Source organism: Macaca nemestrina, chromosome 19, assembly GCF_043159975.1.
Source record: "Macaca nemestrina isolate mMacNem1 chromosome 19, mMacNem.hap1, whole genome shotgun sequence".
Classification (NCBI taxonomy): Eukaryota; Metazoa; Chordata; class Mammalia; order Primates; family Cercopithecidae; genus Macaca; species Macaca nemestrina.
In genome coordinates, this window is record NC_092143.1 from 81137795 (window position 1) to 81426152 (window position 288358).

Consider the following 288358-nt stretch of genomic DNA (forward strand, 5'->3'; position numbering starts at 1 on the left):
TATGCTTCTAAACCATTTAACATGAGAAGTAAATTAAAAAGCCTCCAGATTTTATCTTTCCTAGTCAGCCTCTCTTGGAATCCCACGAATGATTTCTTTCCTAACTAAACGCCTTACCTGGTTAGGATCTATGTTCAATTGTCACATGAAGAGGAAACAGATTTTGATACGGACTTGGTCACTGTTGGGCCTTCCCATCGCAGCAGAGGGAACACTTGCGCCATCTGCTGGGGATATTGCTGATCATTTTATAATTTCATGAGGTAATGGCCTTGATTCAAGTGAGTTCACAACCTGGTCACTTTCTTTCTTTTTTTTTTTTTTTTTTTTTTGAGACGGAGTCTCGCTGTGTCGCCCAGGCTGGAGTGCAGTGGCCGGACCTCAGCTCACTGCAAGCTCTGCCTCCCGGGTTTTTACGCCATTCTCCTGCCTCAGCCTCCCGAGTAGCCGGGACTACAGGCGCCCGCCACCTCGCCCAGCTAGTTTTTTGTATTTTTTAGTAGAGACGGGGTTTCACCGTGTTAGCCAGGATGGTCTCGAACTCCTGACCTCGTGATCCGCCCGTCTCGGCCTCCCAAAGTGCTGGGATTACAGGCTTGAGCCACCGCGCCCGGCCCTCAAACCTGATCACTTTCAATATCTCTGACTGACAGGTATTTGCTCTGAGACTCTCTGTCATTAGATTATGTTTCAGAGTATAATTTACTTTTCCTTTTAGTAGATAAAAATAATTTTAAGCCAAAATATGCAGAGTTATCCCAGTCACTGTCTACTGTCACGCCAAAGGATGCCTAAGGAGGGTTTAAATAATAGAGTTGAAAAATAGCTAATTTCTTTCTTTCTTTTTCTTTCCTTCTTTTTTTTTCTTTTTTTGAGACGGAGTTTCGCTCTTGTTGTGCAGGCTGGAGTGCAATGGCACCATCTCCGTTCACCGCAACCTCTGCCCCCAGGGTTGAAGCAATTCTCCTGCCTCAGCCTCCCAAGTAGCTGGGATTACAGGAGCCCACCACCACGCCCGGCTTATTCTTTTGTATTTTTAGTAGAGATGGGGTTTCACCATATTGGCCAGGCTGGTCCTGAACTCCAGACCTCAGGTGATCCACTCGCCTCAGCCTCCCAAGGTGCTGGGATTACAGGCGTGAGCCACCAAGCCCTGCCGAAAAATAGTTAATTTCTTTAGGGCAATCACAGTGGCGCATGCGTGCGCGCTTGTGTGTGTGTGTGTGTGTGTGTGTGTGTGTGTGTGCGCGCGCGCGCGTGCGTACTTTGCCCTCAAACTGATATCACTGACTTCTTTCCTTCTTCCCCTTTTGTTTCTTCTCCTTGCTTTGTTTTGCTCTTTCCATTCTCCCTCCTTCCCCCTCTTCTTCTTCTCCTCTTCCTTTCCCTTTTCTTTTTTTTTTTTAGAGATGGGAACATGCTCTGTTGCCCAGGCTTGAGTGTAGTGGCTAGTTACAGGTGCGATCATAGCTCACTGCAGCCTCAAACTCCTGACTCCCACTTCAGCCTCCTGAGCAGCTGGGACTACAGACATCTGCCACTGAACCTGACTTTCTCTGTTTTCTAATTATCAAAAAACATTGACTCGGAATCTTGTCTCCAAGTTACACTATGGTCTCTAGAACAAGACCCATGAGTGAAATAGCTCTATGTATATTCTGTTAGCAAGCTTTGCAAGCTTAAAAATCATAGCAGAAGACAGCGATATGCCCTGGGGGAGGAAGATTGGCCAGACAGCTCAGTGTTCTTGGGTGCTGGGCTCAGAATTGGCCAGGTTGTTGGGGCCTCTACTCTCTGGAGAGCTGGAAAGGGTAGAATCAGGGCCTGGGCTTAGAGTGTGCACCCTAGGTCTAGGATTTGTCTTCAGGAACAATTATTTTCTTGACAACTGTCTGGTCTGCTTTCTGCTGAGTCCTGGAACCCTGCATTGCCACCTGCATTCCTGCTCCTCCCCAGCCGTGGTCCCACACCTGCACTCTAGGCCCCTCCACCCCTCCCCTGGGAAGCGCCCTCACTGTGTGGTGGTCTGGACCGTTTGACTTATTGGCCTGGTGATCCCGGCTTTCAACCCCTGGGCCCCAGCCTGGCCTGCCCATGGCTGAAATCCGCCAGCTCTGCCTTCTCAGGGGAGGTTTTTTTTTTATTTTTTGAGATGGAGTCTCACTCTCTCACTCAGGCTGGAGGGCAGTGGTACAATCTCGGCTCACTGCAACCTCCACCTCCTGGGTTCAAGCAGTTCTCCTGCCTCAGCCTCCCGAGTAGCTGGGACTACAGGTGCATGCCACCATGCCCTGCGAACTCAGTAGAGGATTTGACAGTAAGTTGATTCTGGGCTCATTACTTTCTTTGCTTGGTTACAGCTGGAGCCAGCTTGTTCCAACAGTTAGTAACTTTACATCTTTGATTTTCCTTGGGATGTGACTGCAATGTTTCCACAGTTACGGTTCCAGTGCAGAAACTTATGAAAATTGCTTTGTCTAATATGAACTGGAAACCAGTGAACTCATTTCTTTTTTTCTTTTCTTTTTTTTTTTTTTTTTTGAGATAGAGTCTTGCTCTGTCGCCCAGGCTGGAGTGTAGTGGTATGATCTCGACTGATTGAAACCTTCGCTTCCCAGGTTCAAGTCATTCTCCTGCCTCAGCCTCCCGAGTAGCTGGGATTACAGGTGTGTGCCACCACGCCTGGCTAATTTTTGTAGTTTTGGTAGAGATGGGGTTTCACCATGTTGGCCAGGATGGTCTCGATCTCTTGACCTTGTCGTCTGCCCGCCTCGGCCTCCCAAAGTGCTATGATTACAGGCGTGAGCCACGGCGCCCGGCCTGGTGAACTAATTTCATAAGCTACAGACCTGCTTCTTTATAGAGTGAGTTCGAATGATGTCGGGGAAGTGATCAGCACCTGGATCACAGAGGAGTCAGGACTCTGCTTACTTCGTGCTCATGGAGTTGGGAAATTTTAGCACCTTCAGTTGTTGCTACACAGACGGAATGTGATGACACCTCTACTCTTGATAGGTTTTAGAGATAATATTGGAGTATCTCTGTGTTAAAATCAAAAGCAATCTTTTTGTCTTATATTTATTTTGTAAAGTTACAAAAATAATTTTAAATACTATCAACTGAGACTATTCGCTCTTCAGAGGAAATTGTTCCAGTTTTTCTTGAAGGTCCTTACTTTATTCTTCTATTCTTCTTTTCCTTTTCTATTCTATTCTATTTTATTCTATTCTATTCTATTGTATTTTATTTTTGAGATGGAGTCTTGCTCTGCCATCCAGGTGGAGTGCAGTGGCACAATCTCAGCTCACTGCAACCTCTGCCTCCCGGGTTCAAGCGATTCTCCTACCTCAGCCTCCGAGTAGCTGGGACTGCAGGCACATGCCATCATGCCCAGATAATTTTTTGTATTTTTAGTAGAGATGGAGTTTCACCGTGTTAGCCAGGATGGTGTCAATCTCCTGACCTTGTGATCCGCCTGCCTCAGCCTCCCAAAGTGCTGGGATTAAAGGCGTCAGCCACTGTGCCTGGCCTCCGTTTTGCTCTTGTTGCCCAGGCTGGAGTACAATGGCGCGATCTCAGCTCACTGCAACTTCTGCCTCCCGGGTTCAAGCCATTCTTCTGCCTCAGCCTCCTGAGTAGCTGAGATTACAGGCACTGCCACCACGCCCAGCTAATTTTTGGTATTTTTAGTACAGATAGGGTTTCACCATGTTGGCCAGGCTGGTGTCAAACTCCTGACCTTAGGAGATCCACCCACCTCGGCCTCCCAAAGTGCTGGGATTGCGGGCACGAGCCACCGCGCCTAGTACCTTCTGTCTTTTTTTCAAAATGATACCTACTATTGTTTGAGCAAGTGTTTTGGCAGCCAGCTATGCTGCATTTATTTTGCTAAGGTACAGACAGTCCATTACACTAGATATTGCTATAATTATACATAATTACTACAACAAATTAAATAAACTAAAACTTTAAAGGCATTAAAACACAAGACAGTACTTTCTCTGAATTGGTGGTGATGGCAATAGTAAAGGAACAGGTTGGGTGTGGTGGCTCACACCAGCATTTTGGGAGGCTGAGGCGGGCGGATGCCTTGAACCCAGGAGTTTGAGACCAGCCTGGACAACATGGTGAAACTCTGTGTCTACAGGGGACACAAAAAAATTAGCCAGGTATGATGGCGTGCACCTGTAGTCCCAGCTACTCAGGAGGCTGAGGTGGGGGGATTGCTTGTGCCTGAGAGGTCGAGGCTACAGTGAGCTGAGATGGTGCCACTGCACTTCAGCCTGAGTGATGGAGTGAGACCCTGTCACAAAAGAAAAAAAAAGAAAGTAGAGAAATATAAAGAATCTTGGAGGTTTCCAAAATTTTCTTCTGAAATTTGAGTGGTTGACCAGGCGTGGTAGCTTATGCCTGTGATCGCAGCACTCTGGGAGGCCGAGCTGGGTGGATCACCTGAGGTCAGGAGTTCGAGACCAGCCTGGCCAACATGGTGAAACCCTGTGTCTACTAAAAATACAAAAATATTAGCCAGGCATGGTGGCACATGCCTATATTTCCAGATATTCAGAAGGCTGAGGCAGGAGAATCACTTGAACCCGGGAGGTGGAGGTTGCAGTGAGCTGAGATTGCACCACTGCACTCCACCCTGGGTGACAGAGCGAGACTCTGTCTCAAAAGAAAAAAAAAAAATTCAGTGGTTGAAATGTTACAATAATATACATTGACACAAAGACTGGGTAGTATATTAGTCAAAAGTCACAAGTACCAGTTCTCACCCTTACTAGCTGTGTGACCTTGGATAGTTTACTTAATGGTTCTAAGCTTTAGTAAGTGCTCAATAAATGTTACCTAAACTGGAAGCAGGCTGGGCACAGTGGCTCACGCCTGTAACCCCAGCACTTTGGGAGGCCAATTCAGGAGGATGGCTTGAGCCCAGGAGTTCAAGACCAGCCTGGGCAACATAGTGAGACTCTGTGTCTGCAAAAAATTCTAAAAAGTATTTAAATGTGGTGGCACATTTCTGTAATCACAGTGCTTTGAGAGGCAGAGTTAGGAGGATCACTTGAGCCCAGGAGGTTGAGGCTGCAGTGAGCTATGATCATGCCACTGCCTTCCAGCCCAAGTGACAGAGGAAGACACTAGCTTAAAAAAAAAAAAAAAAAAAGAAAGAAAATTAGTTTCAGGTTCCCTTCCCCTCCTGTAATATGTATTGCGGTAACCAGCCTCTGCATAGCATAACCAGTGATCCCAGCCTCCTGATATTCATGTCCTGTGTAGATCCCTCCCATGCTTTATCAGAGTTGGTCTGTGTGGCCAGTAGAATATTGTAGAAGTAATGTGTGTCACTTCAGAGATGGGGCTATAAAAGCCTGTGGCTTCTGCCATCTTGGGGAGACGTTCATGCTGCCAATGGAGAGGCCCACTTGGCAAGAAGTCCTTTCTGGAGCAGCAGGGTACCCAGCCAGCAGCTGAGGGGAGCTGCGACATACCAGCAACCCTGTGGATGAGCGTGGCAGCAGGGCCTGCAGGTCCAGGTGGTGCAGCCTGGCTCACAGCTTAGCTGCAACCTCAGGAAAGACCTGCACCAGGTGCCCCAGTGAAGCCAGTTCTGAATTCCAAACACTCAGAAGCTGAGAGATCATAGCGGTTTGCTAATACAATAATTCACATATCCACACACCTATGATCCTAGCCTTGCTATCCTCTGGGGAAAATAGCCCTTTTTTTTTTTTTTTTTTGAGACAGAGTCCTGCAGTGTTGCCTGGGCTGGAGTGCAGTGGCACAAACTCAGCTCGCTGCAAACTCCACCTCCCAGGTTCAAGCGATTCTCCTGCCTCAGCCTCCCGAGTAGCTGGGATTACAGGTGCCCGCCACCACGCCCGGCTAATTTTTTATATTTTTAGTAGAGACAGTGTTTCACTATGTTGACCAGGCTGATCTCGAACTCCTGACCTCATGATCCACCTGCCTTGGCCTCCCAAAGTGCTGGGATTACAGGCGTGAGCCACTGTGCCTGGCTGCCCCCCCTTTTTTTTTTTTAAGCTGAGTTATTTCATCTAAGACATGCATTGCAGTGAGCCTGACCCTAGGCAATGTGCATCCTTTTTTCTTTCTTAATTGCCTTAAATAGTGGTTCATCTTACAGTTCATGATGTCTTAGATTTGAGGAAATAGTAAATCATATCAGTTATATGATCAAACTTTTTTTCTTTCTGAACCATATTTCCTTACACTGTGAACATTTTTGTATTTGGAATGAATGACTGGGTATCTGTAACAAAGATGCATAGGCACGTTTGACACTCTGAGGGATTTCAGCATTTACTGACCGATTGTGAGACCACATTATCATTGTGAGTTTTTCTACATTGAAGGAGCCTACATATTTATAGGTTTTCATTCACCATTCCTGACTCTCCCTTATAATATCCTTTATCACACTCTTTTGTAATAGTGTTGAGTTTTTGTTTGTTTGTTTGTTTGAGACAGAGTCTTGCTCTGTCACCCAGGCTGGAGTGCAGTGGTGCCATCTTGGCTCACAGCAACCTCCACCTCCCAGGTTCAAGCGATTCTCCTGCCTCAGCCTTTGGAGTAGCTGGGATTACAGGCATGCACCACCATACCTGGCTAATTTTTGTACTTTTTGTAGAGATGGGGTTTCACCATATTGGTCAGGCTAGTCTCAAACTCTTGACCTCAAGGGATCTGCCCGCCTCGGCTTCCCAAAGTGCTGAGATTACAGGCGTGAGCCACCTGGCCTGGTCTTACAATGTTGAGTCTTTAGGCCTCGGAAGCAGGCCTCAGGAAACAGAATCTCTCTGAATTTCTCCTGCCCAAGGCGGGACTCGAATCTGACTGTGGTTCATAAGACTCTCATTGCAGACAGAGTCCTGTCCCACACCCTAGAGAAAGGAATGCTCCATGGAGAGGCCGACAAAGACCTGAACAGCTGAGCCTTGCTGGGTTTTCCTACTCAGTCTGTTAGTATTAGATCATTCCCCTTGTATCCAATTGCATTTCTACACAGTTGTCCTCAATCACGCCTATTCAATAATGTCTCCATAAAAGGCTCAAGAGGACTGGGTTCTGAGAGCTTCCAGATCGCTGAGCACGTGGTGGTTCCTGAAGGGTGGCGCCCCTGGGGAGGGCATGGAAGCTCCACGTCCCTTCCCACATGCCTCGCCCTATGCAGCTCTTCATCTGTATCCTTTGCAATATCCTTTACAGTAAACCAGCGAACGTAAGTGTTTCCATGAGTTTTGTGAGTCATTCTAACAAATCAGTTAAACCCACGGAGGGGGTGTGGGAACCCCAATTTATAACTGGTCGGCCAGAAGCACAGGTTACAGCCTGGGGCTTCTGATTGACATCAGAAGTGGGACAGGCATGGGGACTGAGGCCTCAACCTGTGGAATCTGACGCTGTCTCCAGGTACAGAGTGTCAGAACTGAGTTGAACTGGAGGACACCCAGGTGGTGTCCATGCAGAACGACTTGCGTGTGGGGAATCCCCCTCCACATTTGCTCACAGAAGACTTCTGTGTTGATTGTTCTTGAGTGAGGCACTCGGAAAAGCACTAGGAACGAGTGTGTTTTTTCTGCCCAGAGCCTGTTTACGAATCACCTGAGTGTGCAGTGACTTTATGCTCATGGCTTATAAATCCCATCCACCAATCACTGATAGGCTGGTCATTTAAATCACGGGACTGAATGCAGCCTGCGGGAGGATGTCCCCATGTGTGTTCCCCTCCCACATCCCAAGTAGCTGTCAGTGTCAGAAGTGGTACAAGGTGAGAGGGGGAAGGAGGAGGAGGAAGGGAGTAAAAATGAGGTGCTTCAGAATTTCCCCAACATAACCAGAGGGTGGTTTGGTAGCAGGGGAAATTTGGGTATCTGGAATCAGACCTCTTTATCTGGGCATGGTGGCACAAGTCTGTAGTCCCAGCTACTTGGGAGGCTGAGGTGGGAGGATTGCTTGAGCCTGGGAAATGGAGGCTGCAGTGGCTGTGATCGCACCACTGCACTCCAGCCTGGAAGACAGAGTGAGACCCTGGTTCAACAACAACAACAAAACCAGAACTAGACTCTTGAGTGTTTATGTAAAACGAATGCAGATCATGAATATTTTCATAATACATTTACTGGGTCACTGAAGAATTAAGGCGTATATTAACTACAGAGCATGATCTAACAGAACAATCACAGCTCCATGTGCCCCTCCCTTACCTTCCCCTCCTTCCCTCCCTTCCTCCCTCCCTCTCTCTCTCCCTTGACAAACTCTTGCTCTGTTGCCCCAGCTGGAGTGCAGTGGCGTCATCTCGGCCCACTGTAATCTCTATCTCCCAGGTTCAGGCAATTCTGCCTCAGCTTCCCAAGTAGCTGGGATTATCATCACGTGCCACCACACCTGGCTAATTTTTTTTGTATTTTCCATAGAGACGGGGTATCACCATGTTGGCCAGGTTGGTTTCCAACTCCTGACCTCAAGTGATTCGCCTGCCTCGGCCCCCCAAAGTGCCAGGATTACATGTGTGAGCCACCATGCCCGGCCTGTATCATTATTTCTGCTTTGTGAATGCCTCACAGATTCCTCCCATACTGGAATTAAGTAAACTCCTTAATCTCAGAAGGGCTGTGCAAGTCAATGAGTCACTTGCAGATTCTCATCTGGAAATGATCCGGTGTCTTAGAACTTTCACCACTGGCCGGGAGCAGTGGCTCACGCTTGTAATCTCAGCACTTTGGGAGGCTGACGGCGTGTGGATCACCTGAGGTTAGGAGTTCGAGACCAGCTTGACCAACATGGTGAAACTCTGTCTCTACTAAAAATACAAAAAATTAACCAGGCATGGTGGCACATGTCTGTAATCCCAGCTACTCAGGAGGCTGAGACAGGAGAATTGCTTGAGCCCAGGAGTCGGAGGTTGCAGTGAGCCAAGCTCGTGCCGCTGCACTCCAGCCTCAGAAACAGGGCGAGACTCTGTCTCGAGAAAGAAAAAGGAAACCCATGGGTGCTGCGCGGCTTCCTGGCCGACTTGTTTCTGGGCGAGAGCGAACAGTGGGGAGTGAGCAGCACGAGAGGGCGGACCACAGCCCGCACCGCCTAACGACGCGTCTTCATACTAGGGCTCCCTTTTTATTTTATCTCCATTGCCCATTGCCCTAAGAAGGTAACTTTGGTTAGGGTCTTTTGTTTGTTTGTTTGTTTTTAGACGGAGTTTTGCTCTTGTTGCGCAGGCTGGAGTGCAATGGCGCGATCTTAGCTCACCGTAACCTCCGCCTCCCAGGTTCAAGCGATTCTCCCGCTTCAGCCTCCCAAGTAGCTGGGATTACAGGCACGCACCATCACGCCCGGCTAATTTTGTATTTTTAGTAGAAACGGGGGTTTCACCATGTTGGTCAGGCTGGTCTCGAACTCGCAACCTCAGGTGATCTGCCTGCCTCGGCCTCCCAAAATGCTGGGATTCCAGGCATGAGCCACTGCGCCCGGCCTTGTTATGGTCTTTTAACCAACCCTGCAATCCCTGCTCCATAATGCCTCCCTGCCAAGCTTCCTGAGCTGCTGTCTTTACTGTTAGATGCTGGGGAAGGCAGAATAGTGCCCCCCAGATAGCCAGGTCCAACTCCCCAGGACCTGTGAATATGTTACCTTTCATGGCAAAAGGGAATCAGGATTGTAGATGGAATTGATGTTGCTGTGGAATAACAAGAAAGATATTTGGTGGCTGTCCCTGGTTTCTGACACAAAGCTCTAAACCCTTGGAATTTTGAGAGAGAGAGTGTTAAAAGCCTCTTTTGTTTTAATGAGGCAACTCTTGTACTTAGCTTCAGGGTGGGAGCTGGCTGCCAGAAAGACCAGGCTTGATTAGAAGATCAGCATTTCCTGCACCCTTCCCCCAACCTCCAGGGAAGGGAGAGTGGCTGAAAATTGAGTTGATCACCAGTGGCTACAGTCAAACCTATGGACTGAAGCCTCCATAGAAACCCCTAAATGATGGGGTTCTGCTAAGTTGGCAAACACATCCTCATCCCAGAGGGTGGTACACCCCATCTTGACTGAGGCAGTGGCTTCTGCACTCGGGACATACCTTGTCGTGGGTACTTCTTCATCTGGTTGTTCATTTGTACCCTTTATAATAAACCGTAAGAGTAAGCTCAGCTTTTCCTGAGTTCTATGAGTCATTCTAGCAAATTATTTAACCTTGGGGTAATGAGGTAGTTGAAACCTCTTTGTAGGAACTTTCCTTTGTAGGTCAATCAGCAGCAGTTAGGCTAACCTGGCAACCCAGTACTTTCTTTGTTGTCTAAGTGAGGACAGTCTTGTGGGACCGTGGAGTCACACAAAAATTCTAGGTAGTGTCAGAAAGGAATTGAATTGTAGGACACCAAGTTGGCATCAGAGAGTTGGAGAAGTGGTGTTGGAAAAGACACGTTTGATGTCAAGAGGAAGAAACCCCCCCCCCCTTTTTTTTGTTTTGAGATGGAGTTTCACTCTTGTTTCCCAGGCTGGAGTACAGTAGTGCAATCTCGGCTCACTGCAACCTCTGTCCCCCGGGTTCAAGTGATTCTCCTGCCTCAGCCTCCCGAGTAGCTGGGATTGCAGGTGCCCGCCACCACGCCCGGCTAATTTTTTGTATTTTTTTTAGTAGAGACGGAGTTTCACTGTGTTAGCCAGGATGGTCTCGATCTCCTGACCTCGTGATCCACCACCTTGGCCTCCCAAAGTGCTGGGATTATAGGTGTGAGCCACCGTGCCTGGCCACCAGTGTTTTCAAAAATGCTATTTATTGGCTGGGCGCGGTGGCTCAAGCCTGTAATCCCAGCACTTTAGGAGGCCGAGACGGGCGGATCACGAGGTCAGGAGATCGAGATCATCCTGGCGAACACGGTGAAACCCTGTCTCTACTAAAAAATACAAAAAACTAGCCGGGCGAGGTGGCGGGCGCCTGTAGTCCCAGCTACTCGGGAGGCTGAGGCAGGAGAATGGCGTGAACCCGGGGGGCGGAGCTTGCAGTGAGCTGAGATCCGGCCACTGCACTCCAGCCTGGGTGACAGAGCGAGACTCCGTCTCAAAAAAAAAAAAAAAAAGCCATTTATTTATGTAAAAGTTTGTCTTAATCGTGACCCAAACAAGGTCCACACACTGCATTTGGCTAATGTGTCTCTCAAGCTCCCCCCACCCTCTTTTTTTAAAAGACATTGGGGGTCTGGCCGTGTTGCCCAGCCTGGAGTGCAGCGGCTATTCACAGCTGTGATCATAGCTCACTACATCCTTGAACTCTGGCCTTAAGCAATCCTCTCACTTCAGCCTCTGAACATTTTTGAATAAAGAAATTGGGTCATTTGGTTTGTAGAATTTCCCATATTCTGGATTTGGCAGATTACTTCCTGGTGGTGTAATGTAATAGGTTCATTTGGCCCCTGTATTTCCTTTAGCCAGTGGTTAGAGTTAAAAGCTTAACTGGGTCTAGTTTCCTTTTGTTAGTCAGAGAGAATACTTTAGAGGTGAGGCTGCAAACAATCCCCGGTGTCATATCAGTGTGTTTATGGAATTAGGCTGTTCCAGTTTCTATTATGTCGAAGTGGTTCACCTGATCATATCAGAAGATATTACAATATTCTTAATAATAACCATTTACCGCATACTAATTGTATACCAGGCATTTTGCTGGCTGTGTCCTAGATAATTCCTCATACCACATCTCCGTGTATTAACCACACTCATAGATTTGTAAAAAATGTACTAGAATTGGCTGGTTGGAAGGCTCTACGTGGATTATTACTCTGAGCTTGTTTACTCCTTGAAATATGGAATAATGGCTCCTGCTTTTAATATACAGGCTTATTTTGAGGATTTTTTGAACGGATGTGAGAGCACTTAGAAAACTGGAACACGCCGTGCTACACCATTAAAATTAGTAACATCAGTGAGAAAAAAGCAAGTGCATAATAAATATTATAGTTATCCTGTTTGTCTCCTTTATTCATCACACACTTACTAAGCACATCTGGAGAGCACTTTCCAAGGCTCCGGGGGAGCCGGAGAGGCCCAGCCTGGTCTGGTGGGTCCTGGAGCGGCAACGCGGCGCGGGAGGGGAACGGTGAGGCACGGCCTGGCTGCCACCGCGCGCGGAGCCCGGGAGCGGCTCGGGGGCCGTCAGCTGCCTGCCTGCCCGGCTCCTCCAGGGCCTGGAGCTCGGACGCGGGATCTGGGGGATTCTGGGGCGGGGACGCGGGCTCGCGGGGAGCAGTGGCCGCCCCCGGCCGCCGCGTGGCTGTGCTCAGAAGCCGGCCCTGGCGTCAGGAGACCGGGCGCGCGGCGTGGGGGCGCGAGTTCCCCTACCCGCCCGTGCGCCCCGTTAGGCCTTTCCTGGGCCCTAACGACAGCTCGCCCGTGCGTCGCCCTCGCAGCTCTCCCGTGTCCCCAAAATGCCTTTCCCGCGCCCCCCGCCCTTCTGCGGCGACTGCCCAGGGTGCTCCGTAATGCCACAGTCGGACAGCCGAGCCTGCCGGGCGCTTCGGGGAGGGCGCTAGGGGCCCGGACGCGGCCGCCGAGCGTAGGTTCCGGCCTTTACTCTCCGCAGCTGCGCACGGAGCCACAGCTGGGGTTGTCCGCTCTGCGGATCACAGGCCGCGGAGCCCCGGGCGCCACCCGCCGGCCCCTTCAGACAGCCCGCTTCCGCCGCCGGCCGTGGGACGCAGGCGCCGGGCGGACGCGGCGGCTCCGGCAAGACTCTGGCTTCCCACCCGCCTGAGGCCGCTGGGGCGGGGCTGCAGTGACAGTCCCAAGCGCTACCGCGGAAACAGGAAGTTGGTTGGGTGCGCGCCGGCTCGGGCTGCAGGTCCCGGGTCCCTCGGCCACCGCAGCCGCCCTGCCCAGGTGAAAGGGCTCCCGCACCGCCCGGTGCTCCCCATCTGCCTGGCGCTCCCCATCTGCCTGGCGTTGTGTGCAGAGCTGGAAAGCATGGCTGTTGTATGTATTCTTGCGCCCGTGTGACAACATTTAAACTTCTAAAAACGGAACCTCCTTCCGTTTTAGGATTGCAAGTTAACCTAGGAAAAAACAGCACTCTGCAAATTATTTGCTGGAAAATCTCGATGACTTAGGGCCCATGTATGACGTTGCAGGGGTCTCTCACTCTAGTTTACTGGTGTAGATTTTTTTTAAAAAATCCATCTTATCAAAAAATACCGCTTAAGGTGGAAAATTTCAAATGCAAGTCGCCGTTGATGAGATTGCAATTAATATATTTAGGATAGTGAATTAGAGAAAAACTACAGATCAGTACATTATTTTTTTCATATTTTGGGGGGATTTTTAAACGATAACTTTGAAGTTAAAAATTAAAAGGCTGGGCGCGGTGGCTCAGGCTTGTAATTCCAGCACTCTGGGAGGCCGAAGGGGGAGGATGGCTTGAGCCCAGAAGTTCGAGACCAACCTGGGCAACATAGCAAGACCCCCCCCCCCCGCCCTTCCACAACTACAAAAGGTACCAAAAAAAAAAAAAAAAAAAAGCCAGGCGTGGTGGCACGCACCTGAAGTCCCTGCTACTCGGAAAGTTGTGGGTGAAAGGATTGCTTGGGCGCGGGAGCGACGCAGCCTGCGGTTGACAAAAAGTCAAACTCTGTAAAATGTCTGAAGGGATTTATTCTGAGCCAAATATGAGTGACCATGGCTGGTGACACTGCCTTTTGGAGACTCTGAAAACATGTACCCAAGGTGGTCGGGGCCCGGTGTGGTTTTACACATTTTAGGGGAGCCATGAGTCATCAGTCAAGTACATGTACGATTAAGATGTACATTGGTTCGGTCCGTAAAGGTGGGACCACTGAGGCGTTGGGGGGGTCGGGGGCTTCCAGGTTATAGGTAGATTGAAAATTTTCTGATTGGCATTTGGTTGAAAGATTTATTATCAATGGAAAGGAATGTCTGGGTTACAATAAGAGGCTGTGGAGACTGAGGTTTTATCATGCAGATGAAGCCTCCAGGTTAGTATCCAGCATGTTAAATGCTGGTCTGGTTTTCCTGAATTCCAAAAGGGAGGAGGACAAAATGAGGCAAGTTCCACCCCCACCTCCCATCAGGCCTAAACATGTTTTTCTTAAAACAACCTAAAACAAGATTAACTCTGGAATGCGCTTGGTGGGGGTCCATGCAGATGGTTGAGGGGCCTTAGGATTTCATTTTTGATTTACATTGGGCAGTGGAGTGAGACCCTATCTCTAAAAAAATAAAAATAAAAATAAATACAAATCGAAAAGTTCAAAGATAATTTTTTTTTTTTTTTTCGAGATGGAGTTTCGTTCTTGTTGCCCAGGCTGGAGTGCAATGGTGCGATCTTGGCTCATCACAACCTCTGCCTCCCGGGTTCAAGCGATTCTCTTGCCTCAGCCTCCAGAGTAGCTGGGATTACAGGCACCACCACCCCAGCTAATTTTGTATTTTTAGTAGTGACGGGGTTTCTCCATGTTGGTCAGGCTGGTCTTGAACTCCCGACCTCAGGTGATCCGCCTGCCTCGGCCTCCCAAAATGCTGGGATTACAGACGTGAGCCACCGCCCCTGGCCTAAAGATAAAATATCTTGCTCCCAATTATGGCTTGCAGTGATTATTCATACGTGTTGGGCAGAAATGTTTCATATAATTTATATATAAATACAGGTATTTTATATTATAATTCAAAATAGGTATTCTTGGCCACTAACCCAATGTCTTGTTTCTTTAGCGTCTCAGCTTCTTTTTTACTTTCAAAGTTGGTCAGGTTTCCTGTTAATAGTTAACTAAATGAAAGCTTACTCACTGACAAAACACACATATTTGGTTTCATTTCAGATAAATGAATTCTGATTTGGGGAAGCAGATGCCAACTTAGAGCCTCGTACCAATCTCTCTGTGTTTAAAAGGTGAGGTGACTTGGTGATTTGCCTGGAAAATTGTAGGTAATATATAATCTAGCTTCCATATTTTACAGATATGTCTGGAGGTACTGGAGAGGTGCATGGCTGCCTTTCCATCCTAGGCTGGTCTGAACTGTCTTGTGGAGGCTCGACACTGTTCCTGCTGGGTTATCGTTGGGTGATCTTAATGAGACTGATAAATTGAATTTGGGAGTGAAAACAGTAATACTTTAAGAAATTTTGAACTTTAAAGCTGAGGACTAAGCTCTGATTTTTTTTCTTATCAATCCTCACAAAAGCACTGAGCTGGATACTGCAGGTTGTGAGGTTCAGGAGGGGGTACGTGGCTGGTATAAGGTCACAGAGCAGCGCTGCCGTTTGGCTACTTTCCCGTTCAGCATAGCTGCCATCTCTGCTGGTGGTATTCGCAGCATGCGGGATAAAATACTCACCAAGGAACAAGTGGCTAACTCCTCACAGAGCTCTCACGGTTTCCTCTTTTCTGATGAAAAGGTAGGGCTCCCTGGGGTGGGGGTGTCTGCAGAGCTCCCAGGTGCTGGTGGTCAGCAGGTTTTCCTTTGTCTGAGTCAGAAAATGGGGAGGCTGGGGAAAGGTTTGGCCCAGCAAGTGAGTGAAATAAGTCAATTTGTACCCGTTGGGAAGCAAGCTGGCCGGTAGGAGTGAAGCCTCGTTACCTAATGCTGGTGCCATTTCTAGGGAGAGAAGGAATCACTTCCCCGAGCCTATCAGTCCTACAAGTTATTCTGTCTTCATTTCAGGTGGGAAAAGAGGGCATATTTTGGCCATAACATTGAGACAACAATGCATCTTTGGTAGAGAAAGAAAAGGAATTTCCCAAGATTTGAGCAAAAGGTGCTTTTTGTTTTGTTTAGTTTTTGAGACAGTCTCCCTCTGTCGCCCAGACTGGAGTGCAGTGGCCTGATCTCTGCTCATTGCAAGCTGTGCCTCCCAGGTTCAAGTGATTTTCCTGCCTTAGCTTCCTGAGTAGCTGGGATTGCAGGCATGCACTACTACACTAGGCTAATTTTTGTATTTTTAGTAGAGATGGGGTTTCGCCATGTTGGCCAGGATGGTCTTGAACTCCTGGCCTCAGGTGATCTCCCTGCCCCCACCTCCCAAAGTGCTGGGATTACAGGGTGTGAGCCACCTGCCCAAAAGGTGTTCAGTTTAAGGATCTGCTGTCAAAAGTTTTCTAAATAGGTTTTTGCTCTGTTACCTTTTTTTAAAAATTTTTAAATTTTAATTTTTAATTTTTATTTTTTGAGACAGAGTATCGCTCTGTCACCCAGGCTGGAGTGCAGTCGCTCGATCTCGGCTCACTGCAAGCTCCGCCTCCCAGGTTCATGTCATTCTCCCTCAGCCTCCCGAGTAGCTGGGGCTACAGATGCCTACCACCACGCCCGGCTAATTTTTTTGTATTTTTAGTAGAGATGGGGTTTCACCATGTTAGTCAGGATGGTCTCCATCTCCTGACCTTGTGATCTGCCTGCCTCAGCCTTCCAAAGTGCTGGGATGACAGGCATGAGCCACTGCGCCTGGCCTTTTTTTTTTGAGATGGAGTCTCACTGGGCTGGAGTGCTATGGTGAGATCTCGGCTCACTGCAACCTCCGCCTCCTGGGTTCAAGTGATTCTTGTGCCTCAGCCTTCCAAGTATCTGGGATTTACACACTCATTCAACCACAGCCGGCTAAATTTTGTATTAAATATTTTTAGTAGAGATGGGGTTTCACCATGTTGGCTAGGCTGGTCTTGAACTCCTGGCATCAAATGATCCACCTGCCTTTGTCTCCCAAAGTGCTGGGATTACAGGCATGAGCCACCATATCCTGCACAGCCACTCTTATCTTTTAAAAAATGATTGTGTTGGGCTGGGCGCAGTGCTCATGCCTGTAATCCCAGTAGTTTGGGAGGCCGAGGCCGGTGGATTGCTTGAGTCCAGGAGTTCGCGACCAGCCTAAGCAACATGGTGAAACCCTGTCTCTATGAAAAATGCAAAAATTAGTGGGGTGTGGTGGCGCACGCCCACCTGTAATCCCGACTGCTCCAGAGGCTGAAGTGGGAGGACTGCTTGAGTCCAGGAGGTGGAGATTGCACTGAGCTGGGATCACACCACTGTACTCCAGCATGGGTGACAGGGCAAGACCTTGTCTCAAAAAAAAAAAAAAAAAAAAACTATGTTATACCAGACAGCTGCTTCGCATGGTTATCAGGGTCTTCTCAGGAAGATATGTAACAGTTTCATCCAGCTTGCTTGCTCTGTCTTTCTCTGTCCTTTTTCCTCCCCCAACCCCTTCTGCTCTTCTCTCCTTTTCTACTGTCCTCCTTCCTTCTTTTCTTCCAAGTCTTCCTCTGCTTGAATGGCTCTGTGTCGGATATTTTAAATTCCTTTTTGGAAAAAAGAATGTTAGGGGTAGAAGGTAGTCGATTTACGGGTGGCAAATCCTTACAAATCTGCAGCAACCTCAATTCTTGCCTTCTCAGAAGAGAGAATTCCACTGAGGGACATAAGGCAGAAAAAGAGACTGAGGCAAGTTTCTCAGCAGGAGTGAAAGTTACTAAAAAGCTTTAGAGCAGGAAAGAAAGAAAAGTACACTTGGAAGAGACCCAAGAGGGCAGTGTGAAGGTCAAGTGCAGTGTTTAACTGTAATCCTCGGACTTTATAGGCTGACCCACTTGTCTTGCACCCGTTCCCCATGATTCTTCCCTTCGGGTGCGCTGCCTGCGTGCACAGTGCCCTCCTTACGCTTGGGAGGTGAGCATGAGCAGTGTGTTTAGGAAGCTGTACACATGCCCGTCTGAAGCTTTCTTCCTGTTTCCTGTGGAGTATCTGAAGCTTTCTTCCTGTTTCCTGTGGAGTATCTGAAGCTTTCTTCCTGTTTCCTGTGGAGTATCTGAAGCTTTCTTCCTGTTTTCCTGTGGAGTGCCCCCAGAGGGTCATACTCTGCTGTTTTGTCTCCTGATGTGTATGTCCAGGAAGTTGCCTCTCCCTGGCATCTGCATTTAATTTACACTTTAATGTGGTAGCTGTGGACCCTCAGGAGATTGTCTTTCCCTGGCACTGGCTGCTAAATGATCGTTTTTAGGGAGGCAGTGTGATAACTGTTGAATGGTCACCTGGTGATCACTTGACATTCCTGGTGGATGGGAAGAGCCCTCACCCGGTCCGCTCATGCCTGTCTAGAACCTGTAACAAGAACATAGAAGTTTGAGGGAAGAGGCCGGGCGCGGTGGCTCAAGCCTGTAATCCCAGCACTTTGGGAGGCCGAGACGGGCGGATCACGAGGTCAGGAGATCGAGACCATCCTGGCTAACACGGTGAAACCCCGTCTCTACTAAAAAATACAAAAAACTAGCCGGTCGCGGTGGCGGACGCCTGTAGTCCCAGCTACTCGGGAGGCTGAGGCAGGAGAATGGCGTAAACCCGGGAGGCGGAGCTTGCAGTGAGCTGAGATCCGGCCACTGCACTCCAGCCTGGGCGGCAGAGCGAGACTCCGTCTCAAAAAAAAAAAAAAAAAAAAAAGTTTGAGGGAAGCGCCAGAACTCCAATGACCCGGTTTGTTTGCAGTAAGGTCGAGGTCGCTTATCCACGAGGAGTAAGAGGCCGTGCTGAGTGAGCTCAGTGGGGAGCTGAGGTGGGGAGAGCCCAAGTTGCCTGGAAGTGCAAACCCACAGGCTGTCTCTGTGTCCTCTGTCCTTGATCCTCTCTTCATCCAGGGAAGCTGGAGGACTGCAGTTCTACATACTATCCTGCCCTGAGCCCCACTTCAGGCTGTCAGCCAGCCTTGTCTCCAGCCTGCTCACCACTCACTGATGCTTTTTGCACCTCTTAGTCATAACTGCTCAAACAAGGCTCACTCTGATGAAAAGAAGGGGGTGTAGAAGAGCAATTTTCTTTTTTCTTTTTTTTTTTTTTGAGACGGAGTCTCGCTCTGTCGCCGGGCTGGAGTGCAGTGGCCGGATCTCAGCTCACTGCAAGCTCCGCCTCCCGGGTTCCCGCCATTCTCCTGCCTCAGCCTCCCGAGTAGCTGGGACTACAGGCGCCGCCACCTCGCCCGGCTAGTTTTTTGTATTTTTAGTAGAGACGGGGTTTCACCGTATTAGCCAGGATGGTCTCGATCTCCTGAGCTCGTGATCCGCCCGTCTCGGCCTCCCAAAGTGCTGGGATTACAGGCTTGAGCCACCGCGCCCGGCCGTGAAGAGCAATTTTCAAGTTGTCATTCTGGTATTTCATCTTGGGAAACCAGAAACTTGCGAAACAGGAAGGGTTTGCATACTGGAAGACTCCTCAGCCCGCCCCAGAAGGTCAGCATTCCTTCCCTCTCAACTAGTTCTGTCCAGCTGGAGGAAACATACGGTGTTAGAAAGTTTCAACTATGGTTTTGGCTTTAGCTTTTAGGATTTTAGGAGATTCTAGGCCTTTTGAAAAAAAATGAGATATTAAGATCGAATGGTTGCCTTTGACATATTTGATTTAATCAAAACAAAGGAAATTGCCTGGCATTAAGGAACCTGTTATTTATCCCTTAGAGACACTCCAGCAGAGAACCCAGGCCCTTCAACCATACTGCTGCATGGTTCCTGACACTTGTGCAGTCCGTTCCGAAGTTTCTTACAGATGAGGTGGGTGACTGCAAATAGGCACTGCTTCTCCTCTGTGTCAGAGTAAGCACGGGCAGCGCAGGGTGGCTGCACGTCCTGAGTTGCCTGGGACAGTCCTGGTTTACACCATTGCTCTGTTTTAATTTTTATCAATGACATTTTTCACTCAAAGCTGTCCCCAGTTGGAAGATAAAGGTATGTGGTGACTGCAATTATGCGGCATATGTGCTTTGCCTTAGAGAAAAGAGAGGTGACAAAAGTTCTAAGTGAAGAAGATAAAGTACAGCTTGACCAACTGATAAATATGTTACGGGGTTTTGGAGGAGAATTTCAGCAAGAGCAGTTGACTCCAGATGATATGCAAGGCTGCTTTTGACCTCTCTGTCTGAAAGGACATACTTAAAATCCAGTATTTGTTTGCTGTTCCCCCTTTATTTATTTTGAGACAGAGTCTCACTGTGTTGCCCAGGTTGGAGTGCGGTGGCACGATCTCTGCTCACTGCAACCTCCGCCTCCTGGATTCAAGCAGTTCTCCTGCCTCAGCCTCCTGAGTAGCTGGGATTACAGGCATGTACCACCACGCCTGCCTAATTTTTGTATTTAGTGGAGACGAGGTTTCACCACATTGGCCGTTCTGGTCTTGAACTCCTGACCTCAGGTGATCCACCTGCCTTGGCCTTCCAAAGTGCTGGGATTACGGGCAGCACAGGGTGGCTGCACATCCTAAGTTGCCTAGGACAGTCCTGGTTTACACCATTGCTCTGTTTTAATTTTTATTAGTGACATTTTTCACTCAATGCTGTCCCCAGTTGGAAGATAAAGGTCTGTGGTGACTGCAATTATGTGGCATGAGGTGGTTCTTGCCTCCATGCCTGTGTGCGACATGAAGTTCCTAGGTTCATGTTAGAAAATCGTCTTCCTAGAAAAGGATTTTATTTTATTTTATTTTATTTTTTTTTGAAACGGAGTCTCGCTCTGTCGCCCAGGCTGGAGTGCAGTGGCCGGATCTCAGCTCACTGCAAGCTCCACCTCCCGGGTTTACGCCATTCTCCTGCGTAAGCCTCCCGAGTAGCTGGGACTACAGGCGCCCGCCACCTCGCCCGGCTAGTTTTTTTTTATTTTTAGTAGAGACGGGGTTTCACCGTGTTAGCCAGGATGGTCTCGATCTCCTGACCTCGTGATCCGCCCGTCTCGGCCTCCCAGAGTGCTGGGATTACAGGCTTGAGCCACCGCGCCCGACCTGGATTTTATTTTTTTATTGGTTCAATTAGGGTTTCTGGTCAGTGTGTCCCAAAGCTCCCACCCCATAAGACTTCAGGGGCTTCTTTGACATCTGAGCTCCTTATACCCTCCCTGGGAAGGTCACCACCCTTCTCAGATTCTCATCTTGAGCGCAAGTTGAAGAACCCGGAGGTAGAATGCCACCATCTATAGCCTATCTCAGGGTAGCCTTTTACCAACTTTTCTCTTCGGAGGTCTCAAAAATAGATGCTTTCTTTACAGGATGCAAAGCTCATCCAGTATTTGGGATGAATCCTTAAAAAATTTGAAGGTTCCCTTACAGAAGCCACTATACATAAGTATCTTATAAAAGAAGGCCATCCAGAGTTTTAAGGCATATTTGCAGGGGAAAACCCATTTTTGTGAAAACATATAATCTGGTTGCAGTGTTCAATATTCACATTCACAGATGGTGGCTCTGTGGCAGTCACCCACAGGTTCTTCCTGCCCAGTGCACAGACAAAACCATTCACTGAGACTATGGTACTGCAGTAAATAAGTAGTTTAGGCTGGGCATGGTGGCTCACGCCTGTAATGCTAGCACTTTGGGAGGCTGAGGCGGGTGAATCACTTGAGCCCAGGAGTTCAAGACTAGCCTGGGCAGCATGGCAAAACCCCATCTCTTCTAAAAATACACACACACACACACACACACACACACACACAAATTAGCTGGGCGTGGTGGCACACACCTATAATCCCAGCTACTCGGGAGGCTGAGGCATGAGAATCGCTTGAACCTGGGAGGCAGAGGTTGCAGTGAGCTGACATGGTGCCATTGCACTCCAGCCTGAGTGACAGAGTGAGACTGTGTCTCAAAAAAAAAAAAGTTTAATTAACTTAATTAACATAAGGCTGGCCACTGAGATGGAATTATTACTCAAAGCAGTCTCTCTGAATCTCAGAGGTCAGGGTTTTTATGGACAGTACTGCAGGCAGGGAGCTGGGGAACAGGAGTTGCTGATTGGTTGGGATGAAATCACAGGGGCATGGAAAACGGTCCTTGTGTACTGAGCCCGCTTCTGGGTGGGGTCATAGGATCAGCTGAGTCATGAAATATGGGTCCCGGCAGCGTCAGTCAGGTGGGGTAAATCAGTTGCCCGAAAGTCTGAAAAATACCTGCAAAGATCAATCTTAGGGTCTCCAATAGTGACGTTATCGATAGGAGAAATTGAGGGAAGTCACAAATCTTTGTTACCTCTGGCCACATGACTCCTGAGCAATAAGGGATTATAGAAACTACATTCAGCAGAATTCAAGCCCCTCCCCTAATCCTAATCTCGAAACCTTTCATTAATTTTCAAAGGTGGTTTCGGCCTCAGAACAGGGATGAGACTATTATCATTCTTGCTTCAAAGTTAAACTATAAACTGGCCTGGCACAGTGGCTCACGTCTGTAATCTCAGCACTTTGGGAGGTTGAGGCAGGTGGTTCATTTGAGGTCAGGAGTTTGAGACCAACCTGGCCAACATGGCGAAAACCCATCTCTACTAAAAAAATATACAAAAATTAGCTGGACTTGGTGATGGGTGCCTGCAATCCCAGCTACTTGGGAGGCTGAGGCATGAGAATCACTTGAACCCAGGAGGCAGAGGTTGCAGTAAGCCCAGATCACACCACTACACTCCAACCTGGGTGGCAGAGGGAGACCCCATTTCAAAAACAAAACCAACCGAACAAACAAAAACCTATAAACTAAATTCCTCCTGAAGTTAGCTTGGCCTATATCCAGGAATGACGAAGGACAGCTTGGCAGTCAGAAGAAAGACGGAGTCAACTATGTCAGATTTGGGTTACCATTATAATTTTGCAAAGGTGGTTTCAGTGTCAGATCCTGGCCTCCGGGTCCAATGTGGAATGAATTCCTTGGATCTTTGAAGCACATTGTCCATGAATATTCACTTATTTTGTGGAACAGCAGAGTAGAAAAGTGATGAATTAACACCAAAAGCAACACGTTACAGGGGTCTTATGACCTGTTGATTTTTAAGGTCAAGGAGGGGTGGTGGGGAATCCTAGGAGTCAAATTACACTTAAATAATGCTGAATTTTCCATTATGTCTCCTACCTTAACACACATCATTCTCATGGATTCCCATTTGATGATTTCTAGAATGTTAACGAAACTATCACCTTGGTGAGAAGATCATTCTAATAGCTTTATTCTGGCATATGGAGGTATGGAGAGCTTGAAGGAGTTGGAAAGGTCAGTTTTTCCTTGTTAGTAATCTGGCATATTATTGTAAAAGTATAAGACAATTAATTTGGAAACGTAGATAGGATTGTGTAACTCATTAGTTCTTAATAGAGAGAGGGTTGATACCTGTATTATTAGGGAACATAACTGAATTCTCTTCCTTTTCCCTGTAGGTGCCCAGCTAAGACCAGGATGCCGTCACCCTACCCAGGGCTCTGCAGTTTTCTCATGGTGAACCCTTGATGGATTTGTTGTTGCTTGAGAAATGGCTATGATCGAAGTGGGATTTGAAAGACAGAATTTTTATCCGTTAAAGAGGAAGAGTGCATTGCTGTTGAAACTCATAGCTGTTGTCTTTGCTGTGCTTCTATTTTGTGAATTTTTAATCTATTACTTAGCGATCTTTCAGTGTAATTGGCCTGAAGTGAAAACCACAGCCTATGATGGTGAACAGGCCTCACATGAGCCTGTGCTCAAAGCCATGTTTTTGGCTGACACCCATTTGCTTGGGGAATTCTTAGGCCACTGGCTGGACAAATTACGAAGGTAAGAGGTAAAATCAGGAATCTTTCTAAAATTCTGTAGGCAAAACGGTATAGCTCTCTCCTCATAGGCAAGGCTTAATGGCTTTAGGTTACTCTTAGTTATTTTCCTCTTAAAGGAGGACATTTAGGGACATTTGACTTTTCCTTGAATTTACCATTTACTGAGGATGTATACCGGGCCCCATAATTTGGGAGTCGGATCTGGGCCACGTCGCTTTGTGACTTTGGACAAGTTGTTAGGGCCCCTCTGAGCCCCTGCCTCCTTGTTTGTAACTGGGTGAAGACAAGAAACATCACAAGATGTGCCACGCAATGACAAGAAGATGCCACGCGATGCCTGGTGCTGGGACTGGTCCCCTGGGCAGGGAGGACACAGATCTGGGTTGATGGTCCCATCTCACCTTCCCTGTGTGTACCTTTGAGCCTGTTGCATTTCAGCCTCCTCTAGACAGCGGAGGAGCAGAGCAGATGTGTGGCTGTCACCCTAGGGAAGGGTCAGGTCCTGTCTTTCCGACTCACACCTGCCCCTGCATGGTCCTTTGGTTTTTTTTCACCAGGAAGCTTTTTAAACAAATTATTTTTAGGCCGGGCGCAGTGGCTCACGCCTGGAATCCCAGCACTTTGGGAGGCCAAGGCAGGTGGATCACCTGAGGTCAGGAGTTCAAGACCAGCCTGGCCAACATGGTGCAACTCCATCTCTACTAAAAATAGAAAAATTAGCCGAGCATGGTGCCGGGCGCCTATAATCTCAGCTACTCGGGAGGCTGAGATAGGAAAATCGCTTCAACCCGGGAGGTGGAGGTTGCAGTGAGCTGAGATTGCACCGCTGCACTCCAGCCTGGGCAACAGAGCAAGACTCCATCTCAAAACAAAAACAAAAACAAAAGAATAAAGAATAATGAAGGAGCAGCTATACCTTTTTACTAAGAGTTTTTTTATTTATTTATTATTATTTTTATTTTATTTTATTTTATTTTATTTTATTACTAAGAGTTTTAACCAAAGGAGGCGTGAGCTCAAGAAGGGCCGGTGCAGGGCCTGCAGTGTCTTGGTCTTACAAATCGATCCTGATTGATGTCTGGTCTCTCCAAGTAGCCTTCTGTGCATTCTTCCTGCTGCTGTTTCTAGATTTTTACTTTCTGTGGTGAATAAATCAAGAGAAACTGAGAAGCTGGGTGCAGTGCTTCACGCCTGTAATCCCAGCACATTAGGAGGTGGAGGTGAAGGCTTGCTTGAGGCCAGGAATTTGAGACCAGCCTGGGCCATGTGGCAAGACCTCATTTCTACAAAAAAACAATAAACAAAAACCAAAAAGTAGCGAATTTTTGCTATTTATGCCTACTTGTAGTCCTAGTTACTCAGGAGGCTGAGGCAGGAGGATCATTTGAGCTATTCTGAGCACCAGAGTTTGAGCCTCCAGTGAGCTGTGATCATGGCACCGCAGTCCAGCTTGAGTGACAGAGCAAGAGCCTGTCTCTAAGAAAAAGTAAAATAAAATAAGAAAAACAGAGAAATGTATTTTGAGAGAGATCTTGGGTAAAAAGCCTTTTATGGGTGATGTGTACCATTCAGTGGTTAACTTGGGATCTAAAAATCTCCCTCTGACCAGAAATTACATTGACTGATTAAAACGAGGTCTAGCTCTGTTGCCCAGGCTGGAGGGCAGTAGTAGGATCATAGCTCACTGCAGCTGCTGAAGTAGCTAGGACAATGGGCTTGTGTCACTACGCCCAGCTAATTTTTACTTTTTTGTAGAGATGGAATTTTGCTGTGTTGCTCATGCTGGTTTTGAACTCTTGGCCTCAAGTGATCCTCCCGCCTTGGCCTCCCAAAGCATTGAAATTACAGGTGTGAGCCACTGCACCCAGCCTACTTTCCCCTGTTTCTATATCCCAGGACATAGCATTTCCCTTTTGTAGAGGAGGAGCAGCCAGGAAAATGCCTTAAAAAGGAGGAAAGGTTTGGATTCCTTAGGAAAATGACATAGGCTGGATTTGGTTAGGTTGAAGACGGGGAGGGCTGAGCAAGCACTGACATTTTTGTGCACCTCCCGTGTGCCTGTGCTATCCTTTACAAACGCTGTCTCATTTAACCCCATAACTATCCTGTGCAAGTAGGATTTAAAATCCCCATTTACTGGCCTGGTGTGGTGGCTCACGCCTGGAATCCCAGCACTTAGGGAGGCTGAGGCAGGTGGATCACTGGAGGTCAGAAGTTCAAGACCAGCCTGACCAACATGGAGAAACCCCGTCTCTACTAAATATACAAAATTAGCTGGGTGTGGTGGCACATGCCTATAATTCCAGCGAGGCAGGAGAATCACTTGAACCCGGGAGGTGGAGGTTGCAGTGAGCCGAGATCACGCCATTGCACTCCAGCCTGGGCAACAAGAGGGAAACTCCATCTCAAAATAAATAAATAAATAAATAAAATAAAATCTCCATTTACCAATGAAGACACTGGGAATCAGAATAGGCAGTATTTTCAAAGGCACACAGCTTTTCAATGGATTGAGCTGGGATGTTAAGCCATTATCTGTCAGATTGCAGATCCCAGGCTCTTTTTTCTTTTTGAGACGGAGTCTCTCTGTGTCACCCAGGCTGGAGTGCAGTGGCGTGATCTCAGTTCACTGCAACTTCCGCCTGCTGGGTTCAAGCAATTCTCCTGCCTCAGCCTCCCAAGTAGCTGGTACCACAGGCGCCCGCCACCATGCACAGCTGACTTTTTGTATTTTTAGTAGAGACAGGGTTTCATGATATTGGCCAGGCTGGTCTCGAACTCCTGACCTCATGATCTGCCCACTTTGGCCTCCCAAAGTGATGGGATTACAGGCATGAACCACTACGCCCGGCCTCCAGGCTCTTTTCATTTGCTTGTTTTACCTCGGAGGATTACTTGCATGTCTGAAATCTACAGGATTTACTGTTTTGATATTGACTAGCCTATTTCTCTTGTCATCTCCCCTCCAACTTGGAAGCAAAGAAGGAAGTTGAATTCCCTTTAAGAAGAAGTGAAAATTAAGCTAGATACAATCATTTCCTCTGTGTGGTACAAAATCAGTCTACATTGAACATCTTTGGAAGCTGCATTAGGCTCTCTCAGATCCAGTTGTGTCTTGACTGAGTGATGGCTGCAGGGTGCAGAGTGGGGCCCGTTGCTGCCCACCACAGTGTCAGGTGTGTGGGAGGCGTGGCCAGACTCCTCTCTGATACTTAATTCCCCACCTTTAATCAGATACGGCCTCTTTGGCCCTTCAAGCCGGGGATGGGAATGCAAGAGTGGGACTCTGGAAGAAGGAGAGTGGAACCATTTAGTTTGCTGTTTAAATGGTGCATAGGCCGGGCGTGGTGGCTCAAGCCTGTAATCCCAGCACTTTGGGAGGCCGAGACGGGCGGATCACAAGGTCAGGAGATCGAGACCATCCTGGCTAACACGGCGAAACCCCGTCTCTACTAAAAACACAAAAAAATTAGCCGGGCGAGGTGGCGGCGCCTGTGGTCCCAGCTACTCGGGAGGCTGAGGCAGGAGAATGGCGTGAACCCGGGAGGCGGAGCTTGCAGTGAGCTGAGATCCGGCCACTGCACTCCAGCCTGGGCGACAGAGCGAGACTCCGTCTCAAAAAAAAGAAAAAAAAAAAAAAAAAAAAAAATTAAATAAATAAATGGTGCATAATACAGAAGTAGCCTCCACCCAGGAAAGACGGATGCCTTACTTTTTCCTATTGGTGTCAAGGGAATGGCAGATGGAGAGAGCCTTCCAGACAGCTCTGTGGTTGCTGCAGCCGGAAGTCGTCTTCATCCTGGGGGATGTCTTTGATGAAGGGAAGTGGAGCACCCCTGAGGTAGGACCCTGTGTTCCAGGTGCCCTCATCCTGCTTTGAGGTCCAGCACAAGTAACCCAGAGAATCCACGAAGCAATGTCAGCTCGAGTTGGAAATTTTATGGAAGTTGTACTTACTACTGATATTAAAAATGCATAGGCTATCTGGAAGATGCTTAGAATTCATAGGCTATCTAAGATTATTAGAACAACTCAATCTCGGGTTAGGTTGGCTAATCGTAAACATTTGTCTATGTAGGAAATAGGTCGATTAGCCAGATATCATTTACTTGGAATACACTGTTTTGTGAACCTCTTGGGAAAGGGAGAAATGGGCAAGATAGATGTTATTTCAGTTGTGACCGAAATTGCAAAATACATATTGAAATGTACATTTAATTTCACACTCTTATTGAACCACAACATTAGGAGAATTGTGCTACAAAAGGGACTTGCTATTCTCCTCTGATTTTCTTTTTTCTGAGTGAGAGATGCAGAAGGGGCCCTGGGGACTCGATGTGAGGATCCTCTGCCTTCAGAGGGGCTGAGACCTCCGCCGGGGTATTGGGGTAATGTAAGACTTTCCACAAACCAAAGAGAAAAGCTCTTCTCACCTTAGTTGTCACAATGTTTTGCTTATTATATCCTTGGAACAAAACAAATGAAGACATGAACTGTTCTTGCTGCTTAAAAATGTTCAGTCACTAATGGTTTTTGGAAAATATTTAATTTGGGGTATAGTCTAAAAAAACTTCATCACATGCCTATAGTACCAGCACTTTGGAAGCCCAAGGCAGGAGGAGTTTTATTTTTTTTTGAGATGGAGTTTCGCTCTTGTTGCCTAGGCTGGAGTGCAGTGGCGCAATCTCAGCTCACTGCAAACTCTGCCTCCCAGGTTCAAGCGATTCTCCTGCCTCAGCCTCTTGTGTGGTAGGATTACAGGCATGCGTCACCACGCCCGTCTAATTTTGTATTTTTAGTAGACATGGGGTTTCTCCATGTTGGTCAGGCTGGTCTCGAACTTCTGACCTCAGGTGACCCACCCACCTCGGCCTCTCAATGTGCTGGGATTACAGGCATGAGCTACTGTGCCTGCCTTTTTTTTTTTTTTTTTTTGGTGGTGGAGGGGATGGAGTCTCACTCTGTCACCCAGGCTGCAGTGCAGTGGTGTGACTTTGGCTCACTGCAACCTCCACCTCCTGGGTTCAAGCAATTCTCCCTCCTCAGCCTCCCGAGTAGCTGGGATTACAGGCATACACTACCATGCCTAGCTAATTTTTTTTGTATTTTAGTAGAGATGGGGTTTCACCATGTTGCCCAGGCTGGTCTCGAACTCCTGAGCTCAGGCAGTCTGCTCACCTTGGCCTCCCAAAGTGCTGGCATTATAGGCATGAGCCACCACGCCAGGCCTAGTCCGAGGCAGGAGGATCATTTGAGCCCAGGAGTTCAAAACCTGGCAACTTAGTGAGACCCTGTTTCTACAAAAAATACAAAAATTAGCCAGGCATGGTGGTGCCCGCCTATAGTCCCAGCTACTCAGGAGGCTGAAGTGAGAGGATCGCTTGAGCCTGGGAGGTCGAGGCCACAGTCAGCTCTGCACCACTGCACTCCAGCCTGGGTGACAGAGTGAGACCCTGTCTCAAAAAATAAAGATAAAAATCAAGGAAGACAAACAACCAAACCAAAAGCAAAATAAAAAAACCCACAACAAAAACCCACAAAACCTTACTGGCGTTTCCTGGGACAATTCAATAGCTACACAAGAGAAGCCTTGGTTCGGAGTTGATAGGAACCACTGTTTACAGAGTTGCAATGTTTGTTATCCTCTAGGCTGTAATTCAGTGTGAGATAGTGGAAATGTTGTATGTAAAAACAACTAGTTACAAAATGAGGTTGGATAGATATGTTGCTTTTCCAAATTAAGGGCAATATTTTATGTTTTTCTTTTTTTTTTTTTTTTTTGAGACGGAGTCTCGCTCTGCCGCCCAGGCTGGAGTGCAGTGGCCGGATCTCAGCTCACTGCAGGCTCCGCCTCCCGGGTTCACGCAATTCTCCTGCCTCAGCCTCCCCAGTAGCTGGGACTACAGGCGCCCGCCACCGCGCCCGGCTAGTTTTTTGTATTTTTTAGTAGAGACGGGGTTTCACCGTGTCATCCAGGATGGTCTCGATCTCCTGACCTCGTGATCCGCCCGCCTCGGCCTCCCAAAGTGCTGGGATTACAGGCTTGAGCCACCGCGCCCGGCCTATTTTATGTTTTTCTATGCCTGTTATTCTGATTTTATGCTACTCTAACTTTATTTATTTATTTTTTTGAGCTGGTGTCTTGCTCTGTCACCAAGGCTGGAGTGTGTGGCGTGATCTCAGCTTACCGCAACCTCTGCCTCCCTGGTTCAAGTGATTCTCCTGCCTCAGCCTCCTCGAGTAGCTGGGACGACAGGCGACCGCCACCACACACAGCTCATTTTTGTATGTTTAGTAGAGACAAGGTTTCACCATGTTGGCCAGGCTGCTCTCAAACTCCTGACCTCTAGTGATCTGCCTGCTTCAGCCTCCCAAAGTGCTGGGAGTAGGGGTGTGAGCCACCGTGCCCAGCCATCTAACTTTAAATGTTATTTGTTAAAGTGGAATCTTTGTAAATGTATTCAAGGACACTATCCAGCATGTTTCCTTAGGTTTTGCCAGATTTACAACGTTTAGGATAAAGTTGGTTACCATCTAGAATTGAGGGTTTTTTTGTTTTTTTCCCTACCCTAGGGTGTTTGTACAATCGATATTTTTAGCTTTATAAAAATAAGAACTACACTAACATAACTCTGAAGTTTTAATAGTTAAAGCAAGTATCAGAATAATTTTGAAATATATGTTACAATAAGTATTTTTTGTCTTTCTTTCTCCCACATCTCATTAGTTCGTTTCCACAGTTGTAGCCATAGGGGAATGCCACATTTTTTATTTTTTATTTTTTATTTTTTTTATTTTTTTATTTTTTATTTTTTTTTTTGAGACGGAGTCTCGCTCTGTCGCCCAGGCTGGAGTGCAGTGGCGCGATCTCGGCTCACTGCAAGCTCCGCCTCCTGGGTTCACGCCATTCTCCTGCCTCAGCCTCCCGAGTAGCTGGGACTACAGGCGCCCGCAACCGCGCCCGGCTAATTTTTTGTATTTTTAGTAGAGACGGGGTTTCACCGTGGTCTCGATCTCCTGACCTTGTGATCCGCCCACCTCGGCCTCCCAAAGTGCTGGGATTACAGGCGTGAGCCACCGCGCCTGGCCTATTTTTTATTTTTTGAGACGGAGTCTCACTCTATGGTCCAGGCTGGAGTGCAGTGGCGCGATCTCGGCTCACTGCAAGCTCTGCCTCCTGGGTTCACACCATTCTCCTGCCTGTAGCTGGGACTACAGGCTCCTGCCACCACGCCTGGCTGTTTTTTGTATTTTTAGTAGAGATGGAGTTTCACCGTGTCAGCCAGGATGGTCTCAATCTCCTGACCTCGTGATCCACCTGCCTCAGCCTCCCAAAGTGCTGGGATTACAAGTGCGAGCCACTGTGCCCGGCCGGGAATGCCACTTTTAAAGATGTTTTCAACCTCATCTTGGTTGGGACACATGAAGAACTTACTGGACATTTTGTAAGAGCCTGTTCTTATAGCATGCCCAGATCTTAAGCATTTCTCCACCAGGGTCTGTGAATGGTCTTCAGGGGATCTTGAAATAATAGGTGCATGAACCAAATATTTTTTAGAATTGCCAGTTATTGTTTTAAGATGGGAGAGGATACCATTTAAAAATTTGGCATCAGGCTGGGCTTGGTGGCTTACGCCTGTAATCCTAGCACTTTGGGAGGCTGAGGCAGGTGGATCACTTGAGGTCAGGAGTTCGAGACCAGCCTGGCCAACATGGGGAAACTTTGTGTCTACTAAAAATACAAAAATTAGCTGGGCTGGTGGCGGGCGCTTGTAATCCCAGCTACTCAGGTGACTGAGGCACAAGGATCACTTGAACCCTGGAGGCGGAAGTTCTAGTGAGCCAAGATCATGGCCACTGCACTCCATCCTGGATGACAGAGTGAGACCCTGTCTCAAAAAAACAACAAAATAAAACAAAAACTTGGCATCAAATTACATAACAGTAAGTATTAATTGTAGTCTTTTTTTTTTTTTTTTTTTTTTTTGAGACGGAGTCTCGCTCTGTCGCCCAGGCTGGAGTGCAGTGGCCGGATCTCAGCTCACTGCAAGCTCCGCCGCCCAAGTTTACGCCATTCTCCTGCCTCAGCCTCCCGAGTAGCTGGGACTACAGGTGCCCGCCACCTCGCCCGGCTAGTTTTTTGTATTTTTTTAGTAGAGACGGGGTTTCACCGTGTTAGCCAGGATGGTCTCGATCTCCTGAGCTCGTGATCCGCCCGTCTCGGCCTCCCAAAGTGCTGGGATTACAGGCTTGAGCCACCGCGCCCGGCCAATTGTAGTCTTAAAAAAGACATACTGTGGCCAGGTGCGGTGGCTCACGCCTGTAATCCCAGCACTTTGGGAGGCCAAGGTGGGCGGATTATGAGGTCAGGAGATCGAGACCATCCTGGCTAACATGGTGAAACCCCGTCTCTACTAAAAATACAAAAAAATTAGTTGGGCATGGTGGCGGGCGACAGAGCAAGACGCCATCTCAAAAAAAAAAAAAAGTTCTACATCATCTTTATGGACATCTGATTTAAACAGGGGAATTCATTCACTTCTCACATCAAAATAGGGATCATTGGCTGGGTGCGTTGGCTCACACCTGTAATCCCAGCACTTTGGGAGGCTGAGGCGGGTGGATCACGAGGTCAGGAGATCAAGACAATCCTGGCTAACATGGTGAAAACCTGTCTCTACTAAGAATACAAAAAAAAGCCAGGCATGGTGGTGTGTGTCTGTAATCCCAGCTACTCCGGAGGCTGAGGCAGGAGAATCACTTGAATGCGGGAGATGGAAGTTGCAGTGAGCAGAGATCACACCACTGCACTTCAGCCTGGAGGCAGAGCTGGACTGGTCTCAAAAACAAAACAAAACAAAATAGGGATCATGTTTTTTAGCCACAGGGCAGGGATGGTTCTCTGGCCTCCAGAGGTTTTTCTTTTTCCCTCAGGCCTGGGCGGATGATGTGGAGCGGTTTCAGAAAATGTTCAGACACCCGAGTCATGTACAGCTGAAGGTAGTTGCTGGAAACCATGACATTGGCTTCCATTATGAGTAAGTAGTTCACGAAAGCCCTGCACCCTGAGAGCGCTTGTTAACTATAATTCTAAATCTATTGGAATTCTGGTGAAAGCCCTATTTGTGCTGTCTTGAAATTCGTTTTCCTCAAAAGATGTAAGCTCTGGATATTCAACTCTTTAAGGGGTTTTTACTTGGTGCATAGTACACCCTCAACAAATATCTGTGGAATGAATGAATTGTATGTGCTCTTGGGAAACGTCTAACTTGAAATGTACATTTAATGGCTAATCATTGTCTTTGGGAATGAAAAAACAAGATCATTTAGACTCTAATAGCTAACATTTATATAGTGCTCTAGTGCTTATAACATGCCATCTGTTTCAAGCACTTTACTTCCGTATATGAACACATTAATCTTTACCATGGTCCTGTTGTTTTACCTATATGGTGCCAATGCAGAATGAGGCCCTGGGCAGCTGAGTAACTTGCCCCAGGCTTCGTAGTAAGTAGTGGAACTAAAATTTGAGCTTTGATATCCTGGGGCCAGGTGGGGCCCTTACCTAATAATGCTAGTCTGAAACTCAAGTCTTGAAAGTTACTTTGTGTTCGTGATAACTCTAGGAGTTTCTAAAATGGCTTGTCCTGAAAAATGTTTCCTCTTACACTTGAATATAGGATGAACACATACAAAGTGGAACGCTTCGAGAAAGTGTTCAGCTCTGAAAGACTGTTTTCTTGGAAAGGCATTAAGTGAGTATTATTTGTAAATTCTTCCAAGACCTTGAGTCCTTGGAAACTTCATTTTCTAAAGGTGCCTGCTGTACTGGGATCTGTCATCTGCCCGTGTTCCGTGCAGCCTGGTTTACGAGCTTTAAACAGCAGTGCCTCAGGCTGCCCTTGCTGGTGCTGGCCATGGGAGCTGATAGATGGGAAACCTCAAACCACCCTGGTTTTCCTTCACAACCCCACAGTGAGTCGGTCGGTTTATGACTCTGCCCAGCCACTGTGGGAGTGATATTCTTTCTGTCTGCTCTGTCTCTGGGTGGGTGTAAATGTCATCAGCCCACTTTGTAAAAGAGTCTTTTTATTTGATCAAAATGTACTAATTCCCCTTTACAAAGACTGTTCCCGTAGTTATGGTGTCATGGGATTTGGTGGCAAGTGTGTCACAGTGTCTCTGTAGCTCTGTGCTACCCGTCTCCATCGGCCTGGGCTGTTAGACCCGAGCACCCTGACCCTTAGCCTGAGCATGAGCAGCTCCCCCTCTGCGAGGCCACCTCAGTGCCCATCTCTAGATCTTTTCTGGGCTGTGTATGCGGCTGCAGCACAGTGGGCAGGACTCTATACTCTCTCCTGATGATAGACGCGGTGGAGAGAAAACAGGTGGGAGTGGAAGCCTTTTCTCTTTTAATCCTGCCCTTCCTGTGGGTGCCGAGCACTCTGTTGACCTTGGACACAGCAGGTCTGCAGGTGAGGTCATTTCTGTCCTGTGGCTTCACCGCCAATGCTCACCTTTCCCTCCCTCCAGTGCTCACCTTTCCCTCCCTCTGCCAGGAGGGCAGAGTCTCTCTCTAGTAGGCGGCTTCCTCTGCTGACTCAAAACAGAAACATGATACAGTGAGAATTAGTTCCCTCTAAGTGTGTGTTTAAGACACTTTTAACAGCTCATCATACTGCTGATCACTTGGTAACTGTGCTCCTTATCTCTAAGACAAGTTAAATTTCAAGCAGTCTTTACTGACTGGGACTTTCGTCATTCCAAGATGGTGTGTGTGCAGGAAATAAAAGCATATTTAGTGGGAGTCTATAAAAAAATGTGGCTGCTGAGTCTAACCATAATGGACTCTGTTATTACCGTAGTTTGGGATTATCCATACTCAGTTAGCTCTAAGCGGCACCCTACCCTCTGCCTTACTTGCTGTGTGTGTCTGTATGTCACTGATGCACCCTGTGGTTCCCTCTACCTGTTAGTCACAATATCTGACAAGTACTGAGTACTTTCTAGTGGCAGGCTGTGTTCTAAACACCTGCCATGTCATTTCATTGAATCCTCACAACCAGCTGATGGGGTGGGCAGAGGGATTCTTAGCCCTCTGCACGGAAGATGCACTGTAACAGATGAGCTTCTGTAATCTGGAATTTTTCACAAGTTTAGGGTCAAAAACCCTTTGATCATGTCTTAGACTGAACTCCCAGTCATGCTATTTTTGTTAATACTGACTCATATTTAAAAATACACCAGGCCGGGCGCAGTGGCTCAATCCCAGCACTTTGGGAGGCCGAGACGGGCAGATCACGAGGTCAGGAGATCGAGACCATCCTGGCTAACACGGTGAAACCCCGTCTCTACTAAAAAAATACAAAAAACTAGCTGGGCGAGGTGGCGGGCGCCTGTAGTCCCAGCTACTCGGGAGGCTGAGGCAGGAGAATGGCGTGAACCCGGGAGGCGGAGCTTGCAGTGAGCTGAGATCTGGCCACCGCACTCCAGCCCGGGCGACAGAGCCAGACTCCGTCTCAAAAAAAAAAAAAAAAAAATACACCAAATTATTCTGGGTGGTATTGAAAACTGCTCTGGGCTTGTTTCTTTGCACTGGATGCTTAGCTTTCTTTTCATGGGAACAGTGGGGAAAAGCAAGCACTGGTACCCCCAGCGGCCTCACCTGCCTGTGTCCCTCTGCCTCAGCTTCGTGATGGTCAACAGCGTGGCGCTGAACGGGGATGGCTGTGGCATCTGCTCTGAAGCAGAGGCAGAGCTCATTGAAGTTTCTCACAGACTGAACTGCTCCCGAGAGGTAGGAGAGCATCTCAGTGCCACAGTCGACTTTTGGCCCATGTCTCTCTGCTTTTGTTACTCAGCCCCCAGCTCTTCTTGCCCTTTGATGAGGGTCAGGTGTGCGGATTAATGGCCTGACTTGTACCCAGCAGGCACGTGGCTCCCGCCGGTGTGGACCTGGGCCTCTGCTGCCCGTGTCTGCCCCCGTCCTCCTGCAGGTGAGCTGGGGGAGGAAGGGGCTCATGGCGGACAGCAGGCAGCCCGCAGTTTCACGACAGCCGCCTGAACTCCTCTCTCCACCCCGGACAGCATTATCCTCTGTATCGGAGAAGTGATGCTAACTGTTCTGGGGACGATGCGGCTCCTCCGGAGGAAAGGGACATCCCATTTAAGGAGAACTATGACGTGCTTTCACGGGAGGCATCACAAAAGGTTTGCCAGGGTGTCATGATGTTAATTCATGTCGCAGTGCGACTCTCGTCACCTTGCATGTCAGCAGAGCGCCCAGGCTAGAGCAGGTGTTTGCTGAAACGTTGATGACTTAGTTATCACCTGGGGATGGGTGGATGGAGGCCTGGCTTTCACAGCACCATCATTTAATTGCTTTCTTTTTTTTTTTTTTTTTCCCCAGTAAACCTACTTCTATTTCCTACCCTGAAGTCAATAATAGTCTCAGCTATTCTTTGTATTCAGAGTTTTTCACCAACTTGAATGTGTTTAGAAATGTGAATGGAACTTAAGAGTCAAATTTTTAGGGACTTAATTAAAATTAAAATGTATTTTCTTATATAGATTTATATATTACATTATATATAATATATAAATATAGGAAATGTTTATAAGATAAATGTATAAAATATTTATAAAGATAAAAAAGCACAAAAAGTAGATAAAATCTAGAATGAGAATGGTAGACTCAAAGGGGCTGACCTTACCTTTGATTTAGTATAAATAAACCAAAGGATTTTTACGGAAAAAAATAAACCAGTCCTTCAAAATAAGGATGTAGTATTTAAGTTAATGAAAGAAGCCATGGCCAGCGGCTATCTGCTGAGCGGTGAGGGCCTGGTTGAGGGTGAGCTAACAGCCTGCTTTGCTGTCTTCTCGGCCGCTGTCAGCTGCTGTGGTGGCTCCAGCCGCGCCTGGTTCTCAGTGGCCACACGCACAGCGCCTGCGAGGTGCACCACGGGGGCCGAGTCCCTGAGTTCAGCGTCCCGTCTTTCAGTTGGAGGAACAGAAACAACCCCAGTTTCATCATGGTAACGTGAAAGTTTATTTTTTTCTGAAAGCTTTCCATAAGTATTTAAATCAACACAGTAATCAACTATTTAATTGCTGCAATCTGTAAAAATTTACAAAAGTCACACACAAATTTCCCTCCCTCTACACGTAGTTCCATGCACTGCCTCTTGCCAAACACCCTTCCGGGAACCAATCAGCCTGACATTCCTGGGCGGTGTGTGTGGGAAGTGAGGGCAGGGCACTGTCCAGGTGGACTTGATCCTTCAGGGAGGGCCACGTCGTCTCCTCTTACACTCTGTGTGTGTTTACTTTTCTAAAGAAACAACCATTTATTCATTAGCTATACTTAACCATCTTCTCTTATTTTCAAAACATGCCCATTTGACCTGGCAGAGAACGCTACAGCCTTTGCAGGTTGATAAAAGGTGTTTCACTGAATGACCACTGGGCGTTTTAACTCCTTTCAGCCATGGGCTCCTACATCCAGCTCATGATGCTGGTATGACAGGTTCTTTTCCTTCTTAAAAGGTGGGGGAAACCCTAACATTTTCAAATTCAAGTAAATGAAAACATTTGCCACTGTCATTCCACATAAACGTATCTGCAGAGAAAAGCCCACGGAGACGACCTGGACACATGTACTTCTAGGGAACAGATGCTTAGTTGAGCATCAAGGGGCAGGAAGACACCGTTCCCTCCTTGTTCCTTGCTGACCAATGACCCTGGAACTCCATGTACCTCTCTGAATCTCTGTTACGGATCTCCCATTATATTTGATGGGAACCCGGTGGGCCAGGGGCCAGTTTTGACAGGTCAGTGTCCCAGACATTTTCCACCCAGGCACACTTGGGCCTTACTTGTCTCTCCTGCCAGAGCCTGGGCTGGTCGGGCTCTGGGGGAAGAGCCTGGTGCAGGAGGAAGGCCAGGCCCCCTTGTTCTCAGGTGAGGAGGGCCCCTTCCCTGCCTCACCTGAGGGGGACCTGAGAAGGCAGTTTCTCTCTGCTGTTTCTAAGACTCTGGTGTTCAACCTGTGCCTGGTGCTGTCACCTTAACTCTCCCTTTTCCTTTCCAGGGCAGCATCACGCCCACAGACTACGCCCTCTCCAAGTGCTACCTCCCACGTGAGGACGTGGTTTTGGTCATCTACTGTGGAGCGGTGGGCTTCCTTGTGGTCCTCACACTCTCTCACTTGGGGCTTTTAGCCTCACCTTTTCTTTCTGGTTTGAACTTGCTCAGAAAGCGTAAGACAAGATGAAGAGCAGGCGCCATTGTAAGTATCAAAGCCCAAGAAATGGAACTTTGGGCAGAGATCGAGTAGATGATGAGACCAATTACAGGCTGTCTCTCTGCACATCACAGAAATTCTCAATCACTGACACGAGTAACTGCAAAATAAATAGTTGATTGTACTGTTCTCATGCTAGCAAAGTGGACAGGTACTCTACAACACATCTGTTTTCTCATTTTTATCAAATATATGTATCATCGAAGGTTGCATCTGTACAGTATTAAATGCTATTAATGTCGTCACTCACATGCACGACAGTCCTTGTTCCCCCAGGAAGGGCCTGGTGGCCCCAGCACACACTTGGGATTATGTGTATACGTAAATATTGGGCTGTTTCCCTCGTCCTGTGAAGTGGTTCTCGAATTCCTACGTACCGTAAAGCTGTACCCTTGAAAGTACAGATGTGGCCGGGCGTGGCGGCTCACACCTGTAATCCCAGCACTTTGGGAGGCTGAGGCGGGTGGATCACTTGAGGTCAGGAGTTCAAGACCAGCCTGGCCAACATGGTGAAACCCCTTCTCCACTAGAAATAGAAAAATTAGCCAACCGTGGTGGCACACGCCTGTAATCCCAGCTACTTGGGAGGCTGAGGCAGGAGAATCCCTTGAAACCGGGAGGCGGAGGTTGCAGTGAGGCTGCGATCGCGCCATTACACTCCAGCCTGGGCAGCACAGCGAGACCCCGTCTCAAAAAAAATTAAAAAAAAAAAGTACAGATGTGATATGCAGAACATATTGTTTTCATAGATTTTTATACTCGATCAATTAATGGAATCAGATTTTTAAATAAGTGTAATTCTCTCTCTAGGAGACCAAGTTGTTACATCTAATAATGCCTGTCAGTGATCAAAAGAAACTTGAAAAGTAGAATGGGATATGGCTTTTGGTACCTGAAAATAAATGCTTTAATAATTGTAAGCCAGATAAAAGTTATTCTTTTTGTTTTTTTTCTTAACAGTCTGGCTCTTGTTTGAATTAAACTCTTAAACAGGATATTTAGTTAGCGGGTAATTGTTGAGTGATGATGCATACAACAACATACTTCCCTTTCTTGCTGGGGGTGTAGCTTTTCAGTTTTCTTGTTTTACTTTGACAGTGCAAGGGGAACTGAAAATAATTTCTATTATATTTATCTTAGTTCAGCTGAGGGTTTTATGAGACAGTGGATGGGAAGGGCAGGAAGACGGTGATGAGATAAAATATGTGTGTGTTGCACTGACTGTCTATAAAGTTGTCATCCTTTCTTCATGAAAAAGTAGCATTTAAATCTGGATGAGTTTATAAAGGATTACAAAATGCTGATTTCTAGAGTAAACTTTAAAGTATTACAGACTAAAGACTAAAAGGAGAGTAATGAAGTAATAGGCTGTCACTTCTCTAGATTCGTATTGTTGAAAATTTAACTTTGGACATCTTTACAGATTATTTTAGACCTTGAAAACTACCCTCAACTCTGTGGCTGCAGATAGAACATGAAGTGTCATTGCTACAACGGTTCTTACTTTCTAGATACCGTTCGTGTGTCATAATGTTTGAGGCTATATTTGTAAATCTTGCGAGTGTGAGAAAGAGCTGTATCTTTTGACTTTATACTTCAGATTAAGGTTTTGTAATGTCTCTTCTTCAAAAGGCAAGTGAAGCTGTCATCCTTATTCTCCTAGGCCAGACACAAACATTGACACGTCACGTTTTGTTTTTCTCTTACTGTTTGCTTACTTGTATGATGTAGCCTGTGTCCAGAGTTTTGACTAAGGGAATGATGGACCTGTTCCCACCTAGGGAACTTGAAGGAGTGTTTCATTAGCAGACTAATTAGGAAACATAGTGTCTAGAGAGAGAGAAAAAAGTCTCTGGTACCCTGAAAAGATTAGATTGCAATTTGTACCCCTGAATTGAGTTCAGGTTTTTACAGCTCAGACAAGAGCAAGCAGGTGGTTGCAACGGTTTGTGATGTTAGTACGACACTGTTGGTAGAATGTGGATGATTAATGTGTATAACTTACAATTTTTTAAATCAGGGAGTATTTTATAAAGTGCCAACCTTATGAAATATCCTAAATTCTACAGCTACCATTCATTCCTTTTTTCAGAATAAGCAGCAGGTAATGTTGACATTAAGCTCTTTAGCACAATACAAACACATTTCATGTACAGGTATAGATAGCCATGGTAAAGGCACAAAGATCTACAAGGATTTTTCTTTAGTAGTTATACAAAAGAATATTACATTTTGTGGTCTGTACAGTATAATAAACCAGCAATAGGGACAACAACAAAAAGAATCTGAGAAAGAAGACTATGCCTAAGTATAGTGAAAGTTTAGAGAATCATTTTTACACAAGACAGATTTTGCAGTAGTGAATGTGGTAGGTTTTCTGCCTAAATGTAAGAGGCTCAAAGTAGCTCTAATTCAAATGCCTGAGGCCAGCAGCGACTCTGAATGTGACTGTAAAAGGGTTTCTGGTCACTCTGTCGCTTGGGGTCGACTCTAAGTCTAGGGCTAAGGCCGATGGGAAGGGACCATCGCTCGTCAACCTGCAGCTTCATAAAGGGAAAATCAGAGAGGGCCGCGGCTCAGGGCACTGCACGTACGCTCTTGCGGTCACGCTTGACAATGTGGGAAAGCAAACTGCGTTTTCTCCCCATCTACCAAGTTCTCCTCGATGAATCAATAAAGGGAGAATGAATAAAGGGGCTCCCACCCGGAGAGATTCTGCTGCAGTGTCAGCAATGAGAGTCGGTGGTTTTGGGGGTGGGATGCTGCGGAAGGTTGTATTCAATGACAACAGAAGCTACACAACCAAACCTGAGGGGACAGAGGTAGCCAGAGGCTTGGTGGTTGACACAGAACGGGACAGACGGCAGCGAGATGGAACTAGAGACCCTGCCTCCTACCATGGCACGGGGCTGGCAGTCAGGCGGTCTGGGGCGCCGCTCCATCGCGGGGTGGCAGCAGCAGCCTCACAAGAGCTCGTACTGCTTGAGGTGCATCCGCTGGATGATGTCGCGGCAGTCGTTGAACACCCTGCGGATGTTCTCTGTGTCCACGGCGCAGGTGAAGTGCGGGTAGCAGTAATGTTTCCCTTCGCCGGTGGCCGTGCTGATCCTCTGCAAGAGAGAGCGTGTGCACTAGTCCTGCGCGGCCCCGGCACGCACCTCGGGGAAGAACTAGGCCACACTGAGCAGGTGCCGGAGGCTTTGGTGATGGTGGCCTGCTTGTTTCGCATGGGAGCACTTAGAGGCAGGAACCCTCTCAATGCAAGCATCAGCTGAGGACCCAGATAACCTTACCCTTGTCACTGCCCCCAGGAGGCTGAAGCAGCACGGATAAGTCAGAGAAAGCCCCGGGCAGGCAAGTCAAGGGAGGAGCTTCCAGAAAGGAAGGTCTGAACAGAGTTTTCTGTGTCGATGGGAATGTCCTCTGTCTGCCCTATCTAGTCACTATCTAGTTGATAGTCATGATCTAGCTGATACCACCGAGGGGCTGATTTCTAATTAGCTAATTTTATTTTATTTATTTATTTACATATTTTTGAGACTGAGTCTAGCTCTGTTGCCCAGGCTGGAGCACAGTAGTGCAGTCTTGGCTCACTGCAACCTCCGCCTCCCAGGTTCAGGGGATTCCCCTGGCTCAGCCTCCTGAGTGGCTGGGATTACAGGCATCCATCACCATGCCCACGCCCGGCTAATTTTTGTATTTTTAGTAGAGACGGGGTGTCACCATGTTGGCCAGGCTGGTCTCAAACTCCTGACCTCAAGTGATCTGCCTGCCTCGGCCTCCCAAAGTGCTGGGATTACAGGCATGAGCCACTGTGCCCAGCCTAATTAGCTAGTTTGTTTGTTTTTTTGTTTGTTTGAGATGGAGTCTTGCTCTGTCTCCCAGGCTGGAGTGCAGTGGCGGCATCTTGGCTCACTGCAACCTCTACCTCCCGGATTCAAGCGATTCTCCTGCCTCAGCCTCCTGAGTAGCTGGGATTACAGGTGTGTGCCACCACACCTGGCCAATTTTTGTATTTTTAGTAGAGAAGGGGTTTCACCATGTTGGTCAGACTGGTCTGGAACGCCTGACCTCATGACCCGCCTGCCTTGGCCTCCCAAAGTGCTGGGATTACAGGTGTGAGCCACCACGCTCTGCCAGCTAGTTTTAATTAAATGTCCATATTGTGCCCAGTGGTTCTGTATTGGACAGTGCAGCGGCCCCGTGGCCGCCTCCACACAGGGGCAGTTTAGCATCTGCTAAGCAGGGTGTCCCCTGGTTATCAGGGGAACGTTTGCTGCCTTCTGGGAGAAAAGTGATCTGTTGTCAAGTACCTGGGAAACAGGGTTAGACACTACGAGTCATGGTTTGTGGGGACACCTCAGTGATATGCTCATGTGCACTGTGAAGCTAAGTGCTGGGGGTGTGGGGACAGGCTGTTACAGGCCGAACTGTGTTCCCCCGGCACTTCAGATGTGACTATATTTGGAGATAAGGCCTTTACAGAGGCAATTACGGTAAAATGAGGTCATTAGGGTGGGCCCTAATGCAGTATGGCTGGTGTCCTAGAGAGAAGAGGAAACCAGGAGAATGCAGCCGTGTGCAGAGGGAAGACCCTGTGAGACACAGGGAGAAGGCGGCCGCAAGCCAAGGGAGGGGCCTCTGAAGGGACCAACCCTGCCCACACCTTGATTTCAGACGTCTAGCCTCCAGAGCTGTGAGAAATACATTTCTGCTGTTTGACACTCAGCCTCTGGGGCACTTTGTTATGGCAGCCCAGGCAGACTTAGACAGAGGTCCTGTGGAAGCTCGCCTTCTTCCTTGGTGCCACGGGAATCCCTGGGCCGCCTCCTCATCCCCTCCACTCCTTTTTCGACAAGGCATCCTGGGAAACAGGCTTTAGACAGCTGCTCAGACCACGGAAAGGGTGTCCTGAAGATGTCCTGAGGTATGAAACTCCTCACGGGGGACAGACTTACTTTAGCAATAGTCAGGCTTCCCTCAAGCATTTAAAACAAAAATGTATGGACACTGAAATGAGTAGGTTATATATCTTTTTAATCCCAAAGCACCAGGTGAGGTGTTTGGCACACGCACAGTAAGTGTGTAGTGAATGAATGAAAAATAGGCTTTTGGCTGGGTGCAGTGGCTCACACCTGTAATCCTAGCACTTTGGGAGGTGGAGGCAGGAGGATCACTTGAGGCAAGGGAGTTCGAGACCAGCCTGGCCAACATAGCAAGGCTCTATCTCTATAAAATGTAAAAATTAGCCAGGTGTGGTGGTGTGTGCCTGTAGTCCCAGCTACTCAGGAGGCTGAGGCACGAGGGCTGCTTGAGCCCAGGAGTTGGAGGCTGCAGGGAGCTATGATCTTGCCACTGCACTCCAGGCAGCCTGGGTGACACTGCGAGGCAATGCCCCAAATAAACAAACCAAAAAAGGCTTTCTTCTGTAATAGTGTGACTATTTGTCCCTGTCTAGAGCCTTAAAATTAAGGGAATGGAGTCATTGCAAAGGGCGTTGCTTCAAATAGTTTTTTGTTTTGAGATGGAGTGTTGCTGTCACCCAGGCTGGGGTGCAGTGGCACAATCATAGCTCACTGCCACCTCAAATTCCTGGGCTCAAGGAATCCTCCCACCTCAGCCTCCTGAGTAGCTGGGACTACATGCCTGTGCCACCATAGCCAGGAACGTTTTAAAATTTTCTGTAGACACGAGGTCTTGATATGTTGTCTAGCTGATCTCGAACTTCTGGCATCAGGTGATCCACCTGCCTTGGCCTCCCAAAGTGTTGGGATGACATGCATGAGCAACTGCATCCGGCCTGGATGTTTCTAATCTTCATTTAAATGCCCAACATATGCATGCTTAATTAACATTTAGTTCTCATTAGAAAACCATTTTTTTGTGTCTTTATATGTTATGGTCTTACAAAATGCTCCTTAAAATTAAGGGATTCCTTGATCTATTACAAACTAAATCTCCTTATTGAAGAGATTTGCAATGCACATTAATTGACCTTAAGTAAAGGCTCTGAGAATCTGACAGTCTCAGAGAGGCAGAGGAACCTCCCACGCTGTCTTTAACACAGCACATCCCAGATTTATTCAGCTGCACAAGCTCTTCCGGTGCTGCCATGCACTTACGGCCATGCACGTCTGGGGGAACTCTTGTCCTCTGAACTCACCCTGGGGCCTTGATTTCTCTTCATTGTTACTTTCTAACTCACTGTAGGATTCAGGAGTCATCCCACAGGGGTGGCTGGGAAAAGGGCGGTGAAAGGCCAGGCTGGAGTGCCGGTCCCCATGGAAAGGCCTCAGAGCCGAGTATCAGCCCTACTGCTCTCGGGGCTGAGACCTTGTCCACACATGTTAAGTGCGCCTGGACTACTACCGGGAACACGCTCTTGGGAATACCTTGGCATGTAATAGTTTGAAGCGAGTAAAAACTCACAGCTAGCTATCCACTGTAGGTTATTTCAAAGAAAATAATATAGATAAAGCATATGTGGCAAATTTTTGCCAGTTGGTCAGTTTGGGTAAAGAGTATACGGGAGTTTTTTTTGTTTGTTTGTTTTGTTTGAGACAGTCTCGCTCTGTCGGCCAGGCTGGAGTGCAGTGGTGTGATCTCGGCTCACTGCAACCTCTGCCTCCTGGCTTTAGGTGATTCTTCTGCCTCAGCCTCCAGAGTAGCTGGGATTACAGGCGCCCGCCACTGTACCCAGCTAATTTTTTGTATTTTTAGTAGAGACGGGGTTTCACCATGTTGGCCAGGCTGGTCTCGAACTCCTGACCTCAGGTGATCTACCTGCCTCAGCCTCCCAAGTGCTGGGAGTACAAGCGTGAGCCACTGCACCTGGTCTGAGTATATGGGAGTTATTTGTACAAATCTTCCGCCTCATATGTAAGTTTGAAATAATCTCAAAATTATCCCAAATATAATCTCAACTGTATCTCAAAAATAATCTCAAAATCTCAAAAAGCTGAAGAAAAAGTATCTGAATTTGAGCACACCTGTTTTTACATAAACCATCAGCCTGTTAGTGCTTTTGGGTGGAGGAAGAGTATGGGCGCTTGGACTTTGCTGAAGGACGCTGTCCTTTTTAGAAAATACAAGAAGTGAATGAAGTGTAGCCCATCCAAGTACCATTCCCTGGGATGCTGTGTTCTCACCCGGGCTCTGCTGGTTGGAAGCTGTGTGACCTTGGGTGAGAAATCTAACCTCTCTGAACCTCGGTGTGCTCAGCTGTGAAATGAAAGTAACATACCCTTTCTCATCTCCCGTAATGTTAAGGAAGATTAAATCAAAGAGTAAGTAATCTGCATACTGCAAGAAACAAAAGATTAAGAATGGAGGTAAAAAAAACAAAGGTTAACAAAATGGCTTACCAAAAACAGGTCCCGGATAAAGAACTTGGCTCTCGTAACTTTGGGATCTTCTCCTGCATCTGGTGTTGCTGTAGAAATGACAAATGCAACTTTACTTAAGCAACATGAAACAAAGATACAACTCTATGAAAACACAGAAGGAATTTCAACGTTGGACTGCTGTATATTCACAGCATTAAAATACATGTATAGTTAGACAAAAACAAACATGTACTTTTGTTTTCTTTCTTTTTTTTGGAGACGGAGTCTCATTCTCTCGCCCAGTGGTGTGATCTTGGCTCACTGCAACCTCCACCTCTCAGGTTCAAGCGATTCTCCCACCTCATCCTCCCCAGTAGCTGGGATTACAGGCACCCACCATCATGACCAGCTAGTTTGTTTTTTTTGTTTGTTTGTTTGTTTTTGAGACGGAGTCTCCCTCTGTTGCCCAGGCTGGAGTGCAGTGGCCGGATCCCAGCTCACTGCAAGCTCCGCCTCCCGCGTTTATGCTATTCTCCTGCCTCAGCCTCCCAAGTAGCTGGGACTACAGGCGCCCACCACCTCGCCCGGCTAGCTTTTTGTATTTTTTAGTAGAGACGGGGTTTCACTGTGTTAGCCAGGATGGTCTTGATCTCCTGACCTCGTGATCCGCCCGCCTCGGCCTCCCAAAGTGCTGAGATTACAGGCGTGAGCCACCGCGCCCGGCCTTATTCCTATAAGGAAATATGTAGCGGTAGGATTTTTTTTCAGGTCTTTCTGACTCAGGTGATGGCAGCAGGATTTTGTTGGAATGCCCCACATGGGTCAGGATTTTACTATGAATATATTTATACAATGCCTCTCCCATGAAGGAGAAAAGAACATTGAACATAAGGAGCAAGAAAGTTTAACGACAAATGCAAGTTTTCTTTTCCTTCTTCATTGAGGATAAAAAGTAAATTTTCCAAATCTGAACTATTTTCCAGGAAAGTCTCTTTTATTCTGCGTTTTCTAGTTTGGAATTCAAGATGTAGAAAGCGGTGCTATTTCACCTTAAATCACTCCTGTGGGCCTCTGGTAGACCTGGTGTTCACTGGAAACTGAAGCGTCAGCGACTGGAAATGGAGTGACCATCTCTTCCTAGTCTACCTTCCCAGCTTTAGCACTGACAGTCCCGTGCCCCGGAAACCCCTCAGTCTCAGGCAGCCGGGGGTGGCTGCTGGCCCTGCTGGAAATCCCCAAGGCTGCAGCCACAGCAAGGCTAGAGATAGGAGCAGGTAAGCGTGGCTGCTGCCAGCACGGGCTTGGGGACAAAGGGTGCAAGGACTGCTTTGCCTGCATGACTCTACCCGTGTGGCTTTGAACACATTATCTCTTCTGTCTCAGACTCTCTTTCCACGGGAAAGAAGAATAGAAACTACCCTGCGGGGTCATCGGAGGGTGAAGTGAGAACATCTGTATCAAGGACTAACGAGGCCCCTGTCATGTCCAACCCCGTCAAAGGCTCTAGAGGGAGAGCTCACAGCAGCATGACACATCACACCCCAAAACGGCTCTTTCTTCGGCGGCACAGTTTCAATGGAAAGTCAAACTCGGAAACATTTACAAACTGGATCCTAAATAGGACTTTTTTTTTTTTTTTTTTTTTTTTTTTTTTTGAGACGGAGTCTGGCTCTGTTGCCCAGGCTGGAGTGCAGTGGCTGGATCTCAGCTCACTGCAAGCTCCGCCTCCCGGGTTTGCGCCATTCTCCTGCCTCAGCCTCCCGAGTAGCTGGGACTACAGGCGCCCGCCACCTCGCCCGGCTATTTTTTTGTATTTTTTTAGTAGAGACGGGGTTTCACTGTGTTAGCCAGGATGGTCTCGATCTCCTGACCTCGTGTTCCGCCCGTCTCGGCCTCCCAAAGTGCTGGGATTACAGGCTTGAGCCACCGCGCCCGGCCCTAAATAGGACATTTTAACACTCCAGTACTTTAGGATATGGGCAGTAGAAACAGAATTGTTTTTTTTTTTTTTTGAGACGGAGTCTCGCTCTGCCGCCCAGGCTGGAGTGCAGTAGCGGGATCTCGGCTCACTGCAAGCTCCGCCTCCCGGGTTTACGCCATTCTCCTGCCTCAGCCTCCCGAGTAGCTGGGACTACAGGCGCCCGCCACCTCGCCCGGCTAGTTTTTTTTTTTTTTGTATTTTTTAGTAGAGACGGGGTTTCACCGTGTTAGCCAGGATGGTCTCGATCTCCCGACCTCGTGGTCCGCCCGTCTCGGCCTCCCAAAGTGCTGGGATTACAGGCTTGAGCCACCGCGCCCGGCCCAGAATTGTTTTAAATCAAGTGAATTTCTTAGATTCATCAGAAGTATGTGAATTAGAGTTACAGGACTATTAAAAAAACAATTCTATTCCTCAATCATAAGAATGTGTTTTGAAATCTTACCGTCTTCAGGAACGGTATAATTTGCATATTCTGGGAAATAGTCTTCAATTTTTGATTTCCCTGCCAAGACTTTTTCTGCCAGCATATCTTGTTTGTTCAAGAACAAGATGATAGAAATGGTCCGTAACCACCTGAAAAAGGAAAAATAAACGAACACAGTTCACATACACTAGTATATGAAAGCGCCTCTAACATAGAAGTTGCTAAATTAAAAGAATACCATCATCCTCCTAAAATTGTATAGGATTCAAGAAAGTTCAGTACACCAGTATCCTCATTCCATCTGTAAACAATGATAAACAAATATAGGTACAGGTTGAGCAGCCCTCATCCAAAAACACAAAATCCGAAATACTTCAAAATCCAAAACTTTTTCAGCACTGACATGATGCTCAAAAAACAAGAGCACAGTATTTTAAAATCTGTTTTTTCCTATAAGACTGTGGTCATTTTCCCACTTACACATATAGTGTATATAAATAAATTTATAATAACTCTATAGTATCCTTCTGTATACCTGGTATTTCCTGACCCTGTTTCTTTCCTATTAACTGTCTTATTACCACAAATTTGAGGCTGGTTGTTGAACATTTCATAGAAAATCATTTTTCTGAGAATCCAAAACTTTACAAGGTAAACTTAGTTTCCTGTCCTCCTTGGTAATATTTCTTCCTAAATACTTCAGAAGAAACTTTGATTTCTAACTATATATGTATGTATTATGTGTGTGTGTGCTAAATATTCCTTTCTGAAATAATCACTTATGCCACTTTGCAATGCTAGTAGTTTCAAATATAATTATGTGGTGATTGTGAGCTGTAAGGGATCTTACAGATCATCTAGTCATTAGTGGATGTCCTAAACTGGTACTTTATTTATTTTTAAATGTAAACATTTTTGTTTTATTTTTTGAGATGGAGTCTCACTCTGTTGCCCAGGCTGGAGTGCAGTGGTGCAATCTCAGCTCACCACAACCTCCACCTCCCGGGTTCAAGTGATTCTCATGCCTCAGCCTCCTGAGTAGCTGGGACTACAGGCGCCCACCACCACGCCTGGCTAATTTTTGTATTTTCAGTAGAGACGGGGTTTTGCCATTTTGGTCAGGTTGGTCTCGAACTCCTGATCTCAGGTGATCCTCCTGCCTTGGCCTCCCAAAGTGCTGGAATTACAGGTATGAGCCACTGTTCCTGGCCCCTAAACTGGTACCTCCTAAATTTTAAAAACCAAACAAAACCTATTTCGAACCCTAGATAATCGTCCCTTGATACCCATGGGAGATTGGTCTACGACTCCCTGTGAAAACCAAAATCTGAGGAGGCTCCCTTGTATGAAATGGTGTAGTATTTGCATATAACCCATGCACACCCTCCCATGTGCTTAAATCATCTCCACATTACCTATCATACCTATCACAATGTAAAAGCTGGCGAGTACTTGTTATACTGTATTGCTTATTTGTATTATTATTTTTTAGTCCAATTTTTTTCCTTGCTCAATTTTTTATTTTAATTAATTAATTAAGTTTTTTGAGACGGAGTCTCCCTCTGTTGCCCAGACTGAAGTGCAGTGATATGATCTCAGCTCACTGTAACCTCCGCCTCCTGGGCTCAAGTGATCCTCCTGCCTCAGCTTCCCAAGTAGCTGGGACTACAAGTGTGCCCCACCACGCCTGATGAATTTTTGTATTTTTTGTAGAGACGGGGTTTCAACATGTTGCCCAGGCTGGTCTCCAGCTCCTGAGCTCAAGCAATTCCCCTGTCTCAGCCTCCCAAAGTGCTGGGATTACAGGTGTAAGCCACTGTAATCTTGTATTATTTTTTGTTGTTGTATTGCTATCTTAAATTTATTTTTGAATATTTTCAATCTGTCGTTGGTTGAATCTGCAGATATGGAACCTGAAGATATGGAAGGCTGAATGTAATCTTAGGCTTTCAAAACAGAGACCTAAATTTTCTTGACAAAGCACTATCAGAACTTCATCAAAGAATACTCCACACTGGCCGGGCGCGGTGGCTCACGCCTGTAATCCCAGCACTTTGGGAGGCCGAGGTGGGCGGATCACGAGGTCAGGAGATCAAGACCATCCTGGCTAACATGGTAAAACCCCGCCTCTACTAAAAATACAAAAAATTAGCCGGGCGTGGTGGCAGGTGCCTGTAGTCCCAGCAACTCGGGAGGCTGAGGCAGGAGAATGGCGTGAACCCGGGAGGTGGAACTTGCAGTGGGCTGAGAAAGCGCCACTGCACTCCAGCCTGGGTGACACAGCGAGACTCCGTCTCAAAATAAAATAAAAAAAATAATAATAAAGTAAAATAAAATACTCCACATTTTTAGTATGTCTATACAATAGATGAACTAAAAGAGATATTTCATACAGTTCTGGATTTATTTAGTAAAGAGTGTGTGTGGGGGGTGTGGGTGTAGGTGTGTGTGTGTTTTGAGACCGGGTCTTGCTGTGTTGCCCAGGCAGGAGTGCAGTAGTGTGATCTCAGTTCACTGCAACCCTCACCTCCTGGGCTCAACCGATCCTCCCACCTCAAGCTCCTGAGTAGCTGGGACTACAGGTGTGCACCACCACGCCTGGCTAATCTTTGTATTTTTTGTAGAGACAGGGTTTCTTCATGTTGCCCAGGTTGGTTTCCAACTCCTGAGCTCAAGTGACACACCTGCCTCGGCCTCCCAGTGTTGAGATTACAGGTGTGAGCCGCAACACCTGGCCTGAGCGTATTTTTAACAAAAGAAAATTTGCAATCCAGTGGTGAGACTGAATTTGTTATTTTTGTCACCTGTTGTTCCAGATGCTTTCAAAAAGATCGAGGGACTCTCTCAGCCTGTTGGTGTTATTGTCTTCTCGAATCACCATGTTGTAGCTACTGCAGGCTGCGACGTAAATGATAGCCGTGACATCTTGGTGGGGAGAAAAAGGAAAGCACCTCAGTTAGACACCCTCGCTGTGGAGCTGCAAGAAAGTACACACGCAGCAGCCACTCAGTTCCACAAAAATATTCACTCAGTGATAGGACTATTCAGTCACAGAACAGCCTGCACGTGCGCCGTGCGCACCACTGGTTGCTTCAGTAACGCACTTGATGAAAAGCCCAGCCCAAAAGACGCACGTAAATTTGGGATGCTTAAATGCTTTTTTTTTTTTTTTTTTGAGATGGAGTTTCACTCTTGTCTCCCAGGCTGGAGTGCAATGGCATGATCTTGGCTCACTGCAACTTCTGCCTCCCAGGTTCAAGTGATTCTCATGCCTCAGCCTCCCTAGTAGCTAGGATTACAGGCATGTGTCACCATGCCTGGCTAATTTTTGTATTTTTTTCTGAGACAGAGTTTCACTCTTGTTGCCCAGGCTGGAGTACAATGGCACAATCTTGGCTCACTGCAACCTCCGTCTCCTGGGTTCAGGCGATTCTCCTGCCTCAGCCTCCCGAGTAGCTGGGATTACAGGCGTGCACGACAACACCTGGCTAATTTTTGCATTTTTAGTAGAGACGGGGTTTCACCATGTTGGTCAGGCTGGTCTTGAACTCCTGACCTCAGGTGATCCACCCACCCTAGCCTCCCAAAATGCTGGGATTACAGGCATGAGCCACCACACTTGGCTAATTTTTGTATTTTTAATAGAGCTCTGGTTTCTCCACATTGGCCAGGCTGGTCTCGAACTCCTGACTTCAGCTTATCCGCCCTCCTTGGCCTCCCAAGGTGCTGGGATTACAGGCATGAGCCATGGCGCCTGGCCCTTAAATGCTTTTTTAAATGAGATTAGTATCTAAGGAAGGAGCATCATAATTTATAAAATGCTATGCTTTACATACTAGTTAGAGATCATCTAATTCAAAAACAGTTAAGCACAGCAATGCTGAGTGTTAGAATTCACTCCCATTTTCTTGAGAGAGCATAAAAAAAATCACCATTAAAGCACTGGATCCATTTTCTCCTCTCATCCCTCTGGCCGCCAACATCAAACATGCTGTGGAAGAGCAAGAGGAACACAATTATTTGGGGAAAGCAGGGAACAACCGCACACGTGCTTGCTTTCCTCTTTGGCTATCAGCAGCTTCCAGCGTTCACACATGGGTCTTGAGTCAGGCTCGGGTCACTGGCTGGCCTGCACCATCACTCCCTGTGTGATCCTGGAATACAAGTGGCTCCACCTCTCTCAGCCGCAGTCCCTCCTCAGTCACCCCACAGTGGGGCTACAGGGGTGAGAGATGGAGCAGACAGCAGCCGGCAGTGTCTGAGGTCCCACAGTAGGTCCTTAATAAATCCAGTGGTCACTAGCTCAGTAATGCAAGAGGTTACTTGCTCAGACACTCATGCCTCTCTGAGTATGAGCTAAGTGCCCAGGGCAGATCTTTCCTATGATTTGCTCCAGCTCTTGGGACACTGTGTCCCCTCCCCTGGAGAATTGAGAAAGGCTCCTTGCTGATCTGTCTACACTACATGCATCTTATCTCTAGCCACCTCTGCCTGGTGACCTGCACTGGGTCTGGATCACGCCTGGATTCAGTTCAGGCTGCTCTGCCCAGCCCGAGCTGCTTCCTGGTCTTGCCCAGCCAAGGCGGCCTCAGCCAGTTCTCTGAGTTTCTCAGCTGCATCCTGCACGTCATCAGCCCAGGCCCAGGCCCCTCTTCTCACAGCCCCTGCTCACCGCACCCTGTGGCCTAAGCCATTTCTCCCTGGGAGAGTTTCTGTACCTACCCAGATTCTGCTGGATCCTTCCAACCTTTGCAGGCGTCCCTGGCTCTGAGATTTCTCCCCTCCCTAAACACAGTGCATGTGCCCTAGGACCACACGGGCTAGACTGTTTTGTCCTGGGTGGGTATGTTGCTGATCCTATTAGAATTTAATCTGTACGCTTTGCATTAGCACACGTGGGGCACGCTGAGGTACTTGATGAAAATGGATGAGCTGATGAGCAGAATCCTTTCAAACAAAATCACGAATGTGAGATACAGCTTCACTGTTAATAATTCCACTATGCCAGGGACGTGGTTCTGATGTGGGCAAAACCGCACGTCATGCCAACTCCACACCGCACTGTGCGCCTCACAGCAGAGACGGACGTAGCGGCTTTTCTCCAGCCTGACACTGGCCGTGTGAATGGTTCTTGGGAAATCTGGAAGTAGGTGCCTGTGACCTGTGCACTGGGGAGAGGTCAGGCACTGCAGGAGTCTCAGAACACATTGAAAATCATGAAACTCTTGCTCTAAGGGACCTCACCCTTGAGGTCCCTTAGAGTCGAGTTGGACATGCTGAGGGTGACTGGGCAAGGTATAGGGCAGAATGCCATCACTGGCTGCATAGTAGATGCGACGGGAATTCTAAGGGGTCACCATGGGCTGAGATTTGAGGGACGCTTGGATGCTTCTTTTTTTTTTTTTTTAGAGACACCCAGACTGGAGTGAAATGGCCTAATCATGGCCCACTGCTGCCTTGAATTCCTGGTCTTACGAGATCCTCCCACCTCAGCCTCCTGAGTAGCTAGGACCACAGGTGTACGCCATCAAGCTTGGCTAATTTTTTTTTTTTTGGTAGAGACAGATTCTCGCTATGTTGCCCAGGCTGGTCTTGAACACCTGGTCTCAAGCAATCCTACTGCCTTGGCCTCCCAAAGTGCTGAGATGACAGGCATGAGCCACTATGCCTGGCCTGAAGGAAGCTTTGATAGATTTGTGGGGTTTGCTTAGCCCAGGTGGCATCTGAGGCTCAGAGGACAAGATGAATAGAGGCATGGCGGCAGGAAAAGCTGGGAGAACTGGAAGGGTCCTCACAGCAGCCTAGCCTGGTGAGGCAGGTGGCAGGTGACAAAGCAGGGCTGGGGATGGGGCTGGTCACAGGTGGAGGGCTTGGGTCATAGGGTGCACAGGCAGTAGTGAGCCCCGAACCTTTTTCAGCAGAGGAATAGCACGATCCAGGCCATGCTATGGGAAGATTCATTTCGTGGCACTGAGTAGGGTGACTGAAATGGGTAAGCCAGGGGACAGGAGACCAGCCAGGGCCCTGCTGAGAGAGTCTAGGGGCTGGGGAAGTGATGGAGCAGGACTAGGGTCACAGCTATGGGGACAAAAAGAGCTTTGTGGCTGGAGAATTAACGTCTTATCATGAGGGAGAGAAATGAAGAAAGTAAGCTCATTTGGCCAAGTTTGCACTTGGGCAACCCAAGAGATGGGCTGGAGACACACATGAACTGCTCATTTCAGTTCTCAAACTGGGACTGTGCATCTGGAAGATCAAAATTTCATGAGTCTCCTGATCTAAAAAAAGAGCCAATCAAATCTACAACTGAGGCAGACACTGCCTTCCTTTCCGGTGTCCCCATTTCTGCTTTAAAGTAGGCAGTAAAATCAACACTTCAAGTCTTGCTAGAGTTAGAATTTCACCCCAGCTGCCCTTACCTGAAAGGGCAGCCATGCACATTCAGGAATGAAGCCCCTTAAACCTCAAACCCTTCGGCTCTGGGACTTCATGAGGCCCTGGGCCACGCGGCTCTTAGCGACATACTCACTGAAAGTTCACTTTGTCCACTTGGAATCGTGTCTCAAAAATCCCAGATGTCAGAACTCTGCATCTGAGGAGGTCCTGGGAACAAGAAGAGGGAAGCAAGCTGGGTTACATGACTGTTCTTCTTCAAAGTAAAGCCCTGGTATAACTATACATCAGCAATATTTTTCAAATAATTTGTTCCACTGTACAGGAAACAATAATAATTAAGAACTAAAATTGGCTAAGCCTGGTGACTCACACCCATAATCCCAGCACTTTGGGAGACTGAGGCAGGCAGATCACCTGAGGTCAGGAGTTTGAGACCAGCCCGGCCAACATGGTGAAACCCTATCTCTACTAAAAATACGAAAAAACAAATTAGCCAGGTGTGGTCACAGGCACCTGTAATCCCAGCTACTTGGGAAGCGGAGGCAGGAGAATCGCTTGAACCTGGGAGGCAGAGGTTGCAGGGAGCTGAGATCGTGCCATTGCATTCCAGCCTGGGTGACAAGTGAGACTCCGTCTCAAAAAAAAAAAAAAAAAAAAAAAGAACTCAGACGAATGTTGTTTTATCCTCCAGAGAAAGCCACAGTTAATGTGTTGGTTTGGCCCTGAGAGACCTGATAACTCTCTATTTGTTTTAAAACTTAAAAAAACTCATGTCTCAAAGAATCTTACTGACATATACCTGACAACCACAGTCAGGGCATCAGCATTCCAGAGGGACCCCCCTGCCAGTGCTCTGTTGGCTTGGGTGAGACTCACGATGGCTTGGGTGGGAAACCAAAGGAAGTGTAACTCTGCACTCAGAAGTCTTCAGCCTTATGAACCGGATGCTAGTTGATTTCATTTATTCTCTCTTCCCTGCACATTTCTATTTCCTCCAAGGTAAAAGATGTGGTACCCCGAGGGGACGAGAAAGCCATGCAGCCTCGCAAAGCTGGCATCCCTGGCACATTTGGCAGATGTCAGGGTTTTTTTTTTTTTTTCTGACCACCAAATCCATGTGCTTTTAAGGAAGCAGCCACTCTGTAATAATTCTGGAACATGGGAGGTGGTCCTCCCATTTTAGTATAATGAGAACTGTTTAGGACAGGTGAGTTAGTTGAGGGACTGACTCAAGACGAGGAAGCCTCCATTGCTTTGTCAGATAATTTCAAACTCTCAGGATCAGCCTGAGAGAGAGAAACTTTATGGGAGAGACAGAAGCTCAGGCCTCAGACTTTCCACCTTGGGGGCCCAGGGCCAAGGCCTTGCAGGGAATACAGACTCTGGGGGAAGTTTGGAGAGTGTGGTTTGAACAGAGAGACTCCTCTAACTTCCTTGGGGTTCACTGGCTCTAGAAGCACCTGAAGGCTCCTGAATTGATCAATCCAGGGGCTCTCCAAGTCTCTGCAGCTGCCTGAGGGTCGAAGGGGCACGATTCCCTCTCTGCTATTTAAAAATTGGTGGAGTGGGCTGGGCACAGTGGCTCACGGCTATAATCCCAGCACTTTGGGAGGCCAAGGCAGGTGGGTCACTTGAGGTCAGGAGTTTGAGACTAGTCTGGCCAACATGGCAAAACCCTGTCTCCACTGAAAATACAAAAATTAGCTGGGCGAGGTGGCAGGTACCTGTAATCCCAGCTACTTGGGTGGCTGAGGCAGGAGAATAGCTTGAACCTGGGAGGCGGAGGTTGCAGTGAGCAGAGATTGCGCCATTGCACTCCAGCCTGGGTGACAGAGCAAGACTCCATCTCAAAAAGACAAAAAAAAAAAAGAAAAAAAAAAAAAAAAAAAAGGTGGAGTGCTTTTTTCTGACTCAACCCAAAGGGGATGCTCTGGGTCACACCTGGAAAGTTCGCTGTGATACGGGACTCCCCAGGCCCGGGGCCCAAACAGAATGGGCATAGTTTATGAAACCAGGAAGCAAAGACTTTGCTTGCCTGAGGACAGCTCCAGGAGGAACAGGAGCAGCATGTTCCTTGTCTGCAGATACACTCATTTGCATACTGGCAATTTTCATAACCACTTAAGTGCCAGAGTCAGGGGAGCAAGGCACAAGGTTTGATGACCAATCCATGCACACACCCAGGGCAGTACAAACGATGTGCAAAAAGTAGGTATCTGAGGGATTTTTCCTTAATCCATTCTGAAATAATCGTTAAATCATATTGGAAATGAATCTCACAGTTTCTGGTGCGCGGTGGGGGACCCTAATTCCACATACCTGGTCTGTGGGTGTGTAGTCAACCAAGCTGACGCTGTCGATTCTTTCCAGGAAGCTGCAAAGAAAGCCAGCAAGGGTTGAGGCCTGTTCTCAGGTCACTTTTTCCTGGGGTTGGGGGGAAATTAATGGGACATTTCACCCAAGTACAGCAAGGATGGGGCAGGCCAAGAAGCTGAAGTGAGTTCTTACTTTGTTTCCTGAATTTGTATCAGTCTAGATAATGCAACATTCTTGGCCCAGGGACGGAGAACTGCATTCTTCTTCTTTTTTTTTTTTAATGTTGCCTTCTCTCCCCTCTCTTCTCCACTGCCACAGGGCTGGGGGTGGGGCTACTCAGAAACTGGGAGACAGCATGGAGCCTCCCTTCCAAGGCTAAGTATAAGAATGTGTTGCAATGTAAACAAAACATGGAAGGTGACAGATGTTCCTTTAGTGTAGGTTCCTAATCAAATACAGAAGTTGTGTGTGTGTGTGTGTGTATGACTGTGTGAATATGTGTAAGAGTGACTGAGTGTGGAGAGCGACTATGTGGTGTGCGAGAGGAAATGTGTAAAAGTGAGTGTAAGGGTGTGAGAGTATGTGTGGAAAGTGTGCGAGAGCAAGAATGTGAGTGTGTGTGTGTGAGTGTGTGTGTCGGCAAACCCGGCGACGCCTGTGGGTGTCAGATCTGCCCGGCGCCCTCTGTGTCCCACACAAGGCAGGGCGAGAGCCTAGGAAAGCTGTGCACCGCGCTCTGGGGTGATGACCCTCTTCCAGGCCGTGTCTCCAGCTCTTCCGCTGGGAGGCCGCCGAGCTCCCTCTCCCGAGTGACCATGGCCCCTGCACAGGCCTCCCCCGCCCTCTCTGTGTCAGCCTGGCTTTACCAAGGCATCTATCCAGGCTGCACGTTTCCCACTGAGTCTTGGTCGATCTGTTGTTATTTGTCTCCTCCACTAACATGCGAGGCCCTCAGGGCAGGTTTCTGTCGTGTCCACCTGGGAGTCCCCAGCACCTAGTGCCGGCCCGGCCCCAGTAAATATGGTGGAATGAACCAGTGTCCTCTGTCCCCTTCTCCTTCCGCGGTTGGGACAGGTGACCATCGAGCGCTGAGAGGCTGGGCCTCCTGGGGACGAACAAGCGTTGGGGATGGGTTAACTGGCGAGCAGAGGACAATTCTGGAGACAGGGGCAGCAGGGGCTCTAGAAGGAAGAAGGAGAGCGAGCAGGAGGGAGGGGTTGGGGCGGTCCAGGCTCTCTGTTGGCGCTGGCGTTGATGGGAGGCCCTGGTACTGAGGAGCTAGGATGGATGGCCTGGAGGCTGTGCTGGCTCGCTGCCTGCCATGCCAGTTGGCTGGCTCTGTGTCTGGGTAGGTGGAAGCAGCAGCCATGTGCCCATGAGCGTTTCACGCAGCCGAGGGGATGCTGCCTCCCCACCTCCCCATCCTCCTGCACCAGCTCCTCTGCAGGTGCCTGTGAACCTCAGTGTGGGCAAGAGGGAGACGAAAGGGTTCAGAACGCAGAACGCCACCCCAAAATGTGCCCTTCGGCATGTTGACTAACTGCAGCTGAGGGCACTTGGGAAGCCTCGGATGCAGGGCCGGCGGGCTGACCTCCCGCTCTGTCCCAAACAGCGGGTCAGGAAATTTCCCGTAAGAAACGTCTGCCCTGGGCCAGGAAGAGGAGAATGTTTGTATCACCGGGGGCTGGGAGTCCACCCCGAACCGGATCTGTACAAACCCACCAAAATAACCCTCGTCTTTCATTAGTCACTGCCCCCCAATGACTGCCCCTAGAAACCTGAACCTTTCTCCTTTGTCACTTCTCCATACGTTTATCATCTTTTGTTACAAGGGTATATTAGCTCTCAGTCCCGACGGCTTCTTTGGGTCTTCATTTTTCTTATGAAAGTTCCCGTGTGCATGTAAAAATGTTAAATAGAATGTGTGTGCTTTCCTCCGGTTGATCCGTCTTTGTTGGTTCACTCAGGTTCCCGTGTGCGTGTAAAAATGTTAAATAGAACGTGTGTGCTTTCCTCCGGCCGATCCGTCTTTGTTGGTTCACTCAGGTTCCCGTGTGCGTGTAAAAATGTTAAATAGAACGTGTGTGCTTTCCTCCGGCCGATCCGTCTTTGTTGGTTCACTCAGGTTCCCGTGTGCTTGTAAAAATGTTAAATAGAACGTGTGTGCTTTCCTCCGGCCGATCCGTCTTTGTTGGTTCACTCAGCTACAGAACCTAATAGGAAAGAGGGAAGTTCTTTTTCCTTCCCTACAGAGGTCAAAAGGGGTCCATTTTAGGAACGACTTGGCCAAAGACAGTAAGACTGCGTCATTTCCTTGGCCGTCGTAACTCCTTCCTTTTGGAAAGCTAGAGACAGTCCCTAGTGGCCAGAACTGAGGCCTGGCCATGGGATGACATTTTGGCAGCCTTCATCCATGAACCTGGGTTTGACACCCCCAGGGCAAGTAACCCAGAAGCAGAATACACAAAGGGCAGGAGTGGATCTGCTGGTGTTTGGGATGGCCTTTCATAGGGATAGGAAGCAGTGGGGGCAACTGTGACCTCAACTGTCATGAATGAGTCATTTCCCTGGAATCCAAGGGAAACAGGTTACGGGAGTGGTGTCTGTGACTGCATTGTCTGGTGTGCAGTCATGAAAGAATGTCGGCCGGGTGCAGTGGCTCATACCTTTAATCCCAGCACTTTGGGAGGCCAAGGTGGGTGGATCGCCTGCAGTCACGAGTTCAAGACCAACCTGGTCAACATTGTGAAACCCTGTCTCTACTAAAAATACAAAAAGTAGCCACGTATGGTGGTGTGCGCCTGTAATCCCAGCTAGTTGGGAGGCTGAGGCAGGAGGATCACTTGAACCCAGGAGGCAGAGGTTGTAGTGAGCCGAGATCACGCCACTGCACTCCAGCCTGGGCGACAGAGTGAGACTCTGCCTCAAAAAAAAAAAAAAAAAAAAAAAAATATATATATATATATATATATATATAAATAAAAAAAGAATGTCAACTGCTTCCGGCTCTGCAGAGATATGGCCAGGTGACAGGGTTATTGAGAGGCCAAAGGGACCCTGATCAGCCATTGGTGTCTTTGGAATAGGTGCTGCAAGCCCTGGGAGGTGCTACTGCGCACGTGAAGGTTGGTGAGTTGGCCAAGGGTGTGGAACTGGCTCCAGAGGGGAAGGAGTAAAGGGAAGGGACCCTCTGGGACCTGGAGAACCTTGGGAGGCTGGAGGCAGGAATTCCCTGCCATTGCCTGAGGCCTGGTTTGGAAAGTGCAATGCAGTTTTGGCATGGTGGTTGCTGGCCTGGAATGTGGTGGGGTGAAGAGCACAGTGGAAGGACACACTGAGTTCCTGACCATCCAGTGACAAAGGAGCAAAAAGACCTTGGAATCCGTGAGAAGGCAGGAGAAGTTTCTGCCGGGGTGGGACGGGAGCTCTGGACTGTGGCTGGACATTCAGGTGGGTTTCTGGGTGGGAAGCCTGCCTCCCTCACAGGCCGTGTGAGCTACAACAGTTCTAGTCAGAAATGGTCATGACTTTTGACAGGGGCCGGGGTGAGGACACAGAAATGAATTCGCTCTGATGAAAAAAAGAGCTGGAAGGAACTGAACATTAAATATGAAGCCTGTGGCTATAGTTAGAGTTTAGGAAGTAATCTATTTAAAATGGGATGCACATAGGTTGGAGGTAGGTGGGTGAATGTATTCAGATGATAATAACTAGTCTAAGTAGAAAGAATGAAGTATGGTTAACCAAAAAATGCCTGTGGAGTGCTAGAGAGATGTGATGAGAGGACGTGTGAGTGCATCTTCCTGTGCACTACGAAAGACCAGTGACGTTGAGATGCTGACAGTGATGAGGCTGGTGGGTCTTCTCCTGTCCCCAGCCTCCAAGATGGATACTCAGAGTCCTTCCAGCTCTGATTCTCAGAGATCTGAGACGTGGGAGGTCTCACTGAACATTTCCAAGAGCTGCTTCTGAATTGTTACTGATGCCCTGAGTTCATGCATTTCAAGTTTGTGCAATGAAAGTAAAATGTGAAAATGCACCCCAAAATGTGAATATGCCCCCAATTCTTTGAAAGAGTTTCTAAGGAATAAATAATAGAGTGGTAGATTTCTGCCAGCCTTCTGCCTTGATCCTTGTTTCAACTGGCATATTTCCAAGCATGTTGCAGAAGTACTTTTTCAAATTGGGGCTTCTGTGATTACCATACGTAGAGAGAATTTTAAAGGGATCTTCCAAATCATACATAGAATTTCGCATATGACTACATTTTAAAGGGTTATAACATTGCCTCCTTAAATACGCCACTGCATGCTGACCGGAAGAATTAAGCAGATCTAAAAACCCGTTGCAGACTATTCACTCCAACATTAGATACAGAGTTGCAAAACTATACCAAATTAGCATTGTAAAAAATCACTTGCATTGTAGACACTATAAGAAAGTAGTTAAAAAGAAATTTACTTTGATTTTTTTTCATTATTTCCTGTGACAGCTGAGGACACTCATATTTGCAGAAATGTTTTCATTTTCATTTAGATCCCCCTTCTGTTTGATATTAGCAAAAATAACAACTCACTGTTTATATCCCATCTGTTGTCGGCGTCAAAGAATTCTTAATGGCCATGGAATTGATCATGAAGAGGGAACAAGGAGAGTCACCAAAAGATGAAAACTATTCTATTAAATGCCTTTGTAATTAAACTACTGGGTCTGAGAAAAGAAGTACCAACTAAATTTCCATGTATTTAAAATTACTTTTTTTGTGAAAACATATAGCAATTGGAAATCTGTCAAAGAAAGTAAAAAACTTTTCCCAGTGTTAATGAAATTTGATTCATGATATTTATCTACAAGGTATAAATATACAGATGGATCCCAGGTACTCCGGAGGCTGAGGCAGCAGGATCACTGGAGCCCAGGAGTTCATACTGGTGGAGAAAAACACGACTCACATGGTGACAAAGTACCAGGCAGTTGTAATGCACAGCCAGAGTTAAGATCCCTGCTCCTTAAAAGGGGTTCCCAGACTCATGGCATATCAGCGTCACTGGCAGACCCACTGCGTCAGCATGTGCAGCTGAGCCACGTCCCAGGTGATCAGCGATTCTTGGTGAGTCGTCATCCAAGAGCGTGTTCCTCCTGGCTTTCCCCGCCTCCCAGCTTTATGCTCTAATCTCTGCCTGAACCATTCTTCTCATGACTCCTGCTCTTTCTCCTTCCCACAGGGTAAAGTCCACACTTTTTTTTTTTTTTTTTTTTGAGACAGAGTCTTGCTTTGTCACCCAGGCTGGAGTGCAGTGGCCGGATCTCAGCTCACTGCAAGCTCCGCCTCTCGGGTTCACGCCATTCTCCTGCCTCAGCCTCCCGAGTAGCTGGGACTACAGGCGCCCGCCACCTCGCCCGGCTCGTTTTTTGTATTTTTTTTTAGTAGAGACGGGGTTTCACCGTGTTAGACAGGATGATCTCGATCTCCTGACCTCGTGATCCGCCCATCTCGGCCTCCCAAAGTGCTGGGATTACAGGCTTGAGCCACCGTGCCCGGCAAGTCCACACTTTTAATCTGGCCTCGAGCCCTTTGCAATCTGTCCAGTCTCCCCTTCAGTCTCTTCTACATCACATGAACCCTCCACTCCAGTCAAAACTCCCTGTAGTTTTTGGCCTCTCAGATCCCATGTCATCCCTGCTTTCTCCCCCCTATTTGAAACCTGAGATTAAACCCTGCCCGCTCTGGGAAGTCACTTCTAACTGCCATGACACAGCACAACGTCAACCTCACTTTCTTCTGGCACTTACTGTCTCACAATTCCATGAGCTTGGCATGCTGCCTTATGCTGTGATTTAATCCTTTTTAAAGGTTGAGATATAAAATAACGTAAAGTATGTAAACAGTCCTGATCTTAAGTGTTCTTGATTTTTTTTTAAACATCTGGATATGCCTTGTCCATTTTTCTTTTTCTGTGTATGTTTTATCTACCTATCTGTACTGAATATCATTTAAGGGCAAAAGCATGTTCTAATTTCTAGAAAGAAGCCCCACATGGCCAGCATGTTTTGTACTGAATCTTTCTCTGCACTGTCACTTAAAATGTTTTTGAATTTAAAAAATTATTTGTTTTTATTTTTTTGAGACAGTCTCACGCTGTCACCCAGGCTGGAGTGCAGCTATAATTTGCTATAAGTATCTTGCTTTGGACTTTGGCTACAGAATTGCCAAGAGGATGTTGTGTTTTTGCAGAGGAAGTCCCTCCCTTCTACTTTATAATGTGCTTGGCCAGCTGATGCTGATACTATGCTCAGTTAATAAGGTTATCTTATCAGACTGGTACTTATTTTCAGCAGTCTTTTTTTTTTGAGATGGAATTTCGCTCTTGTTGCCCAGGCCGGACAGGCTGGAGTGCAACGGCGCGATCTCGGCTCACTGCAACCTCTGTCTCCTGGGTTTAAGCGATTCTCCTGCCTCAGCCTCCCAAGTAGCTGGGATTACAGGCATGCGCCACCATGTCCGGCTAATTTTGTATTTTTAGTAGAGATGCGGTTTCTTCATGTTGGTCAGGCTGGTCTTGAACTCCCGACCTCAGGTGATTTGCCTGCCTTGGCCTCCCGAAGTGCTGGGATTACAGGCGTGAGCCACTGCACCCGGCCCAGCAGTCTTTTCCAAATCAAAGACAGCAGGGCAGGCACACAGTGTCCAAGCCTCATAGTCTGCCTGTATTTAAAAGGCATATACATTGGCATTCCTTCAGCAAGAAACAGCTTTAGTAAGAAAATTCTCCAGTAGCACACACAGTATCATCTGGGTTCCTGAGCTGAAATAAACTAAAAGTAAAGGAAAGTATTTTGTGTATTAATCCAGTCTACTTTTTTTCTTTCAATTCTAAATCCATGTTAGAAATTGTGCATTTGAAGGCGGAAAAATGAAAGGAAGAAATATAACTAGTAGTTAAATGGAAGATTAACTAGTTCCCTGATGTGTTTCAGTTGGATACTTTTGTAAATTATATCCATCTTTGGCGTAGGGAAGTTTCAATGTGAAAAAGAATATTGTGGCCATGAAGAAACAATTACGGTGAAGAAGCCAGGGGGCCAGGCACACGGTGGCTCCCGCCTGTAATCCCAGCACTTTGAGAGGCCAAGGCAGGTGGATCACTTGAGGATCAGGAGTCCCAGACAAGCCTGGCCAACATGGTGAAACCCCGACTCTACCGAAGAAAAAAAAAAAAATTAGCCAGGTGCGTTGGTGCGCATCTGTAGTCCCAGCTACTTGGGGGCTGAGGCAGGAGGATCGCTTGAACCTGGGAGGTGGAGGCCACAGTGAGCCGAGATCGTGGTGGCACTCCAGCCTGGGCGACAGAGCGAGACTCCGTCTCAAAACAGCAACAACAAAAATAAGCCAGGGATCCTAGAAATACACGAGAAAAAGCCATACTAACCAAACAAAAATTTAAGTGGTAAGACTGAGGGTGAATTTGGAAAAATACCATGCTTTCTGAACCAAATCTACCTCAGAATTTTTTTTTTCTCTTTTTGAGACAGAGTTTCACTCTTGTTACCCAGGTTAGAGTGCAATGGCGCAATCTCGGCTCACCGCAACCTCTGCCTCCCGGGTTCAAGCAATTCTTCTGCCTCAGCCTTCTGAGTAGCTGAGATTACAGGTGCACACCACCACGCCCGGCTAATTTCGTATTTTGAATAGAGGTGGGGTTTCTCCATGTTGGTCAGGCTAGTCTTGAACTCCTGACCACAGGTGATCTGCCCGCCTCAGCCTCCCAAAGTGCTGGGATTATAGGCTTGAGTCACTGTGCCCAGCAATTCTTTTTTCTTAAGTATTTTTTAAAACAGGATGCACACTCACATCCAGTAACATGCAGTTTAAAATGATTTGACAAATTCCTGTGATTTACATTTCAGTATTTAATCAACTGCAAAAGTTAGGAAATAATTCATGGGCCTGTAGTGCTTTTGAAAATAATATTTATGACTCATAAAAATGTACATTCATAATAGTATGACATGAACATATTTTAAGAAAGTTCAAGCATATACAAGCATTGTTTAATCTCACAAAATATATTAATTTTGGTGGGAATATTTGCATTATAAAAGGGTCTTCAGTTTACCAAAGGGTTCAACACTAAGCTATTTTAAAAGTTGTGATTATTTTTTCCAATCTAAAGAGGGGTTAAGGCCAGGTGCAGTGGCTCATGCCTGTAATCCCAGCACTTTGGGAGGCTGAGGCGGGAGGATCACCTGAGGTCAGGAGTTCAAGACCAGCCTGGCCAACACAGTGAAACTCTGTCTCTGCTAAAAATACAAAAAAATTAGCCAGGCATAGCGGTGTGCACCTGTAATCCCAGCTACTCGGGAGGCTGAGGCAGGAGAATCGCTTGAACCCAGGAGGCGGAGGCTGCAGTGAGCCGAGATCGCGCCATGGCACTCCAGCCTGGGCAACAGAGCGAGACTCCATCTCGAAAATAAAATAAATAAAATAAAAGAGGGGTTAAGACTCATGCCGTCCTCACACACGGCCCTGCACAAGCCTATGGAGGATAGGAGACACGACCTTCTAAGAGGGGCGTTCTCAGAGAAGATGCTGGGCAGGCAACCAACAAGTGTGCCTCAAAGCAGACTTCAGAACAACATCCAAATATACAATGAATATGAAGGCCACTCCTCATCTGCACACACCTGTTACACCTGGTTTTTTTCCTTACTCATTTACACTGGAACACATGTTATAATAGTGAACAGTTGGTTACGAATCTTTCAAAGAACTTGGGAGGGCCCCTATAATTATTTTCTGAAACAACGGAATTCTCTTATGGAAAAATCTTCCAGTGAAGGAAAGGGTAAGTTAAAAAAAACTTGAATTAACTTAGGTTAGAATACTTGCCAAGGCAAAAGTAAGTTGCTTTTCTCCATGTTTCCAGGCTATGAGAAAGCGGTGGCTGGCTACATGCTTTACTTTTCAGCCAAAAAATACGCACTGCCATTCCTGAGAAGACGGCAGGCAGCACAGCTGGGCTCCAGCCTTAAAGAGTCCAGCATTCTCCTTCCTTCCAGTCCTACCTCTTTAATTCTCAGACTTCCAGCTGGCTGGATGTATACATAAATGACCTGCATGGCTAAGTAAAACATCCCAGCTTATATTTTCAAGGTTTTCAAAGAGTTGTTGCTTTTGGATAAATTAATAAATGCAAATTAGAACTTAAAATGCAGTTCTAATTTTATTTCTATTTTTGGTTGTTAAAATCAAAACAAAACCTACACACACACAGTCCCAGGGTTTTCTCAAACAATCAACAGTTCTTTGGCAATGTTAAGAGTGTGTAACAAGACTGCCGTGCTAATTAGCATAATTTATAAGACGTCTAATAGTGTCGAAACAGGAAAATAACTATAAACTTGTTCGTTTGAAAGACACTGTATAATGTCACACTTTCTAAGTCTTTTTAAAAACTCAATTTAGTAAGTAGAAAATATAAACGAACAAATTTAATTTTTCCAGATAATGAAGTCATACGGCATTTTTCCCAGTTACGCAAAGACAATTATCACATGAAAAATGTATAGAATGTAAGCAGTAAGAGAGCATTATGCAAAAATATCCTAAGGTAATTTCAGTATAAATTATGGGACGAGATTTATTAATAACATACGTTATGAGATCAATTGCAGTCTCACTGTGAAGGCAAAAACAAAAACCAAAACCCAAAGGATAAACAGAAATAGCACAGTCTACCGAATACACTGAATGGTGTTTATCTTTCCCCCCTCTTTAACTTGTATGCACCGCCTGCCATTCTAGATATTACCAATCACACTAAATAATATCAATAATAAAAACCAACCACCTTCAATCTGATCATTCTAGTCAGAAAACTGAATACAGTTTTGACCAGATCTTCGAGAAAGATTCATATACACCAAATTAACTAGTTCTGTTAAAAGGCTGCTATAAAAATACCATCATTACGAGCTATACAGAACTTTAGAATCCAGCTAAGAGTGGAGAAATACTGAATTTCTTAATTTATCTGGAGGGGACGACTGTAAACCCAAAGGTAGAAGAGCATTTCAGCATTCTGGCGTGTTCAGAGTTTCTAGGGTATAGTATCTCTCTGACACACAGAGAGCATTTCGAAGGGTGGCTATGGCCAGGAAACCTCAGAGCGGGTTCTGCCGTCACACTTGATCCCGAAGGCGGGCCAGTCTCTGAGACAGTTCATCCTGCTCCGCCGAAGCCACGCTCGTGCCCACGGAGCCGGTCTGCCCCTGCGGCAGCTCCATGTTGAGGTCGAGGCCCGCCTCGTCTGCCATTTCCTGGAGCAGCATATCCACTTGGTTCTGGGGAGTGGTGAGCGTCGTCGTGCTGCTCATCGTGTCCTCCATTTGCTGCGTCTGGACGTCCAGAGTTTCAAACTGGTGCTCGAATTTGTCCATCAAGGCAGAAATCTTCTCCAGATTCATGGTCTTCAGTGTCGCATCCATTGACTTAACCACACCAGCCATCGACTTGGTCACCTTGCCCATCGTCACCGCCGTCTGGACCCTGGCAGCCACTGCATCGACTCGCGCACTCATTCTTAAGAAATTCACCGCCTGGTTCTTCTGGCGGATGGCATTTTCGGCGTGGATCCTCGCAACTTCCATGTTGCCCTTCTGAATGGCCTTTTTGATTTTGGCCTTTTCGGCCTTTTCCTCCTTATCGCATTTTTTGGCACTCCTGCTCAGTTCTTTGGCCGCGAACTTCAGGTTGAACAGGTGTTTCTCCATGTTGGACATAGTCGGACGGCTCCTTGGGGTCGGCGGCCCGGCTGAGACGTGCGCGGAAGAGACAGAAGGTGAGGTAACTCCGCTCCCGGCCGCCGCTCCTTTGTTTTGGTCCCACTTCCTGTTTCTACCGTGCGCGGCGCAGGTGGTGACGTCAGAGCCCAGCGCCAAAGGCGGGGCCTGCGGGACGGACGGCGCCGGGGGCCGCGCACGCAGGGGGATTCTGGCCGGACGCTCCGGCGCTGTACGCTCGCTTCCTGCGGTGCGTTCTACCGGGTTTTTAAAGTTCTTAACGTTATTAGTAAATTCACAAAAATTAGTGCCCCCACGCACTTTCTTAGTAATCTACCGAAGCAGACAATCTGTGGAGATCCGCGTGTAAAATTACCCAAGCTCCAAACTTGGCAGGCTTTATAAAGGGTGACTGGCTAGCTGGCTAAAACCCAGCCGAACATCAGCTAGGTCTTCACACGAACGCTTGCTTTATTAGCATGGGTAATTTCCACTTTCTCAGGGGAACTGGAAACCACGGATACATTAAAAACAAAAACATTAAAACAATACATTAAAAACAAACGGGTCACTGACGCGTCTCCATCTTTGACTACGATTTGTGCCGGAGTTCTGTAATACCCTTTTATTGCATGGGTGAAAATAACCTTTAAAACTGTGGCACCACCAAATTTATACTTTGGCTGGAAGTTCAGCTTCTAGGTGAGTTGCCAGCAATTATCATCCAAAAATCGTCCCGTGGCTTAGTAATAAAAAGACCCATCTTTTGCTGACACCATTCTATCTTTTTGATGTTTTATAAATATCCATGGAACTTCACTCACATTTAAGTTTGACAGGCTAAACTGTCATTTTAAATTATGCAGGCAGAGTATGGTGAGATATTAGGACCCACACCCACGGGCATACATCAGAACTGTCACTATGTATTACGCCCTTTAAAAATGCAGGCTTTCAAATGGCAGCAATGTGTGCTGTCACTTTTTAGAAAGATTCCTCCGATGCAGCAATAATAATGCAAGAAGACCGGATCTGCCCTAATGAGCTAGGCTGAAAATGAACCCTGAGAGCGAATTCTGTTTGGAGATCATTTTAATCCAGCGGCCCACCACCTCGCTCAGCTTTCTGTGATAGCTTGCCAGTCAGTTTCACACCACAAGACCTTCTGAAGACATAGCTCTGATGTTTTCACTTTCTCCAAACCCTGGGCGTGGAGGCTAAACCTGCTGTGCAGCACGCTGGCTCCCTTGCCTTTTGCGCCCCTCTGCCAGTCAAAGCAAACCGCAGCACGGAAGTTGAGCATTATTTGTGTCATTTGGCCAGTGGAGAGAATGTGACTGACGCCCCGTCCTTTGGCTATGCTGTTCCTGTTGCCTGGATTTACTGTCCATGCATCTCTGCCTATTGACACCCTGCCAGTCCTTCAAAAGCCACCTTCACCATGGAGCCTCCCCAGGACTCCTCCTCTGTGTGGCCATACTACAGGGCACATTGCCTGGCAAGGGGTCTGTGCGTATAGGTCACCTGTTACAGTAGGAACTACTTGCATGCAGACAACACTGATTCCTTCCCCTTTCCATGGAGCCCAGCAGGTGCTCTGCACACAGCAGCCACTGAATCCAGAAGGTGTTGCTAAATTTAATTTTATTTCAGAGGGGATAGGATGTTACCCTAGTTAGCAGCTTAGCTATGGTTTCTTTTTGCCACTCAAAGCCGTAGAACCCTTTTTCCAAATGAAACTTTTCTAGAAATGGAATATACTCAACCAAAAAAAAGAAAAAAACCCCGGGGGCTTAGGACCCCTACTCTGCTCACCCTCCATTCCACTCTTCCCTTCTTTTAGGTCCTGGTTTTTCTTGGAGTTTGCAAACAAGTTTCTTGTCTAGCTTCCATGTCATGCTCCATAGTTTTCTTTTTTCTTTTCTTTTTTTTTTTTGAGATGAAATCTTGCTCTGTCACTCAGGCTGAAGTGCAGTGGCATGATCTTGGCCCACTGCAGCCTCTGCCTTCTGGGTTCAAGCGATTCTCCTGCCTCAGCCTCCCAAGTAGCTGGGATTACAGGTACATGCCAGCACTACTGGCTAATTTTTATATTTTTAGTACAGCTGGGGTTTCACCATGTTGGCCAGGCTGGCCTCGAACTCCTGACCTCAGGTGATCTGCCCACCTTGGCCTTGCAAAGTGCTGGGATTACAGGCGTGAGCTACTGTGCCGGGCCCATAGTTTTCTTAATGACAAATTCTGACTAGGTGAGATGGTTTGGAATATAATCATGAGAGACTCAGATGATGATGATAATGACAATTAACATTAATAAAGTATGCACCAGACATTGTTCTGGGCACTTTACATAAATAAACTCATTTCAGCTTCGCAAACCCTATGAAGTAGATACTATAAATGTCTTCAGTTCACAGGTAATGAAAGGGAAGCACAGAGAGCTAAGAAACTTGCCTGAACTCACACATTAGGTAAGTGTTAGAAACTGGATTCCATGGATATATTTGGACCAGTAATAAGGCACTGGGGAATCCAATAAACATGAGTTAATAAGAATAAAATAATGATCATCATGTAGCCTAAAGAAAGAAGTTGATTTCCAGCTGTTTTTTTGAGAAGACAGAGTTGCACTGACTACACAGTTAATATGAACTTTATAAAGTGTGGTTGCTGACTGGGCATGGTGGCCCAAGAATGTAATCCCAGCACTTTGGGAGGCTGAGGTGGGTGGACTGCTTGAGACCAGGGGTTCAAGACCAGCCTGGCCAACATGAGGAAAGCCCGTCTCTATTAAAAATACAAAAATTAGCTGGGTGTGGTGGCGCATGCCTGTAACCCCAGCCACTTGGGAGGCTGAGGCAGGAGAATCGCTTGAACCGGAAAGATGGAGGTCGCAGTGAGCTGAGATTGTGCCAGTGCACTCCAGCCTGGGTGACAGAGAGAGACTCCCTCTCAAAAAAAAAAAAAAAAAAGTATGGTTGCTAAAATAAGTTGCCATCACCTGATCACCTGAAGCTACATTGCTTGAATGGTGACGCCTCTACTTTCTGTGCTGGAGAGAAGGGATAGGTGGAGCTCCAGAAGCCATCTTCCCAGGGAGACCAGGGCGGACTAGAATTCTGAAGAGAAGGCTATTCTCCTCTCCCTGACGGTTCCCCAGCCCTGCCCTCCTCTTTCTCTTATCAACACCCCAGCCATTTCCATGGTGTTCAATAGGATCCATAGCTAGCTGCTCTCATGTTCACATTTCCAGAGAGAGATTTGCTTCTGAGCTCCAAACCCATATGCCTGGCTGTCTCCTTGGTGCTGGGGGATTTGTGGTCCAAGACTGTTTGGCAACTCTTTTTTTTTTTTTTTTTTTTTGAGACGGAGTCTAGCTCGGTCGCCCAGGCTGGAGTGCAGTGGCCGGATCTCAGCTCACTGCAAGCTCCGCCTCCCGGGTTTACGCCATTCTCCTGCCTCAGCCTCCCGAGTAGCTGGGACTACAGGCGCCTGCCACCTCGCCCGGCTAGTTTTTTGTATTTTTTAGTAGAGACGGGGTTTCACCGTGTTAGCCAGGATGGTCTCGATCTCCTGACCTCGTGATCCACGCGTCTCGGCCTCCCAAAGTGCTGGGATTACAGGCTTGAGCCACCGCGCCCGGCCTGTTTGGCAACTCTCTAAAGTGACTGAACTCAGTCCTTTCCCCCAAATCTGCTCATTCCCATTTACTACTGGCACCTCCATCTACCCTGTCATTCGAGTTGGATTCGGAAGAATTATCTCTGACCACCGTGGTATCTATATCTGCATCTACCCTGGCTCTAAGTTTTTTCCATTCTTTATATTCCATTGAGGTTGACAACCTTCAGACTCTGTTTCAGCTTGGTGTGCTTTCTCTTTTTGTGTATCTAGCAAAAGGAAGATTATTTTGGTATTATTATTAAAGGAGGTTTTGGTCCTACCACCATGCTGATTGTACCTGAAGACGTTCTGGACCCAATGCAGATGTGAAAACAGAACATACAGTTTATAATGACCGGAATTGTTATGTAACTACCACATTAACATTGAAACCTTACAAGTCCCAAAGCCAAATTTTCTCTTAGTGAAAAAAAAGAAATTTTTGATTAAAGTGCAGACATTTCTAGAAAGCTGCGAGTCAAACCAGTTAATTATTTTTATCATGAAACGGGGAAGAAAAATATGCCATCATTTGGCACATCTGGCTGATTTCTTTTCTTTCCTTACTTTGAAATAATACAAGTGGTTAAAATGAAAATATTTAAGCAGGACATTCAGTTTTACTTCACTGGAAAAGAATCATTTGCTAAGTCTGAAGTCACTCAAAAAATAAAAAAAGAGAAAATAAAAGATATGAAAAATAACTTTCTCATGTGTTAAACTATTTCTGGATTCTCATCGGTATGTTTCTGGTGATTTTGAAATGTTAGACCTCAAACTAAGGGCTCCTCCTCACTTACCAAAATTTGCATTTTTTGCATACATTTGTATTTGCCTAGCAGCAGGTTTTCCTATTAGATAGATGTGACATGGTGACCTTTGGTTGACTACCTATACCTGGTACTATTCAACCTCTGGAAAACAAGATATACCCAATAAATTTCTGTTGAATGTAGGAATATATGAATGCAGCCAAAGGAAATCGCATTGGATACATATTCACTTGGTGACCATTTTGAGGAATACATTACATATATGTGTATATATATAAATATATTACATACATATATAATATTAATTACACATATTATGTATTAAACGTATGTATACATATTTTCCTCTACATCATCTTTTTATTTAGGAACACAGCTAGAATTAAAAACGCTGAGACTCCTCAAGCCTTGGGAAATTGCAAAGTCACTGTCCAGGGCTGGGTGTGATGGCTGACGCCTGTAATCACAACACTTTGAGAGGATGAGGTGGCCCAGGAATTTAAGGCTGCGGTGAACTACGATCATGCCACTGCACTCCATTTGGGGTGACAGAGCAAGATCCTGTCTCAAAAACAACAACAAAACCAAAGTCACTGTCTTTCAAAATATGTTAACAACAGCCTGGGCAAGATGTCTAGAACCCGTCTCTACAAAAAATAAAAAATAAAATTTAGCTGGGCATGGCAGTATGTGCCTGTAGTTCCAGCTACTTGGGATGCTGAGGTGGCAGGATCTCTGTGTCCAGGAGTTCGAGGCTACAATGAGCTATAATCATGCCACCGTACTCCAGCCTGGCTGACAGAACGACACCCTGTCTCTCTCTCTCTCTCTCTCACCACATACATATATATATATATATATGTTAAAATGATGTCAAGATTTAAAAATAAAAATAAGAAAGAGAAGGAAATAGAAAAGCAGCACGTAAACATAATTCCACATTCCTCCATCTGCAGTTTATTTATTTATTTATTTATTGAGATGTAGTCTGGCACTGCTGCCCAGGCTGGAGTGCAGTGGTGTGACCTCGGCTCACTGCAACCTCTGCCTCCCGGGTTCATGCCATTCTCCTGCCTCAGCCTCCCAACTAGCTGGGACTACAGGCGCCCGCCACCACGCCCGGCTAATCTTTTGTATTTTTGGTAGAGCCAGGGTTTCACTGTGTTAGCCAGGATGGTCTCGATCTCCTGACCTGGTGATCCACCTGCTTCAGCCTCCCAAAGTGCTGGGATTACAGGCCTGAGCCACCGCACTGGCCTCATCTGCAGTTTAAATGCATGGTTTATTACTCCTCCTGGTGATGTGGTGAGTTACTACTGTTATGAGAAACCTAACTTCCGTGTTAGTCGAATTTGGCAGTCACTCATTTAGCAACACAGTGATTCTCCTTCTCGTTCTCTCCACTGAACAACTTACCACTTTGACAAGCTGAAAATGAAATCTAAACACACCTGTCCTTCTAACGATGGTATAGGATGGCTCTCTTTTCTGGCCTCAATTTCCTCATTTATAAAGCTGGAAAAATAAGGCCTGTGATCTAACGGTAATAATCCCTCATCAGGTCAGATCATCAGAGAGGGCCACTCAAAACCGCTTAACCTAAAAAAATCCCTGAAACAAGACTTACTAAGAGAAAAAAATGTGTTATTTAAGTGGCGTTTTTCTGGCAGTTTGTAATGGATGTTTGCAAATATTGTGAAGACCACGTAGAGCTGACACAGCAAAACTGAGAAGGCTGACTGGGCCCCCCCACTCTCTCTCTCTTTCTCTCTCTCCCCCTCCCTCCCTCTCTCTTGTCTCTCTTTCTCTTCCCTCCCTCCCTCCCTTCCTTTCTTTCCTTCAGGGTGTCACTTTGTCACCTGGAGTGGCATGAGGTACCTCTGTCTCAACCGGGCCCATTTCCCTCTGACTCCTCTAGTTGGAGAAAATTTTGTAGGAAGAAAATCTACTCCTTTGGTCGGGTTCCTACAAACTAACGTACAAACTCAAGCAGTATGGCAGGGAACCAAACATGTGAAATATTGTTAGGTCTATGAAACACACGATATATTCCTCTTTCCAATCTGTGTTCCTATTATTTTTTAGCAGTTTTTATTATGCTACTTTTTTTTTTTTTTTTTTTCAAGAAAAGTGTACTCTCCTGCACACAGCATTTTGCCATATCTCACAGCTGTCTGGTTGACTACTGGGAAACATAGTTTATTCTGAAAACATGCTTCTGGATGGAAAATGATTTTACTATTACAAACCTGAAGACAGAGGACAGGATTGCATCTGGCGTAATACGGTACAAATCCCACCTCTGCAGGAATATGGAAGCCAGTTTTTCTTACTTAATTTTTATGTTTTAACCTGAACATTAAGCTTACAATCCATAAGTTAAAAATAGTGAGGCCAGGCGCGGTGGCTCACACCTGTAATCCCAGCACTTTGGGAGGCTGAGGTGAGAGGATCATGAGGTCAGGAGATCGAGACCATCCTGGCTAACATGGTGAAACCCTGTCTCTACTAAAAATACAAAAATTAGCCGGGTGTGGTGGTGGGTCCCTGTAGTACCAGCTACTTGGGAGGCTGAGGCAGAAGAACTGCTTGAACTCTGGAGGCGGAGGTTGCAGTGAGCTGAGACTGTGTCATTGCATTCCAGCCTGGGCAACAAGAGCGAAATTCCATCTCAAAAAAAAAAAAAAGATTAAAAATTAAAAAATAAATAAATAAAAAATGAAAATAGCAAATGTACAAATTGGCCAGTTAATTTTGTTGCACATTAAAATCTTCTCTCGTCCTCCTCATGGAGCACCTTCTGTTCGTGATGGGAACAGACTGTGAGAAGCCAGGAGCTTTTCCCAGGGCTAGTTTGCATTGAGTATTGGTAGATGGTGGTGGAGGGAAAAAGCATTTTTCTTCTTCATTGCTGTTCCTGGGGACATGTGTGTGCAGCTGACTCACTCATACCCTTAACTGATGCTGTGATTTATCTGCCTCAGACCCAGCTTTTTCTTAGCATCATGTCTCAATTAGATGAAGGTTAAGGCACAAGTGATTTAAAATGGCCATGGCCACAGAATGGAGAGCACTGGTTCCAGCAACCATGTATCCTGAGAACCTTTCCATTTATTTATTTATTTAGAGATGGAGTCTTGCTGTGTCGCCCAGGCTGGAGTGCAGTGGTGCGATCTTGCTTCACTGCAACAGGCGCCCGCCACCACATCCAGCTAATTCTTGCATTTTTAGTAGAGACAGAGTTTCACCATGTTGGCCAGGCTGGCCTCAAACTCCTGAGCTCAGGTGATCCACCTGCCTCGGCCTCTCAAAGTGCTGGGATTACAGGCGTGAGCCACTGTGCCCGGCCCTGAGAACCTTTCAATTTAAAATCTCTTCAATTCTAGTCTAACCTACACACTTCATGTACAGTAAGGAGTCATTAGCCATTAGTGTCCATGGAACGCTAATCTTGGCCATTTATTTTCATCAAGGAATAACTGCAATTAAACTTTTTGGCCAAGACATACATAAAGATTTGTTTGTTTGTTTGTTTTTTGAGATTGAGTTTCACTCCTGTTGCCCAGGCTGGAGTGCAATGGCACAATCTTGGCTCACTGAAACCTCTGCCTCCCAGGTTCAAGCAATTCTCCTGCCTCAGCCTCCCGAATAGCTGGGATTACAGGCATGCACCACCACACCCTGGTAATTTTGTATTTTTGGTAGAGACAGGGTTTCTCCATGTTAGTCAGGCTGGTCTTGAACTCCCGACCTCAGTTGATCCGCCCACCTCGGCCTCCCAAAGTGCTGGGATTACAGGTGTGAGCCACCATGCCTGGCAACACAACAATTTTGTTAGTTTAAGCTAGTGTCTTTAGTTAGGAAGCAAAATGGTATTAGAAATCAAATATAACTTAACTTGGTGAGTCCTACTAGAAATAGTTTATTTTTAACATCTTTTTATTTCTTTCCTTTTTTTCTTTTCTTCTGATCTATTTATTTATTTTTGAGACAGAGTCTTGCTCTGTCGCCCAGGCTGGAGTACAGTGGTGCGATCTCAGCTCACTGCAACCTCCACCTCCCCGGTTCAAGTGATTCTCCTGCCTCAGCCTCCTGAGTAGCTGGGATTACAGGTGCGCACCACCACTCCTGGCTAATTTTTGTATTTTTAGTAGTAAAAAGTTTTAAATAATTTTGTATTTTTAGTAGGTGAAACCATATTGGTCAGGCTGGTCTTGAACTCCTGACCTCAGGTGATCCACCCACCTTGGCCTCCAAAAGTGCTTGGACTACAGGCGTGAACCACCGTGCCCAGCCCTTTTTTCTTTTTTTCTTTTTAGGGACAGGGTCTTGCTCTGTGGCTCAGCTGCAGTACAGTGGCACAATCACAGTCCACCATAGCCTCAAACTCCTGGGCTCAAGGGATCTTTTTACCTTGGCCTCCCAACATGTTGAGATTACATGCATGAGCCACTGTGCCTGGCCTTAACACCTCTCTAGAATGTGAAAAATCCTGTAACAAAGCAGAATGCTTCTTATCACTTTTATGTCTTTATAATGCACCATAACAGCATTTAGTTTCTTCTGAAACAGTCAACACCCTAAAGTCACTCAACAGCGAAACAGGCAACACTCAAATAGTCAACAGTCCAAAGGAGGCCAAAGATGAATGTTTTTAAAAGAAGTGCTAACTTGACAATGAATTTGAACTAAGTCAGGGGTCCCCAAACCCCAGGCCACATTCTCGTGCTGTGTGAACCAGGCCACACAGCAGGAGGTTGAGTGCCGGCCAACAAGCAAAGCGTCATCTGTATTTACAGCTGTTCCCCATCAATCACATTACCGCTTGAGCTCCACCTCCTGTCACATCAGCGGTGGCATTAGATTCTCATAGGAGCACGAACCCTATTGTGAACTTTGCATGTGAGGGATCTAGGGTGTGTGCTCCTTATGAGAATCAAATGCCTGATAATCTGTCACTGTCTCCCATCACCCCCAGATGGGACCATCTAGCTGCAGGAAAACAAGCTCAGGCTCCCACTGATTCTACTTTATGGTGAGTTGTATAATTATTTCATTACATATTACAACGTAATCATCATAGAAGAGCACAATAAATGTAATGCACTGGAATCATCTCGAAACCGTCCACCCCACCACGGTCCATGGAAAAATAGTCTTCCATGAAACGAGTCCCTCGTGTCAAAAAGGCTGGGGACCATTAAACCAAGTCATTAGATATATCTGAACTAGGCTGAGCGCAGTGGCTCACGCCTGTAATCCCAGCAATTCGGGAGGCTGAGGCGGGTGGATCACCTGAGGTCGGGAGTTTGAGACCAGCCTGACCAACACGGAGAAACTGTCTCTACTAGAAAAAAAAAAAAAAAAAAAAAAGCTAGGCATGATGGCACATGCCTGTAATCCCAGCTACTTGGGAGGCTGAGGCAGAACTGCTTGAACCCAGGAGACGAAGGTTGAGGTGAGCAGAGATTGCACCATTGCACACCAGCCTGGGTGACAAGAGCAAAACTCCATCTCAAAAAAAGAAAAAATCTAAACTAAAATATAACATATGTTTTCTTTCGTTAGTTGATGGAGTTGGGCTACAATCTTCCAGTTCATACCTATGTTCCACAAACATTTACTGAGTTTCAGGCTACAGGATGAACAGTATGGGGTATAGGTAAGTAATTCCCTATGCAAACCTGATGCATTTGTAACATTCCATAAAGCAGAGGTTTCTATTTTCCCCAGAATTTCTTCTCACGGAAGCATCCCCGCAATTGGGAAGCAGAGGTGCTCACAGATCTTCCTCCATAAATTTGATGAATGAGGAATTCTAGCAGGCATTTCTTTCTTTCTTCTTTTTTTTGAGACAGAGTCTCACTCTGTTGCCTAAGCTGAAGTACAGTGGCACGATCTTGGCTCACTGCAACCTTTGCCTTCCAGGTTCAAGCGATTCTCCTGCCTCAGCCTCCCGAGTAGCTGGGATTACAGGCGTGCATCACCACGCCTGGCTAATTTTTGTATTTTTAGTAGAGATGGGGTTTTGCCATGTGGGCCAGGCTGGTCTTGAACTCCTGACCCCAGGTGATCTGCCCGCCTTGGCCTCCCAAAGTGCTGGGATTACAGACGTGAGCCACTGTGCCCGGCCCAGCAGGTGTATCTTTTCCAGGAACCACAAAGCTGTCTTCAAATAATCATGATTAATCTTGCCCTAAGTATAATAAATTATAGCCATGACTAACATCTGAAAAACAATACTTCATAGTAAATCTTAACATATTTGTAGCAGAAAGTGTATTTTAAGATTAGTTTAGGGGTTAAAAGAGAATTGAAAGCCGATGAAGGCTGGGTGTGGTGGCTCATGCTTGTAATCCCAATACTTTGGGAGGCCAAGGTGGGCAGATTGTTTGAGTCCAGGAGTTTAAGACCAGCCTGGGCAACATGGCGAAATCCCGTCTCTACTAAAAATACAAAAAATTAGCTGGGCATCGTGCTGCACATCTGTGATCCTGGCTACTCGGGTGGCTGAGACGGGAGGTCACTTGAGCCTGGGAGGTCCAGGCTGCAGTGAGTTGTGATCGTAGCACTGACTCCAGCCTGGGTGACAGAGTGAGACTGTGTCTCAAAAAAAAAAAAAAAAAAAAAAGACTGGGTGCGGTGGCTCACGCCTGTAATCCCAGCACTTTGGGAGGCCGAGGCGGGTGGATCACAAAGTCAGGAGATTGAGACCATCCTGGCTAACACGGTGAAACCCCGTCTCCACTAAAAATACAAAAAAAAATTAGCCGGGCGAGGTGGTGGGCACCTGTAGTCCCAGCTACTCGGGAGGCTGAGGCAGGAGAATGGTGTGAACCCGGGAGGCAGAGCTTGCAGTGAGCTGAGATCGCGCCACTGCACTCCAGCCTGGCGACCGAGCGAGACTCCGTCTCTAAAAAAAAAAAAAAAGAAAAAAAAAAAGCAAATTCCTCAATGTCATTTACGTGAACTAAATCAAAGAAAGAAGGACAAAGTGCATTCAACACGGCTCTTGCTCACGGGAGGCCTCTGGTGCTTCCTCTTCTCTGCAGCTGCCTATGACTGTGTACATGACTGACTCTGTCACTGCAGCGTTCCCGAATAGGTCCGCCCAGGTCTCCTGTAGATCATTCCAGGGAAGAAAGCTAACTATGAGAAGCACGTGGTCAACAAACGGTAACAAAGGGAAGTCTGAGGACTCCTAGAGCTTTCTCAGAGGGGGTGCCCTAGACACCAAATACATGGATTTGCTCAGGTCACAATGTGTTTCAAAGGAACAGCTGGAATGAGAAACTGACCTTTGCATCTATGTTCACCTCCGCTGAGTCTCCTATTTTAAAAGAGATCTGGGATGTCATTAAACATGTTCAATTGAGGTTAATAAAACATTTCCTTTTTTGGCAAAATGATCTGTTAAGTCTTGTCTATCTTAGAAGATATATTTAGTCACTGCATGTATCTTGGCAGAAAGTCATGGCAAAGGAGTTTCTTTCTCAGCAGTGACTGCCTGCCTCAGTAGCTGGATAAGGAATCTTTCATTCTTCACAGAAATAATGCAGAATACTACATTTCCACAGATGCCGAATAGAATGAGAAATACGAGCATCCCATGCACTTAATTGTTGTCACATGAATAAAACTGTAAGTAAATGGAAATTCTATTTGTGTGGAGAGTTCCTTAAGTCCGTTAATATAATAATAAAATAATGCTATAGTTCAAAGGTAGCTTTTGTTGATATCATGGATCCTAGTTATTATGTGATCAAGGGAGTTTGGTGAAATAAAGATATTTAATTCTAACTGCTAATACATGCACTACTCTAAGAACGGTTTTACTTTCTTCCTTTTTTGAATGCTTTCTTTGATATGAAATTATCAAAGAGCAGCTTCCTTATACCTTAAGTTCTATTTGAAAAGCTTTAATTACATTCCTTGATATTGTGAACACATTATTATTGTTCCCTGGGATGAAGGAAGTGCTTACACAACGCATGATTACAGCTTTCACTTTTCTCTGAGCTAGAACACCTCTGCTCTAAAGCAGGCTGTGCTGTAGCACCGTCCAGCCCCTCATTCCTTTTTCCGGCTGAATCATATTCCATTGTCGGGATACACCAATTTTGTGTGTCCATTTGTCAGCTGATGACACTTGGCCTGTTTCCACTTTTTGCACAATTGTGAATAATGCTGCTATGAAGAGATATTATGCTTACACCTATCTGAACTTTAAAGAAAAATAATTTTTTTTTTTTTGAGGCAAGGTCTTGCTCTGCCACCTAGCCTGGAGTGCAGCGACTTGATCATGGCTTACTGCAGCCTCGAACTCCTAGACTCAAGCAATCCTCCCACTTCACCATCCTGAGGAGCTGAGACCACAGGTGCACACCACCATGGCCCAGCTAATTTTTCTTTTTCTTTTTTTTTTTTTTTTACTTTTAGTAGAGACGAGGTCTCGCCAAGATGCTTAAGCTGCTTTTAAACTCTTGGGCTCAAGCGATCCTCCTGCCTTGGCCTCCCGAAGTGTTGGGATTACAGGCGTGAGCCACCATACCCAGTCAAAAATTAATTTTGTACACATAAGAATACTGGGCTATGAATAGTAGAGAGAGCAGAAAAAGAACAGTGATAACACAAACATTGATTCATGTAACAAGTTTATGAAGCACCTATTATATGTTTATAATAGGATTGTTCTAGGCACAGTGGTAAACAATAATTTCACGTCAGTGGTGCACAGAAGTGCACTAGCCCATCATAATAAACAGTTTACAAAATTTGGTTAGATTTAGTTGTTCATTCATGTGGTTCAACTATTGAAAGGAACGAAGTAGTGATATATGCTATAACATCTCATATTTATATGTTACTGTGTCAGGCACTGCATGGAGAAGAACAACTCCAAATCCTATGGAAACAACTTAGAAATTACCTGCCAATTTCCACAAAGATGGTTTTTTAAAAGATTTTTAAAACATATTTTCAGTATGGGAACTACATTTTGAATCAGTATTTTTTGCTTTTCTTTTTTTTTTTTTTGAGACAGAGTCTTGCTCTGTCATCCAGGCTGGAGTGCAGTGGCCGGCTCTGAGCTCACTGCAAGCTCCGCCTCCCGGGTTTACGCCATTCTCCTGCCTCAGCCTCCCGAGTAGCTGGGACTACAGGTGCCCACCACCTCGCCCGGCTAGTTTTTTGTATTTTTTAGTAGAGACGGAGTTTCACTGTGTTAGCCAGGATGGTCTTGATCTCCTGACCTCATGATCCGCCTGTCTCGGCCTCCCAAAGTGCTGGGATTACAGGCGTGAGCCACCGCGCCTGGTCTGCTTTTCAATTTCATTTCTTCTGCCTCTCTTAAACTGATTTTAAAAAAGACAAAGTAAGTACATGCACAGTCTGAAATGCTATGGATCTCATACTGCATCCTGTCAGGAGCATCCCCACACTGTCACGATGCGTGGCACGTGGATGAAACATAATGCATCTTACACCCCCTTGGTATTAAATAAGAAGGCCCTGAAATTAGGCAGACTGGAATGATCAGCAGTCTCCAAATTAATTTTACTGAAGTGTCCAAGTAAAGCTCTCACAAGCCAGTTACAACAGGGAGTCTTGATGAAAGTGCACAATTCAATGACTTTTTTGTTGCATATTCAAAGTTGTGCAACCATCTCCACAATCCCTTTTAGAACATTTTCATCACTCCAAGAGGAAACACTGTACCCATTAAAGTGATTCCTCATCCCCCAAGTCCACTTGGCTCCATGCAACATTAATCTACTCTGTCTCTACAGATATACCTATTCTGGACATTTCACATAAATGAAATGATACCATATGTGGTCTTTTGTGTCTGGCGGCTTTGACTTAGCATAATGTTTTCAAGGATCATCCATGTTGTAGCACGCATCAGGACTTCACTCCTTTTTGTAACTGAATAACATTCTATTGTGTGAATGGGCCACATTTTGTTTATGCATTCATCGGTTGATGGGCATTTAGGTTGTTTACACTTTTTTTTTTTTTTTTTTTTTTGAGACAGGGTCTCATTTTCTCACCCAGGCTGGAGTGCAGTGATGCAATCTTGGCTCACTGAAGCCTCGACCTCCTGGGCTCAAGCAATCCTCCTACCTCGGCCCCCCAAGTAGCTGGGACTGCCAGTGTGCATCATCATGCCTGGATACTTTTTCGTATAGAAGGGATTTCACCATGTTGCCAAGGCTGGTCTGAAACTCCTGAGCTCAAGTGATCCACCCAGCTTGGCCTCCAAACTGCTGGGATTACAGATGTGAGCCACCATGCCCAGTCTGTTTAAACTTTTTTTTTTTTTAAGACAGAGTCTGGCTCTGTCGCCCAAGCTGGAGTGCAGTGGCCGGATCTCAGCTCACTGCAAGCTCCGCCTCCCGGGTTTACGCCATTCTCCTGCCTCAGCCTCCCGAGTAGCTGGAACTACAGGCGCCCGCCACCTCGACCGGCTAGTTTTTTGTATTTTTTAGTAGAGACGGGGTTTCACCGTGTTAGCCAGGATGGTCTCGATCTCCTGACCTCGTGATCCGCCCATCTCGGCCTCCCAAAGTGCTGGGATTACAGGCTTGAGCCACCGTACCCGGCCTTGTTTAAACATTTTGATTACTATGAAAAATGCTGCTATGAGTATTTGTCTACAGGTTTTTGTGTGGATGTATATTTTCAATTCTCTTGGACATACACTTAGGAGTGGAATTGGTGGGCCATGGGGCAACTGTGTTTAATGTTTTTTAGAGCTACCAGTTGGTTTTCCAAACTGGCTGGACTATTTTACATTCCCACCAGCAGTATATGCGGATCGCAATTTCTCCACATCCTCAGCAACACTTGTTTTATCTGGCTTTTTGGGCACAGCCATCCTACGGTTATGAAGTGGAATGTCACAGTGATTTTGCTTTGCATTTTCCTAATGGCTAAAGATGTTGAGTGTCTTTTTGTGGCTGATTAGCCATTCATCTGTCTTACTTGAGAGATGTCTATTTAGATCCTTTGCTGATTTAAAAATTGGTTTACTTACGATATTACTGAGTTGTAAGAGTTCTTTATGATTCTAGATACAAGTCCTTTATCAGATGCATGATTTATAAACACTTTTCCCCTTTGTGAGCTGTCTTTTCACTTTCTTGAACCGTAAGGACCTCTGTATGTACATAAAAAGCTATCTTGGACTGCGTGTGGTGGCTCATGCCTGTAATCCCAGCACTTTGGGAGGCCGAGGTGGGCCAGGAGTTCAGGACCAGCCTGCCCAACATGGTGAAGCCCCAGCACTACTAAAAATACAAAAATTAGCTGGGTGTGCTGGCATGTGCCTGTAATCCCAGTGGCTCGGGAGGCTGAGGCAGGAGAATAGCTTGAACTCGGGAGGCGGAGGATGCAGTGAGCCGAGATAGTGCCACTGCACTCTAGCCTGGGTGACAGAGCGAGACTCTGTCTCAAAAAAAGCCATTCTGGCTTTCATTTGACAACTAGGTTCAAGATATGAAGTGGATGGAGATGGGAAGTTGAGGCGAGTTCCTTCAGAATCTGAGAAAAAGGGTGTCCCTGTGGCAATCTCCTTCTTCAAAGGCCTAGGTCCATGCCTCATTCATCTTTGTCATTCAGTGGCTGGCGGTGTCTAGCATGCATCTGATGTTCACAGAATGCTTGGGGAACTTTTAATCTAAAGCAGTCTCTCATAATCTTTAGGTTTAAAATTTGAAATCCTGGATCAATCGAGTAATAGTATTGTGTAGTCTTGTGTAATCTTATGTGCTTTTACTTCCTCATCTGCAAAATGAAGATAATGAACTCATTGGGTGAGTGTGAGGATTACTATGCTAGCTCATCTAATGCGCATAAAATGTGCCTCCACATGGCAAGTTTCAATAAATATGAGCTGTCTCACAGCTACGCTTGGGTACTAAGCAATACAGAGCACACATCTCTTTATTATTTTATTATTATTATTATTATTTTTAGAGTTTTGCTCTTGTTGCCCAGGCTGGAGTGCAATGATGCAATCTCAGCTCACCATAACCTCCGCCTCCCGGGTTCAAGTGATTCTCCTGTCTCAGCCTCCTGAGTAGCTGGGATTACAGGCATGCACCACCATGCCCGGCTAATTTTGTATTTTTAATAGAGTCAGAGTTTCTCTATGTTGGTCAGGCTGGTTGCGACCTCCCAACCTCAGCTGATCCTCCCGCCTCGGCCTCCCAAAGTGCTGGGATTACAGGCATAAGCCATTGCACCCAGCCTATTATTATTATTTTCTGTGACAGGGCGTCACCCTGTCACTTAAGCTGGAGTGCGGTGGCATGATCATTGCTCACTGCAGCCTCGACTCCCAGGCTAAAGTAATCCTCCCATCTCAGGCTCTGGAGTAGCTGGGACTACAGGTGTGTGGCACTACGCCCAGCTAAATTTTAAAAAATTATTTGTAGAGACGAGGTCTCAACATGTTGCCCAGGCTGGTCTCAAACTCTTGGGCTTAAGCGGTACTCCTGCCTTAGCCTCCCGACATGCTGGGATTACAGATGTGAGCCACCTGCCTAGTGGGACACACCTCTTCAATAATTCTGAAACTGTACCTTTGTTAATAGTAGTATAGTACTTAGTGGTTTTCCCTGAGTCCCCTGGATTCCTTGGAAGTGTTCCAAAGAATTCAGCAAACAAAAGTATTGTGATAAAACCTCACACACACACACAAGTGTCTTACGTTTCACACTGTCATTTGTAGGGTACTGTTGATTTATTAACCTGTGCTACTATGTAACATTATTCTGTAAGCCTCTGATCACAGCTTTACATATGTATTTTTCTTTCTTTCTTTTTTTTTTTTTTTTTGAGATGGAGTCTCGCTCTGTCGCCCAGACTGGAGTGCAGTGGCCAGATCTCAGCTCACTGCAAGCTCCGCCTCCTGGGTTTACGCCATTCTCCTGCCTCAGCCTCCCGAGTAGCTGGAACTACAGGCGCCGCCACCTCGCCCGGCTAGTTTTTGTATTGTTTAGTAGAGACGGGGTTTCACCGTGTTAGCCAGGATGGTCTCGATCTCCTGACCTTGTGATCCGCCCGTCTCGGCCTCCCAAAGTGCTGAGATTACAGGCTTGAGCCACCGCGCCTGGCTATATTTTTCTTTATTCCCCCTACATTTTATTATTAAAAATTTCAAACATAAAATAAATTAGAAATAATTTTGTAGTGAATACTTAAATACCTACTATTTAGATTCTGACATTCTCATTTTACTCTCCTTTTAGGCATTTCTTTTTAGAGACAGGTTCTTGCTACACTGCCCAGGCTGGCCTCGAACTCCTAGGCTCAAGCGATCCTCCTGCCTCAACCTCCTGAGTAGCTGAAATTACAGGCACACGCCACTGTGCCCAGCTTCGTCTTACTGTACTTTAAAAAAAATCATAGATCTATCCATTTATCCATTCCTCAATCCATCTTATTTTTGACGTATTTCAAAAAAAGGGAAGACAGCAGTCCACTCCCTCCGAAATACTGCAGCTCACAGGTTGTTATCTAAGAATCAGTGTTTGTTCACGGTTTTTTCTTTCAATGTAAAATGGATGTCCAATGAAACACAAATCTTAAGTGTATATCTGCTGAGTTTTGAAAAGATGCATCTATCTGTGTAGCTCAAATTCCTATAAAAATATTATGCACGTATTTTCCACTTCTTTCAAAGGTGTTGTGTGGAAGGCGGTTCTGGTCATTTTTGTAGACAACGCAGCACCTGTTGAGTAGTCTAATGGGAGAAGCAAGTCCCTAAGAGGCACAGAGGATGCACACCCTGCTTCACCCAAGGCCACTTGAGCTGGGGCTCACCTGCAGGGCCCAAGCTCTCCTCACACAGTAACTGTCATGTTCTCACAGGGGACAACGTAATCCATAACCCGACGCTATCAATATAACGTTTATCAGATGTCACATTTGTGTTAAAGAATGTGAAGAGCTGTTAGAGCCTGTTAAGAATTCAACTTGGAAGAAAATTTCTTTGTTTTTTGAGACAGGGTCTCACTCTGTTGTCCTGGCTGGAGTGCAGTGGCACGGTCTTGGCTCACTGTAGCCTCAAACTCCAAGGCTCAAGCAATCCTCCACCACCCAAGTAGCTGGGACTACAGGTACACACCACCCCACTGCCAATTTTTGGAGGCATTTTTTTTTTTTTTGGTGGATACTAGAGACCCAGGCTGGTCTCAAACTCCTGGGCTCAAGTGATCCTCCCACCTTGGCCTCCCAAAGTGCTGGAATTACAGGCGTGAGCCACTGTGCCCAGCCAGAAGAAAATTTCTTATGATTCTCCTTTTCACATTTCTACATCATTTAACTTTAAATGTTTCTTGTGATTACAAGGCAACCTTAACAAAAGACCCCACTTTTGCTACCATTTGCAACAACTCATCTGCGCATGTCAGGATGTTCCCACACGCCCCTCCCCAGCAGGAATAAGCTGGATGTTGAGTCTAGTGAAAAACTCAACCGTCATCTAAGACCACTGAATTCCAATTTTGTTCTTACCAACATAGCCGTAGAGATCTTCTGGTTTGTTTATAATAAGTAAACGTTACAAATGTGAATATGTAAACTAAATTTGATTTTATTAAATGTTCACTTTGGTTTCATGTATTTATTTTAATAAAATACCACTTTGCTTTGGCACTGGCTATAAATTGCATTTGGTCCTGCTGGTAGGAATTTTGAGAACTGGCACCAGTTTTTACACCGCACCCTGTGGAGCCTCACATTTGGAGGCAACAGAGGGGCCACAGAGCAGCAGGCCAGAAGCGAATACAAGGGCTCCGGCTCCTCACTGCCTGCTAAGCCAGGGGACTCGCCTTTTCCCTCTTTGCTACTGGCATTCCGTACAGTTCCGTGTGACAAAGCATTCCATTTCTAAGATATACTGAAAAATCCACCTCTAAGGTATCAAAAATGTGATTTTTATTTTACAGTTTGAAGGTCCTGATTTTCACGCCATGAATCTAGGATTTTGTACGGTGAATGGCGAATGTCATCACAGATTCCTGTGACGTATGTACATGCTAGGCAGAGGCCAGGCCCTGAGCCCCGTCCTGTTCCAGGCGTCCTTTCTGTACAGGAAGTCCGAGGGTTACGTCAGATAAGGAAAGGGAAGTCACTGCAGTTCTCTACTCAAAGTAGATTTTCGGAGATTTTTTAAAAACAGTCTTTACACACAAAGACATCTGTGGTAATCCCACTAAAATTTTTCTTCTGGATGCCTCAGGGCAAGGGTTCCCAGAGGAGAGCGAAAGAAGCAGGTAACAGGGCCTGATGGCCACATGCGGAGGCATGTGGTCTACCTACCTAGTCCTTGCTGCTACGTTTACTTTTCATAGCTAAAGTAAATGTTATTATAGTGCCCATAAGCAGGAACATTTCCAATTTTGTAGCTCTAGGAAGCAAATCTGAGAGGCCGGGTGCAGTGGCTCATGCCTGCAACACCAGCACTTTGGGAGGCCACGGTGGGCAGATCACTTGGATCAGGAGTTCGAGACCAGCCCGGCCAATATGGTAAAACCTCATCTCTACTAAAAATACAAAAATTAGCCAGGAGTGGTGGCAGGCCCCTGTGATCCCAGCTACTAGGGAGGCTGAGGTTGCAGTGAGTGGAGATCACACCACTGCAATCCAGCCTGGGTGACCGAATGACTCAAAAAAAAAAAAAAAAAAAATCTGAAATAAATTTGGCTAGAGATAGAGATCAAAATGAGAGGTAAGAAGAACGTGTATAAACATCCAGGCGGCTGCTATATATTTAATAGGTTCAACAGTATATACAGTAATATGCATATTTTAAAATTATAATTCCTTTCATCTTATTTTTTAAAATTTTTATTTATTTATTTATTTTGAGACGGAGTTTCACTCTTGTCACCCCTACTGGAGTGCAGTGGCGTGGTCTCAGCTCACTGAAACCTCCACTTCCCAGATTCAAGCGATTCTCCTGCCTCAGCCTCCCGAGTAGCTGGGATTAAAGGCGCATGTACCACCACGCCCGGCTAATTTTTGTAATTTTAGTAGAGATGGGGTTTCACCATGTTGGCCAGGCTGGTCTCAGACTTCTGACCTCAGGTGATTTGCCCACCTAGGCCTCCCAAAATGCTGGGCTTACGGGTGTGAGCCACCGCCCCCGGCCAATTCCTTTCATTTTTTGCAAAAACTTAACTTTGAAGTTGAAACTTCATTTGTGCTAATAATTTCCAGATTGTCCTGAGAGCTGAGTATTTCAGGACTTGACAGTCATAGGATCAAATCAGTGCCAAAGAGGGCCAATGGGGTCAAGAAAACTCCTGAAAGGTGACAGAAAACAGATCTGGGACTGCAGCAGAACAATCACTTGACTTTTTTCGCTGCTCTTTTTTTTTCTGGGATGGTGTCTCTCCTTAGAAAATTCAAAAACCAATGACTGAAATGGATGTAGCCCTAAAGGAGCTTATCCTGTGTCGCACTGAGCCTAAGAACCTACTCCGTGAGCTGTGGAGTTGGAAGTTCCATTAAGCAAAGTCCGATTTTATAAAGCTATGCTACAGATCCAATTCTCTCTGATTTTCTTTCTCCCAAAATAACCGTTTCCATGGTTACATAATCACTTAGTATTAGGACTTAGAGGAAATGCATTTTGAGGGATAATTCAGTGGAGGTTGTTTTTAAATTTTCACAGTAGGAACTGGAAAATTCAGTATAAAATATAATCTCTGGTAATTTGCACAGCTTGCTCAATGCTTCAAGGACACTCATTTTTACAGAAAACACAGTATTTAAAGCTCAGTGATGATAATTATTCTCATATCACATCAGTCCTGCAGCTGGTCAGTGCCACCTGGCTGGCTCTGCCTCACCGCAGCACCTGCTCAGGGACACACAAACGGCCACCGACTGGGTCAAGTGAGCCCCAGCAACTGGCCAGTGGGCCTGTTCGAGGGCACAAGGCTAGGTAGGAATTGGCCTGGCCTTAGCAAAACCCATCTCCCCTGCTCCCTCTGGAATTCACCTGCACGTTACGCAGTGGACAAGGTACGAGTGGAGTAAACAGGGATGACAAAGTTGAAACGCCTGAAGGCAAGAACAGAATCCTTTTCCTCATAGGGCCTCTGGCTCAATACCAGCTTCCAGATCCTCAGGAAAGAAAAACCCCTTTTCTTGAAGTCACTTAGTAAGTTTCCATTCCTTGCATGCCCAGCAGCACAACACAGATCTTCACAGCCTTAGACTTTTTTTTTTTTTTTTTTTTTGAGACGGAGTCTCACTCTGTCGCCCGGGCTGGAGTGCAGTGGCCAGATCTCAGCTCACTGCAAGCTCCACCTCCCGGGTTCACGCCATTCTCCTGCCTCAGCCTCCCGAGTAGCTGGGACTACAGGCGCCCGCCACCTCGCCCGGCTATTTTTTTGTATTTTTTAGTAGAGACGGGGTTTCACCGTATTAGCCGGGATCGTCTCTCGATCTCCTGACCTCGTGATCCGCCCATCTCGGCCTCCCAAAGTGCTGGGATTACAGGCTTGAGCCACCGCGCCCGGCCAGCCTTAGACTTTTTTATGCCATGGGAGCTTTACAGTTTTAGAGGTCCTTATCCACACACACATTTGCAGGCTTGGAGAGAGTGTGTGGGGTTGCGTGTTTTCGGTGGGCCAAGTATGAAGAAGCAGGCCTTATATATTTTTTTTTTTTTTTTTTTTTTTTTTTGAGACGGAGTCTGGCTCTGTCACCCAGGCTGGGGTGCAGTGGCTGGATCTCAGCTCACTGCAAGCTCCGCCTCCCGGGTTCACGCCATTCTCCTGCCTCAGCCTCCCGAGTAGCTGGGACTACAGGCGCCCGCCACCTCGCCCGGCTAGTTTTTTGTATTTTTTAGTAGAGATGGGGTTTCACCGTGTTAGCCAGGATGGTCTCGATCTCCTGACCTCGTGATCCGCCCGTCTCGGCCTCCCAAAGTGCTGGGATTACAGGCTTGAGCCACCGCGCCCGGCCAGAAGCAGGCCTTATAAACCCATATTCAGACCTTAACCTGGACTTCAGAAGAGGACCCCTGACTCACCAAAGAGGCCTAAAGGATGAGGCAGCATCTCTGTCTTCACATAAGTCCTCCACTAGACCGTGCCCATGGCCAGGCCTGACCACCGAGCTCCCATTGCTTTTCCTGCCCTGGATTCTTCCCTCTCTCGTCGTTTTTTTTAAATAACATATAATTTCAAATAAGACAAAACTCATCATTTTGATGTATGCAATTCTGTGGTTTCAATATATCCACAAAACTGTGCAACCATCACCACTATCCAATTCCAGAACTTACTCATTATCCCAAAGAGAAACCCTCCATCCATTAGCAGTCACTCTTAAGTCCCCCCTCTCCCCAGCCCCCAGAAACCACTACTTGACTTCTGTCTCTGTAGATTTACCTATTCTGGTCATTTCACACACATGTAATCATATAATATGTGTCTTTTTTGTGTCTTATTTCTTTCACTTAGTGTGATGTTTTCAAGGTTCATCCATGTTGTAGCATGTGTCAGTACTTTATTCCTTTTCATTGCCGAGTAATATTCCACTGTGTGGATGTAATCACATTTTGTCTACACATTCTTCATTTGATGAACATTTGGGTTGTTTTCGCCTTTTAGTTATGATGACAAATATTGCTATGAACATCCATCTACCAGTTTTTGTGTGGAGGTATGTGTTTAATTCTCTTGGGTTTACACCTAGGAGAGGGATTCCTGGGGATTTCAATGTTGAACCTTTGGAGGAACTCCTGGATTCTCTTATTGGCAGCTTGGCCTCCTGAGGCCCTAACAATTTCAGCATCGCTGAGAAGCCCAGAAGACTCCCATGACTCCTGCCGTGGAAGAAACGACTTTAAGAGGTCTTAGAATTATTACCTTCTTCATAAGCACTAGGGTTCAAGATGCAATTCTGAGGCTGAGGCAGGAGAATCGCTTGAACCCGGGAGGCGGAGGTTGCAGTGAGCCAAGATTGTGCCATTGAACTCCAGCCTGGGCAACAAGAGCGAAACTCCGTCTCAGAAAAAAAAAAAAAAGAAAGAAAGATGCAATTCTGTTGAGCAAGGTAACACAGTGACTTAGTGTCACACCAAGATTTAAGTCAGAGCTTTCCCAAGAGCAATTCAGGTATAAAGAACATGGAAAACATGCAGGAATAGTGGCAATCACAGCATGGGGAAAGGCGAGTGTGTGTGGACCCGTCAAGGAGTCAAGGGTTGGCTTTTCCCGTCAATAACACATCAAATACCAGCTCTTCTTTGGCCAACTCATGTATTTCAGACAGCACCGACTGAGCGCTGACTTTACGTATTTATTTATTTTTTGAGACAGAGTCTTGCTCTTTTGCCCACGATGGAGTGCAGTGACTTCTGCTCACTGCAACCTCCACCTCCTGGGTTCAAGCAATTCTCCTGCCTCAGCCTCCTGAGTAGCTGGAATTACAGGTGTGCACCACCATGCCCAGCTAATTTTTGTATTTTTAGTAGAGACGGGGTTTCACCATGTTTGTCAGGTTGGTCTCGAATTCCTGACCTCAAGTGATCCACCCACCTCGGCCTCCCAAAGTGCTGGGATTACAGGCGTGAGCTACCGCGCCTATTGACTGAGCATTGACTTTGTACAAGAACACCCACCTAGGAGCTGGGCATTTAAATATGAATAAGACACATTCCCTGGAGAATTCAAAACCTAGTGGGCTGAACAATACACACAGTCTCGTGGTCCGAGGACTGCACTCTGAGTCACATCCTGTTATTGGCCTGTTTCGAAATGTCCTTTATTTTATGAAGTGACGGTGGTGGGAGATGGAAGCAGCCTGTAGTTTTTCTAACATCTTATTTGGCAAAGTAAAAAAATTTGGCAGTCCTACATTGGTCTAACAGATTTACTGAAATGTCACTTGTTTTTGAAATCCCTCATCCCTCAATCCCAGAATCTGACCCTAGAGGAAAAACAAGATAGTTATTAGCATGCAAAGGTTATTGCTCCAACATGATTCCCATATGTATTAAAATGGGTAAAACAAGCTAAATCGGAGAAGTTACAATTAGCCTAGGATAGTGAGGCCTCAAGGGGGAACTGGTTTCTGTAATTCTGTCAGGCCCAGGGTTCAGAAAGCTGGAACAGAGGCTTTGGCTAAAGGTGTTTTATTCCTGACAAGCCTGGAAGGGAGTCTTGGCCTGAGGCCCTGGGGCCTCGCTCACAAGGCAGTTTTTATCTGTGGCTTTCTGTCATTTGAAAGAATAAATCTAAAAGAAATGGCAGATTTTGGCTGTGGTCTCATCTGTTCCTGGGAAACTGTGATCGTAGGCACCTCTCTGGGTGTCAGTTTCTTTATCAGTCACATTCTAGCAAGACATAACACTTACCTAGTGCTTACTAAGTGCCAGGCACTATTTTGAGGACTTTGGATGTCTACTTATTTAATCCCACAACTGTATAAGAATAGATCCTGTTAATTTTCAATTTTCCCATAAAAGTAATTTGCCCAAACTCTCACACAGTGGTCGGGGGTGGGGCCAGAATCTGAATTCTGATCTCCCTATTGTCAAGTTCACACCATTTCTTTTTCCATGATTTATTTTCCCATATTCTATTTTAAATCAAATTATTAATTATATCACTATGGTGATGCGGGAATAACTTGTCCATTTTTTTTTTTACAACAGATAAATTTCTAATGTGACATTGAACAGAACTGTGGTGTTCTCCAAGGCCAGTCTTTGTCCATAAATACTGAAATACTGAAAAAGGGTGACAGAATGCATATTCCACAACAACTTCAAATGCAGCGGTGTATGAATTTTAACATTATTAAGAACTGCTTTAGAAATTCCAGTTGCTAGCATTTTCCTGGTATATTCTTCCCACTCCTAAAGCACTGTGAGTTGAACATACAATTCTGTTGTGTCTTTTTATTTTTGAGACAGGGTCTCTCTCTGTTGCCCAGGCTGCAGTGTGTGGCACAATGATAGCTCGTGGCAGCCTTGACCTCCTGGGCTCAAGAGATCCTCCCAGCTCAGCCTCCTCAGCAGCTGGGACCACAGGCATTCGCCACCATGCCCAGCTTCTGTTGTGCCTTAAGTGACTATTGAACGATTGAAATATTGCAGAAAGAGCAAGTGAGAGTAAGAGGAAAAGATAAAAGGCCTTTTCAGCACTTGCCGTCCTCCCAGGGCTGCTCAGACTGCACTGGTGTTCCACTGAGAGCCTTTCCAAACTCCCAGATCCCAGCCAAATGCAACCAAATAACATGAGAGCAACCACAGAACTGTAGTCACAAACGTAAATGAAAGGGTGGGGCCAATTTAAAAACATTATTTAGGGAGAATCTTGAAGGACTTGTCGTGCATGGCAGGAAATAGGACATTTTAAATTTTTAAATTTTTATTTTTTTGAGACGAGCCTTGCTCTGTCACTCAGGCTGGAGTACAGGTGTGCGATCTCGGCTCACTGCCACCTCCGCCTCCCGGGTTTAAGCGATTATCCTGCTTCAGCCTCCCGAGTAGCTGGGATTACAAGTGACCAGCACCACACCCAGCTAATTTCTGTATTTTTAGTAGAGATGAGGTTTCACCATGTTGGCCAGGCTGGTCTTGAACTCCTGACCTCAGGTGATCCACCCTCCTCGGCCTCCCAAAGTGCTGGGATTACAGGCATGAGCCACTGCGCCCGGCCAGGACATTTTAAATACTTTTTTCAGTAATTAAGACTTTTCGTGAGTAAATACTTTCTTTAAGAAGCGTATAAGGAGGTAGCTAACCCTTTCTATGGTCCTCTGAGGGTGTCTGCAGCAGGTGTACGCTCCATTCTTGATGCTTTACTATGCTTTGCCTTGCCAAGCGCGCTCACCACATGCCAGCAGACCGAACGTGGGACATCCTGTCCTTGGACAAGGTAAGAAGGAGGTTAAGTACCATCTTACTAGGAGCATCAGCCCTCCTCCTTCCGGGTCTCTCCACCGTCTGGCCTGGACGACCGGGCCCTCTGCTGGGCACTCCCTCTCTTCTAGATGTGCTGTGAGGCTCTTCCTCATCTGAAGCTGAACTTTCTCAGGCCCAGGGCCCTCTCCTCTCTGTGGGCACTCCTCGTGTGCTCTGCATTCCCAGGCTCTGCATACCGTCAGCAGCGGATGACCGGGACACCAGGGCCATCTGCCTCTCTTCCGAGCTCCAGACTCCGACAACAGACTGACTGCTTGATGTCTCCACATGGCTCTCCATTTGGCATCTCAAACTCAGCTTCTCCATAGCAGAGCTGGATCTCTTCCCTAAGTCTCCTAGATGTCCCCATTGCAGTAAATGGCACAGTGGTTCACCCTGTTCCCTCCTGGATTTCTTTCCTCCACCTCCCTCATTAAGTCCACCAGCTAGTTCTGCCCCTTCAGCGTCCAGCACTCACCTGTATGGCTACCCTGGCCCAACCCAAGGCACCTCACAGGGTCTCTGCCTTCTGCATTCTATTCTCCCTGACAACCTCACGCTTGGAGCCGATGGCTGGGATGGCAGGTCGCTGTAGCTGAAAGATGACCCAAGTTCCTTGCTGTGGTCTTCAGCAGCCCTGGGGGTGTCTGACCCCACTGACCTCCCTCACTTCTTTATGGCCACTCTTCCTTTCCCCACCCATGCTTAGTGTCTTCTCCTCCTCCTCCTCCTCCTCTGGCCCTTGCCATGGGCCCCTTGGAGCCTGGCTCTCTGGGCTTTGCTGGGTGCTTCAGACCCATCCCATGGGGGATGGTGACTGGACGTAGAACCTAGGAAGCAGGAGCTTGGGCCAACACAACCACTCCCTCCTGGAAATAAACATTCACAATGCAGCTCCACTGACTGGTTCCAGACACTGAATTCCCAGACTTTATGCTATGGAATCTCTTCCACGTCTATGAATTTTTAGAGTTTAGAGATTTAAAATGGAAAATATTTCATTTCTTGCTATCCACAGAGTTACATAAAACAACTAGTGAAATACAATTTTTAATTATCAAAACAGCAAACGTATCTAGAACTTCTTAATAATTTCACATTGTTCTAGGGACCATTATTTTCTAATAGTAATAGAATATATCTAACACAGCAAAACGAAATGGAAAAGTAAGTGTTTCAGGGAAAAACAATGAACCAGCCCTGGCACCAGTATCCTTTTCCTTTTTTTTTTTTTTTGAGATAGAGTCTCACTCTGTTGCCCAGGCTGGAGTGTAATGGTGCAATCTTGGCTCACTGCAACCTCCGCCTCCCAGGTTCAAGTGATTGTCCTGCCTCAGCCTCCCGAGTAGCTGGGATTACAGGCACCCACCACCACGCCTAGCTAATTTTTTGTATTTTTAGTAGAGACGGGGTTTCACCATGTTGGCCAGGCTGGTCTCGAATTCCTGACCTCAGATGATCCACCTGCCTTGGCCTCCCAAAGTGCTGCGATTACAGGTGTGAGCCACGGGGCCTGGCTTTCTGGTATACTTCTAATGTGTACAGAATGATCACATTACTTTAAGAGCCTGGCCTTGATCACAAGGTTCGTATTATTTTAAAATTTAATTTGAGGCCCCTGCTCCAAAATCAAAACATAACAATAACTATGTAAGTTCCCTTTAACTTACCAATATGCATATAGCTCTACATAAAAGTCAAAAAATGAAGAGAACGGAAAACAACAATCAGGACAAAATAAACAAAACTTTCAGGTTCTCAGAAATGTTGATTCTCACTGGATTTTCAATTTTCCATCTACTAAACATGTCTCATTTTAAAAGTTGATTTCTGTCATAAACGGTTAATTATTCATTCCTTGCACGCAAGAAACTTCAGAAGTACTGAGAAGGCAGCATAATCATTCATGCAATCATATTCTTCAAAGGGCCCTGTAACTTGTACAGGACACAACTTACTATTGTGCACAGTCAATCAGCTGGTATTCATTGGATCTCTCAAAGCATGCCTTCACTCCTTCATCGTCCCAAAGTTTTTTCACATGGTCAAAGAATTCCTAAAGTTTAAAAGAGTTACAAATTAAAAAAAAAATGTGTAATCACCTTTTAAAAAGTTAAAAGGAAAAAGAAACCGCAAAAACTTTCTTTTGCAAGTAGCATTCAGATTTTCCTTATGGAAGTTTACATAGTAAAATGTACCAACTCTATGTTTAGTGTGATTAAAAAATGCATGCATGTTATCATTACTCAAATCAAATTGCAAAATTTTTTTTTTTTTCTTCAGACAGGGTCTCGCTCTGTCACCCAGGCTGGAGTGCAGTGGCGCGATCTTGGCTCACCGCAACCTCTGCCTCCCAGGTTTAAGCAACTCTCCTGCCTCAGCCTCCTGAGAAGTTGGGATTATAGGCGCATGCCACTGTGACTGGTTAATTTTTGTATCTTTAGTAGAGATGGGGCTTCACCATGTTGGCCAGGCTGGTCTCGAACTCCTGACCTCAAGTGATTCACCCGCCTCAGCCTCCCAAAGTGTTGGGATTACAGGCGTGAGCCACTGCACCTGGCTCAAAATAGTTTTATCATTCTGGAAAGTCCCCCAAAATGCAAATTATGTCAACGTTAATACCATACATTAACTATAAATACACTTAACAGCATAATTCTAAAGTATTTAGTATTCAGTAACTTAACTCGTTGAACTGCCATCTCAGTCATGAAAAAAATGCATATTATAAGGACAAGTTTTGTCTTAGCTTCTGTCTTTTACGTTTTCTATGTGAGTTATGATTACGAATGGACATGGTTGAGTACATGGATTAAAATTTGGCCCAGATGTATTAGGTACATAAAAAAGGAACTTTAAAAACCACACACTTTGGGGATGATAATTTATTTCTTTTTCCATTTAAAAAAAAAACTAGGAGTTAAGTGTGAATTGTGATTTTTCGTTCATTTCAGAGCCATGAGGTCACTGTGCTCAACTTCACCTACTATTATGGCAAGCAAGACGCTCCGAAAGAACATTTTTCATCTCAAAAGTAAATGAAGGGCTTATGAATTCATATTGGTAATATTACCCAAAAGGGCGATGGACCCAAATGACTACATTAGTAGCTAAACACAAAAGAAGTTCTGTTAGTGTTCACAAAACACTTTGTGGGGACATTCACACCCTGCCCACGGCGGTTATTTGCCTGTCTTTGATCTTCAGGGTTCTCAGGCTCCATGGCCTGTCCCAGGGACTCCTCCTTCATGCTTATCAGCTGACACATTTCTAGGAATCAACACAGATTCTTTGCAGGAAAAACAGAAGGACTAGCACTTTTTCTTTTTTTTTTTTTTTTTTTGAGACGGAGTCTCGCTGTGTCGCCCAGGCTGGAGTGTAGTGGCCAGATCTCAGCTCACTGCAAGCTCCGCCTCCCGGGTTTACGCCATTCTCCTGCCTCAGCCTCCCGAGTAGCTGGGACTACAGGCGCCTGCCATCTCGGCCGGCTAGTTTTTTTGTATTTTTTTTAGTAGAGATGGGGTTTCACCGTGTTAGCCAGGATGGTCTCGATCTCCTGACCTCGTGATCCGCCCGTCTCGGCCTCCCAAAGTGCTGGGATTACAGGCTTGAGCCACCGCGCCCGGCCCTAGCACTTTTTCTTAACGACTCACAATTCCATACAAAGGTGGATCCAAGCACTGTGAGGGGTTTAATGCTCACAATTTGGAAGGCTCTCTTTGAAAAAAGAGATGCAAAACAATGAATACAAAATTAGGTATAAATCCTTAGAAGGGGAGTAGAAGTGAGACATCCAGAGTGTAGGCTTTATTAGCGTTCAGAAAACCCAATTCTGATTTCACAGTCTCAGGGACGATCTTGTAAGTTATGGCATAGTCTATATCTCTATCTGTCCGTCACCATTATCGACAAACCCAAATGGTTCCCAGCTGACCAAAAAAGAGACATTCTCCCCCTGAAGGGGGTGGCTAAACCTCTCAGTTATCATCTTGTTTCCCTAGGTTTACGTTTCCTTCTGGAATCTTCCTCTGATGCTCCCATTAACCCAGTAAGGGAGTTTGTAGGCTTCCTTAAAAAATTTCCTTCGAAGAGCCATCCAAGTCCATACACTTACACTTCACACACACACGTGTAAAGATCAATCCTGCATTATGCCGTTATCAAGATGGCCATGGAGATAGTGACACCGCTGCCTCATGGTGATGGATCTTCCAGTTGCCAGCTCTGGGTACCTGATTTCTCTGGACACGACAGACGCATAAGATACAAAAACTATAGACTCACGCTACATGAAAACAAATTTAACTGGATTTACTCAAACACAGGAACCATAGATACCAGATTTTAAAAAGGTTCACATAATAATTATTCACTATAATAGGTTTCCAAATGCAATTTAAAAAACGACCAAGACTGGAGTAATTAATCTAAACTTGGCCAAAAAAAAAAAGAAAAACAATATTGCTCCAGGCCCTGCAGGGCGGAAAGGGCTCCAAACCGCGTGGGGTGCGGTCGTGTGGTCACCCTACTACCCAACCAACCATGGAAGTAAGCCCCACACGGTGCTGACCCCAGAGCTAACAGGCATGTGGCTAGAGGTCAGTGAGGGGGTTGAGAAATTGATCTTTTTTATTTTTAATTTTTATTTTTTGAGACGTGGTCTCACTCTGCCCCGTCTCGCAAGCTGGAGTGCAGTGGTGCAATCTCGGTTCACTGCAGCCTCGACCTCCTGGGCTCAAGCAATCCTCCTGCCTCAGCCTCCCAAGTAGCTAGGACTACAGGCGCGTGCCACCACGCCCGGCTAATTTTTGTATTTTCCTAGAGACGGGGTTTTACCATGCTGCCCAAGCTGGTCTCCAACTCCTGGGCTCAAGTGATCCTCTGCCCTCAGCCTCCCGAGCAGTGGGGACGACAGGTGTGTACCGCAATATCCAGCTAATTTGTTCGTTTGTTTGTTTAGAGATTTAGCGGTGGTGGTGCGGGGTGGGGAGGGAGGTCTCACAATGTTGCCCAGGCTGGTCTCGAACTCTAGGCGCAAATGATTCCACAGGCGCGCACACCACGCCCCGCCTGAGAAACCCGGTCTTGAGTAGAAGCCCGAAGCCGGCCTGTGGAAAGCCAGGCGCTCTGAGCCCCTGGGCCTCTCCGGAGCCGCCCTCGCCCCGCGCCTGCGCTGCCACATGCACCCGCCGCTCTGCACGCACAGGACCTCCTGCAGGCGGAGGAGAAACTGAGGCTCCCATCAGACGCCCTTGCTTTTCGACTCACTTAGCACCCGAGAAATGGAGGCCCACGGAGGGGCGGCCATGGCCTGGGTGCGTTTTGGCCTCCGGGCCACGCTGGATGCCGGCCTGGTCTCGCCAGAGGGCGGATGTGCGCTGCAGGGAGGCTGGAGGTCTGTACTTCAGCCCGTGGTGAGCTGTAGAGGGGAGGTATTCTAGCCCCGAAGCATTTACTGGGCCCTGCTCAGGGACCTCCCGGCTCCCTCCTGCAGAAACATCAGCATCACCGCCCCACCCGCCTCTGCAAACAGCGCGCCCCCGCACCTCCCCAGCTTGGAGGCCCTGCCCAGCGGGGCTGGGATTCTCAGCGCCCCCAGGCCTCAGCTTCTTCCTTCAGGCTTGGCTCCTGCTGTCTTCTCATTTCCTTCGCAATACCCTTTCTCATTTTGCGTTAATTTCCTGCATGTCACAGTAAGGGCCTTACTCACATAATAACCCCTATTTAAAATAGTTCTTAGGTAGTTCTTATTTTGTCGAGGGTACTGTGCACACAGCACTTTATCACATGATCGTCTTTAACTCTCACAAAGCTAGAAGAGGTGGCTGTTATCACTGTGCTCAGTACTTTAACACATGATCATCTTTAACTCTCACAAAGCTGGAAGAGGTGGCTGTTATCGCTGTGCTCAGAGAAGTTAAGCAATCCACCCAAGGGCACACAGCGGGTAATGGCAGGATATATTCCACTGCCTGTGTTTTTAACCACTATGCATACTACCACCTTTTATTATATATATTAAATCATTTTCTATTCTTTAGTTTTCTACTGGGTTTCTTTAAAACCACTATTTTAGAAAATCCACTCTTCACTGGATAAAGTACAGGGATCTCGTACAAGGGTACCTTGTTAAAGCAACACAAGACACTCATGAGGATTCCCGTAGGTCTGCAAAGCTCAGTAACTTCTGTGGTCCTTCCGCGATTCACAAGTACAGCGCAAAGATGCCAAGTGTAAATTCCGCTCATGGGATAAGCCTTAATGTCCTGTGGTTGGTAAGATTCACTGGTGAGGACTGGAACTGCTTTATAGGGGACTAAATTCTAGGTCTGAGCTGAAGCCTGAGAGAATTGCAGAGAACTGCTTGAACCAAGAATCAAGACACAGAATTTCTGGAGCATGTGTTGATAGCACGAGTGAAACAGGGATGGTAGGCACTGTGATTTTTAAGTAGATGATTTAGATAACATTGAAGAAACACAAAAGCGACAACAATTTCTCTTCACTTCAGCTTCCTCATGGGTAGACATGTTGGGCGAGCATACAGCTAAGTCCCCACGATTCCACATATTTACTTTTTAAAGGGTTCTAAAAACTTCATGGTGAATTCCAAGGCTGCTGTTGCCATTGTTACTTCAGTGTTTTACATGGAAAACTTTCAAACTTACAAAAATAGAGAGAATGAATCTCCAGGTACCCATTACTCAGGTTCCACATTTATCAACACATGGTCAATTTCTTTTTATCCATATCTCATCCCCTTTTACCCTGCCTTTATTATTTTGAAACAAATATTTTATTTATAAGGCACCATATCATGTTATTTCAACATTATTTCTAAAACATAAGGACTTTTAAAAAATAGCCGTAATACCACTATCTCAACTAAAAAATACATAAACACACAGAAAATGATTCTTTGAAGTCATTAAATATTTAGCCAGCCAGTGCAGCTTCTTCAGGTATAATTAAACATTAGTTCAGAGCTAGGCTAGGATTCTGATAGGGATCAAAATACACCACCCCCAATTATGTCATACTGGCATATTGATTATTTTGAGCTGAAGGCAACAGAGAAACAACAGATACAAGAAGAGCTGTCTGCTCTCCCCCCTTCTGCCTAAAGAAGAGCATAAATATCCCCCACCATGTACTAGGATGAGAAGAGTGACCTTTATCGCAGGGACAGAGAGCTGTCACCAGGTTGAGTCTGCAGAAGTAAACCTTACTAAAAGAGCCCTTTCTCACAATTATATCCACCCTAGGAGCCCAAATCCCCTTTCATTTGTAGTCACTTCTTCCACAATTTGTCACCCTTAGTTAAAATGGTATGTAACTTTTTTTTTTTTGCATGTTTCACTTCTTTTCTGTGACGCCCCTGTGCATATAAAATTAAAAACATTAATGAAACTTGTATGTCTTTGCTCCTGTTAATTTGTCTGCTGTCATTTTAATTCACAGGCTCTAGTTTTTTCCCTTCCATAGAGATCTCATACATTTTAAAAAACAACTGAGAAATTAATATGAAGAATAATTTTAGTATGTCTACATTAGCAACTAAGAGGAATAATACTAAATAAAAATAATTTCAGGTATTTTTTTGTGTATGTGTCTGAAAAGAGTAATTCACAGTAAAATGTAACCTGTTTTTGACATCTGAGGGTATATAAAAATTGAAAACATAAAGAAAATAAGTTACGTTTCTTAATTTTTTCTGTATTACTGAATATGAGAATTGCCATGTGATCTTCATATTTTTAGCAACTGACTGATATATGTGAATATTTGTTATTTTTATTCAAAGGGATTTCAGTTATATAAAATAAAAATAATGATACCAAATTTAGACCTATTTTTTAAAAGTAAGGCTTTAAAATTTCGAAGTACAATTTTGATTTTTAAATCAACATTTAAAATTTAAAAAATTAAAGTATGTAATGACTCCATTTCACACTGCCAACATTTTCCTTCTGATATTGCTATCTACAACTACTTTTATATTGAAAGTATACTCAAAGATAACATGGAATTCTCAGATGAGGAAAAAAACATTTTTTGCTTTTAAATTCTTCTTAATTACTTTAAAATGCAAACAAACAGATGACAATAAGAAGTGTAAGAATAACATTTCTTGCATAATTTCTGTGCTAACATAACACAATAAAATGACTTTTTGGTTACGCTGACATTTGGGATACACTTTTCATTTTGAAATAAAAATCAAAGGGCTATTTCCCATCACTTGACGTGAGTGTGGTGCCGTCTGTCTGGTGGCTGTGCAGTCAGGCCACCCTGCTCCCACTCGCCGTGCTGGGGGCGGCCGGTGGTCCACACGGAGCCCTGCCCTGTGGGCTAGTGGACCTCATCCCTGGGTTGAGTGTGAAAATGTTCCCAATGCTCGCGCAATATTCTTCCTAGGGCGACTTATGAAAAATACTACTAATTTTAGTGTCGGAAATACTCTTGCATTTCTCAAGCAACTGCTTTTTACATTTTATTATTCATTTTTAATCCGTGGATCCTGTGACTTTCCTACTGCTTTCATTTATGTCACTGAGATGACTGCGTGAAAGCTTAGAAACCGAGTTTCAGGGTGTGTCTCAGCCCGTGTGAAGGCCTCTGTCAGACACACTGAGCCGTAACTTCACGGTGGTTCCACAAAACTCACTCTCCCGGTTCCTAGCTTCATCCTTGCACGTTTTCAGTTGCTTTATTAACTTGTATTGTAACTTTGTGAGCAGCACTAAATCCTTTCTGGACCAAGTGGAAGCACACACGGTTGTTTAATGTAATCTTTTAAGGGAGCCTAGTGAATAATGCCCACCACTGTAGTCACATGAGCCTTAGAAATAGGCAATTTCAAGACAGTATCCATTTAAATTGAATTTTTTAAAACTCGAGTTTAGGTCTGATTCATTTAAAATACACCTACTCAATTTTATCCCTTGGATAAAAGAATGAGCTAATAGGTATCTGCTGTTTCTTTTTTCAGATATCTTGTGAATATCAAGTTAAAAGTCTGTATGGGATCTATCATGACTGATCTGTTATTTTATTTTACAGTGTTATAACACTATGATCTTGTTATGTATAATTTCTGTCCATCCTGAAATTTAACGTTACACAGTTTATCTAAAATTCTCCTCTGCCTCCTGGGTTCAAGCCATTCTCGTGCCTCAGGCTCCTGAGTAGCTGAGACTACAGGCAGGAGCCACTACACCCAGCTAATTTTTTTCTTTTTTAAAAATTTTTAGTAGAGATGGGGTTTTGCCACATTGGCCAGGCTGGCCTCAAGTGATCTGCCTGCCTCAGCCTCCCAAAGTGCTGGGATTACAGGCATGAGGCACAGTACCTGGCCAGTATATCTAAAATTCTACTGAGAACAGTTTTCAGAAACTATGGTAAAAAAAACTCCACAAATGGGCTGCACGTGGTGGCTCACGTCTGTAATCCCAACACTTTAGGAGGCTGAGGCGGGCGGATCACCTGAGCCCAGGAGTTCGAGACCAGCTTGGCCAACATGGTGGAAACCCGTCTCTACTAAAAATACAAAAATTAGCCCGGTGTCGTGGCACGCACCTGCAATCCCAGCTACCTGGTAGGCTGAGGCAAGAGAATCACTTGAACCCAGGAGGTGGAGGTTGCAGTGAGCAAAGAACTCCAGCCTGGACGACAGAGCAAATCTCAAAAAAACAGAACAAAACAAAACAAAAACAAAAAAGAAAACTCCACAAAAACAAGCCAATTAAAAAACCTTTGCAGTTCCTGAGGGGAAAGCATCTTTCCTAGCAAGAAGCGTGATTGCCAAGGCAACAAGTTCAACAACTAAGCAGCAACAACATGAGGTTAACGTTTACCTTAGCATTTACTGAGTGCCCAGGCAATGTTCTGAGAGCCTTAGGTACAAGGTCTCTTTTGTCTCAAACAATCCTGCTGTGCAGGTAATTCAATGACAACATGAGAACCACCGTGCATACTTCATCATTGCTTAAGTTCACTTGACTAGAAAGTGGTCAAACCTAGATTCAAAAGCATGCTCTGAGGCTGGCTGGCTTCCCTGTTCTCTGGCCAATAGCAGTTCCTTGGGTATAAGAGACCAGTAAGAATAAGTACAAATTTACAATATACCCCACACATCTATTTTTCCCTTAGGACTTAGCCTACTTCAATTATTCTTAGTGTTATGTTTAAACAACTTTTTGAGGTATACTATATATGCCATAAATTCACCCATTTATAAAGTCATGCAACCACCAACACCCAGGTTTTAGAATTTCTCTATCACATGAAAGGTGCCTCATCCTCCTTCAGAGCCAAGCCCTGCCACCACCCCAGGCCCCAACCACCACTCAGTTCCTTCTGTCTCTATAGTTTTGCCTTTTCTAGAAACTTCATGTGAATAAAACTAGTCTTTTGTGACTGGCTTCTTTCACTTAGCATATTTTTGCAATTCATCACACTTTGTTATGTACATTAACAGTTTGTTCCTTTTTTTTTTTTTTTTTTTTGAGACAGAGTCTCACTCTGTCGCCCAGGTTGGAGTGCAGTGGCACGATCTTGGCTCACTGCAACTTCCGCCTCCCGGGTTCAAGAGATTCTCCTGCCTCAGCCTCCCGAGTAGCTGGGATTACAGGTGCCCACCATCAGGCCCAGCTAATTTTCGTATTTTTAGTAGAGACAGAGTTTCACCTGTCGCTTGAGAATCGCTTGAACCTGGGAGGCAGAGGCTGCAGTGAGCCGAGATTGCGCTACTGCACTCCAGCCTGGGTGACAGATCAAGACTCAATCTCAAAAAAATTAAATAAATAAAAAATAAAAATATTGCTGAGTTCTAGTCCATTGTATGGATATATCATGTTTTGTTTATCCATTCACCAGCTGATGGGCATTTGGGTTATTTCCAGTTTTTGACTATTGTGAATAATGCTACTAGGAATAATTGTGTAAAAATCTTTGTATGGACATTTATTTTTATTTCTTTTGGGCAGGATGAGAATTGCAGGGTTTTATGGTAAGTGAATGTTTAAGTTTTAAAAATTGCCAAATTGTTTTCCATGGTGGTTGCACCATTTTATATTGTCAAGGGCAATGTTTAGGGGTTTTAGCATCTCCACATCCTCACCAATGCTTGGCTTTGTCTGTCTTCTTAATTTTAATTATTCCAGTGCGCATGTAGTGGTATCTCACTGTGGTTTTAATGTGCATTTCCCTAATGAGGAATTACATTGGCTATCTTCTATGAAATTGTGGGCTCAACAACTGTTTTCTTATTATTGAGTTTTTAAAAATAAAAGTAAGAGATTACAGCAAATAGTCTGGATTAAAATCCTTTATCAGTTACAGGTTTTGCAAATATTCTCTCCCAAAATTTGCATTTTATTTTTCTGAAGTAGTTTTTGATGAGCAAAGTTTATTTTTTTATTTAAAACATTAAAAAATATATAATCTGATATGGTTTGGAACTGTGTCTTAGCCCAAATCTCGTGTTGAATCGTAATCCCCAGTGTTGGAGGTGGGGCCTGGTGGGAGATGACTGGATCGTGCGGGCGGACTTCCCCTCGCTGACTTAGTGCTCGTGACAGCTGCTTGTTTAAAAGGGTGTAGCACCTCCCTGCTTCTCTCTTTCCCCTGCTGTGGCCAGGTAAGACATGCCTGCTTCTCCTTCGCCTTCCGCCATGATTCTAAGTTTCCTGAGGGCTCCCCAGAAGCAGAAGCCGCTTTGCTTCCTGTACAGCCTGTAGAACCATGAGTCAGTTAAACCTCTTTTCTTCATAAATTATAGTCTCAGCTATTTATAGCAGTGACTATAAAATATATACAGAATGGACTAATACATAATTGACATATAATAACTGTTCATATTTATGGGGTATAATGTGGTGTTTCAATGAGTCTATACATCATATAATGATCAAATCTGGGTAATTACTATATCTATCATTTTAAATATTTACCATTTCTTTGGGGTGATAATATTCAGAGTCTGCTCTTCTGGCTAACTTGAAATATACACTACATTATTATTTGCTATAGTCATTCTACTGTGTAATAGAACGCCCAAACTTATTCTTCATGTCTAACTTGTAACTTTGTACCCATTGATCAGCTTCTTCCAATTCCCTCTCCTCTACTTTCCCCTCTCCAACCTCTGGTAACCACTATTCTACTCTCTACTTCTATGAGATCAACTTCTTTTTTTTTTTTTTTTTTTTGAGATGGAGTTTCACTCTTATTGCCCAGGATGGAGTGCAGTGGCGTTATCTCGGTTCACTGCAACCTCTGTTTCCCAAATTCAAGTGATTCTCCTGCCTCAACCACCCAAGTAGCAGGGATTACAGGCATGTGCCACCTCATGCTCAGCTAATTTTGTATTTTTAGTATAGACAGCATTTCGCCATGTTGGTCAGGCTGGTCCCCAACTCCTGACCTCAAGTGATCCACCTGCTTTGGCCTCCCAAACTGCTGGGATTACAGATGTGAGTCACTGCACCTGGCCAAGATCAACTTTTAAAGACTCCATATATGATAAGACCATATGGTGTTTTGTTTTTCATTTTTTCTTTTTCTTTTTCTTTTCTTTTCTTTTTTTTTTTTTTTGAGACAGAGTCTTGCTCTGTCGCCCCAGCTGAAGTGCAATGGAATGATCTCCAGTCACTGCAGCCTCTGCCTCCCAGGTTCAAGCAATTCCCCTGCCTCAGCCTCCCAAGTAGCTGGGATTACAGGTGCCTGCCACAATGCCTGGCTAATTTTTTGTATTTTTAATAGAGATGCGGTTTCACCATGTTGGTCAGACTGGTCTTGAACTCCTGTTCTCAGGTGATCCACCCGCCTCAGCCTCCCATAGTGCTGGGATTCCAGGCATGAACCACCGCGCCTGGCCCGGTGTTTTTCTGTGCCTGATGAACAGAGTTTTAAATTTTGATGTCCAATTAATCCATTTTTTTCTTTTAGAGTTTATCCTTTTTTTTGTGTTCTATCAAAGAAATATTTGCCTATCAGTTAAAAATATTTCTTCCATTTTTTTTTTTCTTAAAGTTTATAGTTTTCACCTCTTACATTTAGGCCTACGATCCATGTGAATTAATTTTTGGGTATGGTATAAGGAAAGGGTCAATATTCACTTTTTTTCCATAGGGACATCCAGCTTCTCCCGAACATTTAGAGAAAAGACTATCCTTTCTCCCTTGAATCCTTAGTACCTCTCTCTCTCTTTTAAAATGTTTTTAAATTTTAAATTTGTTTTAGACACGGGGTCTTACTCTGTTGCCCAGGCTGGAGTGCAGTGGTGCAATTACAGCTCGCTGCAGCCTTGACCTCCTGGGCTCAAGCCATCCTCCCATGTCAGCCTCCTGAGTAGCCCGGACCATAAGCACATGCCACCGCGCTTGACATCTCTCTTAAAATGGACCATATGAAGGCGGATCTATTTCTGAATTCTCAATTCTGTTCCACTGATCTCTAACTCTCTCCTCATGCTAACTCTATACTGTCTTGATTATTGCGGCTTTCTCGTAAGTCTTCAAATTAGGCAGTTCCAACTTCTCCAACTTTGTTCTCCTCTTCTAACATTGTTTCGGCTATTCTAATAAAATAATTAGGTATTTTCATCAGGGAAAAAAGATTCAAAGAATCACCACTTTAGTCTTGCTTCCAGACAAGCCTCTAAGTCTTTTGAATTTTTGCATAAATTTTAGAATTAGCTTGTCAAGTTTTATAAAAAAGCCTGTTGGTATTTTGATTGGGATTACATTGAATCTATAGGTCACTTTGAGGAGAACTGCCACCTTAATGAGTTGTGTAATCCATGAACATAATTGAACATGTTATTTCTCTATTATGTCTTGTTTTTCTTTTTTTTTCTTTTTCTTTTTAGATGGAGTCTCGCCCTGTCGCCCAGGCTGGAGTGTAATAGTGCAATCTCGGCTCACTGCAACCTCCACCTCCCAGGTTCCACCAATTCTCCTGCCTCAGCCTTCCGAGTAGCTGGGATTACAGGCGCGTGCCACCATGCTCGAGTAATTTTTTGTATCTTTAATAGAGATGGGGTTTCAGCATGTTGGCCAGGCTGGTCTCGAACTCCTGACCTTGTGATCTACCTGCCTTGGCCTCCCAAAGTGTTGGGATTACAGGCGTGAGCCACCACACCTGGCCTACTTGTCTTACTTAAATTATCTAAATAATGTTTTGTAGTTTTCAGCATATAGATTTTTTACATCTTTTGTTAAATTTTTTCCCAAACTTTTTTGGGTGTTATTTATTTATTAATTTTTTTTTTTTTTTGAGACGGAGTCTTGTTCTGTCATCCAGGCTGGAGTGCGGTGGTGCGATCTCGGCTCATGCAACCTCCGCCTCCCAGGTTCAAGTGATTCTCTTGCCTCACCCTCCTGAGTAGCTGGGACTACAGGCGTGTGCCACCACGCCCAGCTAATTTTTGTATTTTTAGTAGAGATGGAGTTTCACCATGTTGACCAGGCTGGTCTTGAACTCCTGACCTCAGGTGATCCGCCTGACTTGGCCTCCCAAAGTGCTGGGATTACAGGTGTGAGCCACCGCACCCAGCCTGAATGTTATTTTTAATGTTCATGTTTTATAAATGTAATTTTTCAGAGTTTTTTCATTTCTAGTGCCCAGAAATACAACTGATCTCTGTATTTGTTCCTGCGTCCTGCAAACTTGCTAATTTCACATATTAATTCTCTCAAGATCCTTGAGGCCTGGGGCAGAATCAGAATTCCCTGCGGGTTCCCAAGTATAGGAGGATGAAGCCAAGCGACCTTCACAGCCCCCCAGGGCCAGTTGCAGGGTTTCTACTGCTTTTACTGATTTTTTCAAAGGTATTTTAAGATTTGTCTAGGGACGCTACCTTTTATTTCCAAATTATAATCTCACAAAACAACTGTGAAAAATATAAAGTTTTAAGTAATCAGATCCATGACCCACAGTACAGAATTAAACAAATTGAATCTCCAGTGATGGAACCTAGAATTTTCCTCAAGTATTTTTTTTCCCCACAAAATTAATTTTTTAGCTTTTGACTTCTTTTCTCTTCACAATACTCCCACTCATAGACCTAAGATTCTCTCTGTAAAATCCTAATTCTCTAAGAAAGCTGTGCACTTGGAGCATGCCAAAGAGACTCACAAGAGAAACTTATTTGTGTGGGAACAGAAATAAAATAATTAGGTATTTTCATCAGGGAAAAAAGACTCAAAGAATCACGACTTTAGTCTTTGCTTCCAGACAAGCCTCTAAGTTATCTGACAAAAATTCTCCTTGGAACATCAAGCTTGAATTATATAACATTTTAGGGTATTACTCTTCTTCTTGGTCTTTTTAGTCACTCTGTATCCTCTCAGTCTTACCTGTTGAGAAGCAAAATGGAGAATGGAGACCCCTTTTTGTGGGGAACAAGGGTAAATATCTGTGAAGGGGGGCTTGCTATATTCTTGCTGACAGTGACTATAAAATTAAATATATTTTTCTGTTGGATAATTTCAATGTAAAACACACAGTTTCTAATGAGAAGGCATGAAATAATGTTTTCGGCAATTTGAGCATAGATTTTGGTATCTGAGTGCTGGAGTTCGAATTCCGGCTGGGGTGGGTGGGTTTTTCGCTCCGACTGCTGACAGCTAACAGTTTCCTTGCCTGTCCCAAGGGGTAACCCAGCATTCCTGGGCAGAGGCTGATGCTAAGACTAGGACTGACCGGTTCACAGCTCACAGGGGAAGGTGGGTGGGGCAGAAAGGAGAGTCTGTGAGGGGCGAGGGGCAGGAGGACATGGTGAAAGGGGCTGGAAAGACAAAGGAGAAGCGTGTGGGGGTGCAGGGATGTGACATCAGGGAGGACAAGCACAGCTGCAGGGCAGTCGAGGGTGTGGCGATCAGCCACAGGGAGGGCTGTGCTGGGGCCGTGGGATGGTCTGGGAGGCTCCTTTGGCGGCTTTGGGTGCAAGGAGGGCACCCAGGAATGTGGCATCGTGGCTTTTGGGAAATGTGGCAAGGCCCGGATTTCAGTGGTGGGGCGGGGGAGGAACACAGGGTAAGGAAAGGAGATTCTAGAAACGTCTACAGAACACCTGCATGTGGAGAGCACCACATGAGGTCCTGGTGCAGAAGAGAGAAGGGGCACAGGTTCTGAGCTGCAGGAAGAGCTGTGCTCAGATCATAAGCATGGCGGGGTGTGGGGGGCGGCCCAAGGACACTGCACTCAGAACTGAGCTTCAGCCATATTCACAGATTCCTGGATTTGCTCTCAGCCTTCAGACCCTTCAGAAAGGCCCAAGAAAATGGGACCTGTCCAGGCCAATGCACTTAGAGCCAGGCTGGATGGAACAGAAGGGCAACAGATGACTAGGAAAAATCTGCCACAGGGAAGAAAAGGGGCAGCAGAATACTGCCATAAACAACATGAGATGCACCTGAGCAGCTGGCGTGCTGTAAACTGAGCCTCAGTCCTCTGTGCGGGAAGGGAATGGAGTGACCCACCACTGGACAGCCCCTCCCTGCAGGCTCTGGGCTGAGTTTTCCAGGTGATGAGCTGGGACCGGTCCAGCCACATTCAGCCCCACTGGGACCAACAGCTCACACCTGCCAGGCAGTGTGCAGGCCTGTGATCTCTGTTATCAATGGGCAGATGTACACGTACCCAACACCATAAAATTAGCTGATAGTGTCCTCATCAGGAACAAACAAGGGTTTTTTTTGAGATAGGATCTCACTCTGTCACTCAGGCTGGAGCGTAGTGATGCGATCTCGGCTTATGGCAACCTCTGCCCCTTTGGGCTCAAGCGATCCTCCCATCTCAGCCTCCTGAGTAGCTGGGACCACAGGCGCACACCACCGCTCCTGGCTATTTTTTTGTATTTTTGGTAGAGACAGGTTCTCGCTGTGTTGTCCAGGCTGGTCCTGACAACTCCTGGGCTCACCTGTCTCGGCCTCTCAGAGTGCTGACATTATAGGCGTGAGCCACCACACCCAGCCAAGGGTTCTTGTTCTATTGGGCTTTTGTTCTGAGAAGGTGCAGCCCCTAGCTCTGGGGAACTTAGGGGCTACAGGAAGCTCAACACCTGCAGTAGCTTCAAGGTATGAGGGGATTACGATTTCCACATACATACAAAAGAAAAGATTTCAAAGGCAGTCACTGAGCCTCTCTGTAATTCTATAGTAGCTGTGAGTCTGTCAACAAACAACTGACATAAAAGGGAAAGAATATTGTCCAAATAAATTCAGACACCTTGTAATTCTATACTTGTGGTTTGCATAGATAATCTTGAAGATTTCTTCCAGTTCTTGGACTCTTATTTCAAGTTTTACATTTTCCTTCTTTTTTTTTTTTTTTGAGACAGAGTCTCACTCTGTTGCCCAGACTGGAGTGCACTGGCTTGATCTTGGCTCACTGCAACCTTTGCCTTGCGGGCTCCAGCGATTCTCGTGCCTCAGCCTCTTGAGTAGCTGGGATTACAGGTGTGCACCACCACGCCTCGCTATTTTTTGTATTTTTAGTAGAGACGGGGTTTTGCCATGTTGGCCAGGCTGGTGTCCAATTCCTGGCCTCAAGTGATCCACCCACCTCAGCCTCTTTCTAATTTTTTATGTCACAGTTTTATTGAAATATAGTGTATATACCATACAATTCAACAATCTTAAGTGTAGAATTCAATGGTCTCTAGAATATCTGTAGAGTTCTGCCTTCATCACCACCATCAATTTTGGAACATTTGGCCAGGCGTGGTGGCTCATGCCTGTAACCCCAGCACTTTGGGAGGCCGAGGCCGGAGGATCACGAAGTCAGGAGATTGAGACCACCCTGGCTATCATGGTGAACTCCCATCTCTACTAAAAATACAAAAAATTAGCCGGGCATGGTGGCAGGCGCCTGTAGTCCCAGCTACTCAGGAGGCTGAGGTGGGAGAATGGCGTGAACCCGGGAGGGGGAGCTTGCAGTGAGCCGAGATCGCACCACTGCACTCCAGCCTGGGCGACAGCGAGACTCCGTCTCAAAAGAAAAAAAAATTTTGAAAAATTTTTATCACCCAGAGAAGCAACTCTGCATGACCCCTTAGCAGACACTCCTCGTTTCTCCCCGCTCAGCCTCCTCCTTTCTTTCTTTTCCTTCCTTCCTTCCTTCCCTTTCCTTTCTTTCTGTCTCCCTTTCTTTCTTTCTCTCTCTCTTTCCTTTCTTTCTTTCTAGAGAGAGTCTTGCTCTGTCGCCCAGGCTGGAGTGCAGTGGCATGATCTCAGCTCACTGCAACCTCCGCTTCCCAGGTTCAAGTGATTCTCCTGCCTCAGACTCCTTAGCAGCTGGAATTGCAGGTGCATGCCACAACACCTGGCTAACTTTTGGTTTTTAGGCAGAGACGGGGTTTTGCCATGTTGACCAGGCTGGTCTTGAACTCCTGACCTCAGGTGATCTGCCTGCCTTGGCCTCCCAAAGTGTTGGGATTTACAGGCATGAGCCACTGTGCCTGGCCCCTCCTTTCTGTCTCTACAAATTTGCCTATGCTGGACCTTTCCTATAAATGGAGTCACACAATATGTGGCCTTTTGTGATGGGCTTCTCTGACTTAGCATGATGTTTGCAGGGTTATCTCTGATACGGCATGTGTCAGCACTTTAGTCTTTGTTATTGCCGATCGGCGTTCCATTACGTGGATCGGACGTGTCTGTTGATCCATCTGTCATTTGATGAACATTTAGGTTGTGTCTACTTTTTGGCTATTATTGAGCAATGCTGCTATGAACATTCATGTGCAAGTTTTAGTCTAGATGTATGTTTTCATTCTGTTTGGATACATACTTGGGAATGGGACTCCTTTCTTTCCCAAGAGAAACATCTGGTCTATATATATTATAAGAGTTTCTAGTTGGAATTGGTGACTCAACATGATTAATTCATCTCTAAACATTTAACAACTTCGTTAAAAGCTCCACTATTTATCCTATCCAGGTGGGTAGCATGGCAGATGTTACATGAGGGTAACACTTATCTAACTTTCTTTTTTTTTTTTTTTTTTGAGATGGAGTCTTGCTGTCTCCCAGGCCGGAGTGCAATGGCATGATCTCAGCTCACTGCAGGCTCTGCCTCCCGGGTTCACTCCATTCTTCTGCCTCAGCCTCCCAAGTAGCTGGGACTACAGGTGTCCGCCACCACGCCCGGCTAATTTTTTGTATTTTTAGTAGAGACGGGGTTTCACTGTGTTGGCCAGGATGGTCTCGATCTCCTGACCTCGTGATCCACCCACCTCAGCCTCCCAAAGTGCTGGGATTACAGGTGTGAGCCACTATCCCTATACTTAACTAACTTTCTAATGCGTTTCAGATTTAAATTCACACACAGATAGCCCCAACATTGTTGGAATTCCTGATAATTCCAAACAATCTAATAAGAAAGCTCCAAAGCCTGGCTTAGTATCTCTTCCTGGCCTTCTGCTCCAGCCACAGCCACTTTCTGAGCTTCCTGGGCCACACTGTGAGGGAACAGGGACAGCAGTAAAAAGGGCAGAGGCGCTCTTTCGCTTTCAGCTTGGAGTGCAGGGTGAGTGACTGGAGGAGAGGGGAGTCTGGGGAGAGCGGCGATTCCTTCCACTGCCTGCAGAGTGGACTCGACCAAAGTAAGGCCTGTCATCCACTGACTCACTCAGCAAATATTTCTCATGGGCCTGGAATGGGTAAGACCTGTGAGGGGAGAGTAAGGACAAACAAAGTTTTTTTTTGAAAAGAAGAAGGCTGGGCTGGACAAGGAAGTGTGAAGTTTCTCCTGGGTGATGAGGGTCACTGGTGACATTCAGGCTGCTTTCAGGGGACCTCGGTCCTCATCTTACCTGGCTCATCATTAGAACCTGACACACCCTCCCCGTGAAACACCGTCTTGGCTTTCAAGACATCATGGCGACTTTTGCTCAGGGTTCATTGCTGGCTCCCTCTCTTCCCAAAGCCTCCTAATCCTAGAGGAACCCAGGGCTGGTGCGGGGTCCTCCTCTCCGTGTAAGCTCCCTTCCTTGGCGATCTCCACTTCGTGGCATGCACACCGTGAATATACTAGTGACTCCAAACGGACCTCTCCACTGAATTCTGGACTTGCACATCCACTTGCCTGCCTGACATCACTACTTGAATTCAACAGGCAACCACAACTCAGCAAGTGCCAAACAGAACTCCTATCTTCCTCCTCAAACCGGCTCCACCTGCGGTTTTCCCCAGGCAATGGCCACTCCGCCAATCACCTCCTTGGAGGCATCCCTGTGATCTTTAACGAAATCCTCTTGGCTGTACCTTGAGAATCTATCCAGATTCTCATCTTGTTAAAACACTTCTTCCACTGCTAAATTCCTGACTGAAGCCATCATCGTCTAGTCCTCGCAGTTATGGCCACAGCCTTCTGTCTGGTCTGTTCCCACCCTTCTCACCACAGTCTATTCCACTCAGCAGCCAGTGAATCTTTGAAACCATAAGTCAAATTGCATTACAGCTGGGCTCAAAACAATCCGATGAATACTATGCAGCTGTAAAAAGAATGAGACCAAGACCATGTCCTTTGCAGGGACGTGGATGGAGCTGGAGGTTATTCTTTCTTTCTTTCTTTCTTTTTTTTTTTTGAGACAGAGTCTCGCTCTGTCACCCAGGCTGGAGCGTACTGGCACAGTCTCTACTCACTGCAACCTCCGCCTCCCGGGTTCAAGCCATTCTCCTGCCTCAGCCTCCCGAGTAGCTGGGACTACAGGCGCCCGCCACTGCGCCCGGCTAACTTTTTCTATTTTTAGTAGAGACGGGATTTCACCGTGTTGGCCAGGCCGGTCGTGGTGACTCATGCCTGTAATCCCAGCGCTTTGGGAGGCTGAGGCGGGCGGATCACTTGAGGTCAGGAGCTCGAGCTGGACGTTATTTTTTAGCAAACTGACACAGGAACAGAAAACCAAATAACACATGTTCTCACTTATAAGTGGGAGCTAAATGATGAGAACAAATCATTTCTATGTAACAAATCTGCACATGTACCCCTGAATTTAAGATAAAAGTAAAAAAAATAAAAATAAAAAGGAGTACTTCACAATATTGAGAAGGGCCTTGGTATTCTTCAGCCCTGCTTGCCTTTCACCATCCTCCCCCACCAGGAGGACGTCTATGTGAATATCAAAGTGGAAGGACAGTCAATGGGCCACAATGCTGGGCACACAGTTTCTTTCTTCCTCCAAATCCTTTTTCCTCTACTACTCACTGTTCCTGAGGGAGGTAACCTAGCTCTCACCATATGCGAAAATCAACTGAAGATGGATTACAGACTTAATTGTCAGACTTGAAACTATACAAATACTAGAAGGAAACCTAGGGAAAACTCTTCTGGACACTGGTCTAGGCAAAGAATTCATGACTAAGACCTCAACAGCAAATGCAGCGAAAACACAAATAGACAAATGGGACTTAAACTAAAAAGCTTCTGCACAGCGAAAGAAATAATCAGCAGAGTGAACAGACAACCTGGAGAATGGGTGAAAATATCTGCAAACTCTGCATCTGACAGGGGACTATGTCCAGAATTTATAAAAATCTCAAATAACTCTACAAAAACTCCCAAATAATCCCATTAAAAAGTGGGCAAATGACATGAATAGACACTTTTAAAAAGAAGACATACAGGCTGGGCGCAGTGGCTCATGCCTATAATCCCAGCACTTTGGGAGGCTGAGGTGGGCGGATCATGAGGTCTGGAGATCGAGACCATCCTGGCTAACATGGTGAAACCCCGTCTCTACTAAAAATACAACAACAAAAAAAATTATTCAGGCATGGCGGCGGGCTCCTGTGGTCCCAGCTACTAGGGAGGCTGAGGCAGGAGAATGGCGTGAACCCGGGAGACAGAGCTTGCAGTAAGCCGAGATTGCACCACTAGACTCCAGCCTGGGCAACAGAGCGAGACTCTGTCTCAAAAAAAAAAAAAAAGACATACGAATGGCCAACAAGCATATGAAAAAAATGGTCACCATCACTAATCATCAGATAAATGCAAATTAAAATCACAATGAGATATCATCTTATAGCAATCAGAATGGCTATCACTAAAAAGACAAAAAATAACACATTAGGGAGGATGGAGAGAAAAGGGGACACTTATACACTGTTGTTGAGAATGTAAATTAGCACAACCTCTATGGAAAACAGTATGGAGATTCCTCAAATAATCAAAAATAGAACTACCATTCTATCCTGTAATCTCACTACTAGGTATATATCCAAAGGAAAAGAAATCATTATGTCAAAAAGATACCTACACTCATATGTTTATCACAGCAATATTCACAATTGCAAAGATATGGAATCAACCAAAGTGTTCACCCATGGATGACTGGATGTGGTACATATACACACAATATGATACTTTTTGGCCATAAAAAAGTGAAATCATGTCTTTTGCAGAAACATGGAGGGAACTGGAGGCCATTATCTTAAGGAAAACAATTCAGAAACAGAAAAACAAACACCGCATGTTCTCACTTACAAGTGGGAGCTAAATAAAGAGTATACATGACTTAGAGTGTAGAATGATAGACACGGGAGACTCAAAAGGGTGAGGGGGTTGGTGGGAGGCAGATGATGAAAAATTACTTAATGGGTACAATGTACATTATTTGGGTGGTGGATATACTAAAAACTCAGACTTCACCACTACACAATATCTCCATGTTCCACCCAAACTGCACCTGTACTTTACCACCACACAATATCTCCATGTTCCATTCAAATTGCACGTGTACTTCACCACTACAGAATATCTCCATGTTCCATTCAAATTGCACCTGTACTTCACCACTACACAATATCTCCATGTTCCATCCAAACTGCACCTGTACTTCACAACTACACAGTATCTCCATGTTCCACTCAAATTGCACCTGTACTTCACCACTACAGAATATCTCCATGTTTTGCTCAAATTGCACCTGTACTTGACCACTACACAGTATCTCCGTGTTCCACCCAAACTGCACCTGTACTTTACCACCACACAGTATCTCCATGTTCCGCTCAAACTGCACCTGTACTTCACCACTACACAGTATCTCCATGTTCCATTCAAATTGCACCTGTACTTCACCACTACACAGTATCTCCAAGTTCTACTCAAATTGCACCTGTACTTCACCACTACAGAATATCTCCATGTTCCATTCAAATTGTACTTGTCCTCCTTAAATATATAGGAGGAAGGACGAATACTGGATGATTCCACTTACATAAGTCAAATTCATAGAGACAGGAAGTAGAAGGGTGGTTGCCGGGGCTGTGGGGAGGATGGAGTTGGGAGTTGTCTCATGGGCACAAAGTTTCATTTCAGGAAGATGAGAGAGTTCTGGAGATGGATCTTGGTGATGGTTGCACAACAGTGTGAATGGTCTATGCCACAAAACGTGCACTGAATAATGACTAAGATGGTAAAATTTATGTTATATGTATTTTATCACAATAAAAGAATATATTATGAAAACAAAACAAAAACAATCCAGTACTTTCCATCTCCGAGTGAAACCTAAAGCTGCTCGTCATCTGACCCCCCCGATTCCTTGGCTCCCTCTGATTCCCCTCCCCACCCAGCCTGGCTCACTCTTCTCCAGACACACAGCCCGGGTGCCCCTTGAACTCCTTGGGCCACTGCCGTGCCTTCCCTCCTTCCGGCCTCTGCTCAGATGCCACGTCCTCCGCAGCCCCGGCCACCCTGCAGTCCCTACTTTGCTTTATTCTTTTCCCACCCACGCGTCAGCCATCAATATACTGTGTGCTGATTTTCTTATTGGTTTGTTTCTCCTAACAGAGACTCAGCTTCATGAGGAGGCTTTTTTTTTTTTTTTTTTTTTTTTTTTTTTCTGTCGCCTGGGCTGGAGTGCAGTGGCATGACCTCAGCTCGCTGCAAGCTCTGCCTCCCGGGTTCACACCATTCTCCTGCCTCAGCCTCCCGGGTAGCTGGGACTACAGGCGCCGCCACCACGCCCGGCTAGTTTTTTGTATTTTTAGTATAGACGGGTTTCACCGTGTTAGCCAGGATGGTCTCGATCTCCTGACCTCGTGATGCGCCCGTCTCGGCCTCCCAAAGTGCTGGGATTACAGGTGTGAGCCACTGCGCCCGGCCTCATGAGGAGCTTTTAATCCATAGTAGCTAGAATTACACCTGGTATAGAAACATGCAGTGACCAGTTTTGGAATCTGTGGATGGATGGGAAGTCACTGGGAGTTTGGATGAAGAGAATCCCAGAGCTCTAACTCAGGACCATGAGTGCAGAGGTCAGGGATGTGGACTAGAGGGTGAGCCACTGCCTGCAACCAGACCGGTCTCAAGAGTCTTGTGATGAGTGTGTTTCAAAATCAAGAAGGACGCCTGGGTGTAAGGCGACAGTGGGTGGAATTCAGCCACATCACCAAGGCAAAAGCAAGAAACCACCAAGAGCAAAGCGCCGGTGGACGGCTTCCTTCCAACCAGTTCAGGCAATCTAGTAAGGACCTGACAACATTTCCCGGGACCGTACATGACTTACGGAACTCCGTAAACAGAATAGTTTCAGTTCTTACCCTCTCATCGGTCTTCTAGGGCCGAACAACAAAATAAATGGCCTGTAAAAGGATTTTCAGGGGAAGTTCGTAAGGAGCATGCTCTTTATTTTATCGCTTTTTGCTAACTTGACTCTAAATATCAAGAAAATGACATTTTCTTGGCAAGTGGTCTTCCTACCAGAAGAAAAGTGTCCCTCAACTTTCAGGGAAAACGGTAACCAAGTTCATATTGGAAAAAGCTAAAACCATACATATGACAGCTATGTACTGCAGTGATTTTTGCCAGGATTATGCTTGATTATTATACTGATTATTACTATTACCACTTCCTTACAGATGGTGGAGGAGGTCCCTACTCGGCCGTCTAATGCACATTTTTTTTTTTTTTTTTTTTTTTTTGTGAGACGGAGTCTCGCTCTGTCGCCCAGGCTGGAGTGCAGTGGCCGGATCTCAGCTCACTGCAAGCTCCGCCTCCCGGGTTCCCGCCATTCTCCTGCCTCAGCCTCCCGAGTAGCTGGGACTACAGGCGCCCGCCACCTAGCCTGGCTCGTTTTTTTGTATTTTTTAGTAGAGACGGGGTTTCACCGTGTTAGCCAGGATGGTCTCGATCTCCTGATCTCGTGATCCGCCCGTCTCGGCCTCCCAAAGTGCTGGGATTACAGGCTTCAGCCACCGCGCCTGGCCTAATGCATATCTTAAACTCAGCATGGCCAGGCTCGAACTCCTGACCCCCTGGACCTGCTCCACCTGCAGCCTTCAGACCACAAGGAAGGGCAGGTTTGTCTTCCCAATGGCTCAGAATAAACCACAAAGTCATCCCTGATGCTTCTCTTGCTATCACGAGCCACATCCATTACATCAGCATGGCCCTACTTTCAAACTGGATCCAAATTTGAATCTCACTACTTCCATGGTTCCAGCCATCCACACCTCTCACCTAGGTTACATCAGGAGCCTGCTCTCCTTGCCTCTCTATGGCATCTTCCGAAACAGTGGTCAGAGTGCTGTTTTCACAGTGTAGGTCAGCTAGGGCCCTTCCTCTACTCAAAATCCTCCCACGGGATCTAATTCGTTAAGAGCTCCTACAATGACCTGCAAGGTCCGCCTCCCGGGTTCAAGCAATTCTCCTGTCTCAGCCTCCCTAGTTGCTGGGACTTCAGGCGTGCACCACCACACCTGATTAATTTTTGTATTTTTAGTAGAGACAGGGTTTCACCATGTTGGCTAGGCTGGTCTTGAACTCCTGACCTCAGGTGATCCACCTGCCTTGGCCTCCCAAAGTGTTGTTATTACAGACGTGAGCCACTCTGCCCCGCCCACACGGTGATTTATTGATTTATGATGTTTTATTCATTCTCTGTATCACCCCCTATACTATAAGCCTCCCCAGGGCAGAGATCTTTTTGTTTTGTTCCTGATGTTTATCAAGCACTTAGTATGGCCCTTGACACATGCTAAGAGTTGAGTAAATATTTGTTTCATGAGCAGTGGATGAACACACTTCTCCAGGAAGCGTCTTCTCTCACTCTGTCTTCTACCTACTTCGTTGCATACTTTCACCTCCATGCCAAAAGCCTATGTGAATTAAGTTGAAAATTCCTATCAATTATTTGTTAGCAACTTTGAGGTGATGGGACTTGGGTTTGTGTCTACAAGTAGGAGTTATATTTTGGTGTTTAGACCATGTTTGTCCTGGTTCTACTCCGTGAGTAATTTAGAAAGCAACTTTTCTGGCATCCAAGAACACAATTATCCTCAGAAAGTCATACATAATTCATGTCATTGATAATGAATGGACTAGGAAACGTACACGGCTTTCCTTCCTATGACAGAGAAGCCCGCAAAAGAGAAAGCATCTTCCAGATGAGAGCCCCACCAGTCTCCCAGAGGCCGCCTGGCCCCTTCCTGGTTTCTGCTGTGCCTGAGTATAACCCACTACCATATAACTTGGCAAAGACCAAATGCAACCTGGGCCCACGGCCTCGGGGACATCCTGCCAAAGGCAGCGGCCTCTTTCATTCCGTGGGCTTCTGGCAGGACATATGCCTCCTTTTCCCAGCAAATGCTGCTCCCGCACAACAACAGACTGCTTCCTGGCACTTACAGGCCACCCCAGAGTGTCCATCACGAGCCCACCCTTTCATGCCTGCAGAATTCTTAATTATGACCAGTGAGAGGATAACAAGCAATGCACATGTTCAGTAATTCTCCCAATTTGCAATTTGCAGTGTTACCCCTACAAGAACCTTAAATATCTGCCCTCACTGCAGGGGTGGGTTGGACACCTGCTGCTTGTCAATTCATCTTATCTTATCTTATCTAATCTATCTATCTATCTAATCTGTCACTTGTATTATCCATCCATCCATCCATCCATCCATCCATCCATCCATCCATCCATCCACCCATCCATCCATCCACCCACCCACCCACCCACCAATCTGCCCGCCTGTCATCTATCTGTCGTCTATCTGTATACTATGTGTGAAAAAAATGTATGAAGACATGAATATACATCATTGTTCATTGTTAAGGTCATTGACCAAAGGGAAAAAACAGCACGTGCCGTATGATTCAATTCAATAAATAAAGCAAATAATAATAATGATAGTGACATTTTAGTTTCATGACCAGTAAAGGGTAGAGATACATGACAAAAGATAGGAAAAAGGAACAGAGAGGGAAAAAGGGACACATATGGGGGAGGGAAAGACAGTGAAGAGTGAGGGGAGAGAGAGAGAGGGAGAGAGAAGGCCTCAGGGAGCACCAGACAGACAGGTGCACACTTGCCTGAGGACAAGGAAAAGTGGGGCATTTTGTAAACCATGCCATTGTCAGTGCACTGCTGAAAATTTAAAAGCAGTACTTAAAAAAATCTATATGTAAAAGTAGTACAGGCTGAATATCCGTTATCTGAAATGCCTGGGGCCAGAAGTATTTCAGATATTAGATTTTTTTTTTTATATGTAGGTTGAGCATCCCTAATCCAAAAATCTGAAATTTGAAATACTCCAATGAGTATTTCCTTTGAGTGTCATGTGAGCGCTCAGAACATTTAGGATTCTGGTACCTTCTGAATGTCGGAATTCTGGATTACACATGGTCAAGCTGTAATAATTATGGGTGTGTCAGCTGATAGCAAACTGAAGGCTAGAACTTGCTGAGGGCTTGACAGTGACCCTATCATACCCTTGTGTTATTGTATAAAGCTAGTAAAATATTTGAATAATTTCTCATTGTAGAAAAAGAGAACATTTATGTTTAAGACAGGGCAGTTAACAGATATCATGGAAGGCATTCAAAAATGGCTTTATACTTTCCCTAAGACAACAGAGGGGTGAAGTCCTCACAGTGCTTCCGGGCTAGAGAAATGATACTTTCTTTCAAAAGCGGCCGGGCGCGGTGGCTCAAGCCTGTAATCCCAGCACTTTGGGAGGCCGAGACGGGCGGATCACGACGTCAGGAGATCGAGACCATCCTGGCTAACACGGTGAAACCCCGTCTCTACTAAAAAATACAAAAAACTAGCCGGGCGAGGTGGCGGACGCCTGTAGTCCCAGCTACTCGGGAGGTGGAGGCAGGAGAATGGCGTGAACCCGGGAGGCGGAGCTTGCAGTGAGCTGAGATCCGGCCACTGCACTCCAGCCTGGGCAACAGAGCGAGACTCCGTCTCAAAAAAAAAAAAAAAAAAAAACAAAAGCAGCCTCAGAGGGACGGACTGCCTCTGTGGCTGGGGACACATGGGGATATGGCCTTGGGATCCTGGGGCTCATTAGTTTGAGGCTTAATTTCCAAAAATGTTAAAAGGTGTGTTCATTTAACTTTTCTTTTCTTTTTTCCTTTTTTTTTTTTTTGAGACACTGTCTCACTCTGTTGCCCAGGCTGGAGTGCAGTGGTGTGATCCCAGCTCACTGCAACCTCTGCCTCCCAGGTTCAAACAATTCTCCTGCCTCAGCATCCCGAGTAGCTGGGATTACAGGTGTGCGTCACCGTGCACAGCTAATTCTTCGTATTTTTAGTAGAGATGGGGTTTCACCATGTTGGCCAGGCTGGTCTCAAATTTCTGATCTGCCTGCCTCAGCCTCCCAAAGTGCTGGGATTACAGGCATGAGCCACCCACCGTGCCCGGCCCTATTTAAGATATGTTAAACTACTTAGCTGCTTTTAGCTTGTGATTCAGCATCCATATTTTATTGTAAACATCCTACTTTATGATATAAATATTGCTGAACAAGAGAAAATATCCTTAAATTCATGAAGGCATTTAACATCTGTCAAAATTATATTCAAAGTATATAATTCTGAACATGACAAATGTCAGCAAGCCACTACAGTTATGTTGCAAATATAAACATAACTCATACATATTTGAGGAACTGGCTCAGCATTTGCTTTTTTTAATAAAGATAAGAGAAGACTGGAGAACAGTTAAATACTCATTACTGTGAAGGCACAAAGAATACAGAGAACGAGCAGTGTGGAGTGAAGGTCAGGTTCAGGTGAACTCTGTCCTACTCTGTGTCTTGTCACTGCAGAATTGAACTTCTGTCTAGTTTGTTCGATAGGAAAAGAGGCACTCTGGTGACATACTGCCATTAATTACAAAGGTTCCACAGTTATGTCTTGGAGAATGTAACACTAACCCAAGAATATGAATATAATGAACACGTTTTACAAATTAACTTTTTAAAATTAAAAAGAATTTAATAGCGCACAAAGTGCTGCTAAAGAGAACCTAAGATGTTATTACTTAATTTTATTTTAGAGATGGTGTCTCACTATGTTGCCCAGTCTAGATTCAAACTCCTGGGCTCAAGTGATCCTCCTGCCTCAGCCTCCAGAGTAACTGGGACTACAGGCGTTAAGCCATCATGCCTGGCTTTACATGTTAACTTTAGAAGATTGTATTTGATCATTATATCTCTGCTATCGGAAAGTGCTGCAATATGTTGTTGAAGGAAACCTAATTTATTTATTTAAGTTATAATGTTCATAACAGCACTGTCTGGTTAATTCACTAACCCTCTCTCTCTCCAACTCTATGTAACTACACTAGCTCACCGTCTGATCCCAAAACACTGGATCAATGTTTGCCTTTTTTAGTAGTGATCTTTTAGTTTTGCCTTTTTCCATGTGGGCCTGTTTTGAAAAAAAAAAAACTGCAAATCAGCTTCATTTCTTCTTTTCTTTCTTTCTTTTTTTTTGTGAGACAAGGTCTCACCTCTCTCTGTCACCCAAAGGAGAGTGCAGTGGCACTATCTTGGCTCCCTGCAGCCTCCACTTCCTGACTCCAGCAATCTTCCCACCTCAGCACACCAGCCCCCCAACCGCCTAAGTAGTTGGGACTACAGGTACACACCACCATGCCAAGGTAATTTTTGTATTTTTTGTAGAGGTGGGGCTTTGCCATGTTGCCCAGGCTCGCCTTGAACTCCCAGGCTCGAGCAATCCACCTGCCTCTCAGCCTCCCAAAGTGCTGGGATTACAGGCGTGAGCCACGGCGCCTGGTGGACAGATTGTTTTCTAAATTCACTCAGAAGCTTGTTTCTTTGATAACACTGTGCAAAAAGAGTTATGGAAAAAATACTAATAATCAAGAAATTAAAGAGATGAAAGTTGGTAGACTATAAACAAAACTTTTTTTTCTGACTATAAAAGATTCAGGCCCGGCGCGGTGGCTCACGCCTGTAATCCCAGCACTTTGGGAGGCCAAGGGGGGCGGATCACCTGAGGTAAGGAGTTTGAGACCAGCCTGGCCAACATGGCAAAACCCCGTCTCTACTAAACAAGTTTACAAAATTAACCAGGCATGGTGGGAGAATCGCTTGAGTCTGGGAGGCTTGGGCCCGCGCGGTAGAGGTTGCAGTGAGCCAAGATCAGGCCACTGCACTCCAGCCTGGGCGGCAGAGTGAGACTCTGTCTCAAAAAGAAGTTCTGATAGGGACTTATCCTCAGATGAAAAAAAACCAGAGAGCTGGCCCAGCGCGGTGGCTCACGCCTGTAATCCCAGCACTTTGGGAGGCCGAGGCAGGCGGATCACGAGGTCAGGAGATCGAGACCATTCTGGCTAACGCGGTGAAACCCCGTCTCTACTAAAAATACAAAAAATTAGCCGGGCGAGGTGGCGGGCGCCTGTAGTCCCAGCTACTCGGGAGGCTGAGGCAGGAGAATGGCGTGAACCCGGGAGGCGACGGAGCTTGCAGTGAACCGAGATCGCGCCACTGTACTCCAGCCTGGGTGACAGAGCGAAACTCTGTCTCAAAAAAAAAGAAAAAGAAAGCCAGAAAGCTGTAAAAAGCCATATGTATATGCAGTATTATTTATAATAGCAAAAAATTTAAATGACTACAATAGGAAGTTAGGAAATGAGTAATGGGATACTCATATGATGAATACTACCTAGCCATTAAAAACCAGGTTGTAGAAGCATTGTTAACTGAAATGAAAAATGTTTCTAATAAGTTTAAAAAGCAGGTTTGAAATGAGTAGCTATACTGAGATACTAATTTAATTAAAATGGTTATATCTGTTTCTATGACACTGGCAGGATATCACCGAATGTTTGTAGTGCTTACCTCTGGGGGATGGGACAATGGAAAGGTTTTTTTTTTTTTTGAGACGGAGTCTCGCTCTGTCGCCCAGGCTGGAGTGCAGTGGCCAGATCTCTGCTCACTGCAAGCTCCACCTCCTGGGTTCACGCCATTCTCCTGCCTCAGCCTCCCGAGTAGCTGGGACTACAGGTGCCCACCACCACGCCTGGCTAATTTTGTTTTGTATTTTTAGTAGAGAAGGGGTTTTACTGTGTTAGCCAGGATGGTCTGGATCTCCTGATCTCGTGATCCGCCCGCCTCGGCCTCCCAAAGTGCTGGGATTACAGGCTTGAGCCACTGCGCCCGCCCAGTGGAAAGGTTTTATCTTCCTTCGTTGTACTTTTCAGTCTTAAAAATGAAAAAATCTTACAACAAGCGTGTCCAACTGTCATATTAAACCACACTTTGTTGGTGGTGTTGGTGGCCTGGGATCACCTTCCACTGGCTTCCTGCTTGCTAGGCCGTTCTGTAAATCTATGGCGTGTGAGTATAGAGTTAATGAATGGGTTAAGGTGGGATGGTTACTTTCCTCCAGTGCCACAGCTTTCTCCTTCCGGGTGAATACTTGGTGTCCGTTAGCTGACCCCAGCTTTGATGAACCTCATAACTGGGCCCTCCATTCCGGGCAGGAATCAGCTATTCCTGTCTAGTAACGCTCCATCCCCAATCACCTGGAGCTGGTGAAATGGGAATTTTTTACTCTTAACCCAGGGCAAGGCCATTTCTCCTCGGACAAGGTTGTTCTCCTTCTTAGTGGAGTCTGATAGGAACTGCAGAACCCAGGTGACGTCCAGACCTTCAACACAGGGAGCTCTTCTCAGCCAAGGGACCTCTGGAGGAACCAGAGGCCTGGATGGCAGCAGAGTCCTGCTGTCCTGCAGCTTGGTGACACAGCCACGTGGCCAGACACACAGACTGAAGCCTCACACAATCATGCTCAATATCTAAGCAAGTGACTATTTAAAACAGGTCTCAGCTGAACTTCACTCATAATGGCATTCACATTAAGTACAAAGCCTTTCACTACATCTGCTCTTCTGTCGCCATCCTTAAATCTCTAGTTTATCAATGAAGGATATGTGGTAAAACTGCAGTATTTATAAATTATTTCAATCTATTTTTCAATAAGCAGAAATTTAAGAAAGCTATTTTTTCCTGATGATGAGTACAAACGTTGTTAAATGCCTATTCTTTTTTTTTTTTTTTTTTTTTGAGACAAGGTCTCACTCTGTTACCCAGGCTAGTGTGCAGTGGGCTCACTGTATCCTCAACCTCCCTGGCTCAGGTGATCCTCCCGCCTCAGGCTCCTGAGTAGCTGGGACCACAGGTGCATGCTATCATGTCCGGCTAATTTTTTATACATTGTGCAGAGGTGGGGTTTTGCCATGTTGGCCAGGCTGGTCTTGAACTCCTGGACTCAAGCGATCCACCTGCCTCCGGCTTCCAAAGTGCCGATATTAGGCTGGGCGGGGTGGCTCACACCTGTAATCCCAGCACTTTGGGAGGCTGAGGTGGGCAGGTCATCTGAGATCAGGAGTTCAAGACCAGCCTGGTCAACATGGAAAAACGCCGTCTCTACTAAAAACACAAAAATTAGGCAGGCGTAGTGGCAGGCGCCTGTAATCCCAGCTACTCGGGAGGCTGAGTGAGGCAGGAGAATCACTTGAACCTGGGAGGCAGAGGTTGTGGTGAGCCTAGATTGCGCCACTGCACTCCAGCCTTGGTGACAGAGTGAGACTCTTGTCTCAAAAAAAATAAAAAATAAAAAATAAAAAATAAAAAATATAAAAACCAACCAACCAACCAACCAACCAACAGAAAACGAAGTGCTGGGATTACAGGCTTGAGCCACTGGGCTGGCCTGTCTTTTTTTTTTTTAACCTGCGTGTTTTTAATTGAGGTGAAATTCACATAACATAAGAGTAATCATTTTAAAGTGTGCAACTCAGTGGTGTTAGTATATTTACAGCATTGCATAACTGCCCCTCTAGTTGAAAGGCATTTTCATCAGTTCAAAAGGAAATCCTGTACCCACCAGGTGGTCACTCCTCATTCCTTCTTCCCTCCAACACCTGGCAACTACCAATTTGCTTTTTGCCTCTATATATTTGCCTATTCTGGACATTTCACATGCTTGAAATCATACAATATGTGGCCTTTCACGTTTGGCTTGTCATTTAGCATACTGTTTTCAAGGTTCATCCACGCTGTGGCAAGTATCAGAACTTCGTTCCTTTTGATGGCTGAGTAATATTCCCTGGCAAGGATATACGAGATTTTGTTTATCCATATTCATCTACTGATGAACATTGGCTTGTTTCCACCCTTTGGCTATTGTGAATAGTGCTGCTATCAACATTAATGTGAGATGCATTTGATCCTCTGCTTTCGGTGACTTTGGGATTGCTGGCTCATTTGGTAGTACTATGTTTCAGCTTTTGAGAAACTTCCAAACTGTTTTCACAGTGGCTACACCATTCTGCATTTCCAGCAGCAATGCATGACGGTTCCAATTTCTTGACATCCTTTCCAACACTTGTTATTTTCTGTGTCTGTGTTAATTATAGCAATTCTAGTGGATGTGAAGTGGCACCCCACTGTGGTTTTGATTTGTGTTGCCCTAATGACAACAGATGTTGAACATCTTTTCATGTGCTTATTGGCTATTTGCATATATTCTCTGGAGAAATGTCTAAGCAAGTCCTTTGTCCATTTTTTTTTTTTTTTTTTTTTTTTTTTGAGATGGAGCCTCACTCTGTTGCCAGGCTGGAATGCAGTGGTGCGCAATCTCAGCTCACTGCAACCTCTGACTCCCTGGTTCAAACAATTCTCCTGCCTCAGCCTCCCAAGTAGCTGAGATCACAGGCACATGCAACCACGCCCAGCTAATTTTTGTATTTTTAGTAGAGGCACGGTTTCACCATGTTGGCCAGGATGGTCTTGATCTCCTGACCTCATGATCTGCCTGACTTAGCCTCCCAGTGTTGGAATTACAGGCGTGAGCCACTGTGCCTGGTCCCTTTGTCCATTTTTATTTTTTATTTTTTATTTTTTTGAGACTGAGTCTGGCTCTGTCGCCCAGGCTGGAGTGCAGTGGCCGGATCTCAACTCACTGCAAGCTCCGCCTCCCGGGTTTACGCCATTCTCCTGCCTCAGCCTCCGGAGTAGCTGGGACCACAGGCACCCGCCACCTCGCCCGGCTAGTTTTTTGTATTTTTTAGTAGAGACGGGGTTTCACCGTGTTAGCCAGGATGGTCTCGATCTCCTGACCTTGTGATCCGCCCGTCTCAGCCTCCCAAAGTGCTGGGATTACAGGCTTGAGCCACCGTGCCCGGCTCCTTTGTTCATTTTTAAATTATTTGCCTTTTTGTTGTTGAGTTGTAGATTTTTATTCTTTTAGAGACAGGGTCTTGCTCTATTGTCCAGGCTGCAGTGTGGTGGCACAGTCATAGCTCACTGCAGCCTTGAATTCTTGGACTCAAGTGATCCTCCTGCCTCAGCCCCCCAAGTAGCTGGAACTACAGGTGCATGCCACCAGGCCTGGCTAATTAAAAAATACATTGTTTTGTAAGAGATGGGAGTCTCACTTGTTGTCAAGGCTGGTCTCAAACTCCTGGTCTCAAGAGATCCTTCCGTCTCAGCCTCCCAAAATGCTGGGATTAAAGGCATGAGCCACTGCACCCAGGCAAAAATTCTTTATATATTCTGGTTACTAGACCCTTATCAGATATGTAGCTTACAAATATTTATCTCATTCTGTGGATTGTCTTTTTGGTTTCTTGATAATGTCCTTTGATGCACACATTTTAAAATTTTGATGAAGTCCAATTTACCTATTTTTTTCCTCTGTTGCTCAAGCTTTTGATGTCATGTCCAAGAAATCATTGCCAAATCCAGGATCATGAAGATTTACCCCTACATATAGTCTTAGCTCCTCCTATATTTAGGTGATTGATCCATTTTGATTTAATTTTTGCATATGGAGTAAAGCTAAGTATGTCTCTTAGAATTAGTTCAATCTAGATTATTTCTCACATTTCCACAACTTTTTACTGGAAAATGATACCATTCAATAACATAACAAGTCCAACTATATAAACACACCTAATGTTACTAAGGGATTCTGCAGTGTCCTCTGTCATATGGAAGGTGCATCACCATGTCACCAGGATGGTAGTTTGCCAAAGACACTAAGACAAGTATTACCCTCTCCCTCAAAACTTATGATCAATGCCCAAGTATTCCCTAAGTGCCAACAATTGATCAATCATTCAACACATATTTATTGAGCTCTAACACTGTGCTAGGCACCATGCTAGGAGCTAGGATACTGCAGTGAATGAGAAAGAGGAGCCCTTGTCCTCAAAGAGTTTGTAATTTTGCAGATTATGTGTCTAGGACAAGGCGAGATGGCCAATACTCCTGTTCTCAAGAAGTTAACACTTCAGTAGGGAGACTAAGGCTAAGACATACCAAGTAATTAGAAAACAATACAAGGCAAGCCGGGCAAGGTGGCTCACACCTGTAATCCCAGCACTTTGGGAGGCCAAGGCAAGCAGATCACCTAAGATCAGGAGTTTGGGACCAGCCTGGCCAACATGGCGAAACCCCATCTCTACTAAAAATACAAAAATTAGCCGGGTGCAGGGGTGTGTGCCTGTAATCCCAGCTACTTGGAAGGCTGAGGCACGAGAATTTCTTGAACTTGGGAGGTAGAGGTTGCAGTGAGCCGAAATTGCGTGGGCAACAAAGCAAGACTCTATCTCAAAAAAAAAAAAAAAAAAAAAAAAGAAAGAAAGAAAGAAAGAAAGGAAACAATACAAGGCAGTAAGTACTGGATATAATTTGGTGACCAAAGCTATACTGCCAATAAGGAAAGCCACAGGAAGTGGCCAAAAAGGGAGAGGCCGCTCAATTTCATGACAGGCTGGAAAGGTCTCCAAAAGAGGTGGGTCTGAACTCAAAAAATTAGCAGGAAATGAAAATCGAAAATGGCAATAGTCATGATCAAAGTGGTAACAGTCTTTAACAGACTGGCTTAACTGTGCAGGAGACACCTGTACCGGGGAGACACCTGTGAGAGGTGAGGCTGACGGTGCCGCACTGTGGACGTGGTGGAGACCCTCGGGAATTCTCGGCACACCTGGATCACTGCAGAGATAGACATGGGAAACTACTTGAGTCGAAAGTCCTTTGTGTCCTACTTCTTTGAGTCCTTGCAAGGAAAGCCAGTGGGGCAGAAAAGTTCATAAATATCTGTCTACAGCAGCTCACCAGTCCAGGTGGCTGCACCTACAAGCTAACTCTGTTATTCTCTAATATAAAGTCTTTCCTAAATGGATCACATGCAGTAGCTTAATTTTTTTCTGTGTGTGTTTACTATCTGAGCTTAGCATCTTATTAAGATAGTGTGGAGTTGGTTGTAATTTCTCCCCCATTTTAAAAGCCTTTAAAATGTTTTACCAAGAGAAACACCCAGGGGAGAAATCAGTTCATTTATTTCAAACAAACAAGCATGATCTCTTGATAATCAACCTTCTGTTTAGAAGGCAAATGGCATCCCTTATGGCTTCTCCGGTTTCAACCCCTTCCCCGGGCGTCTTCACTGCTCAACAGGGGAACCTGTTCTGCTGTGGCTACGGAAAAACACGGTTCCCATTCCTGTGGCTGGCAACAAAGAAACAAACAGGCAGGAAATTTAAAAATAACTGTGGCTAGTTGGTTCCTTCAGAGTTTCAACATCACTTTCATGGAAACCTTCATTAGGATCCTAGCTATGGCTTAAGAACTCACACAAGCCGGGCGCGGTGGCTCACGCCTGTAATCCCAGCACTTTGGGAGGCTGAGGTGGGTGGATCACGAGGTCAGGAGATCGAGACCATCCTGGCTAACATGGTGAAACCCCATCTCTACTAAAAATACAAAAAAATTAGCCGGGCCTGGTGGCGGGCACCTGTAGTCCCAGCTACTCGGGAGGCTGAGGCAGGAGAATGGCGTGAACCTGGGAGGCAGAGCTTGCAGTGAGCTGAGATCCAGCCACTGCACTCCAGCCTGGGCGACAGAGTGAGACTCCGTCTCAAAAAAAAAAAACAAAAAACAACCATTTAGCCATGGCTAACATGGTTAAACCCTGTCTCTACTAAATATACAAAAAATTAGCAGGGCACAGTGGCGGGCACCTATAGTCCCAGCTACTCAGGAGGCTGAGGCAGGAGAATGGCGTGAACCTGGGAGGCGGAGCTTGCAGTGAGACAAGATTGTGCCACCGCCCTCCAGCCTGCGTGACAGAGCAAGACTCCGTCTCAAAAAAAAAAAAAAAAAAGAAAAAAAAAGAAAAGAAAAGAAAAGAAAAGAAAAAAACCATCAGCCAGGCTGGAAACCACAGAATTTTACATTAAGTGTCAAAGAGGCCTCAGAGGCAAAAATCAAACATGGTTAACACTGATTCCCACCCTTGGCACTGACCTCCTTTGCAGTTAAGAATTGCTGAATTAAAGTAAGTCGTTAAAAACGCTTTATGAATCTGTATTAAAAATGAAGTCCATCTTAGTGTGACTGTTACATTATTGTAAACAACGCATCCCCAAGGACACACTGACGTCAGAGTGTTCGAAGCTGGGGGAATGGTGAGGAGCTGACAAATGCCCTGGAGAATTTCGTCTGTCCCAGCAATGGTGTGCAGAGGCCCTGGGGCAGGGACCTGAACACTCCCTGCCCACTTGCACAAGAGACAGCTCTCCACCCGCCATCTGACGATTGGCTTGAGGAGGTTACCTTCAAACTGTTAAAACCATTCTCCCACTTGAATTTTCACTTTGAATACATTTGCCATCTCATTGTTCTAAGAACAACAGCACCCATCCTGGGCCACTGGAGTTCTCTAGAAAGCTTACGCCTTTAACTTGATTTCCTGGAACTTTCTTCTCATTTGCATCATCAGTGACCTGAGTCTGACCTTCTTCAACTATTCCTATGTTTGCAAGGAATCCAGTTTGTCATGTTTTACTTCAAACAAAATCCTTTTATCTGAGGCTTTTCCCCCGGCAACACAGCAGCATCAATGAGCCAGAGGCTGCATCTTGTTACACTGACACTAACAAGGTGTTTTCCCAGCTTCTGGGTCTAAGCTTTTCATGTCCTTCCTTTGCAAGTCACATGCGCAGTATGTGTACCAATGGCATGTAAGACTCTGTGTCCACCTAAGAGCATCTCCAGATTCTGGGAGCAAATGCCAAGACAGAGGTGATGATCAAATATAAGGAGGAAGAAAGGAGACATGTTATTTTACTAGAGCAATCCACTTAAAGTACATTTTGTTTATGCTTAGAATCTATACAATGCATAACTGGATTGTTTGATCCATGGGGAATCTGCCTATCTATATATAGTCTTCCCCATCACATGGTGCCATCACCTTAAGTTACATGCAAATGGAGACATGGAGTTACCCAGGTGAGCTAAGAAGTTGTGAGAAAATGCTTAATGTAGGTTTGCAAATCATCCTCAATCAATGCCAACTATGTGGGAATCCATCATCAAAGTCCATAACATTAGGGGACAGTTGCTGGGGCTAGAATTTTCAAAACCACTTTACACTTCTTCTTCTTCTTCTTCTTTTTTTTTTTCTTTTGAGATGGAGTCTTGCTGTGTTGCCCAGGCTGGAGTGCAGTGGCGTGATCTCGGCTCACTGCAAACTCCGCCTCCCAGGTTCACACCATTCTCCTGCCTCAGACTCCTGAGTAGCTGGGAGTATGGGCACCCGCCACCACGCCCGGCTAATTTATTGTATTTTTGGTAGAGATGGGGTTTCACCGTGTTAGCCAGGATGGTCTCCATCTCCTGACCTTGTGATCCGCCAGCCTTGGTCTCCCAAAGTGCTGGGATAGGCGCCCTACCTATGCTTCTTTTATCACTTATTGCTTACCCAGATTTAAATACCTAAGTATCTGGCACCAACCTGTGAAAGGAAAGGGATGTTTCTCCACAATTTTGCCTAAGGCTAGCTAAGGTCTTGGCAAGTAAGTGCAATGTCCCGTTACTTAGGACAGTGACTGAGGGCCTCAACTGCTCCTCTGCGTTGTGGCAGGGTTGGCAGAGATGTGACCTGAAATGAAGGAGGCCCAAGAAAACAGGTTCTGTGGCACCGAGGAAGACTAGTTAGAGGTGGGAGCAGGAGTTGAAACCGAGATAGGCCTGGAGATGGAATTTGTGTATCAAGTCCTCTTTATAACCAATACTCTACATTTAACTTATCTTATACCTTCTATTTTAAAGCAAAAAACACTTTCAAGATATATATGCATTTTTTTTTGTTTTTTGAGACAGAGTCTTGCTCTGTTGCCTAGAGTGGAGTACAGTGGTGCAATCTCTGCTCACTGCAACCTCCACCTCCCAGGTTCAAGAGATTCTCCTGCCTCAGCCTCCCTAGTAGCTGGCATTACAGGCGTGCGCCACCACACCCAGCTAATTTACTATTTTTAGTAGAGACGGGGTTTCATCATGTTGGTCTTGCACTCCTGACCAGCCTGACCACCAGGCTGGTCTCGAACTCCTGACCTCAGGTGATCTGCCTGCCTCAGTCTTCCAAAGTGCTTGTATTACAGGCGTGAGCTACCATGCCTGGCCAACACTGTCAACAATTTTAATAACTGTCGATAACTTTTAATGAATCAACATTTGTTCTGAGTTATAAATATAAAAAGGGCTATAAGAAAGCACAATTCTTGGCATGATTGTGGACTGTAAGTACAGAGAAAATGGGGTGGGGGCACCTTAATAAATGAGGCCATCTGCATTGGGAACCACTCCTCACAGAACGAGGGCATTGCTGCAAGTTTGCTGTCAGTTTCTGACCACCTGTTAACTCTGTTTATGACTTGAGAACCACACTAGGTGTTGCATTGTGACTGCCACACCTCGTGATGCCTTAGAAGCCTCTGGGGAGCTATTAAAATAGATTCCTCAAGGCTTCACCCAAGAATTCCTGAATCAGAATCTCTGAGGACAGGCTTAGGGATCTTTTTTGAAAGCTCCCCAGGTGGTTCTGAAGAACGGCACAATTTGGGAATAACACGCTTATTCCACAGCTGAGGAGAAATTCTCAGGGGTGTGTAAGATCTCTAAGGCCCGATTTCGGTTAATGGCTCCAGGTATGGTCAAGGATAAATTTACTGGGGACAGCAGGAAATAAAAAAGGGAAGTTTGCAGAAGGAAATGGTAAGTTGGCAATGCCAATGAAACTGGGTGCTAAGACACACTTTTTCCCTTTCTCTGGGATTGGCCAAACCAGCGCAGGCTGCCCATGATCCTATTAAGCAGATACTTCCATTTTTTTGAGACAAGGTCTCACTCTGTCGCCCAGGCTGGAACGCAGTGGTGCGATCTCGGCTCACTACAAGCTCTACCTCCCGGGTTCACACCACTCTCCTGCCTCAGCCTCCCGAGTAGCTGGGACTACAGGTGCCCGCCACCACGCCCGGCTAATTGTTTGTATTTTTAGTAAAGATGGGGTTTCACCGAGTTAGCCAGGATGGTCTCCATCTCCTGACCTTGTGATCTGCCCACCTCAGTCTCCCTAAGTGCTGGGATTACAGGCGTGAGTCACCGCGCCCGACCAAATATTTCCTACATACACATGAAAAGGTCGTGAAGTAAATTCACTGAGGCAGATCGATCTCAGGTAATCATGTAATCGGTTTAACTGTTATTAGTTCCACGATGGCTGCCAAACAACACTTGAAATGTTCTAGATCCGTATCTTATATGAGTGCTGCAACACGTCATTATGACCCAGTTATGATAGTACGGTGAAATGCTGAGAACCGTTGTGGCCCACCTCACTGATGATCATATGGTCACTTCCAGCACCACAGCTGTTGCCAAAAAAGTGATGTATTGGCAGAGACGTTAGTTCTAATATTGACACATCCTGAGGAGATGTAAAATGGATTGTCTTGAAGAGGATACAGAACAGACTTCTGCCATTGCCAGGTTCTTGCTCTCCTTTTCCTTTCCTTTCTATTTGTCTGGGGAAGTAGAGACATTTTACAACTGGGATTTAATCAAATTCTATGATCTCTTGATCTTTAGCTTTTCACGAGTGTTGGTCTCATCTTCCTAATTAAATCATAAGCCCTAGAACAGAGATTATTATTATTATTGTAGAAATGGTGTCTCACTATGTTGTTGCCCAGGCTGGTCTCAAACTCCTGGCCTCAAGTGATCCTCCTACCTCAGTCTCCCAAACTGCTGGGATTACAGGCTCAGTCAGAGATTATTTTTAAAACCTTTCCAGCAGCCTCCTTAGCTCACTCACCCACCACCCCCCAGGGCCAGACCCATGCTCTGGACAGGGCTGGGGTAAAGCAGACATAAGTGGAATCAATAGTTTGATTAGACTGGGAAGCACAAAGGTGAGCTGAATTAACAGATAAATTATAAAATGTAAAATATAAAAAGATTTAAATGAAAATGTGTGAAGACAGGCCGGGCTCGGTGGCTCACATCTGTAATCCCAGCATTTTGGGAGGCCGAGGTGGGCGGATCACGAGGTCAGGAGATGGAGACTATCCTGGCTAACATGGTGAAACCCCATCTCTACTAAAAATACAAAAAAATACAAAAGAAAAAAAAATTAGCCAGGCGTGGCGGTGGGCGCCTGTAGTCCCAGCTACTCGGGAGGCTGAGGCAGGGGAGTGGTGTGAACCTGGAAGGCGGAGCTTGCAGTAAGCTGAGCTCACACCACTGCACTCTAGCCTGGGTGACAGAGCGAGACTCCATCTCAAAAAAAAAAAAAAGAAAAAAAGAAAAAGAAAATGTGTAAAGATCTATCCCACCACACTTTTTCAGCCACGTGTAAAAGAACCATTACTAAACTGTCTCATTCAGATCTGACGCCCTAAAATGAACTGATTTTCAGTGGAAGTTCTAGTGCTCAAAGGCATAGGAAAAATAAACCGAGTTTCTACTCCTCTTTCATATTCTTCTCTACAATTTAGTTATTTGGGGTCTTTGAGCAATACTGCCCTGTGAGGATATAACCCTATTAATCATGGTTATCTCCTCCAGGGTTAGCAGGTCCTCCATATTCTAGTGTGCACGGAATTCCAGGGCACTGAATTATAAGCTGAAATAAGCACACAAAAGGGCGACAGGATAAACTTCCCCTTCTCCTGATTTCTGGGAGTCAGAATGCTTCACCCTGTTTCTGATAATCTCCTTCTCAGGTAAGAAATAAGGAAGGAGGGGCAGCCCCACTCTTCTCTTCTCTCCTTTTTAGAACAGGGAACAGTCATTTTCTTTCACTTTAATAATTTTCTCCCTTGCAAGAGGAATTCAAATGTCTTTCACTTGCCAGGGGAGTGGGAGGAAGGTGGGCGGAAGCCTTTAAAGACCTTCAATAACAGCTCAACATGGGGCTGAGCACCGGAGCTGCTGCTTAACCCATTCCTGGCCGAGGCCACTGCTGACACTCGCAGGAGAGGGGGCATCAGACTGGGTCTGTGGGCAGACGGGTTCCTTGTGGTCTCTCATGCACCGGCCTGGACCCAATTTAGAAAAGACTCATTGGAAAAAAAAAAAGCCAGGCAATTCACTGGCACTGATTTCTTTCCCCTAAGATAATTAATTGTAAGCTAAAGAGAAGAAGAGAAAACCCTGAAAGGCTAGATGGACTGCTCTCCAGGGACCATGACTGTAAGGAGGCAGGGGCCCGGGCCGGAGGCAGACAAGCTGTCCTCCTGGAACCCCAGAAGCGGTAAATCCCAGCATGGTCCAGCGTCCTCGTTTCTTCTCCTTGTTCCAGATTTCTGCAATCTGTATTTCCCATTGCTCTACTTATCGGGGGCTTGGAGGCATACAGGCTCACCACGGAGCATCCCATACTTCATCTGCCTTGTGGACACCCCCATTTCCAGGGATTCCCTACAGGGTGATATCATGGGAAAGAGTGCAGAAATCCAGGAGCACTGACCTCATCTTTATCCCAACTTCCACGTACCCTCTCACTTTCAGCTTCCCAGACCAATTTCCAAATTCCACTGGGATGCAATCTTACATAAAACCGTCTAAAAGACTTGACTGGATTGAGGTGGGGGAAGACAGGTGCACATTTCAAATGGCTGAGAGGGGACGAAAACTGAGCGTGGGACTGAGAAAAAGTATGAATCACAGCAATTCCAGACTTTGGAGAAACTAAAAATGTTACACTATCTGGAACTTTCTTCCAACACCATTGTGCTAATTGTCTTTTGATTCTCAGTTTTAAATAGTAGTGACTGAGTAATTCCTCTTGTTTATTCCCCTTTTCTAAACTCAATTCTTTGTACACCATGAATCATATAATTCCTCCCACTTTTCTGACTCCCATACGTACAGGACAGCCAGGCCCGTGCAGCTTTCTCATAATCCAACAGAGCACGCACAGTCAGTTCCTTCCACGCTCAGAGCCCAGGTACTGGCTTTTGGTTTTTTCAGTTCCACTGAGGCTGAAAGAATCTTTCTTCATGTCTTTTACTCAGATTCATAATACACTCCTTTTCAACACACACAGACCAGAGCCAATTTCTTGACTTAGAAATAAAATGCTAATTTGTATGTTTTCAGTGAATTACTAAATGCCCTAAAAATTGCATGCCCTAAAAAAATAAAATGAAAAGAACAAAATTATACAATCTGCTTCTGCTCAAGCAATACATAATCATGTGGCTCTTTTTGGGCAGAGGTATCAAGAGTAGGCTTCAAAAGCACAGCATTAGGCTTGTGGCAGCTTTGGTAAGTGCAGGGGTGTGGTCATGCAGGTGTGGCGAGGTAAGGCCTCACCGTTCCATCTCCTGCACACACAGAGAACACAGCTGGCTGCCACAACACCTATGGAAAAGGGCCACGTGGTTGGTTTCATCCCCCACGCTGAGGCCATGGTGGATGACAAGGGAGACTTAGAAGCAGTCAGATTAGGGGTAAGGCCCATGAGGGCGGACACCTTGCCCACTGACCTGAAGACAGAAACACACTGCGGTGAAGTCTCTAAAAGAGTGACAGGCTCTTGCCAGCACTGGGAGACCAAAGACAAGTACGCTGCTCCCCACCAGGAGGAAGCATGGCTGCCAAGCACCAGGCAGTGCCTGGTCCTCAGGCAACGCTACCCTCTGCCCTGCACGGGCTTCCTGGGCCACGTGGACATGAGGGACGCTTACCCCGAGAGCAGGAACCGGGGGGCCTGGAGTAGCTGGCTACCCTCCTGCCTCGCAGGACAATGAACAAGCACAGATGGAGCTTCTCACCTGGCCTGTGCCTTTCCTCCCCACTAACACTGATGCTGGGAAGGAAGACTCACTACTTCCTTTCTCCATATTCCCTGCAGTAGCCACGAACAGCAGGTGGCCACGGAGCACTTGAAATGTGGCTTGCTCAAACTGAGATGTGCCAGACATGCCAAATACACACTAGATTTTGAAGATTTTTTTTTTAATGAAAAAAAGAGCATAAAATTGGAAATTTCTAAACATTACATGCGAAATATTTTTGGATATATATATAGTGTTAAAATATATTATTAAACTTTGCTGATTTACTTTTTAAAAACGTGGCTGCTAGAAAATGCAAAATTACATATATGGATTGCATTTGTGGCTCACATTTTATTTCTATTTTCTGTGTTTGGTCAGTGCTGGAGCGAGGATGTATTCATTAAAAGTCTCACCATAGTTATGTGTGGTGATGCCGTCACGGTGAGATTCGTAGAGTATCTTGGCTTTGCAGGCACAACATAAAAGTTTGACTTAATAATGTTTTTCTTCCGATTAGCTAATATAGAATACTTACGATGTTCAAACTTTGAGCCTAGTCCTTTACGTATTAAATATATTAACTCATTCAACGCTCACACCAACTCTGAGGTAAGTACCATTATCATGCCCATTTGAGAGAGGAACAAACTGAGGCACACAGAGGTACTGCCTCTTAGAAAGAGGAGAGCTGGACTCTAAACGCAAGTGGCCTGGTTCTAGGGAGCAGCTTTGTTTCACACTCACTTCTGTTGAATGTGAGGTGGTCAACAAACCTGGAATATACCCAGAACGAAAAAGTAACGGGAGATGACCCACCTCTGGAATTAGTCTAATTAACAAAAGAACAACTGCCAGAATGTGATGTGAAATTTACAGAATGACACAGTTAGTTACTTTTACAAATGTTGCTTGATCTTCTACCATGTCTTTTGCATAATCACAGTCTGGCTTTATGGGGATATAACCTCAGTGACTTCGTGGCTGCAAATCTTGAAGCATTGTCACCTATCATAATAAATACAAATCTCAAAACTCTTAAGATTTATGATTCTCTTTATCATGCATTACGCTCACATAACCCTTTCAATAGCATCTATGTAAATTTTTCCTTTAAAAGACAACATGGCATGAAGAAAGATACATGTTTCTAAATTAGAAAACTAATTTCTTTTTAATGTGGACCATAGGTGAATAGATCTGGTTAATGACACACAGTCATCATTGACTCTTACATGGTATTTTTCATTTTCTTATTTTTTTGTTTAATCATAAAATGAGCACCCACAAGCCCCTCCCATCTCCCTAATGAGACAGGATCAATAACCAATATTTTACTATGATCTCTTCCATACCCCATCTCTCTTCCACCCTTGCCTCCTCTTCTACTATCCTGAACGTTACGATTATCATTCTGTCTTCTTTCAAAAATTTTTTATCACAAATACATGCATGCTTAAACAGTATAGTACTTAGTTTTGCTTGTTTTTTGAACTTTACAATAGAGGATTATATTATATGTAATCTTTTAACACTTGAGTTCTTCATTCAACGTTATGATACTGAGATCCATCCATGTCATTGCATGTGGCTGTAATTCATTCTTTTTCTTTTTTCTTTTTTTTGAGACAGAGTCCTGCTCTGCCACCCAGGCTAGAGCGCAGCGGCGCCATCTCGGCTCACTGCAAGCTCCGCCTTCCGGGTTCAAGTGATTTTCCTGCCTCAGCCTCCCAAGCAGCTGGGATTACAGGCACCCGCCACCACGCCCAGCTATTTTTTGTATTTTTAGTAGAGACGGGGTTTCACCATGTTGGCCAGGCTGGTCTTGAACTCCCGGCCTCAAGTGATCCGCCCACCTCGACTTCCCAAAGTGCTGGGATTACAGGCATGAGCCACAGCGCCCGGCCTATCTTTTCACTGATGTATATTTTATTGTGTGGATATTCCACATATTATGTATCCATTGTCTTGTTAGTGGCCATTTGGGTTGTTTCCAGTTTCTTGTTATAAACAGTGCCACTATGAATATTCTTGAACATGTTTCCTGTTATATATTGCTAATTATAACACCTATTCTGTTTATTTAAACAAATTTAATTTTAAAATCCAGTGTGACCCCTCCCCTTTTAGCAGTAGCATCTCCTAAGTTTTCCCCAAAAGAGGATTAAACACAGATCCAGCAGCTTGGTGGTTCAGTTGTGTACTATTCAGAATTTCCTTTCCATAATACCTAGCAAATACAGCTCCTCAGTCTATAAAATCATTAAATGCACAAAGTAGTTTATAATTCTCACAGAGACAAGGTTTATCTTCAAAGAGCTCAGTAATTTGTTAATTTGTTCCTTATATAAAATGATGTTTTTAAAGATTTATGCAATTAACTAAGGAAATGTCTACAACTGCTCTTTTCTTTTTTGGAAGCAATATGATGTTTAATTCTACAAAATGCTGCTTTTTCTCCATTCTTGATGTAGCACTGTTTAATAATAGATTTTTGAGGCTGTGGGGGTGTATGGGAGGAGAAATGCTATCACATTAAATGTGCATATCTATTATAAGATACAGAAATTCTATATTTTCTAAGGTGTATATTAAGACTCTCTCAATCCAAGGTTGGGCTTTCTGGTTTGGGTAATACAAAGGAACTTTTAAGAGTTGTTCAGAGCTGTAGTTTAATGGTTCGGTGTTTCTAAGTCCAATTTTTATTTATGAATTGGGGAATGCTTTATTTGCAGTTATCACAGATACTGCATGCTGCAAACAATGCCTGTAAGCGTAAATGTAGATTTAAAACAACCAGATTTTCCCTATATTTAAAGTCTTAATTTGAAATAGCTGTAAGAAACACTGGTAGTTCTGGTCAGCACTATCCTCATTCACTGGTTGATATTTAAAATTTATCTTGCAGAATTTCAATCCGTAGTCAAGCCTCTCAGTCAGTTAAATGCAAAGGCATCTGGTAGAGTAACAGATTAGTAGCCTGTTATCGGTCATTTATACTTTAGTGTGACTTGAGTCTTGCCTACAGATGGACTCCTAGGGTTGGAGTGATCAGAAATGTGTGCGTCAAAGTCTTCTGTGTTTCTGGCTAATTTTCATTGTAATTCAAGTCCTTTTCTGGTTCCAGTATTGGAATGTGGTCCACAGTCATAACAATAATAATTCACATTTACTGAGTTATTCACCTTACCGAGCTTTTTCATGCCTGTGATCTAATTCACTCCTCAGTGTAACTCCATGGGGTTGGCATTGATACAATCATTTCACAGACGTGAAAACCCAAAGGCAGATTGGCTGAGACTGTGTCTGGTTGACAGTGGACTCAAGTCTTTTTCATTTTGGGGTCAGTCCATTGTACCACACTTTACTGGAGCTGATTGGAACAGGTTTGAAAAACTGCTTGGATAGAGGACTTATCTTCCAATTTACAGCTGAAATATTTTTATTTTAAAGAGACAGAGAGGTTTCAGCAACAAAACTGTAAACATTCATTTTCTGAAGACCTTAAAATATTTAAAACTAAGAGTTGGCATGTCTTACATTTGACAAAAAAATTATCTTTTTCTTTTTTTAAATATAAGAGCCATAATAAAAACAAACTTGGATATTTGCTCCGAAAATGGTCTTATGCGTTAGGAATCAAATATATAAACACAGCACACAGGAAAAGTCCCTGGACAAGACAGCAGGAACGTGACTATGCAAAACTGCCTCTACTTCAGGGATTAGAGTCAAGTCCCTATAGAATAAGTTTAGGGAACAGCACATTAAAGAGGTTAAAAAAATTGAAAATAGAAACTTGTCACAGAGATATATTTGTATTACATCTGAGAAATGTAACGCAAACCATCTGAGACCCTAGGACACAATCAGAATATAAAGCCAAAAGCTGGAACAAGGCACTAACTGCGCTAATGATGCATGTTGTAATGGGATATATGCCACAATCAACAGCAAATGACGACAGACATCTGTTACTGGCTCAGTCAGCTGAAGAAGCCTTCTCCAAAGGAGTGGAAAAAGTAACCCCAGGTTGATATTTTCCATCCTAATTTTTCTTAATGACTGCACAATTAAACTTTTGTAGTATGAGGCAAGGAAATGAATAAAACTGCAAGAGTATTCAAGTGAAAATGATGGACTCTCAGCAAAAGTTTGGTGGGTAAATTGTGTTCTTCAGGTCAGGGACTGCATCTTGTTCACTGGGATCCCCCAGTTTCCAGACTAACCCCCAGCCTTGGGGAGGTGTTCAGGAAATTCTACTTGAATGACTGCATGAGCCAATAACTCCCATTCTTCCATTCCCATCGACCTGCATGTTCACTCCCCAAAGAACTGAGGGGACTATTAGATGTGATTGTTTGCAGGATGGCCAAGCTTATCCTGGAGCTAGGTCAGAGTGAACTGAAAGGACACCCCATTATTCCAGGCCATTCTCCTTTGCAGGCTGCTCTGGGAAGTTTAACCCCTGCCACGCAAGCTCTAGTCAGTAGGTTCTTCTTGTCTGTAAGCAAGTCTATCCATCAGTCTCGATACACGCCATCAAATGACTGCTATTCCATCCTGCCTTCACCGTCTACACTACCACATACATGTAATGTGCAGTTATAAGTACAGATAATGCCTATTTGCCACTGGTGATAAGAAATGTAACAATGGACATTTTGGGTGCAATGACAAGCTATCAGCAAGGTATAGATTTGGTATATGAGAATGCTGCTTCCACGGTAACTGCCCCTTGCAGTCTCCTGCTTTCCATTCTGCAGTAGCATGTGGCCCAGTCTCCATACTGCAGTGTATTTTTCTCCACTCTACGAATGCCACTGTTGCTGGGCCAGGAAGACTTGGCCCTTCCTCACGTCTACGTGCTGTCTCTGGCTCTTTTCAGTTTCCACAACCCCTTTGTCAAGAACCCATTTTTATCAGTTCCCATCATGGACTGGGAGATATACTCTTCCTGAAATGTATCTGACGAGTGACTGTTGAGGCAGGGTGGGAGAGCAGTCATTCCATTTTCTGCCTTCAGAGTTGAAAAGTTTTTCATTTGACCACTAGTAATTTTCACCCTTGAAACAACCAACCACTGCTGAAGATCAGAGAAGGGTTAAATTCTCTGGAAATCTGAACCCTGACTCACTCACGGTTTTATAGATAAGGTTACTATCTACAAAATTCTTCCTGGAATGTATCTCCCAACCCATGATGGGAACTGATAAAAATGGGTTCTTGAGAAAGGGGATTTTTGTTTTCTATGCAAGGTTTCATCAATGCACCCACTACATCGACCCCATAACCCCTTTGTCATAATTCTACTGGTTCTCAGAGCCTGCATGGCCCTTCAGAGATCACCTTGCCTAGCATTCATTTACACAGAGGATGCAACTAAAGCCCCAGACACTGAGTCACGTTTCCCAAGCTTTCGACACTAATGCCAGTGAGAGCAGGAGAAGCTAAGACTCTCTTTGTGGTGCTTCTCTGTAACATCATGCGGCCTTTACAGAGGTTACTCCAGGCTCTGGAAACTCGAATGGGGACCTAGGGGATGCTCGCTCAGCCTGCAGCTGACACCATTTTTGAAGAAATAACTAAAAATAGCAGGAGTAAATGGGACTTAACCTAGCACACAAGTAACCTTACCTATAAAACCATGAATGGGTGGGTCATGGTTCAGATGTTCCTGAGAATTTAACCCTTCTCTATCTTCAACTATGGTTGTCTGTTCCAAGGGTGAAAATTACTAGTGGTCAAATGAAAAACTTTTCAACTCTTTTTTTTTTTTTTGAGACGGAGTCTCGCTGTGTTGCCCAGGCTGGAGTGCAGTGGCCGGATCTCAGCTAACTGTAAGTTCCACCTCCCGGGTTTACGCCATTCTCCTGCCTCAGCCTCCTGAGTAGCTGGGACTACAGGCCCACCACCTCGCCTGGCTAGTTTTTGTATTTTTTAGTAGAGATGGGGTTTCACCGTGTTAGCCAGGATGGTTTCGATCTCCTGACCTCGTGATCCACCCGTCTCGGCCTCCCAAAGTGCTGGGATTACAGGCTTGAGCCAACGCGCCCGGCCAAAACTTTTCAACTCTTAAGGCAGGAAATTGAACAAGAGTTCTCCCTCCCTGCCTCAACAGTCACTGTTCACCATATATATGTAATGGGTAAGTATGAGAGTCCCTCTTCAAACAGCACATGTCTGGAGGCGACATGGTAACTTGCAGGGGAGAGCGAGTGATGCCATGGAATCTCAGGCACAATACAAGCTGGTGGGAAGGTGCTGATTCTGTACCCAGGGGCAGCCCAGTGAGGGGTGAAGGGCATAGACTCTGGAACCAACCTGTGGGACTCCAAACCTCAACCCATCACCGGCTAGTTGGGTGATCTTCACCTCTGCACTACCTTTTTCTCATCTGTAAGGCAGGGACGCTGACAGTCTCCTCCTGATGGGGGTGTCACGAAGATCCCAGGAGCTCATATGTCTCCAGCTCCTAGGATGTAATAAGTGCTAGGCGAGGGTCTGCTCTTCCGCGTAGGTGGAAATCCCAAACAACTTTAACATATATATACGCCCATCTAGTTTATCTACTTGATTTTGACTAAACAACTTGCTAAGAAGAGCATGAAGAAAGGGATCCAGCAAAATACTTCAAGAGTGCTAATTACATTACAGGCAAAAGGAAAAGTTATCTTGTAACTGTTAAGATTTGAAGCCTCTTTTCATCAACATGCCAACTGTCCCGCTCAAATGAAGATATTGCTTAGAGGATCAATGTATCTCTGTTTACATGCCTTGAATTACATTCTCATGTCAAGTGGCATGTACTTGCTGCATTCTGGACACACAGCACTCTAAAGCTTAACCAGTCATCTAAATACCTGTTAGGAGGACTTCAAAGAGAGTGCAGGTTCAGCACAGGCAGAGTTCCTAAAGCAGGTCAGCTAGAGTAACACAGGGTGATTTTTTTGTACGGTTCTTTATATCCCTTAGAAGTGAGAAATTCTCACCAAATTCAGTGTTGTGTGATACCTGAGTAGTAATGATACTGGTCCTGGAAGAAAGAGATGTAGCTTCCAGTCTTGGTTCTACCAATAATGTGCTGAAAACTTGGTCAAAGCCCATTTCCCATCTCTCTCCCCCCATCTATAGAATCACACTAACAGTCTCTGCATTTATTCATACACATCATATGTATGAATATGTTTTTAAAGAGGACCGAGGGATAGAAAAGTGGAAAGAAATGTATATGTCCTTCTGATTCTAATGTTGACGAAACTTCACATGGCTTTTACATTGATACTACAACCTTCATGCTTTTATGATGTATTGATTTTTTTGGTTCCATTCTTGGGATGACCTCTTGGAAAGCACAAATGACTATCAGCTTGAAGGGTAGAGAAACTCAACAGTTGTAAAGTGACCCACAGCACACAATCCAGTAACAAGTCTTAGTCGTGAAGGGAAGTACGTTTCCAAAAACACAATTTTAAAGTTTTTGACAAAGTCCAAGGATGAAGAGAAGACTGTTGCATTTGCAAGTTGTAAATTCTTTTTTTTTTTTTTTTTTTGAGACAGGATCTGGTTCTGTTGCCCAGGCTGGAGTGCAATGGTGCAATCACAGCTCACTGCAGCCTCAAACTCCTGGGCTCAAGCAATCCTCCCACCTCAGCCTCCCAGGTAGCTGGGACCCCAGGTGTACACTAACATGCCTGGTTAATTTTTAAATGTTTTTGTAGATATGGGGTCTTGCTATGTTGCCTGGGATGGTCTTGAACTGTTGGGCTTAAACAATCCTCTCACCTCAGCTTCCCAAAATGCTGGGATTACAGGCATAAGCCACTTCACCTAGCATAAATTCTTATTATGGAAGTTATTTCTTATTCTACACACCACAGAGTGAGATGCTCTTACAAGTGTGAACCCTCTATTTTTTTTTTTTTTTTTTTTGAGACAGAGTCTCGCTCTGTCGCCCAGGCTGGAGTGCAGTGGCGCGATCTTGGCTCACTGCAAGCTCTGCCTCCTGGGTTCACGCCATTCTCCTGTCTCAGTCTCCTAAGTAACTGGGACTAGAGGCGCCCGCCACCATGCCCGGCTAATTTTTTGTATTTTTTTTTTTTTAGTAGAGACGGGGTTTCACTGTATTGGCCAGGATGGTCTCGATCTCCTGACCTCGTGAGCCGCCCGCCTCAGCCTCCCAAAGTGCTGGGATTAGAGGCGTGAGCCACCGCACCCGGCCCCCACATAAACTCTTGAATGAAAATCTTCCTGGAGCATTCCATACATCTCTGCCTTCTTACGACATGAAAACACTGGAATTTCACCTCTTCTCTCTCCTTGAGGACCCAGGATCTTGTGTTAGTCACTGTATTTGTGTTGTAGACACAGGGAACCCCTGGGAATTTGCCCCCAGACAGAATGCCTCTTGAGGGACTTGCTTTTTGAGTTCTGATGTGCGTCTTCCTCTTTTCTTGCTGTCCATGGTACTTCTCTTTGTCCCCTCTTCATTTCTAATCTGACACAGACTTAGAGGAATCTTTTTGGGTGAGGTAGGGCCTAGACATTGTGGCTCAGAGTGTAGGCTCTGGCAGCAAGTCCCAGCCCTGCTGCACATGCTGTGTGACACGGGCCACGTATTTACCCCGTCAGGGGACCACCATGGTGGCTCCTACACGGAGGCGTGCAGGTGTCTGGATTAAGTGAGATCATCCGCGTAAAACCTCAGAGGAGTAAGTACTGCAAAGCTAAGTATTCAATGGTTACCTAAACCAATGGTTTAAAAATATTTCTTCCCAGGCGCAGTGGCTCACGCCTGCAATCCCAGCACTTTGGGAGGCCGAGGCGGGTGGATCACCAGGTCAGGAGATCGAGACCACGGTGAAACCCCGTCTCTACTAAAAATACAAAAAAATTAGCCGGGCATGTTGGCGGGTGCCTGTGGTTCCAGCTACTTGGGAGGCTGAGGCAGGAGAATGGCGTGAACCTGGGAGGCAGAGCTTGCAGTGAGCCGAGATCGCGCCACTGCACTCCAGCCTGGGCAACAGAGCGAGACTCTGTCTCAAAAAAAAAAAAAGGCCAGGCGCGGTGGCTCACGCCTGTAATCCCAGCTCTCAGGGAGGCAGAGGCGGGAGGATAGCTTGAGCCCAGGAGTTCGAGACCTGCCTGGGTAATATAGCGAGACCCCGTTCTCCACAAAAAGGAAAAAAAAAAAAAAAAAAAAAACCACCACCAAAATTTCCTCCCAATGCGTGCATATGGGCAAGCCTGGAGCAAAACCCTCCTGACCGCCATCTGGCCCTCAAACAAAGTGAGGGTTCACAGTTGGTTCTCAGTTCTCCAGAACACAGTGCTTTCATCAGGGCCACCCAGGACCCCTTGCTAAGACTGGGAAATGCCACAGAGTAATTCCTTCAAGACAGAAAGGCTGTCTTCGGTGAATGAGGAATTAGAAAGAAGCCATTAGTCAAGGGGAGATTCAGGAGGACTCTGCCTCACACTGGGCTGAGCCGAGCAATGGCCACTCAGCCTCTGATGCAGGAAGAGCTGCTGTCCATCAGGTGTAGAACTGAAGGATGGCCTGGGCTGTGTGAGCCCTGCCCATCTCCAGATAGACGGCTCATGTAGTGAGCTAGAGGCACTCACGGACTGATTATTTCCTCCATAAGACATAGAAATATACCCACGATGTCTATTGACCTAAACTCTGCAAACAAAAATCAAAATGAGGGATGTTGAAGTGACCAGACCAAGCTTGTAGCTGCAACAAGGCTGACTCAGCATATAACCTGGACCTGTGATTCTTAAACCCAGAAAGGTCACCTCGCAGTACACAGCGGGACAGGCTCTGGGGTCAGGCTGCCTGGGCTCAAATTCTGAACCATCCTCTATGCAGCTCTATGATTCAGGACAAGTCAATTATTTTCTCTGGGCTTCTGTTTTCTCACATAAGAAATGAGGCCACCATTCCCCACTGGTAAGACTGCTGCAGATATACAGCTTAGGGCAGTTCCTGGCATGAAGCGCTGTTCAAGCAGTGGTCGCCGTTTTCATTGGTATCAAGCCAATTTTCAAGCCAATTTATCAATTTCACCAAAAAAGGAAAACCAAGGCGTCGGTAGCTCTTTAGGATGGGCTCTCACGCATTTTAAAATCCCAATTTGGTTTTTCTTTATGTTTTAGTCTACACTATTTCAGACCACAATATTTTCCGCAGAATGCAGTATTTATTGACTCTCCCCATGCAATGCCAAGCCTTGAAAAGTGCCAGAAGGCAGAGAAAGTTCCCTGCAAACACCACAGCCTGGTTCTTAATTCAGAGCCAGGCTTGTTCCTCGGCCACACCAAGAAGTGCTGAGTCAAACTGGGTCCCGTGCGTGGCTTCAGCACTCGGCATCGCCTGACACGGCAGCACACACACGTAACGTTACACATGGTTAACGGTGACCAGGATGACATCTCACACTGACTACATGTTTAAGGCGTGCCAGGCACAGGGCCCGGCACTTCAGATGTATTATTGTATTTAATTTCCCCAAAAAGCTTCATGTGCTAGGCATTCTTATTATTATCCCCATTTTACAGATGAGGAAACAACACAGAGATACTCATTAACTCAACCAAGGTTATATAGACAGGAGAGGCAGTGGTGAGACCAACTGCAAAGTCTGCACTCTTTTTTTTTTTTTTTTTTTGAGACGGAGTCTCGCTCTGTTGCCCGGGCTGGAGTGCAGTGGCCGGATCTCAGCTCACTGCAAGCTCCGCCTCCTGGGTTCACACCATTCTCCTGCCTCAGCCTCCCGAGTAGCTGGGACTACAGGCGCCGCCACCACGCCCAGCTAGTTTTTTGTAGTTTTTAGTAGAGACGGGGTTTCACCGTGTTAGCCAGGATGGTCTCGATCTCCTGACCTCGTGATCCGCCCGTCTCGGCCTCCCAAAGTGCTGGGATAAAGTCTGCACTCTTAACCACGATGTTAAGGAACTTTGTCACCACAATTACTCGGATGCGATTGTTTTTATATAATCATATGCCTAAAACTATTGTGAGATTTCTCTTTTGAGACAAGGTCTTCCTGTCATCAGGCTGGAGCACAGTGCTGCAATCAGAGGTCATTACAGTCTCGACTGCCTGGGCTCAGGTGATCCTCCTGCCTTGGCTTCCCAAGAAGCTGGGACCACAGGTGTGCAACACCATGCCCGGCTATTTTTTTTTTTATTTTTATACAACATCTTTTGTAGAGATGGGGTCTCACAATTTTGCCCAGGCTGGTCTTGAACTCCTGCACTCAAGCATTCCTCCAATCTTGGACTCCCCAAGTGCTGGGATTAAAGGGATGAGCCACTGCATCTGGCCTATTATGAGATTTTTGGTACTATTTTGTTTCCTCTCTTTTCAAAAAAGAGCCTTAAGAAACAATACCAAGCCTACGGTGGGGACCATTTCAGAGACTGGTTATGTAGTGTCATCCCGTTTATCTCCTGCTCCAACAGATAGCAGGAATCTTTCAGAGTGATTTACACAAAGCCTTTCAAACAGACTGCTCTAACTTCTAGTTGTTGCGATTGTAGGTTAAGTGAGCATGTTATGTGCTTAGCCACAAAAAATGGGTAACTATGGGTAGGGAGTGGACATGATGTGTGCACGCCCTGGTAAGGGGACACTTTGGTGCTGGACAACCCGGGGGCTGTGTGTCTTTGGGAGAACTCGCTGCCTCTCATCTCAGAGGTCAGGGAAGGCTCCCAGTAGAGATGATGGTGGGAAGTGAGGGATGCAGCAGATGTCACTGCTGAGAGTGAAGCACAAAGGCAGGTGCAGACCTGAGCATAGAAGGGCAGGGCTGGGCCCACTGTGATGGTGCCTCTGTCCTCAGGGAGGATACCTACCACTCGATGGCAAGGCTGTCCTCCCAGGACAGGGATGTAAGGGACCGCAATGAGAGACTGACAGGTGACATGTAATCTATCAGGTTGAACCGTATGAAACCGCCATACCATAGGCCAGGTGCGGTGGCTCACGCCTGTAATCCCAGCACTTTGGGAGGCCGAGGTAGGCAGATCACGAGGTCAGGAGATCGAGACCATCCTGGCTAACACAGTGAAACCCCATCTCTACTAGAAATACAAAAAAATTAGCCAGGCGTGGTGGTGGGCACCTGTAGTCCCAGCTACTCGGGAGGCTGAGGCAGGAGAATGGTGTGAACCTGGGAGGCGGAGCTTGCAGTGAGCCGAGATCCGGCCACTGCACTCCAGCCTGGGCGACACAGTGAGTTTCCGTCTCAAAAAAAAAAGAAACTGCCATATCACAGCTCAAAATTGGCCAAATATTGGCCATTTTTAATAGTTCAACCTAATAGATAATGAAACTCCACTGTATAAATGCAGAGCCACGTCCTGCATGAATGGAAGCGACAAGAAGAGAACTGGACGAGGAACTGGGAGACTCGGTTCTAGTCCTGGCTTTGCTTCCAGGTCAGCACATCCGGACGATCCTGGACAAGTCTCGCAGAGCGCTGCGCTAACGCCCTGCTCATCTGTAGAGGAAGTCTTGGATCAGACACACCTAAGTGCGCTTCCAGCTGAAATGCTAAGATTCGAGGCAAAGCCACCATAAGAGCACAGATGGGGAGGCTTCATCAAAACACAATGGAGACATCAACTCTACTTGGCCCTGTGATCTCCTGGAACAGGATAATACTGGGGGCAAACTGATGGGCATGGAATTGACATGAGAAACGTGCAAAGATGTAGTCTCCTGAATTTTTCAGTAAAGAGAACCACAAGAGAAGCATGAGTGGTAATTTGACTTAAATACTAAGTATGGAATTTCAAATTTACCTTCAATAAAATCAACTAGGACAAGTTAAAGCATTCTTTTTATTGAAGCACATACATTTCCTGAATTTCTTATAACTCTTTTTTTATTATCTATCCTGGTGTTTTTATTTATTTCTGCTATGATATTCATACTGTATTCATACCATAAAATTTTACACTGGAGCAAGTGTAATAAAAATGTCTAAGAATGTCTCTCCATGATCTTCCTGTAGGGCTGGATGCTCTTGAAATGATATGTATGTATGATGTGGGGGACTTCTGAGAAGGGGCACCTCTGCGGTGTCCTAATTTGCACACATGGGCGGGGCACCTATAATCCCAGCACTTTGGGAGGCTGAGGTGGGTAGATCACCTGAGGTCAGGATTTCGAGACCAGACTGGCCAACATGGCAAAACCTAATCTTTACTACTAAAAAAAAAAAAAAAAAAAAAAAATTAGCCAGGCGTGGTGTCACACACCTGTAATTCCAGCTACTGGGGAGGTTGAGGCAGGAAAATCACTTGAACCCAGAAGGTGGAGGTTGCAGTGAGCTGAGATCGCACCACTGTACTCCCGCCTGGGTGACAGAGTGCAACTCCATCTCAAAACAAACAAACAAACAAACAAATGTGCACACAGCGCTGTGCTGGCCGCACTGTACTTCCCACTGTCCCTGGTCTACCTGCTGAACTCACTCATTCTTCAAAGGCCAGGCCACCCCTCACCTTCCCTGGGACAGCACCACTGTTTCTCCCAAAGGGCTGTGTCCACCTTCCCTTTGTCAACATGACGGTGTGTCCTAGGGTTTAAACTCTGTGAGCCCTGCGAGAACTCCCGTGGGTGTACACAATTCAGCTTAGTATTCCCAATGCTAAACGCAGTTCCTGACACATATCAGGTCATCATTTAGAAAAAAATGAAATGCCTATTCAGATAAAACTGATAATGGTTAATCTGAAATACATTTACTTCCTATAAGTTATGAAAATTCACATGATGATATAACATACTACTCATTATAACATTTTAACCAAAGAAATAAGAAACACTAATGATAATCTTTTTTTTTTTTTTAATGGAGTTTTGCTCTTGTTGCCTGGGCTGGAGAGCAGTGGCACGATTTCGGCTCACTGCAACCTCTGTCTCCCAGGTTCAAGCGATTCTCCTGCCTCAGCCTCCCGAGTAGCTGGGATGACAGACGCCCGCCACCACGCCTGGCTAATTTTTTGTATTTTTTTAAGTAGAGACAGGGTTTGATCATGTTGGCCGGGCTGGTCTCAAACTCCCGACCTCAGGTGATTCACCCGCCTTGGCCTCTCGGAGTGCTGGGATTACAGGCGTGAGCCTCTATGCCCAGCCATGATAATATTTATTGGCTTAATTCTTTCAAGCAATTAAAGATGTCAGCTGATGCCATGTGATCTAACAAAAAAGTAAACATATAACACCTTAAGAACTATTTTAAAAAGCTTAAATTTAAAACTAAATACCTTAAAATGATATATCATCATTCAATATGTAAAGTATTAGAATACTTACATAATATCTAAAATTTAGATTATTTAAGGAGATTAAGCTTGAGAAAGTGGAGATAGGAACCTCCCAATAATTCAAAAGGTATTCTTTAGGGTAATGGTACACTCCTGTGGATTAAAAAAAATGCAACCTGATAATAATTCCATAAAATCTTTAACATTACTTTTAATAAAAATGGAAACTCAAATAACAACTGTCATTTTTCTACAAACACTCTGGTTAAAAATTACTCGTTTGGCTGAGGCTGCATAGACAGCTCTAGAAACAATCAAGAATAATGGGTGGTCAATGATTCTCACGTGGGTGGTGGCAGTAGGGAGGAAAATTAAGAGAAAATATGTTTTCCTTTTTTCCTTTTTTCAGAGATGACTCTAAAAGGTTTTGCTATGAAAATATCATTCCTTTCAGATGTTTCTGAAGAATAATCATTGAGCTAAGTTTAATATTTGGTAATATTTTTATTTTTGTTTTTAAATTATTAATTTATTTTCAAATCATACTCGGTTTGAATTCAAATAGTTCAAAAATTAATATAATGCTTCAGGATGCTTCCAGCTATTGAAACAACTCAATTAAAAAATGTACAACTCACACTTTATTTTAGTTGAATTCATAATGTAGATCGTATTAAAAATTATTATAAATATTTAATAATGCTTTATAATTTGCTTTTATAGTACACCACTACAGACACATAAAAAGTTGAATTATCTAATTAAAACATTTTCCTTTCCTATGGTTCTAATTCTGAAAACTATAAAAATATTAAAGTCGTGTTACGTATTTTTCAAAAATAACACTGCCATATCCCATCAATATTTGGTAATATTTTTTAAAAAATGTTCATCATTTAGATATTTTGTGCATGATTCGGCCTCTGCCTGTGCCTGTGTGTGCATGTGTGTGTGTATATTTTAGACGTGTGTAGATATAGGTAGGACAAGCAAGATTGTGGTAAGAATCATTTTACCTCCACTTGGGATGAGAAAATGGAAATGGAAATGAATGAAGCAACCAACATTTGTTTATCTTTTTGCCATAAACTTATGTGCTTCATGAAATAAAAAAATATAGACTTCAATTTGTCTGAACACATTCTTTACCAACGTTTCTTTGAACACTAAGTAATTACGTGCTTGTGTAACAAACTAACTGCCACAACTGTGGATTCACTTTAAGCTAAAAGATGATGCTCTCCATTTTTCTGAAGATCGTGGAACAAGTTTGTAGACCAAGGGCTCATTCTTGAGCTCTAGCCAAAGCTTACTGTCCCCCAGACCTGAGAAGCTGAAGCCGCTACGCTAGGAATGGCCTTGATTTTGTGATGGGGATATCGTTTCCTGACCAGGCTCTGCCGATGACAATTTTACCTTCCCAGGAAGCCCTAGTGTATGAAGTGCGACAATGAAGACTTCTGTCTGAGCACAATAGTCCTTAGTAATCTTCTTTTCTGAATGGCTACAGAATGTCTAGTCTATACCACATGAGTTAGCATTAAACTACATGATGCATTATTCTTTGTTAATTTTATATTACACATTATATATGTAGTTTTTTTTCAGACGGAGTTTCATTGTTGTTGCCCAGGCTGGAGTGCAGTGGCGTGATCTCAGCTCACATTAACCTCCGCCTCCTGGGTTCAAGCGATTCTCCTGCCTCAGCTGCCTGAGTAGCTGGGATTACAGGCATGCACCACCACGTCCAGCTAATTTTTAGTAGAGATGAGGTTTCTCCATGTTGGTCAGGCTGGTCTCGAACTCCTGACCTCAGGTGATCCTCCCGCCTCAGCCTCCCAAAGTGCTGGAATTACAGATGTGAGCCACCGTGCTGGCCTATACATTATATATTACAGACATCCTTTTCTTCACTAAGTGGTAAGGCTTTTGAGGCCAGAGGTCGTAACTAACACTTTCTTTGCGTAACTCATGGTCCTGAGTACGGTTTTGATAAATATGTGGCTTTATGTACGTTTACTTAGCATCACCATATGCCAAATGCCGTGTCAAGTTCCTATCCCCAGTAAAGGCACGTTTAGTGGAAAAACTCTACATGACTCATCATACTGTGAGCTTCAAGAATCAAAGGGCAGGCATAAAAAATTTCAAATATGACACATAAATGCGTTTTCTAAATAAGTCTAGCCTTGCTAATTGGAGGGACTTAAAAGGGGGCAAATAACTTGTTTCTTTAGTTATTTTGGTCTTACTAAGAACTTACTAAGTGCTCAAGACTAAGCTTTGGCAAATCAATATTTAAATAAGGACATCTATACAGCATGCAAACCGTGTTCGTAAAAATCTTAGTGTTTCAGGTAGAGGAAGGAAAAAAAAGCAGGCAAGGCAGGGTTTTGAAGATGGTAAGGGCAAGACCTGGTGGGAAGGAGCGTGCAAAAGTAAGGGTGCACAGAGAGCAAGCGTGGAAGTGTAAGGGTGCAGAGACAGCAAGCGTGCGAGCGCAAGGATGCACAGCATGCAACTGTGCAAACGAAGGGAACACAGAGAGCAAGTGTGCAAGTGCAGGAGCACACAGAATGTAAGTGTGCGAGTTAAAGGTGCACAGAGAGCAAGTGTGCAAGGCCAAGGGCATGGAGAGCACAAGTGTGCAAGCACAAGGGCTCACAGAGTACAAGCATGCGACTGAAAGGATGCATACAGCATAGGCACGCAAGCACTGAGAGCAAGCATAAGGTGCACAGAGAGCAACTGTGCAAGCATAAGGGTGCACAGCGGCAAGTGTGCAAGCATAAGGGTGCTCAGAGAGGCAAGTGTGCAAGTGTAAATGTGCACAGAGCAGGTCTGTAAGCATAAGGGTGCACACAGAGTAAGCATACAAGTGTAAAGGCACAGAGAGCAAATGTGCAAGCATGAGGGTGCCTAGAGTGCACGTGTGCAAGCGTAAGAGGGCAAGAGAACAGGTGTACAAGCTAAGGGTGCACAGAGAGTAAGCACGCAAAGGTAAAGGCACACGGAGAGCAAGTGTGCAAGCATAAGGGGGCACAGAGTGCAAGTGTGCAAGCATGGCATATGGGAGGGAAGTCAGGAATTTCTTCCTGGGCAGAAATATCACACTGGGTCTGTAAAATACAAATGGGTATGGGAGGGACAGAATGTCTTAAAGCCAAAAGGAAGAATACAGGTTGGGTACAGATTGAACAGGAAACTCGTGTGAGAAAGATGACATGTAGCAAGGACCTGAAAAGTTAGAGAAACGTCCCGAAGAAGTACCAAATGCTATCCCAGGTTATTAGCCACGCTGAACCTACGTCAAATGCTCTCCAAACATCCTGCCAGGCTTAACTGTTTAATTTATGATCTCCCTCAGTGAGGAAGTCTGCAGCTTCTATGCTTTAAAACACCAGTATTTCATGGTTGTCTGATAAAATCGTTCTATATTTTCGCAATTAAGTACTCAGGCATTTGGTCTCAGCACCCAAGCAGTTTCCATCTAATTTACTCTATTGCTAAATTTCACTTGGAAAACATTTACTTGGCGATTCAGGTTAGGTATTTGCCCCATACGAACAAGATCAACTACGGTAACATTTTATAACAGATTCTCTTCACTACAAGACAAAAGTATGTTGAGAAGATCGCCCTTTAGGGACTCGAAGTCAGTTTAAGGCCAACCATTTTGTTGAACCATACCGGCTGTCTCTGGGGGCCCCGGGGGGCTGGGCAGGAGCAGCCTCTTCCCTCCCTGCTCCTTTATATCTTTTGGATTTTATGCCATCCACAAATATTTCCTATCCAAACAAATACAAACACAAATTAAAAATTGAATTGCTTTGTGTAGTGAGAATGTTATGCATACAGTTGATTTAATTCCATTTATGCCATGAAGACGACAGGATAAAAAAAGTATGGGATTATTTTAAAGGTGAAAAAACCCCCACACCCTCACGGATGACATTCTCATGCGAAACTGAAAGATAAAAAAGCCAGTGTTTCAAAGGAACCTTCTCAAGAACAACTTCATTATTCTGCCTCTTAAAACCTAGTGTGCTTTTCTCACAAACCACAAGTGTTGACTCATTTAAGTCTTAATTTGGCATAAGAATAGCCTCCTCACTCTGCTCCTTCTACTGATTCCTGAGAGTGCTGAGATGTTCAAAATATTTTCTCTCAGTTACATAAAACTAGCAACGATAAGAACAAAATGCTCTAATACTTAAGGTATGTTTAATGCCACATTCATCTGAAAAGAGCAAGTGTCCTCAGAGATGAGCTTCTCCTTTGGGTACACCAAGCAACAAACTTCCAATACATTCAAACTGGAGGCAGACTTTGGAAACAAAAATCTCTTTTGTTCAGCCTCACATTTTCAAAGGATTTGAAGTTTCAATGACATCCTATCCAAGAAATAATAATATAAAAAGAGGTACACAAATACACTATGGAATATTATTCAGCCGTGAAAAAAAAATGAAATCCTGTCATTTGCAGCAACATGGATAGAACGAACATAGTGCTAGGGGAAATAAGCCAGGCACAGAAAGACAAGTATCGCAGGTTCTCACTCCTATGTGGGAGCTAAAGAGTGGACCTCATGGAGGCAGAGAATAGAATGATGCTTACCAGGGGCTGGGAAGAATAGTGGGGAGGTGGGTGAAGAGAAAATGATTAACGGATACAAAAGTACAGACGCACAGAAGGAATAAGATACAGGATTCAGTAGCACCATGGGGCAACTGTAACTTAATAACGTATTGTACACTTCAAAATACCAAGAGGACCGGAATTAGAATATTCTTAACACATGGCCGGGCGCGGTGGCTCACGCCTGTAATCCCAGCACTTTGGGAGGCCGAGACGGGCGGATCACGAGGTCAGGAGATCGAGACCATCCTGGCTAACACGGTGAAACCCCGTCTCTACTAAAAATACAAAAAAAAAAAACTAGCCGGGCGAGGTGGCGGGCGCCTGTAGTCCCAGCTACTCAGGAGGCTGAGGCAGGAGAATGGCGTAAACCTGGGAGGTGGAGCTTGCAGTGAGCTGAGATCCGGCCACTGCACTCCAACCTGGGCGACAGAGCGAGACTCCGTCTCAAAAAAAAAAAAAAAAAAAAAAAAAAGAATATTCTTAACACAAAGGAATGATAAAGGTGATGGATATTCCAATTACTCTCATTTGATAACTTACTGTACGCTTGTATCAAAATATCACACGTACCCTATAAACATGTACAACTATTGCATATCCATCACAAATTTTAAAAACCAAAAAAAGTTGCCTTAATTGCTTTGCGAACTTTTAATTCATTTTCTATAAGAAAAAACACTTTAGATAAAAATGGTCATGTGGCTCAAGCCCCAATTTCTTGGTGTGCTGGTGAGTTTGAGGGGTAGCTGTTGTGGCTGGTCCTCCATGTGCTTTTATTATCAAGAGCATGAAATTATGCATTTTTTATTATGTGAAAGCAGCATCACCATCTCCATTTTTTTTTTTTTTTATTTATCAGGTATTTTTACAGGGCAGCCTGTGCTATTAACCATAAGGAATATCAACTGATTTTATAGATACTTGAAGAGTAGATGTAAAACCACCATCATTTGATTTTATTAACAAAAATAAAAGTCTTCAGTATATACAGTCTATTATATTCAGCTTTCATAGATATGCCTGCTTCTTTTGACTCCAGTCTACCCCACCTAGCTACACAGAACTTACGTACATTTTCTTTTCTTTGTTTTGTTTGTTTGTTTGTTTTGAGACAGGGTGTTAGTTTGCCGCCCAGGCTGGAGTGCAGTGGCTCGATCCTGGCTCACTGTGACCTCTGCCTCCCAGGCTCAGGGAGCTGCTGTTTCAGGTGGGAGCCACCACACCTGGTGTATTTTTTACAGAGACACGGTTTCATCATGTTGCCTAGGCTTGTCTCTCGAACTCCTGGACTCAAGCGATCCGCCCGCCTGGGCCTTCCAAAGTGCTGGGATTACAGGCATGAGCCACCGTGCCTGGCCCTATTTTATTTTAATCATAGTATTTAGAAAGTCAAAAGATTGAGCAGCTTTCTCCCTTACATATTTATTGCTCAAGTCTATTGGTGTGCGAAAACTAGAGTGTGAGTTTTGATAAGAACAGTATATTTGGGCAAGCATGGTGGCTCACGCCTGTAATCCCAACACCTTGGGAGGTCAAGGTGGGCAGATTACTTAAGGTTGGGAGTTTGAGACCAGTCTGGCCAACATAGTGAAAATCTGTCTCTACTAAAAATACAAAAAAATTAGCTGGGCGTGGTGGCGGGTGACTGTAATTCCAGCTACTCAGGAGGCTGAGGCAGGGGAACCACTGGAACCCGAAGGGAGGAGGCTGCAGTGAGCTGAGCTTGTGCCACTGCACTCTAGCCTGGGCGACAGAGCAAGACTCTGTCTGAAAAAAAAAAAAACCAGGATATTTGTACAGTTTCAAAGAACATTCCTAGAATTTACTTATAAATTACCAAGGGGAGGGTGTCTATATAGAAGCAGACCTCACCTTAACTAGTGACCAGAGTTAACATCACAGATGCACTGAGAAGGAAGGATTCACGATCACTTCTCCGCTGTTGCTGCCAAACACAAAACCTCAAAGGAACTCTGAGTGTGGGTGTTCTACAAAGTCAATGTCAGGCCAAGGTCATGACAAAAAAGGTCAGCTGAGCAACTGTTCTAGTGTAGAGAGAAATGGAAGTTAAATGTCATGGTTGATCCTGGATTGGACTACTGACCTGAGTTACCAATATCATTATTTATTATTATCGTTACTGCTATTTCATTATATTATTATTGAGACTCTTGGTAAAATCTGGGTAAGTTTTGTTGATTACAAAATGGTGGACGGACGCGGTGGCTCACACCTGTAATCCTAGCACTTTGGGAGGTGGGTGGATTGCTTGAGGCCGGGAGTTTGAGACTAGCCTGGCCAACATGGTGAAATCCCATCTCTACTAAAAATACAAAAATTAGCCAGGCATGGTGGTGTGTGTCTGTAGTCCCAGCTACTCAGCTGCAGTGAGCTGAGATCGTATCGCTGCACTCCAGCCTGGGAGACAGAGCGTATTGTATTTATGTTAAATCTCCTAATTTTGATATTAGGAGATTGTATTAATGGAAAAGTAAGGTATTGTATTAATGCTAAAGGTAAGGTAATGTATTAATGTTAAATCTCCTAATTTTGATACCTGTGCTGTGGTTACAGAAGTAAAGTGGATGTCCTAGTTTTAAGGAAATACACACTGATGTATTTAGAGGCAAGGGAGCATGATATCTACAACCAACTCTTAAATGGTTCACAAAAACGTGTCTTAGTGTAGAGAGTGTGAGAGCACAAACGTGGCCACACATTAGCTATCGACGCGTCTGGGTGAAGGACATATGGGAGTCTTCGGTACTATTTTCGTATTGTTCAGGTAGTTTAAAATCATTTCAAAATAAAAAGCTAACGTTTATTAGGAGTACCTCTCATGATAATATTGCAGAGAAAAAAAATGGAATTTAAGGAAAGTATCTTTACTGAAGTTCTAATACAGTTAATGTATCTAACTGAAACGTTTTACTATAATAATAAAAATTCCTTTTATTAGCATCTCAGATGTGCAGAATAATACAATAATCATTATCAGTGGGGGTTTCCCTCCTCCTTAATATCATGACACAAGCCATGTGAGACCTGGAAGCAGGTTTCTGGCACAGGAACGGCCCTTTGTCCAATGACAGACGAATTCCCAGAGCACAATCCCCACAGCAGATACGAAGCCTGGCCTCGTGATGAATTCGGGAGTGATCCTTCCAAACAAAACACTTCCATTTTTTTCACTCCCCCGAAGAAAACCATGGGTTCTCCCCAGCCTTGAGGAGGAAGCCCAGGCCCCTTGGCCAGGCACGCAGGACTCTCCCAAACCTACCTCGGCCTGACTGGGCTTTTGGTCTGCAGGTTCCAAAGGTGCCACCCGCCCTGAAGCACTGTCCTCTCTATGTCCACCTGCCCTCTAAGCCCTTCCCATTCAAGGAAGATTCAGTTCAGTGTGACGCCAGCTGCATGGGTGTCCCGAGGTGCCCCCAAGAACTTGCTTAAACGTAGCATCACACACTTTTATTTCTTAAGCCTATATCCCTGCCAGAGGTAGACAAGTGCTGTTCCTTATTCGTCTTGGTGTCCATAAGATGGATAATATGTGTGCTCAGTAATTACTGAAGCAAGGGCAGTCCACATTACCTCTTCCATGTCACCCACCTCCCCTCCACAGTGCTGGCAGAAGAGCTTCGGGACCTCCATGGGGCCCCACTGAAAACCGCTGCTCATGGACTACTCTGCTATGGGAACCTTTCACGGGAAAGACAGGAAGCCATGCTCCATCTTCGCCAACTACCGGAAAGCTCCACGGACAGCTGGGAAATGAAATCAACTTCCATGTCGCCTGTCCCTCTCTATCTCCCGGGCCTCCCTGTCCTCAGCGGGGGCTGTCAGGCCAAATGGTCCCTGAGGCCTCACGCGCCATCTATTTTCAACCCACATCACTGTTTTCCTCTGCCAAGTGGGACTTGTTAGGCCCTATAGAATCAATATGGCAGCCCTGAGCCTAAGACGCAGGCGTCTACCACTTCCAGCAACCAGGTGTGCAAATTAGAACAAGAAAGATTGTTGTGCATTTTATAAAAAGGTCTTTCCTAGGACTTTTTTAAAAACCAGAGAACATGCCTTAGGACACCTAACTATTTGTGAAGTATTTATTTTAGCATGATCTCCCTTTGAGGGGTGCAGTCAGGGTGCATTTCACCTTTCTACCACGAGACAGCACGAAGCAAAGGTGCACTGCGGTGAGCACAAAAGAATGAGGCTGCAGCTTACTGGAACTTGCCACAAAACTGGGCAGAAACTGGAGCCCTAGGCAGCGAGGCGAAAAATCCCACAGAAATCTGCAAAATCCAGATTTCCAGGCAGCCTCACAAAACCCGAGGCTAGGCCAGCCACAGGATCACAAGGGCAGGACACAGGCAAGCCGAAACGGTGGGAAAGAGCAAAGCCAACATCAGTGAAGAAAATCCAACTGAGAATAACGTAGAGAAAGAGAAGGAGAGCTGAGCTCCGGGGGCTGCTGGTAACAGAACAGGCAGGAAGTGAGGTCCATGGTAACCTGCCAGGGAGCCTGGCAATTCCCACCTGAGAACCTGTGCTCTGAGAGGACACGGGGATGAGGATTCCTGAGCAGTCAGGGGCCTCACTTCCTTTGGGGATAACTAGGGGTACCTTCCCCCAGGAGGGCTGTGAAGCGTTAGGGATGTCAGCTCTTGGCATGGGACAGAAGGGACTGCCTATAAATGCTGGCTTGAGACGGAGGTGCAGGTGGTGACAGCTAAGGGGTGCCACTGACTCCCCGTGGATCCAGAGGGGAGTGGACAGGAAGCCATGTCAGACCACGGGACCTGGGGGCTGGGTGGACTGAGGTGGAGCCACTAACCAGGCCTGGCGCCTGAGGCGAGGCCAAGAATGGCGCTAGCTCTGCTCCACTTCCTCCGGCAGAGCAGGATTGCTCATTTTCAAGCTGTACCGCCCATGTCCCAGCCACTGTTTTAGATATTAACGTGTTTAATCCTCACATCAGCCACAGGAAGTAGGTGTTGCCGTCATCTCTACCGTACCATTGAGAAAAGGCAGAGAGCAACGAGGTCATGTGCTCAAGGTCACACACAAAGGGCCTGGCAGGGCTAGATTTTGAACACAGGCTGGGCTGGCCCCACACCTCCTCTTAAGACCTCTCTTCAAGATAGAGACACCATCCTGTCCACAGACTCCCAGGCCTGGAGGTGTCTGCACCCTGTCCACCCTTGCGTCACCCTGCAGGGGCTCCTTACCGGCCCTGCCTCAGTCCCATGAACACCCAGGGGCAGCGCCCAAAGACCCTTCTCCCAGTGACTCTCATTCAAGACAGACCCAGCTGCCGGGCGCGGTGGCTCAAGCCTGTAATCCCAGCACTTTGGGAGGCCGAGATGGGCGGATCACGAGGTCAGGAGATCGAGACCATCCTGGCTAACACGGTGAAACCCCGTCTCTACTAAGAAATACAAAAAATAGCCGGGCGAGGTGGCAGCGCCTGTAGTCCCAGCTACTCGGGAGGCTGAGGCCAGAGAATGGCGTGAACCCGGGAGGCGGAGCTTGCAGTGAGCTGAGATCCGGCCACTGCACTCCAGCCTGGGCTACAGAGCGAGACTCCGTCTCAAAAAAAAAAAAAAAAAAAAAAAAAAAAGACAGACCCAGCAGAGGGGCAGTGAGACCTTAAGTCAGCCCCTATAATAAATGTCCATTTATTAATTACATCGGAAAATACTGGAAGGAAAACACGGTACTTTTTCCTTCCACGCCAGATACACAAGTCTTTAAGAGGTTCAGTGTACTGTGGAAGGCGCGTTTACTGTGCCCTTTTTACACCTGCTCAAATGTTGCCTTTTTCCTATAAAACATGCACCAGACCTCACTAGCTCAAAGGCAAAGAACAGGATAGCTGTGAGGCAACTGACTTCAATACCCTTTAGAATTAGGCGGTTGCTGTTTTGCTGTATGTGTGGGGACCTCATGTTCTTTAACACTGCGTGACATCCCAGTCGGCCTGTCCCCTGACTTCTTGTGCCCACAGGTCCTTACTGAAGTGGATTCAGAGAATTCTGTTATAACCTAAGTTAGCAGGCACCCGGAGATTGTTTGCAGCACACCCAGCAGGAGATGCACTCCAAGAGCGAGCTGTGGGGAGAGGAGGCGGTGGAGAAAGAGGCCTGGTCCTCAGGGAGCGAACACAGCCAGCCCCATCATCTTCTGATGGCGCTGGGAGGTGGGTTTGATGAGGCTCTGGGCAGGAATGGTCACTGGGGGTGCAGGGAACCCAAGTGGAGGCTGCCGTGGGGGACGCATCATGACCTCATTACATGGTGGGCTTCGGCTTGATTGGTTAAAAAAAAAGACACACATACGAAAACCCACAGCACAAAGCCCTCTAGCAGGAGACAGAGACAGGCTTGGAGAGGGAACACAGATACTGCGCGGAAGAATCTAACCGGGTTATGCGCATTCTGGAGATTCTGCACACATCCCCCAAACAGATGCAGCAGCACATGGCAGCAGCCGCCGAGGCTCTGCAACGGCAACCCCTGGGCTGGGCCCCGCACTTGGCTCCTATGGAGGGCCACAAGCTGCACTGAGCGTAGGCCACTTGCTCAAAGTCACACCAGGCTGTCTGGCTCCCCGGGGCCTTGGCCCAGGCCACTGTGGCCTCCTCGGCCTGCACACTGACCGAACACTCAGACGCTAGCCACATAGGGTGCCTCCTGACTTGGGGCTGCTGTTGGAAAGTGACAGAGGAGCTCTGCCCTGGGAGGAAGGCAAAACACTGGCCTCTGCTCTCCGGGTAATCATTTAGGAAACACCAGGTGGTAATTAGACAGAGAACTGACCAACAGATCAGACTGCTTTTCCGTTTCTTGTTTAGCCTTATTTATCCTCTTCCCCTTAGAAAAAACTAGCAAAATACAATTTGAAAAGAGCTAATAAAGTATCCACATTTTAAGAATAAAAATCAAACAAATGAATAACTCAATCGAATTCAACAGTGATTTTGCTGGTGTGCTGCTAAAGGATTTTTGGAGGAGGAGGCAACCACAACCTTCTTTTTTTTTTTTTTTTTTTTGAGACGGAGTCTCTCTCTGTCGCCCAGGCTGGAATGCAATGTCACGATTTCGGCTCACTGCAACCTCTGCCTCCTGGGTTGAAGCTATTCTCCTGCCTCAGCCTCCTGAGTGGCTGGGATTACAGGTGCCTGCCACCATGCCCAGCTAATTTTTCTATTTTTAGTAGAGATGGGGTTTCACTATGTTGGCCAGGCTGGTCTCAAACTCCTGACCTCAGGTGACTGGCCTGTGCTGGCCTCCCAAAGTACTGGGATTACAGGCATGAGTCATCACGCTTGGCCTATTTTTCCTATTTCATAAATGATCAGTCAATCTATGTTTTAGCATAATCACTTAACACTATTTATTTTGCATCATTGCAGCTGCTGGCCGCTATGCAAAATTTGGCTGCTCAGACACGGTGCCAACTAGTGAGGGGCTTATGGGTGGGAGTCAAGCCTTGAACAAAGATAACCTGAAGTTTTGGGTGTATTCATGAGAAAAACTCTAATCAGGCAATTGTCAATTCGTTATTTGTAGCTAATCTCAGTACTTTTCTTTTCTATTGTGATATATGCTTTGTAAAACACGTTTGCATTATTTCATTTGAAATTAAAATTTAACATATCATGCTGGCTTGCCTCCAAAGATTTCACATTATTCTGCAGCAAATATCCTGCTGGTTTGCTGTGAAGATAAGTGGAGTTTTTTTGTTTTTTGCTTCAACCTGGTATGAAACACCCCTTTACAGTTCTGGCTTGTGAAGGGAATAACGGAATAACTGTATCACATGAGTTCGAGGTCACAAGAACTTTATCAGTCTACCATTGTTCATCACAACCTGAACAATACCACAAAAAGGAGATGGGCCAGTTTATGGATAATTGCAAAACTAGACGATCATCCCCATGTAAGCTACCAATTTCCTTTCACAATTTGCTTGAAAAGTCTTTGCTATCAAGCCCTCCTTCACCCTCTGCCACCAAATCTGAAAACATACCTGCGTCTACACCTGTTCTCGGCCTTCCCTCCTGTTCAACAAGTGGGGAGGTGGTCTGGTCCTTTTTTGTTCTGGATCCCATTCTTTTTACCTTCTCGAGGACTGGACTCCTGCCATACACAGCCTCTTTCTTCTGTATTGTCATTTTCTCCTGCTTTACCAAGCGATTCCAGCCCTTTTCATTCAGACGGGCTTTCGTATCTTTCATCTTAAAGAAACCCTCTCTTGACCTCACCTACCTTCCCAGCTGCTGCCTGGCTCCTCCTTCCCAGCTGCTGCCTGGCTCCTCCTTCCCAGCTGCTGCCTGGCCCCTCACGCTTCCTCCACAGCAAAGCCTGCAGAAAGCCTCATCTGGCCCTGCCACCTCCCCCCGCTCACATCACATTCTCTCCTCAACACCCGCCACCCGGGTCCTCATCAAGGTCACTGGTGACCTTGAAGCTGCCAAAGTCATGTTACTTGAATGTCTGTCTTGACTGCCCTGGACAGCACTGCCCACCACTGACATCCCTTCCTTCTGCAGTGGTTCTTCCTGGGGCCTCACACATCCAACTGTCCACCTGGCGTCTCCACTGAGACGTCGAAATAGTCACCTCCAACTCACTAGGAAAACAAAACCTCCTCATACCTGCCTCCTCCCAACCTGTTTCTACCTTCTATGCAGAAATTCAGACCCAAACGCTCAGAGTCATTCTCGATTGGTCTGTTTCCCCTCAGTACTCACATCCACATGCCAACAAGTCTAAATGGTTCTGTTTCCAAAATAAACCCCAACTCAGACCACTTTCCTCCACCCCCATGACCCCCTCCCACTGCAAGCTGTCCCATTACCTTTCCTCTGTATTATTACAATGGTCTCCGAAGTAGCTACCCTCCTTCAACTCCTGCCTCCCCACAATCCATTTTCCACCCACAGCCAGAGTGATGTTGATGAAACACATGAGATCTCATGGCTCCATTGCTTAGAACACTCCAAAGCTTCGTGTGTCCGGACACACCTGGCCTGTAAGGCCGATGGTAAGATCCAGCCTCCGAATCTCTCTGACCTCCCCGCAGCAGCCCTTGGCTGATAGGTGCCAACCACATTTGCCTGCTTTCCGTTACAACTTCAGATTCATGGAATTCAACTGAAATTCAAATGAAAGACACCACAAAGACCAAAAGACCCAAAGAGCAACCCACCCGTATTTACCGCATTGCAATACTCTCAGAGAAAATTCTCAAGATGTTTGTTTCCAAGTTATTATTCTCATTTTCCTTCTTAAATTGAAGAACCCTAAAATTAATTTTTAACTTTAATATAATGTAGTTGGCTCAAAAGTTATCTTATCTTTACAGGAAAATTAACTTAAGACCCTCAAATAATTGAACCGTGACACTGACAGGCTTTCTCAAGGATTCAATCTCAAAAAAGTACTGGATTGAGTAAAACAGTGTTTTGTTTACCATTAAAATACTTGATTTAGCTCTACTTGTAAAATCTACTTGTACGTTATAAAAAACATATTCTTGTAAATAAAAGTCAATTTTCCAATGGAGCATGTAAGTCAGATTTGTCCTGATATCATTCTGAATGAGGATCATCAAAATATGAAACCAAGAACTACACAATTTAATAAGTAATAAAAATATTTCCAAGCACTATGAAATAAATGTCACGAAAATTCTGTGCATATTAAAATTAAAAATGGCATTTTCAGAAGGAATGTTGCATATTTAACATTAATTTCCTTATTTATATAAGCCTGGGCTATATTAAAAATATACAAATATACATAAATATATACATAAAATATACTCTCATCTGACATGTGCGTAGACATTTAAGACAACAGAATGTTAGGCTTAAAAAACACCAGTAAAACTAACTCCCACAAAATATTACCTCTGAAAGAGCATTGTAATTACATTTGCATCTGCTGGTGCTAAATTCTCCTTTATTATAATGACAATTAATTATGCTTTCTGATAATAACTTTTAAGTAATCTTAATTTATCTATATGAAAATATATGCATTCAAAGCAAATGGTTTCTCAAGTTTTTAATTAAAAATGTTCATGATTTAGCTACAAAAACACTTTCACAAACTAACTGCTTTGGATTCCTTAGATAATACAGGTGGGAGTTACCAATTGTTTCTGGATTTGGGGTTGAATATGGGATGCCTCATCAACCGTGAGACTGTCATGAACAGGAGAAAGAAGACATGAGACTGACTAATAAATCTTAATTTTAATTTCTCACTAGATGTTAAGAATAGCATTTCCCCCTAAATATATACGATGTTTTATGATTACTTTTAGGCAAACAAGATAGGATAAATCTGAGAACTCAGATGCTTTTCTATAAATGTCTAAATCTGAAGTTGAAAGGAAACACCACTCCCGATTTCAACCAGGACCATGTAGTTCTGGGTGATTTTGCCAGTGTACACAGTATCAGTGAGAACCGGGAGGACACCTGCACCTCCAGTTAGCGGAGGATCCTGGTGTGGCTGGAGCATCTTCTGCCTACCCTTTCCCCTGCCATGTCAACTCCTTGCCCTCTCCAAGCCATCCAATTAAAAACATGGGGCCAGATGCCTGGCCCCTTCTTCCAGCCAGCATGCCACTGCTCACTCCTCCATTTTAGAAATTCCACAGATATCACCGGCTCTACATTGGTATGCTTATCAGAAGCAAAAGTCATATTAAAGGATGAAAATAAAAGCTTTTTAAAAAAGTCATTTTTGGCCGGGCGTGGTGGCTCATGCCTGTAATCCCAGCACTTTGGGAGGCCGAGATGGGCAGATCACGAGGTCAGGAGATCAAAACCATCCCTAACGCGGTGAAACCCTGTCTCTACTAAAAATACCAAAAAAACTAGCTGGGCGTGGTGGCGGCGCCCGTAGTCCCAGGTACTCAGGAGGCTGAGGCAGGAGCATGGCGTGAACCCGGGAGGTGGAGCTTGCAGTGAGCCGAGATTGCGCCACTGCACTCCAGCCTGGGCAACAGAGCAAGACTCCGTCTCAAACAAACAAACAAACAAACAAACAAAAAAAGTCATTCTTATTAGCCATCCCAACACAGAGCCCACAGGACAATGGTGCTCTGGAGAGAAGGGGTGGGGTGAGCTGGGGGACACGGGCCTTGCAGGCAGGGCAGGGCCTCTCTGTTTTACACATCAGTTTCTCCACATGCTTCCCTTCAAAGAGAGGATTCTGAGAAGGAAGTATGTCTCCAAACCACCATGCCAGGCAATACAAACTCTGAAATACTGGTATTGATGAATACAGACACACACACACACACACACACATACACACACACTTCTGGTGCACTGTAACAGAAATGACTTTCTGAGAAGCTTAACAAATACTTTTCCTTTGAAACATGCTTTATGAAATGACCAAATATTTTAAAGAAATGTACATTCTGAAAATGAGAGAAAACTAATATTGATGTCACTCTTTTGCATAAGCAATACTGCCATCCAAGTGATTAGGAAAAGCAGCCCTAAATAATGCAGATGTGAACCAAACTGCATTTTAATATGATAAATATTCAGAAGTGATCCATGCTATCATTTTTTAAACAATGCATTCTTCTCTTAATTGATCTGAAGGCTGTGCATCTTAAGAGTAAACTGAATTCTGCTGTTTCTGTAATTCCCAGGGAGACAATTACCCACCATAAGTATTTTTCTCTACTCATGTAATTTCTACTGTTGTTATCTGGGAAACTGCTTGTTAGTTTAAGAATACAGACAGGAAGAAAAGCACCATCAACATTTCTTAAAGGTATGCTGCCTTCCTGATTATCAGCCTTCCCTGTACACTCATAAAAGCATGTCTTGCAATGCCATTGTAGTTAATTTTTTTTTTTTTTTTTTTAGATGGGAATCTCGCTCTGTCGTTCAGGCTGAAGTGCAGTGGCATGATCTGGGCTCACTGCAACCTCCACCTCCCTGGATCAAGCAATTCCCCTGCCTCAGCCCCCTGAGTAGCTGGGATTATAGGTGCACACCACCAAGCCCAGCTAATTTTCTTGTATTTTTTGTAGAAATGGGGTTTTACCATGTTGGCCAGACTGGTCTTGAGCTCCTGACCTCAGGCAATCCGCCCACCTTGACCTCCCAAAGTGCTAGGATTACAGGTGTGAGCCACTGCCCCTGGCTGTAGTTAATATTTTTAACAAACATAAATATTTTGGTACAGAATAAGTATTTCTCTTAGGCATTTAGAGAGCTGGGTTTCAAAGAAAGTTAATAATGAATTAGTATCAATATTGATTCTCAACAAGAAACCTTATTAAAAATGGTTCCATCTTTCACTAGTTAGACTATTTCAGGAAGCACTTCTTACCTGGGAATATTCAAAGTCAGTGATAGGGGCTATGCTCTTGATGTAGTCTGATCGAAACTGGTTTTCAGGGTTGGCCAGCGGAACTGGAGGTATTATAGTACTCATTGCTGAAACTATTGTCTAAAATGGAATAAGAAAAAAATATGGATAAACATTGAGGCTCCACGTATGATAATCTACAATATGTAATTTCTGTCTACAGTTTTAGAATGAAGCGCACTTGACCTTTCTAGTAAACAATCATTTAAAAAAGTCCTTACCACGATAGCATCTTTAACATTTTTCCGGATGTCCAGAATTTTCTGTTTCTTTTCCCTGTATTAAAAGAGAGTTGTTATTAGCTTAATTTACCCTTAACACTGATTCCAATCAATTGAGTGGGATTTTAAATTTCCAGCTACAGCACTGACCTAGACTGGTTTCACCAGAGGTCAGTATCATCCCCCAACACAACATCTGCAAAGGTTTTATCTGGGAAAGGAAAGCACCCTCCTTTTCTCATTTGCACTCTAAACAAACTTGAATGCACACATTTTTAAAATCTATAGCTTTAAACAACCATGCAGCTTACATAAAAACAAGGCAAAATCGCTATGAATATTGCATATAAACATAACGATGCAGCTACACTTGTAAATGTATTTTACCCAGGTCTATCCCATGGAGAATATGCTGATAGTTATAAACTGAAATAGATGCAGACAAATATTATATTGAAAAAATATACTGACCTATTGGTTAAGTGTGCTCAGAGCAATACCAGTAATACAGATCAATACTCCAAGAATACCTATAAATCATATTTTGTTAAGCAGGTTTTTTCTTTAAATTAGACACTAGCAGAAGAAGGATTTGCCTAAATATACCAAATCCAACAGCAAATATCTAATTTTTTCCCCCTTGAATGTCTACTCAATTATCAAATACATTGTTTAGAGAAAGCACTTCTGGGACGTTTGGGAGAGACGAAGTTTGCATGCAGTTTGGAAGCAAAACCGAAATTGATCATTCTTACTCGGGATTAAACCCATTGACGTGCAGGATCCTCATCTGTTTGACGATAGTGCTTTTCCCAGACTCACCAGCCCCTGCAAACAAACAGAAAGTAGGCTGTGAACTGTGTCCGGATATCGCTGCCATTTCTCACCACTAGCCGGGTCTGAGCAATCCTCCTCCCCCAGCACAGGGATTTCCTACACGCGGGTTCCCGGCTGGAGGAGCTCGCCCCGGCCGCCGTCTGGGCTCCGCCGCTCGGCGGTGCGCGCGCCCCTCGCCCGGCCCTGCCCGCCCAGCCCGGCGCTCGCCGCTCCTGACTGTGCGCTCCGCTGGGGCCGGGAGCCGCCGCGCGCCCCTCGGCCTTACCCAGGAGCAGCAGGCGGTGGGTAGCCTTGTAAGCCAGGCGCTCTTTCTGCAACTGCTTCTCGATCTTTTTGTTGGCCTCGCGTCGTTCCTTTTCATCGACGCCCTGGTCTTCTGTCGTCTTGCTGTTGCCGCCCAAACACCCCATGCCTGCCCGCTGGGATGGACGTCAGGCAGTTAGGAATGTGCGCAAAAAGCAATAGAGAGTTGGAGACGTGCGCGGCTCCTGCGACGGCCGGTCTCTTTCCTGCTGCTGAAAGAGACGGTCTGGTCTCTTCGGTGTTTTCCGATTCGGAGCAGGCGTTTCTTCTCCCTCCCCCTGCCCACCGCAAACTCCCAACTAAATGGCTGTAAGGAAGACGCGCGGGAAGACGCGCGGAGTAAAATGCCTTTTTAAACGAGAATTGTTTTAAAATCTGCTGGATGAATGCGGCACAATGAACGGAGACGGAGGCGAGGGCGCCGGTCTCCGCTGGAGACAGCCGAGGTGGCGTAGCGCCCGGGGTTCGCCCCGCGTCCCCGCGCCCGCACTCCGAGCCTCGCTCAGCCCCGCCCAGCGGGTCCCCGAGGGGGCGGCGCGCTCCACTGGGTGCTGGGTCCCAACCAGCCGGGGTGGTGGCTGAGCGTGGCGCGGAGGACAGAACGCGCCACCGGGGTCCCACAGGGCGACGATGGGCACCTGCCGGGCCGGCTCGCGCCCCGCTAGTCCTCTGCCGTCGGACGTGCGCCCCCTCCCTGGTCTGGGATCCCGGTGCCGGGAAGGGAAAGGGAAGCTGACTTTGGGGGCGGCCGGGCCGCTGGTCCCGGAGCACTCGGAGAGGCGCTACCACGCTGTAGGGGTCTGGGAGCCGACCCCCCACGGAGCCCGGCCGGCGGGGGCGCTTACACGCTGGCCGGCCTGGGGTCCGGGCCTGCAGCCCCTCCGCCGCGCCGCGGTTGCCTGGCTCTCTTGCACCCCGAGCCGGGAAAGTGCGCCTGGGCGCGCGCCCCGTGTTGGCTCGGACGCGTCCCTGCTCCTGGCGGGCGAAGACTCCCGCAGGATCATGCATATTCTAGCAGGGAGGAGGATCCCTCCGAGGCTCACCAGTCACACCGCCTTTGTTCTGCTCAGCTTCTAGACTATTCCAGCTCGCCCACGTCGCCGCCTCCCGAGCCTCCTGTCTTTACCTCCAGCCCCCGTTTCTCCTGTGCAGTGCTCCCAAGCAGCACTACCACTCTTCCAGAAGGCTCTGTGGCCTCGAACTTGGAGTTGTAGCAGAGGAAGGAACTAGGGCGCGAGACTGGCACCTGCCCTCTGTTACTGAGGCCCCTCCAATAGGGCCGCAGCCGGCAGCTCCGCGTTTGCAGTGTTGGACTTGGGGGAAGGAGGTCAGAAGAGGGGGTCGGGCCGAAGTCGTGGACGCCAGCCGTGGGCGTGGAGAGGTCACTGTTCCCTGTGTGTGGCTGCTCCCGTCCCAGTTGACGGCTTGGCGCTGCGCTGTCTTCTACTTGTCTTTGCTCAGCTCCGTCGTCCCTCCACCTTCCAAGAAACCTACACGGTCTTGTTCACTGCGGAGCTGGCCGCCTTCAGGAGAACAGACCCCAGGTCGCCCCGGTCCCCCAAGAGGCGCTTCCCCTACCCTCAGGCCCGCCGCTGCCCTGTGGACCTTCGCCCCTCACCCAGGGCACCTTCCCCTCTCCACTCTTGCTTCAACTTCTCCTGCTACCGGCTGGTTTCCCTCAAGCAAGCCAACACCTTCAACTCTGTCCTACCTGAACCACACAACACCTTCCATCTCACGCCCCTTGTTAGTTCCACCCGTTTTCCTCCTGCCCACCGCAGCCAAGAGTTAGAAAGGTCGCGTCTGACCCCGCCTGTATTCCCCTCCTGCTACTCCCACCTCAGTCGCTGGCAGCCTGGCCTCCACATTCACCCCACAGGGAAAATACTCTCATCAAGGTCATCTAGGTCATCTCATCCACGAGGTTTGGTCTTTATTTTCTTCGCGTCTCTGTGGCTCCTGCTTGGACTCCTCCTAGAGACTACACTGGGTTTCAGGCTGTCCCTCTGGCTGGTGCATCCGGGCTCCTCCACCCAGGGGTCTGAGCGCAGCCTCTCAACCCGCACACCTGTTCCTGACGGGCTGACTGCATCCTCCATAGTCTGCCCACTCAGCTCTCACCGCACCCACCACGGATCCCTAGCCCAGCCCATCCTGCTAACCGCCACCGTCCCGAGACACACCACCCCCACGGTGCCGCCAGTGTCTGGAATTCACCTTGCCAAAGACTGAGCTCATGCCCCGTGCCACCCTTACACCTTCTACCTGCTCCTTTCTCTCTCTGTTCTTTCTCTTGAATAAGGGCCCCTAATTTTCCAAACCAGAACGGTGGCAGTTATGCCAGACTCTATTTTCTCACAAACCCCAACAGTTACTGCGTCCTGTTGAGTATCTGTCCTGTTCTTTCTGTGGCGTCTGCCACTGCTGTGGTCTTAGATTACTAATAGAGCTGGATTTCAGAGGCCTCCGGAGGGTTTCTACTGCCTCCTGTCTCATTTCAGTGCACCTTGCACAATGCTGCTACTGCGGTAATACAAACCCAGTCACATCACTGTCCCCATGATCTACAAGCCCCGGGCCTGGTCCTTCTGGCTGGGTTAGTATAAACTCTCCGCTTCTTAGGGCGTACCCCATCCCTCCTAACACTCCCAGTTCCTGAACAGGCTAGTCGGGTGCATGTGCTGCTTGTGTCTTGGGAATACCTGGGGACTCTCTTTTCTGGGCCAACCCCTAGTTATCCTTCCAGCCTCAAGCTGGGCCTCACTGCCTACCTCACACTGGGGGTTAAGCATGTCTTCTCATGCTCTAAGGGAGCACCAGAGTCTCTGCTCGTCCCACCCATCACCTTGCATTGTGATGGTTTAACTGTGTCCTCAAAATTCCACTAGACTGTAGACCCCTTGAGGGCCGAGGCTGAGCCTGTCCTGGTACCTGCCGCACCTGTACCTGGTTCAGTGCCTGACCCAGAGGAGATGCTCTGGGAATATTTGTCAAGGGAATGAATGACGTTATGAAAGCCAAAGATAACTCCAGCTCAAAGTGTGAATTCTCATCAAAGGAATTTCATGACCACACGTTAAACTAAAAAAACATTTGTTCAGTACAGTACTTTTCAGTAAATATTCCTACTGAAAATAAAAATACATTTTAAAAAAGCAATGAATTACTTTTCTAGACATAGGCAGAAGCAAACATACAGTGTCAGACTCCATTCTGAGCTAGGTTAAAAGTTCAAGTTTTGTGGAAGGAGACTGTTTAGCACAGTTTCCACAACTCACATCTTGTGAGTGTGTAAACACATATATTCACACATGGCAATATCAACCCAGCATGCGCTATGGCTAGTGGGGCAGTGAGAAGGGGAGATTTTTATTTTTTTTCTTTTGAGACAGAGTCTGGCTCTGTTGCCCAGGCTGGAGTGCCATGGCATGATCTCGGCTCACTGCAACCTCTGCCTCCCAGCTTCAAGCAATTCTCATGCCTCAGCCTCCCGAGTAGCTGGAATTATAGGCACCTGCCACCACACCCGGCTAATTTTTTGTATTTTTAGTAGAGATGGGGTTTCACCATGTTGGCCAGGCTGGTCTCGAACTCCTGACTTCAAGTGATCCAACCGCCTCAGCCTCCCAAAGAGCTGGGATTATAGACCTGAGCCACAGTGCCTGGCGAGAAAATGTATGTATCTATGCTTTTTTTTTTTTTTAAAAAGCATAGAGTAGTGGGATTTTTATAAGGATTTGCCAACTTTTTTAATGTCAAGATTTCTATAAAATGTTGGAGAGCAGGGGACAAAATAAATCCCTTGAAAACTTATAAAGGGAGAATTATATTAGAACCTGAAGCCACATTTTTAAGGCAGTCTGATATTTAGTTTCCCTAAAAATATAGCAAAAGATTTCCACTTGTTCAGATTTAGCGATCACTGTTAAAGATAAATTCTATACTTGAAATTTAAGAAGGATTAGGTAAACACATGTGATGAAAAATATACCAAAATATACCCAAAAGGTTAATATATTAATAATACAATGATAATGTGTGTGCTGTAAAACTGCTTCTAGTTATGGAGTGATTGCTGGCACTGGGTTAAATCGTTTCCATGGAACAATTTACTTGGTATTTGCCCTAAAAGGTGGGAACTATTGTCATCATCATTTTACAGAGGCTGAGAGGCTGAGTAAGAAGAGTACCTGGGACACAGACCCTTGTAGCCTGGCTGCAACATTCGCACTATTACCTGCATTGTGGGCCACAACACATTGCCAACGCTCTAAAACATAAAAGCACTTTCCTTATACAGTGATGAGACATTTCTTACAAAAAATGCAAAGCCAATCTTAGCCTATTTTCAGGCAGGAATTCAAGACACCTTAAAACATTTTTTAACCCAATCACCTGACCTTTTTCTAGTCTGGTCTGGGAAACCGATTCTCATGTGTGTTTAGAACCATTGGATCAGCATCAGGTGTACCAGCTGGCCACCTGGAGCAGTGGGAGCAGGGCTGGGGAGGAGGGTACCAAGAGCAGAGTGGCTCCGGCTCTCAGTGTGAGCGTCTGTTGCTAGGCAACCGCAGCAGCAGCATTGCTCTCCTCGGCAACACACCCACCTGCGGGGACCCAGGGCTGCCCTGGGAGCTGCGGGCAGAGGGTCCAGGCTGACTGCGCCAGAGCCAGGAAGAGAAGGTCCTGGTCACCTCATGGAGAATTTGAAAGGCACAAAAGTAAAACAGTTGTTTCCTCACTCTTGTTGAAGTTCAAGACATCTAGGAGGTCTCAGAATTCTCTTTCTTTCTCTCTCTCTCTTTCTTTCTCTTTAAACTTAAGACTTTTATTTTTTTCACACCCCAATAGGCCTGGGTGGTTGATTTTCCTTGCTCCCCTATCCATCCCCAGTACCCCTACCCTTCACAATGAGAAGAACATTCGCTGTTGCTCTTTGGCTCAGAGAGCACCTAGGCTTAGGCAGCTGACTTACAGTGGATCAGTGAGCGGGCGTCCGGTACTGGCTCAGCCACTCAGCCCTGCCTGGGTAGTGGCGTTCAAGCCTTGAGGGCAGGAATAGAGTTCTTTGACTTTAGGATATTGAAGGGAAATTTCTGGCCCACATTTGCTGTCATTGCATCACCAACCTGATGTTCAACATATTCCTGTAACACCTTAAACCAGGCATTCTTATTCCATCCCTGAAGGCTTCTTTTGTTCCCCAGAGAATATCTTCAGGGTATCAGATTAGATTCCTCGAATGTCTCTTTCAGGAGCTGTTTCTCCACCCCATCTTTGGAGTTCTCATTTCTGGTGGCAGAGACATGTAACAGGAAGAAAATCGATGATGCAGCCACCAGACTCTCAGTTGAAGGCTGTGGGCAGCGTGGGCAGTTGGATCTGCGCTGAGAACATCAAACAAATAGAGCTCCTTCAGAGGCCTCTGACTCTCCTCAGCCTCATGAAAATATATGTAACCCTGTGTAAGTTCATGTGATCTCTGTCCAGAGAAAATCACCATTCTACCTGTGTTCTTCCAAATCTACTTGGAAATTAAATACTTACCTACTGAAGTGTGAACTGTTGTCATGTCCTAAGTTTCCAAGGAAAATATGACTTCATCCAGAGCCTGAGTGCCTTCCTCAGAGTTCAAGAGGGTTTCATGATGTTCACTTCCAATATGATCTGCCACTCTTCCAGCAACCAATAAATCCGGCCTGCCCTCCATGCCAGTCACAAATATCTGCGGAGTGTCCTTTGTACCGCGTCTCTTTCAGCTGCTTCACCTGGGTGGCAGCAACCACACTAGAGTCCAAGCCCCTAATAAAATGGAGTCTATCCTTCTGTCTGTCGTCAAAATTGTCCTTCTCCTTTTGCTCCCTCTCCTTCTTCTTTCTTCTTTTTAGAGACAGGGTCTCACTGTGTTGCCCAGGCTTGAGTGCAATGGCACAGTCACGGCTCACTGTAGCCTCAACCTCATAGGCTGGAGGGATCCTCTCGCCTTGGCCTCCCAAGTAGCTGGGACTACAGGCATGTGCCACTGCTCCTGGGTAATTTTAAAATTTTCTGTAGAGACAGGGTCTTGCTATGTTGCCCAAGCTGTTCTTAAACTCCTGGGCTTAAGCGATCCTTCCACCCTGGCCTCCCAAAGCGCTGGGATGACAGGAGTGAGCCACTGCACCCAGCCCTAAATGCTTCTTAATATCGTGCTTGAAAAGGAACCGAAGCTTGCTCTTCAAAGTTTCTGTCTCTAAACCTGAGAAGAGTTTCTTCACTGTCACAGGGGGCATGCAGAGGTTGTGCCTACAGTGATGATATGTACCCATTTCCACAGATGCAACTTTGCCATTTGCCTTTAAAACCAAACTTCAGAGTGTCCCAAAAGAAAAGGCTCCACTTTTTTTTTTAATACAGACTCTCGCTCTGTCACCCAGGCTGGAGTGCAGTGGCGCGAACTCCGCTCACTGCAAGCTCCACCTCTTGGGTTCACGCCATTCTTCTGCCTCAGCCTCCTGAGCAGCTGGGACTACAGGCGCTCACCATCACGCCTGGCTAATTTTTTGTATTTTTAGTAGAGACGGGGTTTCATCATGTTAGCCAGGATGGTCTCGATCTCCTGATCTTGTGAACCGCCCGCCTTGGCCTCCCAAAGTGCTGGGATTACAGGGGTGAGCCACTGCGTCCGGCCGAGGCTGCACTTTTAAAAGGGGAGTCGTGGGGTGCTCCAATGGAACAAGAACTTCAGCTCTGAACACACAACCAAAATCCACCTTGTGTTATGGCTTTAAACAAAACCCAACTCCTTAGGTATCTCTGCCCAATAACACTTTCTTACTGGCAGGATCTAGCAAAGTCATTGCAAACACATCATCCAACATGCAAACTGTTTGCTCAGTTCTCTTTTGTCGTAAAGATGACAATTATCTCACCATTCACGTTGGTCTGGTGTTCAAATTCAAAACGGTATTGCATCTTTTTTTTGTGGTTGTAGCTTTCACTATTGTAACAGGTCCACAAATATGGATATTTCCTCACTCATATTGGCTGCATTCCAAATAGCTGATCAACCACTAACAACTGGTGAAATCCAAAGGAGCAGCTGTTGTGTCCACTGGCATTCTCACAACGAAATGCGTGTGAACAGAAAGGCAGTCATCGCTGCCAAAGAGGGCCCAATGCCATACGTGGCGCGGGGAAGCCATGGGCTCTCAGTGATTTATTCAAATGTGATGGAAGAGACTAAGCACCAGTGGGTCAGGTTGGAGGGGACAGTGGGGGCCAGGGCTGCAGAAGGCATCTCAAAAGTCTGAATGCATTTGAAAGGTTAATTATTTAAATTTCTCTTATCCTTAGTTTTGTACATTTTGAATAATAATTTTCTTTCAGTCCTTCTGATTGAAGATGGCAAATGTTTAATAAAAGGTCACCTGTTCTCTGGTTAGCTGAGCTCAAGTCCCCAATAGCAGTAAGAAGGAAATTTGTTTCCCATTATAAGGAGCCTCCCACCCCTGCAGAAATTTAATTAACCACTGGATGAAAGGATGAAAAAATTCAAGGCAGCTGTTTCAGTTCATGACAGGCCAAGATCCAGGAGATGGCTGATCAAGTTTGAAAACTGACTAGATGTATGTATAGCACAAGCTAGTGGATGTGTGAAATATTAATTTAAAAAAATCAATAGAAAATATAATAACTGGTCTTTCTGTAGTCTTTATACTTTAAAGGTTATTAAAGATGAAAGCTGCACTAAGACTTTTGGAACAGGTACATCGACAGTTTTAACGCCTATCACAGTGGCTCACACCTGTAGTCCCAGCACTTTGGGAGGCCAAGGAGGGGCAGATTGCCTGAGCTCAGGAGTTTGAAACCAGCCTGGGCAACATGGTGAAACCCCAGTTCTACAAAAAATACAAAAGTTAGCCAGGCACGGTGACATGCACCTGTAGTCCCAGCTACTTGGAAGGTTGAGGCAGGAAGATTGCTGGAGCCCAGGAGGTCGAGGCTGCAGAGAGTCACGTTTGCATCAGTGCACTCCAGCCTGGGTGACAGAGTGAGACTCTGTCTTTGAGGAACAAAACAGTTTACGAAAGGTGAATGGTCACTAAATTCAGTGCACTAACAATGCTCCAAGAAGCCGATAGCTACAGCCTGAGAGTTGCAAACAACTGGGTGGTGCCGGAGTTGTGGCCATTGAGTGACCCATGTGCACACATTCCTCAGCTGGGCTCCCTTCGTGACATTTTAAACAATTTGCTGTTGTTTTATCTCTTTTTTTTCTTAGTATCTTGGTGGAAATAACCTAAGTAGATGATCATTCATTTTTAGCAGCAGAGATCATCCCGTGACCTAATTATAATACACTTTAAAAAATCATGATAAAATTTTTAACAATTTTTAGAGAAAAGCAGGGAAACATTTTTCCATTTTCCTTTTCTGTACATAATAATCTGTGATCAAATATTTTAGGATGTATTGAAATAATTTATCTTCTATTTTTCTTACCCCTATAACCAAAGTAATAATTAAGGAGGTTTTAGAAGTATCATCTGTAAAGAAGAATAACACATTCTTCTTTAACTCACAGCTTTAAAAACCAGAAATAACACTGAGTCAGTAGAAAAAGTAGGTTACATGTCTCTGATTTCACCCCTTGTCCAAAAATCCAGGACTGAAATATTCCCACTAAAGCATTGGACTCAGTGGCACAGATAGGAGTTTAATTACTGTGTTAAAACAGAAGGTGGAAAGGCCATTGAATATGTTAAAACAAAACCAAACAAAAGCGTATCCCATAAAGCATAACAAGAGGAACCTGCAAATAGAATGAACTATCAAGGTCTTACAATTCAAAAAAATCCCTGAAAACCACCAAACTAGGTCAGGCTGTGAGGCAAGGGCAGGTGTGGGAACCACTGGTGTATTTTAAGAGAAACCACACACATCAAAGTTGCATTTAAAACACATTTTACAAACCGGAAATCAAATAAAGTGCCCGGTAATTTTCATTTGAACAGTGAAAATCAGCAGCCTCATCTGTTTCAATCTGCTGTTTAACCTCAAATAGCCTAGCAGCATTTTGGACTACAGCAGATACTCAAACACATGTTGTTTAGCCAACGTGTTTTAATACCAAAGTGAAGTTTCAAAACCAGTCTAAAATGCTTTAAAAATGGTGCTTTCTTTACTAGCTAACAACAGACGAAGTAAAATGTAAAAATTTTTCAAGCAAATCTACCATAGATGAACAAAGTTTCTATCTGAAGGAATATTTTATGATAAAAAATAATTTTAGCACTTACAGACGGTTCTAGATACCCTGACTTTTCTATTCTTCAAATAATTATATTCACAAACATATTTTAGTATAAAGTGAGTATAAACATATTTAGTACAAAGTCCCTTGATTTGGAGCCAAAAGACACAGGAACAATGTGGTCTGCATTTTAAATGCCTAACAGTGGTGGGTTTTTTTTTCTTTTTTTCTTTTTGGATCAGTGAGCACTCCTGTGGAAAATCAAAGGTGTGGTGACATGAATCTCAGCACCAACACCTGATGTCATGTGGCCCCTAGGCTAACACCTGGTTCCATATGAATCCTAGCACTAACACTGATCCAATGTTGGAATTCAGTAATGTCTGTCTGCCTCACACTGTTCTCATATTTTAAGCAAATCATGAGAGGATATACTGTAAGGGAAGATGGTTCCTAGGGTCCGACTTCATGTCCGCATGAAAAGGAAAGGAAGATCCAAGTAGTTGAACACATGGATATTGCTACCTACAGGCCGTCACCCATAGAGATGTATTCCAGAAAGGCTAAGAACACTCTAAGACCAATTTCCTAAGTTTCTGTGCAGTTGAGCAAGTAAGACTAGCACAGCCCACTCTCTCAGAGGGCAGCGTGCCAGGATGGGCATGAACCGAGGGCCAGGTGGCGCGGGAGGGACGCTGAGGGGTGTGTGAGGGTCCTTGGAATCGGGCAAAGCTTCACCCGAAGCCGGTGTTGAGGAGGGGGGGGTTGAACCACATGGAGAACAGGTGCACATTTCAGGTGAGGAGTCTCTGCAGAAGGTACAGGCAGAGGGAAGGGAACTGGTATCGCCCAGGAGGCAGGCTGGCAGATGACGAAACTCAGTCTCGGAGGTCGGGCAGGCAGATGAGCTGCGGAATGCATGTTCTGGGCTCGCCAACTTTTCCTCAGAGGCGGCCCCTGCCCTGCCCTGGGTGCAGCATAGCGGCTGCTGAACAAGAATGCCGGCAGAGGTCCCTTTCTTTGTTATTCTCTGTCCTTCTCGGTGCATGGGTGAGGGTGACAGTACTCCCCCGACGGGGCTGTGGTGAGGATTAGATGGACTGATTCACCGCATCACAGTGCCTAGCAGGCAGCAAGCTCCCAACACGTGGCCTGTGGTCATTATGACGATCATCCAATAGGAATTGAACAAATATATATCCATCTTATCCCTCTCCACCAGGCAGCATGCGGACATCCTTGAGGATTTCCTAACCTTCTCTGCTGGGCAGGCACGTGAACAATGAACTACAGTACAGTCAACAAAGACCCACTGCGGGCCTGTGACACTCAGCTGAGCACAGTGTAAGCGGCTGGCTGGGAACATAAAGGTAACAAGGCATACCAGGAACTGTAGAAAAATGCATATGTGATGGGCAAATGGATAAGCAAAATGTGGTAGAGACAGAAAGTAGAATGGTGGTATCCACCGGCTGAGAACAGAGGAGAAATGAGGAGTTAGTGTTTAATGGGTACAGGGATTCAGTTTGGGACGATGAAAAATTTCTGAAGATGGATGGTGGTGAAGATGGCACAATGATGCAAATGTACTTAATGCCACTGCACTGTACTCTTAAAAATGGTTTAAATGGTAAATTTTATATTGCATATATTTCACCAAAATAAAACAGAACAAAATGCACATGTAGAATTTTCAGCACAGCAATTGTGGGAGAGTCTCCTGATGACAGTTGAGTGACTTCAATTCCTTGTTCTTAGACACATTTATGCAATTATACTTTTACACCAGCAGGTGACAACACAAAGCCTGGGGGACAGATGGAGGCTTTGAGGTGCTTTTAAAGCAATGCATGTTCACTCATTCATTCATTCATTCATTCATTCATCATAAAGCATTCTTTGAACACCTACTATACATCTAGCACATTTCTATGCCTTGAGATTATAAGGATAAATAAGACATTGTCCCTGATCCCATTAATTTAATAGTCTAGTTGTCAGGGCTGGACCTGCAGTCAAGTTCTCTGAATTCTGTAACAATTACAGTGGGAGCACAGAGGAGTTTGTGTGGTCAATTCTACCAGTGAATAAAAAAAATCATTTCCTTTTTTTTAGAGAAATTTATGCTAATATTTGTAAGTCACTCTTCATTTTTAAAAGACACTGAGAGGTGCTTTTTATTTTCAGCATCTCATTTGATGATTATAAAATGCACCATATTGCCTACAATTTGGTCCATAGCTTTCGCAGGGGTCTGAAAGGGTAGAGTTCTGTTGGATTCCAAAGCCTCCACCCTTTCCAGGATGAACTCTGAGGCCTCTTACGGATTTTAAAAAACCACACCATTCTCTCTTCTACTAATTCCAAAAGGAAAAATCAAACAAGCCTACCTCCTTTCCCACTCGGTTAGGCAGATTAATCTGCATATAATGACTGATGAATTAATTATCTCTTTGCCCAGTTGCCTTAGCAACTGGTTTCTTTTAGAATTTGGTTTAGTTACAGAGTTTAAAGCAACAGTATTCCTTGTAACAGAATATTGAATTGTCTATGAAATTAAACATAATATAAACTTTTCTCATCCCAGGTAGGAACTATGGGCCTTTCTCAGAGAAGCTGGAGCGGCTCATCCTAAAACTTGCTGGACTGTTGACAAAGAAGAAGGGGCACAGAGCTTCATTTTTGTCTATGTTTGCATTGCATGGTTTGCTTTTATTTGTCATTACATAGCAACATTTGATGGATTTAAACTATAGATAAGTTGAGACTAACATTCAAAAGGGATTCCCTCATAGTGCACATGAATTCCAAACAAATTTAGATGTATTGATGGTTGAGCAAATGAATAAATGTGTCATGTTGTGAATAAGAGCCAGGATTTTCAGAAAGGAAGAGGCAACACACACATATGGAATGAAGAGAGGCAAGAAAGAGGCCTGTGGGGATGGACTGGAATTGCAAGAATTGGTAGGAGCTCATGATTTCTAAAATATACATAGACACACTCATGATTCTGTCCACACATGGGCGTGTGCAAGTGTATTTGTGTGCCTGTGTGTGTTCGTCCCTGTGTATCTACATGCATGTACTTCCTACTTCTGTCTGCTGAAATGCCAAGAAGTTAAGACTCTCCGTAGCAGCGAGCAGGGACAGTGCCTGGATCTTGGTCACCCTTAGAGAGATAGCTAACTGGGGGTGTGGGGTGTGGAGTGGGCAGGGCAGGGTAGCTACGAGCTAAACCTGGAACATTGTTATGCCAGAAAGTAAGGAAGTGTAGGCACACCACTAGCACACAAGAGCTGGACTGCAGGGGCTCTCCTTGGCCAAATCTGGGATGATGTGGCACCGAAACGGTCCAGTACAGTAACGAATTCTAAGCCACTGAAATCTACAGGCCTGTCAGGTGTCCCTGCCAACAACAGACAGATAAATACATAGACAAGGAAGGACTCCAGCCAAAGGCAGCTAGCGAATGCAGAAGAAGGGCTGGGACAGGGGACGCATCCTTGGCGACCACCGTGGGGCAGGGTGGGTCGGGTGGAACTGGCAGCAGGTGCTGACCGCAGGCGGAGGTTTTAATGAGGAGCAGGAGGCCTGCATGGTCTTCAAGTGCCTCCCCATAGAGAGCTTATTAGCGGCAAAATAAAAAGGACAGAGTAACCGCACAGTGGAGAAACTGGACACCAAGTTGGGTCATCACAACGGACCCCACCAATGCGGGAGGTGTGCGCATCACAGGCTTCCACAGGCGAGACCCGGGAAGGACACCACAGAGTGTACGCCGTGTTCTAGCCAGAAGGATATTTCCTGGATTTAAGTCAGGAGGAAACATCGGGCAAACCTAAAATTAAAAAAATTAAAGGATATTCTTCACAAATGCCAACGTCACAAAGAGCTAAGGAACGATGACATCCTAGTACAATCCCTGCAATCCTGAGGGGGAAATGCTGGAGAGCACACGCAGGGGCCGACTGATGAAACCGCTGTGCGGATGACGACGGGTCAGACACACTGACTGTCCCAATGTCCAATCGAGGGATTTTGAGAACTGTACCATGGTCACATAAGGGAATACCCCGCCCCTAGAAACACACACGGACGTCCCTTAGGAGTCAAGGGCCATGATGGCCACAGCAAGCTCTCAGAAGAATGAGAAAGATTCACCTGTCTACACCTCCAGCTGCGCATCTACAGGATGTATGCAGATGAGAAGGCACACAGGGAAATGTGAACAAGAGGCGAACCTGGGTGAGGGGCATTTAGGAAGCCTTTGAAGTCTTATTCTTGCAACTTCTAAGTTTGGGATTGTTTCCAAATAAAAAGTTAAATCATGAGAACAGCCTCAGATGCTCTGTTCTGTAAGAATTTCCCTGAATCTGAGCACCAGGTGCCCCCAGGGATCTAGGCTGCACAGGGCAGTCTCTGGGCCCTCACCTGCCCTCGTTCAGTGGGTCACTGCCGTCCTGCCTGGCAACCCGCACATCCTCCTCATCCTCACCCGCTCTGTAGGGACTCACACCACACCATTTTCCAATTCTGCCTGGAATGAGTGGCTCCTCCTTCTCCCTGGGGAATTACAGCTTCGAGAGGAAAGGCTTGGCTGGGTGTGGTGGCTCACGCTTGTAATCCCAGCACTCTGGGAGGTCAAGGTGGGCAAATCACTTGAGGCCAGGAGTTCGAGACCAGCCTGGCCCACATGGTGAAACCCTATTTCCAATAAAAATACAAAAAATTAGCTGAGTGTGGTGGGTGGGCGCCTGTAATCCCAGCTACTCAGCAGGCTGAGGCAGGAGAATTGCTTGAACCTGGGAGGTGGAGGTTGCAGTAAGCTGAGATAGGGGAGGCTGGGGCATGTCTGCCTGGACAGTGAGCTGGTCATGAAGGTGCCATGTTGGGCTCTGCTCACGGAGGTCAGGCCATCCTAGGTGACAGCCCTCCCCTTGGGGAGCTTGGTGTCCAGCCAGAGACACTGCTGCCCACAGCAGACCTGGCCTGGCCAATGCATGCTACAAGAAGTCAAGACACAGAAGCCAAGGGCCTGGGGTCCAGTGGCCCAGGCTGTGCTTGCACAGGAGCCTAAACGCTGGAGGAGACCTCTGGGGCCTGCTTGGGACAGTGGGACTTTTCGGGTGGGTAGCGTAGCCTAAGTTCACGTTGGGAGCCCGGCAGCCAGAGGAACTAGAGGACAGAAAGCCTGGAAACAGGGTCTGGGGGAGGTTTTGATATTAAAAGAGGAAATGCAAGTCAGTTCTTCATCTGCTAAGTGATGAGCTACCAGCAGGTCTGTCAGCCCCAAGTCCACTGCCTTCTGAGAAGCAGAGCCCGGCTGCCGGGGGGTCTGCCGGCCTGCAGACCCACTCTCTCTGGCCCAGGGGGCTGGCTCTGCAGACAGCCTCCACTGGTTCCCTGGCCAGCTCCTGTGGGTGCAGGGGGAATGGCAGGGTGAGGGGAGGAGGTCAGGGTCCTTCCCTCGTTCCCCCATGCCAGGCTGGATGCCCTCATCAAGCTGTCTTCAGTAACCTGTTGTGAGGGGATCGTTTGTTTTCTGCCAGATTTCTCAACCAAATGGTTCCCCTCCTCTGGGCTGACATGTCCCTGTGCCCGGCCCAGGGCTTGGGGAGCAGAGCCATCTGGATTTCAGTCCCCACGGCTACTCTGGTCAGATGACCCTGTGCGGATGGAAACCTGCGCTGCTGTGTGGGGTGGCCCTGGCACGCTGGCAGGTCTGGGCAGCTTTGATCTGACAAGGGCTGTGCTTTCAGAAGGAAGGCGAACCAGTGGACTGGAGAGATGGGGAGAGCGGGCAGGAGGGCAGTGAAACCCACTGCAGAGACCCCGAGGTGCAGCCAGGGAGGTGAGCACAACAGACGTTCAGAAGACTGGAAGGGAGAAACATTTAGAGAGACTTGGAAGACCTTGGGGGCTGATGAGACTTGAAGGTCAGGGAGAGGGAGATGAGAAAATGCCTTAGGATTCTTAGAATTTGACTAGAAAACAATATACACAATTTAAGGCATTGGTAGGCATTATTGTAATGAAGCAAGCTATTTTCTCTTCTACAAAGATGATTAAAACATGCACAGTAAGCTCACTGTATATATAGTAGTCCTCAGATGAATATTTAACAAAATGTATTTTTTAAAGTTTGCAATACTCCATTTACCCGCATGTGATTGTTACACATTGGATGCTGGTATCAAAATATCTCATGCAACCCATAAATAGATACACCAACTCTGTATCCACAAAATTTAAAAAAATTGAAATAATTCCAAGCTCACAGAAAGAATAGTATAAAAATGTTCCACATACTCTTCACCCAGTTACTTCAATTGTTAGCATTTTGCTACATTTGCTTTATCATATATTTTCCCTATCTGAATGTTTTCATATTTGTATTTACACATTTTTTCCCCTGAACCATTTGAAAGTAAGCTGGAGCCACTATGCCCTTGTCCATGTGTATTTCCTAAGGCTGAGATTCTCTTACACGACTACAAATGTTGCTACAGTCCTATTGCCTAATCAACTGTCCATATCCAAAGTCTGCTAACAGAACCGCCGGTGTCCTTTGTAGCAATCTCCCCATCCTTCCAGGAGCTGGCCCAGGATCACACAGCATTTAGCTGTCCTGTTTCTCCTCTAATGCAACTGGGAAATTTACACCCTGCAGTTGACATGGGAAAATGATTGTTGTTCTTCATGAGCTAGAGGAAGTTACCGTCGCCACCAGCAGCTTCTAAACAGCAAGACTCAATCCCTCGACACACCAAGCACCTTCTGCAAGCAGGGGTTACATAATTCAAGTACAAATCTTTCAAAACAACTGCTGTACAAATGCATTTTAAAGGTATGTGATACTTTAAATCTTATTTAAAATAAAACTAATACTTCTACATAGGAAAAAAAATAAAATCACAAAGAAGTACCTTTAAAAAATAATAGAGATAGGGTCTTGCTGTGCTGCCCAGGCTGGAACGCAATGGTGTGATCATAGCTTACTGCAGCCTCTAACACTTGGGTTCAAGTGATCCTCCCACCTTGGCCTCCTGAGTAGCTAAGACTACAGGTGTGTGCCACCGCGCATGGCTAATTTTTAAATTTTTTGTAGACAGGAAGTCTCACTATGTTGCTCAGGCTGGCCTGGAACTCCTGGCCTCAAGCAATCTTCCCGCCTCAGCCTCCCAAAATGTTGAAATTACATGTGAGCCACCATCCCTGGCCAGAAGTATCTTGAATAAAAGAAGCCTCTGCCTCTGTGGGAAGAAAATAGACTAGATTTGGAGATGTACTGGCATGTTAACTCCCAGAGTAGGCTGCAGGACAAGACAGAGAGTAGTAAACTCTGCATATCAAATCACTATGTTAATGGATTCTTGTATATGAATGGGGGAGGGCTCCAAGGCATCCAATAAACAACTGTGACCCGGGAAAGGAGCGTTTCCAGTTTTCCTGTCTGTCCTTTTCTATTCTCTGACTTTTTACTGTGACCCTGCATTCTTTTTCTTTCTTTTTTTTTGAGACAGGTTCTCACTCTGCAGCTCAGGCTAGAGTGCAGTGGCACAATCTCGGCTCACTGCAAACTCCTCCACCTCTAGGGCTCAAGCAATTCTCTCAACTCAGCCTACTGAGTAGCTGTTACTACAGGTGCATGCCACCACACCTGGCCAACTTTTTATAGTTTTAGTAGCGGCAAGGTTTTGCCATGTTGCCCAGGCTGATCTTGAACTCCTGGGCTCAAGTGATTCTCCTGCCTCAGCCTCCTAAAGTGCTAGGATTATAGGTGTGAGCTATTCTTTTTAATTAAAGAGACCAATGAGCAACTCTTATTTAAATGATCCATTCCTCATCGTCACTCTCTTCACTGAGCTCAACTCACTTATTAATACCACTTATCAATATCTTAACAGGTTGGGCGCAGTGGCTCATGCCAGTAATCCCAGCACTTTGGAATGCCAAGGCAGGTGAATCATTTGAGGTCAGGAGTTCAAGACCAGCCTGGTCAACATGGTGAAACCCCGTCTCTACCAAAAACACAAAAATTAGACAGGCATGGTGGTGCAAGCCTATAGTTCCAGCTACTCTGGAGGCTGAGGCAGGAGAATCGCTTGAACTTGGGAAGTGGAGGTTGCAGTGAGCCGAGATTGTGCCATTGCACTATAACCTGGGTGATAAGAGCGAAACTACATCTCATAAAAACCCCACAAAAACAATAAACAAAACCTTATCAAATGCCCGCTGATCCTCACGTCAGCCTGGCGTTTTCCTTGTGCTCACCTGAGTCCAGCCTTTCCCTTTATCTAGGATGCTCTCCTCCCACTTCTGTGCATGTTCTATACTTGGTTCAACCACTCCTGCCTCAAGGGGACTCTGGTCTAAATGCCATTTGCCCTTTAGCTTCCTGCCTGGTGTGGTTCTTTGTGAATGTATGGTTTCTCCAGTAGAAAAAATCCCCCCAAAGGCTATCTCCTACATGCTCATCAGATCATTGATGCTTACTGAGTGAATTACAGAATGACCCCGGCGGTGGTCCTGCTTAGGGTCCGGTAGTATTCCCTTTGCAACCTAAAACCTCACCTGTTGAACGATGCCATGAGATCTTCAGAGTCCGAGGCGAGCCTATGAAACTCCCATGCTATCTAGAATGCAAGCTATTGCTAATTTCTCTGAACTTGCTGCTCTCCAAGGACATGTCATTTAGGCCACACAGCCGTGCTCCATCCCTCGGGGCCCAGACATGATTGCCTCCTCTGAATCCCTTCTCTGTGATTTGATCCTGTCCTGTAAAGAAAAACCGGGCCGGGCACGGTGGCTCACACCTGTAATCCCAGCACTTTGGGAGGCCAAGGCGGGTGGATCACGAGGTCCGCATATCGGGACCATCCTGGCTAACATGGTGAAACCCCATCTCGACTAAAAATACAAAAATTAGCTGGGTGTGGTGGTGGGTGCCTGCAGTCCCAGCTACTCAGGAGGCTGAGGCAGAAGAATCTCTTGAACTGGGAGGCGGAGGTTGCAGTGAGCTGAGATCGCACCATGGCACTCCAGCCTGGTGACAGAGCGAGACTCTGTCTCAAAAAAAGAAAAGCTTATTGCTCTTCCCTAACCCCCAATTCCATCAAGAAACCACCAAGCCTCTGGAAAGATGGTTTCATCTGAACTAAGAGCTGTTTCAAAAAGGATAAGGCCACCCCACACCTTCATCCCTTCTGGTGCAGCTGGGGGCCTCCTCCAGCAGAGAAATGACCGGGCAGTACTGCAGAACGGACATAGGACCCATCCAGGAATGTGCAGAATCACACGTACACACAAGTTCTGGGCTTGGACTTTTTTTTTTTTTTTTTTTTTCAGTGATAGACATAGAGGATACAAATGCAGTTTTGTTGCATGGATATAGTGCATAGTGCAGGCATCACTTGAATAGCCTACACTCTACCCAGTCAGTAATCATCCCTCCCTCCCTCACAGCCTTCCTCTCCAATGTCTGTCCTTCCACTCCTGTGTCCCAGTGCACACATTGTTCCGCTCTCACTTATGAGAACATGTATTTGACTTTTGTTTCTGAGCTGTTTCACTTAGAGAATTACCTTCAAGACATGATTTTACTTTTTTACAGCTGAATAGTATTCCATAGTGTATAAGTACCACATTTGCTTCATCCAGTCATCCGTCGATGGTCTTGGAATGTTTTTAAGACAGAAAAAATATTCGCAGAAGAGGACAATGAGAACACACCAGTGAGAGGCTGGGACCTTGCTGCCGTTCAGCTCCAGCTCTGGAGGACTCGCTGTGTCCAACAAGCCCCCCAGCTTCGCCTCTGCTCTCTGCCACCTGGGTACAGCATTCCAGCAGACAGAGCAGTTTAAAGGGTGAGCAGAGGGAACCCTTTCATATAGCAGGAGCTTAACACACGACAGCCGTCCCTCAGACACAGCACCAGAGGCCCACACCTCCAAGCCCCCAGTCCACGGCTCCCCGCGCCCGGGCGCAGCTTGGTTCATCGCGGGAGCCTCTCCCTCGCCCGCGCCCCTGGGCCACAGCGCCACCTGCCGGCCGCTCGAGAAACAACCCGACTCCGAGCACAGATCAGCGTCCTCTCTTCTTACGTCCAGGTGTCCACGGCGGACCAGGCACCACTACTTCCTTCCCGGCAAGTTTTATTTTTTATTGATTATTTATTTATTTTTTTTGAGACGGAGTCTCGCTCTGTCGCCCAGGCTGGAGTGCAGTGGCCGGATCTCAGCTCACTGCAAGCTCCGCCTCCCGGGTTCCCGCCATTCTCCTGCCTCAGCCTCCCCAGTAGCTGGGACTACAGGCGCCCGCCACCCCGCCTGGCTGATTTTTGTATTTTTAGTAGAGACGGGGTTTCACCGTGTTAGCCAGGAAGGTCTCGATCTCCTGACCTCGTGATCTGCCTATCTCGGCCTCCCAAAGTGCTGGGATTACAGGCCTGAGCCACCGCGCCCGGCCTCCCGGCAAGTTTTATTTCTTCTTTTCTTGCTGTCTGCAATTTCTGACAAATCAGTTAATCACTGCCCAGAAAGCTCCTATTTCATGCATACATAACTGTAGGTATCCCTATACCCACTCCTGCGTTCCCGCCTTTCTATTTTTGCTGTTTCCCTCTTGATGAATTTCCCTGTGCTTCTGCTCATGCGATTGCTGTAGTTAACTTACTGTGCTTCTCCTCAGTTACTGGCTTCTGCTGACTTAATATTTACATCGACAAAACAATGTTTCAAAGCATATTAACATTTTCCTTTGAACATTCCGTCTATCCCCCCTCCATTTGTAAATGTTGGGAAGGTCCATATTTAGAACCATGTAGTTAAAACTTGTTAGCACTGAATATTGCTAACATACAACACAATTGAAATGGTAAAATCAGGGCACAACTTGACACTATTCCTTTTTGAACAGATACCCAAGGGTGAGGACAGACTAAGCGTAGAGTTATGCGTGCTTGAGAACAAATGCTCTAGTATCCAGAGTATTTAAGGAACGACCACAACTCAACAATAAAAAGGACAAATAACCCAATTAAAATAGGAACAAAGGATTTGAACAGACATTTCTCTAAAAAAGATATACAAATAACCAATTTGCATATGAAATGATGCTCAAAATTATTAATTAGGGAATTGCAAATCAAAAGCACAGTGAATTACATCTCACATCCACTAGGATGGATATAATAAAAAAGACAGTAACGGCTGTTGGTGAGATGTGGAAAAATCAGAACGCTTCATACACTGCTGGTGGGAATGTAAAATGATGCTGCCACACTGGAAAACTGTTTACCTTTCTCTTAAAAAGTTGAATATAACAGTTACCGCAAGACCCAGCAATTCCAATTCTTGGTAATACCCAAGAGAAATAAAGCATATATTTAGACAAAAACTTGTACACAAATGTCCATAGCAGCATTATTCATAAAAGCACAGAAGCAGAAACACACAAATGTCCACCAATGATAAATGGTATACCTATATGATGGAATATTACTCAACCACAAAAAGGAATGAAGTAGAGATGTATGTCACACACAGATAAAAACATTATGCTAAGAAAAAGAAGCTAGTCACAAAAGAGCACGTATTATATGATTATTTATGTCAAATGTCCAGAATAGGCAAATCTACAAAGAGAGAAACTAGACTAATGGTTGTTGGGAGGAAGAGCAGGAGGGGAAATGGGGAGTGACCGCTAACCGGTCCAGGGCTTCTCTGTAGACTGATGAAAACACTCTGGAATTAGATATTCCCGTCCTTCAGCCCTGGGCTCCCAAGGACGGTGGTGATGGTCCCACAACCTTGTGAATACGCTCAACACACTGAATTGTACAATTTCAAGAGGTGTGAATTTCTGGTATGTGAGTTATTTCTGCATTGGAGGAAATAAAAGAACAAATGGCAATCTTTCTGGATTGGAATTAAATTGCATAGTGGGATTTCTATGTTCTTTCTTCTGTTCTGTCAAGGATTATATTCGACCTATTGTAAACTAAAAATAAAATCCTAAGGCCCCCCACTGACAGAATGAAGCTTCTTGGCCAAGGGTAACCCCAGAAAAACCTTAAAACTGAATTCCCACTGGGGGACGGTAGCTCACGTCTGTAATCCTAGCACTTTGGGAGGCCAGGGCGGGCGGATCATCTGAGGTCAGCTGTTGGAGAACCAGCCTGGCCAACATGGAGAAACCCTGTCCCTACTGAAAACACAAAAATTAGCTGGGCGTAGCGGCGTAAACCTGTAATCCCAGCTACTCCGGAGGCTGAGACAAGATGATCTCTTGAACCCAGTGGGTGGAGGTTTCAGTGAGCCGAGATCACACCACTGCCCTCCATCCTGGGCAACAGAGTGAGACTCCATCTCAAAAACAACAACAATTACAACAACAACAACAAAAACTGAATTCCTGGCCATGATGGTAAGGGAAGTCACACACGCCTCATACTCCATTCTTTTGGAGTTTAGGCGCAAATGACTGGAATTAACATTAAAACAGAGATCATCAGGCTAACACAATAGATTCTGTGTGGCAATAAAATACTAGATTATAAATAGGACCTAAGGCCATGCTAGGCAAGGGTTAAGTCACATGCTGCAAACTATGAAAGCTTGCTGAACGTTTTCGTTTGTTTGTTTGTTTGTTTTTAACTAACCCGGTATGACACGGCTTACTTTCCAATTTGACTCTGGTATAGCATCACATGACAGATGGCAGACCCCCTTAACGTAAGCATCCTTCGTACTGACTTCTTTATTTTATTTTTTTCCTTTTTGAGATGGAGTCTCGCTCTGTCACCCAGGCTGGAGTGCAGTGACACGATCTCAGGTCACTGTAAGCTCCGCCTCCCGTGTTTGAGCGATTCTTCTGCTTCAGCCTCCCGAGAAGCTGGGACTACAGCTGCACGCCACCATGCCTGGCTAATTTTTCTATTTTTAGTAGAGACAGGGTTTCACCATGTTGGCCAGGCTGGTCTCGAACTCCTGACTTCAGGTGATCCACCTGCCTTGGCCTCCCCAAGTGCTGGGATTACAGGCATGAGCCACTGTGCTTGGCAAGTCTTTAGAAAAACTTAACTTGGCCAGGTGCGGTGGCTCACACCTGTAATCCCAGCATTTTGGGAGGCCGAGCCAGGCAGATTACCTGAGTTGGAGACCAGCCTGGTCAACATGCAGAAACCCCCAATCTCTATTAAAACTACAAAAGTTAGTCGGATGTGGTGCCGGCACCTGTAATCCCAGCTACTGGGGAGGTTGAGGCAGGAGAATCGCTTGAACCTGGGAGGTGGAGGCTGCAGTGAGCTGAGATCACGCCACAGCACCCCAGCTTGGGTGACAGAGGGATACTCCACCTCAAAAAAAAAAAAAAAAAAAAAAAAAAGAAGAAGAAAGAAAAACTTAACTCTTTCAACCCACTGCCAACTAAAGCATCCCTAAAACCCACCTATGATTTGTAGGCCCCTGCTTCCAGATGCCTCGCTTTTTGGGGCAAACCAATGTAGAATTTCCATGTGTTGCTTTATGATTTTACCTGCAATTCCAGTCTCCCTAAAATGTGTAAAATCAAACTGTAACCTGACTGCCCGGGGCCACTTAATCAAGGTTTCTTGGGTTTGTGTTTTCTCCGAGCCGCAGGTAGCCACATTGGCTCAGAATAAACCTCTTTATTAATAATATATTTTACAGAGTTTGGTTTTTCTGTTTACAGCATTTTATGCCAGATCCTGCTGGGTGGTGTGGAGGATACAGAAATGAATCAGAATGGATATGACTCGCACAGAATATATAATCTGCTAATGCATTTAAGTGACACTTACAAATATCTACAATAAAAGGTAATGAGTGTTATGAAGGAAGTACATAATACAACGAGTGGAGACTTAAGGAAGAGAACTTCCAACACGGAGGATCAGAAAATGTTTCAAAGTGGAGATAACACTTGTAATCGACCTTTAAATCTGGAGAGGATCTGGCCACTTAGCAGTGTGGGAGAGGGATTCTGGGGGCAGAAGGAGCCGAGGAAGCTCTGGAATTGGTGGGCTGAGAGCATCCTCCAGCTGGTTCACTGTGCTTAGGGAGGGCAGAGTGGGCAAAAGAGTGAAAAACCACACAGGTGGGGCAGGAGGAGTACTAGGACAACTGCTCCACAGGCAGGAAGCATGTTTTCCTTCTAACCGCTCAGGAAAACATGTCCCCTTTCTGTCTGATGGAAGATGTTGTACCCAACACATCTACGAACCTGCGATCTCACAGTCTTTATCTTCTAAATGTGCCAGGATTGTAGAAATCCAGGTTAACTATCTCATTTGCAGCCAAATACCAGATCATCAGTAAAAAGACCAAAGAGCAAATCAAAAATACGATGCTGGAGATCCCTCCCCCACCCAAGAGGCTCTGATGTGTCTTGAGGAGACTTTATCTACTAACCAGTACTAACCAGTCCATCCCATCCCAGTGTGTTTAAACTCTCAGAGCTTTGAGTGATTTCTCCCGAGAGGAGTCAGTCTTTCATCAGCAGGCTCCCAAGGAAACAATGTGCTTTCGAAATGTATACATGTCTTTTGCTTGCAATATTGATTTGTATTACATAACATAAAACTCATCGTCTAAGACAGGAATCCAGGAATATTACACTTTCTGACAGAGATGTAGCAAATATCTGTATTTCCGTCTGTATCATCACTGTAAGAAAATAAAAGAACAATGCCAAGGAATCAATGTCTGCAAAGACTGATGGTGAAATGAAGTTCAGAATTAATTTTAGAAAATATTAAACAGATTTATCTTAAAAAGAAACTTTGAGGTTTGGGACAAGAACAAATGCCAGTTAGAAACAATTCTAAGCTCCCGCCTAAGTTGTCCAACTCAGAATTGCAAGAAGCTCCCAGAGCCTCTCTCCACCGGACCGCTGAGACTTTGTGAAGGTGGAGCTCCTGGAAGCAAGTGTGAAAATGTGGCCAGAAGAGGGCAGAATCAAGACAGGGGAGAGAGCTTACATGACGCTGGCTGTGAGAGCAGGTGGACTTCCTAAAGAAAAGAACTTTTGTCTGAGGAATGTGAGTTCTTTTAAATCATCAGGCCCAGAGAGACATTAAAATGAGACAACAATCACGCCCTACTCTGCCCAGCCCACCCCCTGCCTGCACCATTTTGAGCTATGTATTCATCGTTTTGTCTGTTTGTTTGTTAATTAAAGAGATAGGGTCTTTCTCTGTCACCCAGGCTGGAGTGGAGCAGTGTGGTCACAGCTCACTGTGGCCTCAATCTCCTGGGCTCAAGGGATCCTCCTGAGGAGCTGGGACCACAGGCACAGATCACCACACCCAGGTATTTTTTTTTTTTTTTGTAGAGACAAAGTCTATCTATGTTGCCCAGGCTGGTCTCGAACTCCTGGCCTCAGTGATCTTCCTGCCTCAGCATCCCAGATTGTTGGGGTTATAGGCATGAGCCATCATGCCAGCCTGTATTCATCTCCTAAAACTGCCTTTTGTTGCCACAAATAGCTATAAATTAACAATGCCACACTGGACACCATAACCCACACTCTATAGGTTAAAATGTATAGCCAGTTACTAATCAATGTTACTTCTGTAAACGAATGAAAATTCCTGATAAATAATTTTGTATCAGACTACTCTCTTTCCCCACTTTTTGCTTTTAAAACCCCGATTACCCGAATCAAAAAAACTCCTCCTCTCTACCTTACACTTGTTTGAGTTGGAATTCTACCATTTACAACGGAAAAGGGTCTGGATTAAAACAAGAGATGTACAATATCCTTACACAATTGGCTCAATAAATGCCTCCACATCTGACTTTCTGCCTTTGAGTTTCGGGCTTATCATTTCAGTTTGGGGTCCTGGTGTAGGCAGAGGATGAGGGGAGCAGAAGCTGCAGCCCGTCCATTACTGGAACAGCAGCAAACCCAATATTAAAGCAGTTTGTAGCACATGAAGGGCACTTCCTTTGTCGTCATGGTGCAGCGTGAAGACACGCTTCCTTCTTCCCGCTTCTGGCGTGTGAAAGTGTGCCAGCTCCTTGGACTATAGTGGATAGGGGCGCTTTCTTCCTTCTTAGGCTACAGCAGGTTCTACGCGTCCTTTTTCGTCACACTGTTCCTTTGTTGTTATTCCCAGCTTTAAAGGGGGGGTTCCTTTGTCCTTAGTGCCTTCTCCGAGTCTCTGTGAAATGTGCTAGCAGGATGTATGTTTCTTAACTTAGAGAAGCATTATTAAAACCACATTAAACAGACAAATTGCTTTAAGAAAATACTTTCATATCTTCAGGCAGGCCTTATGACATACTTTATTTCTGCAGAAGTTTAATGAGCTCCTGTTTTGTGTTAAGGTTTATGCAAAATACTAAAGACACAAAGATGAGTAATGTAAAAGCCCTGTGATATTTTTTGGAGACAGAAACAAAAATAGTGCTTCCACCCCAAGGTGGTAATGTTAGAATATAGTGACTATAAAAAGATGCTTTGGGAGTAGAAGGTCAGGAAAGGCCAGAAATAGGATGCATTTTTTGTTTGTTTGTTTTAGACCGAGTCATGCTCTGTTGCCTTGGTTGGAGTGCAGTGGCATGATCTTAGCTCACTACAACCTCCGCCTCCCGGGTTCCAGAAATTCTCCTGCCTCAGCCTCCTGAGTAGCTGGGATTACAGGTGTGTGCCACCACGCCTGGCTAATTTTTGTACTTTTAGTAGAGACGAGGTTTCACCATGTTGGCCAAGCTGGTCTTGAACTCCTGACCCCAGGTGATGCACCCACCTCGGCCTCCCAAAGTGCTAGGATTACAGGCGTGAGCCACCGTGCCCGACCAGGATGCATGTCTTGACATCAGCCTCCAGGTTGAGTCGGGGATACACTAAGCGAACGAGGGTGAGAGCATCTTATGAGTTCAGGAAGGAGCAGAGCAAGGTCGGGCTCTGGGGCATGCACAGGGCATACTGGTGTGGATAAGAGTTGCTCCTTAGATTTGTTTGGGATGATAGGCAGCAGCAGTTTGCAGAATGGAATAGATGGAGTGCAAAGGGTTTAGAGGCAGGACAGCTAATTTGGGTGTCTTGGCAGTCCTGCTGGGTTGAGAAGAAAGGGCCTAGACCAGGAAGAGGGAGTGAAACCGCCTTTGCAAAAATTATAACTGAGGAAATTATGATAGTGAAAGAAATTGAACCTAACTGACTCCATCTTGTTCTAACTTTTAAGATATGCTTGTTCATTCCTGGGTGTAGGCCAAACTAACTTTGGGAAGGAAATCAGTTCATGGTTTGACTCTGAAATAAAACTGATAACAGCCCTTTCCTGAAAAGACCTCTTTCTTGCCTGGGGACCAGTCTGCATTTGCAGGACTAACAAATTAGGTACAAGACTAGATATTATAGTTTAGGGGTCATGCAGCCTCTGGCTCCAAAAGTCTGAACCTTCCCACACTGCTCTTGGGGAAAACGTCACTACTGTCAAACCTAAGATGAGGGCTTGAGATATTTTTGCAGACCCTGCACTCCATGCATCAGCTGACACCACCCAGACTGGTCATCTGCCTCACCCAGTTCTGCCGTCCCACCCAGGAACAGACAACAGCAAGAAAAACTCACTTCAACCCCCTACGATACCATCTCCAACCACCAGTCAGCACTCCCCACTTCCCAGGTCCCTACCCCCCAAATTATCTTTAAAAACTCTGACTGATTTGAGTAATCATAAAACGTCGGTCTTCTGCATGGCCGGCTCTGCGTGCATTACTTTTTCTCCATTGCAGTTGCTGTCTTGATAAATTTGGCTCTGTCTAGGTAGTGGGCAAGGTAAACCCATCAGGTGGTTATGGGAGGAGTGATGGTTGTGAGGTCAGGGTGACCGGCGGGGTGCAGATGACAAAAGACAGCCAGGAGGCAGGATCCCTTTGAGGTCCCAGCCAAGGCCGAGGAGTGAATGCTGGCGCTGTCAGCCAGGAGAGGTAGGCTGGGTGAGGAGGGAGGAGAAGGAGGACAGCAGGCCTGGAGGCTTCATTTATGTCACATGGCAGACAGGTGCGCGAGAGGGAAAAAGAGAACAGAATACGTGGATTCTACCTAAGAAACTGTGTGCATCACCTGGACCTCATGTCAAGGCGACAGCATTTAAAAACAAGTGTCAACACTCTCGGAAAGGAGCATTTTAGATCTCTTCTTAAAGGGGCATTCGACATGAAGGCCAGTCTGCCAGGCCACTGTGGGGTGTGTGGATACCAACAAGGTGTGTCAGAGCTGCGGTCCGGGAAGGGCCAAGAGCCAGGAAGGCAATTCCAAAAACCCCAGTTCCTGAGTGTGGCCGATCAGCTCCTCCATGGCTTAGAAACAAAGCAGAAAAGCCCCATCATGGAATGAGAGGCAAAACCTCAGGAAGAGGAAAGGCCTCCGTCTAAAAATGGCTTGAGGCGGCCGGACGCGGTGGCTCACACCTGTAATCCCGGCACTTTGGGAGGCCGAGGCGGGCGGATCACGAGGTCAGGAGATCGAGACCATCCTGGCTCACACGGTGAAATCCCGTCTCTACTAAAAATACAAGAAACGGCGTGTGGCGGGCGCCTGTAGTCCCAGCTACTCGGGAGGCTGAGGCGGGAGAACGGCGGGAACTCAGAAGGCAGGGCTTGCAGTGAGCCGAGTTCACGCCACTGCACTCCAGCCTGGGCGACAGAGTGAGACTCCATCTCAAAAAAAATAAAAAAGTAAAACAAATAAAAATAAAAATGGCTTGAGGCTCTAGAGGCTACACCATCCCCCTGGTGAGCCAGCGACACTGTGGCTCAAGGGTCACGACCAGCGTCGGGCTGGGGAGTTTTCCTGAGCAGCGATGCTGAACTCACGCTAGGAAAGCCGTGGACAGGACATTCTCTTGTAGCCAATAATCCTCATTTTTCTAAGAGATAGTTTAATTATTTTCTTATTATTTTCTCTTCTTTCCTTCTCTCCTGATTTCCCGTTCCCTGCTTTTTGCTTCGCCTTCTAGAAATGCAAATATAACCTTTCACCTCCCCCTCACCAGATGTTCCCTACAGGGCAAGTTCATCTAGCTCCTAGATGGATGTCTCCTGGGGAGCTGACAGCTGATGGCAGACCAAAGCATGCCCCCAGTGGAGCTCTCACTTCCAGGGTGTCACCCTGGAACTCATACCCATTGCAAGGGCACGTCGAAAGCATACCCACTTGGCCACTTTTACAACTTACTTCTGCCCAGGAAGGTGCCAACCCAACTGACTGTTAGATAATTGCCCCATAGATAACTGCCTGGTAGGTAAAAACTGCCCGACAGTAAGGGGGCCTGCCCTTGCTCATTTCCTCCCTTACCTTATGAAAATGCCCGCTTTCTACTCCAGAGGGGAAGTGGCACATTTAAAGGCAGGACACTTTGTACCCCTGCCCCTAAGCTAGCTTTGGAATAAATTCACTTTTTTTTTTTTTTGTGATGCAGGATCTCGCTTTGTCATCGAGGCTGGAGTGCACTGGCGCCATCTCGGCTCACTGCAGCCTTGACCTCCTGGTTTCAATCAATCCTCTTGCCTCAGCTTCCCAAGTAGCTGGGACTACAGTCGCACCTGGCTAATTTATGTATTTTTTTTGTAGAGACGGTGTTTCACCACGTTGCCCAGGCTGGTCTGGAACTCCTGACCTCAAGCTGTCCACTCGCCTCAGCCTCTCAAAGTGCTGGGATTATAGGCAGGAGCCACCATGCCTGGTCCACTTTTCTGGTATCAGAAGTCACTGTTTTTAACTGGGCTCTACATGAGGTGAGCAACTAAGCTGGTTTTTGGTAACACCCTGGGCCTCTGGGAATGGAAGCCAAATTGCAGTCAGCGTCTGGGGGCTTCACATGTAATCCCACAAGGATCCTCCCAGGAAACGAAGACACAAAGTTGCAGAAGTGACTCCGGGTGGCTCACCCAGTGAAGACGGTGGCGAGGCTCAAGCCCGTATGCTGCTGACCCCAAGGCACATCCCCCCTCTTCCTACTGTGGACAGGACCTTCACCTGCTGCGTCCTGAGGTGCCTGTTCACACCTCCACCTCCTGCACTCTGATGTACATCATATTTTCATTGAACCAATTCCTATTTTGTACTAAAATTTATTTTCTTTTTCTTTTCTTTTTTTTTTTTTTTTTTTTTAAGGGATAGGGTCTATCTCTGTGGCCAGGCTGGAGTGCAGCGGTGCAAACACGGCTCACTGCAGCCTCAACCTCTTGGGCTCAAGTGATCTTCCTGTCTCGGCCTCTGGAGTAGCTAGGACCACAGGTGGGCACCACCATGCCCAGGTAATTATTTATGTTTTGTAGAGAGGGGTCTCTTGCCCAGGTTGGTCTCAAACTCCAGGGCTCACATTTATTTGAAAAGGTAGCTGGTAGATAAAGAAATAAAAAGATGGCCCAGGAGAAAGGTGGGAAGGACACGGCCTTGGAGGGAAGAAGTGCAGTTGGAGTGAGAGGCAGCAGGGACAGGGTCTGGGGCTGTTACCCCACAAGGAGGTGGGAAGGTGTGGGGACTCCCAGGCCTGGGCTGCCTGACACCCTGCGACTCCGCCGAGATGGAGGGCAGCAGAGAAGCTGGCAGAGAGGGGGGGCAAGGAGGCTGCTGAGCCCAGGGAGGGGCCTTGCAGAGCTGGGCAGGGTGGTAGTGGGGGCCCAGTGAGAGCGGAGGGCACAGGGTGTGAGCAGGGAGGGGCCCACACCGAACAGCAAGGAGGGAGGGGCACTCAGCACGGACTAGGACTGGGGGTGTGGAGGATGCACACAGAGGCTGCTACCAAGGACCCCAGCAGCCCGGTTCCTGGTGTCACTAAAGAAAAGATGTGCTGCCTGATCTCAAATATTTTCTAACCTTCTTTAAAAAAAAAAAAAAAAAAAGACTACTTTTCCCTACAACCTGTCCCATTCTGTCCAACCAGAGCAGGCTTGATTTTATGTCTTAAACACTGAGGTTTTGGCTAGGATTCATTTTGATTATTTTAAAACAAACAATGAAGGCAGTGTGATTTTGTTGTGGAACTTAACACTACCTGTCTGTTTTTGATGATGAATCTCATGCTTTGACTCACAGTTACGTAATTCTATTAGGACATGGTTGATTCAGGCACGAGAGGGTATTAACAGAGCAATAGCAACTCCACGCCAAAAGCCTGCCCCGGAGACAGAAAGGGAAAGAAGGCCCCGCCGTCCAGGAACGAAGTGCCCACTGGCACGGTGGATCAGAAGATCCCAGGATAAACATGGAGAAGAAACCCCAGGGCACGGAGGTGCCCCAGAGAGGGGCAGAGGCCTGGGAGCTCAGAGGCAGCTTCTCCTGCTCACTGAATTCTGTGGTCCACTTCGATTTGCTTATATTCATCAGGGTTCACAGCACAGAGATTTGCACAAATGGTTATTAATAAGCAGTGGCATTTGCTGTTTAAATCTGAGATGACAATAGACAATCCAAGAAATCTAGCTTCCTAAGAATCCTAAAACAGGAAGAAGATAAAATGGAAACAGTGAATTATTGTTCACCAAGGCCTATTAAAATTCTTATCAGAGGTCAACTCTGGCTAATTTAGTCAGAAAAGGAATGCGCTAAAGGGAAAGTCAATAGCCAACACAACACTGAAGAAGAATGAAGTCAGAGGACTGACACTACAGGACTTCAAGACTCACTATAACATAAAGCCACAGTGATCTGGTGAAACGGCAGACACGGAGATCAATGCAAGGGAGAGCCCAGAAATAGACCCACAGAAACACAGTCAACCGATCTCTGACAAGGGAGCAAACGCAAGTCAATGGAGAAAGGAAAGTCTTTTCAAAAGATGGTGCTGGAACCGGACAGTCACAGGCAAGGTGGCTGAAATTGAAAACACCAACACCACCAAATGCTGGTGAGGATGTGGAGGAACAGGAACGCTCATTCATTGCTGGTGGGAATGCAAAATGTTACAGCTGCTTTAAAAGACAATTTGGTAGCTTCCCACAAAGCTAAATATACTCTTACCACGTGATCCAGCAATCGCACTCCTTGGTATTTACCCAAATGGGTTGAGAACTTACATCCACACAAAAACCTGCACACAAATGCTCACAGCAACTTTATTTATGATTGCCAAAACTTGGAGGAGACCAAGATGTCCAACAGGTGAATGAATAAACTACTATTTGATGATGAAAAGAAATGAACTATCACACCATGAAAAGACATGGAGGCACCTTCAATGCATTTTACTAAGTGACAGAAGTCTGAAAAGGCTACGTGCCATATGATTCCAACAATACAACATTCTGGAAAAGCCAAAAGGATGATATATTAGTTTACTAGCGCTACCATAACGAAGTATCACAGACTGGGTGGCTTAAACAACAGAAGTTTATTTTCTCACAATTTTGGAGGTTAGACGTTCAAGGCCAAGGTGTCGGCAGCGTTAGTCTCTTCTGAGATCTCTTTCCCTGGCTTGCAGACGGCGTCCTCTCCCTGGGTCTTCACATGGTCTTCCCTCTGTGCCTGTCTGTGTCCTAATCTCCTCTTCTTATAAGGACAGCAGGCATACTGGATTAGGGTCCATCCTAATCTCATTTTATCCTAATTACCCTTTAAATCCCCAATCTCCAAATGCAGTCACATTCTGAGAGGCTGGGGCTTAGGACTTCAATCTATGATTTTGTGGGAGGCAGCCCCTAACATTTGGGTGTGTGACTCCGGCTCATTTATTTAGTGATCCAAAAAGCTGCTAGTTTTGAGTGGTGCCCAGAACAAGAGAAGGCTATGCAACAGGTCCACAGAGCAAGCTGCTCTCCCCTTCGGGCCATATGACCCAGCAGATCCCACGGGGCTCGAGGTGTCGGAGGCAGATGGAGATGCTGTTTGGAGCCTTTGGCAGGCCCCAGAAGCAAATCGCAGCACAGGTCTCTAGGATTTTGGAGCAAGGCGCTATCATTCTCCAGGGATAATGACTCTCCTTTTAAGAAACAACCCTTGGCCTGCTCCTGGGCCTTGGTAGACGCTGAATGCTTGACTGCAGGCCACTGAGTTACCACGGGACCTGTGCTGGGGGTTGACGCTCTAACACCAGGCGTGCACGGCAGCACTCCATCATCAAATGGAAGTCGGTGGTCATGACTGGGCCTGAGCAGGCCCCGAAGGCACCAGGAGTTATATGCAGAAGTGGCCCAAGTTCCCGTGGTCCCCACTCCTGCTATCATACCTTCGGTCCCCTGCCTGCACCTGCAGTCCCCACTCCTGCTATCATACCTTCGGTCCCCTGCCTGCACCTGCAGTCCCCACTCCTGCTATCATACCTTCGGTCCCCTGCCTGCACCTGCAGTCCCCACTCCTGCTATCATACCTTCGGTACCCTGCCTGCACCTGCAGCCTCACTGGAAGTTCCCTACGATCAGCCGACAGAGGAAAAGAAGACTCGGGTCATGTGTGTGTGTGGTTCTGCACGATGTGCAGGCACGCCCTGGAAGAGGACAGCTGCAGCGCTGCAGCCTCTCTCTGGGACATCGGTGAAGGGCAGTGGGGAAGGGACATCCTGTCAGCAGGCAGAACTATGAGAAAGTCCACTTCTGTTGTATAAGCCACACGGCCTGTGGTGTTCTCTCAGGGCAGTCCTAGGAAGTGAATACGAATTATGCTAACACACAATGCTCAGTGAAAGAAGCCAGCCTGAAAACGCTGCACACACTGTGATTTTCAGGATGTGACACTCTGGAAAGAGGAGAACCGTGGAGGCAGAGAAAAGATCAGTGGCTATGGGGGCTGGGGGGAGGAAGGGGTGAACAGGTGAAATACAGAGGATTTTTAGGGCAGTGAAACTATTCTGTGTGATACCATAATGTGGATACATGGCCTTATACATTTGCCCAAACCCACAGCACATACAGCACCAACAGTGGACCCCAAATGTAAACTATGGACTGTGGGTGATCAATGCAGGTTCACTGATTGTAACAAATGTGTCATATTATTGTTACACATAGTGTAACAAATGCATCAAGATGTTAATAGGGGACCCTGTGGGGGAACGTAAATGGGAACTCTGTACTTTCTGCTCAACTTTTCTGTAAATCTAAAATTGCTCTAAAAAAATAAACTCTATTAATTAAAAATGAAACAGAAAACAAACAAAACTAAAAAAAAAAACAATGGATTGCTTGCAGACCAGAGTTTGGAGTCTCTGTAGCTAAGTACAATGTCCACAGTGACACAGCAGAACCAAACCAGGGAAGCGAGCCATTGCCCCTGCCTTGGTCCCTGCCCAGGACATCACAGTACAGACCCTGGTCCAGTGGCCAGAACTGCTGCCACTGCTTTCCCTGGCACTGAATGTGGCCGGCAAGGGTCCTATAGCACCTGCTTCTTGGTGTGCTGGTTTCTAGGGTGGGGCCAGTGAGTCCACTGGGGTGTCTGCTCTCAGCTAAGCCACAGCTGCCTCAGGGGCTGGGAGGGGCCTGTCTGGCTTTTTCAGCTTCTCCAGATGCCGGGAGGACTCTGCCTCATAAGAGGAAGAGCTTGTAGGGTTTCTTGTATCTCTGTCTCCTTCAGCTCTACTCTGATCTTAGTTATTTCTTGCCTTCTACTGGCTTTTGAATGTGTTTGCTCTAGTTCTTTTAATTGTGATGTTAGGGTGTCAATTTTAGATCTTTCTTGCTTTCTCTTGTGGGCATTTAGTGCTATAAATTTCCCTTTACACACTGCTTTAAATGTGTCCCAGAGATTCTGGTATGTTGTATCTTTGTTCTCATTGGTTTCAAAGAACATCTTTATTTCTGCCTTCATTTTGTTATGTACCCAGTAGTCATTCAGGAGCAGGTTGTTCAGTTTCCATGTAGTTGGGTGGTTTTGATTGAGTTTGATAAGCAACTTCAGCAAAGTCTCAGGATACAAAATCAATGTGCAAAAATCACAAGCATTCTTATACACAAATAACAGAGAACCAAATAATGAATGAACTCCCATTCACAATTGCTTCAAAGAGAATAAAATACCTAGGAATCCAACTTACAAGGGATGCGAAGGACCTCTTCAAGGAGACCTACAAACCACTGCTCAATGAAATAAAAGAGGACACAGACAAATGGAAGAACATTCCATGCTCATGGATAGGAAGAATCAATATCGTGAAAATGGCGATACTGCCCAAGGTAATTTATAGATTCAATGCCATTTCCATTAAGCTACCAATGACTTTCTTCACAGAATTGGAAAAAACTACTTTAAAGTTCATATGGAACCAAAAAAGAGCCCGCATTGCCAAGACAATCCTAAGTCAAAAGAACAAAGCTGGAGGCATCACGCTACCTGACTTCCAACTATACGACAAGGCTACAGTAACCAAAACAGCATGGTACTGGTACCAAAACAGAGATATAGACCAATGGAACAGACCAGAGCCCTCAGAAATAATACTACACATCTGCAACCATCTGATCTTTGACAAACCTGACAAAAACAAGAAATGGGGAAAGGATCCCCTATTTAATAAATGGTGCTGGGAAAACTGGCTAGCCATAAGTAGAAAGTTGAAACTGGATCCCTTCCTTACTCCTTATACAAAAATTAATTCAAGATGGATTAGAGACTTAAATGTTAGACCTAAAACCATAAAAACCCTAGAAGAAAACCTAGGCAATACCATTCAGGACACAGGCATGGGCAAGGACTTCATGTCTAAAACACCAAAAGCAATGGCAACAAAAGCCAAAATTGACAAATGGGATCTAATTAAACTAAAGAGCTTCTGCACAGCAAAAAACAAAACAAAACAAAACAAAACAAAAAACTATCATCAGAGTGAACAGGCAACCTACAGAATGGGAGAACATTTTTGCAATCTACTCATCTGACAAAGGGCTAATATCCAGAACCTACAAAGAACTCAAACAAATTTACAAGAAAAAAACAAACAACCCTATCAAAAAGTGGGCAAAGGATATGAACAGACACTTCTCAAAAGAAGACATTTATTCAGCCAACAGACACATGAAAAAATGCTCATCATCACTAGCTATCACAGAAATGCAAATCAAAACCACAATGAGATACCATCTCACACCAGTTAGAATGGCAATCATTAAAAACTCAGGAAACAACAGGTGCTGGAGAGGATGTGGAGAAATAGGAACACTTTTACACTGTTGGTGGGATTGTAAACTAGTTCAACCATTGTGGAAGACAGTGTGGCGATTCCTCAAGGATCTGGAACTAAAAATACCATTTGACCCAGCCATCCCATTACTGGGTATATACCCAAAGGATTATAAATCATGCTGCTATAAAGACACATGCACACATATGTTTATTGCAGCACTATTCACAATAGCAAAGACTTGGAACCAATCCAAATGTTCATCAATGATAGACTAGATTAAGAAAATGCAGCACATATACACCATGGAATACTATGCAGCCATAAAAAAGGATGAGTTCATGTCCTTTGTAGGGACATGGATGCAGCTGGAAACCATTATTCTCAGCAAACTGTCGCAAGAACATAAAACCAAACACTGCATGTTCTCACTCATAGGTGGGAATTGAACAATAAGATCACTTGGACACAGGAAGGGGAACATCACACACCAGGGCCTGTTGTGGGGTTGGGGGAGGCGGGAGGGATAGCATTAGGAGATATACCTAATGTAAATGACGAGTTAATGGTTGCAGCACACCAACATGGCACATGTATACATATGTAACAAACCTGCACGTTGTACACATGTACCCTAGAACATAAAGTATAATAAAAAAATAAAAATAAATAAAAAAATAAGTTTAGTTCATCTGTCAAAAAAACAAAAAAAGGAAGAGCTGCTAAAAGCTTACACGCCAGGGGAGTTCTCAAATACAGCCAGGTTCAGATTCTGGGAGGCCAAGACTGATAATGCCAAATGCCCAGCACACTCACAGTGCTGCCATCAAAGTGTGGTCAAGCCACCTCTCAACACAGCAGCAGCCTGGCATCCACAGCATACTGCTCAAAGTGTCTGAAACAGGAGGATCAGTGTCACCCGGGAGCTTGCTAGAAATGCAACTCTTAGGGCCCCACCTTAGGCCTAAGGAATCAAAACCTGTGGTATAGCTCAGACACAATCAAAATCTGCGTGAGACCGCCTGTGGTTTGATGTACAGTGAATTTTGAAGAGCACTGCTTGAAACCCTTTCCTAATCATGGCCTGAAATTTTAAAAGACAAAAAAAAAAAAAAAAGAGAGAGAGACAAAAAGAAACAAAGAGAAAACACTAGCAAACGAGATGCTTTTTAATTTCTGTAGTGAGAAAGGGCAGGTGTGGGCAGAAGCAGGGTGGGATGCCCAGGCAGAGGAAGGGTGTGGCTGGAAGGATCTGGGCCCAAAAGGTGTCCCCATCCTACTCCCAGAGCCTGTGAATACATCAGGCTCCCTGGCACAGGGAATTAGGTTACAAATCGACTGACCTTGAGAAAGGGAGATGAGCCTGGATTATCCTGGTGGGACCAATGCCATCACAAGGGTCCTTAAAAGTAGAAGAGAAGGCTGGGCACGATGGCTCACGCCTGTAATCCCAGCACTTTGGGAGGCTGAGGAGGGTGGATCATGAGGTCAGGAGATCAAGACCATCCTGGCTAACTCGATGAAACCCAGTCTCTACTAAAAATACAAAAAAAAAAATTAGCCAGGTGTGGTGGTGGGCGCCTGTAGTTCCAGCTACTTGGGAGGCTGAGGCAGGAGAATGGCGGGAACCCAGGAGGTGGAGCTTGCTGTGAGCCAGGATCGTGCCACTGCACTCCAGCTTGGGTGACAGAGCAAGACTGTGTCTCAAAAAAAAAAAAAAAAAAAAAAAAGTGGAAGAGGAGAGGGAGGAGGCAGAAGCAGAGACCACAGCATGAGAAGCTGATGGTGCTGGAGGTGAGGAAGGGGCCACCAGCCAAGGAATGCAGGTGATCTACAGCAGCTGGGACAGGCAAGGAAGCAAATTCTCCCCGGGAGCCTCCAAAAAGGAACCTACCCCACTGACCCTGACCCCAGCGCGGGGAGACTCCTGTAGGGCTCTGATATGGTTTAGATCTGTGTCCCCACCAAATCTCGTGTTAAATTGGAATCCCCAGTGTTGGAGATGGGGCCTGGTGGGAGGTGACTGGATCGTGGAGGTGGTTTCTCATGGTTTAACAGCATCCTTCCGCGGTGCTGTCGTTAAAATAGAGAGCTCTTGTAAGATGTGGTTGTTTAGAACCACCCTCTCTCTTGCTCCTGCTCCAGCCATGTAAAGTGCTGCTCCCCCTTTGCCTTCTGCCATGATTGTAAGTTTCCTGAGGCTCCCCAACCCGAGAAGCTGAGCAGATGCCAGCATCATGCTTTCTGTACAGCTTGTGGAACTGTGAGCCAATAAAACCTCTTTTCTTTGTAAGTTTCCCAGTCTCAGGCATTTCTTTATAGCAATGCAAGAACAGATTAATACAGGCTTCTAACCTAAGGATGGGTAAGATAATAAATTTGTGCTGTTTCAAGCCACTAAGTTTGCTGTAATTCAAGACAGCAGCAAGAGGAAATGACTACAATAGGCTTTCAGCTATTTTCCACTCTCTCCAAGAGGGTAGGACCCCCTTCTGAAGACCAGTTCCTTCTCATCCCAAGCCAAGCCTGCCTTTCACGCTCAGAAGAGAAGGGAATCCTTTTTGTGTACAAAAGGGTCTATGCAGAGTCGGGGAGAGGTGCCACACGCCCGTTAGGTCCACTCCTGTGCTGTGCCACCCACCAGGAGGGACAGGCTGTGTCAGGAAAGAGGGGAGGGACTCCCAGGGCCCATGGACAGAAGAAAGGGGAGTGGGATCTCCAAGGATACTGAGATATCACAGGAGGGGGCTGGGCTTCCTGCAGGGCCCCACCTCCTTTTCTGGGATATTAATGCAAAGGACTGGAGCACTTCAGGGTGCCTGGATGACACCACCTTGTGTGTGAAGGGCCTGCTGAGGTTCCTATATGTATTCGATAAGTATTTGAATAGCACTGTGTGCCTCTTTCATAGCAATAAATGGGGGTAGTTTTGCTCTTGATAAAATGACCTTTTGGAATGAAAATCTTGTTCATGTGCTTGGGGTTGTCTCTAGAGTCTAGACCAGGGATTAGCAAACCAAGGCCTGGGGGCCAGATCTGTCTTCCTGCCTGTTTCTGTATGAGCTGAGAATGATTTTTACATTTTTTAAATGGTTGCAAAATAACAAAAAGAGGATGATTTCATGACATGTGAGAACTATATGAAATTCAAATGTGTTTATAAAGTTTTATTGGAACACAGCCACACTCCTCCACTTATGTATTGTGGCCTTGGCCTGTTTTCATGTTGTACAGACTACAACGTTTAATTTTTTAATTTTAATTTTTATCTTTTTCAAGATGGAGTCTCACTCCGTCACCCAGGCTGGAGTGCAGTGGCACGATCTTGGCTCACTGCAACCTCCGCCTCCCACGTTCAAGTGATTCTCCTGCCTTAGCCTCTGGAGTAGCTGGGATTACAGGTATGCGCCACCATGCCTGGCTAATTTTTTTTTTTTTTTTGAGAGGAAGTTTCACTTTTGTTGCCCAGGCTGGAGTGCAATGGTGCAATCTCGGCTCACCGCAACCTCCGTCTCCTCCGGGTTCAAGTGATTCTCCTGCCTCAGCCTCTTGAGTAGCTGGGATTATAAGCATGCACCACCACGCCCAGCTAATTTTGTATTTTTAGTAGAGACAGAGTTTCTCCGTGTTGGTCAGGCTGGTCTCAAACTCCTGACCTCAGGTGATCCGCCCACCTCGGCCTCCCAAAGTGCTGGGATTACAGGCGTGAGCCACCATGCCCTGCCTAATTTTTGTATTTTTTAGTTAGAGACGGGGTTTCAACATGTTGGCTAGGCTGGTCTCGAACTCCTGACTTCACATGATCTGCCCACCTTGGCCTCCCAAAGTGCTGGGCTTACAGACGTGAGCCACCGCACCCGGCCGACATTTTATTTTTTATTATTAGTAAATACCTACTTTGTCAAAGCAAGAAACAAGTGGACTTAGAGCCTCCCATCTTTATGGCACGGTGAAGGGTGCTTTATTTGCTATCAAATTACATGGCGAAGCACTGTTGTATTATGCAATGATGCTATGTCTCCGCTAGAAGAATATATAATACCCGTCACTGTTAGCAGACCTACAACTCACTACAGTATCCCCAACCCACAGAAAAGCAAAGGTCAGAAGAATCAGAAAACTTCAAATGGAATCCCTCATCACAGCAGAATTTTCTTTACCCAAGTTAAGTTTCTGAGTGGCTCATTTGTTAGCCAAGCAGGAACAATCATTTGCTGGTGGTAAGTTAATTAAATCTTGTTTGATTGCAACTGCTGAAGAAATGTGTCCAGAGAAAATAAACTGTTAGTCTTCTGGCGAGAACAGTTGTTTGGAGAGTTGAGAATGTTGGGAACAACATTATTTGTCAATTCAAAACCAAGGTGAATGATTCTGAGCGGCTTTCCTTGGCTAGTGATGTTAACACCGATGATGCTCGGTTGTTACTGTTTATTCAAGGAGTCAATGCTGAGTTCAAAGGAACTGAAAATTTAGCCGCTGTGAACTGTCTTTATGAATCAGCTATGGTGAGACTATTTTATTTATTTATTTATTTATTTATTTATTTATTTATTGAGACAGAGTTTCATTCTTGTTGCTCAGGCTGGAGTGCAATGGTGTGATCTTGGCTCGCTACAACCTCCACCTCCTAGATTCAAGGCTGAGGCGGGCGGATCACCTGAGGTCAGGAGTTCAAGACCAGCCTAGCCAACAGGGTGAAAACCCGACTCTGACGAAAAATACAAAAATTAGCTAGGCATGGTGACTGGCTACCAGAGACAGATTCTCCTGTCTCAGTCTCCAGAGTAGCTGGGATTATAAGCACCTGCCACCATGCCCGGCTAACTTTTGTATTTTTAATAGAGACAGGGTTTCACCATGTTGGCCAGTCTGGTCTTGAACTCCTGACCTCAGGTGATCTGCCCACCTCGACCTCCCAAAGTGCTAGGATTACAGGCGCTTGAGTCACCGCGTCCTATTTTCAAAGACATTAAGGAAACATTAATTCAGTGAACTTGAAGAAGTGGAATCCACTAAGATGAATGACCACTGATGGTGGTAAAAATATATGTGGAGCAGAAAAAGGCTTAGTTGGACAAATGTACCAAGCTTGTTAAATGTAAGGTTTTAAAATCCCATCATTATTTATCTTACTACTCACTAGCAAGTACTCTGCAGACAATGTTTGAATCTGTCATGAGCTTCTGAACCCTTAGCATCAGGAGTGAACTTTACTTCTGTGAACGTCGTCAGTTTCATTAATGTTTGCTACAAACAGAAGCTGAGTATCCTGACTTACCTTACAGCAGTACAGTGGCTTAGCAGTGGTAAAGTTTTATTGTGAATTTTTGAAGTTAGAGCTGAGATGAACACTTTTTTGGAAGAGAAGAACCTTTGACAATCTCCATTATTGAACACTGAATTGCTTTGAAAATTGGCTTTTGCTTAAGTAATTCAACCTAAAATCATAAGGTAAAATTGCATCCATATGCAAATCTTATACTGCAATAAAGTTATTTAGGGACATTAGTGTTGCTTGAATCATAAACAATGTCAAGGTGCTTTGCATACTTCCTGTGCTGTCAAAAGGTAAAACGGGATGTGAGCTCTCCGTTTCCACACAAATTTGCAGCAGAAATATTTTCCAAGCTCAAATGACAATTTCCGGAGTCTTTTTACAACTTGACAAAAGTACAAAGGAAATTTCCAAATTTCGACATCCATTTAACTGTGCAATTGAGAAGCTTCCACTTTTCCATTTCAACTTCAATTGGAAGTGATTAGTTTGCAATGTTATGCAATGCCAGAAGGCAGATATCAAGAGAAGAATCAAACACAATTTATAGATGTCTTCCAAATGATGAATATGCTCAATTAAAAATCACAAGCTTGTGGACTGACATCCATATTTGGTAGTATCTGTCTGAGTGAAAAGACATTTGCAAAGATGAAACACATAACGTCGCACTACAAGTCAGCCTTGACAGATGACATTTGCTATTGATTGTGACAATGGGAGCACTTACTTTGAACGTTAATTCAGTGAAATGTTATCCCTCCCCCAAAACAGTTTCATTCTTCTTATTAGTAGACCTATCTTACAAAAAATTGTACTCAATTATTTTTGTTATATTTTACGTTTTAGATTTCATTAAGAAAAATGTGGTGGAAATTTGTTTTCTCACTTCTTATGTAAGTATCTATATAACATCCTTGATTTTGTCTCTTAGTCTATAAAACCTAAACTATTAATCTTACAGAAACAGTCTGCTAACTCCTGGTCTAGACTCACCTTGCTATTCAAAATACAGTTCTCAATCCAGCCTGATAAGCATCACGTGGTGCTTGCTGGGAAAACGGAATCGTGGGCCCCACCTGAGACCTACTACATCAGAATCTGCATTTTATCAATATCCTTGTGGATTCAAATGTCCATTAAAGGTTGAGGAGCCCTGCTGTGGAACACACGCAGAAAACAGCAAGCAGGTATGCTGTGTGGTTCACCCACCTCCCAGGGAAATCTGTCTCTTGCACTCTGTTGCTTGCACACACATGCTGCTGTAAATGTCTTGATGTTGCCGCCGCGGTATGGTGTGAGCACAGCTCTGCACTGTCCACGGCCGCCACGGTATGGTGTGAGCACAGCTCTGCACTGTCCACGGCCGCCGCGGTATGGTGTGAGCACAGCTCTGCACTGTCCATGGCCGCCGCGGTATGGTGTGAGCACAGCTCTGCACTGTCCACGGCCGCTGCGGTATGGTGTGAGCACAGCTCTGCACTGTCCATGGCCACTGCAGTATGGTGTGAGCGCAGCTCTGCACTGTCCATGGCCGCCGCGGTATGGTGTGAGCGCAGCTCTGCACTGTTCATGGCCGCCACGGTATGGTGTGAGCACAGCTCTGCACTGTCCATGGCCGCCGCGGTATGGTGTGAGCACAGCTCTGCACTGTCCATGGCCGCCGCGGTATGGTGTGAGCACAGCTCTGCACTGTCCATGGCCACTGCGGTATGGTGTGAGCGCAGCTCTGCACTGTCCATGGCCGCCACGGTATGGTGTGAGCACAGCTCTGCACTGTCCATGGCCACTGCGGTATGGTGTGAGTGCAGCACTGTCCATGGCCACTGCAGTATGGTGTGAGCACAGCTCTGCACTGTCCATGGCCGCCGCGGTATGGTGTGAGTGCAGCTCTGCACTGCCCACGGCAGCCTGTTTCCACCCTTCCAATGGTGAGGCATTAGCCACTCAAATGCTTTAAGGAATAGTAGGAGTGCGGATTTGTCTCCAAAAGTTGCAACTCAACTACACATCCAGGGCACAAGCAATTTAATAGCAACAGATGGCATGACTTAGATAAGAGGAACCTAGATTTTCCTGGATTTCTTCTTCCACTTGTATTTAACACAGACTCAGCTGTTCAGCTGCCTGATGCTCTCAGTTTCCCTCTGTTTGAATAAAATGCCAGTGTCATCAAAGGAAGAAACCAAGGCTTTGGATTTTATCCACCTAAACTCAGGTTGGAATACAGCAATACTAGGTACCTTTTATAATAACATGACTCTCTGGTAACCCTGACTGTTTTGCAATGCGTCTTTGCTGCTGTCAGTCTTCCTATCGTTTGTAAAGAAGATAAATTAAAAAAAAAAAAAAACCACACCAAACACCTACACTCCTTCAGTCCTCAACCATCATGTGACTGGTGTCTTCATTTAAATTGTGAGGATACACTTTTTATTTTTAATGATAGAATTCAGACAAAACAGTTTCAACTATTTATATAGTTATAATGTTTTTAAATAGTTGTGATGTTTGGAGAATATATAGTACATATAGGAGGTCCTCAATACATTTTAGCTCTATCCTTCCCCACCAAACGACAATCAGCCTTGATTCCTCACCTTCTCTCCTATTTACATCCAATTCATCAGCACATTTTTTATTTTCTTTTCGTTAGTTTGTGCACCGTTTAGTTCATGGCAGTTGTATTAAGTTTGCTTTTTAAAGTCAGGGCTTTAAAAACGGAAACAACCTGACAAAATAGTCATCATGAAATTCTGAGACCATTAGGACAAACTCTAATGAAAAGCCAGAAAAGGACACAGTAACCATTCTTCACTACGTATAGTTACTAGGAGGAAGAGAACAAGTCACAGATCATCATCTTCGTACAGTGCAGTTCTCTCATTTAGAACTGGTTTATTAGGGCAATTGCTAATGCTGTTCAGAGAAACACTGAGAACAAATGTCCATTGGAGGTAAAGTGAAAGCTTTGCTAGAGGATGCTTGTTATCTAATCATTATTTGAAAGTAGAGCAGGGGAAAATCCATCTTTATGTACAGTTTTGGTTTTTTGGCTGTAAGGGATAAATCTGTGAATGATTTTGTAAAGGAGGTTGAGAGGTCTTTCATAAACATTATTTCACTTAAATAACTTATAGTCATATTTAGAAAAAGAAAAGGTGCATTATATTACCAAAACTTTGAAACAAAGACAGAATGTAAAATCCCTGATTTTGTGCACCTGTAGTACCAACTACTCAATGATATTGACTCTGCCGTATTGATTATATAGCACACTTGCATTATGGCTGATGGTCTCCAAATGACTTAAATCAAACGTCAATATCTAACTAACCTTAAAGATAATGATAAATGCCAGTCATTTTTCAGATTCTTGAAAAATGAATGACGATTTGCACTAGAAATTTAAGAGAATGTAAGAATAAATGATCATGTCACGTAAGATTCTTTTCTTTTTTTCTTCTTTATCCTACTTTTCAAATTTTCCCCTGTGAACATGTATTACCTTGGCCATCTGATAAAGAATGCAATATATTTTTTTTTAAACTGCTAGGTATTTTGTCTGGAACATTATTTATTTAATAATTGATTGTATTTCTTAGTAGTACATTAGATTATCTTCTAACACCGTCATGTAATATGAAGATATAAGCAATCCATATACCTATTTCTAGGAGACTTGTTTAGCATGTTTTCTTAAGGCTGATTTCTTTTTTTTTCTTAACTTTTATTTTAGGTTCAGAGGTACATGTGCAGGTTTATTATATAGGCAAACTTGTGTCTTGAGGGTTTATTGTACAGATTATTTCATTACCCAGGTATTAAGCCTAGTACCCATTAGTTATTTTTCCTGATTCTCTTCCACCTCCCAACCTCCACTCTCGGAAAGATTCCAGTGTGTACTGTTCCCCTCTATGGGTCCATGTGTTCTCATCATTTATCTACCACTTACAAGTGAGAACATGCAGTATTTGGTTTTCTGTTCCCACGTTAGTTTGCTAAGGACGATGGACTCCAGCTCCATCTGTGTTCCTGCAAAGGACATGACCTCATTCTTTTTTTTATGGCTGCAAAACATTCCATGGTGCATATTTACCACATTTTTCGTATCCAGTCTACCACTGATGGACACTTAGGCTGATTCCATGCCTTTGCTATTTTGAACAGTGCTGCAATGAACATTCGCGTGCTATGGTAGGATGACTAATATTCTTTTGGGTATATACCCAGTGATGAGATTGCTGGGTCGAATGGTAGTTCTGTGTTTAGGTCTTTGAGGAATCACCACACTGTTTTCTACAATAGTTAAACTAATTTACACTCCCACCAACAGTGCATAAGCGTTCTTTTTTCTCCACAGCCTTACCAGCATATGTTTTTTAATAATAGCCTTTTTAATAATAGCCATTCTGATTGGTGTGAGATGGTATCTCATTGTAGTTTTGATTTGCATTTCTCTAATGATCAGTGATGTTGAGCTTTTTTGTGTGTGTGTTTTGTATGTGCATCAGCAAATTGTCAATTTGCCTTCAAAATCTATCTAGAACCTGACCACTTCTCATCACTCCATTACTACTACCTGCTCCCAGCCTCTACCGGCTGTTTGGATTATTACAAATAGCCAAAGTAAAACCCAAGGTCCTTTTAGCACCTTATATGTTCCTACTTGGTTGACCATGGGTCTGTGGCTTATTCCTTGAACACATCAGTTCACACAAACCTCAGGGCATCTGCGCCTGGCTCTGCATATCCCAATGCTCTTCTCCAGAGAATGACCTGGTCCCCTCTTTTGTTTCCTTCAGGCCCTGGATAAAATGTCCACTTTCTCAACAAAGCCTTCCTGACCACTTTATTTAAACTTGCAACCCGCTCAGCAATCCCTGTGCTCATTAGTTATCTTTTCTTTTCTTTTTCTCTCTTTATTTAAACTTGCAACCCGCTCAGCAATCCTTGTGCTCATTAGTTATCTTTTCTTTTCTTTTTCTTTTCTCTCTCTCTTTTTTTTTCTTTTTGAGACAGGATCTCACAGTGTTGCTCAGGCTGGAGTGCAGTGGTACCATCATGGCTCACTGCAGCCTTGACCTGCTGGGCTCAAGCAATCCTCCCACCTCAGTCTCCTGAGTAGTTGGGACTACAGGCGCACACTACCCTACCATGCCTGGTTAATTTTTTTGGTACTTTTCTGTAGACACAGGGTTTCACCATGTTGCCCAGGCTAGTCTCAAACTCTGGGCTCCAGTGATCCACCTGCTTTGGCCTCCCAAAGTGCTGGCGTGAACCACCATATCCAGCATTAGTTATCCTTAATGCGAAAAGAAAATAAAATCTTGGAAGCCTAAACTCACTATTCCAAAGGGAAAGTTCCGCTTGGGAACTGAATCACGCAAAAACTGCCTTCCTTTTGTTCCTAAACAGATGGCTACAAAGACAGAAGATAGGTCACCTATCTCCCTAGGTGGCCTCCCTCACTAACTGCTCACAAGGAAATTCTTTGCGAGCCCTAAAACGGAGTTTTGTTTCGTTTCACCCTGACGATATAAATTAACAGTGTATCCTCACAGGTGCAGGACAAAGACAAGACTAGAAATCATCCCTCTGAGAGAAATGCGTATTTGACTTCTTCCTCTACTCTACATTTACTTTATCTCATATAACATGCAGATTTACCGAGCATGAGACAAACGCATAGTTAATGTCCCTCTACCACTCCTTTCACATGTGGATTCAGTGAGCATTCAGCAAAGCCTTACGAGACTGTGACCACTCACCTCAGTACCTACTCTCCCTTTTTTTCTTCCCTCCTTCCCTCCTGTCTGCTCTTTCCTCTTTAAAGTTCTTAAAATCCTCTTTGGAAAAAGTCCACAAATCCTACTGTGACTTGTGTCTCTTTTCCTTGGGCTGTCCTCAACCTTGGCAAAATGAATCTAAACCAACTGAGATCTGTTTCAAATACTTTTTGGTTCATGCGTTTCACTGATGGAATATGACAGGGGTACCTAGTAGGCAGGCCCCAGGAAGAGAAATATTTCTAGGAAGGGTGGGAGAAACTAAAATCCAAGCTTCCCTGACTTTTGTGATGCAGTTTTGTTGCTGGCATTGGAGATGCCCCTTAAGAATCCCACAACTCTGAAGCTGTTCCCTTTATTCAAACCTGGGCCTTGTCCCTGATAAAATGCAAATGTGTCTAAGACAGAGAAGGTGTTAGGCCTCGCCCTTTAGACCTCAGGGTGAACTTGGCAGTGACAGGAAAAGGAGGGCAGGAGACCCCAGTCACCAGACCGTGCTCTATGCGTGGGTCTCACCTTGCAGACTTTCATAACAATTTTTCTGGAAGACATTCCCATCTTCATTTTACGCTCCAGGAAAGGGAGCTCGGAGGTGCTCAGTGACCTGCCAGAGGTGGCAGAGCCAGAAATCAAGTCAGGTCCTGGCCTTAGAGCCTGTTCTTTCCTTGTATAGCAGAGGTTTTCTGCTGATTTTTAAATGATTGTTTTCGCTCTAGGTATGTGTTGAGGGACTGATTATATAAACAGGAAATGGCCAGGTTGTATATAAAAATATATACAGTCTGATCCACAGCCTGCAGCAACTGGCCTAGGAAGGCAACCTACTATTGACAGTATCCAGTACAACAGCAACCACCCCAGGAAGCCAGTTGGCTCCAAATGGCCACAACTTGACTAATCATTATCAACTTGCTTAATTTTTGGTCCTATTTAGGACCAACTGGAGAAACCCAAAGATGCTCTGCTAACCAATTGCATGGGATATCCCCCTTGCACTTAGCCAGCCTACAGCTTCCCATGCCAACAGCCTCTAATCAGGGAATGTCTGAAGCCTTTCCTTTTTCCACTAAAAAGCCTTCCCACTCATCTGCCTGTCTCTGAGTCTGCCGAACGCAAGCGATGGTCACTGACTCTCTCGCTATAGCAAGTTCTAAATAAATAGCCTCTGCTTGTTCTCATTTCCGTGGCCTTCATTTGTTTTCTCCCTGTGCCCACAGAAGTCACTTCGTGTTGTACACACGTGTCTTGTGGACACAGTTTTCATTGATAAAATTGTTCTTAGCATGAAGGAATTAAACATATCAGTGTTTCACAGTGTTCTGCAAACAGCACAGTTGCCCCATATGGAGTTCCACGGTGTTCATGGGCTGGAGACATGAGAGGCTGGTCATTCCCAGTTGACCTGCAAGGGGGTCCTTCCATCTCCTTCTTTTTCTCACCTCTCTCATCCCTTGCCCGCGAGGGAGTTTCAGGTAAGATGAAGGAAACGTAGGCTATTTAGTGAATGACACAGGGAATGTAGTCTATGAAAGACAGCTATTATGAGCAAGGAAAACAATCTGTTCACCTTGTAGATATGTTTTTCTGAGAGACCTGGCCGGGTCTAATCACATCCTCCATTCCTGTAGAGGGATAACTGAATAACTAAGAATCCGTGCTTGCTGGGGAGGATTAAGGAGTAAATGGGCCAGGGAGAGAAATCAGAGATTTCCAACTGGACTGGTAACTCTATAGAAAAAGATTATAAATGTCCATACCCCATCCTTTGGTCTCTATTTGAGTTTAAATTATGTCATAATACAATTTTATTTTTGAGAGTGATGTCAGCAAGATGGCAAAATAGAAAGTCCCAGCCCTCATTCACTGCCCTGCTGAAAAAACTGATGTAACAAAATATATAGGCCAAAATACCTTTATGAGAGTTCTAGAATCCAGTTAAGAAGTCACAGTACTCCAGACAAGTAAAAAGCCAAAGTAGTTGCATTAAAAGAGGTAAAAAGGGCAATTCCATTTTATGCACGTTGGGCCTGCCCCCGAGCTGGCACAGCACAGTGCCCAGAAAGACCACCCTGGCCACGCTCTTCCCCAAGACAGTGGAGTTAATATCCAACTCCGAATTTTTTATGTGTTGCCCAAGGGACCAATTTATATCTTGCTTCACCCAGAGTGCTGAGGGACAAAGAATAGTTTAAATGCCTGAGGGCGCTAAGAACAAAGAAAAGGGGCAGGTGGTTTGCTGTGGCCAGCACAGCTCTGCTTGATTGGGAAAAGGTGCAAAACTCAAGACTTCTCCCCAGGGAGGGAGGGAGAAGAGTGGGGCACCCTGGCCTATGGTATAGTAGTGAGATGCCAGAAAGAGCAGGAGATTATGAGCTCCTGAAAAAAGAAACCAGTAAATCCCTATAATTAAAATGCACAAGTCCAGGGGAGACACATCCATAGAAAAAGTTTGAGGGCTTCCCAGAATCTCTAGCTAGGCTGATTGGTGAAGATCTTTCCCTGCTGAAGCCAGTCCGTAAGGACTGGGAGAGGTGGCTGTTTCTTCAAATGGACAGAAACCAACATAAAGCTATAAGGAACATGAAGAAACAGGGAAATGGTACACAACTAAATGAACAAAGTAAATCACCAGTAACCTACCCTAAAGAAATGGAGATCTATAAACAGAGATCTGACAAAGAATTAAAAATAATCATCTTATGAAGGTCAGAGGGTTACCAGAGAACACAGGCACTGAGTGAAATCAGAAAACTATATATGCATAAAATTAGAACATCAACAAAGAAAGAGAAACTATAAAACAGAGAATGAAACAGAAATTGTAAAGCTGAAGAATATTAACTGAACTGAAAATCATCACTACAGGGCTCAAGAGCAGACTTGAGTTAGTAGAGGAAAGAATCAACAAACTCAAAGACAGGTCATTTGAAATGATCTAGTCAGAAGAGTAAAAAGGAAAAGAAAGAATGAAAAATTGAATATAGCCTAAGGAAGTTATAGGACACCATTAAGCTAATTAATATAAACATTTTGAGAGTCCCAGAAGGTGAAGAAAGAAACTGAGGAAGAAAACTTATTAAAAGAAATAATGGTCAAAACGTCCCAAATCTGGAGAGGGAAATGGATATCTGGATTCATGAAGCTCAATGAATCACAAACAGGATAAAGCCAAAAAAGTTCATGCTGAGGACTGGGCGCAGTGGCTCACGCCTGTAATCCCAGCACTTTGGGAGGCCGAGGCGGGTGGATCACAAGGTCAGGAGATCGAGACCACCCTGACTAACACGGTGAAACCCCGTCTCTACTAAAAATACAAAAAAATTAGCTGGGCGTGGTGGTGGGGGCCTGTAGTCCCAGCTACTCGGGAGGCTGAGGCAGGAGAATGGTATGAACCCAGGAGCCGGAGCTTGCAGTGAGCCGAGATCGCGCCACTGCACTCCAACCTGGGTGACAGAGCCAGACTCCGTCTCAAAAAAAAAAAAAAAAAAAGTTCATACTGAGACACATTATAATCAAATTGTCAAAAGTCAAAGACAAATAATTTTTAGAGCAGCAAGAGAAAAAAAACTTGTCACATGCAAGGGAGCCTTCATAAGACTATTGGCAGATTTCTTAGCAAAAACCTTTCAGTTCAGAAAGGAGTGGGATGATATATTCAAAGTTCTAAAAGAAAAAAGTGCCAACCAAAGAACACTATACCTGGCAAAACTCTCCTCCAAACAGAAGGAGAGAGAAAAATGTTCCCAAACAAAAGTTGAGGGTATTCATCACCACCATATGTGACATACAAGAAATACTAAAGAGAGTTTTTCCAGTTGAAATAAAAGAATGCTAAACACCAACAAGAAAGCATATGAAAGTATAAAGTTCATTAGTAAAGGTAAATATGTAGACAAATATAGAATACTGTAATTTTGATATGTACATAATTTTAATTCTAACTTAAAAGTTAAAAGACAAAATATTAACACTAACTATATAAAAATGTGCTAATGGATACACAACATAAAAAGATGTAAACCGTGTCATTAATAATATAAAGGGAATACTTCCAAGCTCATTTTATGAAGCCAGTACATGCTGATACCAAAGTCAGATGAAGGCACTACAAGAAAAGAAACTATAGGCTAATATTCCTGATGTCCACAGATGCAAAAATCCTTCATAAAGTATTAGCAGACTGAATTCAGCAGCACTATGACCAAGTGGGATTTATCCTGAAATGCAAGGATGATTCAACACACGCAAATTAATTAATGTGATGTACCACATCAACAGTGTGAAGGATAAAAATGACATAGTGATCTCAATAGATACAGAAAAAGCATTTAACAAAATTCAACAACATTTCATGATTAAACACTCTCAATAAACCAGGTATAGAAGAAATTTAACTGACTATAATTAAGGCTGTATGTGAAAAGCCCACAACTAATATTATATTTAATGGTGAAAAAGCAAAAGCTTTTCCTCTAGGATTAGGAAGAAGGCAAGGATGCCCACTCTCATCACTTCTATTCAGCACACCGCAGGAAGTCCTAGCCAAAGCACATAGGCGAGAAAAAGAAATAAAAAGCATCAAAATTCAAAAGGAATAAGTAAAATTATCTGCTTGCAGATGGCGTGATCTTATACATAGAAAAATATAAAAATTTCACCAAAAAGTTCTTCGAACTAATAAATGAATTCAGCAAAGTTTCAGGATACAAAATTGATGTGTAAAATCAGTTGCAGTGATTTGAACTATCTGAAAATGAAATTAAAAAACAATCTCATTTACAACATCAAAAATAACAAAACACTTAGGAATTAACCAAGGAGGAGAAAGACCTTTATACTGAAAACTACAAAACAGCGATACAAGAAATGAAAGAAGATACAAATAAATGAAAAAAATCCCATGTTCACAAATTGGAAGATTTATATTGTTAAAATGTCCATACCACCCAAAGCTACCTACTGATCCAATGCAATCCCCACGGAAATCCTAAAGACTTTTTTTTTTTTTTTTACAAAAATAGAAAAAAAAGTCTTAAAATTCAGAAGGAACCACAAAGGACCCCAAGTAGACAAAGTAATCTTGAGAAAGAAGAACAAAGCTAGAAGCATCACATTTCCTAATTTCAAAACACACTATGCAGTTACAGTAATTAAAACAGTATGGCACTGGCATAAAGATAGATACATAAACCAATGGAAGAGAATACAGAGCCCAGAAGTAAATCCACAAATATAGTCAATTGATCTTTGACAAGAGTGCCAAGAATACAAAATGGGGGAAAGGATAGTTTTTGCAACAAATGGTGTTGGGAAAATTGTATATGCAGATGCAAAAGAATGAAATTGGACCTTTATCTTACACTACACACAAAAAGTAAATCAAAATGGCTTAAAGACATAATTGTAAGACCTGAAACTGTAAAACGACTGAATGAAAACATAGGAGAAAAGTTTCTTGACATTAACTGGTCTTGACAATGATTTCTTGGATATGACACCAATAGCACAGATAACAAAGACAAAATTGGCAAGTGAGATGACATCAAACTGAGGGGCTTCTGCACAGCAAAGAAAACAATCAACAGAATGAAGAGGAAACCTACTGAATGGGAGAAAATATGTGTAAACCACATAAAGGTGTAGCTTGTTTTATTGTGTTTCACTTTACTGTGTTTTGCAGATATTTCATTTATACAAATTTACAAATTTTTAATAAATTTCAGGTCCGTGGTACCCTTGTGTGTTGAGCAAGTCTATTGGCACCATTTTTCCAACAGCATGTGCTCACTTTGTGTCTCTGCATTACGTTTTGGCAATCTCTGCAGTATTTCAAATACTTGTATTGTTATTGTATCTGGTAAAATGATCTGTGATAAGGGATCTTGGATGTTACTGTCGTAGGTGTTTTGAGGTGTCACGTATAGCACCCATATAGGATGGAAAACTCGGTCGACAAATGGTGTGTGTGTTCTGACTGCTGTACTGACCAGCCATTCCCCCACCTCTCTCCCTCTCCTGGGCCCTCCCTATTCCCTGAGACACAACAGTGCGGAAATTAGGCCATTTAATAATCCCACAATGGCCTCTAAGTGTTCAAGTGAAAGGAAGAGTCCCTCCCTTTACATCTAAAGCTAGAAATGATTACGCTCACTGAGGAAGGCATGTCGAAAGCCAAGAGAGGCCAAAAGTTGGGTCTCTTGTGCCAAACAGCCAAGTTGTGAATGCCAAGAGAAAGTTCTTGAAGGAAATTAAAAGTGCTATTCCAGTGAACACACGAATAAGAAAGGGAAACTGCCACATGGCTGAAATGAAGAAAGTGTGAGTGGTCTGGATAGAAGATCAAACCAGCCACAGCACTCCCCTAAGCCAAAGCCTAAGTCGGAGCAAGGCCCCAACTCTTTTCAATTCTAGGAAGTTTGAGAGAGGTGAGGAAGCTGCAGAAGAAAAGCTGGAAGCTAGCAGAGGTTGATTCCTGAGGTTTAAGGAAAAAAGCTGTCTCTATAACATACAAGTACAAGGTAAGGCAGCAAATGCTAAATAGAAGCGGCAGCAAGTTATCCAAAAGATCTAGCGAAGATCACTGATGAAGGTGGCTACACAAAACAACAGCTTTCAATGCAGGTGGAACAGGCTTCTGTGAGAAGAAAATGCCACTAAGGACTTTCCTAAGTAAAGAGGAAAAGTCAATCCCTGGCTCCACAGCTTCCAAGGACAGGCTGACTTCTTGTTAGGTGCTAATGCAGCTGATGACTTTAAGTTGAAATCAATGCTCATTTACCATTCTGAAAATCCTAGGGCCCCCAAGAATTAGGCTAAATTAAATTTGCTTGTGCTCTATCAATGGAAAAACAGAGCCTGGAATGACAGCACATCTGTTTACATCATGGTTTACTGAATATTTTAAGCCAACTGTTGGGACCTATTGCTCAGAAAAAAAGAGATTACTTTCAAACTACTACTGCTCATTTACTATGCACCCGGTCACCCAAGAGCTCTGATGGAGATGTACAAGGAGATTAATGTTGTTTTCATGCCTGCTAACACAACATCCATTCTTCAGCCCATGGATCAAGCAGTAATTTTTACTTTGCAGTCTTATTGTTTCAGAAATATGTTTCATAGCGCTATAGGTGCCATAGACAGCGATTGCTCTAATGGACCCGAGCAAAGTAAATTGAAAGCCTTCTGGACTAGCCAAGCATGGTGGCACATGCCTGTAGTCTCAGTTGCTTGGGAGGCTGAGGCAGGAGAATCACTTGAGCCTGGGAGGTTGAGGCTGCAGTGAGTCATGATCATGCCACCACACTCCAGCCTGGATGACAGCGTGAGACCCTGTCTCAAAACAACAATGACAACAACAAACCTGGCAATGATTCACAATTCTAGATGCCATTATGAGCACCCATGATTCATGGGAGGAGGTCAAAATAGCAACATAAACAGGAATTTGGAAGAAGTTGATTGCAACCCTCATGGATTGCTTTGAGGGATTCAAGACTTTAGTAAAGGAAGTAACTGGAGATGTGGTAGAAATAGCAAGAGAACTAGAATTAAAAGTGGAGCCCGAAGATGTGACTAAAGTGCTGCAATCTCATGACACAATGTTAATGGGTGAGGGTTTGCTTCTTACGGATGAGCAAAGAAAGAGGTTTCTTGAGATGCAATCTTCTCCTGGTGAAGATGCTGTGAACATTGTTGAAACTGTTACAAAGGACTTAGAATACTCCATAAACTTAGCTGATAAAGCAGCATGTTTGAGAGGATTGACCACAATTTTGAAAGTTCTAGGATGAGTAGAATGCTATCAAAAGCATCACATGCTGCAGATAAATCTTTCATGAAAGGAAGAGTTAACTGAGTGATCAACTTCATTGTTGTCTCAGTCTAAGAAACTGCCTTCAGCAACCACCACCCTGATCAGTCAGCAGCCACCATCGAGGCAAGACCTTCCACCAGCAAAGAGATCCGGACTCACTGAAGGCTCAGATGATCATTAGCATTTTTTATCAATGGTTTTAAATTAAGGTGTGCTTTTTTTTAAAGACATGATGCAACTGCACACTAAATAGATATAGTATAAACACAACTTTTATACGCACTGAGAAACAAAAAAATTCATGTGACTCACTTTCTTTCTATACTAACTTTATTGTGGTGGTTTGGAACTGAACCTGCAATATATCTGACATATGCTTATATCTGATAAGAGGATAATCACTGAAATATATAAAGAGCTCCTACAACTCAATAGCAAAAAAACAAAACAAAACAAAAAAACAACAAATATCCGGATTAAAAAATGGGCTAATGACATGAATAGACCTTTCTTAAAGAAGACATAGACTGTAATCCCAGCACTTTGAAAGGCCGAGGTGGGCAGATCACTTGAAGTCAGGAGTTCGAGATCAGCCTGGACAACATGGTGAAACTCTGTTTCTACTAAAAATACAAAATTTTGCCAGGCATGCTGGCAGGCGCCTGTAATCCCAGCCACTCAGGAGGCTGACAGGAGAATCGCCTGAACCTGGGAGGCGAAGGCTGCAGTGAGCCGAGATCACACCACTGCAATCCAGCCTGGGTGACAGAGTGAGGCTCTGTCTCAGAAAAAAAAAAAAAAAAGGACATATAAATGTCCAACTGGTATATGAAAAGCTCAATGTTATTAATCATGAGGAAAATGGCAAATCAAAACCATAATGAGATATCACCTCACACCTGTTAGGATGGCCATTATCAAAAAGACAAAAGTTAGCAAGTGTTGGCAAAGATGCAGAGAAACTGAAACCCGTGTACACTGCTGGTGGGAATTAAAATGGTACAGCTGCTATGGAAAACAATATGAACATTCCTTAAAAAAATAAAAAATTAGAATTACCATAAAATTCAGAGATAGCTGCACTCCTATGTTTGCCGCAGCATTTTTTTGCAATAGCCGAGATACTGAAACAAACTACATGTCCACTGGAAGATGAATGAATAAAGAAAATGAACATACATACAATGGAATATTATTCAACCTCAAAAAAGAAGGGAATGCTGCCAGACGCAACAACATGGATGAACCTGGAGGACAGCATGCTAAGTTAAACAAGCCAGTCACAGAAGGAGAAATACTGCATAATTTCATTTATATGAGGACCTATAATAGTCAAACTCATAGAAGCAGAGAGTAGTACGGTCGTTTCTAGGGTTTGGGGGAGAGGGAAGTGGAGAGTTACTATTCAAGGGGTAAAACATTTCAGACATGCAAGATGATGAAGCTGTAGAGTGCTGCTGTACAACATTGTCCCCATATAGAACAGTACAGTATTGCACACTTAAAAACTTTTTAAGAGGGTAGATCTCATGTTAAGTGTTCTTACCATGATAAAATAAGGAAATCAACTCAAAGATGCAGGAGGAAACTTTCGGAGGTGATAGATATGCTCACAGGTGTATACACATGTCAAAACTGACCAAACTGTACACTATAAATATGTGCTGTTTTCTGTATGCATTTCAACTATATCTCAAAAAAGCTGTTAAATTAAAAAAAAAAAAATTGGTAACGGACTTAACCTTCACCTCCATTTGTAATTTCACAGGAACGAGTAAAATGTTCTGGGTACGAGCAAGCTTTGATAAGGAGAAACTAAAAGAAAACGCTGATATTAAAGAAGAAAGGAGACAAAAACGCAAGAGATGGAGTCCAAAGACCCCAGAGCAGGCTGTGTGGCTGGGTCTGGAACCTGGGGAGGGAGCCCGGAAGCGGGCCAGACAGCTCTCCCTCTGCGTGTGGGTTAGCAGGAGTTGGGGCACATATTACAGACAGGGGTGCATATCATTACTGCTCACTGATCACCCTAGGCCCATTCCTCACTATTCCCACTTTCGGCCGGAAGACCCTGGGCCGTAAGTTGTGCCTCGGACTGCTCAGGGCACAGTGAGGGCACAGTGAAGCCACAGCAAAGGGTTCAACGGAAGGCCTGCTCTGGAGGCCGGGGTGACTGTGTTGCTGTTCCTGGCATTCCAAGTTCTAATTCCAAATACTGTGTGACCCAGGCTGTGTCCTAGGGTATCATCCATCTGTGGGATCCCCGATGTGTTCCGTGGTATGACGCATGGGTCTAGGGTGTGGCCCACTGTGTGATCAGGGAGTGCAGAAGGCTGTGATTCCCTGTAGGGCCCGCAGAGTGCAGGCTCCACAGAAGAACGCCGACGCTGCCTCCTTTGTATTGTGGGTTGAATAACAGGATTTTGTGATTACTCTAGAAACCCATCCTCTATTTTCCTAAATGAACATTCTGTATAAATAATTAAAATTAATTTATCCTATTTGTAGTTAGGATAACATGTAGGAATTTAGGTGAAGGGAAAGGGTGAGGCTGAACACCACCAGTGGAACTAAGATGCTTTTCTTCTGAGGCCACAGACTAGGGTGCAGCCTGCCTCCGTCTGTCCCCGGGCAGTGAGGGTTAACATGGCCACAGAGCTTCCTGCACTTCACCGCGCGCGTGTGTGTGTGCGCCCATCGGCACTGGGCCTCACGTACCCTGTTCCAAGCCAATTATTGTACCCAAGCCCAAGTGTGGAGAGCATTACTTCAGAGAAAATGTCATTAGAGCCAAAAAGGGAAATGGATCTGAAAGTTAAATACCGTCCTCCATTAGGCAAGGCGAAGTCTATTGGATCAACCACAGCTCAGCATGCTTTTTAGTTCCATGCAGCGCTTATCAAATAGCTGATGTTCAGGAGGCTGTTACATTAAAAAGGAATTCTAAAACAAAGTACCAGTTAAAATAATTTCAGAGATAAAGAGTCACATAACTGTTTCTTAATTGGCACTACTTTATTCATATTTTATTGGTTCTTTTCAGCACATTGAATTTCTTTGTACAATGAAAACCTTTAACAAATAGCATGCTTCTATAGTTTCTTGAAAAAGACGGAGACTTCCTTATAGGTCACATATATCAATTAGAGCATATTCTAAATGAATTTTCAGCTCAACAGACTCAAAGCAGATGCAGGAGTTTCGATAAAACTATGCACAATGTGCGGAGCGTTTTGTTTTTCATTTGCTCTGTGTGGCACCTGCTGCTTTCCAATGAGCCTCTCAAAACGAGGGGGTTTCACAAACTTGTTGATTTCAAGAACAGAAATATACTCTACAAATACTATTTTTTTTTTTTTGAGATGGAGTCTTGCTCTGTCGCCCAGGAGTGCAGTGGCACAATCTCAGCTCACTGCAACCTCTGGCTCCTGGGTTCAAGTCATTCTCCTGCCTCAGCCTCCCGAGTAGCTGGGATTATAGGCTCGTGCCACCACAGCCAGCTAATTTTTGTAATTTTAGTAGAGATGGGATTTCGCCATGCTGGCCAGGCTGGTCTCGATCTCCTGACCTCATGTGATCTACCCGCCTTGGCCTCCCCAAGTGTTGGGATTGCAGGAGTGAGCCACCGCACCGGGCTGTTTTTTATTTATTTTATTTTATTATTTTTAAGTGGGAAGGTTCTTGGAAGCTGCTGCCCTCCTCCTCAGCCTGCCTCCCCTTCTCACTGGGGCAAGAGCTGCTCCCACCATTTTCTGTGTCTGCATGGATATATTTTATGCTGTGCTGCAATGGCTGGTTGATGCCTTTGTCTCCCACACAAGGTCATAAGCTCCTGAGAACACAGACCAGCTCCTGAGACAGCTCCAGTTTGTCGACTGAAGCCTGACAGAACCTGGGACGTGGCAGATGTGCTACTGAATGTCAGTAATTGCTACTGAATAAACAAATAGTAGCCCGTAACACGGCACTGACGTCCTTCTCAATAGACAAGTTGCTCTACAAATCAAACAGCTGATTGATCTGTGGCGTAGTCTAACTCTCTGGGGTATGCAGGCTTGGGCCTCGTTCTGGGCTTCCTCACCAGGACAGCCGTGGGTTTGTGGTTTGTCTACACCAGCGTCTGAGGGCGACTGGGAAGAAGGAGGCCGGCTCTGGGATCAGCACTCGCCTCTCGCTAGGTCCTGATTGCTCCCTGGGGCTACTCTTGCGTTCTGAATCTTGCTCTGCTGGCGAGCTTTGTGTCTACAGATTTCTGTGTCTGGCCTAATTCCAGTGGCTGATATTTTCCCAGAAAAGAAAATACAGCTGGGGTCGAGGCAAATGTGTGCTCCATGATTCTGGTGCTGACCTGTGTTTCTCTTGCGGCCTCCTGGCCGGCAGACTGCAAATCACGCTGTCTAGATGCTCCCGAATTGCCTGTGAAACACAAACTGCTTCTCTGCAGCCAAGTTAAAGTTTCCCTTTTGTGGCTTTTTATCCACCTTCCTTTCAGTGATTCTCTAATGAGTGGATTTCTTGGGGAAAAAAAAGGATAAACGTTTCATTTTTTTTTTTCTTCATGCCGATTTACAGACAATCTCCAGCCTCCCATGATCGTGCAATCTATAAAATGCAGCTTCTAATACTGACTTGTGGAGCACTTTGATGGCTGGAGATAAAAGGAGCAGTCTCCTTCCCGTTTGATAACACTGCACACTGTTGTTCAAACTTTCTTCATCTTCTTGAAGCATCAGTTCCATTAGGCAAACACTCCAGGTTGCTGCTACATGCTGGGAGCTGTGAGTGCCTCTAGGTTCTCTCAGCAGCTCCTTGATGAACAGGAAACCAGCTGCCAGGTGCAAACTTGGAGCAGATTTCACAGCTGCTTCTGCTCATAGTTTGCACCTAGGATCAATAACAGCATTAGTTTTTTTGTTTGTTTGTTTTCTTGAGGTTCTTGCTCTGTTCCCCAGGCTGGAGTGCAATGGAGCACTCTGGCTCATTGCAACCTCCTGTCTCAGCCTCCCAAGTAGCTGGGATTACAGGTACCCGCCACCATGTCTGGCTAATTTTTGTATTTTTAGTAGAGACGAGGTTTCACCATGTTGTCCAGGCTAGTCTTGAACTCCTGACCTCAAGCAATCTGCCTGCCTTGGCCTCTCAAAGTGTTAGGATTACAGGCATGAGCCATGGCGCCTGGCCAGCATTATGCATTTTTTGTGTGTGAACACCAACATTAAACAATCAAGTTCCTACCTCTCCTGCACCTCCCCACTCATAACATATCCTAAGGAAGGGGGATGCCCATCATGTTACTGAGAGGTTCCACGTGCATCCCTGGAATCATGTTCTTGACCCACACTGCTGCCATTTATCTCTGAGCACGTGCAGGCTCTGACTGGTATTTTTCTCTTAGGTTCTTGTCCTTTCTCTTCAACAACACAGTGAACTTTTCCAGGGCTGAGGCTGTGTTCTCTGCCTTGTGGAATCTCCACGTCACCCAGAGTAGCACCCGGCACACAGCAGGTTCTTGAGAGATGCAAATGTTTGCAGTTGGTGAGTAATATAAAGGATTCAATGAATAAAATGACTTTTCCCTTGTGACTCAAAGTATGGGTGTCACTGCACCTTATTTTTCTGTTTATGTCAAAATACTCTCTTCTCCTGCTTTTCCTGGGAGGAGTTCATGTCCTCAGAAGGAAAATTCACTTTCAACTGCAGAAGAACACACCAAGTGAGCATTAATCCAAAGCACAGTGACGCAACCTACACCTTCTCCAAGGCTCTTCTGCTAGGATTAGATAAAGCAGATGCCACAGTGTGCTTACTGTCTTCCTCGATCCTCCGTCACTCGGCAGGTTGACCTGCCTCTCATTAAAGAACATTTTCCCAGACCGGCAGAGGAAATAACATCGGGAAGGGTTGAAAAGAGCTGTCTAACCCTTGAACATTTCGATGGTGGCTTCCCTAACTCGCGCCTTCAGTGGCATCTGGTGTAACACCTGATAACAGCTGGGCAACAGTCCTCCGAGTCCTCCTGATGAGGCAGAGCTAGGGCAGCCTTACAGGATGGGACACAGGGCCAAGCCAAGCGGCCCGCAGGGGCTGTGTGTGTGTGCCCCTCCCGTCAGGTGCTGACACTTCAGTGCTTGTCTACAGGACTTTATTTGCTGAGAATAATTTAACCCCAGAGCTGCAGTTGGAAAAGGCTTTAAATGATGCTTTTTTAAACATAAACCACAGCTTTCAATAATGGGCTGCTATCGTTCCTGCTGCGGTTAACTGGCCTGGGCTTTTTAAGAGTAGGGCCGTCAGCTTATGGCCCCTAAATGGGCTCATTAGAAGAACCCTAGACCCTTCTGCTATAGCCACTGTGGCGTCCTCTTCTCCACCAGCTCCTCCTCTTGGGATCCTAATTCAAGGACAAAATCCTTCACTGACTTCTTTTCTTAGTAAGTGACTAAAACAAAAAGCCTATTATTTAGAGCAGTTTTAGGCTCACAGCAAAACTGAGAGGATGGTACAGAGTACAGCTGCCATGTACTCCCTGCCCCCACAGGCACCGCCTCCCCACCAGCAACATCCCTCACAGAGGCCTGCAACCTGTGAAGCTACCTGGACACGTCGCTGTCACCCAGAGCCCACAGGGCTGGAAGGGGTGCACTAGGGTTCTGTCTTGGCATTGTACATGCTGTGGGTTGGACAAGTGTGTGGTGACCCTGTCCACTCTTATGGTATCATACAGAGGAGTTTCCTTGCCCTAAAAGTCCTCTGTGTGCTGTCTGTCCATCCCTAGCAAGGGAATTCTCAAACAACAGGGAACAGTTTTCACTTGGCCCTAAACACACTTAGAGTCACTGCTTTAGCTGATAGAAGGTAATTTTCTGTTTTTCAGTAAGAGTTGGTTTCAGCTTAAAGCCAACAAAAAAAAAAAAAAACAAAACCCAACAACTAAGTATTAATAAATTTAGACCCAGCTGGGCACGGTAGCTCATGCCTGTAATCCCAGCACTTTGGGAGGCTGAGAGAGGCAGATCACCAGAGGTCAGGAGTTTGAGACCAACCTGTCCAACATGGTAAAACCCTGTCTCTACTAAAAATTAAAAAAAAAAAAAAATTAACCGGGTGTAGTGGTGGGCGCCTGTGGTCCCAGCTACTTAGGAGGCTGAGGCAAGAGAATCGCTTGAACCTAGGAGGCGGAGGTTGCCGTAAGCCAAGATGGCACCACTGCACTCCAGCCTGGGCAACAGAGAGAGACTCTGTCTCAAAATAAATAAATAAATAAAATTAAAAATAAATGAATAAATGTAGACTCAAAGTAAATTATCCTGGGTGCTGTGAGGTGAGAAATAATCATCTCGGGCTCCTTATTCAGATTTATGCAGTGGGGTTTTGGAGATCTTCTGATTATCACTTTCAATATCACGAGTTGATTTTAGGCCCTTCGAGTTAGGTCTTATCTTTGAAAATGCTAATCTTTGGAAACTTTTCATAGACTAATTAAATTAGCTAGATACCTGAATTAGCTAGGTCTCTTGGTCTCAACTCAACTGAAAAACCTGCTTGCCATTAAAGAATTTCCCTCTAAATGACACATGAGTCTGACACCGTCAACAGGGAAAGTCACTTGTGCTGGAGGAGCTGAGGTTGAGTCCAGGCACCTGAGTGTTTAGAAAGTGGATGCAAGCTGGCCAAACAAAGATGGACAGTTCATCTCCTGCCCTCTTCTCTTCATCCCCAGAGCACCCACCGTTCCAGTCTCATCTGTCATCTTCTCAGCAGTTTCCTGGATGGCACAGGGTGCAGCAGTGGGCACATCTGTCCTGTCCTCCAGCAGCAAAGTCCTCCCAAGAGAGCCACCACCACAGCTTCAGTGTCTTCCTGTCCCTTCCAGTCTGAAGCCTCCTGTACCCGCCAGGCCATGAACCTGCACACCCAGTGGGTTCCTTCTCAGCCCTCTTTTTTTTTTTTTTTTTTTTTTTTTTGAGACAGAGTCTCATTCTGTCGCCCAGGCTGGCGTGTAGTGGTGCGATCTTGGCTCACTGCAATCTCTGCCTCCCGGGTTCAAGCGATTCTCCTGCCTCAGCCTCCCAAGTAGCTGGGATCACAGGAATGCACCACCACACCCAGCTAATTTTTGCATTTTTAGTAGAGACGGGGTTTTACCACATTGGCCAGGATGGTCTTGACCTCTTGGCCTTGTAATCCACCCACCTTGGCCTCCCAAAGTGCTGGGATTACAGGCATGAGCCACTGTACCCGGCCTCAGCCCTCTTTATCCCTGAGCTCCCAACGGACACTGCTGGCCACTGCCTTCCTCCCGAAACCTCTTCCTTTCTTGGCTGCTCCCAGCCCTCTATCATTCTTCACACTCTTCTTCCTCCAGCCCTTTTTGAAAGGCTGGAGTCCCACGGCCTCCTATCCTGGGCCCTCCTCCTCCCTTCCCTTCTCACTCTGCACGTTCTCCCTGGGCGGCATGTCTTCTCCGGGTGGCATGTGGTCCCCAGGTGACAAGTCCAACCTGGCCAATGCACTAATGACTCTGGGCGACACATCCATCTCTGGCTCTGCAGCCTCTCTGAGACCCACGGCAAATGCCCAGCTGCTCTCCAGCCACTGCCCACTGGACACCCAAGGCCCTTCAGTCTCAACACATCTAGAGTGGAGCTCACTGTTCTCATCTCCCTCCAACTGACTCTTCCTCTTAAATTCCTTACTTGGAGAATGTCCTTGCCATTTCACTGAAGGGTTCAGTGACATTTCTTCACCCAGATGTTCTTCTTTCCCTCCATCTCATCAGTCACCAGGTTCCCGGGACTCCATTTTGCCCACACCCACAGACACGCCTGCCCCTTCCTGTCACCATCACTGCATCTGAATGAGGTCGCCTCCTCACATCTCTCTTTTTTTTTTTTTCCTGAGACTGAGTCTTGCTCTGTCCCCCAGGCTGGAGTGCAATGGCACGATCTCAACCCACTGCAACCTCCACCTCTCGGATTCAAGTGATACTCCCACCTTAGCCTCCTGAGAAGCTGGGATTACAGGCACCCACCACCAGCTAATTAAAAGTTAGCTGGTAACCAGCTAGTTTTTTTTTTGTTTTTGTTTTTGTTTTTTTTTTTTTTTTTGAGACTGAGTCTCCTTGTGTCGTCATCCAGGCTGGAGAGCAGTGGTGCGATCTCAGCTCACTGCAAGCTCCGCCTCCTGGGTTCACGCCATTCTCCTGCCTCAGCCTCCCAAGTAGCTGGGACTACAGGCGCCTGCCACCGTGTGTGGCTAAGTTTTCATATTTTCAGTAGAGACAGGGTTTCACCATGGTCGCGATCTCCTGACCTCGTGATCTGCCCGCCTCAGCCTCCCAAAGTGCTGGGATTACAGGCATGAGCCACCGCGCCCGGCCTTAATTTTTGTATTTTTAGTAGAGATGGGGTTTCACCATGTTGGCCGGGCTGGTCTCCAACTCCTGACCTCAGGTGACCCGCCCACCTCAGTCTCCCAAAGCGCTGGGATTATAGGCGTGTGACACCGCGCCTGGCCTCCTCACATCTCTTGACTGGACTGTTGCAGCTGCCTCCATCTGGCCTCACAGCCACTGGCTAATGTTGTTTGGCGAAGTCAGCCTGCCTGGGCTTGATCCTGGCTCGGTCACAGAGGGCTGTGTGCACCTGGGGCTGGATGCAATTTGCTAGGATGTGTGATCTCATTACGTGAATTTACATACATTAAATATTTTGATTCATACCAATTCACATCAAGTATGCTTTTCATTGGTGTAGACCCAGGGCCTCTGCCAATGGTCTCTCATGTGAGTGAGCCCCTAAAGCCTAGTGCACAGCCTGCCGAAAAGTCTGTGTGACCTAGGTCAGATCAGGGGTAAGAGCCAGCAGCCCGTGACTCTGTTAGCCATGTAGATTACATTTTATTAATTTGAGCAAATGCTTAAAAATAGGTAGGTTTCAGAAATTCTGAAAACCTGGCAACTTTGGGCCTGTGTTCTCACAAGGCAACAGTGGATGAAGCTAGGATGCAGCTGTCCCTTTTAGACAGGGCACGCACTCCCTGCCTTAGCCCTTGTTATGGATTGAATTATGCTTCCCATCCCCCTGAATTCATATGTTGAAGCCCTAACCCCCAATATGACTGTATTTGGACATAGGGCCTTTAAGTAGGTAATTAAGGTAAGATGAGGCCATAAAGGTGGGGCCCTAATCCCACAGTGTCCTCATAAGAACAGGAAGAGACAGTCGAGATCTCTCCCTCTTTTTGTGTGCATACAGAGGAAAGGCCATGTGAGGATACTGTGAGAAGGTGGCCGTTTGCAAGCCACAGCCCTCACCAGAAACCAACCCTGCTGGCACCTTGATCTTAGACTTCCAACCTCCAGAATTGTGAGAAAATGTCTGTTTTTGGTCATTCAGCCTGTTGTATTTTGGTAGGTGAGCAAGATGACTAACACATTCCTCATGCTCAAGACCATGAGAGTTATCTGAGAATTCTTCTCATTGCCTGCCTTCTACACCCAGTCATCTGACCTGCTCCCCAAGCCCATGAGCTCCCCACTCCTACTATACCACACTGCTCTAGTTTGGACCCCATGATTCCTTGTCTTGACCACTGCCTTCTAACTGGAAAGTTCCATCCTACCTCTGCACCTCTGCAACCAGCCATGGCATGCTTCAACCATGCTCCACCTAAAAATTAAAACGGGACCATATCTCCTCATAGTCACAGTGGCTCCCAGATTCTTGTGTTGTTGCCAGAGGATTGTGTGGGGTGCTACGTCCTGTGCAGGAAAGAAAGCTGAGTCATCAGGATCGACCCCACGAGGGAGACAGAGCACTAAGACACCCATGGAGAGATGTACCCAAGTGCTCCATGACAGGAGCACAAATAATTCACAGGACACCGGGAGTTAAACCTTTATTTCCCGTCGAGGACTCTGGGAAGGTGTCCTCGAGGACTCATCATGATGGGAGACGGGACTCACCTCAAACTAGCAGGCATGGAGTGACAAAGGGCACCTGACTGGACACAATGGCTCACACCTGTAATCCCAGCACTGTGGGCCAAGACGGGTGGATCACTGGACCTCAGGAGTCCAAGACCATCCTGGGTAACATGGTAAAACCCCATCTCTACATAAAATACAAAAGTTAGTCAGCCGTGGTAGCGTGTACCTGTAGTCCCAGCTGTTTGTGGGGCTGAGGCAGGAGGATTGCTTGAGCTGGGGCGGTCCAGGCTACAGTGAGCCATGGTCACACCACTGCACTGCTGAGTGGGTGACAAAGTGAGATCCTGTCTCAAAAAAAAAAAAAAAAAAAAAAATAGAGACATAGTCTCACTATGTCGCCCAGGCTGGTCTTGAACTCCTCGCCTCAAGTGATCTGCCCACCTCAGCATCCTAAAGTGCTGGGATTAAAAAAATATAAAAAATAAAAAAATAAAATAGGACACTGCTGGAGTGAGTGCACCTTCCCTGGGTCTGAGGTCTCTGAACCCAATGCCCAGCTTTCGGTGCACATTTCCAGAATAAACAAATGAATGCGGTCAGTGAGCAAGAATAAATGGCTGTTATACACAATGGCAGCAGAAGCAATTATCCGAGGATATTAATGGTCAATAAGTCATGTTTCTGACTCAAAATTTTCCAGCTAAATCCATTTTAAAGCCTAATAAAATCAAGAACCTTTGTGTGTTTAACTCAAATCTATATAAAATCGGATAAACAACGTCAACCCCATGTAACAGTATGTGTTTTAGTGTAGATATCATTGGTGGAGGATACAATACACTCTCCCTGAAAAGTGAGTCATTTGATTTTATGTCACTTTAGCTATGATGCTGATATATAAACTCTATGAGGCTATGAGATGATGTCTTCAAAGCGTACTTTCAAATGTGTTACAAGAAGCTGACTCTTTAGAGCTCACCGTTCTATTCTTCAGACCATATCTCATCCCATGTTTTTCACAGATTCATAGTCTAATAATTTTTATTATATAGAAAGCATTTTCTGCTTCCCATATCATTTTATTATTTTTAAACTATGTTCAACTGTATAATCACATCAAAACAACGTTGGGTTGTCACAACTCCTGATCCTATTTGTCTTCTTGTTTTTTGTTAGTTTCTTGAGATGATGATTCTCTCTCCCCTTTAAAAAAATTCTCCCCTTTTTGAATTATTTTAATTTAATGCATTTAAAAAATTTTGGCTGAAGTAATTTCCAATTAACGTCTTTCCAGGCCGAGCATGGTGGCTCATGCCTGTAATCTCAGCACTTTAGGATGCTGACGTGGGTGGATCACTTGAGACCAGGAGTTTGAGATCAGCCTGGCCAACATAGTGAGACTTGTCTCAATTTATTTATTTATTTTTATTCATTCATTTATTTATTTTGGAGACAGGGTCTCCAGCGCACCACCCAGCTAATTTTTGTATTTTTTGTAGAGACGGGGTTTTAGCATGTTACCCAGGCTGGTCTTCAACTCCCGAGATCAAGTGATCCGCCAGCCTCAGCCTCTTAAAGTGCTGGGATACAGGCATGAGCTGCCGCTGTCTCTATTTTTTTTTTAAGTTTCCTTCCAGAAATATATGTGGATGAGAGTATACTTTGAATACTTGCATATCCAAAGATTTATTTTACCCTCACACACCAACAACGGTTTAACAAGGTATGAAATTCTAAAGTTACACTTCTGTATCCTCAGACCTCTGGAAACGTGTGCTCTGCGATATTCTGCAGGTGAGCACTGGAGGGGGCAGCTCTGCTACTGCTCAGCCCACGTCGCTGTATGAGATAACCTGCGTATTTACTGGTTTTTGTTGTTTCTTCAAAAACATTTCCCTTTACTTTAAAAATTAGATATTTCATTCACCAGAATACAACAGCTAGGTTTATGTTGTTTTAAATTATTAATTCTTGCAGTGCAGTGGACAAGTCCTCTCAAACTCAGTATTTATTGTCTTCTAGATCTTAAATGAAAGTTGCATTCATTTATATGCAGGCATCTTGCTAAAATCATGGAATACCTTCTCTTCCATATATAGCAGAGACCATAGACCTGAACGACTGTTCTTCCTTACATCTCACAAAATTGCCATCAAAAGCCCAATTATTATTATTTCGTCTTAAAATTTAAAAGGCAACAAGTAGTATCAGGAAATCGTGATTTTTTTTTTTTCATTCTACGGTAGAGTGCATAGAACCATGTTTTCTGATTATTGTAGGAGCACACGTACTTGCTATAGGTAAGCTCTGAAAAATACTACTAGGAGAGCAAGCATCTGGTTCCTTGAAAACGCCGGGATTCGGCGCCCGCCCTCCTGCACGCGGTTACACAGAGAGCACGCCGGGGCCGCCACCCCCTCGTGCCGCTGGTTCTCCAGCGGAGCAAACTTCCCAGAGCCGGGGTTGATCTTCCTCCACAGTAAAACCCCAAGTGCAGCTCAAGTTCTTTCCTAAAAGGTAGCAGGCCACACCCACCCACAACACTGTGCTTGGAATAAAAGCTTTGCGGTCAAGCTAAAAGGCCTTATCCATCTCCTTTCATCTGTGTTCTGAAACCAGAGCGCCAGCCTCCGCGCGCAGCAGGAAGTGAGAGGCCGGGGTAGACATCCCCGGGGATCAGACCCTGCGGAAGGCGCTCAGTCGAGGGCGAGACTTCCCAGAGAGGCTCGTTAATGAGAGCGAGCGAGCGAGCGAGCGGCAGGAAAAGCTCAAGGCACTGGGAGCGGCAGAACCGGCCCGTAGCGTCCTCCCGGCCAGGTCAGGGGAGCCATTCCCCCCCCAGTTTAAACGCTCCGCAGCCGGTCCGCGCCCGCCGCCCGTCCGGGTCCAGTCCCGGGATTCAGGAGCCCCTCCCGCCGCCGCTCCCCGGCGCCCACCAACCCCGCGGGCCCGGCGCGCTGTCCCCGGGGCGTGAGCCGACCGCGCGACCGGGACCTACCGAGCAGCAGGAGCCGGTGCGTCTGCTGCAGGTCGCGCTTCTGCTCGCGCAGCATGCGGTCGATGCCCCGGCTCACTTTCCTCGCCTCCTTGGCCGCCTCGCGCTCCTCGGCGCTCAGCTGCTCGGTGCGCTGCCGCTTCTCCTTCGGCTTGTCTGCTTTGGGCCGAGCGCATGCCGGGCTCCCGCCGCCGCCCCGAGGGAGCGAGGTCCGAGCCGTGTCCCTTGCGGCCGCCCGGACTGGGGCCGGGGCCGGGGCGGGCTGCGTGTCCTGCACCGGGGGCTCCGAGGCCGCGCAGGGGTCGTCCCCTGGGCCCCCGAAAAGCAGCGGCCGCAGACTGTAGCACAGACCCATGTGGGCGCGGCACGGCGGGGGCGGCGCGCGGGACTAGGGCGGGCTGGGCGCCGAGGGCGGCCTGGTTCCCGCGCCCAGTTCAGGCCGGCGCCCCTGCGGAGGGGCGAGAGGGGGCTACACCCGGACCCTGTTCAGCGCTGCCGGCCGCCAGCTGCGGGAAGGGGGTGCGGCAGGCCCGGGCCGAGGGCCACGGCCCCTCACTGCCCCAGAGGGCCATTTTGCATTTTCCGCTGGGTGCAGGGGGTGGCGGCCGCCTTGGCTGGAGATCACTTGATAACGCCCAGAGCTGGCCAAGCCGACGGGCCTCAGCGAGCCCGGCCCCGTTACCGTAAATGCCGCCGCCGGTCCAGCCCTCGCTACCGTAAATACAGCTGGCTTTCGTTACCGTAAATACCGCCGCGCGGGCGAGTATTCTGTACCGTAAATAATGCCGACTGAGCCCGGCGCGCAGCTGCGGACAGTACCGCAGTGGCTGTGCAGTCAGCACCTGGAGCCGCAGTTGCGGCAATTAGAAAACCAGGGTGGCTTTGATCTTGGGTCATAGTAACTGAGGACGGAAAGCTGGGTGCAGGGATAGCGACCGTGGCTTTAAAGCCTTCAATTTCCCCAATCCATTGCTTGCAGAGATCTCTGCACCTTGCCACTCCCTTTTCTGCTCATTATCTTACACACATGCCCGCACACTCTTTATCCCTACTTTAATACTACTATACCTTTGACCTCTACAAAATCTCCAATTCTGGAGTCTGGTCCACGACACCATTTTCAACAATTTCCACCCTTAAAAATGAAAACCGAGCACATATAATTGCCATGTACTATTTATATTCGCTGAAATGAGAATATGAGATTGTACACTGTATTTTCTTAATCCACAATATAGCGCAGAGAGGAGCAGATGCGCCTTCAGACTGGGTGCGCTCTCTCCATGACGCTGAGAAACAAGCCCGCCAGAGGTCCCATGTCTCCGGTTATTTCCCACTGAATGCACAGCATCTTGTAGAGCTTCTGCAACAGGTGAACATTTTAATATAGCTTGTGAATAACCTGCTGTAAGATGTGTTCCTTGATTTCCGGGAAAATGACATGTAATATTATAACTGATAGTTAAATACATCTCTTATTAACACACCAGATTAGGCTGTTTAATGAAACGTAGCATGCAGCGCAGTGTGCACTGCACCCGTTGGCACTAGATGTAAATACTACATTGGATTACATTTTTTCTTTTTGAGACAATCTGGCTCTGTCGCCCAGGCTGGAGTGCAGTGGTGCGATCACGGCTCACTGCAACCTCCACCTCCCCGGTTCCAGTGGTTCTACTGCCTCAGCCTCCTAAGTAACTGGGACTACAGGCGCCCACCACCACTGCCAGCTAATTTTTCATTTTCTTTCTTTCTTTTTTTTTTTTTCTGGGCATTTTTAGTAGAGACGATTTCACCATGTTGGCCAGGCTGGTCTCGAACTCCTGACCTCAAGGGATCCACCCACCTCGCCTCCCAAAGTGCTGGGATTACAGGCGTGAGCCACCGCGCGGGGCCTGGATTACATTTTTAAATCAAGAAGTTGGAGATCCGGCATTCACATTTCTTTTGGGGGTCCTGCTAATAACAAATGTGCATACATGTACTGCTTTTGACCTAACATTGTTCCCCAAATTTTGCTAAAATTATGGCATACTTTCAGATATTTGAGCAAAAGAAAGGATTATAGAAAATCTAACTTGGGAAAATAGAAAAAGTTACTAAATATCATTGTCATTTTCACTATTCATTCACTCATCCATCTGTCCATTTGTCCATTTAATTAAGTGCCTGCAGTATGCTAGGCATCCTTGTTGGTGCTGGGTGAGGCAGACATTGGTCCTCATGGAGTTTGTAGACTAGTGAGATAGAAATATACTCAATCATAAAAACACAGGTAAATATGTTAATTGTAAATTACGCTAATGCCATGAAGGGGAAAAACAGGATTCTCAGAGTGTAAGGGAAGGTCCTGTTTAAATCGGGGTGGGGAAGAGTCGTGTGAGAGGCAGGAAAGGCTTTTGAAGAAACTGAGACCCAAGAGACTTATAGCAATTGCTTTTCTATTATAACTTATTAGCTAAAATTTATCAGTGTCATACAAGAAGGATAACATTTTGTTTGTATATTAAAACCAGCTGAAAATGAAAACAAATATTTTATGTTTTTTTTTTTTTTTAAGACAGGATCTCTCTCTGTTACTCAGGCTGGAATGGAGTGGCATGATCATAGCTCACTGCAATATAGAACTCTTGGGCTCAAGTAAGCCTCCTGCCTAAGCTTCCAGGATAGCCAAGATTACAGGTGTGCACCATCAGACCTGGCTAATTTTTTTAATTTTTATTTTTAGTAGAGACGAGGTTTCACTATGTCGTCTAGGCTGATCTGAAACTCCTGGGCTGAAGGGATCCTTCCACCTTGGCCTCCCAAAGTGTTGGGATTACAGGTGTGAGCCACCACGTCAGGCCTCGAATGGATTTTTATACTTAAGTACATCAGTTAAAATGTGGCCCCTCATTGAAAAACTAATAATTTCAAGACAGTGATAGCAGAACTTTAAACCATGTGTGTGGCCCTTGTATGAATATGCAGGTCACAGGCCCATGAAGCTGGCTGTACTTTCTGGCTTGAAATGTCAGAGAATACAATTTGGAGCTGGGAGAAAAACCAGACCATTAGCAGTGAAATCCTAGAAGGGAAGAAATTTCAGAGGTGTGAGCCCCACACATCCGTGTGTTGAATCTCCTCAAATCTTTGGCAGATCACTGAACAACGACGGATGGGGAGACCCCAGGGGGCTGACAAAATACTAGAAAACCTAAAAGAACAAAGATTTCAGTTGCTTCTCACTTCAGGGGAGACAGAGTTTGGAGTCTGAGTCAAGCCAAGTGAACTTTTTATAGTACATAACAAAAATCATTCATTAGAGAAATAAAACAACTCAAAATCTCTACATCATTCATAATGTTCAGTGTCAAACAAAAAAACACTAGACATACACAGAAACAGGAAAATATGACCCACAAAGTGTGATGTAAATTGATGCCTAGGTGACTCAGCTGCAACAATTAGCAGACAAGGATTTTAAAGCAACTAGTAAAAATATGTTCACCTATTTTAAAGAAGAAATACACATAATAAATGAGCAAATGGAGAATCTCAGCAGAGAAATTGAAGCATAACGAGAAATAAATGGAAATACTGAAATTGAAAATTACTATAACTAAAGTAAAAATTCACTGGAGGTGCCTAACAGCAGATTGAAGACAGAATAAATTGAGGAACTATAAAATAGATCGATAGAAATGGTCCTATCTGAAAAACAGATGGAAGAAAAGCAGTGGAAGAAAAACACACAGATCTTCAGAGACCTGTTCGTCAACATAATCTGGTCTAATATAAGTGTTGAGTCTTAGGAAGTGAGGAAAAAGAAAATTTTGGAAGAAATAGTGGCTTCAAATTTCTGATACTTGGTAAAAGACTATTTATAAATCCAAGAAACCCAATGAACCACAGGCAGAACCAATACATAGAAAATCAGACCTAAGTACATATAGTAAAACTGCGGAACTCCAAATATGAAGAGAAAATTGTAAAAGCAGCTAAAGAAAAAAGAGACATTATGTGTGATAAACAACATATGAATAATGTTAGCTTTTTACAAGAAACAATAAAGGCCAAAAGGCACTAGAACAACACAGGTGAAAACAATGATCAACCGCCTCCCAGGTTCATGCCATTCTCCTGCCTCAGCCTCCCGAGCAGCTGGGACTACAGGCGCCCGCCGCCACGCCCGGCTAATTTTTTTGTATTTTTCAGTAGAAACAGGGTTTTGCCATGTTGGCCAGGATGGTCTCAATCTCCTGACCTCGTGATCCGCCTGCCTCGGCCTCCCAAAGTGCTGGGATTACAGGCGTGAGCCACCGCACCCGGCCGTATTCTTTCCTTTTAAACCTAAAAAATCATATTCCTCTTCAAGAAAAAATATTAGTATTGTGGGCTGATGATGTACATAGATGAAATATATGTGAAACATATGAAAATGTTGCAAAAGATGGGGGTAAAGGAATTATATTCTCACAAAATTCCAATATTTTATGTTAAATAGTATATTAACTGTAAGTCGATTGTGATAAATTACCCGTACAACTTTTTGCAGTGTTAGAAATAGTCTATAACTGCTTTGTCATATATAAGATAGCTGCTAGTCACACATATTCATTGAACACTTGCAATGTGGGTTTTGTGACTAAGGAATTAAATTTTAATTTTATATAATTTTAATTAGCTTAAATTTTAAATTAAATAGCCACATTAGTTAGTAGGTATCATTTGGTAAAATGCAGCCCTACAGCAACCACTAAAAAATAATGCAAAGTAGTATGTCTTAAAAGCCAATAGGGAAATGCAACTGAAATACCAACAAGATTCAATTACACCCAAAGAAAGGAGGAGTAGAGGGAAAGAAATGAACTGAAATGGAAACAAATATCAAAGTGGCAGATTTAAATTCAACTATAATTAAAAATAAATGGACTAACTGCCACCCCCCCCCCCAAAATAAAGGACCAGAGAATGTCAGAGTGGATTAAAAAGAAAAGACCCAACTCAGTGCTGTTTATAAGGAACAAACCTTAAATACAGACGCAAGTAGGTTATTAGTAAAAAGAATGAAAATATATACCATGGCGTTATGGACTGAATGTGTGTCTCTCAAATTCATATGTTGAAGTCCTAACCCCCAGTGTGATGGTTTGTGGAGATGGAGCCTTTGGGAGGTAATTAGGGTTAGGTGAGGTCCTGTGGGTGAGGTCCCGTGATGGGATAAGTGCCCTTATAAGAAGAGACACCTGAGAGCTTGCTTACACTCTTCCTGCCATGAGAGGGCGCAGTGAGGTGGCCATCTACTCACCAGGAAGAGGACCCCACCAGAGGACAGCCACCTGGCATTCTCATCTTGGACTGGCAGCTTCTAGAACTGAGGTAAAATAAATTGTTAAGTCACTCAGTCCATGATATTATGTTGTAGCATCATGAACTTACTTAGGTACATGCTACATTGATTTCCTAGGGCTGTGGTCAGAAATTACTACAAGCTGAGAAGGTTAAAACAACAGAAATTCATTATCTCACAGTTCTAGAGACCAGAAGGCAAAGTCGAGATGTTGGCAAGGCCACACTCCCTCTGAGGGCTCTAGGGGAGGAGCTTCTTGGCCTCTTTCAGCCTCTGGTGGCCCCTAGCACTTCTTGGCTTGTGGCAGCATCCCTGCAATCTCTGCTTTGTCTTTGCATGGCCTTCTTTCTTCTGGCCCTGTGTGTCCTTATAAGTTCAGTCTTACTGGATGTGGAGCTCATCCTAATCCAATGTGATCTCATTTCGATCCTTACTTTAATTACAATCTGCAAATACGATTTACAAATTAGGTCACATTCTGTGGTTTCAGGTGGAAGTGAATTTAGGGGGAACACTATTTAACCCACTGCACGTGGAACCATTAACTGTGAGAAACCTAGAGTGTCTATTAACATCAAGCAAAATAGGCTGCAAGATAAAGAGGTTTATTGGGAATAGAGAAGACTAGTTCATTATGTCGAAAGGGATCAGAACATCAGGAAGACATAACAAATGGAAGACATAACAAACATCAGGAAGACATAACAAAGACGTGTATACAGTAATTCAAAATATAATGTCTGAAAGACCATAAGGGGGAAGCAAATGAATCCCCAGTCCTAGTTGGATCTTTTAACATGCTTGTCTCATTAGCAGAAAAACCGGAAGGGCTGAAGTATAAGCCACCTCTAATGAGCTGATTTTTATAGAACCCTACACCTAACAACGACAAAATGCTCTTCCCAAGTTGATGTGGAATTTTCACCGAGATAGACCAGACCTCGGGCCAAAAATAAGTCTCAATAAATTATAAAATACTGAACGTCTTCGAGCATGCTTTCTGGCCACAATGGGATTAAATGAGAATAACAGCAAAGTGTGTGAAAAGTCCCCGGATATTTGGAAATTAAACAATAAACTTCTAAATAACCTGTGATTCTAGGAAGAAATAACAAGGAAATGAGAAGTATTTCAAACTTAATGACAGTGAAAATACCACATACCAAAATGTGTGAGATGTAGCTAAAGCAGTTCTTAGATGTAACATTCAGCACTTTAATTGCTTACATTCAAAAGGAAGAAAGCCTTAAAATAATTGATTTTCATTTCCACCCTAAGAGTCTGGAAAAAGAAAAGAAATTAAACCCAAAATAAGAAGAAAGGAAATAACGAAGAGCAAAAATCAAAGAAAGTGAAAACAAACCAGCAGGAAATGAGGAAAGCAAAATATTTTTCTTTGAAAAGTTTAATAAAATGAATAAATCTCTAACAAGAAAGAAACACAAATTACCAGTATCAGGTATAAAAGAGGGTAGAGTGTTATAGAGTCTCTATATATCAAAGTCATAACCTGGGAAGATTATGAACAACTTTATGTCAACACATTTGATAATTTAGATGGAATGAACAAATTATTTGAAAAATACAGTTTACCAAAACTAGTATAAGAAAAAAACCAGAAAACCTGAATGGTGGTATATATAGTAAAGAAATCAGAGTTGCTTTAAAAGTACGCTCACAAAGAAAACTCCAGGTATAGATGATTTCACTGATTAATTCTATACAACATTTAAGGAATAAATATTACCTGTCTTATGCAAACTCTTTCAGAATACAGAGGAGGAAAAAGAAATACTCTGTGACTTAAGGCCAACACAGTATTAACACAAAAACTTGACAAAATACAAATTCAGAAAATTTTAGGTCAAGATGGTTCATTAACACAGATGCAAAAAAATCTTTAAAATATGATTCAATCCAGCAACGTAGAAAAATAGTATGTTATAACCAAGTGGGATTTATCCCCGTAGTGCCAGGTTAATTTCATATTTAATAGCTAATCAGTGCAATTCACCACATTACTATGTTAACAAAAAATGACATAATTACTTCAGTAGATGCAGAAAAAGCATTTGAAAAAAATCCATATCAATTTATGAAAAAAACTCCAACTCAGAAAAAACTATAAACGGAAATAAACTTCTGATATTGGGACAGTCACTAAAATCCTGCAGCTAACATCATTAATGAATAGTGAAATGCTGAAAGCTTCCTGACGTTGGTAGCAAGGCAAGGATGTCTGTTCTCATCACTTTTTTTATAGAGACAAGGTCTCTCTCTTCTGTGTCACCCAGGCTGGAGTGCAGTCGTATGATCATAGCCCACTGTAATCTCTAACGTCAGGGGTTTCTGTGTCACCCAGGCTGGAGTGCAGTCGTATGATCATAGCCCACTGTAATCTCTAACGTCAGGGGTTTCTGTGTCACCCAGGCTGGAGTGCAGTCGTATGATCATAGCCCACTGTAATCTCTAACGTCAGGGGTTTCTGTGTCACCCAGGCTGGAGTGCAGTCGTATGATCATAGCCCACTGTAATCTCTAACGTCAGGGGTTTCTGTGTCACCCAGGCTGGAGTGCAGTCGTATGATCATAGCCCACTGTAATCTCTAACGTCAGGGGTTTCTGTGTCACCCAGGCTGGAGTGCAGTCGTATGATCATAGCCCACTGTAATCTCTAACGTCAGGGGTTTCTGTGTCACCCAGGCTGGAGTGCAGTCGTATGATCATAGCCCACTGTAATCTCTAACGTCAGGGGTTTCTGTGTCACCCAGGCTGGAGTGCAGTCGTATGATCATAGCCCACTGTAATCTCTAACGTCAGGGGTTTCTGTGTCACCCAGGCTGGAGTGCAGTCGTATGATCATAGCCCACTGTAATCTCTAACGTCAGGGGTTTCTGTGTCACCCAGGCTGGAGTGCAGTCGTATGATCATAGCCCACTGTAATCTCTAACGTCAGGGGTTTCTGTGTCACCCAGGCTGGAGTGCAGTCGTATGATCATAGCCCACTGTAATCTCTAACGTCAGGGGTTTCTGTGTCACCCAGGCTGGAGTGCAGTCGTATGATCATAGCCCACTGTAATCTCTAACGTCAGGGGTTTCTGTGTCACCCAGGCTGGAGTGCAGTCGTATGATCATAGCCCACTGTAATCTCTAACGTCAGGGGTTTCTGTGTCACCCAGGCTGGAGTGCAGTCGTATGATCATAGCCCACTGTAATCTCTAACGTCAGGGGTTTCTGTGTCACCCAGGCTGGAGTGCAGTCGTATGATCATAGCCCACTATAATCTCTAACGTCAGGGGTTGGGGCTCAAGTGATCCTCTTGCCACAGCCTCCTGGGTAGCTAGGACTACCACCATGCCGGCTAATTAAATTTCTTTCTTTCTTTTTTTTTTTTTTTTTTTTGTAGAGACAGTATCTCACTATGTTGCCCAGGCTGGTCTCAAACTCCTGGCCTCAAGTGATCCTCCTGCCTTGACCTCCCAAAGCACTGGGATACGGATGTGAGCCACCGCACCTGGCCCCTCAACCTTTTAATTTAACATTACACGAGGTCTTAGCCATTTCAGTAAGGCAAGAAAATGAATTTGTAAGTGTAAAGATTGGAAATGAAAAAGTAAAATTGTCTGTATTCCCAAAAGACATATTGTTTATATAGGAAATACTAAGGAATAATCTTAAAGGCATTCTTGAGCTAATATGTGAGTCTAGCTAGGTCTCAGGATACAAGGCATACAAAAATAAATTATATTGCTATATGCTAAAAGACAACAACAACACAATTGGCATATGAAATTTTAAAATTTTCATCACAATAGAATCCCAAACCACGAAATACTTAGGAATAAATCTGATGAAAGATGTGCAAAACCTCTATATTGAAAACTACAAAACATTGCTGTGAGAAATTAAAGACCTAAACAAATGGAGGGGTGTGAGCGGTGATGGACTGAAGGGTCAATGCGTTAGGGTGCTTATTTTCTCAATTAACCTATGCATTCAATGCAATCTCAATTGTTATCCCAGAAGGCTTTCTCATAGTAATTGATAAGCGGATTCTAAAATTTATATGGAAATGCAAACAACCTAAAATACCCAAAGGAATTTTGATAAAGACCAAAGCTGGAGGACTTACATCACCTTCCTTTAAAGCTCACTATAATGCCACAGTAATCAAGATAGTGTGATGTATAAAAATTGGCAAACAGATCAATGAAACGCAACTGAATGCAGAAATAGACCTGTGCTAACATGGTCTGTTGGATGTCAACAGAGGTGCCAAAATAATTTAATGGGAGGACGTTTTCTCAACAAACAGTGATGGAACAATGGGATGTCCACATTAGAAAAAGGCAAACCTTGTCTCCCACCTTGTATCACACACAAATAATCAAGAATTAAATACAGACCTAACTATAAAGTCTAAAACTATGAAGCTTTTTCAGAAGAAAACATTGGTGAATATTTTTTGTGACATGAAGAGAGGCAAAGATTTCTTAGATAGGACAGAAAAATTAACCATTCAAGGAAAGCTGATAAAGTTGACTTCATAAAATTCAAAATGGCACATTAAAATATACTACTAATATGAATAGATAGAAAGTATTTGCAATACCTATACCACAATGAACTCCTATAAACCAATGAAAATGAGAGAACTCAAAAATGAGTAAGATATTTGGACAGACACTCCGCAAAGGAAGGTATATGATTGACCAGTGAGCAAATGAAGATGTGATCAACATCTTCAGTCATCAGCAAAATGCAAGTGAAAATGACATCTACTGTAATGGTTCAAATGAAAAGACACTCAACACCAGCTGTTGGTGAGAATGTGGAGAAAGGGGAACACTGATACATTTTTTTGGTGGAACAGTACAATGGCCCCACCGCATTTGAGAAACAGTTTTTCAGTTGAATTTTTATAATCTTAAACATGTACTTATCTCTTAACCCAGCAATTCCACTCCTAGATATTTATCCAAAAGAAACATAAATATGTGTTCACAGAAAGACTTATAGAAGAAAACATTGCAGCTTTATTCCCAGCAGCTCCCAAACTGGAAATAACACACACACGCCCATTAGCAGGACAAGGATTAAGGAAATTGTGGAATTTTCATATTGTGGAATACTACACCACAGTAAGAAGAAACAAACGACTAATACATTTCACAATATAAATACATCTCAGATGTTATATACTCGGTATAACAAATGTTATACTGAGTGAAAAAGCCAACACAAAAGAGTACATATTCCACTTATATGCAGTTCTGGAACAGAATTAATTCAAGCTGAAAAGAAGTTATAACAATGGTTACCTCTGGTGCGTGGTACTGAATGAAAAGTGCTATGGATGAACTTTGGGGGAGATGAAAAATGTTCACTATTTGACACAGATATGGGTTACTCTGATTTATCTATTTTTCCCAAACTGTACAGCTAAGATGTGTGCATTGCAGTATATGTAAATTTTACCTAAAACAACTAAACTTTAGTGGGCTGTGGGAAGTGGGTAGAGTTAGGGATAAGAATAGCAGAATGTTTAAAACTGTTCAAGGTGAGTGATGAATGCATTTGGGTTCATTAAATTATCCTATTTATGTTTGAAAATTTCCACCATAGAACGTTTAAAAATCATGAAGTATAAAAAATTAAGTATATTATGCAACATTATGGCAACAAAGAATGTTGAAATTTTAGTGGCATAGAAAATATTTGTGATAAATGAAAAAAGGAACTTTAATTAATTAACTATTTATTTATTTGTTTTGAGACTGAGTTTTGCTCTTGTTGCCCGGGCTGGAGTGCAGTGGTGCGATCTCTGCTCACTGCAACCTCTGCTTTCCAGGTTCAAATGATTCTTCTGCCTCAGCCTCCCGAGTAGCTAGGATTACAGGCGCCTGCCATGATGCCTGGCTAATTTTGCATTTTTACTAGAGATGAGGTTTCTCCATATTGGTCAGGCTGGTGTCGAACTCCCGACCTCAGGTAATCCGCTCACTTCAGCCTCCCAAAGTGCTGGGATTACAGGCATGAGCCACCACGCCCAGCCATTGTTTTGTTTTGTTTTGAGAGATAGGGTTTTGCTCTGCTGCCCAGGCTGAAATGTAGTGGCTCAGTCATAGCTCACCGCAGCCTTGAACTCCTGGCCTCAAGCGATCCTTCCCCCTCAGCCTCCCAAAGCACTGGGATTACAGGCATAAGCCACCATGCCCAGCCCTCCAAAAGGAACTTTAAAACAGAACATTTTGAAAAGAAACATATTGATGTGTAGAAAGTCACTGAAAAACTGCATTCTAAAGTATAAGCAGAGTTGTGTCTTAGTAGTGGGATTACAGGTAATTCTTGCATACAGTTACATCTAATTCAAGCCACAGACAGCGTAGGCGTTGGCTTATTCCATGTCTCCATCAGTGCAGAGGAAGGCACTGAGGTGAACCCAAGACCCGGGAGGGATATATTTACTTCTTCCCATGGTTCAGGTAGCTGAGGGATTCTGAGGCATGAGTAAATACTCAGGGAGTGTGCACAGCGGTTTCCTGAGACTTCAGACAGAAAAACAAGTACATATTTCATGTAGATTCATTTAATACTGTCTTGTGTGTATGTTTCATAATGATCATGATATGTTAATTAGTACAGTTGACAAAGAAAAATACACACATTACAATTTGGGACTGAAATATTTTCTCTCTGATTGAGTGAACAAAACAATCTGAGGACACTGATTTGGAGAATAGTTGAGCTGTGCTTGAAGAGCGCCCTGGGAAGGCACTTTGAGAAGGCATTTCCATCTGGGAATAGGGTGAGGCCCTGCGGGGCCCCTGGAGGGGGTCTTTGTCTGGTGAGTTGAGAATGCATCTGGTTCCCATTGTGGGTCAATGGACAGAGACTGACTGACCTGAGCCAGAATGCTTCTCAGAGCCACGGCCAGATTGTCGTCATGAGGGCTGTCGTCATGAGGGCTGTCCCCAACCTGACCCGGGTGCAAGTGGACATGGAGGTATCGTTTACCCTAAAATCATCTAAATTTAGAGTTCAAGAGCTTTCCATCTTGAAGGCAGTTTTGATGCACATTTAAACATTTGAATATACACATAGTACTACATTGTCTATACATGCCACATTTTCTCTATCCACTTGTCCATTGATGGACACTGGTTTCCATAACCTGGCTACTGTGAGTAGTGCTGCAGTGAACATGGGAGTGTAGACAGCTCTTCAACACACGGATTGCAATTCCTCTGTGTACATGCCCGGTAGAGGGATTGCTGGAACATATGGCAGTTCTATTTTTAGTTTTTTGAGGAAACTCCATACTGTACTGTATGTTTAAAAATTGCCAAGAGTAGATTCTTTTTTCTTTTGTGACTTACATGGACCACAAAATCAAGAATAGCAAAGGTGATGTCTCACAACATCCCTTGTCCCAACACCAGAGCAAGAGACAATACCAGGACATCAGAGGCAGGTTACAATGCAACATGAGTGGTGCGGTTCCCGTGGCCGACGAGTTAATTTCATGCTGTCACTAACAGTGTCATAGTCTACAGCTAGACCCTGCAGAGAAGGCAAGCCCAATTCATCAGACTGCATCAGGACTCAGGAGGAAGAGATGCAAACTCTCTCAGAGATAGTTTCTGTGAGATAGAAGGTAGGTGAGAAATGGCCTGAGAGCAGCTCCTCGTAACACTCCAGAAGTGTCACAGGGCGTCCTACATCAGTATAAGAGCGGCTGTGGCTAAGCCTTTCTTATGTGGCATGAAAGTAGATTCTTAAATGTTTTCACCACAAAAAAACTAGTAAGTATAGGAGGTGATGTACATGTTAATTAGCTTGACTTAATCATTCTACAATGTAAACAAAAATCAAAACATCACATTGTACCCTATAAATACATAAATTAGTGCCTGTTAAAGTAAAATTTAAAAAATGGAATGTAATCAGTTTAATTCTAATTGTAAAGTCACTAATATTTCTTGTGCAAAATAGCTTTATGTTCTAGTGTAGTATCCCATATAGTTCCCTTGTGAACGTGTACTTAAGATTCTTGATTTTTTTTTTCTACTCAGACTCTGCCAGAAAAACACCAATAAGAAAACTAAAAACAACCACCCAAATGCTACACCTCTAATAAGAAGAAACTCAGGAAATAAAGGAGAACTTAATAACTATGTGTTCCTTTAATGATTGGTAAAATATTGCAAAAAATGAAATTTACATGAGACATTTTCTGGTAATTTCATTTATCTAATCCAAGATTATCATGGTAAATTGCTCAGGGAGATACTTTAGCACAGTACTCAGAAAATTAGCTATTAAATGAATTACTAGGAAATTTAACTGCATAAACAGTGAACTGTGAATATTTTTTAAATACCATGGGTGTGATGAAAATAATTATTTAACAACCGAAACAGAGAAGCAGCATTTGGACAAGCTGATGAAGCCTGAGGCATCTCACAATTTTCAGATCTCTTGGCTCCCATTCTGGTCACTTCGCATCTCACACCAGCCTCCTGCTGTGAGCACCCAATGTCATGACTCACGCTACACATGGTGTGCTGCTGAATAACCTATGGGCATGTATGTGTTTGGAAGGGTGTGTGTGTGTGTGTGTGTGTCTGACCGCTCACTGGTGTATTTCTAGTGCCTAGAACATTGCCCCAGCACACACTAGGTACTCAGTAGATACCAGTGCTTATCAGCTATAGTGCTGTGTCTGACACATCATCTCTCAGAAACTTCTCTTTTTGTTTAGTTTTATTTTCCTCAAAGTTATATACATATCATTTAGAGTCAAATTATTCTCTAATGTGTATGAGAAACTAGCTTTCCTCTGCCAGTCTTTCCACCCATTTCTTACTCTCAGGAAGCAACCAATTTCAACTTTCTTAGCTCTTCTTTTTTAAAAAAATTATCTTATTCTTTTGATTTCCATGTTGACATTCCTACATCTTGATCATTTCATTTCAGGCATAATCTTTGGGCCTCCCATTAGGGAATATGGGAATTCAGCTCCCGTTATCACCTCTTGCTCACCCTCCATGCCAAACCCGACCCTTCACATCACACTCCCTTGTCATGCCCTCTTAGAAATCCCAAGAGAGTGTCACTGAAACTTAGTTAAATCACCATTTGGTATTTATTATGACTAGTTAAATCACATTTACCAGTCAGTCAGTTAGTAAAACAGAATCGCTTTTCCACTTCTACATGCTTTTACGTTTCCTCTGAGTAAGTAATCCCTTTCGTCTATACTGGTTTTCTATGTTCTTATTACTAATTCCACTCCACATTCTGCCCCCCTCCCTCCACCAGCATAAGAATCTCCTCTGATCACATTCAAACACATTTGCATGATCAATTTTGTCTTCTTTCAGAAGTGGCTCTCGGTTTCCGTCTGCACCCACCTGGATGGGTGGTGCCCTCCGCCTGTTAGCTTGTTGGAAATTGTTGGGGCTCTCTCTTCACAAGGAAATGGCCTCAGCCTAGATATTTTCACTCCATTTCCATCTTTTTTTTTCCTATTTTATGACATGGTTGAAAACACAAAATTTAATTATTACACAACACTTCATCATTAAACATACGTTATTTTTGTTATTCATTCTGATGTTTTCCTTAGCAAATGTTGCTAGAAGCAGTATTATTGGTCTAAATGAATTAATTTAAAAAAGCGGACTTTGTTTTTTAGGGAAGTTTTAAGTCCATAGTGAAACTGAGCAGAAGGTACAGAGAGTTTGCACACACCCCACCCCACACGTGCAAAGCCTCCCTCCCTGTCGACATCCCTGGCTAAGTGGTGGTTTTTTTAACCACTGATCAGCCTACATTGACACACCATTGTCACCTAGATTCTGTGGTTTATATTAGGGGTCATTCTTGGCGTTGTACATTCTATGGGCTTGAACACAATTTTTTTTTTTTCCAGATGGAGTTTCGGTCTGTCGCCCAGGCTGGAGTACAGTGATGTGATCTCGACTCACTGCAACCTCTGCCTTCCAGGTTCAAGCGATTCTCCTGCCTCAGCCCCCCGAGTAGCTGGGATTGCAGGTGCGTGCTACCACACTCAGCTAATTTTTGTATTTTTGAGATGGGGTTTCACCATGTTGGTCAGGCTGGTTTTGAACTCCTGACCTCAAGTAATCCGCCTGCCTGGGCCTCCCAAAATGCTGGGATTATAGGCATGAGCCGCCGCACTTGGTCCTGGGCTTGAACAAATTTATAATGACACGCATCCATCATTAAAGTATCATACAGAATAGTTTCACTGCCCGAAAAGTCCTCCTTGACTTGCCTATCACCCCCTCCCCCAATCCCTGGCAACCACGAACCTTTACTGTCTCCACAGGTTTGCCTTTTCCAGAAGGTCATAGAATTGGTTCCATACAGTGTGTGGCCTTTTCAGAGTGACTTCTTTCATTCAACAATATGCATTTAAAGTTCCCCCATGTCTTTTCATGGTTTGATAGCTCATTTCTTTTAGAGCTGAGTAATATTCCATTATTTGGATGTACCACAGTTTGCCATTCACCTATGAAGGGCATCTTGATTGCCTCCATATTTTGGCGATTATGAATAAAGTTGCTGTAACATTGTGTGAGGGTTTGTGTGTAGACATGGCTTTCCAGCTCATTTTGGTAAATACCAAGAAGAGCCGTTGCTGAGTGTGGTGTCACTCTTGTGTTAGAGAGCATCCTCTATTTTCTGCTGCTGTGGATTTCTCTTTCTTTACTCCTTCTGCTTTGTAAAAGACACTCCGCCCACATGTTGGTGACCCCAGGTTTCCATCTGTAGTCCTCATTTCTTCCCCTGGGTTCCAGGCTCCTATACTTAATTGACATCTCCTTTTGGGTGTTTAGTGGGCCTCTTGCTTTAACCTGTGCAAAGTGGATTCATACTCCCTCCACCAACTCAATTCCATTTCCTCTCTTCCCCGACTCAGAGAAAGACGCCACGGCCCATCCAGGGCTCAAGCCAAACAACTGGGACGCTTCCTGTCTCTTTCTCTTGCTCCACGTTCACTCAGTGATCAAGTCCTGTCACTTCCACCTTCAGTCTGCAGCTCACATACTTCCAGTGCTGTCTCCATTCCCTCAACCCTTGTTCAAATGGCTACCTTGTTGCACTTCATTTTCTGTAGGAACTTGATCCAAATGATACATCTTCTAAACGTTCGTTTCCCTTTGCAGTTGGAATGACAGCCCTGCCTCCTCTCCCTGGACTGCGCACCCTGCAGCTCTGGTTCTGCCCCTCTCTGATTCATGCCACTCTGCCACTACCCTTGTAAAATGTCTCTGTTGCTCTCTCAGGCTTTCTTTCTTTTCCTTAAATACCAGGTCGGTTTCTGCCTCTGTGCCTTTGCAATTGCCCTCTTCTCTGCCTGGAATGCTTTCCCAAGCAGTGAGTGACTTTTTAGCATGGCTGAAACTCTTGAACGGGGAACAGGAACTAAACCCAAGCTCCTTGGAGGTAGGAAGCTTGTTTTTCTAATTCACTGTAAACCCGAGTGTCTAGCAGTGAATGAATGAAAGTTATTTTCATCATGGTCTCCCCCAAAGGAAGAAGTGACTGGGCGAAGTGCTGAGAAGAGAGAGCTGAGAAGCATTCACGAGGAAAGTGGGGCATCCCCCACCCTATCTGGCCACCCATCCCCAGAGCAGATTCTCCAAGTGTGGGGAAGGAGAGGAAGAAGGTGACATGCCCTGCTTCCTGGGTGCAACACCAGCACTGCAGCAAGACCCAGAGGGAAAAGTCTCCGAGCTCGAAATGGACGGTCATCACAGCCAGCATCACGGCTCACAGCAGCTCTGACAAATTCCCAGGGAGGGGCTGGCGAGGGAAGGTGCTATGCTATGGCAGGCTCCCCGGGCTTGCGAGGGCCTGGCATTTGCAACCTTTTCTATGCCACCCTGCCCCAGTGCAGGGACATCATATTTGTAGCTTGGGATTGGCCACAGGTGGGAGTATTTACATCATGAAAATTAGGAAAAATTAGAAATAAGAGCTTTTTCTTTTCTCCTCTTGTCCTCCCTGGAGATCCTGGCTTGCCAGCATTCCACTGGGAACAGACCTGTAACTGGCTGAGCAGTTCATTCAGTGTGGGAGAGGTGAGGTCTCTAAATCTAAATGGAGTTGCAGGAAAGTACATTTTATTCTTCGCATGCATAAAAAAATTGTAGTGTTTTTTTTCATCCTGGAAATAGTTTTAGGTGGCTTTTCTCAGAAGCATACCAGAGACAGAGTCTTAGGTGCAAATGATATGTTAAGGAAGTTCCCCCAGGAGAACTCAGAGAGTAGGTGACACCAGTTGGGAAGGAGCCATGCCAGGAAGTTGATACAAGTGCAGGGTCAGCTGCCGCGGGTCCTTGGGGAGCCCTGGGGCCCAAGTTCCTCTGCAGTCCTGGTGCAGGGCTTTCCGACACCTGCACCCCTTGGTCATCACCACCGGCTGTGGGCTGCTCACGGGACCAAACGCTCCCAGGTACTGCCACCTCTCAGGACAAAGGCCTCCTTAGCTGAAGGGGCTTCTTAGCATAGTCTCAGAAGGTTGCAGAAGCTGGGGACAGACCTATGTAGGATATAGTCAGAGCAGAGACAACACCTCTGCTGGGGTAGCCCCAGGAAGATGAGGCTGAATTATTCATACTCTTTGGTTCTTGGCCCATTATCATCCCTGGTCTGTGCAAGACCCCTGCACCTCATTTCTCATCTTTCCTGCTTTATGCCTAGCCCCCACTCCCATTTATCCCATGGGCACCCACTCTAATGTGTTGGGGGTCAGTACCCATTACAATATGTGGCGTGTGTAAAGCCTACAGTTTTACCTGGAGTACCTATGTGTCGGGGGGTTGTGGTAATTCAGATAGGCTTCAGTTTTAGGAATGCACCCTTCCATGCATGGGGAAAGGAGCCAGGTGGAGCCCCACTCCCTAAAAGTATAGGAAAAGCAGCTGCACAGTTTGGTGCCGCCTGACTCCAGGACAGAAACAGGGTCGTCTGCATCAGAAACACGGTGGGTCCACTGGGTGTGGCAGGCTTTGGCAACATCCTGGCAGCTGTCCAGGGCAGAGCACCCATCCAGTGTTGGAAATGGCTGAGGGAGATTCCCGGCAGTGCTCTCTGCGGAAGCCCGGCACGGCTTTGGCCAGCATGGGAGCCTCTGTTCACGGCAGCAGCTCCCTGTAGGGAGGTGGCGTTAGGAAGGGTTTGGGAGGGTTCCTAGTCCTGGGAACAACAGCACCACCAAATGAGTGATGGATCATTGAAGAAAGTCGAAATATTTTACCCCAAAATATATTTCTTTGACTTCTTTTGAAATGGCTGCTGTAGGGCCAGCAGACTGAAATGGCCCCACAAACCTGTCTTGTGGGAGAAACTTGCCTCTGTACAGAATCTACGTTGTTGCAGTCAGGCCTTCCGTTTCTAGGCCTTTCCCCAATCTAAGGGAGACTGAGACTCTGACACTTCCAAAGGTCGGAAAGGAAACGTTTACCATCTATTTCCTCTGGGGCTATATTATGAGGGGCTTCATCTAGACCAGCTCTGCTGGCCATAACCTGTCCTGTCTCCAAAACCTGGTTTCGGCCATGCTCTGAGCCCGCATTCTTTCTATAACCTCAAGATGGTCTAGAAACTTCTGTACCTTACCGGGGGCGGGGGGGGCGGGGGTGTTGGGACTTCATTCTGAAGGCTCCTATGGATACACGTTAAATAAATTTGTATGCATTTTATCCTATTAATCAATCTGCCGTGTGTCAGTTATTTTTCAGAGAACCTTCAGGGGCCAAGGCAAAAGCTCTCCCTTGCCCCCCACGTCTGGACCCAGACATCAAGCCAGACGCCCAGGAGCAGGCAGGCAGGGCCGAGCCTCTGGATCTGCCCAGATACACGCTCATTCTTACTGTAGTGGTTCCCAGAGAGCCTAGTGGCAAAGACCCAAGAGGGAGTTTGTTTCTCCCGGTTCAGAGATCGCTTATTACAGGGTCAAAGACTCAAAATCAAAACCTGCTCTGTGGTAGTAGCTCCAGCCTGTTATCCATCATCTCTGATGGCTGGGGCTCAGCCCACTGCCTGCCTCACTTGGAGGCCACAATACCCCTCTACCAGCATGGGCCTGGCTGGCGTGTGTGTGCTGACTCCATCCCTTTAGCCATACTTAATCGGGTCAGGGTGGAGCCTGGACTGTAGGTGAATCCTTCTATGTACAAGAGTTAGTATCACGAAAGCCAGTGCCCCTCTGTTTTGGTGTGTGGGAGCTGTGGGGCAGCCCAGGGGCGTCAGGGGACGCCGGTCACGGAGAGAAAAGAAGGACACGCGTGCTCAGAGAGGAGCAGAGTCAAGACCTGGACAGTGCTGGGGGTTTCCAGGTGGCGGCTCCAGGCCCTTCTGAAGCCAGCCGTGATCTCGGCCTTGCTCTCTGACAGACACTCCGCCGTCTTCACAATGAAAGCCATCATTGTTGTCTTTCCCATTTTCTGTCTTGGGGACTTCCTCTTCATCTACCCAATTTAACTCAAGCCCCTTTTCTTTAGAGGACACCCTCCAGACCTTTCTAGGCTGCTGGTTGCTTCCTTCTGTGTTTTCACAGAGCACTTTGCCTAGGTCCCCCTGAATTCCTTAAAGGTGTGATGTCTAAATTTGTCTTCGTAGCGCCATCGTGTATTACAGAGCTTGACAATACAAAGAGCGTAAACAGAGCCTTAGAATGAGCTGCTTAGAGCGACGTCTCAAAGTGATAAAATAAACTCCTGGCGCCTAACAGTTAGCAAAATTTTCAAGAAATTTGGCTATGAAGAAGAGAGAGTGTGGTATCCGGGGGGAGGATGAAATGATATATCAAATGACAAGAGGACCCAGGCCAGCAGGAGGCCCGGTGAGCTCGGCAGGGAGAGGGCAGCCATCCAGGGCAGAGCTGGCTTCAGAGCACCTTTACGTGAGAATGTGTGATACTTGATTTTCTGCTTCCATAGCAAAATATTCTTAAGAAAGACTATCGTGTGGTCCTGAGCTGTTTTTGACAGCATATTTCCGTGGGTCTTCAAAAGGCTTGGGTGTTGAGGAAGCTCAAGATCCGCACGTGAAGATAACCGCCAGCCCTCAGCCCCAGTTAGAAACCTTCAGAGAACCCGCGAGGTCTGGGCTGAGACGGGAGAGCTCAAGGAGAGTAAGAAGAAAAAGATGGGTGGAGCGGCTGAGCACAGCTTGGATCGCAGCAAGAACCCCGAGGAGGTTCTGAGTCAGTGGCAGTTGCAGGGGCAGTTGCTGGTGGCAGTTGGACGTGCAGGCAGTTAGAGGCGGTTCCGCAGCCGTTGGAGCGGAGGACGGTGCCCAGGGAAGTTGAGCACCAGCAGGGCTGCAGGCCACAGGCTGGGGCTGGGGGAGAGGGAAGGTCGAGAGAGCGGCAAACTGTCCAACTCCTCCCTCTTCATGCTCCGCAGTTCCCCAGCCACGTGTTTGGTGTAAATGAGGAGAGCTGGAGGGATTAGCTTGCAGGGTGGGGTCCAGTTGCCCTGAAGGGCAGGGAGCGGGCAGAGACGGGGTGCAGGGGATGGCACTGGAGGCCCAGTCCACCCTGTTCACCGCCCCCCCTACATCGGGCTGGCACTCTGCACATTTAGGGTGCGGCCAAGCCTCAGCCAGCAGAAACGAGTCTGGTCTCGCTGACCGGCCTGGCCAGCTGGCAGAGAAAAGGAGAGGACGGTGTCTCTAGGGAGATCCTGGGCCTGGGCGGCAGTGTCTATCTAATCTATTTGGCTTCTGTCTCTTGAGTAGCCCATCTGAAATGAGGAAACGGCCAAGAGGCCCCAGGGCTCAGGTCCACCACCCACGCCCCCATTCTCACAGCCCTGCTGGGCCAAGGCATCTCTCGAGTGGGCAGCACTGACCGTTTTTCTTGGTTGCTTGCCTGACTCCAATCTACTCTCCACAAAGCAGTTAGAATTAGCAAACAGACGAAAGCCACGTCTGCCTCCAGCCCTGCTGTGCTGCCGGTGGCTAGCCACCTGCCCCAGACCCCACAGCCATGGCTGGTCACCTGCCTTAGAGTCCACAGCCCTGCTGGCCGGTCACCTGCCTCAGAACCCACAGTCAGCTCCTGCCTCCTGCAGATGTCATCTAGGGCTCAGCAAAATGACCTCTCATTTTCCTATCTCACAGTGCCTCCCTGCCGTGCTCTGGCTCTGTATCCTGTTAATTTATTTCTAGTCCTTGTCATAAAGTATGAGCCTTTCTCTGTTCAGAATCCGTTAGAGGCCCTGTGTTATTCATCCAGCACTTAGCATACATGTGGTGCAGAAGGTGCAAATTAATCTTGTAGAAGAAAATAAAATCTTGGGACCCCCAAACTCAGTGTGCCAAAGGGAAAGTTGCGCCTGTGAAGTGAGTCACACAATACCACCTTTCTTTTGTTCCCAGACAGACAGCGGCAATTTCACGACCCTGTGTCACAGCCTCATCCATCAGGCAGGTTCTCACACGGCCTCTGTCATGAATAGCTCACAAGGAAGTGGAGCCGTTTGTCTTAGTGCCTGCCCTCCCTCCCTTCCTTCCTGCTGGGTTTTTTGTTTTTTGTTTTTGTTTTTGTTTTCCCTTTAAATACTGAGTCTCCACAACCGTCTTTGGAAAGCTGAGATCACAGATAGTCCCGTAACTCATGATTTTCCTGGGCACATCCCCAAACTCTGGTTAAATCAACCTCTGTCGATTGAGACTCCTGCCTCAGTCACATTCGGTTAGCAGACTCTGGCTTAAACGTTTTGGTGACTTTGACTTTTATATGCTGAAACTACAGCGGCCAGTCAGATTTTGGAGGCTCCTGGCATTTCTGCCTCTTTGGCCTAATCTTCTCCATACTGACACCTCTCTCTCTCTCTCTCTCTCTCTCTCTCTCTCTCTCTCTGTCTCTCAGACCCCGCTGACAGACTTGTTGCTACCAAACACAGCACTCTGGTTTCTCTTTCTCTAAGTTATTTTCAGGATTCATTTTGCCACTGAACTTTTTTTTTTTTTTTTTTTTTTACTTGATAACATGTCTTTTGTCGACAACTGACGTCTGCTGAAGGCAGAGGTGCTCCCTGGTTCAGGCATGGATGTCTAATATCTCATGGACCCTGACGTTATCTTCCACATTGGTTTCTGATTTTGTTCCGTCACTCCCCAAAGTGTGTTTGCTGAGATGCAATAACCCATTCAACAAAATATTCCTTGCAACAGGAATTGTTGCACTTTCTTATAAATGTTTAGGTTTGGCGCAGGCCCTTGCACCCGAAGACCACCAAGGGAAGGTGAAAACGCCGCAGCCCCCGAGCCACAGGCCGTGAGCTGGAATTTAGCTCTCTGTTTGCACAGCTTTGACGACAGAGGCTTAGACAGGCCACCTCTCTGTCTCGACTGGCAAAACAGGAGCGGGGGAGTCCAGCAGTGTCTTCTCTCTTGGAGGGTTTTGCAGGGATCAAGTGAGATAATGTCTGGGAGAGTACTTTTGTAAAAGGCAAATAGTTGCACTAAGACAGGTCCAGTCTTTTCTAATTTAAAGCAGTGTGTAAATGGTATGTCCTCAGACGGTTGCCTGAGTGAACAATTCTAAGTGTTTTCTTTTGCGCACTTAATAAAGCTCACATTTATGTCAGTCAAGATATAACTTCCTATTTTTTTCTGCCAGGGTATGTTACAACATCACGCTTCCAAGCAAGGCCCAGGCTGGCCCAGATGGGACACGAGTCCCCCGGTAAAGATCAGGGGCTCTTCTGGGGGTCCCACCTGAGGGATCTGGTGCATAAAGTCAGGCTTGGTTGTAGGCCCCCAACAAGACATAAAACCTGTACAGGTCAAGAAGCGACACATCTCTGGCCTGTGAGCCCCTCATGTGCCGGGTGGCACTGAGGTCATGATGGCACTATTGCTAAAAGACAGACATAACGCCAATGACTTCAGTCATTTTCCTCATTTTATGTGGCTATTTTGAAAAGCTGTCCCCCAGAAACAAAAGAATCCCTGAGATAAAATTTCCCACAGCAAAATGCTCCACCTGACTGAGGTCCGACCTGGGGATGTGAGAGCTGGATGGTCCCGGACACAGAGTTAGGTCTGTGCGGTTAAAGGCAGAATTAATGTTCCTTGTACCGAACTGAAATGGACAGATTTAAAAATCTTATCTTTTGTACTTCCATCTAAGCTACTTTAGGGAGTTTTCTGGCTCTGAAGCACCTGAACCTCGAGCTGTAATTCAGAAATAAAGCCTATCTGCCCCTCTGTCCACCTTTCTTTCCATCCTTTTGGAAAAAAGCAACAGGAAAATTCTTTACTAAAGAGAGCACTAACGCAAGCGTGAGTTTGAATGACAATCAGATCAATAACCAATTTCAGAAAAAGCCTTCAGTGTTAAAAGAGAGGCAGGGGGAAGGCGCGGTGTGCTGTGACTGTGCACTTCGGTGGAAAGGTGCTGGGACGGTTTGCGCCCTGGGACAGTTGTGCCTCCCTTTGGGGTGGGGACCATGGGGGGCTCTGGTGCTGAGCCACAAAACACAGCAGCCCCTCGCAGGCAGACCCCAAGCAGCACAGGTGTGGGATTTGGTTCCCGCAGCATTTTAAGACAGTTTGAATTGCTTAGAGGCATTTTAAAATGGGAAACTTTCATACAAAAAAATTGTTTCTGGCTTTTCTGGAAAAGAGAAAAAAGGCCCTGGGCATGTGCGTCCCTGTGGTGAGAAGAGGCTGGGACTGAGGAACGGGCCCCAGCGTGCCCTGAGGCCCTGTCCTCTTTTCCTTAGAGAGGCTGATGGTGACAGCTTGGGCCAGTTTATGTCTCCTGCCTGGTCCCTGTCGTTATTTGAATTTGTGACCCTTGTTGCTAAGATCCTTCCCAAAAGAAGGGCAGATACAACAAGGTTATTGCAGATTTTAAAAGTCGAACTTTCTCGGTGGAGAGCCCAGACAACACCCTGGGAAACCACATGCTGGAGGAGCTGCAAGGGGCTCAAAACCTAGACTTCATAAAATTGACTTTCCTTTGACACTTTTCCATGTTTAATCAGATGATTAAAGTCCTTGAAACATGTCAGCTTTTTCAGGTGGGCTGAGGTTAAGAAAAGATGGAGAGGCTGGGGAGGGTTAGTGAGTGCTCTCCGTTCCGGAGCCGTCCGGGCACAGGAGGGATTCTGGGCTGAGCCGGGGCTCCGCGCGGGACCTCCCTGGTCTTTCCGCCTGGAAGACAAGGATCTTCTTTGGTTGTTTTTGGACAGTTTTGCTTTATTCACGTTTGTCAGAGAGAAAATTTGGTTGGCTGAAGTGTGGGCTCTGAGAAAGGACTAAAAATAAGAAAACACTGAGATGGAAATGAAGACTCAGAAGACAAGAGACAATGATTTTCTTTTTTCTAAATCTTGGGAGAAATTTTTTGTTTTGTTTTGTTTTTTAATGGCAGGGGGAGTTAAAGCTTATAACACCCTTATAGAAGGAAAGGGATCCACAGTGTGATTTGGGGACTGACTTCTTACCTATTCAGAATGTAACCTCTCTGTTCAGAAGCTTGAATAATTCATTTCACGGGTGACAAGTAGGCTGGCCCTGGAGGGACATTTAGTGGGTGCTCTTCGGTTATGATTTACTGCCTAAGCGAATTAATTGCAACTGGCCACGACCTATAGGCAAACATCACAGTCAGGTGCCAGCAGAGTCCCTCATTCAGGGACAGTGCCCCCGGAGAAGCCCAACTGGCTTTCTTATGGCCTGGGGGCTCTGTCTGTCACCCACCCCGGGGCAGGTACACCTTTGCTTCTGACAAACACACACACACTGAGCTCTGAAGTGAGGAGTGATATGGCCACACCAAAGCTTTAAGGGGATCCACGAAGGCGATCCCGTCGCCCAGCGTTTCTTGCTTGTTCCCAAATCCCCGTCACATCTCGTTATTCCCCAGATGCTTTCCGGGAATGTCCTTTGAGCCCACTCTCTTTACTTACTTTCTGTCCTCAAAATATCCTCAGCTTGCATTCTTGTCAGGGGGAAAATTATTAGACGTTTTGGTCAAATCCTGATGGCCTGTCCTCTTAAGTAAGACCCCTTGGGTTTGGAGCTGGGAAGGGCATAATTCCTCAGAGTGAGGGCCAGTCAGGATTAACGCACTTTGGAAGCCATGGCTGGTGGTCTTCACACATCTCCTGCAACATGGACCCTCGTAGAAGACACTTACCTTTGAGCACAAATGAAGCCCAACCCTGGATTTCTGTGTAGAGCCAGAAGAAAAAACAAAATAATAAAATGTAAAGACCCTTGTTTATAAGGTATGGCCACCCCTGTCTTCTGCATATGGCTGAAATGGAGTGTCCTTTTCTTGAAGGACTGCCGGGTTTGGGGAGGTGAGGCCGGGTGAGGAATGGGAAGGCTGAATCACTCTGCTTTCGGGACGGAGCCTGCCAGGATGGATGCTGTGCAGAAGGTGGCAGGGGATGAGGGGAGACGGAGACCGTGCTGCCCCCTCACCCAAGAGTCAAGCAGATGAGAGGGATGTAGAACCAAGGGCGTGTCCAGTGTGGACATTGAGGTTTCCTGCTGGGATCGGGGTAGACACACCGATTTGTCAAGTCCACGTTGCTCACCAATGCTTTTGTGTAAGTTGGTTCTTTTGGGAAAACTTGAAGAGGATGTTAAACTTCATGACTCAAGGGGCCTGAGGGTGCATTAAAAAACTGGGATGCATGGAGAGCAGCCATGAAGTGTCCTTAAGACTGTGCAGAAATGTTGAGGAGGCATCGGCTTCCCACAGCCCGGTGGAAAGCGAGGGGCGGGGTGCTGGGGTTCAAGAGACTTCCCTGCGATCGGGGTTTCCGAGCCTAGGGAGGGCTCTGCAGACAGAAAAAGGCACTTTTTGTTAATACCTCTCTCTCTTGCTCTTGCTCTTCAGGGTTGGAAAATAAGAAAGTTAAGGAGGTTGTCAGTGAGGAATTTGGACAGGAAGGGAGTTAAGGGGAGCCAGGGAAGGCTCAGGCTGAGGGTGCCAGGACCTAGCCGTGGACTTCCTGATGTCTGAAACCCGATGGAAACCCCAGCATTCTTTTAAAGGCTGCTTCCCCCAACTCCCCTGTGAACAGGGCAAGGCGTCTGCTGAGATGCCGCGGGGACCACGCGGCCACCTCGGCCAGGCTCTAACAGCCACGACTGTGCTTCCAGGACCTCTTTCCTGACACAGTCTCTATCTACTGTCAGGACTGCTGTGAGTCTCAAATAAGACAACAGGTGGAAAGTGCCTAGCGTGGGGTTGTGTTGGAAGTGCTCTGTGTTACGTGCTAAATCGTCGTCCGCAAAGTGAGGCCCCGAGCATCTGGCTGTTTTACTTTTAATATATTTTTTTTATCCGGCCCATGTGAAGAGAGCAGTGTGCCATTCTGGATGCCGCTCTGAGGTTTGGTGAATGACCTCTGGTCCATCCTAGTGGAGGGCTCCTTGATTCTCACCTGAATCACTGTTACATCCCCCAGACAGCCTCACCCATTCCATTCTGTCTCATATTCAGGCTTGTCCCCATACCACAGCCTGAATGACGTTTAACAGGCACACCCAATCCCTCACTCCTAGGCACTGATTTCCGTGGAAACCCACTACACTCTCAGGATAAAGCAGCACCCTCAGCTGCACTGCTGAGGGCCAGAGGTCCACCCCTGGCGGCCTCCCCAGCTGCCCACTCTGCTCCGTGCCTGGTGGGAAACTTCAGGTCGTGCATTTTACCTCTTGGGGTTCATCCCCCCAGCTTTGCGTGAAGCCTCTTGTCCGGGCATCTCCGTGCACGCTCTTCCTACTTCTTGGAAAGCTTTTCCTCTTCTTCCCAAATTAGCAACATCTTCCATATGCTCCCACCCCCCCTGGGAACGCTAAGGAAATTATTTGGCCTGTATATTTCAGCACTGGGGAGGGAAATAGGAAGGTAACTGGGATCACAAAAAAGCTGCCATTCCTCCCAAGACTGGAAATAAGCAAATGTGTGGTCAGACATCGAAACAGGCAAACACATGCCTTCCTCGTGATGCTTCTGTGGTGACCTGGTCCCCCTTCTCAGGTCCGCCACCCCCAGCTGGCCTCTCAGCTGTCCCTTTGTGGTGGCAGCACACTCATGTGTCACCGTCTGCATGTGGACTTCTGTTTTAGCTTTGGGATGATGGTCAGATGATGTCTGTCCTCTGCATAAAGCCCTCTGGTCCCTTAGAAAAAGAATCCAAACTCCTCACCTAGGCCACATGAATCTGGCCTGTCCTGGTTTTGTGCCTGACTCTCTGAGCTCAACTCGCACCTTCCTCCTCCTTGGTTACTCGCTCCTCTGGCCTGTGCCTCCTTGTCCCTTGGCCCAGGAAATCTCTTCTCCCAGGTTTTTGCAGGCTGACTCTTTCTTCTCCAAACATACCGACCCAAGTATCACACCTCTGAGAAGAGCTGGCCTCCAGCCTCCCCATCTTTGCGAGTGGCCATTCTCCCTCACGCTACCCCTGATGGGCTCCATCTGAACTCTTCTTGCCGGTTTATTTGCCTTGCTTTTGTGTGGTCCGTGTCCCACCTCAAGTCTGCCTAGCTCATGCCTTGTCAGTGTCTCCAGCAGTGCCTGGCGTGTGGTCACTTGACAGACCTACTGGATGAATGTCTCGCTTTTCCAACTAGATCATGAGCTCTTGAGCCATGGAATGGAATGGCTTCATCTTACTCTCCTGTTTCCCCAGAGTCCCTGTGCACAGAAAGTGCCGGGTGAATGTTGGTTGATTTGTACATTGTCAACTGTAATTGGCAGTTATTTGGTGGACACGAGCTGGAGAGGAAGACATCTGGAGTAACCACTTTCCAAGTGGTGCCATGAATTTTCCCTTATCTGTTCTGTAAAAATTGGGAGTATGTGAGATCGAAAAACTTTGATTTGGATTCTAGTTCCATTGCTGCCACTAGCTAGCAGCTAGCTGTGGGTCCTTGAGCAAATCCAAAGGAGCAAGTCACTTGGCCCCTTGAATTCTTAATCCTCACATTTATGAATACAGGAATTAAACTAAGGTACATTCAGGGCTCTCTTCCTCTTACACATTCTAGACCTAGATCATTTGAGGCCAGATCATCACCGTTACCAGCCTGCTTCCATCTGGTTTTTTGAATAGATGTACGTGGATACTGGTAGCGTAATCCCAGTATGATGCTATAAGAAGCATCGTTGTATCCACAGGGGGAGGAAAGGTACAAAGGTGAGGGAAGTAGGTAGTGCCTTCAGTGAGAAGTTAAGAGATGGATGTAGGAGAGACCCGAGGGCTCTGGAGCTGGAGAACCATGTTCACAGAATTCTTGTTCACTGCTTGTGCTCACATGAATGCTCAAAATACAGCACAGTGCTCATTTTGGATAACTGGGTTGAAAATGAAACCTGGTTGATCGAAGAGAAGAGGGCAATAAGGAGGACAAATGTTGAATTCTGCAGTGACTCTGGTCCCTGTTACGAGTTCAATCGGAAGGAAAAGCTGTTCCGTGAAATGGTTCCAATGAGAGTGTTATAGGACCAGCAGGTTCACATGCTGGCTGTGCAGTCACAGACCAAAGACACAGAGGCAGCAGGGTTTGAAGCGGAGATGGGAGTTTTGTGATCCCAGGGTGCTGAGCCAAGAGATGGGAGGAGACCCTCAAATCCATCTCCCAGAGAAGTTCTGGGCTGGGGTCCTTAAGGGGATTGTGGAGGATGAGGGACTGGAAAATTAGAGTCATTGATTGGTCGGGAAAAGGGGAGCAACTCATTAGGATGTGGAAACTGCCGTCCTTGGTGAGTCAGTTTCTCATAGGTTCCTTCAGACCAGCTGAGTCAGTAGTTTCACTGATATGCAGGACCTGAAAGAGTATCTCAAAAGGAAACTTGATATTTTGTAACGTTCAAGTTGTTCCCGATAGGGCAGTTAAGGGGAACTATAATCTTGTAACAGGGTCCACGTGATTCTGAGGCAATTGGCACCAAACAGCTACGAGAAAGTGGATCGGAGAGCTGCTGATCTAATGATGAACGGAGAGCTGCTGATCTGATGATGAATGCTGAGTGTGCTGCCAGCTGGGTTCATTTTCATTTCTCCCCCTCCTTTATTCCTTGATTAACTTTATAAAGTTCAGAGGGATGCTTTCACGTGCTCCAGCAGATGCCAAAAAGTGCATGCAGTGGGGAAAACGATGCACTTCAGAGGGGCTTGGGAGCCGGGGCTTTCTAGGTGGACTTAGGACATAGGCCCTGGGAATGGCAAATGGGCACTCGAATAAAAACAAGGTCCAGGCACCTGCCCGTCATGCCTCAAGAAGTGTCAAGGGGTGTCCTGCTTAGCTGCTTCCATTGACATTTCTGTGGGTTCCCGCCTGGGTATTTTTCTTCCCTTCGTTCTTGGGCTAATCTTATCTGGTGAGGTCTGACCTGGTTCTTGTCATCATTCTCCCTGGTGCGCTGGAGTGCCTGCACGCCCGCTGAAGGCGCTGATGTGGGCATCTGCCTGTGTCTTCTTTTCCTCTGCCAAGTTGTTCCAGTTTGTGTGGGTGGGTCTCTGCCTCAGTTTCCCTGTCTAGCACCCCAGACCCTTGCTGGTGCTGGAGCACTGCCCTGAAAACCCAGCTTGTGTGCTGAGACACTGCCCACCTGTCGGACTGCTTTGCCTGCTGGGCAGGAAGAATACACGCCCCTTCCCTCCCTCCTGGTTCTGGACCCACGGCACCGCCACCCACGCAGCCTCCTGGAGCTGTGTCCTTGAAGCCTTAACCTAATCACTGCAACAAACCGCTTCCAACATTTACAGGCCTGAATGTGCTGGAGGCTTGGGGTTTTTTTATTGACTTAGATGGAAACATCTTCCCTCCTGCGTCCACAGGGCCGGTTTCTGTAGCCACCGAAGTACTCCGAGCCAGTCTTCATTCCCTCCTGAGGCTCAAGTTGTTGCAGTGCCATTATTCGGTTTTGTGCCTGAGTCCACACTGCATTTACCTTCTCTGAGACACTCCCAGGCCAGTTCCCTGAGAAGGAAAGTGACTTCGTGTTTGAAAACAATGCCAAACTCTATCTTGCTAGCATGGGAGGGTGATGTGAACTTTATCTTTGAATGTTCAGACAGAGCTTTAAAAAAACGAACTTAAAAAGAATATTTAACCTATTACTTCGGAAATGATACATTCAAAGGAAAAGAAATCATCTGATTTCAGAGAAATGGGTTACTAGTATCAGCCAATGGGGCCTTCAGGATGGCTGTACTGTTTAGATGGGGTGTACATATTTATGTCAGCTGGAAATGTTTGGGGATAATTGTACCGTTTTTCATTGTTAAGTCAGGATCTTTTGGCCATTATGCCCTTCTTTGAGCACATGGTGAGCCAAACTATTCATGGGAAACAATACTTTGGATAAAGTTTGCCGATTAAATCTCTCTCCACATTTCAATTACTTTCTCTAAGCAAGGTAGACATACGAAATAACTTTTCATTAAATATTGCATCTTACAATCCTCAATAGGAAGGCAATGAAAAGCTAAACCAGCCCAACTGGCTGCTGAGCTCTTCCTTGCAATAGTCCTGTCTGTGACTGTCTAGCCTCTGTCCGAACACCCACGGCGACAGAGAGCTCCTCCCCCAGGAAGATCACTCCACATGTGTGCTTCTGTCGGGTAGGCTGTGCCTTGACCCAAAATGTGTCTTCTCATGTTCCTGCTCTCCCACTCTTCAGTTCTAATTCTTCCCTTTAGGGCCACATGGAAGTAAATCCTCATTTTAATCCAAGAAATCAAAGCCTGATGCAGAAGGAAGAGGGGGTGGGGATAAAGAAGAGAGACAGGGAGAGAGCTCGTATCAGGGAGTTTGGGACTGTGGCTCTGAGAAGCCACACCAACCGAGTTCCGGGGATGCCTCCTCCGCCATGGAAAAGGGGGGATTCCTGGGACTGGCTCTTCTCTCCAGTTGGGGTGCTAACTCCCCTACCTTTGGACTTATGCACCAGGGGTGAGATCACCCGTGGTGTCAACCAGTGACCTCTCCAGCACTGGGGGCAAGAGACATGCAGCTTCTTTTACACTGTGCCTGCATCAAGCCCGTCGGAGCATAGGTTTAGCATATTTTATATAGTTCAAACCAGAGCATTTTGAGAGTGAACCATGGGGTGGGGGGTGGGGTGGGGTGGGGTTGCAATAATTATGCCAGGGCAACAAGGGTGACTGGGAGTGCTTCCTGGGCAGACTGGGACTTGCACCCATCCTCCTGAGCCCATGAAGAGCTAAACTAAGGATTCACAAGGCCTCGAGGCTCCGAAGAGGTGCATGAAAAGGTGTGATGCAACTCTTGCTCACACGATAACGGGAGCTGAGGGTTCATTAACTCATTCGGCAAATATTTACTGGCTTGAGAGTGTTAGGACCTGCCCTAGGGTTTAGGGAAGCAATGGTGAGCCCAGCCAGGTACAGGCCCTGCTGTCACGGAGCTGGTCATTTAGAAAGACAGACGTCACTTTAAACAAGTAATTACGTAATTACAATTGGGTAGTTGCAATCACACAGTTGCAGAAATGTTATGAATACATAACAGGATACCAACTTTTCTAAGGATGTTGGCCATCAGGAAAATGTCCCTAAGAGAGAAACATTCAAGTTAAGACTCTAAGGTACGAAAAGAATTGGCCTGGTTGGACTGGATAGAGGAGGGAAGGAGAGATGGAGAAGGGAATTAGGAGGGCAGGAAAGAAGAGGGTTAGAGATACAGCAAACCCATGAAAGAAAGCTCCCAGATCAGAGAAAGCTTGGCACCCAAGAGGATGAAAAATACAGCCCTGTGTCTGGGGCATGTGTCCCAGCGGGGGGCTGGCTGGAGATGAGACTGCATGAGGCCCGATACCCCGCTAAAGATCACAGTGTTCGGTGACTTAAAGTTTGTGGAAGTAAATGTTCTCCCAGCTAGCTGCTGTTTGGAGCACGGATGGGGGAAAGAAAGCCTGTAGGATGCTCTTGGGAGTGTCAGGCCATGGATATGATAGTTGCTTTGGTTAGGTTAGAGGGAGTAGAGATGGAGAAGAGTGGATGAGGTTGAAATATACTTAGGACCCAGAATGGGTAGGACTCAGTGCCATGTTGGATGCAAGTGGGGAGGGACAAAGGGACCAAGGATGAGTTCGTCCTCAGCACAAATGACTTCCCCATGGAAGCAGCATTTTGTGAAGTGGGAGGAGCTTGTGCTGGGGGGGAGGCTGACTCTGCACTGGTTGGGACCTTCTGAGGTTGAGGCAATGGGAGACCTTCCCACGGGGATGTGCCGTTGGGAGTTGATCTGGAGGGCTGGAATTCAGGCAGAGATTGGGTCAAGAGATGGAAATTTGGCATTGGGAACATATTTGAAGCCGTGGGAGTGGGTGAGAGCTTTGAGGAGAGATCACAGAGTGAGAACTGAAGTGAGTTGGAAGCAGGATTTTGAAAAATTGCAGTGTTTAAACTAGGCTGGGAGAAGGAGCAGGAGCTCTGAAAGGAAATTCAGAAATGTGGCCGGAGGGTCAGAGGGTAAACAGAGAGAGTGGTTCCTCAGGAGGCCGGGGAGTGGGTGTTTCAAGAAGGAACAGATGGTCAGCTGCGCGCGAGGCTTCCGAGAGCCATAAAGAAACCGAACAAGATGGCAGGCTTGTCAACGCGCAAGCCTCTGCTGGCCTAAAGGAAAGGAGAGTGTTTTGGTGGCTGGATGTCCGACTGGGGGCTGCTGAGGAGTGGAGCTGAGGAAGAGTGGACGGACGGATGGCCAGATGAGTCAAAACAAAGCTCTGATGGAAGAGAGAGCAAGGAGCTGGAGGGGACCAAATCCTGGCGGGGGGCTCCCAGGGGCAAAGGAGAGCAGGCACGGATGCCAATGGAAAGGCATCTTGCCAGAAAAGGCTGAGGTTATATGAGAAAGAGGGAAAAAGGGAGTGGAGTGCCTGAGGAGGCTGTGTGGGCCAGGGCTACTCAGAAGCATCTAGAGAAGTGCTGCCTTTTGATGGGAAGAAAGGCCCCTCATTTTAGTTAAAAGAAAAAAAGAAAAAGAAAAAAAAAAGACGCGGTGAGGGGCATTAGCCACACACAGACTCTGGTGAAATGACGTCAGGATGCGTCAGAATTCCTGACCGGTGTCTTCAGATTTTCTTTGAAGTATTTGAGACAAGATCATCTTCCACAGGGCGGCAGCAACAGTTGGAGGTTTGAGGGAAATGGAAACGGCAAGAAATTGTTATTGTGTGGAGGTGCTGGGGAAGCAGGCATCCGGAGACCTTTATCAGGTTTCATGATATGAAGACGACACAGGAGAATTCATCAGCTCCAAAGTCTTTACAACAGAGTTTCCTGAAGAAGTGGACTGGCTGCACAGGTGCACAGGTTGTGGTCACTGTCCTTCGTGCTTGTTCTGGTATTTAGGGCACAGTGTCTTTGTCTTACCCCGCAAAGCAGCTCTGGACTCAGTGTCTAATGAGCATCTGAGAGGGCACCTCACCTTTTTAGTTTTGCTGTTTAAAAACAGTTTCACAAATGGCTTTCCTCTGCTAGGGTGCAAATGTCAAAACACTTTCTGAGAACTCCCATGACCCGACTGTTGAAGTGACAAAGCCTATATCCTTTAGAACAAAGTAAATTATGGTGCTTCTGTTTTGGTGACTGTTTTGTATTTATTTTTCAGAGATGGGGTCTTTCCATGTTGCCCAGGCTAGAGTGCAGGGGGGCGTGATCATAGCTCACTGCAGCCTCCAACTCCTGTGCTCAAGTGATCCTCTCACCTCAGCCTCCCAAGTAGCTGGGCCTACAGGCAGTGCCACCACACCCAGCTCTGTCTGTTGATTGGGATGCAGCTGGGGTGGGGTGAGTGGCAGAAGTAGATTCATTGGCACAGGAAGGCCCCCACACACATGAGACCAGAGGAACTGGCTCCATCCCTGTGTGTGACTTCAGCTTTGTGTTCCTTTGTTGTAGACGCAATGATCCAGCTCTCAGGTCTAGAGGCTTGAGTTTGTTAAAATGTGCTGGACATCCAGAGAAATCACAGACACTTTTTATGAGAAGCTATATAAAGGACACCATCCGTTCTAAGAATACCACAGAGATTCAAGGGATTCAAAAATCGAGAATGAAATCCGTTCCAAAGCACGATACTGATGGCCTAATTTTGGCTTATGTCCTGCTGAGATGCCCCCAGTAGTGGGCCTGAGCCCCTTGGGGGAGGGACAAAGTAAAAGGTGGGTTGGTTGGGGAGAAGTGTTGATCTGGAAGTTGTAGTTGAACTTCAGCACACTCTTTTATGAGGGGTATAAGCTTTGCACCCTGATTACACTGGAAAGATAATTGCTATTCAAACTGAAAACCGGCTACATGTGCTATCTTGGTTTCCAGTGCTCCACAGTCTGGTGGGAGTCCCATCTAATCTTTCATTCCCAACTGGAATCTTCCTCCCTAGCTGTCTTGGTTAAATAGGGGTGAATCGCCCTTCACCACGCTCAGAGCACTCCTGCACTGGTATCTTCTTTCCCCTCTGTCATCAGTTCCTCGAAGACAGGGAGGACGTCCCTTCTGTGTTGACATTCCCAGGGCTTCACACTTAGTACTTTTTTGACGTGCTTACCTCTTTGAAGTTTTAGGGAACTTGCTGAATCATAAAGACTAGACATTGAATTTGCTGTCGAGATGTTCAAAGCTGGGCCTTTCTCTCTTTTTTTTTTTTTCTTTTGCTGTGATTCCAGAAAATCCTGTCTTCCATCTCTACGTTTGGGAGGCAACGGAGCGGTCTGGCCTGGGAGGTTTCCTGTTGGGCTTGTGTCTTCAGCCCACCCAGGTCTGGCGTTCCTTCTCTGTCCCTCACCACGACCTCTCTACTATTGAACTTATAAGCGGGGAGCTAAGGGGAGTAAACCATTTAGAAAACAAATGTTTGATATTTGCTAGCAACAGAAGATAGGTAAAGTGTGATTGATCACACGTGAATTTCATTCCAAACAGCAAACCGAGCTGGGAAAACACTCAGTGGTGTAGACCGCCCCCTGCTGGCCTCGTTCCGAACCCCAGAGCGCGCCGGTGCCTTCCCGTCGCGTTGCCACAGGGAGGGGAGGAGTGCTGTGCCCACACCTAGGAAGGCATCTTCGTGGAAACCCCATGGCACAGGGTGTGGTGTCCTTTGGAGCCCCTCCTCGCAGCTGTGAGCTTTGTCGGTAAATAGCTGACTATCACGTGGGGGAGGCTGTGTTGCTTTAAAAATGGAATGATATTTCTGCTTTACAGTTTTGCCAAATCTGGGCATCTAGTGAAGCTGTCCTTTGGGAATTCACGCTCCAGCTGGAAGCCAAAGCGGGAGGGCTGTGTTCTCTGAGGGAGCTGGAGGTCACCCCGTGCTGGCGAGAGGTCTGGGAGTGGAGCTCAGGAAATCTGCCTTTGACTCTGGCCTCCTTCTCCAAACTGGGGGTTTCCTTGTTAACGGAGTGGCTTGACTAGATGATTTCTAAGGACTCTTCCAGCTGTGTCATGGTGGGCATCGCCGTCCTGCCTTCCTGGAGCTTACACTCCAGCTAGCGTGTTTACTTGAGCTCCTGTGCTCTGTGTGGTGAGAACTGACAAATGTAGTAGGTGGTTGAAGTCGTCTACACCATGGACGGTTTGCCACTTCTGTGACCGGATCCTGACGTCAGGATTTGCTGGGAAGCACACAGGTGCACCCATCTCCTTCCAGGTCACTGCCTCAGTCCATCTGTGCTGGCTGAGGCCGCCTGGGCATCCAACTCCTTGGCAATTCTTGTATGTCTTCATTCAGCTTTTCCTGCATTCAGCATGGAAGCTATTTCCAACTTCTTGGTGGCCGGGTCCTTTGATCCTCCTGCCCCTGCTGCTTACTCTCTTAGCAGAAAACTCTGCCTCCCTCCCACAGAAAAGACCCTGTCTGAATTGCTAGCCTTCCCCTCCCCTCACTACGGGTTGGCTCTCACCCCTGTTAAATTTACCTCTGCCCCATCCAAAAAGCAAAAATGCTGGATGCCGCATGTGCCACCTGCATTCTGTATCTCATATCTCTCCTTCCCTTCACAGCCAAATTTCTTGAAAGCAGTGTCTACATCCACTGTCTTCCTTTCTTGCCTCGACTTGTTCCCGAAGCCACTGCAGGCTGGCTGGCTTCCTCATCTCCACTCCACCGAAACGGCATCATTTCAAGGTACGCCCAGTACCTGCATGTTGCTAGAGCCAGTGGGCACCTAACACTTGTTGTTTTGGGCGCTAGACCATTCCCCATGCTCTCGATCAATGCTCCTGGTTTCCCCCTTCATTTCAGCTGCTTATTACCTGTGGTAAGGGTCCTGCTTGCTTTTTGTCTTCCTTTGCGTTCTTTCGCAGATGTTTTTTGCTTTTGCTCCCCCTGCTTCCACCATGGGAGCAGAAGGGGCAGGGGCAGGGATGCGGAAGCACAGCAGGAAGGTGCGTTAGACGGGTTGGCCAGGCCTGCGGAAGACGGCATTTGGCCTTGCTCATTTCAGAATTCCTCTGAAGAGAGCGCAGGGGCAGGGGCCTTCCCTAGATTACAAATGGAAATGAAGCACAAACTTGAGTACCAGAGCAGCATCAGCTGCTGTGTGGCATGGGAAGGGACCCCGACGTCCTCGGGGTGCAGGGTGGATCTGAGATACTTGCCGGGGAACTTGCCCTAGAAGGCTGCCAAGGTGGGGTTGGAGGGGCCCTGCAGATGAGGGTGGCCAGGTGAGCTGCCTGGACCGGGGGCAGGTGGGATTGCAGCGTAACAAGTGGACCCCAAGAGGCCCACCGCACAGCAGGAGCTGAGGTGGGCTTTGCCAGCAGTGGCAGACGGCCAGGCTCTTTGGGAGGGACGCCTGTACTGAAGGGAAAGTCACATTTCTCAGCTGGATTCCATTCCACTCCCACTAAGTGGAACCAGCTAATGTGCACCCAGGACAGGATCCACGGTGGGGACCCACGGAAGGAGCACAGGCCCCCAGCGCCGTGAAGGCATGGGCACCCCTCCAGGCCCACGTCCTCTTGGAGAAGAGCAAGAGAGTGGAAGAAGCAGGAAACGTTATTTACCCGCCTCAGAAGTCACCCAAGAGCTCGTGAAATTGGGCAGGAACTGTGGTAACATAAAGTTTCAAGTTCAGAGTTTATGTGTCCTTCCTTACTCCCAGTGGAGTGGGCTCATGAGACTATCCAAGTGTTTATAAAGAATAAAGAATCCACATTTTCTTTGCACATCTGGCTGGAAAGTGAGAAATTTATAAATTTTTTGAAGAAACTGAAGGGACTGTCATACATCTGTAATAATGACACACATAAAGTCTGGAATAACATGAAAAATCTGTAAGATGTACCATTAAGCGAGCAAAGAATAAAACTTGTGTGTTTGATTTTAACCATGTAAAATTGAATGCATTTGAGTAAAACCTGGAAAAAAACATGGGGAAAATAAAACCAAACATCACTGTGGTAGGAGTGTAGGTGGATTAAAAAAAAATCCTTTCATCTTATTTATTAAGAATAAAATAAAGTTGTTAATAAATTCATTTTTTTGATTGTGGTATACTTTTAATTTCTTTCCTGGTGGTGCAGTCTACCCCACTTTTTTCTTTTTTCCTTTCACTGGAACTAATGTTTCTGTTTGTGAAAGCACACATAGGCCAGGCGCGGTAGCTTACGCCTGTAATCCCAGCACTTTGGGAGGCTGAGGCGGGTGGATCAGCTGAGGTCAGGAGTTCAAGATGAGCCTGGCCAACAGGGCAAAACCCCATCTGCACTAAAAATACAAAAAGTTAGCTGGGCGTGGTGGTGTGTACCTGTAATCCCAGCTACTTGGGAGACTGAGGCAGGAGAATCACTTGAACCTGGGAGTGAGTCGGAGGTTGCAGTGAGCCGAGATCATGCCACTGCACACCAGTCTGGGCGACAGAGCAAGGCTCTGTCAAAATAAATAAATAAATAAATAGATTAATTAATAAAAGAAAACCACACAATAAAATTTTAATAGCTATTCATTCCTTAAACATCATGAAAATGCTATGTCATTTCCTTTTACTGAAAAAAATTACATAAAATTTAAGTATAAAACATGCCACAGAATAGTAAATAAAATATGATCCCATTTATGTAAAACAATGGGTTGTTTTAAACCCCATGTGCTACCTCTGCTTTCATTCCTCAATACTATCCCATTTTCCTTTGCTTCCCTATACTTCGTTCTTTTATAGATTTTTTTTATTAGGAAACATTATCTATTCCTGCATTAAAAAATTACCCAACACTCAGTGACCTTAAACAGCAATATCTATTACCTTGCACTGATTCAGTGGACCAGGAATTTGGGAGTGGCTTACCTAAAAACTTCTTTTGAAGCTGTAGTCAGGACCCTGCCAGCACTGCAGTGGCTGAGAGCTTTGTACAGGGGGTGGACACTCTAGCTTTTGCACACCACCAAATGCACAGCTTCTCCCACGTGTTAAATTTTTCTTACAGAGTACCTTGCTTTTGCATTCCAAAATCTACCAGTTATCTATCCTGCATTAACAAATCACCCCACGAGTCGGATGCTTAAAGCAATGATTTCAGGATGTCCCGCTCACATGACTAGCAGGCTAGAATGGGGCTGGCATCGGCAGGTGCCCTTAGCTTCTTGCTGTGTGGGACTCTCCACAGGGCAGCTGACGTGTCCTCATGGCATGGTCATTGGTTACCCCACTAATGAGTGATCCCAGAGAACTTAAGCGTAGGCCAAAATATCTTTTGTTACCTAGCCTGTGAGGTCATACTCCATGATTTCTGCGATATCCTGTTGGTTACACCCTTAAGCCATGCTCATTGTGGCAGAGAGCACTTGAGGGTATGAATACCAGGAGGTCGGGGGCATTGGGGTTCTCTTGGAAACTGGCTACCATAGTCTCTCCTCTCACCCCCAATGACTTATGTCCTTCCTGCATGCAAACTACAGTCATCTCAGTGCCCCCCCGCCAAAGTCTCATCCTGTAAAAGCATCACCTTGAAAAATCCAGGATCTCATGATCTGAATCAGGCCTAAGTGTGGTTGAGGCTACTCCGGTCTGGTTTCTCTTGATTTGAGGCTCCATGAATGAAAGAGACAAATTGTTTGGCTGTCATACATCCAACGTATGATGATGTGACAGGCACAAGATAGCTGCTGAGATGTTCCTGTCTAAAAAGAGGGGAAATGGGAGCTGTAAAGAGTCATTGGTCCATAGCAGTGCTGAGATCCATCTGGGCACAGTTTGAAAGTTACGTGACTAGGACTCAGTCCTACTCCTGTCTGGGAATGAGTCTTCCTGCTTCTTGGCCCTGCCCTGCCGGCTTTATTTCCATGTTTCCATCATTCCTCCTTCGTAGCCTACATTTGAAACTGAGTAGTTTTTCAGTCTTCCTGTCTGCAAATGTTTGAGGGTTCAAAGCCACTTTTCATTTTGTACTCCTCTGTCCCTTTCAGTCCAAGCTGGTGTTTCTGCCAAAGAAATTATTTTCCAGTAGCTAGGAGCCTCCTGAATGGGCTCATTCCATTAGACAGAAGTCACACCCATAAATCTCTTTAAAATAGGTCTTTCTACCTTTAGGCTGCTACCGAGACTGCTGAATGGCAACACCTTTAACATATGCAGAAGTTCTCCTGTTGACTGAACAGTTCTTTGGGGTTTTGCAGTTACACACTGGATTCCATCTTTCGATCTTCTTTTCTTGAGAGGGCCCTGGGTATATACGATCTTTGATACGAAGCCATTTCTTACCTTTAGCATCTTTGCCATCTGGAGATGGAGAGGCTGGGAATGTTCAACAGTTCCTACTAGTATAAATAGCAGGGAAAAAAAAAATCAGGGCACCTTTAAAATTTGGTTCATGGAATACATTTTCTGCTTTCCACATTCTGTAGATGACAGTGTTGCTATACGTTTTGCCACTACATAACCACCAGTTTCCAATGAGTCACCTCAGTTTCCTTTAAGTTCTCACAGGCAACCTTCTCCGATGTCACCATGCTTTTGCTGACAGTCCCTTAAAGTCCTTTAGGCTTTCATTAACATTCCTTAAAGTGCTGCCAGTTTCCTCCCACTGCCAAATCCACAGCGTCTCCCACATTTTAGGTTTTTGTTACGGTAACGTCCCACTTCCACCTTCCAAAATGTATTAGTTATTTACTGCTGCATGACAAATTACCCTAAAACCTAGATGCTTAAAACACTAAAAAACATGTCACCCATGTTCTGTGGGTCAGGAATTAAGGCATGACATTTTAGCTGGGTGGTCCTGCCTTAGGCTCTCTTATTAAGTGGCAGTTAAAATGTCAGCTGGAACTACAGTCATTTGAAGACTTACCTGAGATTAGCAAACCCAATTTCATGATGCCTCACTCACATGTTGGGCTGTTGTGGCTGGCGGCTAGAAGCAAGCCTTGTTTCCTTGACACATGGATCTCTCCACAGGGCTGCTTGAGTTCCCTCACAGCATGGCAGCTGGTTTCTTCTAGAGTGAGTGAGAACTTACTTTTTATGCCCTTGATGTGGACATCACACATTGTCATTTATTTTCTGCAGTGACAGCCTATCCCACTTACTGTAGGGGGAGGAGAGTACACAGGACGTGAACGTCAGAAAACAAGACCGCTGAAGTGATCTTGGAGCCTGGTTCCCACATGAAATATCTAAACAAGAGAATTTATGGTCATACATAAATGGTTTCACACAAAACAAAAGCAAAAGACCCCTAAAAACCAAGACAGCACACACAGATACACACATGCCATGCACATGTGAGCACACAGAGTAAAATAATAATAAAATAAAAAATACCAAGTATGAGAAATAGAAGATAACCAATAGCTTTAAGTTTTAAATCTTTGTTTCCCACATCTCATTACTTTCCTGAAATGGGAAGAAATGGAATTTTGTGGTCCTATTTTCTCAGCTTTCTTTATAGTCTTTTTTTGTGGGACAATATTCAAAATGTTTAACAACCAGCATGCCATGGGCACCGGACAATCAGATGGAATGAGGCCATATCCAGCACAGCCACTCTGTGTGTGTTGGTGACCGTCAGGCTTGGTTTTACCACCTGTGTTTGTATCTCTAAATGATATACTGAGTTTGGAGTGTTTTTACATTTTGTTTTTTTCATTTAATATTATATTTTTGAGACTTATCTATGCTGAGGGATGTAGCTACAGTTCATTTTCACTGCTGTATAGTATTCCACCATGGGACAGTAACTTATTGTCTTTATACTTTCTCTTATGGCCATTCCATAGCCAAAAAACAAAAACAAAAAACAAAAAACAAAAAAACCCGCACACACACAAAAACAAAAACACCCCAAACTGGAAAGCCTTTTTTCCTGGAACTCCTAAAATAATGTTGCTAAGAAATCACCTGTGCATTTATTCTGGTATACTTGTGTCAGAATTGCTCTACATACATACCTAGTGAAGATGTTCCTATCTTACATAAAAGTGATCCTTCAGGACTGCATGTAGGATGTTCTTTCTCTTTGTTTTTTGTCATCTCTGAAGATGGATGGAAAATGTGTAGGCATTGGAACAGGGACCCTATTTTTTCTGAAGGAACAGACATGTTGTTTGAATATGATCTCACATGATGGAGAAAATAGTTTATGATGACCGCACAGCTAGTTACAATGACTTGTACCAGGAAGGCAGCTCAAATATTGTGGTTTTTTTGCTCATTTTCTCCAGTTTGATTGAGGAGTAATTATGAAAAATAAACAGTACCTGCTTAAAGTATATCATTTGATGAGTTTTAATGTTTATTGTACACCCATGATACCATCACCACAATCAAAATGATGAACGTATTTATCACCACCGAAGATTCTCCATGTGTCTGCAATCTATCTCAGGCAATGGTAAACCTGTTTTCTTTCACAATAGATTACTTTGTATTGTCCAGAACCTTATATAAATGGAATCATGGAATGGGACTCTATTTTTATCTGGCTTCTTCCTTTCAGCATAATTATTTTGAGATTCATCATTATTGCACGAATCAATAGCCTGCTCGTTTTTTATTGCAGAATAGTATTCCATCATACGGGTATACTCCAGTTTGTTCATTCACCTGGTAATGAGTATTTGGTCATCTTCTGGAGTTTGGCAATTACAAATAAAGCTGCCATAAATATTCATGTCCCATATTTATTAATAATAAATAGTATTTGTTTGGACACAGACTTTCATTTTTCTTGGTTACATACTCAGGAGTGGAATAGCTGGGTTATAGGGTAGGTGTATCTTTAACTACTGAAGAGACTGTCGAAATGTTTTCCAAAGTGGTGGTACCATTTTCCATTTCCACAAGCAGTATATGAGAGTTCTAGCTGCTCTACTTTCTGTCCAACATTTACCAGTCTTTTACATTTTAACCATTCTTGGTGGGCATGTGGTGGTATCTCACTGGGCTTTTAGTTTGCATTTCCTTAATGGCAAATGTTGTCATGCATCTTTCATGTGCTATTGCACTATCCATATATTTTCTTTGGCCAACTGTCTGTTAAAATGTTTTGTCTGTTTATAAAATCAAATTATTGAAATGATGAGTTTTTAAAAAGTATGTTCTAGATACAAGTTCTTTATTGGAGATATGTTTTAGAAATCTTTTCTGCCGGTTGTTGGCTGGTGTTTTCATTTTCTTAACAATGTATGTTGAAGACCAAAAGATTTTAACTGTCATGAAGTCTATAATTCTGTTTCTGTTGTAGTTCAAACTTTTGATACCCTGTTTAGGAAACCCGTGCTATTTACAGGTTACTAAGAATTTTCTTCCAGAAGTTCTACAGTTTTTCGTTTTACCTTTAGATCCTTTATCCATTCTAAGTTAATTTTTGTGTATGGTGTGAAGTGTAAGGGTTGAGAATTATTCATTTATTTATTTTTGTTTACGACTTTTCTATCATTCCAGCATTGGTTGGAAAGATCATTCTTTTCCACATTACTTTGCCTCCAATTTTCTATTTCCAGAGTCTTTATTACATTTCATTGAATTGATCTATAGATTTACCTTCATGCCAATATGGCACTGTGTTTTCATTGAAAAGACCCATAGGGGTATGAGGCATCATTGAGCTTCTTACGTCTGTGGGTTAATAGTTTTCATGAAATTTAGAAAATTGTTGGCCATTATTTGCTAATGTCTTTTTTACATTCCCCCACAGAGCGCCACTTTTTAAATTTTTTTTTGTTTTTTGAAATTAAATGGTGTGTTTACTAGATGGCTTGATGTTGACCTACAGTTCTTTGGTCAGCATCAAAGTAGAGCAGCTAGAACTCTCATATACTGCTTGTGGAAATGGAAAATGGTACCACCACTTTGGGAAGGTACTTTGTTCTTTTTTTTTTTGAGATGGAGCCTTGCTCTGTCGCACAGGCTAGAGTGCAGTGGCATGATCTCAGCTCACTGCAAGCTCCGCTTCCTGGGTTCACGCCATTCTCCCGCCTCAGCCTCCCCAGTAGCTGGGACTACAGGCGCCCGCCACCATGCCTGGCTAACTTTTTGTATTTTTAGTAGAGACAGGGTTTCAGCATGTTAGCCAGGATGGTCTCCATCTCCTGACCTCGTGATCTGCCCACCTCGGCCTCCCAAAGTGCTGGGATTACAGGCGTGAGCCACCGCGCCCGGCCCTAGATTCATATGTTATTGTAAGAGATAATACAGATCATTTGTATGCTTTGCCCAGTTTTCATCAATGATAACATTTTGCTAAGTGGTACTACAGGGACGTCCCTCAGTATCCAAGCAGGATTAGTTCCAGGACCCTCACAGACACCAAAATCCGTGGATGCTCAAGTCCCTGATATAAAATGGCATCGTATTTGCATATAACCTACCCACATCCTCCTGTATACTTTAAATCATCTCTAGATTACTTATAATACCGAATATAATGTAAAGGCTATGTATGGTAGCTGTTATGCTGTATTGGTTTTTGATTGTATTATTTTTTATTGCTTTATTCTTCAAATATTTTCCATCTGTGGTTATTTGAATCAGTAGATGCAGAACCTCAGGCTACAGGGGTTGACTGTAATATCACAACCAGGATATTGACATTGATAGAATCTACCAATGTTATCCAGAGATTCCTGGTGTTACTTGCACTCTGTGTGTAAGTGTCTGTATCTGTGTCTATTACATTGTATGCAATTTGATCACCTGTGCAGGTTCATGTATTCACCACCATAGTCATAATACTGAACAGTTCTAACACTACAAGTCCCCTTTGTACTGTCTTCTTATAATTGTACCCACCTCCCTCTTACCCCCTACCACCTCTTTCATCTCTAAGTCCTGACAACCACTGATCTGTTCTCCATTTCTAAAATTTTGTCATTTCAAAATGTTTTGTCAATAGAATTATACAGTAATGTTTTGGGACTGTTTTTCCCCCACCAGCATAATTCCCTGGAGATTCATCCAAGTTATTATATGCTATCCCATGTATTTTAATCTTAGACATTGTCTTTTTCATCTCTAGAAGTTTGAGTTGAGTCATCTTTATATCTCTTATATTTCTAATTTTGTGGATGCTTTACTATTTCGAACATATGGTGCATATTTATAGTAACTATTTTAATCTCCTTTTCTAGTCACTAATACATCATTTTTATGTCTGTTTCTATTGGTTGATTTTTATTTTCATGATGCGTCATTTTTAACCTCAGAATGGTTAGGTCCTTATTAGTTTTTGATCCCATTACAAACATTGTCATTTTTATGTTGTTGGGTGCTAGATTTGCTGCTCTATATTCTTTTAAATGTTTCTGAGCTTGTTCTGTGATGCAGTCAAATTACTGGGAAACCTGGATGAGACTGGAGACTATTACTCCAAGTGAAGTAACTCAGGAGTCGAAAACCAAACATTGTATGTTCTCACTCATAAGTGGGAGCTAAGCTATGAGGATGCAAAGGCATAAGAATGACACGATGGGCTTTGGAGACTCAGGGGGAAAAGGTAGGAACAGGGCGAGGGATCAAATAATACAAATTGAGTGCAGTGTATACTGCTTGGGTGATGGGTGCACCAAAATCTCACAAATCACCACTAAAGAACTTGCTCCTGTAAAAAACACCACCTGTTCCCCAATAACCTATAGGAAAAAAAAAGAAAAAAGAAAAAAGAAATGCAGGAGCCAAGTAATGGAAAATGTAACCCCTTGTAGAGATTTATGAGGTTTATTTTATATAGGAAATGCTAATAGAAGATTTTATATAGGAAGTACTAATGGAAGAAAGCAGACTGGCCTCTGTTTCCTCTAAACCATGGAACAGGAGAATAACCATGAGTTAGCATTTTGATTGAGCTCTTTAACAGTGAGCAGGGCTGCTGGCTCTGATCACAGAAAGTGACCAATGCCAATTAGTAATCTTGTGCCAATTAGCACAAGGTCTGCTTTCACTGCAGTAATAAAAGTTCCCATGTGGCCAGAAACTTTTTGAGGGCTATCTCTGAGCCTTACATTTATCTTAAAAGGAAGGTTCCTTATGCATTCCGGCACTACCGTGTCTGAGTTGTGTGACCTAGAGCAAGTTATTAACTTCTCTGTGCCTCCACTTCATTTGCCAAAATAGAGACAATAACAATACCTAAGTTATAGGGCTGTAAAGAGCATTAAATTAGCTAATATTTGTCATGCACGTCACCCATTCTCAATAAACATTAGTTGTTGTGGCTATAAAAAAAGATCACCTGGAAACGGTTTGATCCTTTGAGACTGAAATGACCTTACTTTATGGGTTATTTGGCCCCCCGGTAAGGTGGTTCCCTTTCTGGGTTAGGTTTATTCCACTCCAGCTAGGGGAAATGTGAACTCTGCCTGGTTCTGTGGGAACCCTAGCATCGTCTGCTTGCTGCTTTCCCGCGTTCCACCCCCAGAGCCTGAAATCAGCACAGCTTTAAAGTAAACCTCCGTGCCAGTAGGCTCTGCGTGCTCCTACCTGGCTCGTATTATTGTCTTTTGGAATGTCTTTGACATGTTTGCCAATTTGTATTTCAAAATAAATTTTATAACCAGCTTATAAATTTCATCACCACGGAGGCTGGACTTGGACTAAATCTATGAATTAATTTTGGAAGAATTATTTTTTGATCTTGAGCCTATCTAAGGACAAGATCTATCACTTCGTATACTTAGATCTTCTTTAATGTTTGTCAGTAAAGCTCTTAAATTTTCTCAAAAAGAGATTGAATATTTAAAATTACCTTATACGTTTGGTTACTAGATATTCTTCATTATTATTCTGGGAATTTCCATCAGATTTCTTTTGTGCTGAATTCCATTTACTGACTCCCACACTCGGCGCCCTTTCTCAGTGCTGTGAAGCAAACCCTCTCCCGCGGATCCATGATCACTTGTGCATGACAGGTAAAACATCTGAAACCTTGCATGTGGGAAAAGACCTTCTTCCTTTACGCGGATTGATAGTTTAGAGAGCTGTACAATTGTAGATTGGGAACAAATTTCCCTCAGAATGTTGAATTGCAGCATGGTTTTCTAAGTTCTTGTGTTTCTGCTTAGAAGTTGGGTAAATCCTTATTCCTGATCACTTTTCCCCTTGAGACTATTTTCAGAAGGTATTTGGCCAAAGATTCTGAAATTCTGATGACGTGCTTTTTGCATGGGTCATTTTTCATTAGTTCTTTCTGGGGCATTTCCACATTCTCAGCGGAACAAATCCCATTTGGTTGTGGTGTGTAATTATCTTTACACATTGTTGGATTCAATTTACCAGTTTTTTTTTCTTTTTACAGCTCGGTGATTTTGTTTTAATCATCGGTGTGGGTGTACTCTGTTGGGGTAGTTTGATTGACGATTCTCCACAGCTGCCTCTGGAGACGGAGCGGCCAGGTTCTAGGTGTCTGGGATGCAGCGTGCACAGGGTGGTGCGAATTCCACTGGTGAAGTCCTCCACGGTCTTTTGTTCCCGATTCTGTTTCCTACTCAGCATGTGCTAACAGACAATTATTTTTGCTCTTTTCTCTCTTATGCTTTCTTGAATGGGTGGGAGATGTTTCTAAGGATTTTTTGCTTTTACACAGAAGAGTTTTTCCCTTCTCAGCTGTTTTCTGCACCATGTTACTTTCTGTGGTCTTTCATTCGTAGGATGCCGTCTTCTCCTCCCTCCCGTACGTGTTTGGTGGTCAGCTGTTTTGTGCTTATGGCTGGCCATTTCAGGCTGGTGGTTGGTTGTACTGCTAATATTTTGTGGGGGACTTTTGCATCTCTTTTCATAATCTATCAAATTTGCCTCTAGATTTCCTTTCTCATAATGTCTTTGGCTGGTTATGGTATTAGGTAATGCTGGCCTCATGGAATGAGTTAGGAAATATTCCTTCTGTTTCTATTTTCTGAAAGGGATTGTTGAGAATTGGTATAATTTCTTAAATGTTTGAAAGTATTCACCAGTGGGCTTGGCACTTTCTGCTTTGGAAGGTTATTAATTATTGACTCAGTTTTCTTAGTAGATATAGGCCTATTCAGATTATTAACTATTGTAAGCCAATAGTTTAATAATATTAAATTATGAGTATAGCTTAGTAACATTAAGCTTTTAGTGTGAATTTTGCTAGATTATGTCTTTCGGGGAATTGGTCTGCTTCATCTAGGTTATCAGATTTGTGGGCATAGAGTTGTTCATTACATTCCTTTATTATTATTATCATATCCATAGGATTAGTAATGATACCCCTTCTTTCATTTCTGATATTAGAAATTCAGAAATCTCTCTTTTTTTTTTTTTTGGAGACTGGATTTCATTCTGTCACCCAGACTGCAGTGCAATAGCATGATCATAGCTCACTGCAGCCTCAAACTCCTGAGCTCAAGAGATCTGCCTGCCTCAGACTCCCATGTAACTAGGACTACAGGCACACGCCACCATATCTGGCTAATTTCTATATTTTTTACTTTTTATAGAGATGAGGGGGTCTCACTATATTGCCCAGGCTGGTCTCGAACTCCTGGCCTCAAGGGATTCTTTTGTCTTGGCCTCCTAAAGTACTGGGATTATAGGTATAAGCCACTATGCTGGGCCTCTTCTCTCTCTTTTCTTTCCTGGCTAGATGGTTATTCATTTGATTGATTTTTTTTCAAGGAGCCCAACTTATATTGTTGATTCTTTTCTATTGTCTTATGCTTTTTCATTCCATTGATTCTTGCTCTAATTTTTATTATTCGTTTTCTTTTGCTTACTTTGAACGTAATTTACACTTAAAAATTTCCTAGGGTGAAAGCTTAGATTATTGATTTTTAGATATTTCTTATTTTCTCATATATACATCCAGTGCTATACATTTTCTTCTAAGCACTGCTTCAACGCAGCCCACAAATTTTCATAAGTTATATTTTCATTTCCAGTTAGTTGAAAATATTTTAACATTTCTTGAGACTTCTTCTTTGACCCAGAAGTGTTCATTAGAAGTGTGTTGTTTAATCTCCAAGTATTTTGGGGTTTTTAGCTATGTTTCTATTACGGATTTCTAGTTTAACTCCATTGTTGTTTGAGAGCAGACACTGTACGATTTCTATCCTTTAAAGTTTGCTAAGGTGTGTTTAGGGCCCAGAACGTGGTCTGTCTCGATGAATGCTCCATGATGTGAGCCTGAAAAGAATGTGGACATCGCTGTTGTTGGATGAAGTTTTCTATAAATGTCGAATAGATACAGTTGATTGATTGATTGTGCTGTTCAGTTCAGCTGTGTCCTTCCTGCTGCTGGATATTCTGCCTGCTGGATCTGTCCATTACTGGTAGAGGTGTGTTGAAATCTCCAACTGTAATAGTGTACTTAATGATTTCTCCTTGTCGTCTACCAGTTTTTGTCTCGTGTGTTTCTTTCTTTTTTTTTTTTTTTTGAGACGGAGTCTGGCTCTGTCGCCCAGGCTGGAGTGCAGTGGCCGGATCTCAGCTCACTGCAAGCTCCGCCTCCCGGGTTTACGCCATTCTCCTGCCTCAGCCTCCCGAGTAGCTGGGACTACAGGCGCCCGCCACCGCGCCCGGCTAATTTTTTGTATTTTTAGTAGAGACGGGGTTTCACCGTGTTAGCCAGGATGGTCTCGATCTCCTGACCTTGTGATCCGCCCGCCTCGGCCTCCCAAAGTGCTGGGATTACAGGCGTGAGCCACCGCGCCCGGCGTCTCGTGTGTTTGGATGCTTTGCTGTTGGGTGCACACACCTTAGGGATTGTTATGTCTTCCTGGAGAATTGACTTCTTGTAGTGCCCCTCTTTATCCCTTGTGTTAGTCTGTTTTTGCACTGCCATACAGAAATACCCGAGACTGGGTAATCTATAAAGAAAAGAGGTTTAGTTGGCTCACAGTTCTGCA

The 288358-nt window shown here is 45.4% G+C and overlaps 3 protein-coding genes and 1 long non-coding RNA gene across 18 annotated transcripts; 2 read left to right on the forward strand and 2 right to left on the reverse strand.

Annotated features, from left to right (window-relative positions):
- The first annotated feature begins 12082 nt into the window (after positions 1–12082).
- On the forward strand, positions 12083–47472 carry LOC105478907 (metallophosphoesterase 1). Of its 13 annotated transcripts, none has more exons than XR_011617148.1 (15): positions 12356–12972; positions 14832–14902; positions 19446–19538; positions 22912–23004; positions 23169–23541; positions 27273–27381; positions 32475–32578; positions 33221–33295; positions 35229–35337; positions 35468–35536; positions 35628–35750; positions 36437–36577; positions 37633–37830; positions 46154–46444; positions 46554–47472. XR_011617148.1 is itself a non-coding variant. In XM_071085700.1 (14 exons), exons 5-13 carry the CDS (start codon positions 23261–23263, stop codon positions 37813–37815), a joined length of 1194 nt encoding a protein of 397 aa, XP_070941801.1. In that variant the 5' UTR covers positions 12356–12972; positions 14832–14902; positions 19446–19538; positions 22912–23004; positions 23169–23260; the 3' UTR covers positions 37816–37830; positions 46154–47472. The 13 variants fall into 13 exon arrangements, 11 of the variants coding, with proteins under 11 accessions (XP_070941796.1, XP_070941801.1, XP_070941802.1 ...); XR_011617149.1 differs by lacking the exons at positions 46154–46444; positions 46554–47472 and adding exons at positions 42394–42541; positions 45219–45566; XM_071085700.1 differs by having other exon boundaries at positions 46154–47472.
- LOC105478963 (G protein subunit alpha L) lies at positions 38435–239443 on the reverse strand. 3 transcript variants are annotated; one of them, XM_024791969.2, is made up of 12 exons: positions 238688–239443; positions 170174–170246; positions 169419–169473; positions 169159–169278; positions 95404–95501; positions 56291–56345; positions 54105–54178; positions 51508–51566; positions 50380–50500; positions 47594–47724; positions 45210–45277; positions 38435–40955 (listed from the first exon to the last, which is right to left on the reverse strand). In XM_024791969.2, the coding sequence occupies exons 1-12, from the start codon at positions 239037–239039 to the stop codon at positions 40809–40811; spliced, it is 1353 nt and encodes a 450-aa protein (XP_024647737.2). In that variant the 5' UTR covers positions 239040–239443; the 3' UTR covers positions 38435–40808. The 3 variants fall into 3 exon arrangements, with proteins under 3 accessions (XP_024647737.2, XP_070941794.1, XP_070941793.1); XM_071085693.1 differs by lacking the exon at positions 238688–239443 and adding an exon at positions 174959–174980; XM_071085692.1 differs by lacking the exon at positions 238688–239443 and adding an exon at positions 170521–170843.
- On the reverse strand, positions 65499–67195 carry LOC105478906 (charged multivesicular body protein 1B). The gene has a single exon (XM_011736627.3). The coding sequence runs from the start codon at positions 67067–67069 to the stop codon at positions 66470–66472; it is 600 nt and encodes a 199-aa protein (XP_011734929.1). The 5' UTR covers positions 67070–67195; the 3' UTR covers positions 65499–66469.
- Positions 185552–187039, forward strand: LOC139360075 (uncharacterized). The gene is made up of 3 exons (XR_011617147.1): positions 185552–185647; positions 186467–186643; positions 186905–187039. It is a non-coding gene; the product is annotated as an uncharacterized lncRNA (long non-coding RNA).
- Positions 239444–288358: the final 48915 nt, after the last annotated feature.

Excerpts from the sequence above, each read along its gene's own strand:
- LOC105478907 (XM_071085695.1), top strand. The coding sequence starts at position 23,261 with ATGGCTATGATCGAAGTGGGATTTGAAAGACAGAATTTTTATCCGTTA. Across the intron at positions 27,382-32,474 it reads GGAAGTGGAGCACCCCTGAG|GCCTGGGCGGATGATGTGGA; the intron begins GTAGGACCCTGT and ends TTTTTCCCTCAG. Across the intron at positions 35,751-36,436 it reads CACGGGAGGCATCACAAAAG|CTGCTGTGGTGGCTCCAGCC; the intron begins GTTTGCCAGGGT and ends GGCCGCTGTCAG.
- LOC105478906 (XM_011736627.3), bottom strand. The coding sequence starts at position 67,069 with ATGTCCAACATGGAGAAACACCTGTTCAACCTGAAGTTCGCGGCCAAA.
- LOC105478963 (XM_024791969.2), bottom strand. The coding sequence starts at position 239,039 with ATGGGTCTGTGCTACAGTCTGCGGCCGCTGCTTTTCGGGGGCCCAGGG. Across the intron at positions 54,179-56,290 it reads ACTACACACCCACAGACCAG|GACCTCCTCAGATGCAGAGT; the intron begins GTATGTGGAATT and ends TCTTGTTCCCAG. Across the intron at positions 50,501-51,507 it reads ATGGATCCAGTGCTTTAATG|ATGTCACGGCTATCATTTAC; the intron begins GTGATTTTTTTT and ends CTCCCCACCAAG.